A 218,373-nucleotide genomic window follows, 5' to 3' on the forward strand; every position below is an offset into this window, starting at 1 on the left:
GACTAATGACAATTAAAATCAAAATTTATAGGTTAATTTTATTAAATTAAAGAAGTTTTCAATTTGTTAATAAAACAACTTTATTAAATTTACTAATTTATTGCTACAACGATCAACAATATATACATAGAATATTTCAAACGATAAGTAAGTTTTATAATTATATGTAAAATTAAAATTATATACATAAAAAAAAATAGATTTTTAAAATTTTATTCAATCAACAACTTCTTCGATAAATTCGTCCAATAAATCCTCTACATCGTAATCAAAATTTCCTCTCCCTTCACTTTCATTCTCATCATCATTCTCATCATTATCATCATTATAATCATCATCATTAATTTTTTCGTATTCGTTATCAGAATCATCAAGAAAATCGTCCGGAATCTCCCTGATTTCTTTAATTACTAAATCGTGTGATAAATCGACAAATTTATCGATCCATATATCTTCTATTAGAACAATACAATTATTTGGAGGAACTGTAATTTGATGGGATGAACTTTCATTCGGTAAAACGTCACATTCATTATCATTATCATCATTTGTTTCTGCCAGAGCTTCTTGCAATTCGAATATTCATTTCGGTTTCGCTAATACGAGTATTATTTTTTTCTATACCGTAAAACCCAAGCTCTGTCTTGGCATTAGACTTCCAATGCATGATCATTTTACCCATGGATTCTAGTCGACTTATATTTAAATTTAAACGTTGATCATTAAATAACCAACCGAGAGTAGAAAATCCTCTTTCGCAGCTAGCTGAATTTGGACAAATCGCTAATAAATGGCGCGCAATTCTTGGGAGGCTGTTCGGTCGAGGGTCAGTATCAATCAAATTCCACCAGTTTAAAGGATCATTTAGAGAGCAAGACTCGTCAAGATCGAAGGGTGACTTACCATCACGGTAATCTTTGATTTGCTCGCATAAAGTTCTAGATTCCTTAAGATCAAATCCTAACCTCTTCCCAATAGTAGTGGCACATCTCACGATTCTTGAATAAGCTTTATCTTTAAGAGGTTTATTCCTAAATCGTGGATCTAGGAAAAAGCAGGTAATATATTTATCGTCATCAAATTCCTTAAATCTTTCGTTCATCACGTTGAAACAATGGTTACGAAAGTTTTGATTGAATGACCTGGGCAATTTTTTTAAAACTGCTGATAGTCATATCAAACTTAAAAAACAATCTCCAAGCGTCGCTGATTTGGATTTTAAAGCCAAGACGGCTTTTCTCAATGGATTCAATACGAACGAAAGAATACGCAAATCAGAAAAAAAATTTCGTGTTTGGATTACACGTTTGACTTTGTCGTTCAATAAATTACTGTCGTTAGTAATAATTTGTTCTAGTACCGTTTCCAATCTAATTATTGAATCCACTGAATCGCTGGCAGTTGTCCACCGCATTTTGCAATACAACTTTATACCTCCTCCGCAAATATTATTTTCTTTGATGAGTTGTGTAAGTTTTGCGTCAGCTTGGTGAGAACTTTTGAAAAATAAGCCTAAAGTATTGACCTTCCGCAATAAACGATCACCAAAACTTTCTTTAACAATATCGCATGCGATCAGATTTACTGCATGCGCGATACATCTAACATTCTCGATATTAGGATACTTTCTTGAAGTGTTGCGCATGCGTTTCGTACGTTTGCGGCGTTATCAGATACAATCGCTGATATTTTATTTGATCCAATTTTTCAATTATTTTTCCAACCACTTGCGCTACGTAATTAGCCGTATGAGAGTTTTCGGATAAATCAACAAGTTTGTATAGATACTTCTCCCTTGTGGGAGTCATGATAACGAAGTTCCAAATCGAACGATGAGTAGGAGAAGTCCAACCATCGAAAGCTGAATTATAATAACAATATTATTTTTAAATTATGCAATTAAATATTATTTAAAAAGTATATTAACAAACCCAATGTTAAATTGGCTCCATTTTCAATGACAGTCGCTACAGTCGAATTTACCAATGCTAACTCCCTTTCAAGTAATTGATCTGACAAGAATTCTCTGGTTGGCAACTCATATGCAGAATTGAGCTCCTTTACGAAGTTAACAAAAAATGGATGTTCGACTATCCAAAACGAAATGCTGCATGCGACGAAAAATTTAGCCAGAGCACAATTAATTCTCGTTACTCTAGCATCAGGGATCTTTGTAGAATCATGATAATCTGTCATAGTTAGTTGATTATTGGCAACTATTTTTCTTTTTTTATTGGTTTTATCTTCTCATTCTAATACTTTACTCAAATATCTTCTGACAACAGACGCTGGGGCCTCTGAACAGTGATTGGCGAGGTGCTCTTCAAGTTTTGAAACATCACCTCTTGACCAGAAAAAATTACAATATTTACAGGTGGCCTGATATTTTCCTGAACCAACGTGGCTTCTTCTAGTAATGTCTTTCCAGATAGAACTAAGTGGCCTTCCTCCTCTATTTTTATTTTTTTCTGAGTCGAAGTTGCTGGTCATAATGAAATTTTTTTTTTATTTTGTATGTATTTAAGTAAAGAAAGTAATGTGGGGCGAACCGCAAACACGAAATAATTTAAACTATCCATAATGGATATCATATGACATGAGTCAATTTCAGGGCCTAGATTAAAAGCTTGGGTAATGGTAATATGAATGAATAAAAAATAAAAAAAACGAAAGGTAACCTTTGAAGATCATGAGATTATCATTAAAATGTTGTGTTCAAAACTTCAAATATGATTGGTTGTGATCATGTGGTAACTTACATTGTGCTATTAAAAAAGTGAAACAATGCCGAAACTATAATTAAATATTAATATGCATTATGCCGAAATTATGCCGAAATGCCGAAATGGTTTCAGCATTTCAGCAGTTTCGGCAGTTTCGGCATTTTGGCATTTTTAGTTGCTTGCCGAAACCTAGATTCGGCAGTTGCAGCAGTTTCGGCATGCCGAAACTCCTTAGTTTCGGCAAGCAACCTTAGGTGTGAGATAAATTATGACTATATAGGATAGATTTTAATAATAAAGTGTTTTAAACATTCAACTGGTGTGACTATATAGTAGAATGTGACTATAACGGGAGTGACTATAGAGGGAGTTGACTGTAGAAGTCTATAAAAATATAAGAGATCTAATTAATTTCTTTTTCTGAAATTCTAAGACTAAAAAAAAATAAGAGAAACAGTAAATCATTCTTTTTTTTAAAAAAAAAATTTAATTACATTTGTGTTTATTTAAAGCTGAATTGAAGTCTATAAAAAAAAATTTAAATTATAAAAAATTAGTAACCATTATAAAATTCACCATTTTAAAGAATTGAAAAAAAAAGTTTTGTAATAAGACAAAACTTACTATATCTTTACTATATCATTACTCAGATATGTCCTAAAATTTACAAATAAAGAAAATATTAATATGATATTTATAAAAAAATAAAGGAATATTAGTTAATGTTTCACAATTTAAAAAAATAGAAAAATAAAGTTTTGCTATTGCAAAATTTACCAATTCATTCCATTCATTTAAAAGTCTAAAACCTATAAAAAAATAAATGTTTCTAAAAAAGAAATTAGTTTTGTGAAACTTACCAAACATCATTCCAGTACAAATTGAACTTACAAAAAAAAATATAACAAAAATGCTACTTTTTATAAGAATTAACATGTCAAAAGATAAGGGCAGTGACATATATTAGCTAATATTATTTTAATAGTAACGCTTACTCTCCCATCCCCAGGTAAGATTTTATGACCAATCACAACCATTTCATATAGTTTATATTATGTGTAACCTAAGATTTTCTTTTACTTCCCCATCCCCTAAAATATTAGCTAATATATGTCATTACCCTAATTGAAATTTGAAAGATCTATTTAAAAAAAGAAATAAATTTGTAAAAAATCTAAAAAAAACCCATTGTAATTTACGTATTTAAAGACTTTTTATTGTTGGTTTCTTTAGGCAAATATTTGTTTAGATTCTATTTAAATATAAAGTTTTGCTATATTCAACTTTAGATTTTAGGAAGAACTTTTTTTTGTGACCAAAATTTTTGGGAAGGAAAAATTTTATTTTTGTATATACTAGTATAATAAAAACCTATGATTTTAACAAAAATGGAATCATACATGAGTTTGTAAATGAATTTTATATAAATATAAATAAATTTTTGATAACATTTTTCAAAAATGGTTGTTTAAACAAACATCATACTAAACAGATGATAAAAAAAAAGAAAATAAGCTAAAAGATAAAGAATGAATAAAGAGTCAAGAAAAAACTCTTTCTTCTTTTCATTTTTACCAAAATTTCTGCAAAAATTTTTTATAAATTTTTTCACTTATTTGAAAATTTTTTTACATAAAATAAAAATGTCAGATAGTTAAAAATCCTAATAATGTAGAAGACTTTTTAAAATTTATCTTGTATAATGGAGACATGTTTTTACACGAAGTGATCATTCAGCTCAATTCGTTTGTAGAAAATGGCTTTCTTAAAACTTTATTTGATAAGAGTCCACAGATTATAGATAAAATCCAGCTTCTAGTAGAGACATTTGGCGAGTGTGCCAACCCAAATAACTTTTCTATTCAGGTAAAGGTGATGAATATACAACCTACCACCCTTTCATTAATATTTTCTATAGCACTATATGCTTTGTTCAGGTCATGGGATAATTTTGCTATCTGCACCTATACTCTATATGGTGATATAGGTGATAATATAGAATCGGAATGTCCCTCCTGATGACAAATTATTTGCATCTATTAGTTCATCAAATACAAAAACTATACTAAATCCAGTACTTGAAATACCTCCAATACTGCCTGATATAAAAATGATTTCTGTTGATCAATCTGTGACACCTGAAACTTCTTGGAAGAAAGATAAATAAAAGGCGCGTGTTACAGATGATAAACAAATCAAGGACCAATCAACAACGGCAAATCCTGGTGCACAAACATCAGCCAAAAAAAACCTCGTAGGAGGAAAAATTTATTTGTACCTGAGGTAACACAAATACTGACTGGATACAGGTGAGTGAGAGCAAGTTTGTATATGATATTCCATATACCTGGGATGTTGAGAAAATCTTAGGAGAACTAATGTTATAGGGTCATACTATTAAGTTATCAGTAAAATGGCAATAAAAATAGTTTTGAACTTATTTATCCTTTCCCAATTTAACAAGTTCTAGACGACTGATTTGGGAGGTATAACTGTAAGATGGTTTACTGCAAGTTGGAATAGAAATTTCAAGCTGTCATTTATAACATTTTGGAAGAAATGATGATGGCTACCTTATGGGCTGATCATAAACCAATAACATTTTTAGTGATGTGTGGTGCTAACATGTTTAAAATTATACAAACAAGTAAAGGAAAGAGAAAACTTGTAGGCTATTTCGAGAATTGGGAAGCCACATTCAGGGCTTTAGATACTCCTCAAGTTCTCCTTATTACTAATAAGGAGTTGAAATGGTGTCAACACTCCATTCCTACCTTGAAGAAACAGCACAAGCTGAAGGCTAAAAATACTCCAAACAAGAAGTCTGATGTTACTGGACAAAGTAAGGATAGTAATAAGCTTAAGAAGAAGGATAAGAAGTCCTCAACCAAAGCCATTAAAGATGATAACCAGTTGAAGAACCCAAATTCCCAGAAGAAAGCAAAGAAATCCTTAAAGAGCAAGGATGGTAATAAAGATAACGAAGTGGTTATTATGAAAATTAAATTAGTCTAGGTTCCTTTATGGTTCAATTCTCTAATTAGAATATAGCGCATTTTTAGCAGAATTTTAACACTTTTTTTATTTCGCTCTATTGCCCCTTGGCTTTAGAGGGGCTTGCCCCAGTTGATTCCTTTATTTTATCCAGTGCGTATGCCGTATAGCAGGGTTGTCCAAATGTGGTGTATGAGCCAAATCTTCGTACAAGTACAGTACTCGTACATTGTATGACGTACTCAGTACAATTTAGTACAGTTGCATTTTGATGAGGTCGTATACTGTACGAATGTACTTCGTACAATTTTTGTACAATTTCATACAATTTTCGTACATTCGTACAGAATTTTTTTTTTTTTATTATATTTTATCTCCGATTTTCCAAACTACTATTTTATTTATTTTTTTCTAACTATTTTTTTATTATTCCCGTATCAATAATGAACTATATTTTATTTTTGTACTATCTGTTTTAACATAATAAATTAATTATCTTCGCTGCTGATTTAAAAAGTTTAAATAAGAAAGAAAAAATATAATTATTTTAATTGTTCAAAATATATTAATGATATATTTCATAAGTTGTAACTGAAGGTAATTTTTGAGTTAGATTTTATTTTTTTAATAATTATTAAAGAAATTATATTAATGTCATTTCTTTTTCTTTTTTAAGAACGTGAGATAACAAATTAGCCACATTAACTACCATTTATTAAGAAGATGAATTAAAAAAAAATTAATTGATACTTGCCTCTAAAGATCTGAAGAACTGACTGCTTATGAAATAAAAAATAAAGTTCAGCTCACTAATAATATTTATTCATTTGGTTTAAGAAAATCCAATGTTATAATAGGTGAGATATAATTCTAAGGTAAATACGAATGATGGAGTGCAAAGTTATATTACTTATATATTTCTTTAATATTTATTTAAAGAAATTGCATTAATTATTGTTTAATGTTATACTAGCTCTCAGATTCTGAGATATATGTGGATGTTTGAAGGTAAATTGTAATAGGTTAGGCCATTTGGACGTGAAAGAATACTTTTTTTAATATTAAATTAAAAAATAATACTGAACGGTTTTTTTCATTTTTTTTAGTAACAGATGGGATGGAATTTAAGATTGTTCATTTGAACGAAGTATCTTGAAAAAAAAAAATTTAAATGATTTTTTTTATTTGAACCAAAGATGCAAGACGCAAAGTAATAAATGATAAGAATGCATATATTTATTTATCGTATCTCATGTATCATACTATTTATGGTAATACGCATTATTTTATATATGACGATAATCATAATTTACGTCTTTTTTTTAACTTTCGTAATGGTTCAAAGCTTGAAAAATTATATCGTTAAAACAAATAAAAAGAGCGGAAACAACAATTTATGTTATTGTAAAGCATGTTTTACAAAGCTTGACGAAAATAGTTTGGAGCTAAAAACAATTATAGATAAAACTGAAAGGTTGATTACTCATTTCAAAAATTGTAGAAACTTTCATGATGCGTATGATAATGATGAAAAAAGTAAAGTATTTGCTCTTGCCATGAAAAAGAGTAATTTAATGGAAGTAAATACAAATGATTCATCCAATCAACAACTATTATTACGAAGAGATTCAGTTTCATCCCGCTCTTCTTTATCTTCCCTTCCATCCCAATGGTCAAATCATGGACCTTTAGATAAATGGATTTGCCGGCCTCTTTCAACTGCAGAAAATCAAAAATTCCATCATCTGATATTACGAGTTACTATTTCTTGTGGATTTCCGTTGAATTGGGTAAATAATTCAGAAGTTATTGAATTATTTAAATTTCTTAATCCAGAAATCAAATTACCAGATCGAAAAACTTTATCTAATAAAATTTTGGGTGATGCAGTTGAAGAGCTTGATAAGACAATGCTAGAAAAATTGAAATTAGATCGGATAGGAGTTACGATGTCTTTTGATGGTTGGACAAATGTTCGTGAACAGGAATTGATGGGAACTGTGCTCGTAACATCTGATAGGCAACCTTTTGCATGGCAAGCTAAAGATATAAGTTGTGAGCGTGCAACAACTACTGAAGTTATGTCTAAAACTGAAGGAATGATATCTGAAATAAACAAGATGAAAATAACACTTTTAGCTATTGTTACAGATAGTGCACCTGCTTACAATGCTGCACGGTACGTAAATAATTATTTAATTAATAAATACTTTTAAATGCTTTACTATATTTTACTAATTTTATTAAATTAAAATTTTAGAAAAAGACTTCGAATTCAATATCGTAATATTGTTTTTTTGCCTTGTTTCGCTCATCAGATAAATTTGTGTGTTGGGGATATCTTTAAGGCATTACCAGATTTTAAATTAACATCGGATCAAGCACTAAAATTAGCGGCTTATTTTAAAAATGCAAATCACAAATATTTTATAGGTCAACTTTGAAACATTCAAAAGGAAATATATGGAAAATACATTCAGCCTGCAATTCCTGGAGATACCAGGTGAAACAGTTATCTTAATTGCTGTCAAAGTTTAATTTCAACTAAGGAAGCTTTGCGTGTAAGAAATTTTCTTTTTTAATAAATCTTTACTAGTAATATAATACAGTGACACCTCTATAAGTGCACCCTCTATAAGTGCACGCACTATATAAATTCTCTTTAAGTGCACGGTGGGCCTGGTCCCAACTTATAAGAGCTCTTAATATTTTACTCTCTATAAATGCACACCCTCTCTAAGTGCACATTCTACTATTTTTTTACTATGGTCCCAAGGAGGGTGCACTTAGAGAGGTGTCACTGTATATATTATTTATATTAAATAATTTTTTATTTATAGTCTTTAGCTGCAAAATTTGAGCCATTTATTTCTTCAAAACGACGTCGAGTTACTGAACCATTAGCAATATCACGAGAAATTTATTCTATAATTATGGATGACACTTTTTGGGAATTGTTAACAACTTTAGAATTTCTTTTAGAGTCTTATTGTCATGTCCTTAATATCTTGCAAACTGATAAAGCAAGATTACATGAAGTCTTGCATTGTTTTGCTTATTTATATCAATTTTGGAAAGAATTTCCAGATGATGATATGGCTGATGAAATTCTATTACGATTACAGAAAAGATGGGAGATGTGGGAGCAACCAATTCTCATACTATCCTGGTTACTTCATCCTACATACAAAATGAAATATTTTCTAATGCCCTCAAAATCAAAAATTAGTTATTTACACATGGGAAAATGGCTAGTTTACTATTATAAAGCTTGGACTGGTCATAATCCTGAATCTATTCTTACAGAATTTGATGATTTTTCGCAAGGAATTAAATATCCTTTTGATGAAGCATCTGTTGCTCAATTTAAAGGTAATATTCACAAATATTGGTGTTGGGTTCGTGATGCTTACCCAGAAATTGGAACTGTTGCGACGCATATGTTTGGCATTTGTGTTAATGCAGCATCAGTAGAGCGATTATGGAGTAGTATGGGATTCTTTCATACAAAAAATAGAAATAGATTAAAGGTAAATTTATATTATACCGTAATTACATTAAATTAATTAATACTAAATTAATAATCTTTTTATATATTTATATTAATTATGTAGTTTACTCGAGTATTAGAAATGGCTAAATTACGAGCTGATATTAACTATAATCGACGTAATGATCAACAAGAATCTGCTAATAATACTATGACCGAAAATAAAAATAAAATAAAAATGATAATGAAAATGAAATCGGAGATGAAAATGAAAATGAAAGATATTTACAAAATGAAGAATTAAATGATAATGATCTTAATAATGATCAAGGTAGCATAGATTTAAAAGAAAATTTAAATTCTCAATTTAACGATCATTTAAATGAATGGTTAGAAGAACTACAGCAAGAGGAAGATGATGAATATGATGGTGAACATGATGAATATAGTGAAAGTGAAAAAGATTTTAGTGATATAAATGTTGAAGATATTGAGCATCCAGCAGAAAATATTGATGCTAAATGGAAATTAGAATTTATGTTTGAAGATAATTTGTGTAATCCTTTTAATGTATAATTTTCTTTTATAATATATAATAAATAAATTTACATAACTTGTATAAATATTAATTAATAAGTTACATATATAATATATTGCATATATATGAAAATGTACTGTACTAAAAAGTTTCAGTACAGTACAGTACTGTACGTACTGTACGAAATGTACTGGTACAGTACAGTACGAATCCCAACCCTGCCGTATAGGTTAGACTAGGCGGCGTAGGTATAGCTCTACTCTTTAATGGTCTGGTAGCAATGGATTTAAGCTTCTAGTGCTGGATGTTACTACTCTTGATGAAATAAAATAAATAAATAAATAAAATAGATAAAGAATGAATAAAAAAGCAGCTAAATAACACTATATATTAAATAAAAAAGGTCAATATAGAATCATTGAGATCAGCCAATTCAGGAAAAAATTTAGTAGATCACAGAAAAAAAAGAAATTCTAAGCTCAATTGATGAATAGAAGGTAGTAAACAAAGAAAAGGTGCAAAGCATTTTTTTTTATAATATACTAGTTTACTGGAAAGAAATGAAATCATTAAAGAAATATTGAAATTAGGGAAAGTCTACCATGTTCCATGTACAAGCTATAAAATGGAAAGAGAAATATAAAAGTACCAGATATTAGAAAATAAATACTTTTGTATGGATTTAATCAAAAATTTTGCCAGATGGTATGACAGTAGGTAAACAAATAGAGTTAGAAGAAAAGAAATAGATGGCAATTGATAAAAAGTTTGTCTGAGGAAGAAATCGTAAAGTATAGAAAAGATGAATTTGAATTTTTGTTGAGAATGAAATAGAAGATGAAAATACCATTTATAGAACAAAAAATTAATGAAAAATCTTGTATTATTAATAATAGTATCAAATGGTTTATTATTTACTTTTCTGGAAAATAAAAAGATATCAACGATCATGAATGGTTTGTAATATAGCTGCTTGGACACTTTAAAAGCCAATAAAGATAAATAGATATGGCAATATGAATAAAAGTTGAGAAATATACAGTTAGACCTCAATATACTGATATTCTATGTACCGATAATTGCCTGTACTGATAAATTTTTATTGTCCCATTTCACAATTAATAAAAAAATCTTGTTGTACCAATATTATATATAATCTCATGATGTAATATGTACTGATACTCACTCTTTATCCCTTTATAGGACCCCGAAAACTTCATATAGAAGTTACTGGTAAACTGGGTAAGTTATTATAAAAATCAAAAATTGTTATTGCTTAAATATTATAAATGCGATTTAGGTTTTTATAAAATGGGTAATGATCTTATGATTCATTTTTTGGTTGTTACTATAGTGGTAATGATTATATATATATTTTTAAGGGTGTATTTTATATATATCATATAAACATTAAAAATAATCAAAAATTTTTTTTTTTATTTTATTTTATTTTAAAAAAATACCAAGTTTAGAATATTTTTTACCCGATAATGAATATGATTCTGATGATTTTAATTTTCTAGGATATGATTTAGTTGAAAAGTTAGATGAAATAAATATGGAACAAAATGAAGTGATAATTAATGAAAAAATGAGAAAAAATAATGATGCTATAGTTGATGATAAAAAAGACGATATTATAATTGAAGGTGAAGATGGTGTTATAGTTGAAGATGATGTTATAATTGAAGATATTGAAGATGTTGAAGATGTTGAAGATGTTGAAGATAATATTATAGTTGATGATATAAATATTAATAAAGAGAATATTAATAAAGAGAAAACGTAGTAAAAAAATCATATTGGGAATAAATTACATGCTAATAAATATTTTATGGAAGAAATAACACCAGAATTGGTCCGTTATAAATGTGGTAAAGAAATCCGTTTAGATTGAAAATTTAGAGATAAAAATCTTACAATGCATGGTGAATTGAGTAATTGTAAGTATATTAATAAAGGATAGCAAAGTATTAAAGTTTTTTTTAAACCTAAAAAAATTAGAGTTGAAGCGGAAAATATAATTGTCAAAAATGTTGCATGTAAGGGATTATTTGAGGATAATTTCTAGAAATTGTTAAAGCAAATCTTAGACTAAAAAGTCTTGGTAAAATGAGATGTGCTGATCTTAAAAATTATGTGCACATGCTATATGGATATTAGATAAAACTACTCTTTCCATTAGAAGTAAAACATGTGAAAATTTTATAACCAGAGAATCAAGTATTTGTAATGAATGTAACAAATTAAGAAAAAATAGTCATTTAAACCAAGCAACAAAGAAGGTATGTATTTGAATTTATCTAATTTTTTATGTTTATTTTTTAGCAACAAGCAACTGGAAAAAATATTCGCTTTATTCCAAAATGGTATCTTGAACATTCTTTAAGTAAATTACTACTTATAGCAGATTGCAAAATTGTAAGACCACCCTATGATTTTCAATTTGAAAATTTGATATTTTGAATTTTTCAAGAATTAGTAAAAAAGCAACTTTGGCTATCTATTTGATATCTTATTAAGGATCTTAACTTAAAGGTTGATTTGATCAAGGTTAACATACATGAAACATGGTGGAAGGCTGATGGTGTAAAGGTTGGTTGTAGAGTAGAATGCACAGTTTGAGCTAAACTATCGGTCTGAGCATTAAGGGCATTGTCACTATGAGCAGGGACTATTTGTCATTTTCTTTGCTCTATAGGAGAAGCCAGAAATTTTTTGTCTTTCCGCTCATTGGCTCGTTTCACTGCTTTAGGCTTTCCAGCGCTCTTTGATTGGGCTGGTATCCATTTCTGTCTTTCTCAAATTTTAAAGGCTTTGCCTCACATCATAATGGTCATCCTGCACTGCAACAACGCAAACCTCACTTGTACTCTCTGGACTGGCTTTGCCCACAATGCAATTCCACTCCTGAAGATCTTAATCACTTTTGGACCTGCCTTTATGTTCTTCCTGATCTTAATCCTTGTTCAACTTATCACAATGAAATTGTGAAATTCTGAGAAGCTTGTTTTACATCCTTTTCATCTTTGAAGTCTCTTCCTGCCTCATTCCATGCCAAATTTTCAATCCTGGGCTGTTGGAATTTTGATGCTCCTTTCATGTCCTGTCTTTGGCTTACTAGAGGATTAATTCCTGCGCATCTGATGGCCTTCTTAAAGCAATTTTTCCTGTTTCAGTCATCTACAGTACTATTTTTCTGCTTCTTAACAACTTCCAGGTTGAACTTTATGGTGAAATTTGGTTATGTCATAATATTCTCTTTTATGTTTAAGAAGAATCTCAAGGCATCTCCGCCTTGTCAAAACTTCATGGCCCTTCCTCTTGTCACTCTTCTAATTATTCTCCACAGTTCCTCAGGATTCCTGGATTTCTTGGATATCCTCTTCTATAATTCGGATGGATCTTGGATCTTGCACTTGGATTTTCTGCGCCGCTTAACAGTTCAACCTCTTAGGGTCTCTTTCTGGTAACGGACTGGATTTTTGGATGTTAGATAGTTGACTCACACTGGCTTCTGGGTAAAGTTGGGCATGCGATTCTGTAATAGTTTAGTTTTTTTCTTTTCTTTAACTTAGTTTTAGTTTAGATTTCTTTACTTGTATGAGTCGTAAAGCTACTCTTTTTATTTTTTATTATTTGTTTCCTTATTTGTATAATATTGTTCAAAATTTATATAATTTTCAATGTTAAATAAATAAAAGATAAAGTTATAGGACTGTTTGCACAGTAAAAGGATAAAACTAATGGTATAGTTACCTCTTGAGGATGATAGAATACTAGTCCAATGATGCTTCATAAGAAGTAGAGACTTGGCCATAAAACTCTAGTAAAGTAAAAGGATAAAACTACCAATAGCGTGAAGGGTGAAGGTATAGGGATTAGTATAGTTGGACTGCATCATGGTGAATTAGTATGCCTTGAGCAAGCATATTTCAACAAAGGGTCATGTTGTCCTTCTAATGTTCCCTAAGAGGCCATTAATTATAATATTATTAACATGCAAAATATACAAATGTGAATGAGTCTTAACAAATTCTATTGACTTTAAAAGACTTAGCAATCAAACCATTAATCATCATATTTGTAGAGATTAAAATTTGGATCATCTATTATCCTAAATCTACAGTACAATTAGATTCATCTGTTCAGATTAATCCAGATTAAGTGGATTTAGAATCATTGTTTTGTAATGCTAGTTGTTGCTAAAATAAATTCCACAATGAAATTTTCTGTTGAACTATCAGTTCCCATTATATGACTTAACAATTCTTTTATATAGTGGTATTGAAACAAATTGATCAAAGTAAATTAGACTCATTATTATAGGATTTTAATTTATAATTTTTTTTTTTTTTATTAATAAAGACCAATACTGATGCCATTATACAATCTGATTTTTATTTTAATAGATCTGATCTTCAGACTCTTAGAGTCAAGATAGCACTTTCCTCCTTTGCCTTTCCCCAGTTTAATAAATATTGGACGACAGACCTGGGAGGTATACCCATTAGATGGTTCCCTGCGAGTTGGACTTTACGAGAAAGAAAACAACATGAAAAGTTCCAAGCCATTATTCATGACATTCCGGAGGACATGATGATGGCTACCTTGTGGATGGACCATAAACCATGTGAATTTTTAATGAAGTGCGGTGCTAGCTCATTTAAAATCATTCAAACAAGTAAAGGAAGGAGGAAACTTGTGGCCTATTTTGAGAATTGGGAGACCACACTAAGGGCCTAAGATACGCCACAGTTTTTCGTACCTGATGGTAAGGAATTGAAATGGTGTCGACACTCCATTCCTACCTTGAAGGCACAACGTAAACTGAAAGCTAAAAATACACTGAATACGAAAAAGTCAGGTAAGTCTGGCAAAAATTTGGACAGTAATCAGCCTAAGAAGAAGGATAAACCTGCATCCTCGCAAAAAGTCTCTAAAAATAATAACCAGGAGGAGAAATACCCGAATACTCAGAAGAAGGCAAAGAAATCCTCGAAGATAAAGGGTAATAATAAAGATAACAAGGCGGTTTTAGCAGAAATTTTAACTTTATTACAGAAACTAGTTTAGCCTATGCTTTGATTAGCGGTTTTACGAATTTCAGAATTGTATTATTTTTAGGATAGAATATATCTATGTGTCGCACCACAATTTCTTGGAAAGAGAACTTGTCCTCTCCACTTTTTTTTTTTCCCCTCCTTTTTTTTTACCCAGTGTGTTCGCCTGGATTATTATCAGAAGTGGTAGTAGTGCCTGTCTTTTTATTTCAAGAAGTTCGGGTTGGCTTCCAGCTTCTCTGGTTGTCAATGGTAAGATTTCATTTAGGTTGTACTATATAGTCATGCCTTTGTATAATTCTCTGCTGGCTTCACATAAAATAAATAAATAAATAAACTAATAATATTTTTTTGGGTGGATATAGCTTATGATAATTTGTTTGTATGGTATATAAACTTGATATCAATAAAGCATATATAAATCATTAAAAAAAAAAAAAAAACTAATAATATTTTTTTTTACAAGAAATACTATATTTCATATTAAATTTATTCAGCATTATCATTATTGAATTTGTAGCAATAATCAATTGTAATTTATATATAACTGAATTAAAAAAACTATAGATTGCCATTTCTTTTTTTCCTACAATTAAAAATCCTATAGCATTATTGTTTGTCTCATTAACTTTTTCTTTTCCTTTGCTTTACATTGCTACAACATCTTGTAGAGTAGCCAAATCTTGTTTGATTAATTGAATCTCATTATTATCTTACTAGCTCTATGGATGCTATTAGTACTTCTATTTTGTACATTTCTAGGCCTAGTGAGAATGGAAGCCCTAGTATTTGAGCTTTGTACATCTTCAAAATTATCTTCTCCTTTATCCCATTCATACATTTCTTGTTCATGATCACCATAATTACGAACGTCATCATTTCTTCTTCGTATATTTTCTCTATTCTAAGATTGGTCCCTATAATTTCAGTTGTGTATGGATTATCTTGTCTATACCTTCCTTGAGACCCTTTATTATTATATCTTGTTTCATTTGGTCTTGAACGTATCGCATCTGCTTTTCTTGCATTTGTCTTTGGTAGTATCCTGGTTGATATTGTCTTACCGAATCTAAATAATCTCTTCTATTCATAGGTCTATTTCTGGTGTTCGATAATCACATTCACTTATAAGATGAGTTGTATATCCACAATTAAAACATGATTTCATATCTGGTGTCGACCATTCATGTTGTTTATTTCGTCTCATTATCACCCTATCAGTTCCCCTTTGCATACTTTCTTCATCTTTAAAATATACATATACGTATAACTGTGTACAATTTGTTTTAGTGTTTCTAGGTATTCTACGTTAAATTCTTCAATAAAATCTTAATATTCTCTAGCATTTGCATTTGAAGGTAATCCATTTAACTTAGCACAGAAAGCTCTTCTTTCTTCCCTTTTATCTAGACTTAACTCCATCAGAGTAACATAAAGCATTTCATTATAAACCCATAATATTGGGTGTCCATAAAAGGCGTCTGCATAAAAAATTTGTTTATTTGGTTGATATGGATTACATCTAGTCACATAAACTCCATTTTCTTCCAATTCACCATATCTTCTCAGGAATGGTTTCAGAACAGCGGTTGTTATTTCTAAGGATGCGTTATAAATCTGAATAGTACGATTGCACATTCCTTCGTTTGTTTGTTTTCTTTGTGTGCGAATGTTTTGGTATGGTGTGAAATTAATTGTATCATTTGCACAAGGGAAATCTAGTTTATAATTTCTTCATATATTTTTTGTGATGCAATATTAATTATCAAACAATATCCAATGATATCTTTCTTCTTTTTGGCTTGTTTACTCTGATTGGGTTCATCATCATTATCACGTGACCTGTCTTTTAGGATTTGAGAAATGCCCAGTTCTAAAGCAGGGTCTGATATCAAATAGTCCCTTGTCTTTTTAAGAAAATTGGTAGCAACTGACCCAGTAATTTTATCAGATAATTTCATATGATTCAATATAAATAAATTACTTTAAAATCTTTATTAATTTTAAGGAGTTAAAGTTATTACCAAAATAGGTATTTAAACTTGCTTTTTTACTAATTCTTGAAATATTCAAAATATCAAATTTTCAAATTGAAAATCATAGGGTGGTCTTACAATTTTGCAATCAGCTGTAATAAGATATATCATATTTATGCTTTCAAGCCCATTATAATCTTAGACAAAAAAAATGCACTGAATATTGTAATATTTGTATGAAAGACCAATAATTATAAGAAAAAACTGGTATGAATATAAATAATTGTTAGAAAGATGTTATTATTACATTAAAGTGAAATTAGTTTATATAAAAGAAAATTAATAACCATAAAAAAGAAACTAACTGAATGTAATCTTTATTTTCACTGACCTATTAAAATTGAAGGAAATGCATTAAATTTTCAAGTAAATATATTTCTCAATATACCTGTAAATTTTTGCTATTACAACCCACCTCAAAAAAACTTCCAATTATCAGAGGAAAGCTGATGAACTTATTTATCATGATTCTTTTCATAATCAGCATGATTTTATTGCCGTTTACAGACTCATTACTAATGCATAATTATCTTATAAGAAAATCAATCAAATAAATTATATTGGAACTGCAGTAGCATATTGGTTAGGAATATAATACCCCAGATTATATTTCTAAGTTCAGCCAGAATATTTGACCATGATCATGAGTTCTCTGGACTGGCCCAAGTCAATTGATATTCTGATGATTTTTTTTGTTAACAACAGTTGAAAGGTCATTTCATTTATCATTTTAGTTACTTGAATTGAAACTCATAATTAACAAAATAAAAATATAGTACATCATACACTTCCATTAAATGTTAAAGTAAATCTGCATATTTACTATATCACCAAACAATAGAATTCCATTATACCAGTTAAAATTCTCACAAGTGAAACTGCCTATTTATTGGGAGATGACTGGTTGTGATCAGAGGTACAGGTATCATGAGCATCAGGTAAGTTGGAAAATTATTAGAGGTAGAATTGATTATGAGCATCATCCAAAAGTTCTATAAGTTGAGTAATAATTTGGGTTTTAAGAGCAAGATCAGATGTTGGAGGTATGCAGATAACAAAAATCCGTAATTTAACAGAACATTTAAAATAAGGTTTAAGGGATAGTTTTTTTATAGTTTTGGCAAGGTTTCGCCATTTTGGTATTTCGCCAACTTGCCAAAACCCCCTAGTTTCTCCAGCAACCTTAATTAAAGGCCATTATATTAAAGATATGGGCCGGTGTAAAAAGATTGGTACCTCACCCGAAAAGGAAAAAATTTTACACTAAGAAAAATACCGTATGACTAAAACAAAATGGGCTGAAAAAAATATATATATTACAATGACTTTGAATAAACATTTTTACTAATATTTTTTTACCCTACTATGGATAGTTTCTCTACAAAATGAAGCAATGCATCACTAACTGATAACGAAAAGTTGATGATAATTAATGTTTACAATTATTTTTTGGGGGCTAACTTTAAAAAGGAGGATCATCATCAGGTCACATTACGCAAGCGTGTTGCTGAGGTGTTTGGGCATAGGGGAAAGTACAGTTGGGAGGGTGGTTTCAAACTGGAAAAGCCATAGAGATGATACTTTTACACTACACAAAATGCTTAAATATCCTAAATTACAATTGAATGGTTAAATTCTCATGATATTGCTTTTTCTGATGAATTAAGAAAATCAGAACTTTTGAAGCTGGTTCAAATAAACAAAGAAAAGGTTCCATTTTCTTGTGTTAACATTGCAGAACAATATGAATATAAAGTTAAATTTACCCTTCCATACCATAATTGTGAACTCCAACCTATTAAACAGTTGTAAAGGGTAAAGTTGCATGCTCAAGTCCACACCCAAACCTTTTATTTATTAGAAATTCACTTTTAAATGTATTTAAAAAAAATTTTCTTCAAAGGTTATTGTAGGACTTCGGGAAAGAGCTTTTAAAAATGTTAAGAAATATTTTGAATCTGATAAAAATATACAATTAATTAATTTATTTATTTATTTTATGTGAAGCAGGAGAGATTATACAAAGGCATGACTAGAATATAGTACCACCTAACTAAGTCTATTATCGACAAACAGAGGAGCTGAATACCAACCCGAACTTCTTGAGAAAAAAGACCTGAACCACTACCCCGTCCGATAAAAGTCCAGGCAGATACACTGGGGAAAAATAAAAAAAAGTGGAGAGGACAAGTCCCCTTTCCAAGAAATTTGTGGTGCGAACACATAAATATTTTCTATCCTAAAAACAATACAATTCTGAAATTCGTAAAACTGCTAATAAAAGCGTAGGCTAAACTAGTTTCTGTAATAAAGTTAAAATTTCTGCTAAAACCGCCTTGTTATCTTTATTGTTACCCTTTTTCTTCGAGGAATTCTTTGCCTTCTTCTGAGTATTCGGGTGTTTCTTCTCTTGGTTATTGTTTTTAGAGACTTCTTTCGAGGATGAAGGTTTATTTATTTATTTATTTATTTATTTTATGTGAAGCTGGCAGGGGTCGAGGATAAAGGTTTATCCTTCTTCTTAGGCTGATTACTTTCCAAATTCTTATCAGACTTACTTGATTTTTTCGGATTCGGTGTATTTTTAGCCTTCAGTTTGTTTTGTGCTTTCTTCAAGGTAGGAATGGAGTGTCGACACCATTTCAACTCCTTACCATCAGGTACGAAAAACTGTGGCGTATCTAAGGCCCTTAGTGTGGTCTCCCAATTCTCGAAATAGGCCACAAGTTTCCTCCTTCCTTTGCTTGTTTGAATAACTTTAAATGAGCTAGCACCGCACTTCATTAAAAATTCACATGGTTTACGGTCCATCCACAAGGTAGCCATCGTCATATCCTCCGAAATGTCATGAATAACGGCTTGGAACTTTTCACGTTGCTTTCTTTCTCGTAAAGTTTAACTTGCAGGGAACCATCTAATGGGTATACCTCCCAGGTCTGTCGTCCAATATTTGTTAAACTGGGGAAGGGCAAATGAGGAAAGAGCTATTTTGACTCCAAGAGTCTGATACTTATGTTGCCGTTTAATGGAACATTTAATAGCGTTCCCCCAAAATTTTAACTCTGCTATTATTTTCTGCAGGTTCCAGGTATACGGGATATCATAAACTATTATGTCTCGGATTCGCTCTTGCTCCTCTCCGACAGCTTCGTATCCTGTCAGTATCTGCGTAGCCTCCAGTTCGGATGATTTCTTTCCCTTTTGGGAATTTTTGGCTGATGTTTTCACATCAGGTTTTGCCTTTGTTGATTGGTTCGCGACTTGTTTATCATCTGTAACACACGCCTTTTGTTTATCTTTTTTCCGGGAGTTTTTGGGGATTACAGTCTGATCAACAGGGGTCATTACTATATCAGGCATTGATGGAAGCTTGATAGGTACTGGATCTGGTGGTTTTTAGAATCCTTGGCATAAAAGATCATCTTCATCAAGCGGCAGATGTGATGCATCCATCAGATAATCTTCAGTGTTCTGAGAATCATCATCGTCGTCATCATCGTCATCACCCATATCACCAAAATTGCAAAGGAATTGGTGTGAAAAATTATCCCAAGACCTGGACGCAGCATATAGCGCTATAGAAAATATTAGCGAAAGAGTGGTGGGTTGTATATTCGTAGCTTGAGCTTGTGAAGTGAAGTTCGCAGGGTTGGCTGTTTCGCCAAACTTCTGTATCAGTAACTGGGCTTTATCCTTAGGTACTGAGGGGTTTTTTTCAAATAAGTCCTTGAGGAAACCGTCCTGTACAAAAGAACTTAAGTGGTGTGTAAAAGTTTGAAAATAAATTTCGTTAAACTTGGAAACGAAGTCTAAAGCTTCTTCGTTTGTTGTTCGGCTCTTATCCATAGACATTTTTTTTATATATTTATGTAATAAAATTTAATAAAGGGGATTATTTTTTTAAAAAAAATTATTACGCAGAAATTTTTGTAAAAAATGTATTTGGGAAAAAATATACAATTAATTGATGAAGAATTTGACGCTCATAGTAGTTCTGATGAGGATCACATGTCATGACATAATATTTATATTGTATTTTTCCCAATACATACTGATAATATTAAATAAATAAAAAAAAATATTTATATAATAAAATTTTTTTTTATTGATGCAATGTTTGAGGTACCAATCTTTTTGCACCGGCCCATAGCAATATTAAAGGTTGGAAAGAAAGTAAGGATTGATGAATAAGGAGCAATAAAAGATTGTTTTAAAATACTATTGCCTAATTCTAAATCTGCGGGGTTGTCAAAATCAATATTGTTGTTAATCATTAAGTCATAATGATAAAATATATGGGGTGAAAGAAGGTAAAATTATTGGGAAGAACTGGAAATAGATTCAATAAAGCAACCAATACGAGTAGTGAGTGTATCAAGTTTAGAACTAATATTAGTATGAACAGAGTGAAGTTTTTGAACTTCTTAATCATGTGTATCAATATGGCATTTGTAGAAGGTAAAATGTTTGAAAAGACATTTGAGAATCATCAGGATAATCAAGCACCATTATGGTAGAAGTGAAAGAATGGATCTGTAAATAAAGGAGGTTGAAACAAAGAGTCTGGAACTAATATAATGTTCAATTTTAGTCATTCTTTGATCCAAAAGTTCTAAGGCCAAAATCCATTGTTTAACATTAGCCATTTTCTTCGTAATTTCATTGAGCTGATTAGTTTGGTTGGACATATTGGAACTGCCAGGAAATTTCAAAATAGAGCTGTTGCAATTTATTATTTGGCTGAGAAGCAGGATCACATTTATCAGTAGAAAAGGATCGTTCTTTAGATTGAGGATAAGCATGGCCAGATTGTTGATTTTGATTATTGTTATTAGAAGATTTCTGATTATATGATCAGAATTAGCATTCTCTGATGCCTTGAAATGGGATTGATTACAAGACTTAGAATATGCAGATTGCAACCTAGTTTATCACAGATCCCACTTCAGATTGCATTCTTGCAGAGCAATGGTTTGTTCCATTGTGGTGTCCAGGAGAGAAGGTCTTAGGAATTGAAGATAATGTAAGCCCATCTTTAGGTATATACAAATTAAAGAATAAGACAAGCAGTGCTAAATCTATATCTTGGTATTGGTAGGAAGCTGAATAAGTAATGCAACATGTTTCCAGCATGACTTTTTTTGATCCAAGGTGAGTGGAGTGATTTTTAAACAGGTGGAATAACAATAAACCACTTATTGATCATTTAAACGTTTGATGGTGTCAGTGTCATCTTTGAGATAAAGAAAGGGATATTCATGACTTGAATAGCCTACAGGTCTTCAGCAAGCTTAAGTTGTCTCAGATTGTGTGCATGGAACTTGAGATCAATAAGATCAGGATTGGTACCATTAACACAAACATCATGGTCCTTTGCAGTATAGAAATGGATGATAAGATGTTTAGATTTGTCTTTACCAATAGTTTTATCTTTATCAATATAACTTTGGTAAGTTTCTAGAAAAAGATTATTGATAGTATCAATCATTGTTCTATTAGTGGACAGCCTGAAAATCCTGTCTAAAATAGAAATGGTGGGCTTTTGGCTCGGGTATTGCCACTTGCCCATCAAAATGATAACCAGTTGCAAATACTCAGAAGAAGGCAAAGAATTCCTTGAAGAAAAAGGTGAAGGTGATAAAGTTAACAAGGAGGTTTTAGCAGAAATTTTATCTTTATTACGAAAATTAGTTTAATCTTTAGATAGATTCTGCAGAATATTTTTATTTTTTTTTATTTCTACTCTAGGCCCTATGGTTTGCTCTGGTTAACTCCTTTTTTTTTTACCCAGTATGTATAGGTTATCCTTTGTGGTGAAGTTTCACCTAGGTATAGCTCCACTCTTTATCAAAGGGTGAGATTTTGTACAATAATGTATAGAATTTATTATCTCTAGTACTTAGCACATTTATTTGTACCTTTATAGTCATTGATAACTTCTCTCTAAAAAATAAATAAAAAAAAAAATAATAATAAATATATTTATATGTGAGTTATATGCCAATATTATTATAATATCATAAAATTTACTATCCTAATCACCTTTTTGTGCTTAAGTAACTCAATTGTACATAAAAAACTACAGTATGTATAATTAGTAATTTAAAACCATGTTTAGTTTTTGTTAAAGGGTTGCATTTTGTGGTTATAGTCAAAAAGTAGTAGAAAAGTCGGTATAGTAAACTTTTTTGTAAAAGTGTTGTATCATAAAAGGAACATGTAGGCAAAAATATAAAAAATAAAAGTTTACTAAATTTTGGATGTGTTATTTGAAAAAAAAAAATCATGTTGGTATTTGACTTGAAGTTTTGGTAATATTTTTGCTGATCATTTTTTAATTAATGATTGTGACTGATAATAATGTATTAAACATAAAATTTTCTAAGAGTTTTATATGTAAACCTTACCTTAAGCATCCTGTATAAATATTATAGAAGTTATTTTATTTTAATTATTATAGATTTTAGTGATCAGAGTATAATGATTGTAAATTTATTGAAATCATTCAAATGAATCAGAAACAGTTGAGTTCAAAATATATCATACAATGAAATTAAACTAGTGAATCTAATATTAGTAAGATCTTACATATGTATACTTGTTTTTAGAGAGGACCCCTTCTTTTAGCCTGCACTTGTAAGAAAATTCCAACAAGACCAATAAAAAAAAGACAGGGTAAAAAAGGTTAATATTATATAACATGATAGTGAGTACTCTAAACTCCTTATTTGGCTCAGCCATTTCAGACTTCTTCTTTTGCTGTCTATTAATATTCTTTTGCAAAACATTCAGATTCTTGTCTTAGTTCTGCTTCTAAATAGAATCTGTTTTTTTGGTGACTGCCAATTCAAGGTGGGTGAAAAATATTGAATTTAAACACCTTTGAATTCTTCAAAGTTGAATTCTTTATTACAGCAGATTGCAAAATTGTAAGACCATCCTATGATTTTTTAATTTGAAAATTTGATATTTTGAATTTTTCAAAAACCAGTAAAAAATCAAGTTAAAAACCTGTTTATTCAACTCTTTAAATAAAAATAGAAATATATCATATGATTCAATATAAATAAATTACTAAAGTTATTACCAAAATAGGTATTTAAACTTGCTTTTTTACTAATTCTTGAAAAAATTCAAAATATCAAATTTTTAAATTAAAAATCATAGGGTGGTCTTACAATTTTGCAATTTGCTGTAAGTGTTTTATCTAAGCTTGCCTATATTTTAAAATTCATAATCAACTTTATTTTGAATAATCTTAAATGCTAAAGTACCATCTAATGGATTGGCAGGATCTTAGTAACAAATTTAAATATATCCATCACAACGGTCTGGAATCTCTCGTATTCTTTATGCTGCTTTAAAGTTCAGGATGCAGGAAACTATTGAATTCAGCAAAGCAGTCTATAGACATTGACTTTAATTGCCGATTCGTCTAAGAATAGCACTGTGTTACTAATAAAATTCAGGGTTAAATTTGCCAATTTTGTGCTAGAACACAATCTTCAGAAAAGGATATTTTCATAGACGACATATTAACTATAAATAAAGTCATATGATATACTGAAAAAATACTTGAAAAAAGAGAATTTGCAAAAAAAATTATACGTTCATATGCAAAATAATGAGTTTACTATGTACATGCGTCAGATTTAACCTTAAAATGTAAGAAATTTCAATATTTTATTTTACTATATTTATAGAACTAGTAAAAAATTGAAAGGTACTTTTATTTGTGAAATGGGTGAAATGGGTAAAAGTTTATCCCACGCGTAAGATGTAAAAAACGGGTTTTTTTATTATTGTTAATATCCTGAATTTTATTAGTAACGCAGTACTGATTTTAGACGGATTGGCAATTAAATGCAATAACTTGACTCCATTTCCTTAGGTTTGTAAAGATATTGAGTTGTGAAATAGTGGAGGGGATATTATAGATAACTATTTTACAGATATCCTACTTATCTTGTGAAGAATATCCAGTCATAACAGTTGAAATCATTTTCTCCAGTATAAGCTTAGACTTTTTAGTCTATGATTTGTTAGGTATACTACTCTTTTTCAAAGTATTTTAAGTTTTTGAATATCCAAAAAGGATGGTGATGCAGGCTGAAAATTATCAGAACCAAAACTTGATATGATCTTAGCATATGTAACACATTTCTTTTCTCTTGGGATATATGACTGAGCTTGTATATTCAATTTTGTTTATGTTGCAAAGGGTACCTTCGTGATCTATCACCTATTAGAAGGCCAAGGGTATATAACCGAAACTACCACAGTTGTAGGTGTCCATTTTGGCTACCTATGATTAAGGATGGTCATCAGTCCTACCGGTCCTACTCGGTTCTAGACCGGTCAGTCCCAGGACTTGTAGGACCGGACCGCGATCTTGCATTTTTTTGTGGTGCAGTAGGACCGGTCCTGAAGACCGACCAGTCCTCATATCGGTCTTCATATAATAAATGATTTTTATATTGAATAAATCTATTAATCTGATGAAGGTCTTTATAAAATAATATAAAGACTGACCAATTCTAAACCAATAAACAATGACAATCACTTCTCCCCACTTGTAGAGTTGCCTGTCAAAATGCCAACTCCAAAAAAGTGTTTAATTGCTAATTCGGTTAAGATCGGCAGTGTCTTACTATGTAAAATCGGGACAAAAAAAGAAAATAATTATCTCTTGATCCAATGATCCAATTTCAATGAACTTTTTTTTGTTTTATAGATCTTGATTTCCTCAATAAAATAAAAAATTTATTGAAATTGAAATACTAAATTATAAGAAAATCGTGAAAAAGTATTTCATATTATTATTATGACTAAATTTTAGTAAATCATAAAAAAAGAATTGATTCCTAATTCAGTGATCCAATTTCAATAATTTTTTTTTGTCTTTTAGGTCTTAACCTCTTCTTCACAATAAAAAAAAGTTTGTCAATATTGGACTGCTAGATCGGAAGATAATCACAAAGATATATTTTGCCATATCAGCTGAATCTAAAAATCGTTCCTGGCAAAATATGTTTTCGCAATTATATCACGATCTAGAGGCCCAATTTTGACAAAATTTTTTTATTATGTAGAGATTATTGAGATCTAAATAACAAAAAAAAGTTTATTGAAATTGGATCACTGAATCAGGAGATAATTGTCTGCTTTGTTATTAATGGAATCTGATCGTTGTCAGTAAAATATGTTTTTGTGATTATCTCACAACCTAATGGTCCAATTTCAATGAAATTATTTTTATTTTATAAAGGTAATCCAGACTTACAGAACAAAAAAAAGTTCATCAAAATTGGATTATTAGATCATATGATAATTATTTTTATTATTTGCACCAATTTCCCCAATTTTACATAGTAGGACACTGCTGATCTTAACCGAATTAGCAATTAAGCGGAATATCTCATCATCCAGTGATCATAAAACGATAAAACTACTACCATTCAAATCGTTTCAACAAGACGCGTCAAATGGTGGCTAAATTATATTTTCAGGATCAATAGATAGCCAGCAATTATTGAATTTGTTATCAAATAGTTTTGCCAATGTAATTTTTTTTCTATCGATTATAAAATAATAATTTTGATACCATTCGACGCATCTCATTGAGACGATTCGAATGGTGGTAGTTTCATATTTTTATAATCACTGGATGGTGAGATATCACGATTATTATCACAAATACAATAATAGTAAGTGCATGACGCATGTGATGATCATTTGTAAAAAAAAAATTTGTATATTTAAAAAATCCCAATTAGTGTTCATATTTATAAAACAAGGCTATTCCTAATAAAGTTAAGGAAAAAAATTTTTTTATTTGTAAAAAAAAAGAAAAAAGACTGATCGGTCTTAAAAAGACTGTGGTTCTTAAAAAGACCGACAGTCTTATTATATGTGATACAGGACTGAAAGACCGTGGTCCTACACTAAGACAGACCAGTCTGTCTTTTTATGGTGTGTGACTGTAGAACTGCGGTCTTTTAGAACCGATGACTATCTTTACCTACGATTGGAGAGGAGGAAGGGACCACATCTAGCTACATTGGTATCGTAGAGTGACCATCCAGACAAGAAGTCCCCACCTAGTGACCTCAAGGATAGGAATGCGCACATGCCAAATAAATTGATTAAAAATTAATTTTTTTTTAAAAAAAAATAAAAATTATTGAGTTTCGTACTTAGACAGTTCTAATAAAACAGAATTTAATAATAATTATGAATATTTTGAAAGAATAATTGATCCAAAAACTGGTGATGAATTACATATTTGCAAAATCTTAGATAATGATGGCAACTAGTGTAAAAAACAAAGAAGTTCAACAGGAAATGTAATTTAGCATCTTGAAAAGAAAAAGGTAGATATTTTTTACTTTAATTACTATATATTTAAAAAGTTATATGTTTAAAAATTTTTAAATTCTAATATGTTACAAATAAAGTATATAAAGAAATGATAAATATATTCAATTCATCATTTATTATGCCAGAAAAAAAAAAATTTGAAAAAAGTTATAATCACAATCAAAAAAATTGCCATAATCATTTTTTTAATGAAACATCATGGAATATTCAAGCTAAGCAAAATATAGTTATCTTAAAGTAACTGCTACTTATATCACACTAGATCTTAAAATTAAAGATGTTATGTTGGAGATCAAATATATGTCTTCTCATCATATACCAGTTGTTATTACTGATTCCCTACATAAAATTATTTCAGATTGGAAATTAGAAGATCATATCTCTTCAATCACTACTAACAATAGAACTAATATGGTAGTTAAAGCAGGACCCCAAACAATATATATATAGGTCAGATAAAAAATTCAAAATTTACTAAGGTCAATAAGCAAATATTTTTCATGTCTGCTAAGCAAACTTTTATCTAACCCATAAATTTTTTACACTGCTAAGCAACTTATTTTATGACATATATATATTTATATATAATTTTTTTTATAAAATATGTATATAAAAAAAACTAAAAAAACAAAAATTTTTGAAATAATGTATGGATAAAGCTATTATTATTTTTTTGTAATATTACAACTTATAAATGTTTCTTATTAATATTTCGTATATCTGTTCTGTGACTTCGGAGCGTAATTTGGGCACTTTAATCAAAGGAAACATCCAAAACCTTCTTAAGTAAAGTTGTTCAGCAGGTTCGAATCTACTTATATATAAATCTTTATCATGATTGAATAGATATTTATGGATTTATTTATGTTTTTTGTAATGCTACCAATACGCGGAATTTTTATTTTTAAAATTTACTGTAAAATTTGTCAAAAAAAATATTTTTAAAAAATTTTCTAAGTAAAAATGAAATAACTTTTATTGATTATTACAAAAATTATAGTGTAAAATTATAAAAAAACAGAAAAACACTTATTTTTCCCTTCCCACCCACCCGTTACTCACATTTCAAATATATATTTTTTAAATGTTACATGGACGCGTATATGATTTATAATTTTAATGTTATGCGGACGCGTATTTGTTTTATCAAAAACACATTACACGATTACATCTAAAAATGTTCCCTGTATTACGTATACAATTAACTTATTCTTTGTATTAAAAATAGTAAATTTTTTTTATACAAACATGTTTATAACTTTGTTTACATATTTTTATTAGATTTTTTAATGTGAAAATAAATAAATATTATATTATATATATATATTAAAAAATTCTATCCTGCTACGCAAATATATATCTGACTATTAATAATTTAATACTCTGCTACGCATAATTATATCTGACTATTTAAAAATTATGTTATCAAATAAGCAATAATAAATCTCACATAGGAAAAATTTTTATATGTTGGTTAAGCAAACTCAAAACCTACCTTTATATATATTGTTCGGAGTCCTGTTAAAGCTGCCAACTGAAATTATTTCCTAATTCTGAAATAATTTCGATTAGAATTTTATTTCCAAAACTAACTGAAATTCTTCTAAAATCCCAAAATCTTTCTAAATTTCTAAACTCCCAAAATTGTCTGAAACTTCTGATTGGCCTATTATAAAATCATATGACTTTATAAATTTACCAAAATTTTTATCTGTATTCTAATTCCATAATTCTAGCTCTGTAATAATCCTCCTGACATGTGTAGTTTATATGTTCATTTTGTATATAAAGACGTATAATTTCCTCATATAGTATTTTTATTTTATTTTTATAGGTATTGCTAAATATCACCAGTGGTAATCGTCACTACATGTAAAATATTTTTTGAATTTCAAAAATTTTTGACTGAGATATTATTCTAATTATAATATAAAATATCATTACTATATATAAATTTATGGACTAGATAGTACTCCAAAGTAGTGATGCCTGCCTAAACTCTTTTTGCCAAAATTTTGGTTTCATTCCCAATTAGTTTTAGTTTCATCATTATAATAATAATTTTTAATTTTAATTTTAATTATAAAAAATTATAGTTTTATTATAAAAATATATAAAATTAATAGGATCCCAAATATCACATATATAACTCACATTTAAGTTAATTTAGCAAATTCGGTTAGATAAAGCAAATTAATTAAAAATTAATTAATAGTTATAATTATGAGTTTTAGCAAATTGTGTTGATTTTACAAAGTTATATTTTATATTTGAATAAATTGGTACTTTTTTTTAAATTTAACTTATCCTCTTTTTTTTAACTTTTATAGATAATATTTTTAAAATATTAATTTCAGGATCCAAGTTATATTTTGGCTAGAATTAAGTATAATTCTGGCCAAAATTAAGCATAATGCAGGCCAAAAACTGCCTGATTAGTTTTGCAATATTTTATTTTTTTGATAATTATTTATATAGTATATAATTTATTATGGATAAATTTATTTGTAACATCCTGTTATACACTTTTTTTGTAACAACCTTGGAAAATTAGGTCAGATAAAAATTTTATAAAATTTAAAAATTTTAAATTTATCGCTTTTTTTATAATATTGAATTTATACATTTATTTATTATAAAATCACGTGATTTTGGTGGCTTTAAACCAATCATTGCACAAAAATAAAATACATGGTACAAGTATCAACATGTATTTATTTAAAGAAACTTAACTATATGCACTCTATAAATGTTAATGGCTTCTGCAAACATGACATTCATTAAGTGAATTGTTAAAAAATAAGTCAAGACAAAGAATCAAAACAAAGATAGATATATTACCAATTCTGGCACCTTGTGCTATTATGTCCTATTTGACCACACGTTTTGCAGGTATATTTCGTGCAAGACTTTGTTTCAGTTGAGGATTTATATTGCTTTGTTTCTGGGCGCCCTTTACGTCATGAAACTAGCAGATTTTCAACTTGTAAAGGTTCATTTTCTTTGTTGTCATTCACTTGAACTTCCATAAGGTCTTGATTTTATGCAATTTCTATTTCTTTGTGCTTGTTAATAAACTTTTTTAACCATCCAATTATCTCACCATGACTATCATGCTCAACAGCAAGTTGAGTTGCCTGCCGTGCAACAAAGGATTTGGAACAAGTGTTATACTTGAAAAATTTTGCATGGCCTTCTGGCTTACAAAAAGAGTTGTTGAACCAGCATCCTTACTTTTTTTATCATCAACATACTATCATAAAGGTATCATCTGAATTTGAAAGCCAGCCACTGCTGAAATCATCATTACTCAAAAATAATGATGACAAACAATACTGTGGGATATATTAGACATACACAAACAGAGATATGAGACAGGGTCGTGTTTTTTGTTATCAGGTTTAAGATTGCCCATCTGGCCTAACACGAAATGCCAAAACTCTTATATAGTGGTGAAATGCTGAAATGCTGAAATCTGCCGAAACTGCGAAACTGCTGAAACTTGCGCATAATAAATAGTAATATTTTATATAAGTTTCGGCATAGTTTTGGCATTCCTTATATCTTCATTTACACATTTACACGTAATTAAAAATATTGATATATTCTGTTTTATTGTTTTATTGTATTATTATTTGTAATATTTTTATTTTATTGTAATAACAATAAAAATTTCTAATCAATGATATTCATGTACTAAAAGTGAAAAAACATATATATTTTTTTGACGCAATTAAGTATAACTCCTTCATCATCCAAAAGTCCGACAACCTAAAAAAATAAAACAAAGAAAGAAACATTAATATGTTTCTTTAAAATTTTAAGAAATACTTCTCCCCTCCCTCAGTCCCTCTAACTTACATTCAAAGCCTACGTTTCTTTAATATTAAAAACACACCACATCTTTACCTAAAAATAAAAGAAAAATGGCGTTAATGTTTCCCAAATAACACCTACCTGTATACTTCAAGGGAAAGTCAGAAATCTAAAAATGAAAGCAGAATGAAGTTAGTGTTGTTTCATAACCCATTACACAACCATACACCCACCCAAACACCTACTCGCATATTCCGCTTCAAGAGAAAGCCAGAAATCTAAAAAAATAAAAAGGAATGTCGTTAGTGTTGTTTTATAACGCCATTTCATATTATACACCCATCAAAACTTCACTTGCTGCATATTCCACTTCAAGAGAAAGCTGGAAATCTAAAAAAAATAAAAAATGAGTTTGTTAGTATTGTTTTATAATGCCATTTAATATTATACACCCACCCAAACGTACTTCACTCTAAGAAAGGACCAAAAGAACAAACTTGGCTTACTTAAATTTGCTGAAACTCATCTAAAAAGCCGTCCTTAGTTCATTCCAACAGAATTCACAGAAGAACAGAAAAAAAAATAAATAATAAAAGCCTTATTTTTTTTAAGACTTTTTTTTAAAATTATGACCAACTGATCAGATTGTCAGATTGATAAACTGATCGGATCAGTAAGTCACTTGACTGATACCGATGCTGAAACTATATGTATATCATATGATATACTGCGCTGAAATGCTGAAATTGTTTTGGCAAGTTATGGCAATTTCACGATTTTGATAGGTTTTGCAGTCTCAGCATTTCTTGATGATTTCACGAAACTAGTTTCAGCAGTTTTGCATATGCCATTCTGCCGAAACCCTTTAGTTTCGGCAAGCAACCTTAATTAGGTCACACATCCGTAATCTTCCATAGTTCACAAACTCTTTCTTCACTAACTTCAGCTATCATTGATTTTAATAAGGTTTGCTTGGCATCATATTTATCTTTAATACACCCATCTTTCATACTAACACCTGGATCCTGTATGGCAAGTCATCAGGCTGGATGTGTGTGTCGCAGGCTCCACCCACCTCGGCCTCACGGCCTCGCAGTACCTACATGGCCCCTACAGGCTCAGGCATCCCCATATATTCTCCACAATCCTCCACATAGATCCTCCACAAAAATATATACCAAAAAAGAATAAAATAAGGAAAAAGAGAGGAAAATAAGAGGGAATCAGAAGAGTGCGGAGGATGTGGAGAATGTGGAGGATATTTTAAAAAAATTGGGAGGATTCCCCCAGAAAAAAGTTTTGATTTTACCCCCCAGATCCTCCACATCCGGAACATCTGGAACAAGTCAGGATTCCATTTGTTTTCCTATTGGAAGCAAAACCAGGTAGGTTAGCAGGTAAGCCCCTAGAAGGTCTGTAAAGCCAGTAAGACTAACCCCGTCCTGTTCCCGTCAGAAAAAATAGTAATTGAACAATGGGTATTGGGAATAGAGCGTATCCAGATAAGTTTAGAAGACAGTACTAATCTGTCTTCCTCTTTTTTGCCTCCTTAAGGGGGTCGTCTATAGCCGTGTTCGATCACGTGATTTGTAAAAATTTATTTTTTACAAATAAAACTTTTCGCCAATACATAAAACTTTCAAGTTGTGTATTTTAGCCTGCTGTGCAAGTTTACTTAGTGCGCAACATGGGGTTTTGAACACCGTTTTTGACTTATTTGAATTTTTTCATTTTCGTCATCCATTTTTGGATATGATTGGCAAAGATTATTCATTCATATGTAAAGTCAAAAACAGTGTTTAAAACCAGCTTTTTTTCACTAAGTAAACTTGTAAAGCAAGCCAAAATACACTTATTCTATAACTTTCATACTTACATTAATCTTTTTTTTTTTATTTTATTTTATGTGAAGCCGGCGGGGGATATTCAAATGAGCATGATTCCTAAGTAATAAAACCTAAGTAATACAACCCAACATATGCCTACCATCGATTTCCGGAGGAGCCGGAAGCCAACCCGAGCTAATTGGAAAAAAGTGACCTGTACCACTACCACGTCCGGTAAAAGGCCAGGTGAACGCACTGGGTAAAAAATAGGAGCGGGAAAAAAAGTGGAGAGGACAAGTCCCCTTTCCAAGAAGTTATGGTGCTAAACATAAATCTGTTCTATCCTAAAAAATAATACAATTCTGAAATTCGTAAAACCGCTAATAAAAGCGTAGGCTAAACTAGTTTCTGTAATAAAGTTAAAATCTCTGCTAAAACCGCCTTGTTATCTTTATTACCACCCTTTTTCTTCGAGGTATTCTTTGCCTTCTTCTGATTCTTCGGGTGTTTCTCCTCCTGGTTATTATTTTTCGGGACTTTCTTCGAGGATGTAGGTTTATTCTTCTTCTTAGGCTGATTACGATCCAAATTCTTATCAGACTTACCTGATTTTTTCGGATTCGGTGTATTTTTAGCCTTCGGTTTGTTTTGTGCTTTCTTCAAGGTAGGAATGGAGTGTCGACACCATTTCAACTCCTTACCATCAGGTACGAAAAACTGTGGCGTATCTAAGGCCCTTAGTGTGGTCTCCCAATTCTCGAAATAGGCCACAAGTTTCCTCCTTCCTTTGCTTGTTTGTATAACTTTAAATGAGCTAGCACCGCACTTCATTAAAAATTCACATGGTTTACGGTCCATCCACAAGGTAGCCATCGTCATATCCTCCGGAATGTCATGAATAACGGCTTGGAACTTTTCACGTTGTTTTCTTTCTCGTAAAGTCCAACTCGCAGGGAACCATCTAACGGGTATACCTCCCAGGTCTGTCGTCCAATATTTATTAAACTGGGGAAGGGCAAATGAGGAAAGTGCTATTTTGACTCGAAGAGTCTGATACTTATGTTGCCGTTTAACGGAACATTTAATAGCGTTCCCCCAAAATTTTAACTCTGCTATTATTTTCTGCAGGTTCCAGGTATACGGGATATCGTAAACTATGATGTCTCGGATTCGCTCTTGCTCCTCTCTGACAGCTTCGTATCCAGTCAGTATCTGTGTTGCCTCCGGTTCGGATGATTTCTTTCCCTTTTGGGAATTTTGGGCTGATGTTTTCACATCAGGTTTTGCCTTTGTTGATTGGTTCGCGACTTGTTTATCATCTGTAACACACGCCTTTTGTTTATCTTTCTTCCGGGAATTTTCGGGTATCACAGTTTGATCAACAGGGGTCATTACTATATCGGGCATTGATGGAAGCTTGATAGGTACTGGTTTTGGTGGCATTTGAAATCCTCGGCGTAATAATTCTTCTTCATCGGGCTCAAGCGGAAATGACTCATCCATTAGATAATCAGCAGTATCCTGAGAACCATCGTCATCGTCATCATCATCATTACCTGTATCGCCAAAATTGAGATAGAATTGGGTAGAAAAATTATCCCAAGACTTGGACGCAGAATATAGCGCTATAGAAAATATTAGCGAAAGGGTAGTGGGTTGTATATTCGTAGCTTGAGCTTGTGAAGTGAAGTTCGCAGGGTTGGCTGTTTCGCCAAACCGCTCTATCAGTATCTGGGCTTTATCCTTAGGTACTGAAGGGTTTTTTTCAAATAAGTCCTTAAGAAAACCGTCTGTAACAAAAGAACTTAAGTTGTGTGTAAAAGTTTGAAAATAAATTTCGTTAAACTTAGAAACGAAGTCTAAAGCTTCTTCGTTTGGTGTTCGGCTCTTATCCATAGACATTTTTATATTTATGTAATAAAATTTAATAAAGGGAATATTTTTTTTAAAAAAAATTATTACGCAGAAATTTTCGTAAAAAATGTATTCGGGAAAGAGTTTTTTTTTCTTACTTACATTAATCTTAGTTCATAAAAAAATGGCTTATTCATAAAATGTCAAGTCACATGATCGAACACGGCTTTAGACGACCCCTCCTTGAGGCATTTATCAATATACTGCTAATACTTATTATGGACTCTTTCCCGAATACATTTTTTACGAAAATTTCTGCGTAATAATTTTTTTTAAAAAAAAATATTCCCTTTATTAAATTTTATTACATAAATATAAAAATGTCTATGGATAAGAGCCGAACACCAAACGAAGAAGCTTTAGACTTCGTTTCTAAGTTTAACGAAATTTATTTTCAAACTTTTACACACAACTTAAGTTCTTTTGTTACAGACGGTTTTCTTAAGGACTTATTTGAAAAAAACCCTTCAGTACCTAAGGATAAAGCCCAGATACTGATAGAGCGGTTTGGCGAAACAGCCAACCCTGCGAACTTCACTTCACAAGCTCAAGCTACGAATATACAACCCACTACCCTTTCGCTAATATTTTCTATAGCGCTATATTCTGCGTCCAAGTCTTGGGATAATTTTTCTACCCAATTCTATCTCAATTTTGGCGATACAGGTAATGATGATGATGACGATGACGATGGTTCTCAGGATACTGCTGATTATCTAATGGATGAGTCATTTCCGCTTGAGCCCGATGAAGAAGAATTATTACGCCGAGGATTTCAAATGCCACCAAAACCAGTACCTATCAAGCTTCCATCAATGCCCGATATAGTAATGACCCCTGTTGATCAAACTGTGATACCCAAAAATTCCCGGAAGAAAGATAAACAAAAGGCGCGTGTTACAGATGATAAACAAGTCACGAACCAATCAACAAAGGCAAAACCTGATGTGAAAACATCAGCCCAAAATTCCCAAAAGGGAAAGAAATCATCCAAACCGGAGGCAACACAGATACTGACTGGATACGAAGCTGTCGGAGAGGAGCAAGAGCGAATCCGAGACATCATAGTTTACGATATCCCGTATACCTGGAACCTGCAGAAAATAATAGCAGAGTTAAAATTTTGGGAGAACGCTATTAAATGTTCCGTTAAACGGCAACATAAGTATCAGACTCTTCGAGTCAAAATAGCACTTTCCTCATTTGCCCTTCCCCAGTTTAATAAATATTGGACGACAGACCTGGGAGGTATACCCGTTAGATGGTTCCCTGCGAGTTGGACTTTACGAGAAAGAAAACAACGTGAAAAGTTCCAAGCCGTTATTCATGACATTCCGGAGGATATGACGATGGCTACCTTGTGGATGGACCGTAAACCATGTGAATTTTTAATGAAGTGCGGTGCTAGCTCATTTAAAGTTATACAAACAAGCAAAGGAAGGAGGAAACTTGTGGCCTATTTCGAGAATTGGGAGACCACACTAAGGGCCTTAGATACGCCACAGTTTTTCGTACCTGATGGTAAGGAGTTGAAATGGTGTCGACACTCCATTCCTACCTTGAAGAAAGCACAAAACAAACCGAAGGCTAAAAATACACCGAATCCAAAAAAATCAGGTAAGTCTGATAAGAATTTGGATCGTAATCAGCCTAAGAAGAAGGATAAACCTACATCCTCGAAGAAAGTCCCGAAAAATAATAACCAGGAGGAGAAACACCCGAAGAATCAGAAGAAGGCAAAGAATACCTCGAAGAAAAAGGGTGGTAATAAAGATAACAAGGCGGTTTTAGCAGAAATTTTAACTTTATTACAGAAACTAGTTTAGCCTACGCTTTTATTAGCGGTTTTACGAATTTCAGAATTGTATTATTTTTTAGGATAGAACAGATTTATGTTTAGCACCACAACTTCTTGGAAAGGGGACTTGTCCTCTCCACTTTTTTCCCGCTCCTATTTTTTACCCAGTGCGTTCACCTGGCCTTTTACCGGACGTGGTAGTGGTACAGGTCACTTTTTTCCAATTAGCTCGGGTTGGCTTCCGGCTCCTCCGGAAATCGATGGTAGGCATATGTTGGGTTGTATTACTTAGGTTTTATTACTTAGGAATCATGCTCATTTGAATATCCCCCGCCGGCTTCACATAAAATAAAATAAAATAAAATCAATATACTGCTTACACGTGTTATCAGCATCTAAAATTTTCTGTCCAAGTTTCTGGCACTGCTGATTGTAAGCTGTCTGATGTTTTTTGGCTGCAGTTTCTTTCTTCTTCTCCTTAGACTTCTTTTTAATTACCCAGTCTACCCCAGTAAAAGTATTCTTATGCATGCCACAAACTGTACAATCACCATATAAATGATAACGTCCATTTGTAGTCATATCTTGTATTTCACTAGTAGTCTCAGTTTCCTTCTTACACTTTAGGCAGTAAAATCGTGTCATCTTGAGATTTGAAGTCCGAAATCTTTCTTTTAATTTGTCACATTTAGAGAATTACTACAAGTACTACAGTCTATCTGGAGTACCAGCACGAGTTCTAAAAGGTGAAGAGCACTACAACCTATACAAAAAGCCCCTAAAGGAAAAGTCATCAGAACGTCCAAAGGTAATTGTATGGAAACCAAATGCAACACATCAGGCTGATTTTGCAGAGATGCCAGTCGACCCCAAAGGATTCCCAGAGCATTGGGTTTTCCATCTCAAGTTTTTTTGCACGTTGTAAGTCGATGAATGTGTAGATTCCCTCTTATTCTGTCAGAAGAGAATGTTATTTCCACTTACCTTAGCATGGAATAATCCATACAATGCATAACCTCTGTGGTCAACAAAGTCTGAAAGTGTCTGGAATTTGCCCCATCTGATTGGAAAGTTTGCATTCGATTGCTGGATACTTGGATACAAACTTGTTACATCATATTGTCTTCCATAGCCTTGCCATTCGTTAAGCGCCCAGATTAGTCTGGAACACCTACACTAAACCGTTCAAAAAGCCAGAGAGCAATTCTCTTGTAAGACCAGTTGTGGTAAGATAAGTCAATCCCTAGACTAAGGTTCAAAATCCTACGATTAGTTTTGTCAAAATTTTACTATAGATTTATTATAGTTTTGGCAGAGTTTCGGCAGAAGGATCCTTTGATACGTTTCCTCAAGTGTTTCATATATTCCAGTTTTACGATTCTTCTTGATAGGGATGAAGGAGTAACTATCAGAGTTCTTACCTTTCTGAAACTGTCCAACTGTAAGAAACTTAACTGTCTTACCATTGTATATTGTTACTACATTATTAACCCCATCTTTACGATAAACAAAGGGAGACTTTTGTTTTCTATCTAATTTACTAGGGTGGAGTCTTCTGGGATTCAGTGCAAGAGAGTAGTGGCCTTCAGACAGGATGAGGGTTGCACGTCTGTCAGACTTGCTCTTGGAAATTCAAGTGGAATCCCTACAATGTTAATTGCAAGGCTTTTTGTGAGTTGTTCAACTTTATCCATGTAGGACACTGGCATTTTAGAGAATGTACCATAGATATGCTTCAAGCATTCATACAGGCAATCATTTAGCTCCCCATTGCATCCTTCTGCAGCCAGTAAAGCATCTCTTATATAAATTATAAATCTTTTAAAATAATCAGGATCTGCATCATTTGGTAGTTGTGCTTCATCATAGTGGTCTAATAGTGAAAAGAGACTTACCGGTTCGTTTTCTGATGTCCACCCACCAGGTTTCCAGTTTTCATAGGGAAGTAGGATCTGGAATTTATGAGTTGGATACCAGGATTGGAGTCGCTGTCCAAGTCTTGTTATTGCTCCTCTAGAAAATCTTGCACCTGAATACTGTAGTTCTTTGATATCTGGTCTTGTAGGTAAAGCACAGACATTCTCTGAATAAACCATTTGATGTATTTATGAATTGTGTTCAGTTGTAATATAGGTTTTTTATATAAAAAATATAAGATAACTAAGAGGTGCTTATCTTATTAAAAGGAGTCAATCTTGCTACATACACGATCAATCCCAGTCTACATATCCATTGGCAGCTTCCCACTGACGTTCCATATCAGTCTTTGGATGCTCCTCTAGGATCTCTCATGCCTTACCCTTATCCTTTCGGTCCATCTTCATAGTTTCATAACCAGAAGGGGTAGGGATAATCTCAGCATCATGATCCTCCTTATATGCTCTTATTATATTTGCAAGTTCTTTATGACTGGATGCTTTAGGTAAATCCCCATTATATTCGATCCAATCCTTAAAATGGTCCCAATTATACTTGTCTGATGTGTCTTGGTACTTAGCCCATAATTTCTTACCTGTATTGTAAAGATTGTTAAAGGTCTGGTCCTTTGAATTTTTAACCCATGGCTTACGATTCCATTGACGTCTTTCTTGCCAAGCCCAGTAAGCTGAAGTACCTTCCTTTGGTTCAGGATCCCAGTCAATTTCTGGTTCTGTGTCAGGTTCTGGGATAGGTTGCTCTTTGAGAGCTAGTTCTGGATCAGATTTAGTGACAAATGCAGGAGGTTCAGGTTGTTGTTCATGAGCTGGGTTTGTGGTTATAGGATCTGAGTCGGATAGTAAGTCATCTAAAACATTGTAGTCATCATCAGCTTCAAGTGCAGGTTCCTCAGCAGACGGCTCATTTTCTTGGTCAGGTTCCTCATCAGATAGATAACAGTCTGAGAAACTGTCTATAATTTCATCAGTGCCTGACTCTATGGAAGCTGGAGGTTCCTCAGGAATAGGGTCCTCATTGATGACAGGTGCGGGTTTTTCCTTCAAGCAATCAGGTTTGGGTGGTACTGGTGGAGGAGCCTCGATAACAGGTGAGGGTTTTTCCTTAGCAGGTTTCTCTTGTACATCTTGTGGATTGTTAGCTGGATTATATATTTTTGCCAAGAATTTCTCTAAGGCTTTGGGGTCTGATGCAGGTTTCTTAGGAGTATCTGTATCAATTCCTTCTATATCGTAGAGGTCCTCACCTATACGTATTTTTTTACTTTTTATACCTAACTTATTTGATAGGATTCTAGAAGCGTTAATCTTTGATAGAGGTGAAATGCAATGAGTTTCACAGTATGAAGTATATACCCTATAAAATTCTTGAACAGGTAGGTCGGTTATATGATTTTTTACTGCAAGGTATGTGTCCTTTATAAACTGAAAGAGAGGTGGGAGAGTCGAGATGATGTGATCCTGCTTAGATGCGGTCATAAGAGGTGGATTCCCATTGAAGTCTGGATAAGTATCCACGATAGCTCTCAAGTATGCATAGAATGCCTCACTAGCGCCTGGGCATTTCATGGCGTCACCGAGTTTCTTGAAGTATCCCAGGTCTTCCTTGCGGGAAGGTGACACATCCAAGAACACAGTATGCCTGTCATCATTCTCCACTCTGAGAGCATTTTCATTGGTTAGGATGATGGTGGATATAAAGTTTTTGTAATGTGTTGGCGTCTTATATTTTTCATGGATTTCCATTATGTCGCCTGTTACCTTATCCTTCAACAATCGATACAGATTATTCCACTGGCTTTTTTCTGTGAGCATTTCCTTGAGAAAAAGAAGAACTTTACCCTGTAATTGCCCATTGAAACTTCCAAGAATCGTCTGAGGATTGCTAGTCTTATAAACGAGTTGAGTCCAGATTTCAGGTAGAGAATCAAGTACATCTTCCTTTCAGCAGATACACCGGCTAACCACTTGATGATATACTCAGTAAGATTCCAATCGCCTGAACACCAGATATCCTGAATGTGAGAGATGATAAATTTAACCACGAGGTGGGTTATAGACTCAAAGGTGGATATCGGACGCAGGATATGGAGGAATCCTAGGAAGATATTGAGATAAAGTTGGCCACCTAGCTTAAAGATACGGGATTTTTGGAGGTCACAGGTGGCTATGCATACAGTACTGTATTCGACTATAAACCATTTGTTGAGATTATATAGCAAATTACTACAACTACAACGCAGGTGTGACTCCAGGTACATGATGGTTATGTACTCAATTGAGTTATGTAATCACAATCCTGCAACGTGACTACGCATATATAATTCGTAATAACGTAGTCATGTTTTTTTTTTTATTAATTATTACTATATGATAACTGATAATATTTTTTATTTTTTTAAGGTAAATATATACGCATGATGATATGAAAATAGTGAATTTTTTACATTTTTTTCTTATCATAATAGTAACTTATTTTTCTTCTTTTTAGGCGACTCTAAAACTAATTTGATGATGAATGGGTTTTTTCCCCTCGGAATTGAAGTTGAGCAAGACTTTTTTTCTTTTTCGTTTTCAATTTTATTAGACTACTAATTTATATTTTCTTTTATTAAAGTATTCCTGAAATTTAATACAAAAAATAGAGTCTTTTCCAAAATAACTACATTTACTATCATTTAACTTAGACACAAAAAGATTTTTGGCGGCACTTATCTGTTATATTTAACTATAGGTGAATTAATTATTTTTTATGTATTTTTTCAAAAAAATTTCATTTACCTTGTGTAAATATTTATATATCTTATGTAGTGTGATTCATGAATATAAACAATTTCAGATTTATTTAATTTCCAAGTGATAAATGTATTATATATTAGATTTTAAGAAACATGTTTTTTAAGAACATATTACTTTTTCACTCTAATAGAAATTAAACTTCATTGCCCTTCCCTTAATTCTTTCTCTTTTCGTGCTATTTCTAATTTTTTTAATTGGTTATCCAATTTTTTTCTTTCTAATTCTTCCTTACGTTCTTCAATTTCTAACTCTTGAATTTGTTGTTGAAATTCATCATTTTTAACACCCTTAACATTACCTTTTTGCCATTTATTCTGTGACTTTAGAAGCAAAGTAGTTTTTTGTTTTTCTAAATTAAGTAATAATGTAAGTAATATAAATTAGATATCAACTAATATAAAATATTATCACCTTTTCTTTTGTTAGCATCTATCTTTCTTTTAACACCACTTTTGTTTTTGCTTGACATTGGTACATTGTACTGGTAATTATTATAAAATCTTCTATATAAACCTAAATCATAATTCCACGAGCTAAAATAATAAATTTATAATAATTAATAAAATGTACTAAAAAACCTTAATAAATCAAACAACTTACTGAAAAATAGCAGTCTTTAATCTTAGTCGCGTTCCTTCTCTATTTATGTTTGCATGAGAATATTCAGATACGTTTGTATCAAATGGAGTGGTCATCCACACATCATAATCCATTGACGAATAATTACAATTCAATGATGCCAATATCCATGGCGTTTGATATTCAGTAATCCAATCTATTTTTTAATAAAGATTTGATGATTAATAATAAAAGTTAAAAGAAAATAAAACAGATTATTTACCATTTATGTTTTCATCATCAATTAATCGTAACTGATCAAATAGAAAATCTACTTCATCTTTTGTCTTGGCTTTGGGAAGCTGGCGCATTAAAAATTTACTTTCATCTGAATATTTGGAATTTCTTACATTTCTATTTTGTTAATTAATATATAAAGTAAGTAATTAATAATTATTCATAAATAAACTAATTATAATTTGTTTACCTTTCAAAATGAATTAAACACGATTTTAAAACAGATAGTAAATGCTGTTCTGGGCTTAAAGAATTATATAAGGAATTTAAAGCTAAAGATAATCCTTTAGCTTGACCTTTATCCAAATCAACAATAATAGCAGCCCATCCTTTTTTTTCAGAGTTTTCTGAATTAAAATAATAAAAAGTTGGCTTTTCTCCTGTTAAATATTCATAAACTTCAAAGAAAGCTGTAAACATATATTGATAAGCCTTAGCATTACTTCCATTTGAATATATCCTTCAAAAAGTTACAACTAATAAAAGAAATTGTTTAGTTAATAGTAAACTAAAATTAATAATTTATAATTTAAACTTCTACTTACCACTATTATTATTTTCGTCATAAGCATTAAATTCAAGTTCATTAATTTCTCCAAATACACGCTTATAGGATATATCCACCATAAAATATTTAAATTTTGACATATGTTCAGCTTGTAATTTAAACATACATAATATCATGATATGTCCATCATCCATAAATGCTAAAAAATAATAATAATTACATTAAATTAAAAATATTTAAAAAGTTTATTTTTAAAATTAAAGTACTTACTAATCCTTTGAATATAATCATGTAAATTTGATTCATTTTGATTGAAAGCATGAACTACTCCCATTATACCTTGTCCATATGGATGTAATAATTTCTGTTCTCTCATTATAATATTACAAAGCTTATCAATATTATTCATTGAGGCATGAACATCTGCTAAAACAGTCTCACCAAAAACTGCTTTTATCAATGGACCTATATTTATTTGAAATTAAAGTTAGCATTAATAAAGATCAAAAATAAAAATAATGTAATAAAAATATAATTATTATTTATTACCAGAAATTAACCTTCGTGAAGTAGAATCAATTAAAAGATCATTAGAGTTTTCAATTAAACTTTTCAAATCTTGCTGTAAGTGATTTGGTGTTCGATGAGGTGGTGGAGGTGGATGTGAATGAGTATTTTTTACAACCATAACTATATAAGGGCATGATTCTAAATCCAATGGTTCATATTTATGAAATATAACGACCCAGTTTTTACAAGTGGTAATAATTCAACTTTTCCATCTATGATGTGAGGAATTGCTATATAAAAAAAATAAGAAAAAATATTATATAAAATTGATTTTTCTTAATGATATAATTGAATACTTACGACATTTTTGTTTTTGTGATGCACTAGGAATAAGAGTAAAACAATTTTTATCATCCTAAATAAATAAAGATAAGAATATAAATCAAAATGTAACAAAAATTTATAAAAAATAAAAAAAATAAAAATAAAATTACATTAACATTACTAATTCATCCTTCATTTCCAAGCAATTCTTTTAAAAGATTTTCATCAACATTGGGTTTTCCACTAATATATCGATGGCGTGTGCCAAATATATATGCACTACAACCAATGAAGTATTGATTAACATTACTTCTATTAGTTTTATGATATCTTATAACAGGTTGTCCATTGCATGTATAATTATTATAACAACATTTAGAATTGATGGCAGCAAGGTATTCTCTTAAATTGAAAAAAAAAATAAAAGTTAAATTAAATTATTATTTTATAAATATTGAAATAATAAAAACTAATTACTCTTGTGTATTTAATCGGATTTGATGTGAAGAAGATATAGTCAAGAAGCTGGAATTTCTTGAAGATAAATCAATCCATGTTAAGATCTACTGTAGAATGAGTTACATCTTTAAATTCAGGTGTAGCAATTTTACAAATCTTCATGCCTTGACATGATTTTTTATCATCTTTACATTGCACTCCTAAAAATGGACAAAAAATATTAGAGTGTGCACCACCAGGTTTACCAAGACTATATTGGATCTTAAATAAAAATTAAAAATTAAAAATTAATTTAATATTTCATTGGCTATTAAAAAATAAATGATTGAAAAATAAAATCCTTTACATTATTAAATACAGCCTTTTTGTCAGTCCAATTTTCAACATGAAAAACATATGCAATTCCATCATCTGAAGTATCAGGATATTCAATGGGAAATAAGGAATGACGAATATCTGTAATGTGATATACAGAACTAATTAAAGCCAAAGTATTCTCCAATTTTTCTTCATTATTAACTAACTCTTGTGATAACAAAGGACTTCGTTCTTCCTCCTAAAATAGTATAGAAAATTTTGATTTTTTGTTATAAAATCTAAATAAAATTTAAAGAAATTACCTCTAATTCAGAACTAATATTGATAGGTTCAGCTAAATTAGACATTATTGATTGTAGTAACTTAAGTTTATTGTTATGAAAATAAATGATTTTTTCGAATTTTGTTAAGATTTGAATGTAATATACGTGACGAAAAATAAAATTTTGGTTATAAGGGATAATTATAAACATGGTTATAAACATTGATCCAGTTTCTATAAAAGTTAACTGAAAAGATTTTTATGGATTTATTAGTTAAGAGCGTTTATATAATTATGATTATCAAAAGATTGATTTTACCAAAAGTAATAAATTTAAATAACTCACCTGATTTATGAAAATCCATACCAAATTAATATTTTCTGAATTATTAACTAACCATACAAATCTACAATCACCTTTTGGTTGTCAAGTGATTAACTTATAAATTATTGTACACACATAATTTCGGTAAAACTTTGCAATTTTTCATTATTTAATTAACAAAAATATTTATTATAAAATTTATTATTTACATGAAAAATGAGTGAAATCGCAGTAATTGAATAATATTATTTTGTAAAACTAGCAAATTTTCCTAACAAATTACCTATGTAGACCTATAATAAAAATGAAATATTAGTAATATTTCTTAAAGGAAATACCAAGGAAGTTACCAAACTTACATTCAATTTCCAAAAATACAAAGGCCATTTCCTTGAAAATAAAATAAGAAATGTTATATGCTTCTTCTAGTAATATAGTAGTAACACTTTTTAAAGTAAATATCAAAAGACTCCCCAAGCTTACATTTAATTTCCAAATTGTTTCTAAAGTTTAAAGGCCGTTTCCTAGAAAATAAAAGAAGAAATATAACAATGTTTTTAAAAAAATGCCGGTATTCTTAAACTTATAACCATTTCCCCAAAGTCCAAAGATTGTTTGTTCTCTAAAAAAAAATAAAGAAAAAGTAATATCAATAACATTTCTTAAATAATAAAGGAAAACCAAAGTATTCTTCTTAAACAAAATACCCAAAATAGTTTAAGTGTTTACCAGTTAAAGCATCTAATTTAGAATTATTTGTCCATTTTGTTCGCTGGAGAAAAATTAGCAGTTCTTTAAGTCCGTTCGATAAGGTTATAATTTTTAAAAAATTTACTAACTTTTAAAGGCAATTATAGCCGTTATACAAGAAATTTATTAAATGATTGGTAACGACTACGTGAGTACAGTGAATACAAATTTTGTATCACATAGTTATGTAGTTATGGCGTAATAATGCCTACGTGACTACGTGACTACGTGATATGCGATGAATAAAGATGCGAGTGTAGTCACATGTACTCGTAGTCACACCCGCGTTGTAGTTGTAATAAATAGATATTTACCGATTTGTTGATATTGAATTTGACCTTTTGTGAAGGACCTTGTTCAGATTATGTGTAAAAGACTTTGGTAATTGAACAGATAAGTTTACTAATATTTTTATCAAGGATGTGCTCGAGGTTCTTGATTTCTGACCGCCACATAAAGACTCCATGTGGGTTGGAGCAGGGGATAAAGTAACTGCAAAGATAACGTTTAGCTTGATCAAAGTCACTCATACTTTTAGCAGCGTTAACAAGCCGTTTAAGCTTATCAATACTGAAGGCTTTCTTTTGTTCACCAAACTTGGGAATAACTTGAGCTTGAGTGCTAGTTTGGGTGGTCATTTTTTCGTTCTATCGAATCGAGTTCTAATTTATAGTTACCTAAACTTCAATTGCCGAATATATTTTTTCCAAAGATTTGCACTCCTACCTGGTTACCCTCCTGTAATCCTGCAGTCCTGCAGTCTTCCAGTTATACCTGGTTATCTTCTAGGGGTAAAAAAAAACTATAAACCACAAACCTTTATGACTGCTCTAAATCTTCCCTTCCTCTTTTTCAATCCACATATATCTAGTGAAATCCAAACCAATCAAGAGCTCGTCTTATCATAATTTGCTCTTTTCTAGCTTCCGTTATCTCTTTACAAGCCTTATGATACTCCTTCCATTAAAGCTCACGATTTCCAATACCCTCCCCTCAAATGATCGACCAAGAGCATCTCCCGCTTTTTCTTTCTTTTCTACTGCCCTGTCGTTATGCCTCCTCAGCTTTTTCATGCCGCTTCCACAACTCGGCTTTACAATAGTTGTACCAGAGTCTGTTTATCTTGAGGTGCTTTCCAAATTCTTTGATCGGAAGGTTTCTGACCATCTCTGCTACTATGTCGGGGTCATTGAGGGGTGATGCTTGCATTTGGGTCCATTTACGTATTCCATAGATGTCTACAAGATCGAGTCTGAGGTCTTCGGCAAGATAAGTGGCTGCGTGCAAGTTCATCATATGCATGTTTTGTGTTAGGTATCCTTATATATTACTTATGGTTTACCCATTGTTCAATTACTATTTTTTCTGATGGGGACAGGATGGGGTTAGTCTTACTGGCTCTACAGATCTTCTAGGGGCTTACCTGCTAACCTACCTGGTTTGCTGTCTCACTGCTTCCAATAGGAAAACGAATGGAATCTTGACTTGTTTTAGATGTTCCAGATGTGAAGGATCTGGGGGTAAAATCAAAACTTTTTTTTGGGGGAATCCTCTCCCGATTTTTTTAAAATATCTTCCACATCCTCCACACTTTTCTGATTCCCTCTTATTTTCCTCTCTATTCCCTTATTTTATTCTTTTTTGGTATATATTTTTGTGGAGGATCTATGTGGAGGATTGTGGAGAATATATGGGGATGCCTAAGCCCGTAGGAGCCATGTAGATACTGCGAGGCTGTGAGGCCGAGGTGGGTGGAGCCTGCGACACACACATCCAGCCCAACCAGGGACGATGATTTTTTGTGGCGGTATAAAGTAAATTTTGTGTGTGATAAAAGTAAATTTTGTGAAATTTTGTGATTTGGCCAGAATTATGCAAGGTTGGCCAACATTACGATTCGTAAATTCTGGCCAAATTTAGTGTCTGCCGGAATTATAATAATTTCAAATCCTAAATCAGGCCAAAAACTTGAAAATTATCAACATTTTTATAGCCAAATTTTGTGATTTTCTGTGAAATTCTGTGATCACAAAAAATCATCGTCCCTAAGCCCAACGATAGCAAAAACAAAAAAAAATGATTCGTTACTAATTTCTAACACAAAAAAATAGACTTCAAATTACCTCAATAATGTTTGACTCCACTTTACTTGCAATAAAATAGAGACATTGCACTATTTCAGAACGTATAGCAGATAAAATGTGAGAAGTCAAATATTTGGACAATAATTTATCCACTTTTGGAAAAAGATCATGGCCAACTGATGCGATTCCCATACAGGTTGATAGGTTTGATATTCAAAGAATCAATTCCATTTTACCTCACTTTTGAGCTGAGCATCAAGGACACTTGCGAGATTACACAAAATACCATTTGATGTTAACTTACGTTTAATAATGTTATGATAACCTTCCATGCATGAAGTGGTTTGGATCTCTACAGTAAATATTCTTGACGTGAATGCTCAAGCCCATGCCTGCTGGCTGGGATAAAGGGTTCTCATTAAATAATCTTTCACACTTGAATATTTTTCAATAAGCTTTGCCCATCTTTCATAGAAGAGTTCTTCACACAAACTATTGCGACAATGATAAAAGTCATGAACAAATCATCGTACTGATTAGAAAGTTTGGATTTCGTATTTTTTGGCAGATTTTCACTTATATAAAAGATACAGTGAATCGGGTAAGCTGTTTCATATATTTGTTCAATTGCTGCATCCATAGCAGGATCCGCGTCAGTAACAAATACTAGCGGTTCGATCATTGTTGCTTTTTTTGTGCACTCTAAGATCCATTTATAAGATTCCGTTGTTTCATCAGATACAAGTGCCTGTGCAACAAGACGAGATCTAGTATTATTATCAACGGCAAGAAAGAGTGAAAGTGGCATGTTATATCAGTTAGTTTTTGTGGCATTATCGTTTAAAATGACATCGTGATACTCCAACCAAAGAGCAATCTGTATTGGAGACATCCAAAATAATCAAGAAAGCCTATTTTCTTGATCAAGTTGAAATTCAATAAACTACCCAGGACTATTTGACTTATACTCGATTAGTGTTTTCAGTAAGTGAGATGCATCATGTATTATATCTGGCTTAACCTTATATTTTTGTATTGCATTGGCGAGATCATAATCAAGGATAGAGAGAGTTGGAAATTTTGCCAATAATAACTTTCTTTGAGTAGTGATCGCTAGATTTTCATGTTCAGTGAGAAATTGAACTTCTTTAAGGACATCATCAGGAATACAATGGTATTTTAGTGAATACTGCAGGAAATAACATATGGTTATGAGAGTTATTGAAAGTGGTAAGTTTTATGATTTGAGAGTTTTGGGTGCAATTGAAATTTGCATTCCATAGGCATTATAGGCGTTTTATTTTACAGTCTAATATCAACCTGTTTATGTGATTGATAATGGCCACCAAATTCACATCCAAAACTGCGATGCTTTATGTTCCCATCCTTGTGTCGATCTAATCATTTCTTTATAATTGTAAATCCATTCTTTTTACCGAAGGCTTCCATGACATTATCAACGTCATCCCATGACTTAAAGATACAACTAGTGTTCCAATCCGTGGATCATCCGTCATCCGTCATCCGAAGATCATGTGATCCATCTGATCCGTCATCCGTCAACTGTGATCTGAATCCGAACGGATAAATTCGGTTCATCCGATGAGTGATCCGACGGATGATCCGTCTAACTAAATTTAGTTACTATGATCGAAGTTTAAAATAAATTTTTTTTCAAATATATATTTTTTTTTTTTTAACAACTCGCGTAAACGCATCACTTTATTATTAAATCGAGAAAAAGCGCACCATTTTTCAATAAAATTTAAAAGAGATACATTGAAATTGCCAACGTCAAGCATTGACAATCACTCCATACCGGGCGCTTCAGCCTACCGTTCGGTCAACACACGACCACCTCAAACTACTACACAACTACAATCTATATAATTTAATGTACTATAACGAAACTACTTTTTGACATGTCTACGTCTACCCCCTCTACCTTTACTATAGCTACCGGGTTTGCCTCCTCTTTTTTTATTGACACTTACTGTCCACCCTTCGCTATCACTCTCTTCTTTTTCTGGTTCACTCCTCTCGCCCTGCTTACCCATAATCCGCTTTTTACCTTCTTTTATTTCTTCTCCTTCAGATGATGAGACCACGAAAGGATTAGTATTAGAGAGCACAAAAGGATAAATACTTTTTTTTCCAGGCGTCAGTCTCTTTGAGCAAGAAGCGTTTACATTATTGTATTCGTGCATCTCAACTGGAGTCATTTTTTCAAATATATAATTTTAATTTTAACGCTCCTTTTAATAATGAGACTAATCGCTACACAAAACTCTTAAAGCAACCAATGAAGACTTAAGAGCCGAAAATGAAAATTTGATTATTTTATTAGAACTTTTCCCATATTCTTTATTTTATTTACGAATTTTGTAGTTGTTTTCTTCCCTGATTTGCAAGCCTAATTACCCAGGACCTTCTAACTAAGCCGTTTACTGTGAGAACAACTACATTTCACTTATAATAAGCAAGTTATTTAGGAATAACATTTGAACCTTTCTTTTCTTTTCTTTTTTAGGAACGGTTTTTCAACTTGATCTCGGTGTGTCGATGATACTGGAGAGGTTTCGTGTTTCTCTTTTCAGGAATGACAATAACATTCCTCCTTTCTTTTTTTAAAAGGAATGGATTCTGTCTAGACTGAAACAATTTAGGTAAGTATTAGAGGGATTTCTTGTTTCTTCTTAATTTTTTTTCTTTCTAGGAACGGCATTGACTGTTCCTTCCCTTTTTTAGGAGCGGGTTCAGCTCGGGCTTCTTAGAATGGCCTTAGGTAATATTGGAAGGGTTTTTTTTAATCTTTTTCTTTCCAGGAATGGTATTGACCGTTCCTTCTTTAATTTTTTTTCTAGGAATGGCATTAAATATCCCTTCTATCTTGTGACTTGGACTTTGACCTTCTTGGAATAATCTTACATAAGTTTTGGGTCTTTTTTTGTTTTTTTCAGTTCTTTATTTTTTTTTGAACAGGCTTGACCATTCTTAACTCATTGGCATATGGTTTATCAATTAATTTCCTACAGATGGAGCGTTATCTAGCATTATGACAGATAGTTTTAGATCAGTATTAATTATTTATTAATAAACTTAAAAATTTATAAACAACATCATAAAAAATTTCTTTGATTTAGACTCTGATTTCAATAATGCATAAAATTTTTTATTTTTTTATTTGAATATCAAGATTATTAAGATTCTTGACTAGATTCACCATGAATTGAATCTAAGTGTTTACCATTTCGTTTCAAAAATATTAACTTTTTGAAAAATTAGGACACGTCCTAGCTCTTTTTGCAGTTAATATATTGCCAGCATCGGAGAACAGTCTTTCGCTTGCAGTTGAACATGCATAAACTGCTAAGTATTTCTTAGCAAGACAAGTCAAGATTGGAAACTTTTCTTTTCGCTCATACCACCATGCAAATGGATCACCTTCTAAATCAATTTCCTCTAATTGTAAATAATTACCAATCTCATCATCGGCCGGAATAATTTTCTTCTTTAAGTCTGCAAAAATAGTATATGCTTTTTTGTTTTTTTTCCTATTATCATCTACATTTATAGGTAATAATAAATCATCATTTGAACCTTGAAACTTTAATTCTTTATATTTCTTTTCCAACAAATCTTTAGCTGCATAACGTTCTGAATCAGAAATAAAGCTAAGATCTTTCATTCTTGGATCAAGTAAAGTGGGAAGAAGTTTATCAGGTGATGTAAGATCATTCCAATAATAATTCATCGCTGTGAAAAGACTGAGTTTAATTTGATCAATTAGACCATAACAATTAACAGGATTATTAATCTGAGTTCTTTTATTATTAGTCAACAATTGTCGTTCATTATCCTCTATTTCAGCTTGCAGTTGTTCATTTTCTTCTATTGCCATATCTTCATCAAATGCTGTATCATTATCACCAAAATTAATATTAATTTTTTCAGCTGCTGCAACACCACGTGATGTTGAAGGATGAAACCTCTTTTTGATGTTAATTAATATAGGATTCATCATTGAATGGGTACAATAACTACTTCCTCCTAGAAGTTCTGTAGCTTCTGCATAAGGTTTTAATACTGGAATCAAATCCTGAATTAAATCCCATTCATCTGAAGTTAACATAATACTATTTAACCTTTTATAATCTTTTTTCGAATCTAAATCATTTTTTGTAGCAAGAGTATTAATCAACATAATAATATGATTTTTAAGTTTCAAAAGCCGCTGCCAAGCTAAATACGATGAATTCCATCGTGTTGGTGAATCAGATATAACATGAAGAAGATATTCAGATGTCTTTTCAGGATTCTACATTATATACAAAATTTTAATATAATTTTTTGAATATTAAAAAAAATAATAATAAAATTATGGCAAAATACTTACAATATTTTCCTTTCTAAGATCATTATTTAAATCTGGAAATTTTTTCTGGATATCTTCTAAACGCTCACTCTGCTTTGGACGTAAAAAAAAATCGATAAGACATTTTGCACGTGCTATTAATACCTCTGCGGATTTCATACCCTTCCCAACAACTAACTGTAGCGTATGAGCTGTGCATCTTAGCCAATTAACATTTTTCATATCTAGAATTGCTTTTTTGACATTAGAACCATTATCTGTTGTTGCAGTAAATACCAATTCACGAATTTTCCATTCCTTCAATACTTCCTCAAGCGTTTCAAGAATATGTTGAGAGGTATGTGGATACCTTACGTAGGCTATATCCAAAGTATATTCGTGCAATTCAAATGAATTATTAATAAATGAACAAGTAATTCCAAGAAAGCCTTGGCGGTTCTTAGCAGTCCAAAGATCCAAAGTCAAGGATACCAATTTGGCTTGATCTCTAATAGTTGGTTGCAATTTTGGAAAGGAAAAATTAAAAGCATCATGAATAATACCCTTTACAGTTTCTGGACAAGGCATAACAAAGGTAGGATTTAGTTGATTAATCAATTGGCGGAATTTTAGATTTGCAACAACGCTAATCGGTTGGATATCATCAACTATCCAATCAACAAGATATTGCCGGGATTCCTCTTGATTTTTTGCTGAATAATGTTTATGACTCTTTGTAACTTGATTATCTGGATCTTTTGGCTAAATTTTTAATAATTATTTGAAAATATGTTATTAAATAAAGAATTTATTATTGCAATAACAGATGAGAAATATTTAACAAACCTTATTGTTTTTACCATCTTTAGTGATATCATGCTTATTTCTTAAATGATTTATTGCATTACCAGTAGACCCACTACTCTTGATATATATTTTTCTACATGGTGTTTGATTGGAAGCATCAATAACTTTACAGATAATTACTTGACGTGATACGCCTTTTATTTCTTGTGTCTCCTCATCCCAATAAGTCCAAACCCAGCTAGTTTTTTTTGCTGTCTTAGAGTCGGTCTCATCATCATTAAGTAATGGTGCATTATTGGGACTTTCAGTTTCGTTAGGTGGTGGTATATTCATTTTGGCTAAAAGTATTTCGTCAAGTTTGATTTAGATGATTATCATTTATAAGATAGTTCACATGACCTAAAGTATGATCTTTTCTTGTTAAAGACGATACAAAAATATCACATGATAGTAACGACAATAAAGATAATTTATCTTTTGCTGATTTGATCTTTATTCTTAAATAGAACAGTTCAATTTTCTTTATATATTATTTACAATTAAAGTAATTTATTTTAATTTTTTTGTGTTTGATTTAACAAAGCAAGTCCTAGAATGTAAGAGTAGTTAATATTATTGATCATTCTTAAAATGAAAGAACTTCGAAAAAAAAGAAAAACAATACCTAAATTGCTAAACCAGCCAAAGGAACCTAAGCTGAACCAATTTTTAAAAGAAAAAAGACGACATGGTTAATACTTAACACCCAAAGAAAAGTCATCAAAAGAGTCTCTGGACTTACTAGATCATCTAAGACAAAACAAAGGTAGCCAAACTATTTTCAACAAAAAGAAAGGAATAGTTGAATTCATTCCTAAAAAAAAGAAAGGAGCGGTTAATGCCATCTCAGAAAGAAAAAAAAAATAAAAGAAGCAAAAAACTTACCTAAGATCGTTCTAAGAAGTTCAAGCCTAACCCGTTCCTAGAAAGAAAAAATACCTAAGATCGTTAGACCAAATCCATTCCTTAAAAAAAGAAAGAAGAATTGGTTAATTTCGTTCCAAGAAAAATCTCTGTCCTGACACTTAAATTCGCCCATGCCTTAAAAAAGTGAAGAAAAACAAAAAAAAAAACACGAAATCTCTCCAATACTTACTCCAAGAAGCCTAAGCCGTCAAGCTGAAGAACCCATTCCTAAAAAGTAAGAAGGAACGGTTAATGCCATTCCTAGAAAGAAAAAAAAAACTTAAAAAAAAAACAAAAACCTACCTAAAGTCATTCTAACCTAGCCGAAACTATTCCTAATAAAAAGAAAGGAACAGTTAATTCTGTTTCTAGAAACTAGAAAAAAGGAAAACTTTCTATATATATACATGTCGTTACCGTTTCTAAAAATTAAAAGAGAACAGTTAATATCGTTCATAAAAAAAGAAATACCAAAAAAAAAAGAAAAATTTAACCTCTAACGGTGGTATAAGCCGCTGTTCCCTAGTTGTTCCGTTACAAAAAAAAAAAAAGGTTTTAAAAAAAAAAAAAATTTTCTTAAAAACCTATTTAAGACGATCGGATTTGACGGATGATCCGATTTCATCCGAGACGGATTGTCATCCGATCCGTCAATAAAATGCCCATCCGATCTATCTAATTTATCCGACGGATGACGGATATCCAAATTTGGAACGGATAATCAGTTGACGGATTGGAACTCTAGATACAACCAATACAAAGATCTGTAGTTGAATCTTCAAAGGTAAAGATATGATGATGGCTACCTTGTGGATGGACCGTAAACCATGTGAATTTTTAATGAAGTGCGGTACTAGCTCATTTAAAATCATTCAAACAAGTAAAGGAAGGAGGAAACTTGTGGCCTATTTTGAGAATTGGGAGACCACACTAAAGGCCTTAGATACGCCACAGTTTTTCGTACCTGATGGTAAGGAGTTGAAATGGTGTCGACACTCCATTCCTACCTTGAAGAAAGCACAACGTAAACTGAAGGCTAAAAATACACTGAATACGAAAAAGTCAGGTAAGTCTGACATGAATTTGGATAGTAATCAGCCTAAGAAGAAGGATAAACCTGCATTCTCGAACAAAGTCTCTAAAAATAATAACCAGGAGTACCTGAATACTCAGAAGAAGGCAAAGAAATCCTCAAAGAAAAAGGGTAATAATAAAGATAACAAGGCAGTTTTAGCAGAAATTTTGACTTTATTACAGAAACTAGTTTAGCCTATGCTTTAATTAGCGGTTTTATGAATTTCAGAATTGTATTATTTTTAGGATAGAATATGTTTATGTGTCATACCACAATTTCTTGGAAAGAGGACTTGTCCTCTCCAATTTTTTCCCCCTCCTTTTTTTTACCCAGTGTGTTCGCCTGGACTGTTATTGGATGTGGTAGTAGTGCAGGTCCTTTTTTTTTTCAAGAAGTTCGGGTTGGCTTCCAGCTTCTCTGGTTGTTGATGGTAGATTTCGTTTAGGTTGTACTATATAGTCATGCCTTTGTATATTTCTCTGCCGGCTTCACATAAAATAAATAAATAAATAAATAAATCTTCAAAGGTAAAATGATTTAGTTACTATTCGGATGAATTGCAGAATATTTACACAAGAAACAATGAAGAAACTAATAATTTTACCTTTACTTTCTAGGTTCTGAGGTTCTGTAATATTATTCAGTTCAACCTGTTCTATATCTATATCATGAGAAAACAAAAGTTTGAATATTGCAAAAACAAAATCAGGTAGATTATCAGAAATACTATACACTATATACCCTTATTAGTATCGTTTTGGCATACTTGTCCTAATTCTTTCTCTGAGTTTGTATGTTTTGAAATTAAAAAACGATATTGTATCCACATAAAGCATATAAATAAAGAACTTACATACCCTCATGAGGTATTATAAACGTAAATTCTTGAACATTCAATTCAGATACGTCTATCTTGTAATGATCCTTGTTAATTTTAGGGCAAAAAAAACTTGTACATAAAGCAATAAAACTTGAAGTAAAAAGGTGAGTGAAGCGAGCGAAATGTTATATCGTGAGAATGATGAGAAAGTTTTGGTGGCATAATGGTGTCATGGTGTAATATGTATAACAGTGCATAATATGTGTAACAATGACAATAATTACAATAATTATACACATTATCATGCGATTTGTGAAGCATAATTTTGGCTAAAATTAATGCTAATTCTAATAATTACAAGATTTAGAGCAAAAAAAGTATAATTCTGGCCAGAATTAATGACATGATTGAAAATTTCCTTTTTTGGAAATTTGTACAATACTGGTGCTACCTACTTCCCCAAATTTGATGGGAAAAATAATTTCCTTTTTTGGAATTTTGTGCAATGTCACGTGATAAATCCGAGGTTGTTACAAAAAAAGTGTATAATAGGATGTTACAAATACATTTTTTCATTTATTATTTTTATTAATTATTATTTTATCTATAATCTATATATTTTTAATTATAAATTATAAAAATTAAAAATTGACAATTTAATTTATATTAATTATTTATTTTTTTATTGATAATAAAAAAAAAAATGTTAATTTCGGTAAATTGACAATTAAATCAAATAATTTTAATAAACTGAAATTATATTTTATTAAGCAAATTTAAACCTATATTATTTAGAATTTTACTATAACTTATATTTTGAGTTTTAGCAAATTAGTGTAGATTTAAAATGTAATAATTTGATTTTTAGCAAATTAGATCTATTTTAGCAGAAGTAAAAAGTGCTAAATTCATATAGATCAGTTATAAGTTATATATGATATGTCTGGGGTCCTAAATTAATTATATTTATAATAATTTTATAAATTCTTTTTAAAAAATATTATATTTTAATAAAAATTTATTTTTTTAAGTAATTATTATAATTAAAAATCCATGGAAATTTATGAAAAATCCATAGAAATACCATGAAATATTGAATTTTGGCATTCGCTTTTAATTTTAAATGTCTAAACTATTTTAATTTTGTTAAATAATTAAATATTTCAGTTTTATTCAGCATCTCTATCCCAAAGACTTTATACTACTACTGCAGAAGAAACCTGAACTTGAACAAAAAAGAAAGTTAAAGTAAAAAAAAAAAAAATTAAAAAAAAGGTTAATTAAAAAAAATATTAGTATTCTACAAATACAAAGTTCCATTATAGTGTCCCATTCGCTCTGCCAAGACTGAACAGTTATTCCACAAAGTGAGTTTGCCAGTTTCATTACTATTCAAACCTTTCTTCAAATTCTTGAAAGTTTTATTTTTTTTCCAAAGGCTTGCTCTCCATATTTTTGTTATTTATAGTATTTAGTTCAACCCTATGAGCTGAGTTTTAGTTCTTCGGCCATTTTTTGACAATCAATTATAACTTTTAGATAGTTTATCTAATCCAAATATCTTCATATTCTTGCAAGTTAAACTTAATATTTGTGATTTTATCCAAATCAGCCCAATTTTCATAATATGTGATAAGCTTACAGGTACTTTTTTTCTGAATTACGTTAAATGCTTTACATATCAAATGTGAGATAGGTAATTGGAAAAATCTGAAGAATACAGTATCAAAGTAAAGCTCTAAATGCTCTGGATTGGTTCAAGTTGAGAAGTAAACTAGAACCAAACTGAAAAAATTAGTTTATTTCAGTCTAGTTCAGTTTATATTAGAAGGAATATCCAGGACCAGACTGGACCAGTCAGTCCAGTCTTATAATAAAAAAATGTTTTTGCAATGTTTTTTTGTTAAGTTAATTAAAAAAATATTGCACAAACATTTTTTAATTAAATATACTTAAAAAAAACGGTTTGCAACATTTTTTTGTTAATCTATCTATATATTAAAAAACACTGCAATCATGCTACAAGTATGCTTTAGATTAACCATATAAATAAGTCATTTGAATTGTGTAACCCTACTCCTATTCATCGCCAATGTTACACAAAACCAAAAAAGGAAATTTTATTTCTGGCAAAAACCTGAAATTTTGAGTTACGCAGGATTTCATAAAAGGAAATTGTCAGGTACACAAATTTCTAAAAAAGGAAATTCTTTGCAGATCTTTTAATTCTGGCCGGAATTACATATTAACTGTTGTCGTAGACAACAGGTGAATACTAGTTTAATTAAAAAAATATTGCACAAACATTTTTTTTAATTAAATATACTTGAAACTGAAAATATTTTGCAACGTTTTTCTTTAAACTAATTAAAAAAATATTGTACAAACATTTTTTTAATTAAATATACTTGAAAAAATGTTTCGCAACATTTTTCTTTAAACTAATTAAAAAACATTAAATATATCTGAAAACCGTTTGCGCAACATTTTAATTAACTTAATGAAAAATATTGCGAAACATTTTTTTAAGTAATTATAGTGCAAGTAAATTATACTTGACAAACATGTGATGATGTTTCAATTTTCTGGCACAAGTTTAATATCACATGATCAGACATTATCCAATAAAAAATGAGAATTTTTATATATTACACTGTTTTGTACATAATATTTTATGTCAAAACGAAAAATTTATTCATTAAAACTCTTCATATTTGAATTACATGATATTGTAATATATAATGACATTTTTTCCTAGGTATCTTACTAACTTGTTGTTGTCATTTTGTTTTACGTGACATCAGTAAAGCCAGATCGAAATTTTCTCATTACATGCGATGATTTTCTCTTACGAATCGAAGGTTTTCTTTTCTAAAACTAATTCTGAAATCCTGAAATTTTTCTGAAATCCTGAAACTTCTGATTGGTCTATTATAAAATCACATGACTTTATAAATTTGCTAAAATTTTATCTGTATTCTAATTCCATAATTCTAGCTCTGTAGTGATCTTTCTGATACGTGTAACTTCAGAAACCCAGAAAAATTCCATTTTTATAATAAATGAATAAATCAGAATTTTTGCTGTATTATGGAATAAAATGGAATTTTCATAAATTTTAATGATTTTATTCCAACATGTGATAATTAACCAATCATAGATGTGGATTAGCGTATTTAACATCCCTTAAAAAATGCCTCCAACTTCAACGATTACTGTTTTTTCGCATATACGAGAATTTTCTGAAGACTTTTTTGCAGATAATAGGAAACTTATGTGCCATTTTTGTGATCATAGTATTAATTTTTAAACAAAAAATACAATTACTGCTCATATTAAAGATGTTAGCCGTAATTGATTGGCCGATGCCGTAATATTACAGCATATAGCATTACAGTTATGACACTTTTCGTAATACTGTAATTAGGCCGTAATGCTGTAATTGGGTTGTAATGCTGTAATTAGGTCGCAATGCTATAATTAGGCTGTAATGTCGTAATTTTTAATGAATTATAAAAGTAAATTACAATAGTTTATATGTCGTGTAATTTTAATTTTTAGGGGTACATAAGACGCGTTGCGTTTTTTTTTGTATTTTGTATACACGTTCGTGTAAAGAAAAAAATTATATAATGAACTAAAATCCCTAGGGGTGGGTGGTCAGGGGGTGGAAGGTGGGAAATATTAAGTTTTTTTCAAAAAATTTATATTAAATTAGCATAATATCTTTAATAATTAGATGATTTTATGCATAATTTACATATAAACTTTTTTACAAAAAAAAAAATTATTATTATTATTATTTTTGATATTATTTACCCCTTAAAATTGAAATTACACGGTCACATATTTCCTAAAATCCGAAATCCGAAATCCGAAATATAATTCCGGCCGAAATTAACGTAATTTCACTTAAACATGTAATTTCAGCCGAAAATCATAATTCAGCCAAAACGGGAATGCAGATCTTTCCTTTTTTGGCGATAGCCGTTCCACAAAAATTGATTTTAGTGGGAACGACACTGGAATTTTGTGTAACAACACTTTCCTTTTTAGGATATTTGTTAATTTCTGCTAAAATTAAGTGCATAATTCTGGCCGAAATTACATACGTAATTTCGGAATTACGGCATTACGGATTAGTTACGGCATTAAGACCTAATTACAGTATTACGACCTAATTATGGCATTACAACCTAATTACAGCATTACAACTTTTGCTTTTTAATGTAGATAGGTTGCAACCTATTACATACGACACTGTGTCTTAATATTACAGTTATGGCTAACATCTTTAGCTCATATAGGTTCTAAAACACATATTTGTAATAAAAATGAGAAAAAAGAACAACAAATAAAAAAAGACAACTAACTATTCAAACTATCCTTAATGCATCTGAATTAAAAAAACTGCTGTAAATAATTTAGTAGATGCATTTGTAACAGCTGATATTCCATTAGAAAAAATAGATAAACTTCAAATTAGTTGTGTGAAAATTGTAATGAAAGAGACTTTGTTCCAAAATCAGATACTTTACATTAAGATTATTTACCAAAATTATTTGAAGATCATGTTAATCAACTCAAAAAATATTTTTGTAGCAGACAAGTTTCAATTATTATAGATGAAACTACAGATAGTAAAGCACAAAGTATAGTTAATATACTTTTTAGCTATAATGGTATAACAAAATTAGTTCAATGGGAAATTTCTTTTGATCTATCACAACTAATTGCATCAGACTTTGTAGCATATACTGTATGAAGAAATGCTATTGTGATGTATTAAAACTACTCATGCCGCAACTAGTCCATCTGCCTTGTTTAGCACACATATTAAACCTTATTGGGTTAGTATATTTTTTATTTAATATAAATTAATCCTTTATTTAAATATATATATTAAATGTATTTATATATATGATTATTTAGGATAAATAAAACAAATAAAACTAAGAATTGTATTTAATTTTTATTATATATAGTGATATCGAATGTGTGTTACTGTTAGTTATTTATACTTTATACCGAAGTTTTGGTTTTTTTTACTAATTTTGTGATTTGTAATAAACAGCTTTTATTCCAAATTAGGCTAATTTGAATTAAGTAAATAATTATTTGCATACTATTTGAATATACAGTTTTGTTAATCAGGAATGTGCAAACCAGTAAAAAACGACTATAAATTAAAAATCTCGTCAATGAACCTGTTCAAGCTTTTAAAATGTATAAAATATAAAATATTTAATGATTATCCCATGAGCAATGATGTCATTGCGCCTTTTATTGCATAAGTTAAAGATGTCTGAGACAAAGGTTGCTTAAAACTTATTCCTTTCAGTTTGTTTAACTAGCGTAAAGATCGTAGCTGTCCTTTATAAACTATTCACCAAAAAAGTTTAAATATAATATGCCTTCCACTCCAAGTCCAACGCCGCATTCTGTACGTTCTAATGTACGATCTTATTCACATTTTGTCTGCAATGATCTATCTAATAATACGCCGCTATTATTTTTTCTAAGGACGAAGAAAGAGTACCTTCCCCAAATTCAGATCTTATTGATCACGAAACATTTGACCAGCTACTGGAGATGGACGACGACGACGACCACGATTTTTCCAAATCTATAGTCTGGAATTATTTCGAACAGGCAGAAACAACGTTTGGTAGTATGGATAAAGCACTGTGAGTAGTAGTTATTTTATTTAAATCTTGAATAAATTAAATAATTAAATCAAGAAATGGTCTAAACCTTTCTCGATTCCAAGTTGAATTTAAATGGAATGAATCAGATATCGATTTTCTGGATCTCGTTTTTAATATTGATTGGTGAAAAAATGCTGCAATTCTTTGTATCAAGTTCTGTAGATTTATCTAGATCGTTTGAGAATGACGAGTTATTTATAAATTTATTTATAAATATAAAACTTTATATCTAATATTTCTATATTTTATATTTTAATTTCATAGGGAAGTTCGAGACCTTGATGAATTGTCTAAATTAGGGCATTTTTTAAAAGGTAGCTCCGCTGCTATTGGATTAACTAAGGTAAAAGCATCATGTGAAAAAATGCAGCATTTTGGAAATATGAAAGATGAAACAGGAACAAATACTATTTCTGAGGATGATGCCATTACAAAGATTTCGACCTTATTGGAAAAGGTGAAAGATGAATATAAAGAGGCAGAAACATATCTGAAGAATTTCTATAAAGAAAGAGATGATTCATGAATATCTGCAATTATTTAGATGTTATTCTGACAGAAAAAATTTTTGGTTTATTTATAATTTATGTATTCATTTTTTATCTTATTTTATTTTTGATCGTTTCATAGCGAAATAATTGTCAAAATTTTTACCATAACACAAATAATACAAGTAAGGAATTCATTATATATATAAATACAAAATTTTTATTTGTTTTAACATAATTTCATAAGAAATAAATTAATTGAGATAAGATGATTAAGCAGAATGGATAATAGAGATAAAATCTACAAATAACTATAAATAGCACACGGGTGTAATATCCTGTGTAAAATTAGTCTTTCTAAATTAGTTAGATTAGCGTTTTTAAAAACAATGAACCATTTTCTGCTTACAGTAATTTTCCTTTAATTAACCGAAATGATGATCAAACTTGCATCAGTTTCGTGAAACTCGTGTTTATTTTCTATTAAAATAAAAATAGTTATTTCTATTATTAATTCCTAAAAAAAATAACAGTTTTTCTTTTCCTCTGGAAAGAATCGTGTAAATTATGCTTTGATAAGGATGTTCACAAAAATGTATGTTCCAATAATGCGAGAATTTCAAAACCCTTACCTATTGCCGCATAATGGTTCAGTTATTAAAATGTTGGTTGACTCAGGGTTTAATGACACAAAAAAATACAAGTCTGATTATAAAACAAGCACGGTAGTTGTTAATTTTGTTCCACGCATGTTTTTACTTTTTGGTTGCTGGTTTATATCGCTTTTAGGAGTTGTCTCCTTAGTCAGAACTATTCCAGATTTATCTCTTCCCACTTCAATTGAAGCAGTAAAAAAGCAAGCTATAATATTAGAAGATTATTCCAATGGAACTTGGGAAGGATATGTACACATAGTTACCGTTTTTTCAATAATTTATATCTGGAAACAAGCATTCTCCATACCCGGAGCGATTTTCTTGGTAAGAAATTATTAATTTTAAAAAAGATTTTATTTTGTTTCATATTGAAAATTTTATTTATCATTTTTAAATCAGAACATTTTGGCAGGCGCTTTATATAGACCGTTAATTGCTACTATACTGACTTCTATGCTTACTGCTATAGGAGCTTTATGTGCATATTTATTGAGCAAATTTATTGGACGGCCAATCATGGATCAATATTTATCTGATAAATTAAACTTTCTAAGAAAACAAGTTGATGATCATAGAGATGGGTTGTTCTTTTATCTGTTATTTATTCGAATGTTCCCTTTATCTCCTTGGTGGTAAGTCACATTTAATACAAATTTCACTCTAAATTCATGCATCATTATCTAATTTAATTTTATATTTTAGGCTTCTCAATTTAGCGGCACCGCTTTTATATATTCCAGTCAGAACATTTTTCATTTCATTGTTTTTTGGATCAATTCCATATAATCTTGCTTGTTGTCAGGCTGGTGACATTTTATCAGAGCTTACTTCAACCGCGGATATATGGCAACCAATTTTACTCTTAAAAATGATGATGGTATCGTTATTAAGTTTGATACCTCCTTTATATGGTAAAAAATTAAAGGAATGGACAGAATTACGTACCAAAACAAATCATGATATTATTGTATAAACATTTAAAAAGAACGCATTTATTCTTGGGTTTCCAAGTCGTTGGCTATGTTTTTGATTTGTATAATAGGTTTTTTTTAATCATTTTTAGTATTTGTACATTATCCTACAATCTTTCTTTTTTTCAAAAATAATATAATACCTAGAATTTTTTTTCGTAATCTAGAACACACAGTTGTAAATTTATCAACGAAGATCGTTGATTTCTTAATATAATTCGCAGTTATTAAAATCTACTATATTGATCGTAATGTCTTGCATTCATTCCGACAAGTTAAAACTTGATCACCAACTATGAAGATTGATCTACAATTGTTAAATTTATTCTTTTTAATGTAAATAAAATAAATAGGAATTTTAATAATTCTTTAAAATCCCTTGTTAAATTTAGTCATTATGATGACGATGACTTCTATAATTAAGTAAATGCAATTTAAAAATGCCATCTAATTATCAAATGCTTTTTTAACTGAAGCAAATACCAGAAAAATAAGATAAAGTTTCCTTTTTCTTCCAACTATAAATAAAAAAACTCCATGCAATTATAGTATTGATTAAATTTAGCATGTTTTATATATAAATATATAATTTATTTAATTGTTTAAAAATCATTATCAACTCTCTTTATAGATACATATTTGGAATAGTCTATATTAGATAATTATAAAGAAATATAATTACACAAATTCTAATAAAAAATGTTCAGAATCCTATTTTTATAATATATATAAATTAATATAATTTGATTAGAATTATATTTAAGTTAATATGATAAAGGTCTTTATATATTTTAGGAATATTTGTTAATATAATGGAAAAATCTGGTATAACTAGGAAAATTTTGGTATATTATAGTACTTATATATTAAAAGTATAATTTTACATTTTGGTTAAATAAAATTGATTTTTTTTATTAATTGAAAGTTATTTATAAATGTAAGTATAGTACTTATAAAATTTTCATAATAGTACTACTGACTTTAAAATTTTTTTTTATTATTAACTTTTTAAAATATTTAAATACAATTTTTTAAAAATATTTTTTAAACTCATTTCATATACAGTCAACTTTCTTTATAGTCACACATTTGGGACAAGCCATTTTCCGTGATTATAAAGAAGTGTAACTATATAAAACATATATAAAATTTAAATTTTTAATACATTTTATTATACTTTATTAAAAAATATATGTTAAATCAGCAACCAGTAATTGTAGAAAGATGCAACACAGCTTGTTAGAATCATTTCATTGAGATGAATTGAATGGTAGTAGTTTCATCTTTCTACGATCACTGGCTGATAAGATATTTAGCAAAACGTCAAAAATTGGTATTTTAATATTTCTTAATTTAACTACCCCAGTAGCACTAACAAAAATCTAGCAATCACATCACTAATTTTATCAATCATTCCCAAAAATGATAAGCAGATTTAACAAAAAAAAATTATTGTTATTATTTTTTTAGAATAAAACTTACTACAGATATTTTCTAAAATTTATATACTATATCTAAATTTACTTGCTTTGCAAGTTTACTTAGGCAATAAAGGTAGGTTTTGAATACAGATTTTTGTAAAATTAATTATTTACGAATTATCATATAAAAAGTCAAAAATTTATATTTTTGTTGTCAAGGTAAATTTGTAGAGCGTTCAAAAATACACATACTATATAAGTTTAAAAAATATATGGCATTTATATTGTGTTTTATTCTTATTTTTTTATTTTTTCATTAAATCTGCTTATCATTTTTGGGAATGATCGATAAAATTAGTTATGTAATCGCTAAATTTTTGTCGGTGTCACTGGAGTTAAAGATGGTTAAAGGTCTAAAGACATGGTCCTCTCTGGTTACTATGCGTAAAAGACTCAGACGCTAGGATGCGCCCTCCCATCGGTCCTTCATAAATTTTGAAATTTACAATAATTCTAGCTAAAATTAAATGATCATTGCAAAAAATATTCTTTTTTTGGATTCTCATGTAACCATTTTTCCATTTTGGAAGGAAATAAAATTTCCTTTTTTGGACTTGTGTAAATGTGTAATGTTACATGATCATATTTGACCAATCGTAGTGATCGGTCTTTATTAGAATCATGGATTCAAGACTGCGATCCAGTTTTACAAAGACCGGAATTGACTTGGATCAGACTAAGACGAACGAAGTAAAACCATTGACCATCTTTAACTGAAGTAGTTTCTTGATTTATGTTTACTGTGCAGTCTGTGCTAAACATTTTGCTTAATTTCTCAGCATCTAATAATTGTAAAAATATGATTAATAGCTCTTTAGAATTGCCTAATCGAGACGAATCGAATGGTAGTAAGATCATCTTTCTAAGTGCAATAAATCGTGACTTATCTAATAATTTATTATTTTAACATTTTTTTGTATAACTCACGATCTATCATACCTAGAAAGATGATCTTACCACCATTCGATTTGTCTTGATTAGGTGATTCTAAAGAGCTATTAATCATATTTTTACAATCACTAGATGCTGAAAAGTTAAGCAAAACGTTTAACAGCACAGTAAATGTAAATCAAGAAATATTAAATGCCAATTTTTGACATTTCGCTAAATATCTCATCAGCCAGTGATTGTAGAAAGATGAAACTACCACCATTTGATTCGTCTCAATGAGACGATTCCAACAAGCTGTGTTGCATCTTTCTATGATCATTGGATGCTGAGCAATTTATTATATTCTTTATATAATTGTGACTATAAACAGTACTTTTTAATATGAGATTTTTGAAAATAGGTGTGATAGTGACTATAGATAGATTGTGACTATATAGGATAAATTTTAATAATAAAGTGTTTTGAACATCCAACTGGTGTGACTATATAGTAGAATGTGACTATAATGAGAGTGACTATAAAGGGAGTTGACTGAATTATATTATTATAACTAACTATAACTTATATTTCTAATTATTTTCTTATAATTCTTCTAACTATTCAGTTATATAATTATTTAAGAATTTTTACTTAATAATTTCTTCTCATTTTTCTATTTGATTAATTATTTAATCTATTATATAATTATATGATTGATTATATAATCATTTTATGTAAGTAAAAGATTGATTTTCCATTTATTATAACTATCAAAAATATTAATTAAGTGTATCAGTAGTAATTATATATCTTTTTAACTAATTATATATAATATTACACTGATTATAAATTAAATACCAGGTATTTTAGATTTATTCAGATTTTTAACTTTATTTTCCAATTTTAATAAATTATGTTTTAAAAATTAATTTATTTGCAACATTTATTCTGTGCATATTTTAAAATAAAAGCTATTAAAATTTTTGAAATTTTAAAACTATACTTTATGCAATAATAAAAGATTAGACAAATATACAAAAATCCAAAGAACCTCACTTTTTTAAAAATACTAAAAAAAAATATTTTTTTTTCTTATTGAGAAGTATTTAAAACAGCTAAAAAGGCTTGAATTATTTATTTATTTTTTTTTTTTGAAAAGAAAGGTATCACATGAAAAAACAGTATTCTCACAGAATTTGGAATAAAAATAATAAGAATTATCTAGAGTTGTGAATACATGAATTTTAAAAAATCTCTAATAATAAACTTTTATATAATACTTTACAAAGTTTGTTGATGGTATATAAGCAAAATTATTGGATAATAATTTAATAGTTTATTATAGTTTAAGACAAACCTTACGTTTCAAAATTTCTTACTAATAAATACTTACTTATTATCTATAAGTTAGGATAATAATAATTCAAAAATACTATTAATAATAATTATTTCTTTTCTCTTTTTTCTTTTTTAAAAGCTTCAATTCTTTCCTTTAATTTCAAATCTGTTATATAATTATATAATAAAATTCTATTTAATTCTTGATTTAAACATTAAAAAAATAATTACAAATTTCTTACCTGGAATAACTTGATCTATTGTCAAAGGTTTTCTATTAAAAGGATCTGTAGCATCACTTAAAAGATGAGTTGTAATTGATTTACGATCAATTGATATTCGTGATTCAGGTAAAATAACTGGATCTTCCATTATTACAAATAAAAGTGGATCTAAAAGAATTAAATAATAAAATATTTATTAATAAATACACTTGTGTTCATACTGATCAAATTTAAATTTATCTTACCCAAGAAATCTTCCGGTATGTCGCCCAACTCTTCTTCACCTTGTTCTTCTTGTTTAATTACTTCTTCAACATTATTAACAAATTTCTCCAACACTTTAATATCTCTATCTAATTTCAATCCATGTTCTTTCAAAATACTAAATGCTTTCAAAAACAATTCTTTGCTATAACTTCTACCATCTTTCGCAACTGCTTGTATGAATTCTTTGCTTTTACTTAAGTTCAAATATACAGTTATTAATTGCTGCAATAAAATTCTAGGTTGAAATCGATATTTTTCCCTATTTTTAACTTTAAGTCCAGTACACTTAGGACCAACAAGAGAATTTAAATTATAATCTAACATTGCTGCTAATCGATCAACAATTTGAGGTGTAAGAAATGGATCAGCTACTTCTGATGTCATATATTCAAGCATGTGCACAGTTTCATTTCCAAGAGCCATATAAGATGTAGCCTGTCGTTCAAGAGAGTGAAACAAACTTTCACGTTCTTGACGTTGTTGCTAGTCATTTTGTAATGTTATTAATGATATTTTTATTATAAGTAATATTATTAAGTGATAATCAATATTTATATATTACCTGCGTTTTCTTTTCCCATTCATCGATATTATCCATTTCATTTTGTATGTTACGAATTTCAGTTAGTTTTGTAAGACTCTCGTCGAGGAGATAAGTTGCATCATTCATTAACAAATTAGCAAATCTTACAAAGGTATCCATTTTTCTATTGCGAAAATCATATACAAATGTATATTAATATAAATATAAATATATATTATTCTCATTATTAATGATTTTAAAGCTTGAATAATTTACTGACCGACTTTCTTCTCTTAATTTATTCCTATACATTTGATTATTCCATATTGAATTAAATATTTGCGAAATATTATATCTAATATTAAACTTATCATAAAATTGAGTGTGCGTTCCAGTCTGCTCCACCTCTAAAAAGATCAAATAATGTAAACCTAACATCCAATATAGATAGATATGTGAAAAAGAAATTCTCTTACCAACATAAAAAGACATCAGAGATGACATTAAATGTTCCAATGCAATAGGGTGTGTATTTAATATACTTCCTATACCACCCTCATTTTCATTCCGTATTGTGTAGTAGAATAGAATCTAATAATTATAAAATATTATCAAAATGGATCCACCCATAAAGTTAAATATAATATAATAAATAGGGCATAAAGAAATCCTCACCTCTACAAGCTTGGCTTTCAAATATGGATTTTTGATATATGTCGAAGATTTAAGAAAAGTGATGATAAAAATGACCAATTCATCACGTGAGCATGAAAGCATTACTTTAGGATTATATCTGTATTATATAAAATAATTTATACATAAATATTCAATATTGTTAATGATAAATTCATAAAATTATTACCTGGAAATGAATGAAAAAAATTCAGTAATATCTTCAATAACAAATTCAGGCAACATAATAAATTCTTCTGGTGGTGTTGGTGGCAAAGGTAAACTTTGGAAGGAAAACAGAAGATTTAATAAAACTCAATAAACATAAACATTATTATTTATAGTAAATACCTAATTTGCTTTATAGGGTGTTGACCTGTAGGATCAACAATTCTTAACACCCAGTTAATTACTAAATTATAGAATTGTAATGTACGAGATAAAGATGTAGGATCTAACAATTGAGACTCGTACGATATTTTATGTACAGCCCATTTCTCAAGTTGATCCTATTTAATAGATATTTATGTTAACATTTATATTCATGTATATAATATTATCTCTTAATACAAATATCATACCTTACAACGCTCTAGTAGGGCATTGTTAAATGTTTCAGCCGGAGTCTTTTTTTTTTGATTTTTAGAAATAAAGAATAAGTTATAAATCTTATTATCCAAGACAAATCACTCAATAATATAATAAGTTATATTTACTCCTGCCCATTTTGGTTGATCAGCTTTCAACCTATCATACTGCTTTTGTAATTCTGCAAGGTCTCTGTTCAAGTTATTGTATTTGTTATAGCATTGCAATGGTCCGTAGTGATGCATTGCTAAAGTTATGAAAAATATTTCTGATATAAAATTTGGTGATGCTATACATAAAATAATTTTTAATAATAATATTAAAATAAAATCACAAAATTAAACAGTTTAATCACAGATTAAATTCTAGTATTTCTAACCAGCTTCATTTACTGCAGAAGAATAATATGCGTCTGACTCTTGTTGGGTTGCCTTAATTTTTGTTTCTTGACTAATATCAATTCGTCTCGACTTGCGGAAATAATTAACGTCGATACGATCGATCTTTTAAAATTCACATGGAATTTAATAATATTCAAATAAAAATTATAAAAATTTTAAACATTTTAAATGTTAAAAATTAGCTACCTTAGAATAAATAGGATCTGCAAATATTAATAATATAGAACTTAAATTCATCAAAAGCCCATCCGTTCCTACTTGTGAAGGATCAACCTATGATCGATAAGCAATGATGTTTATTAACCATAATTCCTTTAAGTGTAAATATAAGTAATAAGTTGAATACAAACCTGCATCTGTGTTCTTTTTTCGTTCAATTTAATAACTCTAGCAAAATAAGAAAGAACAGCTTCTTTTGAAGATGGTGAAGAGCGTACAATATTATTGAATATATTAAAAAGAGTTCTCTGAAATGTATAAAATATATATTTAATAAATTTTTTTTTAAAAAAAAAAGGGGAGGGAAGAAAAAAAAAAGGAAAAAAGAAATAACGGTATTATTAACCTGTACTCCTTGTATAGCGCCACTTAAACTTATCATAAGAGAATCAACATCAGCTTTACTTCTTTGTTGAATGTTACCAAAATACTTTTCTGGAATAGATGGCTGTGGTCGGATATTATATAAATTTCTTAATAGATTCAAAATATAAAATAAACATACATAATCCTTATAATAAAATTAAATTACCTCATCCGATGGAAAAACAGATATCCTACAAAATGGACCTAAAAGTGACATGACCTCATATGCTTTTGCAGTTGAATTTTGAGGATTCCAGCTTCGTAGTGTTGGTAACTTATTTACGAAATAAATAAACTATCTTTAATATGTTGAATTTAAAATGAAACGATACATATATTAGTTGATTTGTTTTTACCATTGCTGCCAAAGATTTTATCTCTGTTAAAGTTGCTAAACCCTAAAATAGAAATTTGTAAAAGAATGATTATATTAGTTATGTAAAGATAAATAAATTAGTTTGAACGCTCAGGACAGCAGCATACATTAAGTGGTTTTAAGTAATCATTATTTAAAATGTTTTTTGTCCGCATTTGAGCCGCAAGCCCGATTAAAGCACTACCAAAAATCTATAAATTTTTGTTATAATTAATAAAATTTAAAACTACAAATTACTATATTTAAGGGATATAATTTCTCTAACTTGATCAAATTGTTCCTCATCAACTTTTGCTGCCAATTCTTGAATAAAATCCAAAGGTAACCCTTCGGGGGAGTTTATATCGGACAATAGTCTTGAAACAAGTTGTCGGGAACCTAATTCCGTGGAACTATCATTGGTAAAAAAGTGCATCAAGAATTTTCTTTATTAATAAAAAGAAAGAGAAAAAGAAAGAAGAGCAGAAAAGCTACTAACTCATTTATTTGAGGAAACATATCAGGATATTGAATAACCAAACAAGCATAGTTCACTAATAGGTCTTTTAAGGCGTCCATGACCTTAACTCGTTCGTTAACAACAGAAGGTTCTAATGTCTAAGTATGAGAACATTATTAAAATAAAGAATATTATTCAATTTACAGATAAAATGAGTTTATACTTTTGAGGAGCGTGTTAACAAGTTACTCTTAATTTCAGATGCTCGTTTCCAACAATCCAGCAGATAATCAAATAAGGATATACGAGGTAATTTCGAAATAGCCTGAAAAGTCTCCTCATCATCACTCATTTGATTGGGATCAATATTTAATCGAGCAACTAGAGCACTTTCAAGATGAGATTGCGATAATTTGAATGATTTCTTTTCTGTTCATAATATTCAATATCTTAATTAGATTTAATAAAAAGCAAGGTATATAGGAAAAGACAATTTCTGCAAGATAATTCATACCAGGATCTTCTTTCTTTAATTCCTCAACGAGAGAATTTAAGTATACCAATTGAGAGTCTTTTTTTTCGGCTAATGATTTCTTTAAAGGCAAATTGTTTAAAGTTTTTAAGATTTTATTTATGCAAAAATGTTAAAAGAAGTGACTCATCCGAAAAAGTCTTAACAAGATCAACTTACATCAAGAGTAACTTGAAAAACCTTTGAAATGACATCATCTTGCCAATCTTCAAAAGACTTAAGAGGTTGCTTTGGTTTTTGTGAAATCAATGGCGTATTCTTTGAATAATAAAAAATAAATAAATTATACGTCTCTCAACCTTGCTGCAAGTATATTTAATAAAACAAGCATTAGAAATATAAACAATAAAATCGAAGCTATATTCTCACCATAGGCTCTTTGTTACCCTTGTCTTGTAGTTGTTGCTTTTGCGAAGTCGTCGCAGCATTCGAATTATTTGATTTTGCGGACTTTGTGCTAGAAGACGACGCGACATTTCTTGAAGTTCCAGCCAAGTTTTCTGAACTATTCTGTTGAAGTTTTGCTAACTTTGCTAAACGTTTTAATCGAATCTAAAATAAAAGAATGCCGCAAAAAAAAAAAAAATTCAATAAAGAAACTAGGCCAACAATGCATTTCAAAAAATTATCGATATCTGATTCCTTTTTACTTTATCTGCGTCTGTTGAAGGTGACGAAGATTCCGGTGTTACTTGTTCAGCTACTTGCTCTGGTACTTTGGGATCCATATCGAAAATATAAAACGATAAGTAATGTTCTTAGAACAAAAAAATTTGATCTCGTAAATGAAATACTGAAATTTCATTATAAAAATTCCTTTTATTAAAGTCTGACGTAACAATTCACGTGCGGAATAAATCCCATAAATTTTAATCACTTTATCAGATTGATTATATCTATAACTAGATAAATAAAAAAAATTTTTTTTTAACTTTCGAACCTTCTTTATGGCAGAAAGCGAACTCTGTTCTTTTTATTTTTTGATTAGGATGTGTTCGTCTTTTTTTTGCTTTAAAGAAGAATATAAATTTCCGTCTACTTATCTACCGTACTCAATTTAAAATTATTTATGTGTGTATGGTTCGTCTAAACGGAAACATTACGAAATTAAAATATAAAATTAGACTACAAAATATGTGTAGAAATGTAGAAATCGTAAAACTTGCTTATTAAATGGTCAATTAAAGATCAAAATTTGATTTAAACATCTTGAATATCTTGAATGTATAAAATAAAATAAAATTTTAATTCGTGTAATTAAATTGCTGTAAATTAGAATATTTGTTTGATCTCGAGGCAAAATAATAGAAAATAATAAACACTGAACTCAATTGACGATCAGATGGCGATCATTTTAGGAGTGTTACACACCGTTTTGATATAAAGACCATTTGTGTATTACCCTTTCTCATAAACAACGTTAACGAGTGTATTAAGAATAAGTTAAATAATGGAATTTTATAGAGGATTATCTATTGACTTTAGTCATTTGCTGGACGAGTCTGATGATTATGACGTTATCATTTATGCTGGTAAAGAACCAAATGTTAGGAAATTCCACGCGCACACAGTTATTTTGCGTGCGAGATCTCCTTACTTTCGTAGAGCTTTGTCAAGAGATTGGGCTAAAAAAGAGAACGGTTCTATTGTTTTTCAGAAGCCGAACATAGCACACGAAGTATTTGATGTTATTTTAAAGTTAGTATAACATTATTATTTTGAAGTTGTATATTTACAGTGTTTAGTCAATGTGTATGTATACCTTTTCTTTTTTTTGTTTTCTGGTAGGTATATTTACAGCGGCACAGCCGATTTACTCGCACAAGAAGGTGGGATTATCCTTAATCTTTTGACTGCCTCTGATGAGTTAGTTCTTCAAGAATTGATCATTTATGCACAAGATCATCTTATTCAACAAAAATCCGACTGGTTGCAAGAAAATGTGATACAAGTTTTGCATACTGTTGGATATTTAGAAGCTTGTAAAGATTTACAAAATTTTTGTTTGGGTTTAATTTGTCAGGATCCTTATTGGTTATTCGAATCAAATAATTTTCGTTCATTGGATGAATCTGTTCTTATACCTCTATTAAAACGGGACGATCTTTTAATGGAAGAAATTGAAATTTGGGACCATTTAATTGAGTGGGGAATTGCACAAAATCCAACACTAAGTGAAAATATTTCAACATGGTCTTCTGATGACTTTGAAGTATTGAAGAGTACCCTTGAACAATGTATACCGTTAATTAGATATTTTAATATTGACTCTAGTGATTATTGGGATAAAGTGAGACCTTTTAGTCAAATTTTACCAAGTGATTTGCATGAAGTCCTCTTGCAATATTATTGTAAGCGAGGTAATATAAATTTAACCGATACAATTATATTACCACCAAGAAAGACTGGAATTCAATCAAATATTATAAAATTTAAACATATTTCTTTAATAGCAAAATGGATTGACAGAAAGGAAGGAAGTGAAACTAATTTAGAAAAGTCTAAATACGATTTTAATAGGGTTCTTTGTGGTTCAATTAGTGGCTTCACTGCCGCTAATTTTCACAAGAAATGTGATAACCAAGGTCCAACTTTAGTTGTAATTAAAGTAAAGGAAACCGGAGAGATTATTGGGGGTTATAATCCAATAAGTTGGAGAGGTTTAAATAACAATCTAGATGGTGGTTGGATGTCAGCAGCAGCTCCATCGTGGACTGTTTCAAATCGTCATCGTCCTTCTACTTTTGGAAGTTTTTCAAGATCTACTTATGAAGTAGGTCCTTATCAAAGTACCCTTAATAGTTTTATATTTTCATTAGGTGATGGAAAGGATCTTTCGAAAGCAAAAATTAGTCGAATTCTTCAAGATAATATGTCAACAGCTGTTTTTTCATCTCCACGGCATGGTCCTTGTTTTGGACAAAATGATTTACGAATGAATGATAATTTTAACGAAGCTGAAACGTGTACATGTCAATGTTATGATTATGAAAGTGAAATAACTGAGAACCATAATTTTTCTGTTGAAGAATATGAAGTATTTCAAGTTGTGAATAAAGACGGACAAGAAACTTCAAATCAGGCTTCAACCTCACCAATGCAACAGATGCATCCTCCAAGACCTGAACTTACAAATTATCCAACCGCTTGGTAAGAAAGAAAAAAAATTTTAATTTGCTACTTCGTCATTTCCTTAATTTTAAATATCGATTTTAATTTTTATTATTTAGGGGAGAATTCATGCATTTTTGAAAGAATTAATTTAAACTTTAATTAATTCGATTCATATATAATGTATGCCGAAATTATCCAAGCGTGAATTTATACAATATAAACGTTATTGTATGAATTATATGTAAAGTAACGAATTGAATTCGAGTAAAGTTGTAAAAATGTATAAAGAAAATTTTGAAAATTGATTTTGTTAATATTATATTTCTGAATATACTTTGTATATTTTGTAAATTTTTGCAAATTTTGAGAAATGGGTGATCTTAGTTTAAGCTTTACAAGTAAAACCAATTTTATTGTAATATACATAAAGTTTATATATATTTATTTTAAAGTTTGTAATAATCGTTATAATTCGTAAATATTTTATCATATTGACATTTTTTCATAATAAACCTGTCAATCGGGAACAAAACACATATTGCACACGTGTAACATTAATGCCTATATGATATGTACACAAAAAAGGTAAATTTTTTTTTTATTCCCTTAATCAATGTTTTAAAAAATAAATAAAAATGACAAAAGCAACAGAAACTGCAAGATTTCTTGGTATAATTTTGTTAACATATTTTATTTTCTTATTTAACATAATTCCCCTTCCTCAAATAATACAAGAAGAAATTTTACCAGTGGTAAGAGAAAATTTAAATATTTGATATATTGATGATAAATTTTTTAATAATATATTCTGTTATATATGATGATAATTTATTAAAAGTTTCCTTGGTGGGTACTTGTGTCATTTGGAGCTTATTCACTTGGAAATATCGGATATCATGTTTATAGATTTAGAGATTGTGAAGATGCTTATCACGAATTAATGGCGGTAATTAATTATGTCTCAACTTTTTCATATCAAATTAAATATAATATTTTACATATTTTTTTTTTTTTAGGAAATTCAAATAGCAAAAGACGATTTAAAAACAAAAGGTGTCACAATAGATTAAATTAAAATTAAAATCATTTATAATTTCTTAATATAATAATTTTAGTACTTTAATTTTTCTCCTAATTATTAATGATCAAACTTAATATATTAAGTAAAGTAAAATATACTTTAATATAAAAATAAATAAATAAATAACAGTTTCATTATATATATGTTTATATTTGGTACTAATAATAATACATTAAGAAAAAAATTAAGTTATCTACTTATTAATAAAAAAAAATAAAATAAAATAAAAGTTTCCTATTTCAACTAATTAAATCCAATTTATTCAAGTAATTGTCGGAACCTTTCTTGAATTTCTGTTTGCAATTGTTGATAACGTTCTCGAAGAGCTGTTTCACCTTCAGCAGGATCCTTATAAAAAAAAATCAATTAATATAAAATGTTTTTACAATTAATAACCAAAAAAAACTTACTTCAAATTTCATAGAACTGAGTTTATAAATAAGGTCATTCATTGATTCTCTAATCTTAGCCCATGTTATCTCATTATTAGTAACTTCAACGGCATGAGTGGCAGAATTATAGAAACCAATCATATTCTTAAGTAACCAAGTAGTCTGATAAAAATTAAAAAATTTTAAGTATATCATTATATAAAAACAAAAAAAAGGAGTCTCGTTTAAATTAGTATTTACCTTATAAAATGGACAATAACGATCATAACTTGAATAACCATTTTGTTGTAAGAAATCGTCTTTTATAATTTTTGCAATTTCCAAAGTGATTTTATCAGCCTCACCAAGTGCGCTCTAATTTAAATTATAATATAAATCACCGTAATATAAATAAATCAAATAAATTAGAAGAACAATATACCTTTCCAACAAGCTGGACAATTTCAGATAAATCTTCTTCCTTTTGAAGGATCTCTTTAGTTTTATCTCTGAGAGCAATAAAATCTGGCTCATTCGATTCATAAAATGTCTCCAAAACTTTGAGATATTTTGAATAACTCAAAGACCAATTTACTGAAGGGAAATGTTTGCGTTGAGCTAGTTTTTTATCTAGACCCCAAAATACTTGCACAATACCAAGTGTTGACGATGTTACAGGATCAGAAAAGTCACCACCAGGTGGGGATACACTATAAAATTAAATGACAATTTTTTGATTAAAGATAACAAACATTCATATAAATATAACTAGATTGTTTCAATTATAAAGGATACGCTCCAACTACAGTAACACTTCCGTCGCGTTTTGGATTACCAAGACACGTTACTTTACCAGCACGTTCATAAAAAGAGGCTAAACGAGCACCCAAATAAGCAGGATAACCACTATCTGTAAAATAAAATGGAAAGTATATTAAAATCAGGAAATATATGACGAAACAGTGACAATATTTATTAACTTACCAGCCGGCATTTCAGCCAATCGACCGGAGATTTCACGGAGAGCTTCAGCCCAACGAGAGGTCGAATCTGCCATCATTGCAACATTCTTGCCTTGATCACGGAAATATTCAGATAATGTAATACCTAAAAAAAATACGATAATACTTTAAATAATTGATACATATTTAAAATTAATTAATTAATAAAACTCACCAGTATAAATGGAAGCTTCACGAGCGGCTACAGGCATATTTGAAGTATTAGCTACCAATGTTGTACGTTTCATGATGGATTCTTGACGACCATCAATATTAATGCTAAGCTAAAGACGGAAACACGAACAATATTATATAACTAATTTTAATTTGATTACTATATAAACATTTTATCCTACCTCTGGGAAGTCCATTAATACTTCAGCCATTTCATTTCCACGTTCTCCACCTAAAAAATTTAATCAATTATGCATATAAATCTTATCATTTTTTTTATAGCACATAAAAAAATTCAATAACTTACATCCAACATATATAATAATATCAGAATTAGAGTACTTAGATAAAGATTGTGATATAACCGTTTTGCCACAACCGAAAGCTCCAGGAATAGCAGTTGTACCACCTTGTACACAGCTAAATTTTGTATATACATAATAAGTAAAATTTAAATATATTTAATAAAAAAATACTGTAAACCTTACGGGAAAAGAGCATCCAAAACACGTTGACCAGTCAATAATGGATAATTAGCTGCCAATTTTTCTGTGACAGGGCGAGGCGAACGCACAGGCCAAATTTGCATCATTGTATGTTTGGATTTTTGACCTTCGAATTCAGTTTCAAGTACGATGTCCTATTCAATTATATATTAGCATTGATTACTCACGCAATATAAAAATTAGAATTGATTTTTACGAATTAACATACCTCTAAAGTATAACTGCCTTTTCCAGAAATATGTGTGATTGTACCAAGGGCTTTTGGTGATAGCATTATATTATGAGCATTCACTAAAGAATTTTCATAAACCTTGCCAAATATATCACCACCAGTAATATGATCACCGACCTGAGGAGAAATTTTTTATTATTAGATTTACTTATTACAAACATGATTCTTTTTTTAAAATAATTGGGTAACAATGCATACTTTGTAATTTAATGGTTCAAAATCCCATTGTATTTTTTTATCCAACGCGGGAGTTGCGATACCACGTGGAATATATATACTATCAGAAATTTCTCGGATAGACTACAATAATGAAAAGCGATTTAGTACTAATATGAAGGTAATTTAAACAACTAATTATTCTATAATAGTAATCACCCTAAGTGGTCGTTGAATTCCGTCATAAATATTACTCATCAAACCTATAAAGGAGGAAATTAGGATCAATCGATTTTATAGATTTTATAAGAAAATAAAATTTGAAACGTACCAGGTCCTAACTCAACTGAAAGAGGTTTTCCGGTTTTTAATACTGGATCTCCAACAGTAACTCCAGCTAACAGTCATAAATTATTCTTTAATATATGTGACAATCATCAAAAAATAGCCTGTAACAAGAGTTATAAAAAAACTTACAAGTTTCCTCATAAACTTGAATCGTTGCTTTGTCACCGTCAATACGAATGACTTCGCCAACAAGTTCTTCGTGACCAACTCTCACCTTCATAAAATTTGCATAAGAAAGGATTTTTAAGATAAAAACATATAACATGATAACTTACCAATTCATACATAGCAGATCCATTCATTTGTTCCGCAACCACGACTTGATTAAAAAAAAAAGGCAATCGATTATTTAGCTCCAACAAATTTAGGGTTGATGTTTAAATATTTGGTTTATTAGTGTGATTACAAAAAACAAGGTAATGTTGCTTGCTTACCTGGACCGGACACACCATAGACATAACCAAATTCGCTCTCTCTTTCAACATCTTTTATTTTTGGTAAGTTATCTTTTGCGTTAGATAATGCTCCAGCCTAAATTAATAAAAAATAAGATCACATTTTCATCGTTTTTAACAGCTTCTTTTTTGATTATTAAAGAAATATTTTTCTTTTAAAATTATAATAAAAAGACGAACATACCATCTCTTGAGTTAATTAGTTGGAGAAAGAAAAAGGCGTAGAGGTATAACTAGGGCGTTTTCGTTGTAACGGTTCGTTATTTCAGTTTGATCGATGAATACCAAAATGTGATTATCATTGTAAAATCTATAAAATCTGATCACTTCATAAAGTAAATTTTCTTGTAGATCTATGACTTTGTGATTGGTTAAAATAAAGATCTAGATACCGGCAAATATGATCATTATATTAAACTGATCGCGCATCGTGTTCATATCTTTATATCAATCAAGGGCAAAGTTAATCAACATGTTTTTGACCGGAAAAACATTCTTAAAAATAAGCATATGAAAAGAAAGAGTTAAAGGGGTGTATAAGTCAATAAAATTGATGCAAAGAATCAAAAGGAAAGGAATTTTTGTACTATTGAGATTTGAAACTGCGCCATGATCAGTTTATCGGCAAAAACCGAAAAGTTTGTGCTTTCCTAGATGACGATCATTTTAGATTTTTTTTTTCTTTTTTTTTTTTTAATAGTGAATCGTGATGGGTAAACCAAGTGTGTGGTTTTTTTATAAGATTTACAAATTCTTTTTTTTTCAAAGCTAATCCTCTTTCTTTTGAAATACGATTTAGAACGAAATAGAATGCAAATGGAAATTGATAATGAACCAACATCACCTCCAAAACCTATGAATATTGATAAATGGTCTATTTCTTCACAAGAAAGTAAGTTTCATTATTGAAGTGTCTTGTGAATTTTTTTTTTTTTTAATTACGTGTTTTAGATAAGTTAGATAAATCCATTAATCCTATGTACAGGGAAAGGTGCTGATAATTTACTTCACAAAATTAAAAAGAAACCAAAACCACTTCGAGCAAAAGCAAAAAAAAGACGAGAACAAGGCATAAAACGAGCATTGAACATTAAAGAAAAGGAAGAAATTAAAATTGCTAAATCATTAGAAAAATTGAATAAAAAGAAACGTTTGAAATCAATTCAGGAATAAATTAAAAAAGTAATTATTTGTAATTATTTGTTTCTAATTAAGATATTATTTTTTATTTATTATTTATTTGCGTTATATCTAATTTTGAATTATTCATTTAATTTAGTGAATAGACTTTGTGCGCTTTCTTCCATTCTCTTTGTTAGTATGTAGATAAATAAAGTAAGGACGCTCCGCTTTCAATTTCAAATTAACTTTTTAAATAAACAATTAATAAATTAAATGATTAGTTAATATATTGTATTATGATGATGAAACAATAATTAATATAAATAATATATTATTTACTTCTGTCAAGTTCCAATTCAATTATACATCTATTCCTTATTAGTGCCAACATAGGCCAAGTAGATTGTTCTCCTTTCGAAATCCAATAGTCCAAAGATGAATAACTTGGATTAGAGAACAGGGTTTTAAAATCCTAAAAAAAAAAGTGAGAGAATTTATCAATTTAAGTTTTTATTAAAAATTGTGAAAAAAATATTGTACTTACCGAGAATGTAAGATAAGGAACAATGGTAACATTTCCCGAAACCTTTTCATCAATCAAACCTCGGAAATTTTTTGGAAGTAAACCCATATGTCCAAGTTGATTGATTCGGTGTCTAAATTCAGTAGAAAAAAGATGAGCGCATTTAATCAATATATTACTACCAAATTGTTCCTTTGCTATGAAAGGAGCGATATACGGATTTGCTTGAGAGACGATGAAATGATTGACGTTAAACAATTCTGAAATTCTTGTCAACGGAGATTCACTCTCAGTCGGAACTGTATCCGACCACTTTCTCCATTTAATTTCAGTTGGAGCCCATTTCACAATATTTCCAGCTTTATCTTTGGCCAACAGATCAACACTATCATAAAGTCCCATCATAGCAGTAGAAGCGCAAGCTGCACTACGTATTAATACGTTAGGTGCGGTCAAATAGTTAAGTAGTTGAGGAACTTCATATTTTCTAGTTGATGATACTGTGATGTTTAAGATCCTTTTTGTTTTAGCGTATGCTTCCTTTTTATATATGTATAAAATAAAGGGTGATTTAAGAATTTTTTAATTAAAAAAAAATTAAAAAAGAGAATAAGAATAATAGAATAAGTTAATAAATTACTTCAAATGTGAGATCTCCAACGTTACTTCGAACACAATCTTCCAACACTTTGACGTCCATAAAATAACCTAAATTTTTTTTAAAAGAAATGAATGAGAGTTAAACGATAAAGTCTTGAACCCAAATAAAATTTTTTTTTATTAAAAGATCATTTACCATGTTTTAAGAATCTACTTATTTTCCTTTTTATATTTCCTTTCTTTCCTTTCTTAGCAAAGGCACCTAAATCTACACCACCTTCTTCAAAAATACTTGGTAATTCATCATCAGTTCTAATACAAACTAAAGCGGCTATCAAAGCTCCAATGGCTGTACCACTAATAATTCTAGGTAATAGGCCATGTTTATATAAAGCTTTAACAACTCCTAAATGATATAAACCAAATGTTGCTCCACCATATAATACCAAAGCGGTACAACCGAATGATTGACGGGTATCACTTAAAAATTCTATTTTTGAATATTGTGGAAGATCTATGAAATCTTTTTCTGATATATATTCTAATTGCGTTACCACCTCTTTTGTATAATCTTCTATCAATCTTTTGGTTCCTAAGTATGATCTACAAAATAATCTTGGATCGTTTATACCTCCCAAATTCCGTAAAAGACCTGATCTTAAATTATAAATCATTGATAAAACATCATTTCTTTCATGAAGGTCTTTAAGATGAGTCAATCTTTTTTTAATCATAATATAATCATAGTATTGAGATGCCGGATCTTGTTTCCATTCATCATTTGCTAAAATAAATTTTTTAAAAAAAGTAAATTAAACAATCTCAGAAAAAACCACTTTGATCTATTTAGCTTACCTAAAAGACTATGATCAATGAAATTTCTCGTTAATATATATTTATATATTTTTTTTATTTTTAAAGAAAAAAAACAAATCACATATTTACTTGTCTAGCTCTTGTGCTTTTTTTTGCCATTCTGTGTATGTTTTCGCATGTTGCATTTCATTCCTTAGTATCTCCGCCGGTGTCTTTTTACGTCTCAATTTCTTGAAAAAGAGAAATAAAATTTAGAATCGATTTAAAATAATAAAATTTAGAATCAATTTAAAAATAATAATATTTAGAATCGATTTAAAATAATAAAATTTAGAATCGATTTAAAATAAAAATTTTCAAAAAAAATAGCTTACTTGAATCCATAAATAAGAAACCTGTAATATCCGAATAACTACTGCGGATATTATTGAGGATATAATAGTGAAAATTTTATTCTATTAAATAAAAAATGATATTGTTAAAAATAAAAATATATGTACATATATAAAAAAAATAAAATAAAATAAAATACGAACTAGCAGCATTTACAGTAATCTAATAATGAAAAATTTTTTCAAAGGGGAAAGAGGAATTTGAATGATCCTTTATATATGAATTATCTAAAATACCGAAAATACACGAATTATCATATGAAAATATAATTGAATTGCATAAAATTTTGAACCACGTGTTATGTAAATTGCATATGTAATATATAGTTCTGACTCTAATTGGTAGCACATCTTATCTTTTATGCATTAGAAAATACTTGATATAAACTTGACTTCAATGAAAGAAAATTAACAGATTATCAATATTAAAGATAATTTCTATTTTGAAAAAAAAAATGATTCGTAAGCAATGCGATGCGACCAGCGCCAAATGCTCGAATTGACATGACAAATTGACAAAAAAACATATTTTCTTATCAACCAACAAGAAAGTCAGCTGACCAAAGTTATTATTTAGTAAAAATTTGCGCCAGACCTAATATAGATTTGAGGCGAATCTATTGGCCTATTTAAGGAATTGAGATTGAGATTAGCTTTAAATCTTAATTTTTTTTTTTTAGTCTGCAAAGTTAGTTAGATAATTATTGCATTGTTATTGTATAAAAACGTCAGAGATGAAAGCAAACATATAATATTTTTATATGACCATCCACTATTATAATATAATTATAATATACATACAGTATTAATTTTTTACGATTGTTCCACATTTAGAACTGATCGATAGAAGGTCAGGATGCATATAATTGATATAAATAGTACATAAATACTGCGCAAGTAACTGCGCAATACTGCGCAATACTGCGTAAATTACACACAATTTGTTCATTACATGTAAAAAGTTTGTTTGTGATTTGTGATGTATTTTATTTAATTAATATATATAAAAAAAATCGAATATTTGGTCACATACATACATACATACATATTACATACATATTATTTTCTATTTTACATATTTTTTTAATGCCCGTTTACGATTTATATCTCTATATTGTACAATTACATCTAACTCTTCTTATTCATAATCTTATTTTTTTTTTTTTAGAACTTGAAAGTTCATTTACGGAAATAATGAAAAAAATATTTCATCTTCTTTCGGTTCATCATATAATTCGAAATCGACGTCAAATTTTGGAAAAGAGTTAACGCTCGTAGGAGGTATAATTGGCATCGAATTATTAACTAATGTCGTATTTATCGTTGTATTTATCGTTGTATTTTTCGTCGTATTTATCGTATTAATTATCGGATTATTTATAGTATTATTTTTTATCGTATGATTTATTTTTGATTCTTTTTTGTTTTCGTTGTTTTTTATCTTGACATATTTTCTCTTTGGACGATATTTTTCATGAAGTTCTTTGGAGGCCAAAGATAAGACTTCGAAGAATCGAATAACATTCGAAGGTTGATATTTCCATTCTTTACTAGCATAATATGTTATTTCTCTTATAGTTAATTGTTGATTTTGATTTAAATTTTGTTTCTTAATTTTTGCGATATAATCCATTAGAAATAAAGTAAATGCACTCTGGGAGTTTTCAGGTGATCCATTTGACATTAATCTGGGAAGTAATAAAACGGGAAGGGATAATGTTAAATTATAAGGAGGTCCAGAAGTGACCGAAGGAGTATAATATGACATCAAAACTTGAAACGAAGTAGGTTGTGAATTTGTTAAAGTTGTTGGTGAAGTGAGAGAATTTTGGGTTTGAGGTTTATCGTTAAGATAATTTTTTGAATTTGATTTCGGCATTTTTTTTTCCAAAATTTCTTTACTTTTTTTCGATTTTAGAGGAAAGCAAATTTTTGCTAAAGAAAAAAAAGAAAAAAAAAGGGAAAAAAGTCTTTAAAATCATCTATTTATAAAAAAAGTACATATATATATTTATATATTAGTATATATATAATTAAAATACTCCTTTCCTCCGGTTGAATTGAAAAAAATGAACTCATTAGACCAAATTAGGTAACCGCAATCTCCGATCCTCAACATAATTTGATATGCTTTTATTACTTTTACTACGTGACATAACAGGTAATTACAGTGAAATCAGCCCGAATATATGTTTCATCATATTCGGTTATCAATTTAGGGTATGATTAGGAATCTTGTTTATGCGTCATTTGCCCATTTTTGCTCAGTTTTCTTATTTAGGATTAGTCTTGGAATTATTTCTTAGCAGGGCAAGGTCTTGGTTATGTTTCACACCCTTTTAAAATTCGTTTCAAAAAACTTATTCTCTTCAAAGAAAAAAAATAATAAAATAAATTAAAAAAAGAAATAAAATAAAAATATCTTTTTTTCTCATTGAAAAAATTTACTTTTTACCCAGTTTACTAAAAAAAAAAAAAAAAAAAAAAAATTTCATTTCCTCACCCTTCTTTTCTTCGTTCTTTTCCTCCCCCCCACCATGGTCTCTTACAATTTCAATAACCTATAGGCTCGAGCGTGAAAATTTTTCCGAAAAAAATTATTGTAACAATAACAGAACTTAGGTGAAAGTAAAAAAAGAAATTTCACAAGATTTTCACAGAATTAAGGATTTTCTTTAGGAACAAAACCAATAGAAACCCGATTTTTTTTTGGTAAAATTTTTGTAGTAATTATGAGTAAAAAGAATAACAACAATATGTAACGTAAATCAATTTTAAAATGCATGCTAAATGAGTCAGTTATTTGCGCATACCTAGATTACTTTAATCGAATTCCCGTTTGAATGTTGTTTTTTTTTACTACGCAATTTATGTACTTATAATACTCCGACCACCTTTTTAGGTTACTTTTTGAATACCTCTTTTTTTTTTGAATTGAATTTCAACATCATATTACAATATATAATATATATTATTTATGTATTATAATGTATAATGTTTATGTATGTATATATTTATTATTTATTTAAAAGTAACACACACATATATATTACAGTTTAATTAAAAATCCATTCATTAGTTATGAACCTATGATAAAATTACAAAATTTAAAAAAATGTTATTGAGTTATCTTATCATCTTGAATTTATCTGCATACTTACGTCATTTGTGAGTCATTAACTCCGTTGAATATTCGAGAGAATCCTAGAATTTATAAGTTTTAATTAGAATTATTAATCCCATTTTTTTTTCTGTTCGGAAACAACCGGATGTTAGCCCCGTCGGATTTGAGGCTGATACGTACTTGAAAAATTGTCAATAACAAAATGGGTAATTGTAATGGTAAATCTTTTGATGATCGAATATTAGTCAAGAACTCATGAAATTTTCTAGAAGTATAATAAAAACATAAAAACCGTAATCACAGGACTAAAAAGAATCATTTCGAAAAGTTACACAAAAAAGGAAATTACTAGAATTCTTTAAAGAAAATTTTTAAAGATTTTATTCAAATTTGTCCATGATTTACATATAATTGTTTTTTATTGGATGATATATATATATTTTTTTTTTAAAAAAAAAAAACGTGATATATTCATATTTTAGTAATACTTCGGCCCTATTTGAAACGTTACTCTGTCTTACTTTGTTAACTTACTTATTTTAGTTACTTGGTAAATCTTAAAATCTTACTATCCTTAAAAAAAAACATATTTTGAACTTATTTGACTTAAAAAGGAGATATAAAACTATAAAAGTAAAAAAAAAAAAAAAATTAATTAATATATATATATATATATATACTATAAAAATACAGTATAAATTATACATGTATATAAATAATATATTAAAAAAAAAAAAAAAAAATTTTAATGTCTTAAAATAATCTTATTATATCTTATTTATCTTATTATAAACATATAAGGTAATTGCAACAAAGTTAATTAATAATGTTTAGTATTGTTTAGTTCTGATTCTGTGAGTTCATAGAACTCTTTCAAACTTATGCTGCTTTCATTCATTGTGTTGCTATTTTGTGATAATGAATTATAAATATCATCTAATGACAATAAATCGTATGATGGAGATGACGGGAAATCATCACCCAATGAAAATGAATTCGGTTGACATATTTCGTTCATCAACGATGAATCTCCCTTTAAAGGAAGTTGTGATGACAGATCGGACCGTGGCGCAGTATTGCTTCTAATGTTATCGAATCGAAGTTTATATTTCCGTTCGGGTCGAAATTTGTAACCAGGAAAAATCAAGGTATGAACTTGTTTGGCGGAAACACCTAATACCTCAAAAAACTGTTTAATTTGAGGAGGTTGATTACTCCATGATTTGCTGGCCATCGAACTTATATCCTTGATACATAATTTAACGTTGGATTCGGTCTTAATCTTGGCAGTAAAATCTTTTAAAAATATAAGCCATGAATTAAGTGGCCTGGGGATTTTCCCCTCGCTTTTAATTTTAGGAATTAATAATTCATCGAAGGGAAGGGTTAATTTATAAGGTATTTCACTAGTTAACAATGATATGAAGATCTGATATAAATCAGTATCATAATCTGATACGATATTATTTGAGTTGGTAGTCATAAATTGCGAAGGAAGGTAGTTGGTCATGCCTGAACTCATATAGGTTGATTTCGATTTTGGCATCTTTAAAAATAGTACCGATTTTTTTTTGTTGCAATAGAAACAAAAAAATTAATTAAAGAAAGAACATAACTCAAAATTTGATGGTTTATATATAATTCTAGATGAAAGGATAAAACGCCCATATGCTATTTGCTATTTATATTAACGGAGTTGATCTTCCCATCATTAAGATCGTCGTATTACGTTTCAAAAAAAAAAAAATAAGTTAGAATTAAAAACTTAGAAAATCGAATAAATCAAATTTTAATTGATAACAAGGAAATTCATGAAAAATATTGCAGAATCTTGTACAGAACATTAAGTAAACAAACAAAGAAACTTTCAACCCTTTTTAAAGATAATTATGGAAAATTTTACTTTGTATTTTATATACGAGATAAATTAAATAAATGATTTATGAAAGTATTAAATATATCAAACGAAAAATTTTTTAATCCTTATTAATTAATTAAATATAATAATTGTACAAGTATAATGAATTAATTTGGGGTATCATACAACTTATTATAGTCTAAACTGTAAGTCTGTAACTTAAATTATTGGTTTGTAATACACTAATTTATCCGATATCTGATATCGCAATATTCGCAATGTTCGCGCGAAAGATATACGATATATTACATGTATGTATGTATACTTTGACTTTTTTTGCAAAAGAAGAAAAAAAATAATAATAATAATCCAATAATAACCAAAAAAAAAATAAGAATTATAAATCAATATTATTAATTTAAGATAGGGGAATAGCAACAATAAAAAATAACAATACTAATCATAATATAGTAAATAATCAATCACATTAAAATTAATATAACTTTGTATATTATGTATCACATCACATAACATCAAATAATACATAAATCATATGACAGTGAATATAGAAACTCCGAATATTCAAACGTAATTCGCGTTGGGCGGAAATTCTTGGCTGAAATTCTTTAAAAAGTAATTTCATGGTACTTTGCACGGAATTATATGTATTTTAAAAACTTGATAATTCTTTTTTTAATATTATAATAAGTTAATTCATAATTCTAAATAAATTATTATTAAGATGTCATTCGTTCCATTCGTTCCATTCGTTCATAGTTTTTTTTCCTAAAAAAAAAAATAAAAAAAAAAATATAAAAATAAAAAAAATTAAAAATAAATAAAATAAAAAATAAAATAAAAAATGGCAAAATGTGCCCAAAACATTAAATTTGTATATAATTAAATAATTTTTTCAATTGTGACCGGACTCCATTTTTATAAATGGGTTTTCCGATCTTATGACGTGTTATTGTTAGATTTAGCCAAAAGATTAAACTAATGACGTTATTTAACTTCCATACGAAGAAACAATAAAAAAAAAAAATTTTTATGGTAATTTTTTTGGTAATTTTTTTTAAAAAAAAATTTTATAAAGAACCTCAATTAAGAAAGATAAAAATGTAAAACTCAAAATAATTATGAATTTTTTTATTTAAGGTAATCCAAGACAATTGAAATTTTCGTCAATAGAAGCCAAATACCATATCGGGAAACAATTATATTATCAGTAGTACGATCTTCATGTAAAAATAGAATCTGCCATTAGAATTAGGAATGATTGCTCAGGATTATTGAAATTACTTTATTTGGTTTAGTCTGAAATAAAAGTCATTGTTTCAATAGCTTTTTGATCCTTGGACCCATTTAAAGAATAATACGGATTTATAATAAAAAATATCATAAAATTACAGAATAATCAAATATATCAGTTATATTTTTTTAAGTTCTAATGTAATCATAAGTTAATTCATTGTTTTTGTTATATATTAAGAATATGCAATTTTCAATCCTTGGAAATATGCAATCTTATTATTATTGATGTATTAAAATTTTTGATCACTTAATAATAATTACCTGTTAAGTAATAAAAGTATAAACTTTATAAACTTTATTTATGCGTATATCCTTTATATTCAATTATATAATTATGTTAATTATCATAAATTTCAACAAATAAATTAAGGGTCCCCTTAAGGATTATTATCCTATTATAGTATTTTTACTTCCCACTAAACCATTTTTACCATTTTTTTATATCAGGGAGTTTTTTTTTTTATTATGATTACATTGAGACTACAATTCATCTAGAAATTTTATTTTAACTAAAATTTATTTAAAGCTCTCTTCAAGTTTGATATCATTCTTATCATCGAAACTCGAAAGAAAAAAAAAAAATGCCTAAAATTAAATCTGTCAAATTACCCTCTAATATAAATATTTCTTCTTCTTCTTCTTTATCTACCTCTCATTTTATTCCTCTTCAACCTGCTCCGGTAGCACCTGATGATGATACTTCTTCTCAACTTAATGAAATTCTCGTTTTTCCAAATAATTCTTCTCTTCTCAATGAGGAAGAAAATTTATTAATTAATGATCCTCCTTATAAACTTACTCTTTCATTAAAAGATTTATTATCCCCTGCAAGAAAAACTCGAAAAAATAGAAGTAAATCTGATGATAAAGTTCCAAGACCTCAAAATGCTTGGGTATTATTTCGTAAAGATTATGAAGCAAATCAACGTGCTAATTTCCCTGATAAAGCTTTGAAAATGAAAAATGTTTCAACGGATGCTGGTGAGATTTGGAGAAATCATCCTGTAAAAGTTAAACGTTATTTTGAAACTTTATCAAGATTGGCTCATGCTCAACATAAAATTTTATTTCCTAATTATAAATATTCCCCTAAAAAAAAGTCTATTATTAAAGAATCTATTCAAAAGGATTGGGTTTTTAAGGATAGTGTTAAACATTCTATTACTTTAGAATCTTCTACTCCTATTGTGGAACATGATCAAGAATCTTCTGTAGCTTATCATACTGATCATTCTGATTCTCCTCCCCTTTTAAATGTCGTCATTTCTCCTTCATCTCCTGAAGAATCTTGGAATTCTCCAATTACTATTAATTCTCCCTCTTCTCCTTCCTCAAATTTTATTAGTCCATCTTCAACTATCACTTCAAATGATTCAGGTTTATATTATTCTTCCGTTACATCAATTCTTACTTATTCTGAAGAAACTTTGACAAATTTATCATCCTCTTCTGCAGCTTATTATAACTATCAACAAAATTTCACTTCAAATTTAACCGATTTGAATCAATCAAATTCTGGTTATCTTAATCTTGAGAATACTTCTATTAATGATATCAATGATCCGGTTTTTATCAATGATGAAAATTTTTGGCAACATACATCAACTTTTTCAAATTTTGATAAATTAGATTCTATAAGTTCTTTTGATTCTTTTGATATACAAGAACAACAACAACAACAACAACAACAACAAGAGCAACAAACTCCCGTTACTAATTGTGATGTTTTAATAGATGAAAGTTTAATGGGAAATTTATCAGACTTATCATCATCATATGATGATGATAATAATAATATTCATTATTTCTTTTAGATAAATAGATATTTAGATAATTCATAATCATTTGCCATTTAGTACGGTCATTTCATTTTCATTTTCATTTTATTTTTATAATAAGGACATACAATGATGCTATAGATTTTTAAGATATTAAACCCTTTTTAAGGAATCAATTAAGATTTTTAAGATAATAATTTATACCGTAGTTTAAAAATATATAAGAATATTAAGCAATATATAAAATACATTAAACCTTTTATGTTTACCTGAAAGGATTGTCGATCTATACCCTTAATAATATTGAATTACGTACTTCTTTTTTTAAACAAATTAGGAAGAAAGGCTAAAAGAATTTTTTTTAAAAAAATATATATATATAATATAATATATATATATACATACATACATATAATATATATATATTCATATAATAAAGATTTTTATTGAATTCATTGCATCATTGAGTTGGGTATGATGTAATTATACTAGTTCAAGATTTTTTATACTGATTTTTTTTTTTTACTCTTTTTATAAATTGAACAAATTATACAAATCATGGGTAATTTCATCATATTTCTGCAATTCTCGTTACACTAAATGTCGCCAATATCGAAACCATTGGCAAGTAAAAAAAAACGAAAAAAAATGAATCATCAAACATCGTCAATTTTCGGGACTTTAATTTATATATATATATATATATATATATATATAAATTACAAATAAATAAATAAAGTTATGAATTATCATTTGCGTCCCATTGAGAAAAAAAAAAGAAACGCCATAATGGTGACCTGCACCTAAAAAACAAAAATCGTTCACCTGAGGACAATAAAGTGGAAACCAAATTGGGAAGACAAATAAAAAAACGTGTATCACATAATTTTATGTATCACTATAATCTATACTCTATACCTAAAGAAATCAAAAACCCGAAATTGTACAAATCATGGTCAAATTGAAAATTCAGTGGCTTAATATTTCATCATATCATCATTTCGTAACACTTTAGGTGAAAGATTTCATCATTAGATAAACATTTAAATGTGGATAATTATCGATAAAAAAGTACAAAATTACGCAATATTAAAATGCCCACATTAAAAGTTTGACCAGAAATTATGGCGTAAAAATATGTCATCGTAATTCCGCATTCTTGTACTACTGTACTACATCACAAGTAATGGCAAATCAAAAAAATGGGGGAAAATAACAAAAACCGTGTATCACATTAACACATAGTGTTTTGATCTGCGCTTTTTTTTTGGTATTTAGGGCTGTACGGATATTCGGATAACGATCAACGATATACATCATGAAAGGAAAGAAAGAATTGGTATTCATTTGGACATTTTTAACTTAGTAACGTTGTTTTTTTTGAATTTTAATATTATGTAATAGGTACAACAGTAAATATTACACTCTAATACTTTTTTTATCTAATAAACTCGTGACATCATATCATGATATTTATTATATTGAAATACATATGAAATATTGAAATATTATTATTATAAGTTAGTTTAAATTTTATTCATTCTATTATTGCCTACTGTGGAGGAGAAAGAATGTATATAAAAACCCCTTCCTTCTTCATTCCTTTTTTTTTAAAAAAAAATAAAAAATAAGACTAAATAATTATTCACATACACACTGTACATATATCCTCAAAATCCTCAAAATGTCAAAAAATTATAATATCAATTCGATCGCATTTTTTGATTCTGATTCTGAATCTCAAATAGATCCTGAAATTCTTTTACGTTTATTATTATCTCAAACTCCACCACCGTATCAATTAACACTTCCTATAGATGACCTCATAAATTCTCCTCCTAAGTCGAACGGTACTATTCCACGTCCAAAGAACTCATTTATTATCTTTAGAAATGATTATAGCGCAAGAATTAAAGCGCAATGTTCAAATATGACTGTTAGTAAAATTTCTGGGATCGTCAGCCAAGCGTGGAAAAATCAACCAACCTCTGTTTTACAGTTTTTTGAAATATTATCTATGGTCTCCTATCAAAGACACAAAATTATGTATCCTGATTATAAATATGCACCTCAAAAGAAGGAAAAGAAATCTCAAATTACACAAACATCTCTTATTCTTGTACGTGATGATATTGAAACACCCACAAATACCTCGTATGCTACGGACTTGTCTTATGATTTGTTTTCTGCTTTTGACGATGAAAATACAATTTTGATTGACAAAATGTTGGGAATCTTTTATGATAAAATTAATATGTAGATTATGACTGTACATTATATATGTATATATATGAATTTTGTTTTTTTTTTGTTCTTACTTTTTACGTATATATAATTTCATTGTAATAAAATTCAATAAATTCAAATTATTATTTTTTTTAAAAAAAATTCCAATTATTGAAAATTTAAATTTTTACTGATTATATTATTGTGTTAATCAATTAATGCGTATTTTATTTTATTAGATATAGACTTAGACTGGGGCAATAACAAGGGAAAAAACCCTGTAGTATATATATATACAATAAACTATACATAACGTTACCCCTAATTAATTAATGCATATAACCTATCTTATATTTTATCCGATAAAATCATGTGATTTACAACTTCAATTTCACTCAAGTGAGACAAATTAATCGTGTGTTCCCTTGAGGTGCTACATGTGACTTTAGTGGTAGTGATGGGATTTCCATGGAATTTATCGGGATCTGTGCAAATTTAACATTAGTAATACTGTACAAATCTCATAAAATTTCGCGTAACGGGTAATTAACCCCATCCCTAGTGTCACCTCAGTATAAATATACGTAACGTTTCACGTGAATAATCACGTTAATTTGCAATGTTTCTAATGTTTCTAATATTTCTCCAGCCACTCCACATACAACAATTTACAATTTAACAATAATATTTTAAAACTTCAATCAATAAAACAACAGCCACTTCACATTCAATCTCAATTAGTCATACAATATAAACAACGGACAGCTTATTATCAGAAGTCAGAACAATACTGTAAAGACAAATATTTTTTTTAAAAAAAAATTATCATCATATTGTAGTTTTGCTAACTTATTTATTTATTTATTTTTTTTTATTTTTATATTTTTTTTATTTTTTCAAAATAGAATTTTGGAATATATTGTTATTGACTTATTGTACTGTACAGTTCACCCTCACTATAGTGAATCTCATGTGCTGGAGATTAAAATCCGTTATAGTGAGAAATTAAATATATTGATAGCAGATAAATATTAGAATTGCTATATATAAATATTTTTGTGATATTCTTCAATATTCGTAAAATGATAATGTATTATGTACTTATGCAAATAAAAATTTTTTTAAAATCTAAAATATTATGCCCCCTAAAAGTTTTAATAAAACATTATTCAGGAGTTTCAATTTTAAAATTAATATTTATTTTTCTTTTTTTGAAATAAATGTACAGTCAACTCTCTCTAAGTTGGGACCATAATGAAAATTTGAAAAACGTGCATTTAGAGAGGAAGTGCATTTAGAGAAGGAAATTTTATATGACCTTTATACTTGGGACTGAGTAAGAGGGTGTATTTAGAGAAAAAATATATAATACGTGCACTTGACAGTGCGAAAATCCAAGAATTTGGACCGTGGTTTCCATTAAGATCACGTGAATGTGCTGTTTAAGTGTCTAACCGTCACTTACCATGTGATTGGCTGATTGGCGAGTTAGTATTTATCTCAGTAACATTGTTTGGTCGTCACACCTTGTAATAAGTGTCACAAACTATGTTTGGATCCGTTCTCATGGTATGGGTCCCATGGAACCAATCAAATCGCTTTCTATTTACAAAATCCTAAAAATAAAAAAACCGGTTTCCAAAGTTTCAGAATTTTAATATGAACTATGATCATTTCTGATTACGGATACAATGAATAGCCTTTTAAACTTAAATGTTGTTTAATCAAAAGTTTGGATCGTTTGACTTTAAGGGGGGTTGGGGAGCCAGTAACACGAGTTCCATTAATTAATTAGGTTGTTTTCAACTTTTGATTTCAAGTTAGAATAAACAAACAATATTTGGTTTCAAAATTACCGCAGTACTGACAATTTCTTAAAAGTTACTGCTATGATAAAAAAAAAAAAAAAAATAATAATATATACATAAAGAATTTTTTACAAAAGATTAGTCATGAGTTTTCCACACATATTTAAAAATATTTTTTTTTCTTTTATTAACGATTAAATATTATCAACTTTTGACTTTTACTTTCATTGGATATTATTTTTGATACAATTATATAAATAACCCATTAATTAGGATAAAGGGGTGCATGTTATGTTACCCTTTTCGGATGACATATTCCATATATTATGAATTCATACATGTTTGGGACGTGGAAAATATTATCCAGAAGCAAAACAATACTAGTCAATTTTGTCATTATTGCATTATTTTAATTATTTATTTTAAAAATTTGTAATAAATAAATAAAAAATTTGTAATTTGATTCTTTCTTTGTATAAATGCACAACATCAAAAATGTTCCTATTATTTGATAATTTTGGATAATTGAGTATTGAAATTTAAATAATTTAAATTATACAGGAGCAAACAGTAACGAACCACATAAAAATAAAAAGTGTCCATTGTCTCGGCTAATGTTTGAGAAACGTATTACTATGCCCAAATAAAGTTAAGAATGTGTCGGCTAAATGCAGATCTATTTGATCTCAAAAATTTGATTGGTGGAATTAGATTTACCAGTGATTTACCGGAGTCATTTAAAAACAAGATTGAATTTTTTTTTTTTTGTACTATTTTTAAAGATGAAACAAAAGAATTCTATTAAGATAACTAAATTTCGTAAGTGTATTTTTTAGTAAAAAAGAATTCCAAACCATCTCCGTCGAATTGTCGAATTTTTGAGAAACTGTTTGATTGAAAGGATTATATTTTTTTCTGAAAAAAATTCATGTGTTTTAACTTTCTTTGCAAAACAAAACAATTTTCAAATCTGCACCGGATATTGTTAAGCGAAATCTTTATTAAGCGACATTTATTAAATAAGCAAACAAATATGTCAAGAAAGTCCTTGTCATTAAATTGATTTTTTTTTTATTTTTAATAATCGCGTGGAATAATCTTTTCTAATAAAAGGTTAAATAGAGGAACACTTTAAATTCAAGTTATACATACTTCTTATATAATCGGAAAATGGACAATCCATCCATAATTTTATTAATAATTAATTAAATTTTTATTTATCACGCTATGATGATATATCAATATCATAAGATTCCTTTCAATTCCTTTAAAGTTTTAATTAAATCCGATAATTTTATTATTATGTTACACTGTCACAAATTGCAACTTATTTAATTAATCGCAATAAATATATATTTAGTAATTTATTAACATTGTTTTAACTGCGGATCTACACCGACCGGAATCATTTAACCAATCAGAATCCAATGATCATTCATTTCCTTGTTCCTTTTTTGTGTTGAGCCACAAAATTTCTTTTCGGACGTTCTTGAAACAATGAAATGAAATATATAAATTTATAAAATTGAAATTTGCTTGATCCAACAATTTTTTATTACAAAATGGAAGATATTATCCGTTTATGTGATCAATAAATCTCCGTATATCCTCCCAAATTCTGAGATGAAAGGACTCCGAAAAAAAAAAAACAGTTACTGTAAATTATAATCCAAAGATGAAAAACAAAAAAAAAATGGTTTGATCCTTCAACATGCTATAATCATTTAGTCTTTTTTAAGCCTCATGGAAACGAATCAAAGCTTGGCACGCATATTAAGGGATTATAATAATTATGTCATCATAATTATCATAATTAAAATGATGTGATATTGTTATTTCAAGTTACTTTTCCTCCGATTACCAAATTATTTGTATTTTACTGATTTGGTAATTGTAAAATGAAAGGTTGTAGAAATTTATGGTAAATAATTCACAAAAAAATAAGCGCGTGTTCAATAAAATTATATATCAAGTTAACAAATGTAAAATATTAATATTAATATCGGAAAAGTTTTATCAGTAAAATTGCGTGCGTGTAACATTGAAGGAATAAGTTTTTATGCGAATTTAAAGTTAAACAAATCTAGAAAATTCATTTTTGAAAGGGATTCATGTAACTTTAATCTTAAAATTGTGGCTAATTGTAAATATATATGTGATCTGCACAAGCCACACATCATCTATTCCGCGAATTCACAATACTACACAATACTTGTAGTCCATATCGGATCTCAAGGTGATGGTTAAATTTTTAATTTTTTTTTCATATATATAGGGCCAAGATATCCTTGATTTTTCAAAAAAAAAAATAATAATAATAAATAAATAAATAAATAAACAATAATAAATAATAATAATATATATACGCATATACTTATATATATTTAGATTCAACACTTAAAATATTTTCAAAATGCCCCGTTCTGCAAAGCCAAAGTCTTCTTTATATAGTCCTTATGATAAGGAAGAAAACAATAATCGCAACTTCGAGATCCCATTCATTTTTCAAGATTACAATCATTCCTCATCATCTAAAGTAAAGAATACCTTTGAGGAGAGCTTCGATACTTTGATTAATAGGCTGACCACAAATCCTCCTTATAAATTAACACTTACAGTTGATGAATTATTAGCTCCAAGTAAAAAAAATTTAGGTTCTCGTTCTCGTCCTAAATCTATTCCCCCACGTCCACAAAATGTTTTCATATTATTTAAAAAAGATTTAACCGCAAGATTAAAATTGGAACCATCAAATAAAGATTTATCCATATCTAGAATTTCGAGCCTTGCAAAGGTCATTTGGGCAAATTTATCTAATGAAGCCCGCCAATTCTTTGAAATTCTTTATCTTGCATGTATAGAGAAACATAAATCTTTATACCCGGGGTATAGATATACCCCTAAGAAAAAACCTCAACCTGAAGAGAATAAAAGTCGTTCAAAAAATTTAAGTTCAAATATAAAAAAACAAGTAACGGTATTTCCGAAACTTGATTATGATGATTTATTTACTGAATTGTTCCACGAGGATTCAGCTATGAACGAATTCTTCGATTTTCATTTATGGGATTCTCATCAGAAGTAAACGTATTATTTTGAACATTATATATATATATATATATATATGTATTTATATATATATTAGTAGATTTTAGCGAACATTCAGAAAAAGTTTAATTTTATTATTAGTTTATTTTTTATTTTATTTTTTATAAATATCTTTTAAATCCTTTACTTTTCTTACTAATATTTATTATGTTATAAAGAATACGATCTTTTTTTATGCCTGTTAAAATTTTTTATTAATATAGAAAAAATAAAGTTTTATTATTATATAAAATGTAAAACTTTAAAAAAAAATCATAAGAAATATAAAATATTATGTTTAAACGTTAAGATAATTATTATGATAAGATTTTTTTGTTTTAAGAATTTTCTTTCTTTCACAAAAAAAAAAAAAAAAATACAAAAAAAAAAAGGAAAAAGAAAGAAAGAAAAAAAAACAGGAATTATGATTATGTAAGATTTGTTGTCTATTTTTTTGGGGGGACATCCTGAAAACTTGGGAACCTGTTTTTATTCTCGGATTAAATTTGTACTACATTGAATTCAGTTATCTTCTCATGGTACAAGATTGATTAATACGTTACATATTACAATCTTAGAAATAATCCCCACTATGTATTTTTCAAAAAATATGAGTATAGTTAGTTATTATTAGTAAATAATATTAGATACAGTATCTTTTAGAATCGATTGTATTCTTCTTTTTTTTTAAAAGAATCACATAATTAAAGAATTTTAATATTCTTTCGCTGTCTATTAAAGAATAAAATTATTTTATTAAATAAAGAACTGAGTAAGGAATAATATTAACCTATAAATAGAATAATTAGATAGATATATTGATAAAGGTTGATCGCAATAAATAATACAAATTAAATAATTAAATAAATGGATATGTTGTCATTGTTTGACCGTATATTCTTATGTACTATACTGTATATGTATATTAATATATTTTTATATTTTAAACATAACCTTACAATATATAAAATTTAGAAATCTCTTTGTGGATCTTGGATCTTGTGGATGATTGGTTTGCTCTTATTCAACTGGTTTCCCCCAAAATTCAAGTATAAGTATTACCTATACTTATTTGAATATATTAAACAGCCATACTTCATCTATCTGATCCAAGTTAATGATCATGTGTTCTATTCCCCCCAATGTTTGATTAACATGTACTTGTACAGTTGTACTACTGTACTACCCCACAATTCCCCAAAATCTTTTTTTGTTTTCATCATTATAATTTCCAATTCAAAATACGATATTTTTAAAAAAAAAAAAAAATTTTTTTCTTTTCCTTTGTAAATAAAATAACAAAATACATTTTACATTACATAAGAATATGATATATTATATAATTTGTCATAATTGACATACCTTTTATAAATTTATATTTAATTTGGAACGACATGCTCCTTGTTTGACAAAATAAAAATTTGAAACTTGTTACCAACTACCAGGCAAATTGTTACAAACATTCCCATAATACAGGTCTTAATAAAACCCGAGCTTAATAATCCTGTTAGTTATGTGGTCAAAAATTTAGGGTATTACTTTTGGTCATATTTTCAACAATATGGATAGTGTAAAAAGGTATGGTTTTATTTAAATTTAATTTTTCGAAAGAACCATTACAGTTAAGGAGTTATATATATTTATATATTTATATACTTTTTTTCAACGTCACATAAAAGCTGTTTTTTAACCCTAACGGTCGATATATATATATAATAGATATATTTTCGAGCTTACAATTTGGCAGTATTAAAACAATAAGCAACATTACACGGCGATATCTGGAAAGGAACACAACACGATACTTCTGGAGTTGCGAAGCAAATATATGTTTATTACATGTCTATGTCGTACGCAAATGCAGAAAAATGAAAGAAGCTGCAGAAACTTTCTTTAACAAACATCCGTAATCACGTAATTACGTAACTCATGTATATCTCGATCAAAGTGGATTCTTCGAAGTAAAAATTATATTGGTGGTGAAATTGGAGAAAGACTTTTAATCTACCGTTTAAAGATCGTGCATATTTTTCAAATTCATGATATTATGTATTCTCAAGATTTAAAGGTACTCCAATGAAAAATAGCAAAATAATCAATCCTAAATGAAGCCACTGCTGTCATACAAGCCACGATATTGATGTAAGCAGAACCTTAAATGTATAACTTAATTTTTTATCTTTTAAACGTTATAACTTTTTAACTCACTATCTGTTATCATTGATATCAAGATAAGATTACCGTCACCAATGAATTGTTGAAGGAGGAAGAAATTGTACGCTATTGTCTATCATGAATGATTTTAAATTATTGAATTTTCGGCATTTCTTCAGCATATTGGATCAAAATCCGGTATGGTTTACAGTAGCTATATTGTATGGTATGTTTATCAATTTTAAAAATATATATACACACACATATATTTTATTAATTAATGGATTATTTATAAATACATTATTTTATTTATAATAGCAATTGCCAGGTGATGTAAAAAGAGAATGTCGCACAAAAACACCACAAGACACTATGCATGCACACTTCAATCAATGGGATTATTGATTTATCAACTAGAAAATATCTGGTAAACTCGTTCTAGAAAAATTACAATTCTAGGAAAGTGCTGATTTGGACATCATATGGGAATTTGATTCAAGGATATCTATGGAATAAATTTTCCTAGATTTTCTCGATTTGATTATTAATTATTAAATACTATGGTAATGTATTTAATCATTCACACACACATTTAATGAATCATTTGTGGCTTAGGCTTAGAATGAGATCATTGATGATGTGCTCATGATAATCATTATTTTACTATTAGTCCATGAAGGTATTACAAATTCATGTGTAAGATTTGAGAATGTTTGTATACATTTTTTATTCTAATCATTTAATAATCCGAATAACACTTTGTATATATATATATTTAAGGAAAGGCCAATTATGGTTTTTTTGATAATCAAATCAAATAATTTGGTTTCTAAGAATGATTCTTGCGGATTTTACGTAAAATTGGTGAAACTTCAAATCAATTCAACTATTTATTAAAAAAAAGTTATTTGAGTTATTAAATTTTTCATTCGATTTTACCGTTACACACAAAAAAGTCTCGCATTTTTGTGAAGGATAAGAAAAAGGATAGAAAAAGTTATTTATTAGAATAACTTAACGTTTCAATAATATTTAACAAAATTTCCAGACATTTTAATTTGAGTAATTAAACTTCTATTTAATATTAACAATATTAACAAAAAGCAATAATATTATTTAATTATCTAGTAGTAATTATATAATTGGTTTTGTTATTACCAACATTTTTGGAAAAAGTAATGCAAAAGTAATATTATCAGTTATCAGTTTTTATTTTTGTAGTTTTACTATTGAATTCAGATTTTTGAAAAAAATCGACTTTTTTTTGGCCTTTTTTTTTGTTATTTTTCTTATTAATTAAATACATCTTGATTTTTTTTAAAAAAAAATTATTTTATATTTTTTATATTTTACATAATTTATTTTAATTTAAGAATGTAATATAATAAAGTGTAAATACAGATTATTGCATGGATTAAATAAATCTATTAATTAATACTAAATAAAATAAAATAAAAATGGTAATCACATATTTTTCTTTTCTATTTTTTTCTATAAATTTTAGATTTAAAAACTTGAAAAAAAAACAAATAAAAAAAAATGATATTACTTTTAAAAAATTTCAAATATTAATAAAATTACTTATTTATAAAGTAAGTTATAATTAAATTTTATAATAGTAAAAATAATAACTAATATACTAATACATAATATTTAATCTTTAAATTAAGATTCTAAAAATATTTCTTAGCTTATTTTTCTTATTAATAGTTTCAATATTGAAGTTTTATTAAAAACAAATTAAAGTAAATTTAAAAAACAATTTTTGTAATTATTTTACCAATTAGTAGTCCAATTTAAACAATTTTAATAAGCTTTAAAAAATAAAAAAAGTTTATTAAATTGAATTACTAGATGGCAAAATAATTGCAATATACTAAAATAATAATTTGTATTAATTTAAATAAAAATCAATTATAAAATTCTATTATTAGGTAATATAAATATTTATATTAATAAAAAAAATTATTATATTTTTTACATATTTATAGTAATAAAGTTTATTTATTATAATAATTTACAAAAAACTTTAAAATAGTTTATATTTGCAGCTATAATTTATAAATATATTTGTTATTATATTTTTGTATAGAAATCAATTTCAAAAGATATAAAGAAAAGTATTAAGATTTTTGAAATGAATTTACTTAATAATGTATCCAATAAATTTCAAATACAGTAAACTAAAGCTTAATATATGGAGATACTAAAATTGTCTAGTTTTTAATACTTCAAATTTCAAAATATACATTAATTTGGCAATGTATATGAAATTTAAATCTTTAATCTAATTACAAAGCAATCCTGTTTATTTTTGCTTTAATTATATAATCCAAAAAGTAACTAAAGTAATATACAACATATAATATATATAATATAAAAGGAAAAATAAAAAAATAAAAAATAATTTACATATTTATATTGTTCACTTTACAATAATTTATTGCTTCCTCGTATTTTTTACTAGCAGCCATTATCATATAATATTTACCCATTTCATTATTATTGTTCGCGAAGTAATAAGTAGCTACATTAAACATAGCTACAAGATGATCATTATTAGCGGCTTTAAGAAGATATTCGATCGCTACATCCATATCTTTTTCAACGCCTTTTCCTTGCATAGCCATTAATGCATAACGAAGTTGCGCATCAGGATATTCATCACCACGGTCTGCAGCTTCCTTGTAAAGATTGGCAGTAATTTTATATCTCTCTCCTTGAGAACATATAAGGTCAGACCAACCTTTTGAAATATAATAAGCCTTATAATATTTTGCCTTTGGATTACCCATATTAGCATAAGCATCAAAGCATTTGTAAATTATACTCTTATCCATGGTACCTTTTTTATGTTCCTCAACTGCTTTGTCAATCGTCAAATAATTAAACGAACCCCAATTGAACAATGCAGTATCTTTTCGCACTGGAACACGTTTTTTGATGGATACGGGACGACTCGCGGGACTTTCAGCATCATAACTGTGAAAAATATCCTGAAGAGCCGTTAACATCTTTGAAAATATAGGTCGAAGACCTGGATTTTGATCAACAGCGCTAGTCACAAGTTCTTGATATCTTTCTGGAATACCAGTATTGGGTGTAAACGGTTCTCTATACCCGTCTATTACTTTTTGTGTTATTTCCATAAAGTCTTCGTATTGTGAATATGGAGTTCTACATTCGGCGATTTCCCAAAGAAGAATGCCAAAACTGTAAACTTCGCATTTAGTATCATATTTTCTTTTCGTATCCATTACTTCTCCTGTCATTCCTCTTCTCAACATTTCAGGAGAACTATGTCGAACACATTCTTTATCCACTGCTAGATTATTTGTAGCTGCTTCAATTCCTCTACTTACTTTAAAATTTGTTATTTTCGCAATATAACGATCTGTAATTACGATATTTTCGGATCTAATATCTCGATGAACGATCTACACGAAAAAGGAATTTTTAATCATATCTTAGAAATCCTTAATAAAAATATTTAAATTACTATGATTATTACCTTAACAGCATTAAGGAAATTCAACCCTTTAGCTATATCATAAGCAAATCCTAACCTCACTTTAATTGCACTATTTGGTTCACTGCCTGAGAGATATTCACGTAAATTTTTATGTTCCGCCCATTCAGTTACTAAATAATATTTATCACTTCCATCAGTAATACCATAGAAGTGAATAATATTTTGACAATCTTTAAGTTTTTTAAGTATTGTGACTTGATTTTTAACCATATTAAAATGACCCTTTTCTACAGTTTTAAAAGCAAATTCTTCTTTAGTTTTTACATGAATATACTTTCTCAATTTATCACCTCGAAAAATTACTGTCTCTTCATAATCATCGAATGGAAGAAGAGACTCATGAAAGATACTATCGATTTTCGTTTGATTTGCGCCTTTATCACCGAGACTTTGCATAGTAATTGCCATTGCACTAACTTTTTCGACAATGTAAGAAACTTTTTGGTCCACATTAGTGATATTCATGCACGCACTATCCATTTTCTTGTTGGCATCAGTAATACTTTCAGCTAAAGCTTCTTGAAACTTTGTAAGTTCCTTAAGGTCATCTTGCAAAATTTTTCTTTCTTTTTCTGCATTAACCCTAAAATCGACCATTAGGGTGAGATTTAATAATTGAATACTCAATTCATATTCTTTACATAAATTGTTAAACGATGATTCAATTGTTTGAGCTCCTAAAAATTTTTGCACTTTATTATATTGAGTTATTACATCTGCATAATTTTTCATTTTTTGAAGAACTTGAACTAATCTTTGTAAATTATAATAATGTTTTGAAGTATATAAATCATCTTCTCGCAAAATGCTAATTGCGGAATGTGCCGCAGCAACACGTTCCATCAAAAGTTTGGTAATTTTTTTATTATGTTGAGCCGTACTATATAAATCTACAATCCTTTTAAGTATATCGGCTACATCTTTAATAAGTGGGACGAATTGTGCGAAAGGAATAACTACTGTTGATACTGTTATATCAGCAGCGGAAGCAATCATTCCATCGGTTATAGATTCTGCTCCATCAATTTCAGTCATTTTCATTAATTTTATAGCAGTAGGAAGTTTTTTTCTTTAAATATATGCTTACACGTATATACTGTATATTATTTTTTTGAAAAAAAAAATATTTTTCTTGGTGTATTATTGTATTATATATAATATTTTTGTTCCACAATTTATTACATTTATTAAACCTATTATGGTTAAAAAAAAATGAGGATTTAAGGAATTAGGTTTCCGTGTTTCACAGATAATTTCTCAATAATCGGATTTGGAAGTTTGGGTACGCACCCGCATCTTATTTTTTTTATTTTTTTTTTAACCAAGGTAGTGCAATTTGTGAGTTTATTAATTATATGTAAGGATATATAAATATCTCTTATTTTTTTTATTATCGAAATTGTATTGGTACATATATGTGTATTATATAACAAATGGTTCTAAATTCAGTTAATACATATTTATTACTTTTTTTATAAAACATTTCAAAGGCTTAATATTATTCTAATATTTGCTATCTATACTATTATATTTTCAAATACTAGCTTTATAATCATTTATTTTAATTATTGACAATTTGGTGAATTTATTCCTCACCCTGGATGAAATTCCCCTCAAGTCATAAATTGTAAAAATGTCAAAAATGGTATTTAACTATTTATAAATTGTATAAGACTAGTTTTCTCACCATGTGATTTAACCCAGGTAACATCACCTATGTAAAATTAAATCATGTGAACCTGGTATGTATGTATGTATATTACATTACTCATAAAAAAATAGTAGATTAGTTAGGGTTATGATTGGGTTAGAGTTGAGTTAGGAATTTAGGGATTTAGGATTAAGGATTAGAATTAGGGTTAGAATTAGGATTATGGTTAGGGGATTAGGATTAGGGTAAGGTTTGGGTTTGCTGGAGTTGTTAATTTGATGATGTCATTTTAAAGAGTGAAATTTACAGTTATAAAAGTTATAAATTTTAATTTTTAGTACAGGTAATGTCATCTAGGTGACATCTACCAGAGAGAAAGTTAGCAAAATTCTTATAAATTATAACCCTTCTTAAAGTATTAAGTAAATTTGTAGAGCAAGTAAAATTATCTATAAGTTATAACTTGAAGGTTATACAAAGTTTATTTTATATTAAATTTAAGGGATGAGAAATAAATAAAAAAAATAAGTAATTTTTATAGATGCGATCTTGTCATATTATACTGTAATATTACTAATAACTTACATATATTTAACTTATTTGTTATATAAAATAAGAAAAATAAAATATATATAAAAACTAAACTAAGTATTATGAGACTTTAAAGAAAAAGTCAACCTGTTACCTAGTATATAATTATATCATTATTAAAAATAATAATACAACTAAAATTGCTAAATAACTGTTAAAATCTGCCTAAAAATTTACTAATGCATTTTTAGCCAAAGGCCATATTTTTCTTTTTAACTAAAAGCTATACGTGTATGAACATCCTGTGTAAATTAAGAAATTTTCTTAAGTAAATTATATTAATTTTTTAATAGAAATAATAATTTTATGCAGAGATGTTACAATGCACCCTTCCTTTTTGAAAATTATTATATAGTAAATTTGCTAATTATTTGTAATCACATATTATTATAAATTTTATTTTTTTATGAATAAACTTAATTATAAACTTATTATAAAACCTTTAAAGTACATGTCTTATGCATATTTTTGCCTATTTTACAACTTTACCTATAAGACTAAAAAGGATTTATAATACTAATTTTAACTTTTATATATAATATAATATAGAAGATATATTCTGCATATAAAATTTAAATTTTTTTTTAATTAAATGTTAAATTCCAATATATTATATTTATATAAGTTAAAAAATTAATAGATTATTATATGTTCTATCAATTTCTATTCTTACTTTTTAATTTTAATAACAATTTTTTTTTTATAATTTATAAAAAAAATCTTTTTAAAAATGCACTTTTTTTAAAATTGAAGTTTAAATATAAAAAATAAGTTTTAAAAGTAAAAATATATGTAATTCTATATGTAAAAAAAAATTTTCTAAGTTTGTAATAGAAGTTATTTAGTAAGTTTTACATAAAATATGAAAAAAATAGAAAAATTATATTAAGTTAGCAAAATTAAAACTCAAATTTTGTAAGTTTATTAATAATACTGGTATAACTATTTTAATTTTTATAATTAAACTAATTTTAAATTTTATTCAGCAAATAAATTGATTTTATAAATTAAGTAAAAAATGTTCAGTAAGATTAAGAATATTTATATTTTAATTTTAATTTTTATGAATTTTTAGTTAATATTCATGATGCAATCATCATTATTTATATTAATTTTTAAATTTTTTACATCTAATCAACAACTTCAGAATATATTTTTAGCATTTTGAATCTAAGTAAATTGCCTTTATAAATTAAAAAATAATTATTTAGTATTGTCAAATTTACTCATATATTAATTATTATGTCAGTAAGGTTAAAAATATTTATATTTTAAATTTATAAATTTTTAGTTAATATTCATGATGCAATTATTATTATTTATATTAATTTTTAAATTTTTTACATCTGATCAACAACTTCAAAATGTATTTTTAGCATTTTGGATCTAAGTAAATTACCTTTATAAATTAAAAAATAATTATTTGGTATTGTCAAATCTACTAATATATTAATTATTATGTCAGTAAAGTTAAAAATATTTATATTTTAAATTTATAAATTTTTGATTAATACTTATAACATAATTATCATTATTCGTAATAATACTAATTTTTAATCTTTTAATAGTTGAATAATAAAAATTATGTGAATAATTTTTTATTAAAATTGTAGAAGTAACCAATAAGTTTATTAATTAAACTGATTATATTATATAAATATAATGTTATATATATAGTTTACTCTTTCTATAGCGAATTTTGATATAATGAATCACATGATGTTTAGCTAAGATCCTGGATATCACATATATAACTCACATTTGAGTTTTAGTAAATTCAATCAAAATTAGGTTAAATTCATAATTTTAGATAGAGTAAATTGATTGAAAATTAATTAATAGTCATAATTATGAGTTTTAGCAAATTGTGTTAATTTTACAAAATCATATTTTATATTTAAGCAAATTGGTATTTTTTTTTAAATTTAACTTATCTTTTTTTTTTTAACTTTTATAGATAATATTTTTAAAAATAGAATTCAGATTATATTTTAGCCAAAATTAAGTATAATTCCAGCCAAAATTAAGCATAATATAGGCCAAAAACTGTCTAATTAATTTTGCAACATTTTATTTTTTAATAATTATTTATATTTAATTTATTATTTTTATTAATTAATTATAAATTATAAAAATTAACAGTTTAATTTACATTAATTATTTATTTTTTTATTGATAATAAAAAAAAAGATTGTTAATCTACAAATAATTTTAATAAACCAAAATTATATTTTATTAAGCAAATTTAAACCTATATTATTTAGAATTTTATTATAACTTATATTTTAAGTTTTAGCAAATTAGTATAGATTTAAAATGTGCTAATTTGATTTTTAGCAAATTAGGTTTATTTTAGTAAAAGTAAAAAATGCTAAATTCATGCAGATCAGTTATGAATTATATATGTAATGTTTGGGATCCTGCTTAGCTAATAAAATATGTTAATTTTCCTTCGTATAATAAAATAACCAATCAAATTTTTCAAATTCTTTGTTAACTTGCTATAACAAATTTAAGGTGCAAAACAACTTTTTCACTATATTAAAAGTAGACTGTAATCTAAATTTTTTTATATTAATTAAATTTAGACTGGTATTATAAATCTGGTCAGAATTAACAAAATTTTTTTTATCAGCTTTGATGAAAAAAAATTGTCTTCTTTTTTTGTGATATTTCCAATAATTGATATAAAAATAAATAATAATTAATAATAAATTTTCTAAAAATTATATAAAAAAATAGTTTATAATTTTAAAGAAAAAAACTAGTTATCATTATAGGTAATTTTATCTAATTATGTGAATTATTATTATAATATCATTTGATTAAACTATTAATAAACTTTTTTTTTTATAAATTGCCTTTTTTAATTTTTTTCTTTTTCGTTAATCTATCTTCTTTCTTTTATTACACATTTTAATAATAGGCTGTTATGAATATGTTAATGAAAGTTCCACTTTTAGTGATGAGAAAAACAAACTTTATATTATGTTAGTTTTAGGTGCAAAGTTTTAGATATGGAAAGAACTAGATCATCTGGAATGATATGCTTTGTAAAAAAGATTTTCTTATAAAAAAATAAGAGTTGAGTATTATTTAAGTTTAAATAAAATGAAAGGTTTAATAATAGAGTAAAAAAGCATGAAATTAACGAAAAACTTAAGGTATAGATTAGGATAAAGAATTAGAATATAAATTAGGATAAGAATTAGGATGTGGATTAGGGTGTGGAATAGAGTGTGGATTATTATATGGATTTTTTTGTTAAATATTACTAATACTTATTTGCTTTTCATATTTTTAAAATACAGATTATGATGATTATAAGAAGAATTTCTGTGAAGATGATTATGAAGATCACAAACTTTACTTTAATTCATAATTAGAAATGTACAAAATGAAATGTTTATTGAAATTTCAAATATTTATAAATAAAAAATAGCAAGAATTACTTTAAAAGAACTAAACTATCAATAAAAAGAATAGTGACGATCATCAAAGAAATAATGAATCTAATATTATTTGTTCTAATTTAGTAACTTCAAAAAGGCATGAATGTCCTTTAAATTAATATCTAAAGGAAAATAAAACAAGCAAAAATAAGAAGCAAAAAATGATTATTGATTTGGAATTACAATGTATTCCAGAAAATAATAATAATACAAATAACAAGAAACAAAAGAAATGTAAGAAATATTAGAGTTTAGGTCACGATTTATGTAATTGTAAAAGTAAGATTCTTAGTAAAAGAAATTAATATTGTATTTAGATAGTTATTAGAATTTTAGTTCAATTGTAATTTATTAATAAAAAATAAAATTTATTGTGATACTGCAATTACTGTGGTATAATCATGTAATTTATTTATACCGGTAAAATCACTTATGGTAATAAAGAAATTTTCAATTTTAAAATCACTTTTTTAAAAATATTTAATTATATATACTATAAAAAAAATTTAATACTATAATAAACTGTAATCTTATTAAGAATATTGGTTATTATTTTTATATTAATTATTATTTTAAATTAAATATAATATATACAAAACACTATAAAACTAATTAGTAAATCTTTATATATCAATATAATTAATTATACAAAACACTATATAAAACTAATTAAATCTTTATATATCAATATAATTAATTGTTTTTAAAAAATATTATCAAAATGTAAATTATTAGCAAATTATAATGTAAATCAAAATTTAATTCTAATTCATTAATTTTTTATAAGCTAATAATTTAATATAATATAAAAATTTTAAACTTTAATATATAATAGTTAAAATTAAATTAGTTAATATACTTAGAGTAATGACAGATATTACCTAATATTAATTTATTATAAGAGCTTACACCACTGCCCTTATTATACTGTATATTTATATATTATATTAAAGTTTTTTATAATAAATATTTTTTTTATTAAGAAAATTACTTTTATTCTGTAAATAAACTTATATAGTATATATTACAAATAATTATATATATATATTATAAGAATTTTATATTTAAATTATTGTTAATTTGCAATTATTTAAATATTTTTACCTTATATAAACTTATAAAATTAGGTAATTTTATTTATAATAATTCATAAAAATCAAAAATATGAAGTAAAAATGAAATTATAAATTTAAATATAAAAAAAAAATAAAATAATTCTAATTAAAATAAAAGAAATTTAAAAAGAAGAAATTCAACAAAATTATAGAAACTTAAAAAGAAATACAAAAAAAAATTTAAAGAAAAATCCAAAAAAAAATCTAAAGAAATCCAATAAAATCCAAGCTAAAAAGAATTAAAAAGAAGAAAAATACTAATTAATTATTATAAGAAAATTAATTTCTGAAATCTGAAATTTACTATTTATTAAAATACTAAAATTAAAAATTTACAAAAAAGAAAATAAGTAGTTAATAAACAATAGTAAAAAAAAAGAAAACAAACAATCTAATTAATTTTTAAAAATATATACATTTTTTTTAATAAAAAGTGAAATGAATAAATCTGCAATATACTTATTAATGTTAAAATAATTGAATTTATTAAAAAATTTATCAAAAGAAAAAAAAAGGTATTAAAAAATATTAAAAAATATTAAAAATTTAAAGATGTTAAAGAATATTAAAAAAAAGTTATCTGTTATTGATAAATAAATAACCAAAAAATTAATCAAGTAATATCACTTTAATATGTTTTAAAAATAAATTTATTAGATTATAATATTATAATAGTAAAAATTAATAGGTGATATCTACCTGCTGAACATAATTATCCACCTGACAGTACACATGTAAGATATTTAATAATATTAGGGTTTAATTTTTTCAATAGTTGCATTATATATATTATTCTATGAATATTTACTTTAATAAAATTACAAATGCACTGCAAAATAAAAAAAATCAATAGGTGATATCATCTAAGTAATTTTACTTTAAATGCTATATAATTATTATATTTTAATATTACAGTCAGACCTCCATAATTGCACACCACTTGGAACCATATGCATAATTTTCAAAATAATGCATTTAAAGATGATGTGCATTTATAGAGGTAAAATAATTAGAGATTATATAAGCTTAGGACCAAACCAAAGGATGCATTTAGAAAGGGTATACATAGTGGGTGCAATTATGGAGAGTGCAATTATAGAGGTCTGACTGTATTTGGCAAATACAGTCAGTTCTCAATATAATGAACCCTAGTTTTATATTACAAGATTATAGCAAAGAATTCAAAGAATTTAATTGACTGATTCATTATAACAAGAGATATTTGATGTATTTAATTGGTTAAATATCACATATTAAAAAAATTTTGTTATAAAGCAAGTTTGTTATATTAAGAGTTAATTGTAATATGCATTAGGTATCAATTTATATTTAATATATATCAGCTAATAAAAGTATATAAATATATTATATATCTGTTATGTTTCAGAAAGTAGTAATACTTACTTTAGAATAGGACGTGTGAAAAAATCATTATCCCGGTGAAAAACCACGTACACCATTCCGTTCCAAACACCAACCAGTTGACCACTTTACCAAGAATATTCGTCAAAATCGTCGAAAGAATCATAGTTCATATCCTCATAGATTATTTCAATAGCTTCCCATGTTTCAGTAGAATTTGGATCCAATCTCGGACTGAAAGATTATTATCAACAGGTTTGGAAAGCATGAGCTTCTTTAGCTCACGTGTTTGGTTTATGAGCCCTCTGAAAATCAAATATAAATGTTAGACTGAAACTCTCATGAGATCCGATGGCAGATTTAGAAATACCCACTATCAAAGCATAAAGTAGTTCAAAGACCTCTCAGAACTTGCCAATCTCATCAAATGAGAAGGGTATTGATGCCGATTTTATTTGCGAAACTGTGTAAAAAATGTTTTCTATCAAGGCGAAGTTCACTTTCACTTAGTGTAACTCGATCACCTAACATAAATCATCAATGTAAGAATTTATACCATTCAAAAGAAACTAGTATATCACAATAAATACATTGCCGATACACTGCACCATAAACGTGCGCAGGTTCTTAACATTTTCTGCACTCTTATTTAGGTAGTCTCTGAGTAGAGACAAAAATCCAAACATATAAGCTTTTCGGTATCCTCTTTTACATGTTTTAAAACAGCCTTTTCGGTACCTCAATGAATACAATCTCTTTGTTATACCGTCTACCTTATTTAATGTCAAATCGAACTCTGGAAATAACAACATCACATCTTTGATACAATCAGCTTGCACCTCGATCCAATCAAACATATATTCTTTATAGAATGATTGAATTGCTTTGAACAAAGAGCCAATTCTATCTACGATGTATTTCCTTTCCTATTTTGGTCTAATGTACTTTCGCTGGTCATAGAGAAACTGAGTTTAAGCAGTATGAGTTAGTCTGCCATCCCATGAAAGAGAATCCATCGAAAATATACTCACAAATCGTAGAGAATAGTTTCGCAAACCTTCCGAAATTGATGATTAGGGCTCAATGGAGTAATTATAGCACTCTTGAATACATCTTTTTCCAAAGAAATCTTTAAATATTAATCACTTTTAAAGATGTTATATCAAAAATATATTATTTACGTTAGTGCAGTTACAAGACAACTGCGAATTTCTTCCGGAATTGTATCAACTTGGTAAGTCTCCATGATTACACATTGACCGTTAACATTTACCGAAATGTGTTTGGCCAAATATTGTATAGAAAGCTCGCTGAGGGACGGTGGCCCTAATAGAATTTTTAGTTAGGCTATTGTGAAATTTGTTTTCAAGACTGTTTCAAGCTTACCTCCAAAGCTTTAACTGCGGAGGCGGATGTTGCATTAATCTTACAAGCTGTATCAAATCCACGTTCGTCTTGCTCCTCTCGAAGTTTATCGACAAATTCTTTCACTTCGGCCGTAGAGAACAATTTCTCGAAATCAGTTATAACCTTGTCCAATTTACTATTTACGTATACATGATTTACATGATTGTCGTCTTTTTTGTAACATCGTAGCGATGCACTCTTAAGATCATTGACGGAATCTGAATATAGTCGACATTTTGATTTGGTGTATTCCAAAATAGAAATAATTGACCAATGTTTGTATTTCAGAGAGAATAAAATAAAATTAAGTTGAATTGTATTAAACTACATTGATTATAATAATTAACGAATCGCTCCCTCGAGTAAATAATTAATTTGCCAAAAAATTAATGCTAATTTAGCACATCATACACATGAAGAATTATACGTTTTATAATAACAGATAACAATGACTAATAATTCTCCTTCGACTCAAGCAAGTGAACTTTTTTAAATAATAGTCAAGGTATACTGGAAAGCAGCATGCAGGGATCAGGCCTTAATCAAGTACTTCCTTGGAGACTGTCTCCAAACATCTAACGCAGGAAGATATGGCCATACGCCAGTAGGGATACGCTTGACTTGTATATGTAAATATACATGGAACTTGCACGAAAACATTAATAAATTAGACTGATCTTGTAGTTAAGAAGCTTTTTAAGCTATTTACAATAAGCGCGACTTTTGAATGATGATCACATGTATTACATAAATGTCACGTGTGATTACGCAATGCCTTACTTGTCGTATATATTAAAGTTTATCCAAGCATCTCTAGCATCTCTACCACAAGCTATGAAATCGTGTCCATCTCTGATGCTTGAAAATTAACAGAGCCGTCATCATCATTTATCATCATCTGACACGGATTCATCATCGTCTATTAACCCTAGAGTCACGTATTTTACCAAAAGAACGGAATCGTTTGGTAAGACTCGTTCCAAATCCTAGTCCTAATCTACGGTTTACACTAAAATACTTATCTTCATTTGCCGTTCTTCTAGAAACAGCATTGAATATTTCTTACCACGTATGTAACACCATCAACCATGTCTGTTTGTGATAGTGGAACAGCAAACCTATCCGAGCTTGAGGTTTTGAGACAGTACAACACTGAACTTAAGGCCAAGGTTGCCGAGCTTGAGGTATTTAGACGGCGCAACACTGAGCTTGAGTAAATTATTATCAAGCTCAGGATGTCTCTATCTAGCATTTGAAACCTTGCTTATAGTATCCTAAAGAAACTAGGGGACGATATCGTTAAGGACACTGGATTTACTGGATAAAGACATCCTTTCTCCTTCGTTCGAAGCATTTACTGTGTTATCTTGTGGGCATTTGTTTCATAGGGAGTGCGTCGAAAAATCCTTTCTACTTACATGCCAAACTGAATGCAAAAAATAAAACATTAAGATTTTAGCATGGAAATTTCGCAATGTACTATTTTTTTATAGCAACCGATACATATAAATGTTATTCTGTAAAATGTAATTTCTATTACTTTTTTATTATCTGCTTTATTTATGAAAAAAAATGAGCAAACAACTAAATGAGACATTGTGTTTAGTTTAGAAAGAGAAACAGACGTTCTGTACTATGGTATTAGCAATGATCATAAATTCTTAAAAATTATGATAAAATCTTAAGAATATGATTGAATTCAATTGTCCACCCACATCTGAGTACGACATGCAGGTTCCAGTTCAATCTGTAGTAAACTCGGTTGAAGTTCGCATTCCAATGGATAAGATACGGCGCTCCAGGTACACCATGGTGTTGAATAGCAGCAGTAGAAGCTGCCTGAGGATTTGGATTCTTACCGAAACGATTAAGATTATTTGGAAGAGCGACACCAACAAATTCAATACGAGGACGTTGTCGATGAACTAGGGCAATTTTATTTAACGCGTTGCTACGATCAGAGTCTTTATCATAAAATACCTATAAAATTTAATTCTGATAAGTAAAAGCGTTTACAAAATTTCTTTCAGCAGAAACTTAATACGATTACCTCCACCCAGACATCTGGTGGCGGGCATCTACTAATTATGGGATTTTGCTGTTGGCGTCTTGTAAGGTTTTGAAACCACACACCAACGTCGGGAAGATATTGATCGCCTGCAACCACGCATATTCCTTTAGATACTACGATCCAATTTTGATTATGTGCCATCGCTGAGACCACTAATGCGACATGAACTTTTTCTTTTAGTACACCGTCATACTAGTATATTTAGCAAGATCAATAAATAATATGAATGTGTAGTTGCGTAAGCTAGAACTAAACTTACCTTAATAAAAATATCGTTTCCAATTATTTCAACGACATACTTGTAATGTATAGCTTCGAGCACATGTTCGTCAATTTTACTCATGTCTAGGTCAAGGCTAATTTTAACAATATCTTTATCCGTTTGTTCTTGTTCTTGCAGCAAATCATCAATCTGCGTGCAAATCTGTGTGTTCGTTAGCATACTTAGACATTATTCATAAGTAGTCTCCAGCCACTTAGATACCTGATTAATCATAGAGGTTTGTCTGGTCATCCGAGTGGACGTGGACGTTTCTTCTGTACCTTCAATTTCAATTGCTCAAAGGGCAACGGGAGATACAAGATAAACGGAGAAGCAGCAAAAAGAAACCGTTTCCATTATATAGAGATCGCAATATATATATACTAATAAATTTAATATCTAATATGTATAATATGACTAACATGTTCCATATGTCGATCATGTTCGATATGTTAATTAGGTTCGACATGTTAATGTTAATCATGATCAATGGCTCCGCAGCGCAACGCATCTATCACAATAATTGGCAGTCGCATCAAAAGGGCGTTCTTTCGCCTCTGAATAGTTTCTCCACATTTTGTTGAACTGCATATCTGCTTTACTTTCAAGTCTAAGAAAAATGCGAGTGTGCTTACTTCTGTGCGAGGGTATTTTTAGCAAAGACCAGTCCTGCATCGGTCTTGGGACCGGTCCTCACGGTCTTCTGTCCGGGGACTGATCCTTTTGATTTATATCCAATAAAAATGTTTGTGCTCATTTATTTCTAATTTGATATTTTTGTTCGATTTTTTGATTCAAAAAATTTTTTCTTTTTAAATTTTCAAAATAAGTGTATTTGTAATAAAGTTATTATTAAAGTTTGAAATCTGACTCCAAAGATCTATAAATCGTATTCTAAAATGTTTCTTTACACCATAATAGTACAATACTCGATTCAAATTTCCATTTAAGTTATTACTATGATAATTTTCTATTTAAATACGTTAAGTCAATAGAAACACGCAAACTTTTCAATCTCAATACATTTGTGTAAATTAAAATGGGGAAGAGCAAAGATTATTCAAAAGAATATGAAGACGCTACTGAACTTGAAGATGAAGATGATGAAACTATGAATGACAGAACCAAGGACGAAGATGAGTACAGAACCAAGGATGAGAATGAGGATGAACTCATAGCTGAAGATGAACAGGACCCCGCTTACTTATAAGATAGGTCACCTCCAGGCCTAAGGTAAAAATCATATATAAAATTCTTTGCAGATCCTACTATAAAAGGAAATTTTATGTTACATTGTTATGATTTTTTCTTTTTTAGCTAATTAACCAATAGAATTTAAGAAAAAAGTAAGGTAAAAACTATTAGTAAAGGGCCAATTTTTTACGGTAACCTTTATTATAAGTAAGCGAGGTCCTAGATGAACTCATAGCTGAAGATGAACTCATGGCTGAAGATGAACTCATGGCTGAAGATGAACTCATGGCTGAAGATGAACTCATGGCTGAAGACAAACTTGTGGCTGAAAAAGAAGACGAACTTGTGGCCAGAAACGAGAACGAACCTGTGACTGAAGACGAAGAAGAACCCAGGGCTGAAGTCGAAGTAGAACTTAGGGATGAAGACGAAGATGGAACTAGGCCTGAAGTTCCTATCCAAGTAATCCAACGTAGTAGAAGAAGAACACGAGCTATTAAATCACGATCAAAAAATAAGGGAAGTACTTCTAAGTCAATCGTATGGAATCATTTTGATACTAAAATGGCTAAATATTCTGGTCGTTCTGTTTGTCAAAAATGCAATGCTTTATTTTTGGCTGGATCAGGAACTTCTACTTTAAGAAGACACTTGTCTTCTCACAAAATTGCGGCATTAAAGCAGCACCAAAGAACTATTCACGATTACTGTATTGATCCTCATCCTAAAAATGAACAAGAGGAACAGGGTGTGTTAGTTGCTAATTGGGTTATATGTAATATTCAACCTTTTAGCATTGTAAAATATGATGAATGGTGACAAATGATCGCTAAATTTGATCTGAGATATCGATTTCACAATCGACATACTTTGAAGGACAATATTGTAAATTTATTCAAAGAAAAGTTAGAAATAGTTAAAGTGGCAGTACGACAAATTTCAGGAAAGGCAGCGCTAATTTCGAATATGTGGACAGCTTCGAATAGCTCACTTTTCCTTAGTCTTAGTACCTTTCATTATATAGATTCTTCTTGGAAACTAAAAAAATTTCTTCTTGATATTATACCAATTGAAGTTCGACATAATGGATATAACATGGCAAATGTAATAATGGAAGTTCTTCGTAAGTTTGGTTTAGCTGAGAAAACTTTAGCACTAACAACTGATAATGCATCTTCGATGATTTCTTATGGCGAATTTATAGTGGAGGAACTCGAAGAAGAATTTCAGAACCTCAATTTCGCCCATTACCGATGTGCCACGCATGTCTTGAATTTTGCAGTCAACAAAGAATTAAATTTGATTTCTGAATCCGTTAAGAAAGTAAGATCTCTAATGTCTTACATTAAAACTTTTCAACTGGTCGTTAAAGACGCTATGTGAGGTAAAGGGAATTGATTATCTAGCGCTCAAGCTGGATGTTAATACCAAATGGAATTCCACCTTTTATATGTTGGAGAAATGGAAAAGGATGGAGCCTGCTTTAAATTTACTTGCCGCCGATGATTTAAATGTTCGTCGAAGATATCTTACCAATTTTAATCGTATTAATATTGATGTAAGCGAAATATTTTATACTTTCGCATATTTTTAATGATAATTTCAAGTTATTTAGATAGATTTAAACAATTTATAACTTTTATTCATGAAAAATGATACCAACATGTTTATAAATTAAAAGTGTTTTCAATTTTTTTGGAATCTAGTTCGTCTGTTTTTTAATTTTGCAAGTAAATTGCAGAAACTTACTATATTTCTAATTTTATTAGGATACTATGGTTCTTTTAAGTCTAATCGAATGTGCAACTCGTCTCCTTTCAGCATTTAGTTATCCAACCCATGGTAACGTTCGGTTCATTTTTCTTAGTATTCAGGAGCATTTATCTCGATATATTAGTGATGAAAGCATACTGTGGCAGATGCAATTTATCAAAAATTAAGTGATTACTGACCGGTTATGAGCGAATCTTCTCAAATTTCTTCATTATTAGATTCAAGAGTGAAGTTCTCTGCATTTGAAAATAAAATTGAAAGAGCAAGTGCAAAAAAATTTAGTGTTGGATCTTATTGAATATTCATCCTCATCATTACCATTACTTGCAGAAACTACAAGAGGAGATGATATTATAGATACACAAAATTTTTTTTGAAATTTACGTAATAATACGACATTAAATTCGTTAAAAAACACTAATACATCAGCATTTAGGACACTCAAGAATGAAATAGAAAGGTATTTGGCAATACCGTTAGAAAACCAGGTTGATCCCTTACTCTGGTGACAAGTTTGATGGGAAGAATTTCCAATTTTAAGCAAAATTGTGCGAGATTATTTGTGTATTTAAGCCACAAGCATAGTTTCAGAGCAAGCTTTCTCAGTAGCTGGGTTAACAATTTCGCTATTAAGTAATAGGCTGGATGCTGAAACAGCCAGAGTAACATTATGTTTGAAGAGTTGCCATTTGTTAATTGCCATTTGATGTATTGTTCTTGAAATTATCGTATTGAAGTCATCACATAATAAAACGAATAAAATTTTTGAACTTTATTTTAAATAAATGAGAATTTTATTAAATTATATTTAAGGGACTTAATAAATTAAATTTTTAAATACATTACAAATTTTTTTCTTTTCTTTATAATTTAATTGATTAAAAATGAAACAAAATAATTCATAATACATGTGATTTCTCTATACTAAAACCAAAAAAAAATACTAATTTTCAATTATTTTAGTACATTTCAAATTTTTCTTTAATTAATTCATAACGATAATACATGTGATCATTTACGCTAAAACCAAAAAAAACATTATTGTACTGAATTTTAATTATCATTTATTTAACTATAAATCTTTTCCGTAAATATGCAAATGATTAATAACTTAAAACATAGGAACAAATTTTCTCAATTTAAATTGATCTGGTCTAGGTCCGGTCTGGTCCAGATTAAAAGACTGGTCTTTTTGGGATTGGACTGGACTGGACCAGACTAATCCAACCCTAATTAGTACACAACCTGGTATTTTAAGGAAAAGAATTTATCTTCCAGGCTGATTTGATTTTGATTGTCTGAATCTTTTGATCTTCTTCAATCCTTTAGCCTCTGGCATGTTGTCAGCCCCCATACAGCACCTTTTCCATTCGTGAATTCGTCTTTAGAGTTTTCTCAATAATTCTATTTTTGTATATCTTTAGACGATTTAAAGCTTCCTGCCAACTGTTTTCACATCTGCTCTTTCGATAATAAAAGGCCAATCATAGGTAGAATCATTGAACCTGAGCTGGATATCAGGCTGAAATGATTTCCAACATAATGTAAACGCTTTTAGTAAATTTATCTGATTTCCACATACAACTGTTATCCATCGTGGGTCTGGCACAGTTTCAAGATCGATAAGACAGATTTGTTTTGGGGTCGTCTTTCCAATGCAAGGTTATGCATATCATAAATGCATTAGCACCGTCAAGGGTAAGTACTTCTGGAGATTTCCAAATCCGCATGCATGAACCACATGTTTCTATATCCCATGTGAGGATAAGTGTGCAGTTTTTTGTGAGAGGTCTTCTATTGGTCAGAAATTCTTTACAGAAACATAGAACTGTGTGTATAGTGAGAATGTCCCCCTGTATCTACAAGTACTTATCATTGACCAACCAGAAATTGTGATTCCATTCTCTCTATCTTACGATGTAATGAGTACATGTCATCAGATGCGGTCTCGTATTTTTTGTCTTGGATAGCTTTAAGGGCATTCTTTCTATCCCCAGTTCCACAATTACTCATCATTATTTATTTATTTATATAGAAAATAAATCTAAAAAGATTATCAAATGATCAATTGAACCCGGTTCACCAGCCAGCCATACTTTACTCTAAAAATCATGTCCAAAATCTCTATTATTTTATTAATAATAAATTTTCTCCATCTTTACTTTCTCCTTTCACTAATATAATGAGGTGGATGCCAGAAAAAAGACCAAACTGTTAAAATTTTTTTAAATAAAGGATGTTCTGAATCAAATATTCAGTGTTATTATGTCATTTTTAACATGCCAATATTTTTTAATAAATTATTATTGCATAAATATTTATTGATACATGACGTCATTTAGATTAAATATCTATTAATTTTTATAAATATCTATTGTCTACTATGCTAATAAATAAGCTTATAGAGTTTATTTATTGTTTTTTTATATGGAATAATTGGAACATGATCTTGGACGTCTGCATAATAACGGTATGGTGGTTAAAATCTGCTTCACAGTTCGGAGATATTTCAAACCCCACCCAATATATTGATTGATCACATGTGTTAAAAAAATTGTTTTTTCCACCCTTTTCTGGCACCTCACACTATATAGTTACAAAGAATATCCACGTTCTGATCTTTCCGTTGTTAGACCTCATAAGAATAAATAAATCAAGGAAAATTGCTGTATGCTAAATGCAACATCATATACAATGAAGTTCTTTAATTTACAAGAAAATTAATTCAACACCATAAAAATGTCCTGCAGATTCCAGAAATGCTTTACTGACCTGCTTTTTATATTTAATCACAATTCAAAAATGGTCAGTGATATTGCAGCAGTCGTTTACAGTACATGAATTTACAATCCAGCCCAAGCAATTTGCAAAGTGATCCATTCATTTACATTGAAATCCTTCTTCCACTTTCACACCATCCGTCCAACTTCAGAAGCTTCAGCGTAAGCGCAATACTTGCTTGTGGTATGTCTTATTGTCAAATTTTTATGCCTGGAGCTAGAAGTAAAAGAGAGTAATTTTTTGTTTTCACAGAAAGCTATGTATACAAAAATAGCATTTAACAATTCGCAATAAAAAAAGAAAAATACGTAAAGTATGCCTTATCAAAGCTTTGCTAATGAAAATATGAAAATACAGTACTATCCACTTTATCATTTTATGATCGAAAAAAAATTCTAATAATAATTTCTTTTCGTACAGTACGAATAGTAATTATAAAAACACTTGTCCGATTTGCAACTATTAGAGACTCCAACAAGTATGAAGTATGAACATTTCACACTTTATAAAATATATATTCACAATTGTTTGCGTAATGATTGTGTTTTGATAATATTTCACATTGCTTGATAGTTGTAATCACTGAAACTTTATTTCAAGAATCTAAGAATCTTATTTATGTCACAAAAGATAAAGTGGATATCGATTAATACCTGAACGTTTTTCAAAAATCATCTCGGAAGCTCGTATCAAACAAGAGAAAATGAAAGTGGGTTCATGATTACCTTTATGGTATTTTCACTACATTTCAGTTTAAACCTAAAAGTAAAACCTACTAATATCGAAATCTGATAATTGAGGAATGCAAATTACCCCTTGGGACAAACAATATAGATCATGTGACTGACTGCGAAATATACTACTATATCAGATATGATATAAAAATATGAGTATAATTTTTTTTAAGGGTTTCGTACATATAGTTTTATCGGAGTTAGTTATATAATATTGTATGTTAATGAATATTAGCCCCGTTCAATTCTGGTCGGTTGCATTTTTCGGTCGGGTTTTCTTTATTTTGTCCGATTTTTTGTGTAACACATTTTATATCCGACCTTTTGACTCATAAAATTTTTGGTTTTTTTTCAGTCGAACGCGTTTTACCAATAGAATGGTTATTTTGCGTATGACCAAAAAATGCAACCTACCGGAATTGAAAAGGGCTATTGTGAATTTTGTGAAAATATTTGAAATTATAATGAACGGAGTTCTACCAATACCAAATGTCTCCCTATATTATTTATTATTTTCACGGGTGCAGATCTTTTTGAAGGATGACAGATTGTTATTAAAAATAACACAAAAAATATTTTTAATTTAAGTGGTTCCTTTGTTTGGGAAATGCAGTATTATGAGAAACAACCTTATTTTGAAAATCAAAACAATAATTAATGAAAAAAAAGAAATTTTCATGTTAAGAAAAAAAAAGAAATGATGAGAACTGTTAAATCATTCGTTCTGATTAATTAATTCAACCATTTCTATCTACATAAAGAGTTGTTGTTGATATTATGGCTCATTTTAGCAATAAATGACTAAATATTAAGGGGAAAGCGGAAAGGTTTGATAATTATACAATTACAATTGATCTGGACTTCCATTAAATTAATGAAACCGCGTACCATGCGTGATTCTAGATTCGTATGTGTGTTGATCTAGAATTTCTTTTAAAGTTGTGTGAACTCGAATCTTTTCGAATACATTAATTGGTTTATGAAACGATGCACAATGTGGTACACCATTTTAAAGCATGACTACTTTTTTTTTTTAAAAAAAAAAAGTGTTATCTCTTAGATAAACAATGAGATTATCGATAATTCCATATGATATCTATAAACTGAAGTGAACTGAGTCATTGTTTCCGCTTTTTAGCTTTAAAAGAATTTATTAAATATCACAAGAAAAAAAATGATTGATTTAGCATTTATTAAGGCTAAAGTCATTCAAGTTTAATGCTATTGACTTTCGTTCGTTCTTTTATTTATTTATAAAATCTCTAATACAACACCACATAACTTTTAGCGCTGATGATTGAATTATATAAACTCATTCTAATTGTAATCTTTGTAATCTTAACATTGTTTTTTTTGGCTCCTTTAATAACCTGGCTTGGTATTATTTATTATTATTGATTTATATCGTGCTTATTCGGTATTTCCGGTATATGCTTTTGTTGGTAATACACGTAATGATTATTCATCTTTCATTCAGATGACCTGCTGATACAGTTTCTAAAATTCTTAAAATTAATGAAGAATTTGTGTTCAACTCGTTGTATCACAATAAATTATTAATTATATAATATTTTTATTTATTTTTCTTTAGTCCAATGTTTTCCGACTTTCTTTTTTTTTTTAGATTCTGGAACAGGATATATTAGATATATTGTTTTGAGAGGGGTAGGAAATTTTTTTGTAAATTAAAAACAAATAATACAAATTTGGAATAATGGGTATAGCTGACATGTTGTCATGTTGTTTCCTAAATTATAATATCATTTACGAATAAAAAAAAATGTGATAATATTTATAAATTTGATTATGTTATTATCTAATAAATCAAAAAATTTAAACGCGTTTCTTATGTCGATCATGTCTTATCAGTTTTAAATGACGGCGTAATGTGTTAATATTTCCAATATTTCCAACATATACAAAAGTTTTTCCGTTACTAATGTGATATATAACTTGTTTATGAAGTTGAATCGCTTCTTTTGATTTATAAATATTATTATTATTATTTTCTTTCTTTTTTTCTTTTTTTATTCGAATCTGTAATTCTAGACTCTTGAGACTCTGTCACAAATGACGAAAAGAATTTGTTTTTTTTTTAAGTAACAGATGATTAAACTTGGTACTCCCTCTCAAAAGAACCAATTAAATTCCTAAAAATAAAGCTTAAAAACCTTTGATTTTTGCAAATAATTCGGATTTCTCAAGAAAATTAATTAAGCTTTGATAATTTCATAAAATTATGAAATATAAGTCAAATAACAATAAGGTTAAAAATAAGCTTGTAAGGAAAGCTTTTTTCTTTACGTTCCCAAGCTTAAATTATAAGCAATCATAAGTCTTAAAATATATAAAACAAAAAAAAAACATTTATGACTATCCAATACATTAACAAAAGAAAGAAACCTGTTTTTTTTTTCATAAAAGTTTCTTTCAAAAGTAAATTCTTTTTTTTTTATTCTAGTTTACGTTTATTCATATTTCAAACACGTTCGAATACGTTCGAATACGCGAATACGCGAATACTTTTATGCTTAAATCTTAGTTTCTTAAATTTTATTAACTTATTATGTTCATACGTTCTTAAATTCTTACAATAAATGAATACAAACAAATTATAATCTTAATTTTTATAATCTTATATATTTAATATCATCATGTTATAATCGTCGTTTTTTTTTAAATATAATATACTAACTCCGAGAAAAGATCCTTCATAATTTCTCGTTCCTCCGACATTGTTAACTTACAGACCAGCACCTTAGCAGCTGGAGCTGGGGCTACTATGACTTCTCCCGCATTTTTAATTTGTGACTCATCGATATTGTTGTCACTTTTTTTATTGTTGTCATTATTGCCTATAAATTAAAAAATTAATTATTATTATCTTTAGCGACATAAATGGTTTTCTACATGCATAAATTTACATATACTTACAGGAATCAGGAGCTAACGGTGTAAAAAATTCGATAATTAACCGCCCTCTCCTCCATTCCATGCTCGTCTTATTATAAAGGTCCGTGAAAATATTTTTTAAAACGGGATCATTCATCTTCACCCATTTCCAGAGTGAGGATGAAATCTTTGAGACCTCATTCCTCTCATACCGGAAATGAAGCTCATGAAGTGCTTTTTGAACGGGGTTTCTGAAAATTAGGAATACTGTGGGTGGTTTGCGAGAGTTTTTCTGAAATCAAAAAAAAAAAAATTTGTTAATACAATTTGATCTACAAAATCATTTTCAAATTAGGCTAGTTTGGATAATTTGAAAAATAGGTTCGTTCATAACACTATTTATTGTTTTCTTGATCAATTGACGTAGAAAAGTACGTGTTTAGCAATTTAAATACCTTGCAAGTCTTTAGTATTCCTATTGGAGAAGGAATTTCAAATTCAGTAATATTATCGTACCCCAAAAGACCGAAAGAATACTGTCCCGTCGCAATACGAAAGAGGGTAGCAATAGGAAGGAGTTGAGAATTTTGAGAATTTTGAGATCTTGAATTATTCGTGTTTGCCATTTTTTTTTAAGGACCGAGTAGACCGAGTAGAACGATTGTGGATGTTGTAGGAAATGTGGAGGATACGGGAAACGACGGAGTATTATACTATTTTTTTTCTTTGAAGGAATTTAACTCAAAAAGTGAGGGAGGAAATTTCGATTCTTTTTATAATTAAAAAAAACAAAGTCATTAGATATTATTATAATAACATAACTTTTACTCTTATTAACTTTTGATTTTGGGGGCGGATGATATAATTTAATCGGAGTTCGTCGACATATTATTAGACACTTTGTTAACATATTGGACACAGAGTCTGAAAGCAAATTTGATCACAAAATGAAATATAATCAATTTCTTTATGAATAAGGTATGACATTTTCCGTGTAATAATAATTTTTTTTTATAATATAAAATTTGATTACTGCGCTTTGAATTCAACGCGCAAAAACGTATTACGTAATATGTATTCCAATAATTTCAATACATTATTCTAGGCTTTAATTATAAAATTGTATGTTTGAATGGAATGTATGTAAAAGTAAAATTAAATAAAGTAAAAAAGTAAGAATAATATTTTTTTATTTATTATATATAATTCTAATAATATAACATACTGTGTATATAACAAATATAAGATGATCATTTTTTATCAAATAATAAGCACGCGTAATGCAATAAATTCTAGTGTTACTTCGATTCAAAAAAGAAAAAATAAAAAATAAAGAATATAAAAAGGAAATATCCATCGCTGTTCGGCTTGTCATTATAATTTTAAAATAATTTAAAAAAGGTAATTACATAATTAGTCGCGTATTACTTAAAGTTACTCAAATAATCTAATTATAAGAATTTTAAAAGATTTGATTTGATTTATAAATTTGGTTGGTCAAGGAATTAAAGATTGGAGCTTTCAAAGTTGAGTTATTAAATAAAAAAAAACTGACGGAATAAAGTAAATAATATAACTGGAATACTCATCATTTTTATTTAAGTGGCTTACGGAATTTATAAAATCATTAGAAAGTGTGACCTTACATATATCAAAGGGCTTTTTAATGATATTAGGAAAACTTATAATACTTTTCTAGAAAATTTTCCGGAAATTAAAATTATTATATAAATAAATTTAAATAATGTTTAATCAGATCTAATCGTTTTTCTTAATATTATTCTTTGACAAATGACCAAAAAAAGGAAAGAGTTTGAAAGAATACCTCCAATATTTAAAATATTTTGAGATGTTGATCAAGTTCAATGAATTTATTTGTGATGCAATGTAATGTAACATCGCATCTTCAGGGAGTTTCTCTTGCAGGAATAGTATAATTTCCGGAGTATATTCCGAGTAAACCTAAATTTAATTTCGAATTTTTTGAATATTTTTTTTTTCTTAATATTTAAATTTTGTTTCATTAGTATATGATATTTTAAGGAATATAAACTTGTTATTTCTTATAAATCGTCAAAAATTTCTCTGAAATTTAAGTAAAATCGGAATTAAATCCGCATGTCTATCAATATTTGTAATTAAAAAGCAAGGAGGCTTTGTATCACTTTAAGATTCAAAATATTTAATATTTCCAAATATGTGATAAAAAAGTAACAAAAGTACAAAAGTAATAATAATAATGATGAGGTTTCGAACACCATTCGTGTCGAACGATAGACAAAAAGGAATTTAGAATTGCGTTAAGCCACACCCATTATAATTTTTTATGCATACTCTCATTGTTAAATTTGGAGCAATAGAAATTTGTTTTAATTCTTTTGCTTTAAAATGAAAAGTCAAATATGATATAACAATAAATGATTCTAATTTCAATTCGTTATATTATATTATATATAAGGTATAGATAGTATTTGTATGTTTTGAAAGAACGCCGTATTTACGGTTAATGATAATATTAACTAACCTAATTTGGATAAATACTCTTTCTATGTATTCTCCTGTAAGAAAAAAGATGATGTCAAAATATATATATATATATATATATATTCGTCTCATTTAGAGTCCAGATTTAAGATATATTGAATGCAAAACGTACGGTTTGATCTTTAAAATGAAGGGAGTGCTATTATATTCACGCATAATGATGTTTATAATAAAAAATCTACCTATTGCACATTTTTTTTAATGAGGGTGATTAATGTCACACATGAACACAAAAAGAGATTATATTTAGGTTCAAGGTTGAAATCATTTTTACTTTTTGTGTAGCGAACAAACATTGCATCACTATGATTTCCATGTAAAATTCTTTTTTTTTTTGAAAATAAAAGTGAAAAGATTCCTCTTTTTTCTCCTATTGTAAAAATTCTCCGACCCAAGTTGAATTATCTAGCCATTTTAATATCTAAATTACATATCACGTGTACGGCTAACTTTTGCTATTGTAGATAAATTTAGATAAGTAATCATATTTAGTTTAAAAGGCTAAAAAGGAATAACTGCCCGTTGTATAATCACCTGATCTTATACAGATCAACGGACGACCATAGCGTCGCCTCCAAAAAATGGTAGCCGGATTATTTTGCCGGTTCTTTAGTGTTAGGGTTAGGATTAGGGTTGGGATTAGGTAAGGGGATTAGGATTAGGATTAGGGTAAGGGGATTAGGGTTAGGAATTCGTCACATAATGTCACTCCCTAACGTTTCTTTAATTTTATAATTATTCTGAGGACTTAGAAAATTTTTTATACGTAAAGTACTAAATGTCACGTATTATTTATCACCTCTCAATAATATATGTAACCTGGCAAATTAGAACCGGCTACCATTTTTTGGAGGCGACGCTAGGGTGGTTCAGATCAACGTAATGTTAGGGAGTCTTTCAAGCTATACTGTACATAAAAAGCATGATATGCAATTTTATTTCTCATTTATTCCTGATATCCTGATATTATAATATTATTACACTCTATCCTTAAAAATAAATGCAAGGATACATAGCCTTGTTCCTTTCCGGTCGGTTGCATTTTTGTTCGGGGGTTTGTTTATTTTGATTTGTTTGTTTTTACCTACTAATGCATTTACATTATTTAGTTCTAATTAGAAACAAAGTTACCTGTAGATTAATAAAAAGTAATAAATAAAATTGTTTAAACATCAATAATAAAAAATATATATATATTTATATTTTTTATTAATCCTAGGTAGTGGTAAATGTCAGTTTGGCCTAATAAAATCCAAATTTTGTATCTGATTCTGCAAATTTTGGACTTGGGTTTGCGAATTTCTATATTGACCTTTCTAATTCTGAGCCTGAAGAATACAACCGGCATGTCTTCTCCAACGTTCTGCATTGATAAATACTAATCGTACAAATTTATTTTTATTTGGACTACAATTTTGTCCGATTTATACTAGTCTAATTTGGCAAGAACTAAATTTTGGTATAATGATTGTCGGTAAATTGATTAATTAATTAATTGAAGTTGTAACATGTATATCATAGTAACACGAATTTATTAGCATAAGTCTTTATTTAATACGGCGTTTTCGTAATTTTGAGTCGTAAACCGAAATTACTAGGTCTGTAACCTAGGTGTAATCTGAAATGCCTTGATTATTACTAGCGGCTACTAACTTCAACTGACAATTTAAAAAGGATTCGTTTGGGATTTTGATACATTCTTTTAATCATTCTTTTGGTCAAAACAATTACTTGTGTAATATCGATATTAAAATCCTAAATGAACTCTTAAAATCTATGAATAATGTATACAAATTGTTAAGGACATTTTACTGTACTGCATTAGACGATCCCATGCGATTTTTTCCTTCCTTCCACTAACGTCATCATATTAACCTTTGCTTTTTCCTATATACCTTCTTATTTGGTGTTACATATTTTTATATTATGCTATAATTTTTTAGATATTGAGCAAATAAATGCGACGGTTTCTGTTTTCCTAGTAAAAGAAGTACAAGTTTATGCACAAATTTATAAACAAAACTTTAACAATATTTGTATACGATCTATTATCTTTTATCCGAATTCATTATTTATATTGTGAAATTTTTTTAAATTACAATGAAGCGGCTCTACCAATGATTTCAATTTTTCCATGCAGATTTTTCCATGCAGCTCTTTTGAAAATAATGATATGCAAACATTTGAAAAATTTGTAAAGGCACGAGCATTTTTGAGTTACAATCAATGTTTCTTATATTAAAGAAAATTGTTGAGCTATTCGTTCTTTTTAATTAATAAAAAATTATTTCAACTATTTTTGTCGATATAAAGAGTTATTGTATTTGTTGATATTTAATTCTGTTACAACATTAATCGGATAAATATTAAGGGGAAAGGGGGCAAACTATGCAAATGGGCTTGGACTTTCATTAAAATTAAATGAACTACAGATGATATGTGGGAGATTTGAGTTGATACATTAGCTCAGATCTTGATTGGTTAATAGAAGGAATGTACACCATTTTAAGCATGTCATAAAAAAAAAAAATTGATAAACAATGCGATTGTTAATAATAATGGCATGAAACGGAAATTCATTGTTACCCGTACGTTTTTAGTTGGAAAATTCATTCAAATTTAATACTAAATATTAAACATTATTTTTTGTTCCTTTTATAATCTGTCTTGCATTTATACTACCACATTTATTTAAAATTATATATATCCGTGCTTATTTCGGTATGTATTTACAAAGTGTGTCTTCTAAAAGATAATAAAGGATTAGTTTACAATTTGTTGTATCACCAACCAATAATTATTAATCAAATTACTTTTAGACCGAATTTTACTTGATTTTTTTCTTTAATCGAACTTCTGGAGTGGGACTAATGAGGAAGAAGAGATCACTATTAAGTTAAATTGCTTTTTGATTTATAAATATTATTTTATTTTTTTATTTTCTTATGAATTTTCGATTCTAGAATCTGAAAAAAAAAAAATCATACAATTTCTGAAAATAGGCTAAAAAAGACTATTTTAATTAACCCCCAATATCCAATTACAACACAAAAATAAAGCTTAAAAACTTTTGATTTTCGCCATAATTCTATTTTTTCGAAGAAAATTAAGCCATAATAATTCATAATTTATATTGTTTGTAAAGAAAGCAACGAAAGCTTTTTTTTTTACGTTTTACAAGTTTAAATTATAAGCAATCACACAAGCGTGATAGCAAGATAAATGATGCCTATCCAATACTTTAAAAAAAAAAGATAATAAACGATTTCGGTATGTCGATATGAATATATATATATATATATATATATATATTGTATATATATTGATCATGATTTAATCATGATCTTCGATGTATGCTAGCTCGGAAAACAGCTCCCGGCTGATTTTCTGCTCCTCATACTTTGATAATCGGCAAATTAATTTGTTCTCATTTCGATCTTTTGCCAAATCATCATCTTCCTTTAACGTACCCCCGAGAATTGTGATCTCATGATCCGAGTGAGGTTGTTCTTCTTGATTTTTTTTTTTACCGCCACGGTCGCCACCGGCTATTAATTAAAAAAAAAAAATTGTTTATATATGTATTTAATCAAAATTAGATTTTTGGATTGATTAATATACTTACGCGGCTTGGTAGATTCCAATGGAGTCAATGGAGTGAAAAACTCGAAGATCAAGTTTTCTTTCCTCCATTGTTTCGCTACGTCACCATAAAGGTTGACGAAAATATCTGCGAGATTTGGGTTCTTGGTTTTCACTTTCTTCCATAACAGCGAAGAGATCCGCGAAATATCCTTTCGCTCAAAATGGAAGTTGAGCGTTATTAAACATAATTGTACTGGTCTGCGAAAAATTAGAAAGATCGTGGGAGGTTTTTTACTCCCTGGCTATAGTCAAAAATATCAAAAATATGTTAGTAGAATTCACATTATCTGGATAAGTATGTGTCTAACAATTTAAATACCTTGCACACGCCTAATACTTCCACGATAGTCGGAATTGTAAAGAGTGTAACTTTCCCGGAAATGCAGAACAGATATTGGTCATTATCTTCATATAATTCTGCTTCGGGCAATGAATTGGCGGCCATCTTTTTACTTTAGTTGGTGGATCGAAAGAAAGAAAAAAAGTAATGGAAAAGTAAATTATGATAATTATTAACAAAGATGGTTTGTATAATTATAAGCGGCAGCTATTCGCAGGAGGAATTGAGGAAAGTCCGTACTTGTACGAGATTTGATTTAATTCAAAAAATGAGGGAGAAAATTTTCGATTCTTTTTATAATTAAAAAAACAAAGACATTACTTATCATAATGACATAACTTTTTACTCCTATAAAATTTAAAGTACTCAAAATCACTTATTTTTTAGTTTTTAGGAGGATCGTTATAAGTTAATCGGAGTTTGTTAACAAATCAGACATAGCATATGAAAGAAATTTTGATCACAAAGTTTCCTTTATGTAATTATAATAACCAAATTTTATTATAATGAAAGATTTATTTGCTACGCTTTAGATCTTTTACGATTACATTTTCTAAATTTTTACTTCTTTTTTTAAGTTAATAAGTTAATTATAGTTTTTTCTGTTTCAATTGAATTGTATGTAAAAGTAAATAAAATAAAGTAAAGAATATTTAAAATATTATTATTATATTTTAATGTTAATAATAATAAATTGTTTATGTGTATATAAAAACACTTTGGTATTGTAACATCAAATCGTTAATTTAAAATCGGGACAACACGTTTGTTTGTGATACTTGTCGATTAAAAAGAAAGAATAAAGGAAATAACCATTACTATCTATAACTTGAAAAATAATAGATTAAATGATAATAAATGATCGAGTATTATTTAAATTACTCATATGATCTAATTTTTTTTTATATTTACGAATTAATCATATTTTTTTCCATGTGTCGTTTGTTGTTTAATAAATTGATTTTTAACTTTGATTGGTAGGGAATTTATAGATAAATTTTGAATTGTTAGGTAAAAACAATAAAACTGCTGACGGTATAAAATATTTATAACTGGAAATGTATGATGATTTCATCTTTTTGAAAGAAAATGATTTTACGGATCATTGGAAATGAATTGTCGTCCATATTACTCGTATTTGTATATCAAAGGGTCCCAATGATATTGGGAAAACTTATTTCCGAGGAAGAAAATAAAATAAACAAATATTTATTAATATGGTCTAAATCGGTTTTTTTTTCTGTTCTTTGATAAATTATCAAAAAGGCAAAGATTTGAATGAATCACCACTATCCAAAAATTTGATGATCAATATGATGCAATGTAATGCAATATCGCAGCATCCCTTATAGTGTTTCTTGCAGAAAATAGATAATTTCCGGAATACGTTCCGAACGATCATAAAAATATTTTTATTTTTTTTAATATTTGAATTTTATTTACTTATTTTTAATTTATTATTATTATTTATTATTTATTTGTTATCATTATTTTTTGTATTGGAAAGAATATTTTAAGGAATAAATTTTTATTAATCGTCAGAATTTTTGTCAAATAAACCGGATTATTAAATCCGCTTATTTTATCATAATGTAAGGAGATGTTTGTAACACTTTATATTTCAATTTTTATTCAACTTTTCCAAATTAGTAGATTAGTAATAAAGAATAACAAAAGTACAATAGTAATAATAGTAAAAAATAAAACTTCTACCAATTCTTGAACGAATGGATCGTTCCGGACATGGAATTTAGAATTTTTCTCAGCCCTATCATTATATTATTAATTCATGATTTTCTTTTCCGTTAAGAAAGAAGTTAACGGATCATGCATATCTTTGATTGTTTAAATTTTGAAGCAGTAGAAATCTTTTTGATTTTTTTTTTAAAATGAAAATTTTAATATGAAATAACAATAAATAATTATAAATATATATATATATACTTTTTTTTTTATTAGTGTTTATCATTGTATGAGAAAATTGCGATGATTATAATAAGACTAACCTAATTTGGATTATATATGCTTTATATGTAAGAAAAATGACTTGAAGGTAAGAAAGAAATTTTGTCTCATCTGTATTTATTGAATTTTTACATGTACGGTTAATCAACACAAGTTATCAGATTGTTTTGTAAATTTACGTCATAATCAGTATATGTTTAAAGCATAAGCACTAGATATCTTTATTATATTGACATTTACAGATGCACATTTGAATTTAAGGTTACACACGAGGATAACATTGCGCAATGTGCATATAATAATCATTTTGAAGATTAAAGAGATAAGATTAAAAACAATTAAGTTTTAGAATGACACATTGAAGACATAAACATAATAAGAAATCATAATAACATGTGTGTTTGTTGGAAGAATCATTGTTTGAATTACTATCGTGCATATAAGGCGTATTCTAAGTCCTCCATCTAGCCATTTTATTAACCGTTATTGAAGTGTTAAAATCTATAAATAAGGGTATAAAATGAACGGTAACAATGCTATTGTAGATAAATTAAGCAACTACTCTTTATATGATCACTTGATCATATGATCAACATAGGGCTGTGTGGACTTTCAATATACAAATAAGCTATGCAAAAAAAAAGCATGATACGAATGTATTCCAAATTCTATTTCTCATTTTTTACTGATAATGTAAACATTATCGCATTCTATCCCTAAAATAAATGCAATAAGATATCATTATCAACTCGAATTTATCATAAATTAACGCATTTACGTTCTAGTCAATAAGTTACAGTAATTGAAGTTGCTAGAAATCCCAATTTCAAAATAATAGATTTGTTAAACATTTTCAACAATAAGATTTTTTTGATGTACTCGCTTTCAAGAGGTACACTAGTTATAGTACCTCTCTGGTTATAATTCGTGATGGTTGTATTTCTGTTTAATGAATCTTTGATAACATTCATCCTCTTGGACATTCTAAATACAAATTCGATTTTTTACTTTTATCTGTCAATCAAATTTTATAATTATGAACTTACTTTTACTTAAATGCCGAGACAGAAATGCAATACTATGTTTGGTTGTGTTTGTAAGTTTTGCAGGTTATTTCATGCTCCCTTATCTCATATGTAATATCAAACCTTCCAGGTTTTTTTTGGCAATTTACCTCTTTCTGCGAGATATTTTCATTTCAATTTCAGTTAGTACACTATATAGGCGATAATAATAATAATAGTAACTAACTTATATACTACTTTAATATTTCCTTCTTCTAGTATCGATTAACTCCGTACATTTACTTGGAATATCTTTATAAAGAATATTATTGTAAAATATTGAAAATATATCGTGAAATTTTTTTTATATCAATATTATACAAGTAAATAAATGTTTCTTTGAGAGAGAGGTCGGAAAGAAATACTAGTCATGCGCCGTCGATATTTTATTCAAATAATTGTTGCACTTAATTTAACTTATTTAACTCAATTATTTCGGATTTAATCTCAGATGAATAACCGCATTTGGCATCAAAGTACGAATTTACGGTCACATGTATAATTTATGAATCGGGTTCTGTCTAGGATTTCATGCCTAAAAAGTAGTGTGATTTAGACAAAAGTGCGGTTTTTAATTCTGACCGGATTTAGTGCAATTTCGGTTGGAATTAAATCATAAATTTACTTAATTTGGGCCGAGATTTGTTAAAATGAATCATATGATCAGAATGTGCGTGAAAATTTTCCAAAAAAAATACGAAAAGTGTGAAAAAATAGCAAAAGTGCGAAAAAATGTGGTCGTTCCATCCTGGACACTCTAGTTCATGAGAAGAGCTTCGTAGATTTCGTTTGAAAGGTGGGCCTGCAAATAAAGTTTCTGAATTTACTAGTATGATAGTTAAAGACCGAGCTAATAAGTAATTAAGGCTCGTATAATGAATGTTCTTTATAGCATATAACTAATGATTTTCCGATTCACAAATAGAAAAATTAATTGGATTATGGAAACAGCATTAAAAATTTTTGGTGTATGTATTTACAGTACAGACCCCGGCAAAAGTAATGGCGGTCAGTTTTTTTAATATAGACAACATAACGCCGAAGCCATTTCGCCGAAAATGATAGAAATAATATTAATCGCGCAATGAAAATAAATTATTTATTAAAAAACATCAGGAACCTTAATAGATATTCTGATTTACATTCGAGTATGATACAAATGATAAATGCATAAAATAAAACTTAGATGTTGTCGATTCTTGATTTTCATTTTTTAGTTTCTATTTTACATTTTTCTGCCACGTCACCTATTTTTGCAATAAAAATAAAAAAAAATTCTTTTTATTTTTAAGTGTCTTTTCTTCTATGATATTATCACTTTAACATTCAAGTAACTGATATTAATTGTTAATCAATAAATAAATAACTTTATTTTCCTGAAAACATTTATTCAGTAAAAAATGATTATTATATTATAAACAACAGGACAAATTTAATAAAAATTAGCCGATTCAAAAAATTTTCTAGGAAAGATTCTTCATGTATTTAGTATAAATAATAAAATAAACAAATGTAATAAATAATATTTCGGCAAACGTCCATTCGGCGAAATGGCTTCGGCGAAATGTCCATTCGGCGAAATAACCATTCGGCGAAATTGATTCGGCGAAATAACCATTCGGCAAAATTGCTTCGGCGAAATGGGAATTCGGTGAAATGGGTTTCGGCGAAACGTCCCTTCAGCGAAACATCCCTTCAGCAAAATGGCTTCGGCGAAATGTCCTGATACCTTAGTATTGACATTTAAAATAAAAATATTTAGAATTTTGGCATTTTTTATAAGAGAGGTATATATTGCTTAAATGAGCATTCCACTGTTTAATTTGGTATAAAAGTAATGCTCTAATTGGGATAGTAATGAGTTATGATCAAATTAAGAAACGATATTCTCACCGCCATTATTTTCGCCGGGGACTGTATATACAATATTTTTGGGAGAATGATGAAAGAAGTACGTAGTAATATTTGAAGATCTTTTTACTGTGGAACTTGCACTATGATAAAGACGGGCAAGATTTATAGTTTCTGTTTTGAAATATTTGTAATTATAAATCAATTTTAATTTTTCTTGGATTTCTCAAAATATCGACAAATTCGAATTTCGAGATTCTAATTTTGCTCGAACGAATACTAGTTATACTAGTTGCAAATGGAAACTCTGGCTAGATTAATCATTAGAGCTAGTAGCGCATAATGTCTTGAAAAATCTCGATTATTTTGAAATTCATTCATTGCTATTTTTCGTTAAAAAGCATTTAAGATTTGATATAAATACATTATCAGTGAAAGCTTGCTTCGAGAATTTCGGAGATGTACTTCAAAGTGGAATTGTGCCATGTCATATAACACAAAATTATATAGCATCAATGACATATAAACATAATTGCAGATACTGTATAACGTGTTATTATGTTTATAACATGCGTTATTTATGTTATATAACACGTTACATAACGGTTATATATGTGATATAAGTGTTATCTGTTATATGCCCCATGCAGAATATTAATTTTTTAGATGAGGAGTCACTTTTTGTTTTGAACGTAAGATCTGCATTTTTACTTTCTCTAATTAATATTTGCCGTAAAGCTAAATAGAATATTATTTTTAAAAAAACAATAAAAAAAAAAGAAATTTTATTATTATTTATGCTTAATTATCTCAAAGTGTTAAAAAGTTATAAATTTAATAAAAATGGCGCTTAATTATAATGTAATAAAAATTTATTAAAATGTACAAAATCCTACAAAAAAATTTTGAGCAAAATATTTGTTTAATTTTGACTATTTAACTACTATGGTAGAATTTTTTTATATCATATTAATTTATCGCTGAACACCGATTTTTAAATTCTCCTGCATATAATTGACTTTAACCTTCATTTTCTTGCCATCTATAGGTCAGATTGAAATAAAATTACCATTACTAGATTCCCTGTGAAAGCACAATTTAACTGATAATATTTTGGACTCAAACATACCGTCTTTGAAAGTAGTTAGCTTTGTTATGTACAAGAATTTGATTTTTATCGTCCGGGGCGAAGCTTCGTCTGTTGGTATAAATGCAGTGGACTTTGCCATCGGAAAGGTGGGCATATTATTTACAAGAGGCGAATCTAACGTTATATTCATGCGAATTTAGTGACATATTATCACGTGGAGATATCGCACACTGAAATTTTGTGCAGGTTTTAAAGTCCACCATTTAAGCAGCATGTCAGATGGATTCCAATGATGGTAATTTTGTGGAAATCTGACTACTGGATAGCGAGAAAATAGAGAAATAATTAAAAAATTAGATTATAAAAATGAAAGTTAACAGGATTATTAAATAAATACATTTATTAGTTACTCATGGAATAACAGGCTTATCTCATTGTGTATGACGTATACACCGATGGATTTTATACTTTCACTTTTTTTTATACCGGTGGAATAATTTACAAAAATATCCATCAGTGTATACGTCATACACAATGAGATAAGCCTGTTATTCCATGGGTATCTAATAAATACTCATATGGCCCCTCCCCGAAGGGAGGGGAGCATCAATGAATATTTCAGTTATTCATTGATACTCATGGAATGTATTTTCATCCTTTTTTCAGAATATAAAAAATTTCATATTTAATTTAATTTTTTTCATAATGTTAATTAAAACTGACCGCCATTATTTTCGCCAGGGTTTGTAATCATTCTTAGCCTTTAGCAAATGATTCATTAGTCTGCTTTTTTTGCCTAATCTCTTTGTAATCCTCTCGCATTATCCACTTTTTCATAGAAATTCACCATCCTGAAAAGAAATATAATTAAGTAAAGCTAACGATGATTATATTTTTAATATAGGAGGATCATCCTTAATAACTGGGACCTTAACTTTTCTTATTGAAGTTATTGAAGATTTTCATCATTAGATGATAAAATTGAATTAGCTTTCGATTGAATTCAATTTGTCATTCAATACAATTTTATTTTTGATCTAAGAGTAATAATGATCATCTCTTCGCTCAATAGTTGATGTCATTTCTTCATAAATATCTATATATGATATCAAGATCATTTTCAGTGGCCGTTGTATTTTCTAGAATATAGAAATATTATTTATTCTCTTCATACTTATTTTATATTAGTATTAAAGTAAAAGCAAAAACATCCAAAATCACTTAGATTATGGAATTTAAAGGTTACAAAGATTACGTATCAGTGTAGTCGTGCCATATTAGCACAAATATAATCCATTTTTTGAAGATGAAGAAATTAAAATTAGTCAACTTCATAAATGCACACTCTATGAATGCACCCACTATATGCTTTATAATTATTTTACTCTATAAATGCATGCCCTCTTTAAATATGCTCCCGTAAAAAATTTTATCCGTAATTTTGTATGAATATGAGACATTTAACATGGATTAAAAAATGCGGAATAATTTTTTTTATAGGGGTTATTTTAAAAAATATACAAAGTCCCAAGTTTGTAGAAAGTTGACTAACATAAAAATTGATGTTCGATATCCGGATATTCGGATCAAGTACAGGGCCGTGGCACAATATAAGTGTACCCTTAAGCGTGTAACCTGAGATTTCCAGTTAACCCTTACGAAATGTGATTTATTAAAACTTTGTCAATCATCAGCTTAACAAATCTGATGCATCCAAATTATCGGACTTTTTAGTTTAAAGGAAAGGTTCCTCTCTTACCAATTTTTTGAAACGTTGTTGTCTTTCCACTTTATTTTTAATAAAATATGCAGAAAATATACAGATGATTTTTAGCATCTAGTAGGCGAAATACTGTGAACACGTGTAAATATTATACTCAATCTGTCTAGACATCCTTGTGTATCCCCCGCTTCGGGCAAATAATCTAAAAAAAGTGATGATCTTTGAAAAGTAATTAAACCAGTAAAATTAAAAGATGTTCTTTATGTGAAATTGTAGATTTATATTCCGAGAAAATATTTTATACACAGTACATTACATAATCCTTAAATCCCACCCCTTATATTAAATTTCGACTAAATATATTATTTAATTAAAGTTCTTAAATGTAACGTACATATATATATGTATAATATATAGAAAGATGATAACTTCATCATCCTTCGGATGATAACCCATTTATATACTACTAGAAACACAATCGTTGATGTTCCCACAAATCATTTACTTTTTCGTCTGATTGTAAGATGGACCCGAGATTGCTTTTTTTATCATTTCCGAAATACATTATTTTTTTACAATAACATTAGATCGTGTTAAAACTCGATCGAAATCTTATTTTTTTTTATTATTTTTTTTTTTTGCCACGCCCAATAATAAGCCGGATGTTTTTTGTTCCATCAAAAAAAAAAAATTTTTAAATTACAATAAAAAAAAAAATTTTTAAAATTACAATAAACAATTAAAAAAATAATATGATTGCAGTAACCAGTACTGCTTGTTTTTTCTGTCATTCAGACTATTCAGCCTTTGAATTATTGTTATTTGAATTATTGTTATTTGAATTATTTGCAGAGGAAGTCAGTGAATCTTTGTAATTTACCACTGTACTATTAATCAAAAGTTTTTTTAAGAAAAAGAATACTGTCAACCAATTTGTCACAATTAATAAATGAAAAAATAATAATTCCCATAATCTTTAAATCTTAATGAAATACTTAATGAATACTTACTAATAAATCAAAAAACTTTCAACAGTCAATGCGAGTAACGGGAAGAAAACATATTGAATCCAATAATAAAACATATTCCACATAAAAACATAAATTGTATTGGTTCTATGCGAAATACTCATAATGACAAATATAATTGCTTGAGAAAGTAATCCACCAAAGATCGCCATTACAGGTGTAGTTATCTACGTAGATAAAATATTAATACGATATAAGAAATAAATAAACATATTAAATGGTATATAATATACATAAAGAACAATAATTACATTTCTGGCACTCTTTTTGATACTTTGTACTTGACCGCTACTAGTAACCCCCGATGAAATGTTACGATCTTCTATTACTTTAATATAACTCTTTATTACAGACATTAACTTGTACCAAAAGTATATTAACACCAAACTGTATATTACTTCCCAGATTACAATAGCAATATATTTTGCTGCAAAATAGTAATTTGCTGCTTCGATATCATTCCTATCAGCATATTCTCCTGTTAATGAAGATAGTGGAAACCACGCGAATATTGGTAACAAAAATAATAATATTCCAATAATGTCAACAAGAAGTATATTTGGTCCATATTTTTTACATAAGAGCTCATAATTCTCATTAAACTGTACGTTTGGTGTTGCATAAACTAACGACGAATTAGAAAGTTATTATTATAAAGAATCAAAGAAAGAAATCATTTGTTTTTTTAATTAATATGAATTATTTATAATTTACCTATACTAATGGTATAAAGTATAGCGGCTGATGCAGAAAAGACCACTGCCGATACATTACCAACTGTTAATATTTTAAAAAAGTTCAATAAAGTTTCTTTTACACATAAAACATTTAAACTTTGTCAAAAAAAAAATCTTACGTTCTGCCGCTTTGACACTAGGATACAATTCAACTTCCAAAGCAATCAGATGAAATGCTTCAACTAAAAAAAAAAGGGAATTTAACCTCTAATAATTTCGCTGTGACAAAATATCAAAAATATCCAAACTTACGAGCCATATATGCAATCACTAACAAGTGATATGAATGCATAGGTTTGGGTCTTATCCATCCTCTCTCATTGGAAGCAGGCAAGAAGAATGGTTGCTTCCTAACTTTAATAAGATATATCAAAAGTCCACTGGCCATAATTGTTGCCAATATAGACATTATTGCCAATATCCATCCAGAAGTAACATAAAGTTCACTATGTTCACATCCATATATATTTACGCGGAAATCACAAGAGCAAATTTCTTCTCCATTTTCTGTTTTTTTACACAAAAGAGTGAAATTATTTATAAGACGAACCATATTTGAAGTTGGGATTTACTTTGAGTGAAGATAGAAAAAGTTAACTTATATATATAGGATTTTTTATTATATATGTATATGTAATCTGCGTACTTAAATTAAAATTAAATCTTAAATTACAAAGCCAATCGAAGTATTTTGTTAAGTTTCTGTGTTTAAATTTACCAATAGGGTTTGCATTTAATTGCATTTAATTGTTGGTAAATCATTATGAAAGCATTATTTGATTATTTCATAAAAAAAAAATGAGTAAACATAAATAAAAATAATTATTGAGTTTCCGATTGATTCGGATAAACTTTCTTGTAACTCCAAATAAAAAAATATATTTTAAAATTATCTTTGCTCATTCCATTTTTTTTTCCCCAATTAATTTATAGTTAAAACAAAATATTCTTTTCTATAAGCTCATAACTTTAATTTTCTAGCATAAAATGTATTAATCTTAGATAGATTAATAATTAATTAAAATGCTTTTACTAGTAATTACCTAAATTTTAAATATTCTAATTACTAATTATTTGTTCAACGTAACTGGATAAAGTATAAAAGGACGTTTATCATTGCTACTTACAACAAATTATCATTCGTTCCCAATGATCTTATTTACGGGCAACTTATGATGGTTCTTTTTCTAGAATTTGAGCGAATATACTGTGCATATATATAAAAATGAATGATTCAATCATTTATTTACATATTATATTATATTAATTCGAATTAAGTATTCTTCCTGATTTACCTTTCGAAAATCCTTCTATTTCTGATAGAATTAAACAATTATTATACTATTAATGTTAGTAATATTAAATTAAAGCACCAATAATTTCAATAATTTCCTATTGGGAAATCATTGATGAAAGTTATAATTTTAAGAGCGCATTGGTATTTTTAGTATAATTAATTTAGAAAATTATTACGTATAATTTGTAATCTTGCTTATAAACCGAATTTCTCCCGGAATAGAAATAAAGTATTACAGCATTACGAGTACATTTGTACAAAAGTAGTTATGCTGGGAATATTAGAAAGTAAACAATTAATTATTACTTCCCCACGGAAATATTCGGCCTGTCGATCCAGACTCCAAGTTGTTATCTGCATATCTGATATTGCGCCATTTTTTTTATAGAATTATACATTTGGTAGTTTTTGAGAGGAAACCGCGCAGGGTTTACAAGATCATCAAGATACTGTAATAGGGTACTAATGAAGCACAGACCGGAACAACCTGCTCCCGGATGCATATTCTACTCTTGCATAATTGCATTGTTTCCATAGATTACTATTTTATATCAAGAGTTCAAAAGGCATCTACGATAAATATCAAAACTTTTTTTATATATCAATATCGATACCGATTTGGTAATTTTTAATATATACAAAGACACTACTTATTTTGAGTCGTAAATTCTACTTAGTATATTTGTTAAATCACGGAGATTTGAATTACCGTTCTGTTTGTTTAATAATAAATCAGCAGTCGTCATTTGTTTTGTTTAGGTCTGCGGGTGATCATTAACAATAAATCATAATAATCATAAAATCATAAATCTATAATGCCGGCTGAGAAATCAATTTATATCCATAAATATTCAGTTGATTTATAAAAACACGTTCCAGTTCTTTTATACCCCAAGAAATATGTCTTCTGCATTTTTAACAACGGTAAATAAAAAAAATTATCATGTTGAAAGATAATTCTCGTGATTTCATTATTTTAACAAATATCTTAATAATTCTAAGGATTCGTCGGAGCAAATAACGCCTTTATTTAAGGCTAACACAACGAATCCAAAACGACTTTTTGAAATTCTCAAAGGTGTTAGCTTGAAAAAAAAAGTGAATAATAATAATGAACAACAATAATAATAAATTAATAATAGATTAATTGTCTTTTTTTTAAAAGATGTGATTAATTTTCCTTAAGAATTACTTATCTGTTCCTTCTTTTTCTCGTTTTAGGACTTGGGTCATATGTCTATAACACGTAATGGTATATCCGTGAAAACCGGTTCAACTGGTCAATTTCAAGGTAAAGAAGTTCCTTTTTTTTAAAAAAAATAATAAATAAATATTTTATTTAACTATATTATTTATTTACCTTGTTTTTTTAGCTGTAACGTTCATTCCGCGCGAATTCTTCTATTCATATACTTTTAATGGAACGGAAACACTTGAAATTGTTATTATATTATCAGATCTGTATGGAATTTTAGGGATTGTCCAAGATGATTATGATTCTTTTGATCAACCTTTGGATGAGGAATATCACTCTTTACAAGGATATTCTTCTGAACTAGGAGATCAAGAAGGTCAACAACAGTTATTCACAGATGACGGTGGTGATGAATCAATTACGAGTAATGAATTCGGATTCAACTATCAAGAACTTGAAGCATCATTTGAATATGAGAGAGAGGATGCAACATTTAATGTAAACTTATTTGATAATACGACTTCAAGTATGATTGAAATAATTCCTGTATTACAAGAACCATTACATGATATTCCTGAACCACCAAATAAGGTTATCTTTTTCAAAATTTTATTTTACGAATTGAAAAAGATTCTAAGAGACTGCATCAAAACTGGATCAAAATTTCGATTGAATGGATACAAACATGAAATAACCGTATTGAGATTTAGTAGTCGTAATGAACATCAATTTGTTGAAGTAATAATGTTTATAGTGTTATTGAAATTTATCGTATTATTTGAATTTATATTTATTTTCTTTTGTTAATATTAATAGCATTCTATTAGACCCGATGCATTTTTTCAATACAGGATTAATGATGATTTTCAATTCACGTACGTAAAAAGGTATTAAACTCAAATATTTTTATACAATGGATTTTGTTCATGTTCTATAAAATTTTTTTTATTAAAATAGATACCCAAAGCAACACATTCAACCTTTGTTATCCTTACTTATCAATAAAAAGGAAAATATAGAAGTGGCAATTTATACAAATGGACTAATGAAGATGAAGTTTTGCCCTGGTGATGTACATAATTCATACGTAAATTATATGGTAAGTATATGTGTAATTGTGAACATGAAGTATTTTATTATAATAAGTTGACCTTTTTTTTTAAAAAAAAAAGATGACGACAATGGTTGAAGGCGAGTGATCTATTATACGAACTTAGTATTTGCGGTTATATATTATATTTGTATATATATTCCATTTGTAAATATTTTAATAATTCTTATGTACAAAATAAACACTCTTTGCAGTTAAATATCTTACTGGAATATGTCATATCATAATAAATACTACTACTACACTTTACTTAAATTTAGCTAAAAATTCTTCTTTAAACTTGCTTTTTTCTAATAAAATAATAAAATTTGGAATTCCATCTTTAATAACATATTTAGGATGAGATAAAACTTCTTTTAAAGTACAATTTTTTCCAACTTTAACTAATTTAGTTGTCGGTACAGCATCACTACCACCTACTACAGGTGTGGGTAAATTATATTCAAAATAAATCAATAATTGAGAAGGGATATATTTCTTTTCATTATCCCATGGAGCATGTTGTTCAAACATTACTTCTAAATGATCTAAAAATGTTGATTCCTCATTAAATGATTCAATAAAGTCCGATTCTTTATACTCTGGGTATAAAAAAAATACTGGCCAAATTAAATTATTTGTTTGTTTATCTAATCGAACTGATCTTAGTGATGTTTGTGCTTTTGATGATGAATATTCCATTCTTATATTTCTTTCCTATAAAGAATTTTTTGATCAATAAAGGCTTGACTTGCGAAGAACAAAAAAAAAAATTTTAAATACCTTTATCGCTCTCTTTAATTCTTCTTCTGATTCACGTTCTTTATGCTCTCTTTCTTCTTTCTCTTTACGTTTCTTATCCAGAACTTCTTTTTTCTTTAAACATTTTTCTTTTTCATTCTGTAATGCTAAATTATTAGGTTGTATCTATATAGTAAAAATTTGAATTAGAATTACTTAATCTCCAAACAAAAAATTAGATTTAAAATGAGGCATTTTACCGCAAGTCCATGTTCGCAACAATCTATAGCTTCTTCAATTCTATCAAGAGCATATAATGCTTTTACAGAACGATAATATGCTTTAATGTTTTTTGGATTTAATTTTAATGCTTTTGAACAATCTATTAAGACTTTTCTATAATTTTCTATTTTAACATCAAAAAGAAGTTAATTAATTAGTAATTTTTAAAAAATATATATCACTTTTCATTTTTTTTTGAGTATATACACATATACATACCTAATTCGAGATTAACAGCGGCTCTATTAGTTAAACAAGCCTCAATAATTTTATCATCTTTACAATCTGTTTCTAATGCTTTTGTGTAATAATTTATTGCATCTTTATATTGTGATTTACCAACTTTAAAACATTCATTTCCTTGATTCTTAAAATTTTCTGCTACCTCTATTATTTTAAAAATATATTTAAAAGAATTTTACTAAACTTATATAGAAAAATAAAAAGATAACTATGATATTACAAAGAATACCTTCAGGAGGACCGTCATAGATCAGAGACTGTAAAGCGGCTAAAGTATCATTCTCTTCTTCAGGTAATTCGGTCATGAATAAAGGTATTTTATTCATTTCTTTAAGTAAATCAGTACCTTCCCCAAATCCTCCATCTACTTTTGCTTTTTGTGGTCCTAACATATTTGTCATTATTTGAAATACTCGAACTTTTTTTTTTCGAAAAAAAAAACTTTTTAATCATGATAATCTACAATTATTTTCACGTGATGTAAACTCTTCACAGGCCACATATACAATTCACAACATAATTGCTTTATACTTAAAAGTTTACTCCGGTGGAAAAATGAAAGAAAGTTACGAAACATCAATGTACCTTTGCTACTTTTACTTGGATTATCGCAAAGATTTCCATATTAATTAAGATGCACCATATCTTTGCCGAAGAGGAAGACGCTATTCAACTATGCGCGTGATTTATATGACGAAAAGAACGATCCAGGAGTTCAGTATGAAATCACGAAGGGAAATGGTATGATTCTCTGGCAGCTGATGGTGTTGGTGAGTTGGTCGTATCGCAGTGGATAATATCATCACCTATCTACATCACGATATTGAAGAATATGAACCTGGGACTGTTATGTATATCGTTTACGCTTATTGGGATTATCGCAAAGAAAATAGTGTCATCTTCCATGCCGCATTCGACAATGAAGTTGAAGCACTCGAATTTGCGGAAGAGTTAGGAGATGGAAAGGAAAGTGAAGGTGAATATGCATGTCAAAGTGGAATGCTATTCGATCAACATGAGAAGGATCAAGAGAGTCTATGGAGGATCGCCGTGGACTATGTAATCAATGCATATAATGCATATGTATGTAAAATGTTTCAAAAAATGTTTCAATAATATAATTCTTGAATCTCGACAATTCCGGATTACTCACCGTAAAAGGTCAATTCATATGACCTTTTGTTTATTGAACTTCCAAATGTGAGTTAAATTAATTCGTGATCCTACGATGATCGATAGAAAATCTTGACTGGGGAAAAACAGGACCTTTTTATTAGTAAATGTTGCACAGGTAATGAAATCCTGTTTAAATATTTGTGCAACATGTGTTTTAATTAAGAGACAATAATATTAATTATTTAAATTTTGTTAATTATTATTACAATAACATTTTTAAATCATCCATTTGCAGATTCCTTTCGATCGGATGAATGTCCAAAAATTTTTATTTGTTAACATAATAATACTGCATAAATGTTCCTTTTGTAGGTTTATAATTAATCTATTGGCTTTGTGAATAAATGCACTGCATATTTGCATGTACCTGAATGATATATTAATTAGAAATAAAATGGAGTATTATTAGTTTTTTGAACAAAAATAAAGATTTCAGATGATAGATATTACGATATTACGAGCGTTTCACACCCTTAATTTTGTAATATTACAATTATCGATTCCCAGGTTATCAATCAATAGTCTTACAAGAATATTTTTTATTCACAGTTTTGGTCAAATCGTTCAACTATAGGTGCATTTTTTGAAGATCCACTATCTACAAAAAAAAAACCAATTAAAAATTAGATATCAACCACTCTGAACAAATTTGGTTAAATTTCAATAAATATAAATATACCGTTATTGTACGAATAAAAAATATTTCGAAACTTTGTCTACATGATTATAACTGACTCTATAACTAATTTATATTTATTAATATATAATTGCTTTTTTTAACCAAACAACCTTTAAATCGTTTCATGATAAAAAGAAATATAAAAAGAAAATCTAGGAAGAGATCTTTTTTAATCTATCTAATTTATAGATCTAATAAAAAAATAGAAAAATATGAAAAAAAAAAATTATTAACGTAACTGAAAAAGTGACTGAAAAGCATTTGAATTTCTTGCATAAAAAGGTTAGTTATTTTTAATCTCAACGTGGAAACAATTATTAATGGTTTACTAATTGCTTGTTTTGAATTATATATACTCTTAACTTTTTACACTCATGGCAATATGCTAAACACTAATAGGCTAAAACTTTCCCCTTATGTTATATATTTAAATTGTATAATTATAAATAACAGATAGGTTTACTTTATAAGCAAATGATTTACTTTATAAGGTAGTGAATTTAAAACAAATTGATTATAATAAATAAGGTATGATCATCAATTTCATTATTACTTACCAAAAAAAAAAATTATTTATAACAATTCCAACGCATATAGCCGATGGCTTTGTGGAAAAAAAGGGATATAATAATCTGAAAAGAAGTTTCTTATTTTAACTTTCTAAAAAAAAAAATTTACTATATATATAAAATTATAAAAAAAAAAGTTGCTTCGTCTCTTTTAATAATAATTGAGTTATGGTTATTTGAGAGCTCAACTTTATTTTATATATATATATATGTATATTTTTTTTATATTATTTAAAAAGATTTTTTTTTTACTAGTAAAATATGCCATTTACGTTAGCAGCACCACACTCAGAGGTTGAACCTTCTAGACAAGAAACTCAAAGAGCTTCGCTTTTCAATACTAACGCCGTTTCCGATACCGCCACTACCACAAATCATCACCCACAAAGACAAAGAAGTGCATGTAGTTTATTAATTCAAACCCTAAAAACGAATTCAATGGTTCGTTATGGTGTATTAATATTTATAATAGCATTAATTAGCATATTATATTTTGCTACAACACATCAAGTATTAAAACCGACAGGAGCGGGACCAACAATAACAAGTGAATTATTAACCTTTAACCCAAAGAAAGTTCCAGATACTATTCAAAAGCCACCCGATGATGGATTTCTTTCATCAATAGGTGGTACTCAACTATATGATACTTATGATGCCAATGGTAAAGGAAATGTACAGCAGAAAGTTGAAGGTACTTTAACAAATAATACAAGTCAAAATTTAAGGGGAATATTATATGATCGTGGAGATGGTTGCCAAAGTATTAAGTTCGGTTCAGCTGAACCATCACCACCGGGAACTATTCCTTCAATTCCAGTACCTAATGCACTTTCACCTTATAAAATTGGTTTAATAACATCTGATGCTAGTCCAGCGAATCCAAATTGTAATTTAGCAACGAAAATTAATAATTCGATAGCTGATAATGATACAGCATTAATTTTAACTTATCAAAGTAATATGGATGAAGTTTTAAAATTGAAACAAAATGATTATGAAATAACAATATTTACTATTAATAAATCAGCGGGTAAGAGTTTATCAGATGAATTAGATCTTATACATAGCAAGTATTTGTCGAATAAAGATGAAACTACTAGAACTGTCTTAACTGTTACTTTGAGCCCTTACCGTCAATTGGTCGTTAGTTCTTGGTTATTCGCTATGTTTGCAGTTGGTGGTATTTTAGTTGCTTCATTTTTTGTGTCCATTTTAATTCATATGAGACTTTATCGTTTAAGGAGGAATCAACAAGATGAAGTAAGAAGACAGAGAGCTGTTGATGAAGAATTAGGAATGAAAAAATGGACTCTAGATAAAGAAGATATTGACACTTTCCCTATCGTTGTTTATGTTAAAAAAACTGTGACAACTTCGAGTAATGTAGTAGAATCAACTAATGATGCTGCAAAATCATCAACGAGCGATTCGGATGAACAAAATGAAAATGATGATCCAAGAACACAAAATAAAAACAATGAATCCACTTCAAGGGATCAACAACTTCATCGTTCAGGATCAACACGTTCAACACGTTCAACAAAATCAACAAGATCAGTTAATGCGATTAATAACGCAACAAATTTATATAATTCAACAACCACTCCAACCACTCCAACCACTCCAGTCACTCCGATCGCTCCAATCACCTCTCCAACCTCTCCAACCGTTTCAACCACTCCAACCACTCCAATCACTTCAACTACTCCAACAGCATCAGCAGCAACTGTAACAGATGACAGTGATGTAGATACGTGTGCAATATGTATAGAAGATTTTGAGGACGGTGAAAAATTAAGATTATTACCCTGTAAACACTGGTATCACGTAGAATGTATTGATCCTTGGTTAACAACAAAAAGTAGCAGTTGTCCTTTATGTAAAACAGATTGTAGGCCAAATCAAATTGAAGAAATAGTTACTGATAGTAGACCTGATCAAGATAATAATGTTGAAAGCGAAGAAAGTGACAGAAATGTTAATAATGTTGTCGGTAGAATGAGTAAAGCCGTTGGTAAATTATTTGGTAGTATAGGAAGAAGAAGTACAAGCGTAAGACCGGTAAATACACAACAACCACAACAACCACAACAATCACGAAATAATAATGATAGTACCGTAGTTGAATTAGAAATGGAAAACATTAATTCTTCGAGATAAGAAGAAATATTATATTTATTGTTATTAATTTTTATATATATATATATATTTAACGACATTCTTTTATATATTAGGAATGGGTGAGGCGTGTATAAGTGTATTATAATTTTTTCCCCTGTATTTTAGTTAAAATAAAAAAAAAAAATATTCATGTTGAATAAGTCTTCAAATAAAAAAATTTTTTAATTATGAGATAAAGGCTCTATTATACCTTGAATCGTACAAGTCTTTCAGATAGTGAAACGTGATACAGGTGATAAATAAACACCGTAGAGGTATATAAAATCTCGTAACGGGCTAACGGCTCTTCGTATTTAAATTAAAGTTTAGATCTTTAAGTTTATGTATCACGTTGCACCGTCAAATTCTATAAATACATGCCAATTATAGGTTATAATAGTAATTAGAAATTGAAATTTTGCGAATATTTCATAATCTAGCATGCTTGGTTTAGTGGTATAATTCGCGCCTGCCACGCGCGAGACCCGAGTTCGATTCTCGGAGCATGCAAAAAGTTGAAATTTTTTTTTTTTTTGAGTTTTAAAAGTTCTCCGTCTGAGTTAGTTCAGCTTACCTTTTCTAAAACTAACTGAGTTGTTTGATTAACAAAAGATTACCATGGCAATTTATTTCAACCATCCTCACCAGCGGAATATCTTTAAAATGTATAATTATTAATAATTTGAGCTCTATTAGCAATTGAGCATGCTTGGTTTAGTGGTATAATTCGCGCCTGCCACGCGCGAGACCCGAGTTCGATTCTCGGAGCATGCAATTAAATTCTCTTTTTTTTTTTTATCCCATTTCCCCGAGAAATTTCTATGGAAATTTCCCACCTTTTATATATAAATTATATGTAACTTATGATTTCTTTTTTGTAAGGTCAAACAAATATATTTCTTTTTAAAGAATGATGGCACGATAGAAGTTTTTTATGTAACATTTTTGAAACTTTATTTTTTTTTTCATAAATAATGTAAAAATTGTGACATTGACATGCGGTGACTTTATTACTGTAAAAAGTATGTACTATTACTTTTAGACTTTGACCCCCAAAAAATTTTTTTTTTGTTCTAAAAAAAATTTCAAACAATTCAAACAATTGCGAAATAACGAACTTTTTATAAAATCAAAATAAGGGTTTGTTTCATTGTTTAAACAAGGAAGGTTAAATAATAGATCCGCATAGAGAAAAAAAATGGAATTTACTAATTTTACTGAATAAATATAGCGGGTAATACGGAAAGAAATTTCGCAGTATTACAATATTTTATACCATTATTTAAATGGTTTGTAATTTTATCGATTTTATCATTACACGAGATCTATTTAAATAGAATGACACAAAAAATTCTTTATCGAACTGATCTTATTTTAGTTTAGAAGATTTGATAGAAAGTCAGAATCGCATCATTACGTTAAAAGGAAATATGGATATTTTGTATAATAATCGTTAAAAAGAAAATGTCTTTAATTTAAGAAATTATATTCAAGTATTTAAAACTTTAAAATCATAGAAAAAGAAGACCAAAACGTCAAAATTCGTACGTTTTTCATAGAATTAGAAAAGGAAATTATTTGTCGTACGTAGAAGGGAATTACCTCAGTATGACAAAATTGGGAACAACTGAAAAAAAACAAGGAGTTTTACTTCGAGAATAAAAAAAATTCATATTATTTCATAAATGTGATTTTCACACACTATACATTTGTGGTTTAGTTTGTTGATGAAATATTTTCCTAATAAATATAATTTCTTAACTTTGTATTGGGAAACTTATAACCTTTTTGACTTTTTTGGGATTTGTAGTCTACTTGGAGTGATATATTGTGATAATGTCGCCATGATGATCGGTCAACCCCTAAAACGTTTTTCAACCTCGAAATTTTTTTTAAACGAAAATCTAAACCTGAATCGCTTCTTAAAATTTCCTTAATTTCTTTTTATTCGATATCCCTAATTCTTTAAATGTTTATTTGTTTGTATAAAATCAAGGAATAAAAGTGTTGTGACGCGTTCATTTTACTTTTAAGCTTTGATCGATCTATAAACTTTACAGTCAAGAAGCCATTTAAATATGGCTACGATTGAGACTGCATACTATAATTCTACTTATTTGGGTTTGGGAACTCAATTAGGAATATCAGTCTCCATTTCTATATATTGTTTATTACAATTTGAATGGAATAGAAGGAAAAAATCTATGCAGTATCTATATACTCCTAGGACAAGATTAGCAAAGTGAGTTTATTTCTTTTCTTTCTTTATAGGGTCTCTTAACCAGAACCTGACTTTCAATGATTTTTTATTACAGAAATGCTTCACCACCAATACCACCAGGTTTATTTTCGTGGATAAGGGCAACTATATTTTTAAAGGATGATTTTTATTTAAAAAATGTTGGACTTGATGCGTTAATGCATATTAGATTTCTTAAGATGGCATTTCAATTTGTATTGTTTAATGCTATTATTGTTGGTTCGATTCTAATACCAATAAATTATACCGCGTCTCCTAAAGAGAAGGAAGTACCAAGAATCTCTCTTAGTAATGTTGATCCTTCAAATATTACTATTTTATGGGCTCATGTTGCATGTACATATATAGTGAGCCTTAGTTGGATGTATCTCTTATACACAAATTATTGTGATTATATGAAATTATATCAAAAACATCTTTTAGATAAGATTTTAAATGGTTCAATAACCGAACGAACCGTTATGATATCTAGAATTCCTAAAGATTTAAGATTTGAAGAAGAACTTCAAAAGTTTATTAGTAATCTTGGATTAGGTGAAGTAGAGTCTGTTAGAATGGTAAGACTTACTGGAAAATTAGATCGAAGAATTTCAAGGAGAGAAAGTGCTCTTATGTCATTAGAAAAGGCACATATTCAACTTGCAAAGAATGTTTGTTATGCTATAAAAAGGAGGAGATTACTTGGAACTGGATTTTGGGCAAGATTATTTGGTTATAATAATAATGATATAAACAGTTTTAATCTTGAAACAGGTGAAGGAAGAGATAATCAAAGAATTCACAGTCTTGTTGACCGTTTAGATCCTCGTAAGAGACGACGTACAAATACGAATGAATCCATATCAGAGAATAATAATGAGAGTACAATTAGACATTCTAAATTTCCCACATCTGAAACTTTTTCAAGTAATGATTTAATGGATCGTGAAGATGGTTACGGACGTCAATTCTTAATATGGAATGCTCTTCGTCATCTATCAAGGAATGTGATAGATATATATCAACCAACTCATAGGAAAGGTTTTTTTGGAGATAAAGAAATTTCTATTGATACTTTTTTAAAGAAATTTAATTATCTTGATCGCCGTATTGCCGAATTACGTTCAAAATCAATTCAAGGACCTCCTTATAAAGCTACAAGTACAGGATTTGTCACATTTAAAGATCATATTAGCGCGCAGTTATGTGCTCAAAGCATAATGAGCTCAGAACCCCATACCTGTACTACACAAATGGCTCCTGAACCAAGAGACATTCTTTGGGATAACTTAACAAAGGATTTTAGAGAAAAGTTAGTTCGTTATCTAGTCGTAAATGCTTGTGTCTGGTGAGTTAATTTATTTGTACCTAATAATTAATTCATTATTTAAGTATATTTAACCTAGTCTTTCTTTTTCTTAGGGCGTTGATAATATTTTGGCTTTTCCCAATTGTTGCCTTTCTTACTCTTACGACCATTGATTCACTTTCTAGTAAAATAAAATTTTTAGGTCCGTTCTTAGATACAACACCCATTATAAGAACTATGCTTCAAAATGTGTTACCAACAGTATTAGTTACATTCTTTATGTCATTTTTGCCTTGGATTTTGATGGGTTTGTCATAAAATTTAAAATTTTCTTTTTCATTCCTTTTCTAACGATGTGTAAATAAACTTATTATTGATTTAATTTATAGAATTATCAAAACAAGAAGCTTTTCCTTCATACTCAGAACTTGAAAAAGCTGTTTTAACACGATATTATTATTTTAGTATTTTCAATGTGTTCATTGTATTCTTATTGGGTACCACATTTTTATCATCTATTTTTGATGTACTTCAACAACCAACATCTATACTTGAAGTTTTAGCAAATGCATTGCCTAAGGTAAGAATCCATAATTTAAATATATTTAATGACAGATCATTTTTTTTATGTAAATTTTTTTTTTATTAGGGTGCCACGTTTTTCATAAGTTATATCATATTTAATACTTGTACTCATGGGCTTGAACTTGTTCAAGTTGGATCACAATTATTTCTTCACATCATTCTTACTTCCCGATTTATAGCAACAACTCCCCGCATGCTTCAACGTGTGACACATCCTTGGTCTTTTCCATATTATTATTATTACCCGAATCATATTTTAGTTTTTGTTATTACGGTCACTTACTCCGTGATTAATCCTTTAATTTTAGTGTTTTCTGTTTTATATTATGGCTTTGCACTAGTTGTGTTCAAACATCAATTTGCATATTGCTATGTACGTCGATATGAGGCAGGTGGAAATTTTTATCGACGTGTTTTTCGTTACACCACAGATGGTTTGATCATATTTCAACTCACTATAATTGGTGTGATTTGGTTGCGTAAAGCAATTGTGTCAGGTGCCATATTAGTACCTCTCTTGATTGGTACGGGGTATTTCAAATATTATTGTTATAAAACATTTTATTCTAGAACGCATTATTTAGCTTTGGATTCTCGCTTGTCAGTACAAAATAGTCAGCAGAATGAACAAAGCGGTCAAAGTGATCAAGGAGATATTAATATAAATGAAAATGAGCGTATTGTGCCTTCTAATTTACCTGAATCATCTCATACTGAAAAAGAATCGGATTTGTTAATTAAAGGAGAGGCTAACACGATTGGTGCTGCAAATAACAATAATAAAAATGATGATATAATATTTAAGAAACTTAACACAAATAATGGATTTAGCGAATTAGCAGAAAAGAATAGTATAGAAAGTGATACTAGTACGAAAATAGCTTCCACAAAAACCAATGGAATTATTATAAAAGATAACGTTGAAAATAATAGTCAAAATGGAGATGATGATAAAAAATCACACAATTCTATTGAGATAGTTAGAATATCTACAGAAAAATCACGTAATAGTTCAGAGAAATATCACCACGGACAAGAATCAGTTTCAATATCACTGAGTGAACAAAATGAAGGGAGCGTGAGTGTTAAAGATAATCATGTTTCTTCTGCAACTAGTGATACTTTAATAAATTCAGCTTATAATTCAAGTAATAATAATATGTTAATTAAACCACAAAGAGTATCATCAATTCAAGGAACTGAGGATAATAATAATGATTATGATAATAATTTAAGTTCAAGTAAAAAACCACATATAAAATTTAAAAAAGGAAATAATAAATTGACAATAATTCCTCCAGAAAATAGAAATAATCTCCTTGACAAACCAATGACAGCTTCACCTATTGAAAATTTACGAAGCGGACATGCTCAACGTTTACCTTCAGCAGGAAATTTAAGATCTTATCATCCAGCACATTTTACACATGACCCAAATTTTAAAGTAATTCAAGACGAAACATCAACATATCAAACTTATACACATCCAAATCTCATTAAAGCATTAAATCGTAAACTTTGGTTACCGCGTAATCCTCTAAAGAAAATTTGCGTAGAAGATAATGTCGAATTAAGTAAAGCATTGACATCTAGTGAGGGAGGAAATGGATATGTTGGATATTGGGGCGGTAATTCGCAATATTTGGGTGAAGCAAAAGTTAGCGCTTATGGAAATCATGAATTTCCTTCAAAATTATTTATACACGTACGAGAGCCAACGAATGAAGGAAGAGGAGTTGGAGAGGAAGGAGAAGGAGAAAACAAACCCTCGCAACATGAGGAATCAGAAATTTCATTTAATCCACTTTCACCTGAAGATGATCGTTTAAATGAATTTACGGCACCTGATGAATTATCAAGTGGAGAAGAATATTAATTATCTTTATTTATAGAATTATTTATATATAGTATTATTATTTATTATTATTCAGATGACAAAAGACAATGGAAAATAAGAAAAAATTAATATTTAATTTATTTAATTTTTTACTACTACTATTATTATTATTTATTGAAAAAAAAAACTTTGATTTTTTTGATTGTAATATAGTAAATTTTTTATTTATAATTAGATATTGGACTTTACTAATTTTTTTTTTCGTTCTTTGTAGTATAATAAAAAAATTTCGATTTTAAACCGAAAATTCGATTTTTTTTTGTTTATTGATGGTAAGCGCAATAGCAGTAACACATGAAAAATTTAAGCTATCCAAATTAATCTATCCAAAAATATTATGTGGCTACGCTATATATTTAAATTAAGAAATAATGATTTCCAAACGTGAGTGCATGAAAGGCTATTCCATTCCTGACAAAATTAAGGTCTTGGCATCCCATGTATTTCAATATTTTTGAATTATTGTGTAATTAATATTATTAAAATAATTGAAATAATATACTCAAAATGTCGCGTAACATTAGTGAAGTGAACATAAAAATGTCTCATTAAATTATTTAATAAAGCTGTACATTTTGTTATATTGATCAAATTTCTGCGGGTAAAATCAATCACATATCCCTATTTCCCTAGAATATACTATTTATAATTCGAATAATAAAAAATGCAACAATGTATGTGCGTATGATGCACCACTCTAAGTCGTATCTTTGAATCCTGCGGATGAGGAACAAGATCAGTGGAATAAGATGTTAAAAAAAAAAAGAAACGAGCCAATGAGTTTTGGTTTATTTATATATATATAAATTGTTTATTTATAACTTTTGCGTTTGTTGTGTAATTTTTCCAATTTGATCAGTTTCTAACAAACCTGCAAAACAATTACTAAATTTATGTATTTATTTTTTCCAATTATGTATCGTGAGACATGGCTTGTAAGAATCGATCCTTTCCCGTGATGTAACAGTAATATGAAACGTACATCAAATTCTATTATTATTACAACGACAACAATAAAAAAAATTTCTTACAAGTAAAAAAATCTGGTAATATTATGATAGTTATACTGAATACTGTAGTGATTAAATAATACATGAATAAATAACGCATAAATGAAAATGATTATATATACTAGTCTTTTCCCACATCAAAAAATGAACTTTTTTTTTTTTCCTACCCTTGTTAATTGATTTAACAAAAAACAATTATTTTCAGGAATATTGATACATAAAAAAAAAAAATGAAGAAATACGATTTGGATGAACTTTTTGCGTAAGTAATTCAATTCTAATTTCTTTTTAATAATAATAATTAATACTAATATTAATTTTCTATCTTATTTTTTTTTAGGTACGAGACTTTTAAGATTGTCAAAGTTAAAGAGTATGTACAAAATAATAAATAATCAATCTTTTTTTTTAAATTATTTATGATTAAATTTTGGTCTTTAAAATTATTAGTCGAAGATTAGGTATTCTTTATCGAGTATTTCAAGTTGCTATTTTAGCATATATATTATTTACTATCTTCAATGATGAATCATATTTGAAAAAGGTACGTATCTCGCGAAATTTCAACCCATAATAACACTCATTATTAATCATTTTACGTATTTTGAATATAGGAACCTCCGATTCCTGGTGCAATAAGAATAACTTTACAAGCACCAAATACATTTACGAATCAACCATATTGTACAGGGGGTGATTTACCTTGTGTATATTGGGGAGCCAATGAAATACAATATCCGAGTGACGGAGCAGGTTTCGCTTTTTTTACTACAAGGGCAACAGTGACAAGCTATCCACCAGGAACATGTAATTTTCTTACAGCATCATCACCAAACGATCCTTGTGTTTTTAATCCTATTACCAATCCCAGTAATGTTATAGTTCCTAAATCTTATATTGGTGATATTGAAAGTCATACCGTAAGTATAAGATAAACTTAATGTGAAAAAATAAATATTGTCAATCTTGATAATAAATAGCTTAAATATGTTAGGTTATGATTGAACATTCCATTAGAGGAAAGGTTAATTCTATTTCGCTTCGTAATGGAGTTATGGATGGTGTACTTAAAGATAGTAATGGTAATACCATTAAAAGAATCAGTAACGCTACAAGAGTAAGGAAAATATATTTTTTTTCCATCCTCTGTAATGTGCCACATTTTATAATTGACTTATATTTCTTTTTTACAGACTCTGACGGACCCGAAAGCCAACGGTGACATTTTCACCGTAAAAGAACTCTTAGACGCCGCAGGTTCGCTTAAATTGTGTTACTTGTATTATTATTATTAATTATTTTAAAGTTTCTATTAACTTTATTTTCTAAAATATATATCATATATGAAAGGCGTGGACTTAGATGGTAAATATCATTTGTTTAAATTCTTTAAAAAGTAAATACGTTTATTTATTTGTTATTTGTTTATTTATTTAAGGCCCCTCATTTGCTCCTGGTGCGGCCCCGGGTGAAATAAATAGATCTTCTGGTATCGTCATCGTAATTGCGATAGATTATGCAAATGTTAAATTAAAGGTATACTTATTTGTTTATTTTTTATTTTATGATTTATGACTTATAATTAACGATATATATATATATATTATCAATAGTTGGATGAAATTAAATATACATATAGACCACAACTTATTAATGGAGCTGAATATAAAGCAACTGAAAATATTTATAATCCCGATGGTTCTTACACAATCAAAGATCGTCATGGGTAAATATTTGAACGTAAAAAATTATTTTTGGCAGCCCAATATATTTATTTTTAAGTTTTTTCTTCCCTTTTTTTTTAGAATTCGTTTCGTATTTCAACAAATTGGACAAATCGGTTCGTTTAATGCTGTCTCTCTGTTAACGAATTTAGTAGCAGCTCTTGCTTTATTCGTAAGTTTGCTTATATTTCCTTCTTTGCATATGATTCAAATCAAATAATAATTTTGTTTTTTTGATAAACAGAAAGTTGCAACGACTCTTGTAGAATTATTAATGTTGCATGTTTTACCTCAAAAGGAACATTATGGAACCTTTAAATACGAAGAAACTCACGATTTTGGTGATTTTCGTAAGGGTATTTTATCAAGGGAAAAGGAAAATAATGGCGAAGTTTCCGCTCAACCTTAAAAAAATACATAAAAGCCTTATTAGTAAAAAAATTTCGTTTCTGTTAAAATTTTTATTTAATTAATTTAATATTTAAAATAGATTTAGTAATTTTAAAAAAATTGATTTTAGCAACCCTGCAATATCTGTATTAAGAAAAGATATTTAATAAAAAAATAAATTTACTTGAATGAATTTTGTTATTTTAATACATATATATAAATATAAATAACAAAAATGTAAATACAAAGAAAAAAAAAATATTACATAAAAATGAATTTGATTTACAAAAATAAAAGTTTGTTGAATATATGAAAAAATACAAAATATGTTATGATTTATAAAAATTCCTAATTATAGATGATGAATAATAATAATAAATAATAATGATTTTTTTTTAAAACTTCTACAATAACTTCTCCTTCAAAAAATAACCAAAAAAAAGTATATACAAACAAAAATAAAATTACACATCTTTATACTTCACGTCATTATCAATCAACTCATTCCATTAAATTTTAAAATTTGATCACGAACTTTATTTTTACCAACCAAATTTTCTATATCCTTTTCATCATGAATAGTCGTGTCATCATCAACAACGACATTTGATGGTTCAGTTGTATTAATATTTGATAAAAATATTTTTTTCCATTTTTCTGTTTCTTCTAAGCTTGGTCTCTTTCTTACCCACGCAGCTGTTGCTCTACTTTTATCGCCTCCAACTCCATTATGATGTAACACCCAATTTGGTCTTGGAGATAAGTTTAATACTCCCGAGTTTTTTATCCCATGGTTATCCAGGTAATCGAATGTCATAAAAGATGAATTATCACTTGTTTTCTTTTCTAGTTCTTCTTCTGATGAATCAGATGAGTATTCAATAGCTGTAAAAGGTACATCTCTTAAACCCGTAGACCTAGAGCGCATACGAAAAGAAGGTTTTGATGATGAGGACGAAGATGATGTTTTCGCTGTGTCAATTATATTTACTGTTCGTTGACGTTTATCGTGATTAGTTGACGGAAGATCGATGGAAGATAAAAATTCATCACTATTAAAAGGATTATTCGTATCTTTACTATTATAATTAGTTAATGGTGGTGTTGGAGGCGATGTTATAGATGATGATGATGAAAGAGTCGGTGAAATAGTTGCAATTGTAGAATTGTTTGTCGTGTGATTTTTTACAGAATCGTTTTGATTTTCAGTGTCCCTATTTACATATAAACCAATAATAGATGATGATGATGATGAAGGATATGAATGATTTGAAGAACGATTATTAACATGTTCTGCATCAAGACTTAATAAATCGTCAAAACTTCTTGAAAATTCGCCTGATATATTTGTCTTGTGATATACTTCTGGTGCTAGCCTTTCTTTAGCTTCTTGCTCCTTTTTTTCTTCTTCAAGCATTTCATCTTCGGTTTTACATCCAATCTCAAAAACTACGTCAATATGTTCTACCAAAGTTTTAAATAAGATTGAACCTATTCCTAAACTAGGACAAAAAACTACTCCAAGGTTACTAATATTCATTTTGTTTATTTCACTTTTTCTATTTACAAGAGAAAGATGCGAACAAAGAGCTCGCAAAAGATAAAAATTTTGAGGGGGTAAACGTGAAACAATACTAGAAAGAGCCTTTGGCAACTTGTCTGGAACTACTGTTGGTGCTGATATAGTAGGAGTTGGAGTTGTTGTAGGTTGTGCGACTACAGCTGAATTTGTATGGTTTGCTACACATGTATTGAATTCTGGTAATAAAACATCCGTTAATATAGGTTCAGGTACTACAAATTAGAGGACATTAATTTAGAATATTACTTATAATATCATTATTAGAACATTATTTACTACGTACACTCTCTTATATACATCTTTAAAAGTGTTGCTACCACATGTGGATCTTTGGCCGAACTTTGTAAAAAATTCAAATCCGCGCCTAATTACAAACAAAATAGATGATATTATTTACAATTACAATTACAACATAAATTAATAAATAATTAAATTGCATACCGGAATCAAAGATATTTTTCATCCGCGCAACTGTCAACGTACTTCCTGGTATTCTATTAACATTATAAATTAATAAATGTAATTACACATGATTCAGAAATAGAAAATTTAAAGCATACCGATATAAACCAATTTCCTCCAAACCTAAAAAATGAAATATAACAGAATAAGTTAATATTTAAATTATCCAAATATACCACATACTTCCATGGAATTATATTTGCTTACCATAAATATCTAAAAATTCGATACATCTCACCATTACTGCCGGTAACCAGTACCTGGATGGATCATTTTCAATATCTTTTTCTATGCGTGTTAGTCTAACAGCTGTGATAAGAGGCGCTCCAAAAATATTTATGCCAGCAACATTTTTGGAATTTGAATTAGATAACCCGTTAGAAGAAGGTTCTAAATGAAATCAAAAAAGGCTATTTAATGAAAATAATTATATGATAAATGATGAATAATTATTAATTCAACAGACCTTCTTTCTTTTTTTTCAAGCGCTCAACAACTGCTTCCTTAGCTAAACATCCTAATTCTACAGTTTCGTTACCCATTTCTTGAACAGTAGCGGTAAATTCTGCTATTTTCTGTGTGATGTTTATATCTTTTAATCGAGAAGTTTGCTCACGGAAACGTTGGAAACTTGGAAATGTTGGGGACTGCAGATTTGTGGAAGAAGAGGTTGACGCTTGTTCTTGTGTTGAATTTGGATCATTGTTAACATTTTGATTCGTATTTGAGGCACTATTTGCAGTAGTAGAAACACGCCTAAGACGGCGGATGCTTCCTCGAACAGAGTTAAAGCCATTTCCTAAAGTGTTAGTTGAGTTTGCAGGTGATTCAGAGGATGGCTTTGTTCTAAAAGATAGTCTCCGTCGAAATGGCTTCGGTGGCGGGACTTTAATATTGTTAGTCTCACTGGAAGACATTAAATCAGTGTTATAAGGTCAAGTCCAAAATCAATTTCTCCATGAGGCTAACAAGTTATATCAAATCTCATTATAGTCATTACAAAGGATTACAGATCAGTGTTACTTCTAAACTTGATAAAGAAATACCAGTTAAATCCGATCACGTGGATAACTATTATTCATGGTGGACAATACGATCCTCTTCTATTTATGCAATTTGTCTAATTGTATTTTTATTAATTTATTGATTCAACAATGCTTAAAGTTTATTTAAACACAATATACTAGAATGATCATAATCATTAATTTAAATTTAATTCTTTAATCTTCAGGATTATTATTTCGAAGTGAATTATAATGAGAGCCTAACCCATACATATATTGATGGAATCTAAAAAGAGATCAAAATCAAGGATACCAATTCAAACAAATATTCAAGAATTTAATAAAAATGTGAAAATAAATAAGGATACGATATTATTATTGGTTTTGTATTTGGGAATATGTCATCAAAAATCTTTAATAATGGCGAATTCATTTGGACTACATGAACCGGTAATTTCAAAGACTTCGAAATTGCATGAATCTATATTGAAAATTAGGTATTTAATGGAAGATTGATAAAATCCATGGTGAAAAAAAACTACCTACTTCTAACTGTCCACCCCATACTGCCGTATTCTCCAGATCATCACAATATTTGCTAAATTGTTCTAATAAAGAGAAAAAAAACATAATGAACAGTAAGATACGAAAAATCGTAATTAAGAAAATCAAATATAGGTTGTTGACGGACCTGCACTAAACAATACTCCGTCTTGAGTAGTCGGTAAAAATGGAATAAATTCATCAGAATGTTCGCGCATATATGCTGCAGCTTTACGCCTTAGCTCCTTATAATCAGTCTATCTTAATTAAAATTAGAAATTATGATTAAATATATTTATACACAAATGGTAAATGTTCTTTCTACACACCGCAATATTATGTCCAATTTGCAATTGATCCGATATGGCATTATAGAGGCTGCATCAAATTTGATAAGATTAAGATTAAAAAATTTAATTAAATATTGTAAAAGATTCAGAAACATACCAATGTCCGTCAGGCGCAATCTAAAATCGAGAAATAAAGTTACCAGTTTCTCATTCAATAAGAAATTAAGAAATAAATCTTCAAATAAGATATTACCTCCTTAATAGATAATCCCATTGTAATAATCTTTTCGGTAATTTTTTTGTCTTCAATTTCCTTCATATTGACCTGATTATTAGCTTCATTTTCGGCTTCAAGTTGCGATTCGGCCATTATAGCTGCTTTGCGTGCCTTAGAAAAATAAATCTCAGCTTCTGGAAACAAAATCTACCGACTATACAATTATATTACATAAGTCACCTGTCTAATTTTATGTCGATTTGGTTTTTTGCTTTTCGGAACTTCTATATTTGTGGTCTTTGAAGCTTTCAAGGCAGCCTTTTCTTCTTCCTCAACGCGTTTTGCTTCCATCCTAGCTAATAACTTATCAGTAATGTCTACATCTTCATCACTACTATCCTCATTCTTGTTATTCTGTATATGACAAACATAAAAAGAAGTAAACCTAACGCATCAATTTGAGTTGTAAACAATCATATAAATACTAATAGTTGTCGAGTTCTCGATACTGCTTTTATATAAACCTTAATTTCTTCCTTTAAAGTCTTCCCGGAAGATTCATTTTTACTTGGAGATTGTTGTTGTAACTGTCTTACTTCTTCTTCCTGCCTCTTACGAAATTCTGTTTCCAATTTTGCTATGTCATTTTGAACCTCTTTTTTACGTTTTTTGTCGCCTTTTGTTGCTGTTTTTTTTAGCGCAGTGATTTTAGCAGTAAGTTCCTTTAGTTCTTTTTTATGTCGTAAGGTTAACTCCTCGAAAGTTTCAGCAATCGAAGCATTATCTGGCTTGTAAGTTTCGATTTCTTCAGTAGTCATTATAACTTCATAATTACTTGGTTTATAATCTGTAAACTATAAAGTATCGTGTGATGAATTATGTTCACATGACCTCAAATAATTTGTCACCCCTCATTTTTAATGCCTGCCAAAATTACATGGAAGTGGAAAAATGACGATACTTATAACTTTTTAACTTTTTAATATTTGTTGACAAAAAATATTTCAAGATAAAATATAATTGGTAAATGGTAATTCTGGTTCTATAGCAATCCTATATGATTAGCTAATAAAATTGGAATATGTAATATGTATTTTTTATAGAATTTAATGAGTTATATTATTTTAATTTCAATATTTTTCTGGGTCTTATACAAAAAATCTGGTTCAAAAATTGAATAAATACCAGGGTATTTTGTGAAATACTGGGTATTATAATATATAAGAAATATAAAATATAATTTTTATCAAAATTAAACCTAAGGGGAATCAACTACATTTCTCACCTGACTATTTTCCCAGCTGAAGGAGAAGCTCAAACTTTTCTTACCTGAGTGACTGTAAGATGCTTTTTATTGTTTAAAGACTTCAGGGGATTTTTTAAAACTTGTCCAGATCTTAAACTTTTAGTTATTTAACTGGAGCAGTTCTTACCAAAAATAAATTACTTCTGTGAAACTTTTTTTCCATCAGAATTATCACAGTTACTCTTAAATAATGCTTATAAATTTTCATCTCAAAACATGCTAACTTTTTATACAATAATTTTTAAATGAGTACATTCATTAGTAGATGAGGTCCAAAGATAAAAAGTATTGATATTGATTATTTGTATATCATTTTGCTGATAAGTGGAGGAACTCTATAGTAGAATTATAGGAAATTTAATTATTAATTTTATTTTAGATTTTTGATGTTTTTATAATGATAATAAGAGTCATATCAGGGTTAGTTTTGTAATTTGTTAAGCTTAGATTGCAAAGCCTAAAGGGTTATCAGAATTAATAGAATTAAGTTTAGAATACATTTAAGGGTAAAATTTTTATATCTAGTAAATACCTAAATCTTATAAAGTAAAAGTATATTTAAAAGAAAATATTATATGCAGTATTAAATGGTATTAAATAAAAAACCATTTAAAATACAAAGTTTAAAACTTTATTAATACATAATAATTTAAAAAACTTTTTTAATTATTTAATATATTACTAGATAATGGAATCTATTGTAATATCTGAAGCACTCGTTTAAAATCATGTGTCAGGCATGTCACTAAAAATCTGATCACGTGATAATAATCAATAATAAGATTAATCACGTATGCGGACAGATATACTTTGCATTACAATGTGTCTAATCATTAATGTCTTCCACTATACTTCAGACAAAAAATAATGATATTAAATTAAATATTTTGATATGATTTAATAATTGGATTAAAGTTTCAAATAGATAAGATCAGGTTAAAGTTACTTATCAAAATTAGTGAATTTTATCATGTTAAAATTGTTAAAATTATTTTTTTATTTTATTATTTCAATTTTAATAATAAATAATAAAGTTTGCTATTTACCACCACTGGTGGTTAGCACCAGTATCACGTGATTATAATTAATTAATGAAACTTATTTATTTTATTTGTGTAATTTTTTTATACGACCGACTAAAAAATAAAAAATTGCGTACACCTTTAATTTTTAAGAACACCACAGTCAAATAAATAATAATGGCAAAAAGAGTATAAGGAATAAGAAAGAACAAAAATAGTAATAAGAAACAATATAGGATGAAATGATAATGGAAAAAGAACAATAGGAGACGAAATAACAATGAAAAGAAAAGTATAGAATGAAATGATGAAGAAAAAGCAATATAGAATGAAGTAATGATAGAGAAAAAATGATATAGGACATGATGGTGATGAAAGAAAATTATAAAGTGATATAGAACGAAATGGTGATGAAAGGAATGGTATGAGGACGAAATTATAATGATGAAGTGATATAAACCGAAATGGTAATGGAAAAGAATAATAGGAGATGATTCAGACGAAATAGCAATGAAAAGAACAGTATATATGGGATGAAATGATGATGAAAAGCAATATAAAATGAAATGATGATAGAAAAATAGGAGACAAAAGGTGATTAAAGGAATGGTATGGGTTGAAATGATGATGAAAACGTGATATAGAACGAAATGGGAATAGAAAAAAATGATAAAGACGAAATGGTGATGAAAGGAATGAAATGATACAGAACAAAATTGTAATGAAAAAATGATATAGAATGAAATAAAGATGAAAAAATAATGTGGAACGAAATGGAGATGGTAAAAGAATGATAGGAGACGAAATGGTAAAGAAAGAAACAATAGGCATAATAAGAAAGAAAAAAAACCATAAAGCCCAAAAAAGAAGTGAAAGTCTGACCAAAAAAAGTAAAATATATAGTTAGTTAAAGAAAATTAAGTCCCAATCCCAAAAGACCAAAATGAACTTACTATTTATAAGGATACTGGTGCCAAAGTTTTAAAGCCGTTAAAATGTGGAAAGAACTACTTACAAATAGTGACAAAGTGGTGAAGTGGAACAAAATGGAGGTAGAAGTGATGAAGTGGAATGAAATAAAGGTGGAAGAACGAAATGGAAGCAGAAGTGACAAAGTGAAACAAAAAGAAGAGAGAATAGTTAATATTAATAAAGGAAAAAAGACATACACAACGTTAAAAAATATGTATAACTTACTGAAAGCAAAGAAAGCAACTACAAAAAAAATAAAATCGCGTAAAAAAAACAAAAATAAACTAATAAATCTGATGAGTGACGCAATAACAAATAGAAACACGTGACACTGGTGCTGAACACCACTGGTGTTACGTAGTAATTTTATAAAATAATTCATCAAAATTATTTTTACTATTTTGGCAATAATTTTTAGCCTATAAATTAGATTTAAAATCACTAATGATTCAAATGGAATTGAAAATAATGCATGAGGTTTATTAGGAGTTGGTAAATAATTTTCTTTATATTTTTCATATTTTTTATATAAAATTCCCTCTTCTTCTACTTTATTATTTATAGACTTAATTCTGAGATTTAGTATTATTAATAATATATAATTTTTAAATAAAATATTTCAATAAAAATATATACTATTATAAGATTTTTTTTTACTTAATTTAAAAGATCTTTAGATTCTAATAGTTTAGTCAAATTAATTTTATCTTCTTTTACCTGATTATTATTATTTATAATATCATTTTCTAAAATTTTCACTTTCCTTATTAAAACAAAAATGTTAGCTGTATTTTCAATTTTCTGATATATTTTTAATGTATTAAAAGCTGTTATAGGTAATATAGATGATATAAATAATATAGTTGTAAATGAATTAGATAAATTAAATAATGGTAAAAATAATAAAGTTTTAATTTGTTCAATTATTGGATTTATAATGCTATATATAATATTTTTCTCCACCAAGATAATTAGTTGCTTCTTCAAATGTTATAACCAATTGTTATAAAAATTCCCATTTATCAGAACTTAACATAATTTTATCAAGTTATTTTCCATGCATCAATATTACTTTTATTATTTACTAATTTTACAGTTTGCATTTAAATATAACTTTTAATTTTAATTAATCTATTTCATCAAAGCATAATATGTTAAATTCCATTTAATGAATATATCTATGAATACTTGAAGGAAATATTTACTAGTTTTACCAGCATTCTAATTATTATAAAAATTATTATATAAATAAAAATAATTTAAATAATTAATAAACATAAATTATAAAATTAAAATCCTTATTACATTAACTTGATTTTATGAATTTTTTTGAATTTTCTCTAATCTTTGACTTTATTTTAGTCTTAAAAAAATCAATCAGTTTTTTTACCTTTAAAACTAATAATTTAACTGAATTTAAACTTTTTTCCATCACTAATTGTAAAGTATATGTAGTACATGGCTGCCATTTTATATTAGAAGTAATATTATTCATTTCTTTTATGGCTTTTTTCATATTCATCCTATTATTAGTTACTATTACATATGTTTTATCTCTTAAATTCCATTCATCTAGAATTACAAATAATGCATCAGATATATTTTGTGTGATATGAAGATATCTAATATATTCAATTGTAAGAATAACTTCATGAATAGTAAAATTTTTATTTAAAAAAGAACAGGTTCCACCTAAAAATCCCTGTCTATTTCTACCAGTCCACATATCAGTAGTCAAATTAATCGAAATTGCATTATTTTTGACAAATTTTTGAATTAAAGGAAATGTACAATTATAGGCACTTTGGATGGTTTGTTTAATTAATTTAACATTTGGAATGTTAAATGCTGAGTCAAGTTCTTTATAAATCTTTGAAAAGATTTTGAATGTGTAATATTTAAAAGTTGAGTATCAAAAATTATCCAACTAATTAATAGATTACATCATCAGAGATAGAAGGTCAGGATTTGTTAGATGATCTTACCTGAGGTGTAGATAATATACAGTATTTACTTCTATATCAGGTAATTTTTCTCCAAAGAATCCTCAAGTAATACACTTACTTTAATTTCTTCTTCACATGGTGAAGACCGGCACTTAATGTAGTAAGAACCCTTTATGCATTGGCCAACTACCTTTCCTTCATTGTGCTTTTTTTCACATCTAGAACATAAGTCCGAATTTTTAAATTCATATGCATCATTATGTTTGTCACTATTATATAAGGATAGGTGGGAATATTCTTTCAAAGCCACATTGATAAAGGGAGCACGAGCACCATATTGGGTGACTGGCGAATTGACCGGGCCTGAAGAATCCAAGCATTGTGCCTCCAATACATTAGCCTGATTGGTTTTCGAAGCTTGAGATGTAGGTGGAGTATTTACCCTGGCATCTGGTAAATTTTTTGGGACAGACCCTTGACTTTTCTCTAGGTCTCACTTTTCTATATTTTTGCATCCAGAATATCCAGAATATGAATTAGTTCCATATTAGCATAGACAAATCCACTGAAATAATCCAGAATAATTTGGATTTGAAGTTTAGTAAACTTTGGAATAGAATCCGCGCTATAAAACTTGATATTCTTAATTCTATCTTCCTATCTTTTTGAATAGTTTGTAGATCTTTATGGCCCTTTAAATTTCTTTTCTAACGGTTTCGTTTATGTTATTCCAGAAAGATGCTTTATTATATCCTGGAATAATTGTTTTCTTGCATCTGATCTGAAACATTATCTCTGGCAATAATTTCTTGAACGCTCCCTTCGAACTTTTTCCCATATGAGTGGCGGCATGAAATCTCTTTTTGTTTAGCTTGCGTAGTGTTCTACCCTTCAATACTTACTTCTAGAAATAGATGAGCAAGCTCAACTTCTATTGTCATGTCTGTTGTAAGCTCCTGTTTTCCGTCAATAACTTGGATATCATCTTCATCTAGCAATTCCAAAGACACTTTTTGTATAAAGTCTTGGGCTACTAGATAATCGCGGAAAACTTTTTTTTCTTTGGGTATAGAGGAAGTATTTTGAGAAATTGAATGCTCGTCCTGATCTTGGCATGAGAGTGCTGACTCACGCAAAAGCTTCTTCTCCTTGTTTCTTTGTCTCATCATATCACTAACCTTTTTCTTACTCACCAAGACTAAGAATTATCAGTCTTCTTATCCTCTAACGATTTATTAGATGTACTAGGCTGTGTTGCAACGTCAACAACAACTCGCTCCTGCTTGATTTTCCCGACATCACAATTGAGTTCTGCAATGAGTTTAGCCTTTTTTTATCACTCTGCCCTAATTTTGCAAGTCTGGTCTCATTCTCTTCCATAGCCTGTCTTAGCTTAGCATTTTCAATTTTAACCTTGGCATTTTCAGCCTTAATCTCGTCATTCTCGGCCAGGAGTTCGACGATGATGTTATTTCAATGAATCAAGTCCGGATTGCATATTCGATAACAACTTTTATATAGAACGTGATTTATTTAAAATGCATTTTACCCAAGCGGGACTTTAGGTCTCAATTTTTTTATTCACCATACGTATACTTGATACAATGTTCGGCTTGATTTCTTTATTGGTGCAGTAAATAAATTACATGATTCTGATTCTGCTTGTAACTGTGATACATAAAATTACAAACAAAATGGTTTTTCTACATTAATTCTAAACTACCTGTACTAACATATTTATCTATAATCCAGCTTCACTCGTCCCAATCATAGTTATTCTGGATAAAATAACTTGGTTGTCAATTATACTTATAAGACATGCATTTTCAGAAATAAATGAACGACATTGATCTTGGTAAAACTTACCGAATTTTAAGTTGTTTGCATTCAGTAATGCTAGTAAGATCTACAAAAAAAATGGACATTAATTTGCAAACTTCGAAATCGTTTTCTTGTAAATGCTCCGAAAAAAAATATATACTTCATTCATACCTGAATCGCGTAATATCTCAATATTTCTTCGCCAACGCTTCTTTCATTCTTTCAAACTGCAGTACGCCGGTTTCTTTTAACCGAATTCATAACATTTAGGCTCAATACAGAAAAAAAGTAGGGTTACTGCGCTTTATTTTTTTTAAAATTTCATGCACATTTAAAAAATTGTGTACACCAAAAAAATCATGTGCACACGTTGCACGTTGTGCACTGTCAAATACGGTAGGACCCAGAAATATATATAAAAGGGTCAGCGTATTTTGAACTAAAAAAAATCGTGAAAATCTTTCCATTTTTAGATAATTTTTTATAATTCCAGTCAGAATATTGACATTATCATAATTCCGGCCCTGAAAATGCTTACAGCTCATAGTAAAAAATTATTTTCATCACCTGACCCCTATATATTAACGTACAGTAGGGGTGTACAATATTAACGTACAAACTGGCCCAAGTTTAGGAGTTATGCACTTGCACGTGATAGCGTTAACGTTAACTCCAGCCAGTTCGTACATTAATATCGTACACCCCCACTGTACATTAAGGAATCCCATATATATTTCTGGGTCCTAATACGGTCAATCGTACGACTAATATTTTAATTACTTCAGGAGTCATTCCTTAAATTGTTTCAGTCTTATTATTAGTCACAATGTACCCAGAAAAGTATATAAGTACACCCTCAAAACTCTCTCAACATAATTCAAACCATTGAATTCTTTACTAATAATGTCTTCCTTTTTTCATTTTGTTAACCGTCAAGTACAAGACAAAAAGAATATATTTAGATTTTTATTTATACTCTTGATGTTACATCTTTGTTTTTAATTTTACTTCTTTTCAGTACCAATCTCGCAAATGCAATTTCCTATCAATTGCTCGCACTCGGTTACTTCCCCCACGCCTCTTCCGATTATGATTATTTCTCCCCCTTACACATTATAGTATGAGCATATTTGTTGTTTTTGATTATTGCCCGATTAAATTTCTAATCACATTCTCACTATTTTTAGAGTTACATTTTTGGTTCCGTTTGGATTATAGATTTCTGAAAAACCTTCCAAATATAGTAGATTCAACAATTTCTCAAGATCAAATTATGTTCAGAGCATCAATTTGTACTGAAGCATCAAAAACTCTGCTGTATTTGTTTCTAGTGAAGGAGTTGTCTCAAAAATAATGATGTGTAAGTATTCTATTTTCCTTCTTGAGGGAAATATCTGACTTACAGATCGTGATTCTTATTTTAGCTCGAGGTGCCTGGTCCCGAGCAATAGCGCCACCAATGGAAATCAGTGACATCAGTGAAGAAGAATCAATGAATTACCTGATTGAGAAACGTAAGATTGATAAAGAAACAGCAAAAGAATTATATCAATTGGTTAGTGGTCGCATTTTAGAGTTGAAAACTGTTGCGAATGGTATTTAGCCGGACGATCCATTGAAGGTAGGAATTAGTTTTATTATTTTGCAATCAATTTTACACAATTCTGCTTTGCTTAATTCTTTTTCATAGTTATCAAGAAACAAAAATTAATTGAAATTGAGCAGAAATTTTCTTCAGCGAAATTTCTTAAAAGACAAAAATACCATGAAATAGGAAAGCGTGCAATTAATGCTTTACTGGATTCCAAAGAAATTAATATTAATATATTTATAGATTTCTTTGAGAATAATGATGAGGAATGTGAGGAATACCAAGAAGTTTTAGGAGCTAACGTGTTTGCCTACCATCTATCAAGCAATACTGTGACTTTTCAGTCGCGATCAGTAGAATTTTACATTCGGGAAAACTCTAATTTACTTGGTCTTGGTGATAATTCCAATTCTAATCGAACGTTAACCTCCGAATAGAATTCAAAAATTAAAATGTGAATTATAATCAAACAATCATCCCAAAATAAGAAAACTATACAATTAATAATATTATAATAATAAAGCTTTTTTTACAGGATAAATTTGGTGTTTTTTTTTCGACAAAATAAATGTTTGTTTATTCCAATGTATAAAAACTAAAGCACAAATTAAGGGAAAATAGCGAAATATATGACATGCTTTCAAAGGAGGAAGTACGCAGATTCTAGACCATTTAATGCGAGGTAAAAAAAATAATCAATTCATGTGTTACCGATGTTACCGATACACTGCGCCAGGTTTCGTGACGCCAATGAGGCACGTGCTGGCGATCACGATTTTCTCATGTTAAAAAAGATCGAGCATCTATAGAGCCAAAAATCGATTAACATTGTAGCTGAGCAATACTCAACATACCTTATATTAATTTGCGAGTTCGATTTTGGGATTCGCTTTTGGGGGGAAATTACGTTAATATGATCACATCACGAAACGAATCCGCTTAAAATCATAATAAAAACATTGATGCTACCCATATACAAGGATCAACAAGGAGGTCTTCTTTGTTATAAAACTTTGAGTACATGCGGGAAAGTTCGAGAATAAATTACTTGTTCCCGGGAGACATGATGTCTAACATTACTGCGCATTTATTTATCAAGTTCAGATTGCATATTCGATTATAACTTACATATAGGACGCGATGTATTTTATCCAAGTGGGACTTTAGGTCTCTCTTTTTTTTATTCACCATACATCTCTATTCCACGCTTGATACAATGTATAGCCTTTTCGCCAAATTCTTTATTGACACCTACCCTTTCCTCTTTTTCATAAAATGCGAATGTTATTAATGTCAATATTAATTATGGTGACGGTGATTCCAAAGGAATTGGTTTAGACGAGCAGAATTAGGCTATTTTTCATTAAATGTATTATTATTATTTTTCATGGACGCGGGCGAAATTTTAATAAATTTTCAGATAAATACCTTTCTAGCTAAGAAATATAAAAAATTTGCCCAAAGACGCTTCAAAGAGAAATGATAAAGATATTAAGCGAAACAATATGATGCTATCAACAGATCTGAGTCAATATAACGAGCCGAAGGCTCTTTGCATGACGTAATCATAAAAAATTCATCTCTCTGGCTCCTTGACAGTTTCCAGGCAGTTCTTCGACACTAGTTACCATAAATCACGAGATGATCATCCAATAATGTTCCGCCTTTCTTGATCTTGAATAGCTGCGTACATTATATATATATATATACTGTATATATTTTTTATCTAAATTAATAAACAAAAACATAATTTGTTTAACTTAAATTTTTATTATTGTCATATTATATATATATAAATTTTTTTAACTTGAAAAGTGGCCAAATAATTTTGATCGCTCTCTGTATATGCAATTCCATTAAAATCTATAACAAATCAGAAAATAAATATAAAGAGATTTAATGTTAAATATTTGACTATAGCCAGTTTGTAATTATTTATTATTACATTAATCTGTAAAAATAGATGCTTATAAAAGAATGTGATTATATAAAATATATCTGACTGTATACAATCTGATATCATGTAAGATTTTACTTTACTTCTTTACTTTCGAAATATCTATAATCTCTTTAAATTAGAAGTTAATTAAACTTAAATCAAAGATATAAATTACAATTGGAATTCAGTTAAAATAGTTTAAATATTAATAATTATTTCATATGGATTTCTATTTATATTAGCTTTTAAAATTGAATATCTTATTCACATTGTATTATATTAAAATTAATAAAAGCTAAAAATAAAAAAAAACCATTCATACATATGTAAAACCTAATTATGCAAAACTTTTAAACTATTGTATAACCTAAAACCTAATGACTTAATTATATGCAATGTGTGTGTAAGTTCTAACAGCTAACTTACTTGAAAAATAGTTCTTTTGAAAATACTTATAATAATATATAAGTATAAATGTTATTTAAAATAATTTGTTGAAAATATTTATTGTTTTGAGATGTGTTAAATGTTTAATATAAAATAGTAATGGTAAATGCAAAGATATATACAAAAAAAAAATTGTTAGATGTTACTATTTTATTCTGATACTAACTGCGAATTTTTAAATTCGAAGTTAATCGAATTGATTTTACTTCGCGGAAAACTTTTCAATCAAATTTCCTTCATTTCTTCAATACTTGGAATACTTCATAATCATCTACCTGGAAATAGTTAAATTTATCTCTAATGCTATGTTCATATTTCAACCCACCTGAAGCATAACTACTACTTCCTTCATGAGCATCATCGATGATTTTCAATTCATAGAAACCAAACGAAGGGCCCAGTTTATCCTGTAATTGTATAGCTTCATTAACGCAATCTTTTTTAATTCTCGATATTTTAGATTTAGGTGTCGATACGTTGTTGGAAGAATCGCTGTGTGAGTTCGACAAAGAAAATATGAAAGAGTCACGTGTACCGCGCCATTCAACATCTCTAGGTGAAGACCAACCGATTGGGTTATAACCACCTATTAATTCTTTTGTTCCGCTCACTCTAACCACCACTATTGTCGCACCTCGACCATCGCATTTGTCGTGAAATGTCTTTGCGCTAAATCCATCTCTACTTCCGCGGAAAAGCAATCTAAAAAAAGACGATGATTAAATTTTCATTTTTAAAAAATTTTTTTTTTTTTTAAAAAAAAAGCAATTTACCTGAAAATGTATGGAATTGATGTCAATGGAGTGAAATCTTTAACATTTTTTCTGTCTATCCAACAAGCGATGAGAGCAGCTTGCTGATGAGTGATAATTGTAGAATCAATTGTTCTCACAGGCGGTGAAAAAGGCGTAACAGATGGACTTACAGGCGGAGATACAGTAAGACTATTACTATAACTAGCACTCTTTTTTGTAATATTATGAAGCGATAAAATTAAATCATTAGATGATAGGATTGGAGACACTTCAGTGGGAGAAGTTCCAGGAGTCACTAAACCAGTATTAATATTCAAAGAAGCACTACCGCTATTACTATTTGTATTATTATTACTAGATTTAGTGGATGAGAAATGACGTAATAATTTGAGTTTAAGATTCCTTGGTAATATTTCAGCATAAGGTCTAACTTTGCTATTAAAGTCTTCCAAAGACAATTGCCAAAATCTAATTAATGGAATACAACGTTGTAATGTCTTTTCAAGAGAACAAAATTCTTCAATAGACCATTTAGAAGCATCCTTATTTTTTATACCATAAGTATTTTTTAAACCCCAGTTAATCAGATAATCCCAAATTTTCCCTTCATCCATACAAAAATCATCTCTTGATAGTAATGATACTAAAGTTGTTTCATCTAAACTCATAAATTCTTTTGAATCAAAGTATTTTTGTGGTTCAGGACATACTATTGATAAACAATGTGATCGTAATCTACTACATGCATTACGTTCTATCACTGTATTCAACACATAAAGTATATTATCTTGAATCCATTTCTGTTTATTTTGTAATAAGTATTCTTGAAGAGGATATATTAATTCTTCAAATATCAATTCGTCTGCTGCAATCAACAACTTCACAATATCTCCTTCTCCTAATTTTTCCAATCCTATTCTTCCACTATATATGTATCTATATAAACATACTTGATTAGTTTTGTTGTTTAGTGCCGCTAAGGGAATAATATTCTATTTTTCTCTTACCTTAATATGACTTCGAAGACAGTCGGACTAATATTTGGCTTTTCAAAAATAAATGTTTCTCCCTCCTTTCTTGCCCATTTACTTGACAAAGCTGTCCGAAAATATTCTGACCTAGCTCGTAAGATGAGTGAATGTGCTTGAAACTCTAGTTGTCGTATATATCTATTACAAGTATTTTTACCGCTATTACTACTATTATTATTGCTTCCACCGCCTACCCTAATAATAACATCATAATCCTCTGCATATTCGAGCAAACTACACAAATTTTCTGATAATCGCGGGAATAAATTCAAAGACATTTGAAAATTTTAGTTAAAGAGTGAATTTTTTTTTTGTTAAAAAAAGAAAAAGTGGACTCAACAATTTTATAGCGCAAAACTCGTGATTGGTGTATTAATTACTATAAAGTGGCTTAGTAATTGCGTAACGAAGTAGCAAAACCAATAATTCCTCAATTTCGGGTTTCCTTTTACGGCCGTAAAGTGTGAATTTTGGTGTGAATCATTATTTTTGATGCACCTCATGTGCGCGTTAAATATTTGGGCGTATTTACATCACAGAGACATTTATTGTCCAAACTTGTATACTAATAATTCCAAACGAAAGCTACTGATGCGCATTATGCATTATATGTTGAAAGTTATGCAATCATCTAGCTTTTTTTAACATTTTCAATTGTTGGTTCTTTTTGTCTTAAATAACGGATTGAATATAGTAAAATAAAACTGATCACCCAATTACCAATTACTATTCGATATGAGTGTTTACTGTGTTACTGTTTATATCCATTTATATCGTAAATAAAAATGGTAAAAAATTTGCGCACATTGTAACATTTTAGTAAAATTTTATGGTTAAATATACGAGAATACTATATATAGATGTCAATCTATAATGTATAAAATATAAACCTGCAGAAATAAAAAAAATTTAAAAAGCTAAGTTATTTATAAAAACTATATATCTATATTATAATTTCTTTTTATTATTAAGGCTTTTTCTTAAAATTCCTTTTTTTTAAAAAATTATTTCTTATTCTTCTAATTCAATTTTTGACTATTTACTTTTCTTCTTTTCCTTTACTTTTTTTTATTTTATGTATTTAAATATAATGTATAAATCATATATTAAATATCTTTTTATATAATTATCTTTCTTATTCTAAAATGAATAAGAAATTTCAAATTTATTTTCAACAAATTCTAATTAAAAAGTAATTCATTGTGAAATCTGACAAATAGCCAAATACACAATATAAACCATTATTTACAAAAATAAAAATATTATTTTTTAGCTATTTATTATTTTTTCTTAAAATTTTTTACATTTATAATGTTTTCACAATTTTAGTATTTACTAAACATATAAAAATTTGAAATAAAGTCAAATCTGTAACTGACTCAATATAAACTTTTTATTTACTATAATAAATATACAGCTTTTTTATTTTATTCTTTTTCCCAAATTTTTTTGCATATATATAATACAACTTATAAATAGATTTTTATAATTTAGTATTTATTTATTGCCAATAATTTGTATAACTATTATATAGAACATCATTTTTACAATTATAAATATATGATTTTTTAATTTATAAATATATAATTTTTTTAGTTTATTCTTTTTCTTGAATTTTACAAAATTTTATAATTATTGTATTTATATATTATAGCCAATTGGATGTAAAATATTCTTCTGGTTTTTTATATGAAAATTCTGCTATTCTTTAATAGATTAGCTCTTAAATAATTAAATAAATTATTATTTGAAAAACCTAATTGTTTATTATTAACAATAATAATAGTTTGATTTGAATATATAATTGGTTATAGTAATTAATCCAATCTAAAATTTAATAAATAAAAAATCAAAACAAAGTAAATTACCATAACCTGTAGAAGTATCCATTATTATATTATACATTTTAAATGCAAAACATCTTATTTTTCAACATAAAACTGATAAAAGTTTATTAAACAATCAAATAAATAATAATAAATAATAATAACAATAACTGATAATAATAGTAATATTATATTAACTAATATATAATATATAAATATATAAATATTTATTCCATTGTTTTGATAAATCAATACTATATAAATTTAATAATACCTTTATTATATTCGTAAAATTTGTATATATATACAAATATAAAATTAAACTATTAAATATACAAACTACAGTATATTGACGGTAAAAAACGAATATTTTAGCGTACATAAAATATAGTTTTTTCGTTTCTGTTTCATGTGATATACGTAATCTATTGTGATATCATGTCTAGGATGATTATATTTTTTTTGTTCCATAATATGTTTCATGTGAGAAGGCATTCTTTGCCGTAAAATACTCTTGCTTTTTTGGCAGAAATTGATTAGCAAAAAAACCCGTTAGTAACGATCGACGTTATACAACCATATCATGTGACAAACTTTAAATTGTTATAGATTCTGCACTGATTCTGCACTGTACAATTTACGATTTTACTTTTGGTTTTGGTCGTAAAGAAAAAGATAATGCCGAACCGAGTATCCGAAGAAGAACTTCCTATACTTGAATCAATTATTAATATTAGGAATCGTCTCCAGGCATTGAAAAAGGATCGTGACCATTATATTAAATCTTCGGCAGTTACTGAGATCTACGATGAGGTAATTATCGAATTTTAAGTGTACTTCAAAATTAGTAACAATAGGTAGAGTTAAAGCAGAGCTAGAGTGGTTTTTTATTTAGCATTAATATAAATTTATAATAACGTATTTTTTTGCTAGGTTACGGAACTAGTTAAAAAGTTAATTGAAATTCGTGACCAGTCTGCAGAAAGCCCAACATCAGATAATCGTGTTAACGCCGTTTTCGATGATGTATTTCAATTACTTTCGTTGTTCTTTATGGCAGTAGGTAAAAATAAAGAAAGTCCTGCTACCTATGCTCATCTTGCTACTCTTAAGGTATTTTAACATTTTTGATCGGTTATGAGATTTATAAGAACAATCATCAATAAACCTATTTTCCACAGCAATGTTTAGATCATTTAAACGAGTCGGGTGTTTATACAATAGGTAAGTCACCTTGTTATATCTTTTATTTTATATGACAAAATTTTTATTTTATTGATATACGTCAATTTTAGACGAGCTTACACCACATAAAAATCGATTAATGGATATGAAAAGGATCATAAATAATGACGAAGAAAACAAGGCAATAGCGGAACCACATTTGAAATTACTGAATAAAAAATTAATATCTTGCGGTATTTTATATTCTAACATTACTCTTTAATCTCTTATTCACTATCCTAACATGTTCAATAAACTTCTAGAGAAAGTTTTGAATCAACTATTGGACTCCGGTTTAAACCTTAGTGATGATTTAGCACCAATACATCATCGCTTAGTACAAATAAAAAGAGAATTAGGTGCGATAGGAGCGCGTACTGATCCAGACAAAATTTCAGATATTCGACCTTATCAGGATGAATTGCGCAGTATTGATAGTAAAAGAGTCGATGGAAAATTTATGGCACCAGATGGTTCTATACCACCAGGTCAAGCTCAAGTTATTGGATTATTAGAAGAATGTTATGAAGATGCTCATGAAATAATTGCTAGTCAAAATAATGTTTCAGAAACTTTAAAACCTATTTATGATAGATTGATTGAGCTAAAGGCATCACTTGAACGGTTGGCATTAACGCATCGATGGACTTCACGTGAAACTGATTTATGGACTTATCAACTTCAATTAAGTGAAATTGATAATATGAGGAAAGATGGTAAATTCTATGATGATGAAGGAAATGTCCCCGAAGGGCAGACAGTACGTTTCTTGAAATCGTTTGATTTGTTTGATCGATTCATTTTTAGTATTATAAAGCTAAATAAACATTTTTTATTAAATTATTTAGGTTCTCCTTTATTTATTACACAAGTGTTATCGATTAGTATACAAGATTTTAAGTTCTAGTGAACCTATTGCCGAGCCATTAATACCTATTCACAACCAACTTCATACTGTTAGAAGGTTTTTGAATGAAATCAAAAAATTTGGCGGACCTTTTACATGTATGTTATACTTAATTATTGAAAGATGATAAGATAAAATAGGGAAAATTAAACAGTACTATATTTTGCTCTCTTTTAATTGCTTGATTAATTTTTATTTATACCTGCTAGCGAGAGAATTATATCCGTATCAAATGAAACTTGCGTCTATCGACAATATGCGTGTAGATGGAAAATTTTTGGATGAAGATGGATCAATACCTGAAGGTCAGGGTATTGTCATGGCTTTATTAAATGAATGCTATGATATCTTATTTGAATTGAAAGCTGATATTGTTGATGAAAATTAAAACCTTTTTATCTATTTATTAATTATAATAAGAAAATTTATATTTATTTAAAATTATTTACTTTTCGATTAAATATTTTTTGAAAAGTGATGATGTGTATGTATATAATTTATGTATTATATAATAAACTATAAATTACAAAGCTACAAATCACTAAAGAATCCCACGGGTCTAGGTTCCCTAATCTCATCCATGTTTGAAAGTCAATCAAAACATTATATATGTCCTTAAAAGCGAAACTACTTATATTGGAATAACTTGAATAATTTGTACATAACTAATGATTGTAATATTTTTTATCATGGCTAAAGGTTTTGTACAGTTACATCAGTTACGTATTGTGACATATTCCATAATTTTAATCAGCAAACAACGCCGAAAAAGAAGTACATGATGATTATTAACCTATAAAAACATTTAACGTTAATAATGATGTTTATAACGTTTGAAGTGTTAACAAAATAACCTTTTTTGTAGAAACAAAAAGATAATAATTACCAAAAGTTTGTGAAACTCTTTGATGTCTTTTAACACGACTTAAACGCCATTCATTTGGTTTTTCATATTTATTGTATAATGGTTGGATCTTTTCGCCTCTCTTGCGTTTACTAATTGTATTAGCATCAGCAACCTTAAAGAATGTTGGTGCAGCTTCAGTAAGCCATTTTGGCTCAATTGCTGTGACTTCTCTCATATATTCTTTTGTTGTTAGCACAAGTTCGTGGTATATAACCCTAAAGATTTATAAAGTAATATTAGCAGATATGTGAAAAAGCTACGTTTTATAATATTAATTCTTACCATTCAGGACCTTTATTGAATAAAGCACTTGATGGATGAATATATACTGGAGTGCCTTCCACTAAAGTTTTATACCCTTCTTGAGGATCCTTCTTTGCCGCATGTCGGAAAAACCCACCACATATAGCTCTACGAACTTTGTTATAATTTTTACCACAAGAAATAATATCTTGTTTATAACGATCCATAATACCAACTAATTGTTTGCGAATATCTTGACATCTTTTCATACTTCTGCCCTGAATAAAATTTTCGAAACACCATGCATTGGAAAATTTGCTAGCTTTCCAAGCATTATATACTGTTAAAAGGGTTAAGTGATCTCCTTCAGGTTGATGAAATTTGGCTTTCTTTTGATCAGAGGCCGCTTGTTTCTCCTTTGGTCGATAGAAAACATTTTGAACAGAAAGCATAGCTACTACGGTAAGGATTTCTTCTGAACAACCAAGATCAACCGATTGAATTAACATCTTTGATAATGGAGGTTCTAAAGGAAATTCAGCCATTTTACGACCTAATCTCGTTAAAAGACCTTCGTCATCCAAAGCTGATAGAGCATATAATTGCTCTAATGCTGTAAGAAGAGTTTGGATAGGTGGAGGATCCATAAAATCAAAATGTAAAAGGTCATTTATTCCCATTGCTTTAAGGGTTAAAACAGTATATGCAAGATTTGTACGCTGAATTTCAGGTACAGGATTTGGAAGCATTTCATTGCGATAAGCTGCTTCAGTATAAAGTCTATAACATTTGCCAGGCCCCGTACGACCAGCACGACCTGAACGTTGACGTGCCTGCGCTTGAGAAATAGGTGTAACAATCAAGGAGTCCATTCCTACTTTGGCATCATAAGCATTCTGCTTTACAAATCCAGGATCAACAACATAATATATACCATCTATTGTAATAGAAGTTTCCGCTATATTTGTTGCAATCACTACTTTTCGACTGCCGGAAGGAGCTGGTTCAAAAATACGTGATTGCATCTCGCTAGGCAGTGCAGAATACACTGGTAGGATGACTAAATCGGGCACTTGCGGACCGAGAGCTTTCATACGCTCATATAGAATTTCACATGCTGTATCGATTTCTTCCTGACCAGTTAAGAAAAGTAAGACATCACCCGGTGGTTCAGAAAGATGAATTTGCATAACGGTGATCAACGCGGCATCCAAATAATCGCTTTCGGGCTCCTTAGTATAAAGAACCTCGACAGGAAATTTTCGGCCCGGAATACTGAAGATAGGACAATCGAAGAAGTACTTTGAAAATTTTTCCGCGTTCAATGTGGCAGAAGTAACAATTACTCTAAGTTCAGGACGGTTTTTGAGAGTACCTAATAATAAATTTAATAAGTAAAATTAATTATATTAATGATTTAAAGATCATTACTAACTTACTTTTAAGTAGCCCAAATAACACATCGGTACTTATAGTCCTTTCGTGCGCCTCATCAAGAATGATAACTGAATACTGAGATAAATCAGGATCCAATAAACATTCTCTTAACAACATACCATCCGTCATGTATTTAATTCTAGTACTAGGGCTAGTACAATCTTCAAAACGAATAGTATATCCAACTTCCTCTCCTAAACGGCAGCCAACTTCTTCAGCAACACGCTTTGCCACAGACATAGCGGCAACACGACGTGGTTGTGTGCAACCAATTTTCCCTCTATTAGCAAACCCTTCCTCAGCAAGATATTGTGTCATTTGAGTAGTTTTCCCAGATCCAGTATCACCAACAATAATAAGTTGTTGGTTCTAAATAAGTCAATATCTTCGTTCAAAAAAAAAAATACATAAAAACAAAAATAATGAGCCAAATACATACTTCCGATATGGCCTTAATCAACATAGAACGCATTTGGTAAATTGGTAAGCTTTGCCTTTGCTCCATAATGGACAATGATGTAACCTTACCGAAACTTGTAGCTTTATTAAAAGTTTCTTTCTTCCATTCGGGAACTTCACCAGCTTTACGACCTGCGGCAATTCCTCTCAAGTCTTGTGCAAAATGACGTTCTCCTGGTTCTGGTAAAGGATCTAGCCAAGGAAGATTAATATCTTTTGGAACTGAATCTAATTCCGCATTCGCTTGTTGTTGCCTAAATATATTTGAAATATATGATTAATATAGTTAATGAAATATGGTAACCTATAAAATCTAAAAAACATACCTTAATTCTCGACGTTCCTTAGCTAAAGAAGCACCCGCGAGAGCAGCACGATTCAATGTTCCGTCAGGTGCCTTGACAACCTTAATAGGACTTAACTGGACTGTGTGTTTCGTTTGTCCTCTTAAAAATGGTGGCTCATCTTCTCTAATTTCAATATCCAATTCTTCCTCTGTTTCCATATTTTCAATATATCCTTGTTCCTCATCATAATTTGGCATTTCCGATGCACGCAAAATACCAGAAGCAACAAGTTGTTTAAGCTCCCAACGTTCTGGTGAAGTTAATCGTTTAAGATTATTAGGACCATCATTGTCTTCAATAACCGGTACTTTTCCAAAAGAGTATGGACGTTCTGGATTGTGCAAAGCTTCGGCTGCAAGTTCCTAAATTTATTGCAAAGTTAATATTGGCTATAAGGTTATAATTAAATTTAAGGTTACGTTACCTCCTCAGTTTTTATACGCAAATGAGGTGACAAATCTTCACCAGTATTCTGATCCACATCCTTCATAGACAAACTAATTCGTGATGGAGCTACGGACATAACTTTCACTTTGACCTTTTGATTACGGCTAACCACCTCTGATGGATGTGAAACTCTTGTTCCAGCTAACAACATACTTACATGTACCATACCTATTAATGAAATTAACATGATTAATTAAACTATAATAACGAAACACAATATAAAGGTCCTTGACCGGTGTCACCACCGTCTGCCACTAAAGCTTACCTTCCACTCGGCCTTTGACTCCTTCCAAACTGACAAAGGCACCGAAATCCCTTAAATTCGTAACCCTTCCATTATATATTTTATAAAGAACTGGTTTTTCATCTAGTTCTTCCTTAACGCGAATTTCTCTATCTATACCGCGACCTCTATATCTATCCCTACTACGATCCCTTGTTCTATTTCTACTTCGATCTCTCGTCCCATTTCGATCCCGATCCCTTCTACGATCTCTGTCTCTATCCATATCTGAACTGTAACTTCTACTACGTCTCCTATAACGAGAGTGTGGGCTACGTGATCTGGAACGTCTCCGTTTAGGAGACCTTGATATACTCCTACTAGAACTTCGTCGTTTATCAGTTTTGGAGGATTTCTTTTCAATTGCTTCCTTCTTCTCAGATCGAAGCATACTTTCTAGATCTTCCAATTGTGCCATGGTTTCATTCGCCACTTTCGTATCTTCAATCTTCTTACGCTAAATTTAAAAACCTAATTAATTTATAAACATGATACGTTAAGAAAGAATATGGTTTAAATAGATACTTACCCATTCCCGATCATCTGCCATAGCTAAACTTGGGAATAGTTTTGCTTTTTCGTCAGGATCATAGTCAAGATTATTTTCTTCACTATTCTCCTTTACTTTCTCTTTTATCTTGTACTTTGGATTCATTTTTTGGATCAAACGATCCAAAGTATTAATGAATGAATCTGGAAACTCGGCTCCAGCATCATTTAAAGCTTTTTTAAATTCTGGTAGTGTTCGACGTTGTTCATGTAAATTTATCACAAACTCAGCTATAAATTTAGAAAATAGGTTAGATCCATTACAGCATTAATAATAACCAAGTGTGAATATACTAACTCACCTAAAGTTTTATCGTTGATCCCGGTGTGATTAACTAGTTCACTTGTGATTTTTGATACTAAAGAAAGGTATTCGAGTTTTTGGAGTTCGTCAAGTGTGTCCATTTTACAAGATCAAATAGGCAACATAAGCTTAAAATATTTATAACGCTAAACAGGTGACATTTGGGGGGATGACAAATATGACAAATATATTAAAAGTCCAAACCCCGGTGTGACACGAACGGAAAATATTTTTCAAAAATTTCTTCCAATATTTAGATATATAACTAACATTTATTTTAATATAGCTTAACAAATGTTCATCAAAATTAATGCCAAGAAAATCATATAACTCTAATATTTAAAAAAAAAATATTTTTTCTTACCTATTAATTTAATATATAAAAATGATGTTATACTAATTATTTGCCAATTATTTTTTTTTTTAAAAAATAAAACTTAATATAAGTTTTGTATAGCCTTTAAAATTATAATTTATAAATTTACTTAATACCTTAAAAAAGGTTATAAATACCATTTTTGACATTTTTAACAATTTATATCAAATCTCATTTAAAGTGAAAAATAAATTTACCTTTTTAAAAAATGTATTAATTTGCTAAAAATGTAACTCATCTGGTTTGCATAGTTGCATTTACTATAATTGAAATATACTGCAAGGAACAATTTAGGAAGTGTTAGTATTTATGCTTTAATTTTATTATTGTATTTACTGTAATATCTTTTTAGAAGACTATATAACTTTATTTTTAATTAGTATTTCTTTTTATATATCTTTGATTTTTTTTATTATAAACTAAATTGATGTATATTAATGAAAATAAAAATGCTATACCTTGTTTACCTTAAAAATGTAACTTATAACTTTTTTTAAAGATATCTAAAGTTTATTGTTATAGAAAATTATAGAAAGATTGTTTAATTAAATATTAGAATTCAAATATTATTAGTTGGAATTATACTTATTATATAAAAAAATAATATAATATAAATAAATTTTAATATAAAAAAATGCTAATATATAAATATATATCTTTATTAAATAATATCAAATAATAATAGTTTACTTCTAATAATTTATATATAAATTATATTATATTTTAAATTTTATTTATTATTGTTTATTTTAAATTTAATAATATTATTAAAATATAATATAAAATAATTTTAGTAAAAATATTTAAAATCTTATATATATTTTATATTTTAATATATAGTTTACCCAAATTCTATAGGTTGGAAATTAGGGATCCTGAACATTACTAAAAAAACTCAGATCTGAATTTGTACAAACCTTATAATTAATTTTTATTTCAAATATATAAAGTTATATGTAAATTTTAGCCTCAAATTTTGTTATTTCAGGATCTTTAGCTTGTTAGATTCATCTCAACAAGACAAATATTTTGATATATAATTCATCTTTTTAGGTGTAATATTGATTGAGATATCCCATTTTGAAATTTTAGTTACACAGGATCTGAATTGTTTTAGTAATTTCAGGGTCCTGATAAACTGTATATAGTTAGACTTACATATAATTATTTAATCAATTTTGCCAAAATTAGTGATTATATAGAAAAGTAATTATATAGAGAGATTTTTAAATTTATTTAAAGTTAAATTTTAACCAAAATTATAGATATATTAAAATTCTAGTCAAATATAGTGCTGTTTGGAATTACAAAATTTTCTAATAAAAAAAAAAAACTTCTTTCCCAATTTATTAAAAACATAACAATTCTGCAGTAAAATAAAATAATTTTTACTCAGTTTTTTTTAATATGGAAGATAGTAGAAATATAAAAATAACCGAAGATAAGTTACTTACAGGAACTGGTGACAAACATAATTTTTTAGTTAAAACATATCACAATTACATACAGTTTTATAAAAGTCTTTGTACTCTTTCTTTACTGGCTAAGATACAAAAGTTCAACATAATATAATACGCGCAAATTTTGGTTTTATAAATGGAGATATAGCTACTTGGGAAGAAAGGGCTTTATGCTACAATATGACTCCTAAAAGTTTCACTTTTTTTCTACATATATCTATGTCTGCAGCTATGGATGGTTTCAAGGCTCGAAGACAAGAACTAGAAGATATAGTATGTCATGTGTCAAAACATAAGGAGAAATTTAGCAAAAAACCCAAAAAAAATAAAAAAAAGAAAAAGTTAAAAAAATTCTAATACCATTCCAATATTATTTCTGACGTAGATTCAGATGAAATTGATAAGATGATAAAAGATGACTCAGAGATCGATTATTCTTCTGATGATCAAGATTTATATAGAAATTGGCCAATTGCGACAACTTCTAGATCAAAAATGGATGTCAATCATTTGATTAATAAGGTCATATCATCTAATACAGTTACACAATTGGTATCTGATAAGTCAAAGTCGCAATTAAAACAGATACTGGAGAAAAGTTTAACAGATTTGACAAAGTCCTCAAATAAAAATAATAAGTTGAATAAAAATCTCATTGAAAAAGTTATTACAGGTCATAAGTCAACTGATGATGATACATCGAAAGTAAGAGATATTTTAGTTTATGATGTCCCAGTATCCTGAACGGCAGAAAATATTTTGCAACAGTTAACACTGTGGGAAAGCCTATTGATATTCAGATGAAACACCAAAGAAAATATTAAACCGTTCGTTTAAAGATAGAGTTAAGTACCTTTTGTCTAGCCCAATTTGAAGTTAATGAAATGTGAAAAATTCCAAGTTATGATTAAAAAAATTACAGATTCTATGACGTTAGCAGTCTTATGGGTCGACTGTCTCCCACATACCTTCCTTTCTTTAATTAGAGGATTGAAAAGTTTTAAAATTGTACAAACAGCTCAGGGTGAACATAAACTAATTGGTTATTTTGAAAAGTGGGTTGATATGTGGAATGCATTAGATAATCAATTTGTTTGGAATCAACAGAACCTATCTTAGAATCGATACGAACCTTTGACTAAGGATGGGTCCGCAAATGATTTTTAAATTCCGCATTATTGCAGATTTTGGAGTTGAATTGCGGTTAGTAGCCCACAATTCCGCAATTCTAATTGACTTATATACAAAAAATATCAGAACTAATAGTTCTGAAGTTTTTTTATATAATAATGCCGGAACTATTGCTTCTGGCATATTTTTTTATAGAAACACTGGAACTATAGGTTCCAACATTTTCTTTTAATTTTTTTATATAAAAATACCAAAACTACGGCTCCTACAGTGTCGTTTAGTTAAAACCTCTCCAAAATCCTGCGATAAATTTCGGCAAGATTTTACTATATGTTTACTATAGTTTCGGCAGGGTTTCAGCAGTTTCGGCAAATGGGGGTTTCGGCATTTCGGCAAAGTTTCGGCAGGATTTTTAATATGATTTAATATAGTTTCGGCATTTTCTGTATAGGTTTCGGCAGTTATTAAGAAGGTTTCGGCAAGCAACCTTAGTTCCGGCATTTTCTTTTAATTTTTTTTATATAAAAACGTTAAAACTATAATTCTGGCATTTTCTTTTAATTTTTTTTATATAAAAAATTCCGAAACTATGGTTCTGGCGTTTTCTTTTGATTTTTTTTAATATAAAAAATGCCAGAACTATAGTTCTGGTATTTTCTTTTAATTTTTTTTATATAAAAACGCCAGAACTATAGTTCTGACGTTTTCTTTTGATTTTTTTTTATATAAAAATGCTGGAACTATGGATTCCGGCATTTTTTTAATTTTTTTTATGTAAAAATGCCAGAACTATGGGTTCTGGCATTTTTTTTAATTTTTTTTAATATAAAAATGCTGGAATTATGGGTTCTGGCATTTTTTTTTAAAAAGTTTATTTTTTTAAAAAACACTGGGACAATAGGTTCCAGTATTTTTTTAAATTATTTTTTTAAAAAACGCTGAGACAATAGATTCTAGCATTTTTTTTTAAATTTTTTTTTATATGAAAACGCCAGAACTATGAGTTTTGACGTTTTTTTAAATTTTTTATATAAAAATGCCAGAACTATAGGTTCTGGCATTTTTTATTATTTTTTTTTTATTAAAAATGCCAGAACTATTGGTTCTGGTGTTTTAATTTTTATTTTTTTTTCATATGGGCCGATTTGGCTCAATTCATTAATTAAATTTTAGTGATAATTATGAATTTTGATCGTCATACCGCTCATAATAGTGATGATATCGTATGATGCACATGACGTTTTTGTATTTAAACCAATAATCGAAGGCTTAGCATTCGTTTGAAACTTGAAATCGCAAGTACGAAACAAGTTGCGAATTGGTTTTGAATTGGTTTTTTTAGGAAGGAACTGGTTTTTTTTAGAATTGGTAAGTGTTATTTTAAAAGAACAAAATATTGATAATTAGCAAAGCTTTTGGTTTTAAAATACGAAAAAATAGCAGAAATAATTCAATTATGTTAGAACAAAGTGAAAGTAATATACTTTCTTGTATATTTTTTTTTAACATTATAGAAATATTCTAATGAAATTTTTTCATTAATAGATACTTTCTCTAGTCGCGTTTTTGTACATGACTACCCAAACAGTTCAAAAATAGAAGCACATTATCAGTCAAATGGAAAATTATATAATTCGTATTATAATATTATTTCGTTAGGAATATATCCTCCATCACCAAAATTCACTCAAAAACCCAGAAATAATGCGTCCCAATATCCGATTCCTAACAACTATATAGTTGAAACAGAAGTTTCTGGATGGACTCTTAGATGTGAAACTAAATATACTTCAAATTTAAAAGTATGCTATACAATTAGTTGGAAAGAAGGACGCGCAGAATGGAGTGTTAATAGTACAAAATCTTCCACAGCAGTTGCTAATACATTTTTACAGATATGTACTAATTAATATTTATATTAACAAATGTAATAATTTATAAACACTACAATTGATTTTAATTTTGTTTAATTAGAAAATTGGCCAGAAACACTCAACTAAACTTTCTGGACCGCGATTATTTGGATTGGATATTGAGCCATTATATAATTTTCATTTACAAATTGGATCTCTCCCTATTATTACTACTGCAACAAAAGTTAATGAACGAAAAAGACCACTTGAAGATATCACTTCATGATCACAGCAAAATAAACGAATCAATAGTTTTGGATGTGATGTTCAGAAAGCAGTTGATGAACTAATTATCAAACATAAATTAACAAATTCATCTGGACAACCAATTATGCATATGCATTATATAGAATTTGATTACAAAGAAAATCAAACTTATATTAAATTTGGAGATTCAAATTCCACAACTACACAAACAAGACTTGATTCTATTGTACGTGTATGTGATGAAGCATTTTTGGGTCATGATGGATATCGACATTTGGCAGCAGTTGTGCCAATTCTTTTTCGTGAATATTTAGTTGCTAATCGTCGAAATAAGATTAATGAACTTATAAATATTCAAATTCACATAGGGAATTTTAATATAGATAAGGAAATTAATAACCAATCCAGTATTGATGATGATGTTAATGAATATACTGGTGATATTTTAGTAGATGATCATGAAGTAGGAAATGGAGCTTTTCGTTCTCTTTTAACTTTACTTAAAGCATTAATACCTATTTGGAAAGCAGGAGAAAATCCTGTAATAATTCCAGGAAATACTCTTTATATTAAACTTGGTGGTGATGGTCGTAATGTTGGAAGAAAGCAAAATCATGTAATGATAACATTTTGCTTATTAAATGAAGGTAAAGAAGTTTTAAAACCCGATCATCAATATTGGTAATTATTATATCTTTTGTTAATGTTTGATAAATAATAATTATTTTAAATTATTTTAATTATTTTACATATAATTATTAGCATTTGCCTTTATGTAGGACGTGAAAAATATGAAGATTTAGCAAAAGTTGGACAATTATTTCAAAATCAATTATTTGATTTAAAAAATAATGGAATTATCGATCAAGATGGTATTCATTGGCCAACTGAATTATTTTTCTGTGGAGATTGGAAATTCATGTACATAATTATGGGTCAAAGTGCACCTAATTCCAAATATTTTTGTTTATACTGTGATTGTGAAGCAACATCACGATGGGATATGAATAGAACATGGAATAATACAGTAAACACAAAATGTATGTTTATTTAAGATTGTTATACTATTATTATATTAATTTTATTAATTTTTATATAATATTAATTATTAGGTGAAAGAAAATCTCCATTATTTCCAGCAATTAACCAAGAGAATTATATACCAGATGAATTACATTTGCTTTTACATATATCAGATGTCTTAATGGAGTGTTTATTTGCTGATTTAATTAAAAACAAAGATTTTTCAAAACAAATCAAATCAGCAATTGAATTGGCATTTAAAAACATTAAAGTTCATTTTGAATTTTTTCAATCCAAATCAACTGGAAAACAATGGAATTGGACTTCTCTAATGGGGCCATATAAAAAGATAATGCTAGAAAAATTTCCAGTATCACAGTTTATTCCAGGTACTTGTGAAGATGATATAGAAAAATTGTGGCGAGAATTTTATCGTTTATATATGTTTTTACATAAAGCACATCTTTCAGATCAAGAGATTGATCAATTTGAAATTGATGCTCAAAATTGGATCCACATATTTTGCCATCCAACTCAAGGTTGTATAAATAGTTCTATTCAAATTCCTGGTTTATACAAAAAAGAAGATGTCACACCTTATATGCATGTTTTTGCAAAACATGTACCTCAATTCTTGCGTCAATTAAAAGAAAAAAGTCTCTCTTTGCAAATTCTTTCTACTTCAAGTATAGAAAAAAAAATCACAATCAGGTATAAGAGAATTAATTTGTTTTTTTTTTATTTGAAAATGTTAAAAATTTGTTTTTATTTTATTGCTACTTAATTTAGGTTTGTTTATTTTTTGGAGGTACTACTATGGATGGAGGAACTGATGGAAAATCAGTTGTATATAATATAATGTCTTTTGAGAACCGCCAATTATTTTATTTAATTAACAATACTCCTAAAAAAATTGTTGCTAGAAACATTAATGTCAATAAAGAAAATTAAATTTGTTAAAAATTAAAAAATTCTTAAGGATTCATTTGTTTCAGGTTTGTTTCTAAAAATAAATGTAAAAATTGTAAATTATAAACAAATAAATTTATTAAAATAATATACTCATCAACAAATTCTTCAGAATTAGTAATAAATGTACAAGTTGCAGTTCCATACTGAAAATTTTGCACGTTTTCATTTAATTCTAATAGTAAGGCAAAAGAAGGGAGGTATGGTGGGGTATAACTTTGTTATTGCAGCATTTATTTCTTTACATGTTAAAAGTTTGTTTTTAGAAGAAAATTTTAATGGCAAAGTGGACATTCGTTATATTCATGAACAAAAATGTTCGCATTCAGCATTATTACAAAATTCTATTAAACATGTTGAATAATATTCCTAATGAAATAACATGTAGAAACATTAATATTTATAATGGTGAAAATACAATCTAAATTATGTTTTATGTACAAAACTTCTAATTTATAAATTATTTATTTCTGGAATTCTGGTTGAAATCCAAAAAAAAAATTCTATTACAATATCTATAAATTATTTATTGATATTTTTGATTTAATTCTTGAAGGGGGGAGCGTGGTAAAATAAATCTAAATTGCGATTGATTATTTGTTTTAGTAATAGTAGGTATTGCAGAGTGAGCAGAAGTGTAATTTTCATTTGTTACTTCATTTCTAAAAAAAAAAAAAATCAAAATATTAATTCTTCAAAATTATAAGAGATTTGTATGCAGAATTCTGAACCTTACCCATTAATAAACTTTCCTGAATCCGTTGTAAATGTGCAGATAACTGTCCCACACTGAAAGATTCGGTTGTTTTCAACCAATTCATTCTGTGCCCAACTGAAAGAAACTTCATAAATTTCTTCACTATTCACAAATAGTACATATCCCGTTGTTTTTGTTTTGGGATCTTGTCGGCAATTCCAGTATTCATAGTTTAAAATTTGCTTTAATCTACCTTCTCCTGCCTCACCTTTAAATGTACAACGATATTTTCGTAGTGCCGAATTATACCTAAAAGAAGGTTCATTTTGAAATAAATAAACAAATACATTCTCAGGAAAGACACTTATTGAGAGTCGTTTGGATCCTACGGAATGTCTATTGAAACCAAGACGTTTTTTAATTAAGACTATAAACGCATCTTATTAAGATACAAGCTGCTCAAAAGTAGGCTGGTGGAGTAAATGGAAATGAGGTATAGTTTTATTGTTTTTATGCTTAGTTCTTTCATGAGTTAAAAGTTGTTTTCGTGAAGAAAAGGTTTTTTGGCAAAGGTAACATTTAAATGACATGTCGGATACAGTAACGCGTGATTGTGCCGCAGCGTGAATTTAGTTATTTAGTTGTAATTGGGTAAACAATAATTATATGACAATGTGACATGTATAATAGTTAAACTGGTAATGATCGACCGTCAATCATTTCGTAGGTGATATAACTGATGTGAGCCAAATCGGCCCATATGTTTATAAAAAAACGCTGGAACTATTGTTTTCAGCATTTCTTTTTTAATTTTTTATAAAAATGCCAGAACTATTATTTCTGGCATTTTTATTATTTTTTTTATTAAAATTGCTGGAACTATTAGTTCTGGCATTTTTTTTTGCAGTTATAATAAGAGAAAACGCCGTTTCTGTCAGTTTTTTCCAATTACCAATCCATCTTTTTCTAAAAAATAAAATCATTTTTTTTTTAAATTTTGTTAATGAAAAATAATTTTTTTTTACGATTAATAATAAGAAGAAATATATTTTTTAGTAGTTAAATTAAAAATTATATTTCATTTAAAAAAAATTAGTTTTTTTTGCGGATATTTCGCAAATCTGCAAATATTCCGCAATCCTGCAAATATTCCGCAATCCTGCAAATATTCCGCAATTGAATTGCGGTACTTTGGATATTTGCAGATTTGCAGAATATTTGCAGGATTGCGGATAATTGCAGATCTGCAGATCTGCAGATTTTTAGATTTAAAATCTGCAATGTTCCGCAATACTGTAAATCGCAATTATTCCGTAATTACATATTTGCAGCACTATCCTTATCTCTGACGCAACAAACAAGATCATATGGTAATAATGCCAATAAGAATCAACGAACTTCAGGAAGTCAATCGACTAATAAAAATCAGAAGAATTCTAAGAATTCAAAGAAGAAACCAGAAGAGACGAAGTCTAAAAAGCAAAAGAAGCAAAAGAAAAATAAGTCCTGTAAAGCATTGAGATCGAAGATCTTAGCAAAAATTATAGATGTTTTGCGTAAATTAATCTAATTTTAGTTAATTTAGGTTTTAGAAATGGATAAGAATAGTGGTCAAAAGGCCTAAATTTTATATAAAATTTCTATTCCTCATTTTTTTTATCCTTATATTTTCTTATTTGTTCGTTATTCAGGATGAGTTTTAGTTTAGTTTTTTTTTTCCTACCCCTTTTTACTAACCATTTTCTTTTATACCTTAGTATTTGAGCTGGCAGGTCTTTAAGTATTTATATTTTTAGATTAGCTGTTGTAATTTAGTACTCACATTTTCCTTTTTAGATGTAATATTATAGAAAAAAAAAAAACAAATTTTGTAATTTTAACAAAAATTATAATATGGCTAAAATTATAATTTATAGATAATTGTAAGAAATTTTTTTATTAATATAAATAATATGTAGAAATGTGGCGCAATAATTTTATATAGATCATTTTATAGATCAATTTATAGATCTCTTGATTTTTTTGATTTTTTGATTTTTTTGATTTATTTAATAAATCTGATAAACTTAATATATTTTATTTATTTATTATATTTATTTTATTTTTTTTCGCAGCGTATTTGCAATTTTATTAAAGTAAAAAAACAAATTAAAAGAAACTATATATAAAATAAAGTTTTAATAATATCTATTCTAATATAATTAAATTACAAACCACTCGTCATACATATAGTACTTCATGTTCGTATACTGTCATCATTTCATTTGATTCAGTAAGACTTTATTTATTTAAACAGTTATCTTAGCCATAAAGCTCTATTTTTAATATCTGGTGATCACAGGACCTACTATTTATTTTATTTAATATTCTTATTTTTTTTATTTTATTAGGACCCCAGAAAACTAATATAAAGGTTATAAGTGACTTTTGGCCAAAAACACCACTTTTTGCCAAAACTCAAAAAATCATTTTTTGTAAATATCTCAGCATCCAGTGATTCAATTTTAATGAACATTTTTTTATTTTGTAGCCCTCATTCAGATCTACAATTTTAAAAAAAAAGTTTATCAAAATTGGACCACTGGGTGCCGAGATATTTACAAAAAACGATTTTTTGAGCTGTTAAAAAATGGGTCAATTCGCTGAAAGTATGACTTAAAAATCCTGATCTGCCAACTCTTTCTTGTAGATCCTTGGTCAAAAATTTCGCAAAAGAAATTTTTATTCTTCGTATTAACACACCTCTTATTTTACTACTAAAATGCCTCCCAAAGGTAACAAAAAAGCTGGCAATAACCCTAACGGGGGACCTGCCAAGCGTCAAGACAAACGAAACAAAAATAAAGACTCTGGCTCTGACGTTTCGAACTCTGATAATGAACAAATAAACAATAAAAACAACCCTTCCAAACGTACCTGTACGCTCCCAGAAAATCCTATGGAAGAAGACTACGTCGCCGACTCGGCATAACGCCTGGAGGTAGTCATACTACTCCTCCTCAACAAAATAATGCTGACAACTTTTCGTCTCCTCCTCCCAAAGATACTACTGCGCCTTCTGCGCCTAGTACTGTCACGTCTGGTACTGATGCGTCTATGCATGCCCCAAAAGACAAAGAAACTTCCCCCTTAGATGCGTCTCCTAATAAAGATATTATGGATACCAATGATACTTCTTCTCTTACACAGCCCACTATTTCCATTCTTAGGCGTGATTATCAGGCTGCTGCGGCTCCTAATACTTCTCCTGAATTTATCAAAAAGTATCCTACCAATCGGGCTATGATTGACGCTGTCAATAACCTCCTTTTGGAAACTTATCACTCTTACACTGGCCGCGCTCGCATGTCTGGTTCTGGTGACCTCAAACGATTAGTCATTCATTTTAATTCAACTACTGAACGTGATGCCTACCTTTCTCTCCAACATGATGATCTTGCCGATCTCCGATTTTTTCTACATGACCCTCAGCAACTCCGAACTGATGAAGATCTCTGGGCTATCCAAGTCACTGACATTTTATTCTTCATCAAGAAAGATGACATTACTGCTCTTTTTAAAAAATATGGTAACATACAATCCTGTCGCATTCATACACGTGCCAATGCTAAAGTTCAGCAAGCTCGTATTGTTTATGATGATGCTTCTTCTATCCAACATTTCATGGATAAACAGTGGGCAATCTATTGTTATTCCACTTGTTTATGTATTACACCATGCTCCCTCACCCTTGATCAAAAGAAACACGACGTGAATTCGTCGCCATTTTATCTCAGCTCCCTCCTAACACAAAAGATGTGCATTTAGCACCCTTGGTACGAGCAATTGGCGCTATGGCCGTTAATATTCCACTATCTCTTAATTCCTATAAACCTAAACGATGGGCTTACATCACTTTTAAATCACAACAAATGATGGACACCGCAATGGAACAATCAGTCGCCCTGCAAGGCCACAGACTCCAATGGGAATTCCCGGAGAATACAAACAAGCTTTGCCACAGATGCGGCAAACTTAGCTGCGCCCTACTGCATGCCCATTGAACAATTCTTGTGGTCGCTCACGTACCCGTAATCCTGTTGCACACTTAAAAGAACATTTTAATATTGGACGATCAAATAACCATGACTCTTCTGTTAATCGCAATAGACATCGTTCCCGTTCTCAATCCAAAGATCATTCTAATTCCCGATAACGTAACCATTCAGCCAATAACACTGGACGGAGCAATAATAATACCAATAACACTTCTTCGCCCAATCCTTCTAATTCCAATAAATCTATCCAATCTGCACAACGACCTCGCTCTAATGAGCGTAAAGGCAAAGACCGTTTAGTTTCCTTTTCCACTTTCCAACGTAATAATACCTCCATTCCCAACTCATCTGGTCATAAACAACCTCCTTTGGTGGATCCTAATTGCTCCCAAATTCAAGAGATCCTTTCGGTGCTTAAAAGCCTTCAAGAAGATATAGCTAGTGTACATGCTAGAATTCATGCTCTTGAATTAGCTGATCAGAGGATGTCTCGGTTGGAACTTCGTGTTTTTGGACATAAGCAAGACGATGTTCTCCCACCTGACCCTAATAATTCTTCATACATGCTAGTTGACAATCACCAAAGCACCCCCCCTTATATAACACAATCTAACCCGCCCACTTCGAACAGGTTTAATTCTGGCCCAGTTCTCCCTCCCCCAACGGTTTCTGTTCCCCATTCCACCATTTCTTCTTCCCCCATCCCCGAAACTGCTGATGAAGTAACTATTAATAAAGAACGTGCTGAAATTTATTCATTTCAACGATCCTTAGATAACAAATTCGACCACTTATCCGGCTCTATTGAAAGATTTATTAACTCCATTTCTGATGGCTCTTTCTCAGACTTAGTCAATAAGACTTCGTCTGATTGATTTGTTATCCCTTTCTTTCACCCCGCAGTTTTTATCATTGTGTTATAATGATGAACGATAATATAGATTATGATACCTTTGTGCGAAATCTCCCCAACCCCGTTAATTTTAGTGATATTTTTAATGATCCTTTATCCGATACTTTATTTTCTTCTTCTTCCTCTACTTTTCCCATTACCAATTCTTTTAACATTTCTTCTTTTAATGTTAATAGTCTTAAAACTCCTGGCCAAGGTTCCTTTAAAATGGACCAAATCTCTTCTTTCTTTTTACAAAATCACATTTCCTTTGGTGGTATCGTTGATACACACCTATCGCCTAAACGAAATTTTTGTCTAAACGAGTTTGTGATTATACTTCTTTTCATTCTGATTTGGACTCCACCAAACATGGTCACTCTTCTGGTGGTGTTTCTTTATTCATACACAACTCTTTAGCTACTCATGTTCAATTTTATCAATCCCATTCTTCCCGTATTCTTTCTGTAGACTTGTTTTTTAAAGGCAATGTTAAATTGCGTATATTTGTCGTCTACATTCCACCCACAAATGATCTTGTTCTTCGTTACGAAGTCATTGATCAATTAATTTCTTTAATTTTCCAAACTTCTTCACAAAATTTTCACCATGCTATTTGCGGTGATTTTAACATGAATCTGAAGAAATATTACCCTATATTTTTGCATCAACCTCAGGTTGCTGCTAAACGAATTCACAAATTATTTCATTATTTGCTTTCTCATAATTATGAGGACTGCACCCCCTTAATTTATCTGGTACCTTAGGTACCTATCACCATTTGGATACTATTACTCGTATTGACTTTATTTGGTCTTGTCCACTTCTTCGCCAATATATGTTAACAACTTCTATTTTTGATGCTCATGATTTACACATTTCAGATCATAACCCTATTATTACATATTTTGATGCTTCATTATTATCAGATGCTATTAAATCTGCACGAGCTCGTCAACTTGGTCGTAATACTCGACGTGTTTTCAAATATGACTCCATTTCTGCTGATCAATGGACTGCTTTTGCTGATAATTTGGATAAATTATGTCCAATTGATCCACTTGTTTTTGACGCTTGGCCTCTCAATCAGAAATGTGAATATCTTCATTCTAGGATTATCAAAGCTGCTAATTCCACATTGCCTTCAGTTACTGTGGGCAATACTTATATTCCAAAGAAGCCTAAAGACTTGGAAAGTTTATGCCAGTCTTATAGATTTTTGTCTAAAGTGGCTAAAACTATCTGTTCTCTTCATAAGACCCCTATCTCATACTCTATGCATCATGAAACTAAGTGGTCTTTATATTATATACGTCTTAATAATATTTTATCCCTTTATAAACAAACCTTTGTTACACCTATTACTTTTCCTCCTTTTCTTCGAGATGCAAGAATTGATGATTTTGCCAATTTACTTCAAACCCTAGAAAATATGACTTTGCTTTTACGAAGTCTTCTTTTGCTTAAAGAAAAAGAATTTCAAGCCTCTTCTATTCAGGCTAAAATTGATGCTCGGAATGATAACTTTACCAATGATATTTCCACTTTTATTGAATCTGCTTTGTCACGAACCAGACGACGAATTGTTCTTGATCGTGTCTTTATTGATCATCCAACACACCCTACTTTATTAACTTCTCCAGATGCTATTGATCAAGAAGTTATTGAACATTTTCAAAATTTTGTTCCAATTACTTCTACTTTTCCCTCTTCTATACAGGATTTGCCTGAACGATAGTCTAACGCTTATGCACCACTTGCTGATGTTTCTCCAGCTATTTTTGATTCACTAATGGATCCTCCTACCCTTGATGAATGGTCCTCAACAATTTCCTCTATGCCTAATGACAAAGCCTCAGGTCCTTCTATGATCTCGTATGAGATGTTGAAACACCTAGATCCTTCTGCTTCTATTTTGCTTTTCAATTTAATTTGTGCCTGTTTATCAGAAGCAAATATCCCCGATTTATGGAGACAAGCTACTGTTTTTCCTATTCCTAAACCGCATGAATGGAAATGCCAACTTAAAAATACACGTCCTATCACTTTATTAGAGGTGATTCATAAGGCTTTGGTTAAACTTTTTTATAATCGTTTGGCTCCTTTGCTTGCCTCCCACCATGTTCTCCAAGGTGGTAATTTTGCAGGTTTACCTGGAGGTTCCTGCCATGATCCTATTATTACTCTGGAATCTATTATCCATGATTCGGTAGTCACTAAACAACCCTTGTGGATTCTTTCTCAAGACATTTCAAAAGCATTTGATTCTGTAGATTTATCTATGTTGCGTTTTGCTCTTCAACGTTTACGTTTGCCTCAAAATGCAATTCAATTCTTACTTTCTTTATTTATGTCACGTTCTAACCGTGTCATTACTGCACATGGCCCTACTCCACCATATAGAGTTAAAATTGGAATAGATCAAGGTGAAATTATCTCTCCGCTTTTATGGGTTATTTATTTAGACCCTCTGCTTACAACTCTCAGAAATGAGAAGAAAGACTCTTATTGTTTGGTTTCTCCATTGGCTCCCTACACTGCTCCATCAATTTCTTGCTCTCTGGATGTTTTAGAAATTAATAATTTGGTGTTCATGGATGATTCTACTTTGATCTCTTCTTCTAAAGAAGGAATGGAACATATGTTGTTTATTACTGAAGAATTTTATTGTTTAAACAATACCTCAGCCAACCATAACAAATATGTTTTAGCCACCAATGCAGTTGCTGCTTCTCGAGATTTGTCTCCTATAGCCTTTAATTTGTCGATTTCATCGCTCAACTCCACGTCCAATATTATTGTTACTCCTATCCCTATGTCCTCATCTTTCCGGTTTTTAGGAGTTTGGTTTAATATTAACGGCTCTAGGAACTTTATCCGACAACAACTTAAACGAGAATGTAATTCTTTTTCTGCTACTCTTCGCCTGCGAAACTGACTGTCCAACAAGTGGTATATCTCTATAATACTGTTTTGATCCCGAAATTGGATTATCGGATGCAAGTTACGCATCTATCTGAGGCTGAATGTTCCACTATTACCTCTTCAGTTCGTGCCTTAGTTAAACACAAGGCCAAATTATCACGCTCTGTTCCTAATGTGGTGTTATATTTAACACATGCTTTGGGTTTGATCAATTTATTTTCATTCCAACAACAAAGTCATTTTACTAATTTATTTTTGTTAGCAAATTCTTCCTCTGTTTTTATGAAATTATTATTTAATTATAGGTTGCGATTTATTCAATTTTATTGTTTAATTCCTATTTCTCCTTTGATGGTTTTGGATTGGACTTGTTGGTCTTCTCTTATAATTTTTAAACAAGATTATATCGCTAATACTCTAGCTTCATTACTCTCAACTCCCTTTCATTTATCACACACTAATTTATCGTCTGTGCCTGATATAACTTACCCCAATGGTCATACTCCTATTTATCATTGTCTTTCTTTGGATGTATTTAAACTTTAAAGCCAACTTAACAAGACTTCGAAAACGTGGCCTCTTTTACCTTTCGCAACTCTTGACACCTCAATGAACACATTTGCTCTCTTGGTCCGTCATATATGCTAATTCTGTTCAAAAGTGAGGTAACGCCCATCTTCCCAATTGGTACAAAAATCTCTCTGCTAATGTCACGATTCCAGACAAACCTGGTTTGTTAAAAGACCGATTTATGATTGAACAATGACCTGTGAGCCTGATTGCAAAAGAACTTGCTCCTTGCATTCCTCCTTCTGGTTATAAAAAGAATTGGATTGTCACGATAAATGATGATGGCCTTCCCTCATTTGGTAAACAGATCCAGATCCAACCCAAACGCTCCACTTGTACTATTGTACATTGGACTTCAGACTGCTTATCTCGTCTGAGCGATTTTATTACTCTACGACCTTGTCCTGGCTGCGATTTAAATATAAATAAATCTTCCTATTCAAAGAAATCAGTTGCTACTGATTCTGTTTCTTGCTCCTATTCGGCCTATTTTCGACAATCATGGATCTTACCTATGAAGAAATCATCCATTTTGAATCACACATCCAGCTTGACTGCTACGGTGTCGTGGGCGGAAATCATGGACTTTGTTACTTCGTCTTGTAATTCTTCAGTTCGCTCGATGCTCGCTGCTGATATTCCCCCTGCTTCCTTTGTTACTGTTGACCAGGTTTTGCTTACTCCACATTTACTTACGGCTGGTGATGTTGCTGCATCATCATCGGTCGTGCTTTCTCCAGACTCACAATATACCTTTTACACTGATGGTTCTCTTATCAATTTAGGAACTAGTGATGTTTCTATGGGATGGGGCTGGGTTCAAATTGTCAAAGATTCTGGCTTTCTTAATTCCATTGCCACTTATAAGCGGGGTATTATTCACGATTGGCCTTCTTCTTCTCGTGCTGAAGCTGCTGCTATTTATGCTGCCTTATCAGCCTCTCCTGTCAATTCTGTTGTTCATATTTATACAGATTCACAATCTTCCATCGAGGGTTTGAAACATTGTCTCTTATCTGATTATTCAGATTCTCGTCTTTATTATAAGACTACCAATTTTGAACTTTGGGCCATCATTCAACAACTGATTGTGGATAAACAACTTTCAGTCTTACCCTTTAAGGTTAAAGCTCACTCTAATTTTTATTGGAATGACTTCGCTGACTCTCTTGCCAATACTGCCCATACATCTGACGATGCTATTCTTATCTCCCGTCTCGATCTTGCCGCAGTTCATGATTATATTATGTCTTATGATGACATGGTCTGTGAATCCAACCCAAGACATCTGTTTAAACAATATCATCAGATGTTGTATATGAAAGACCTTTTAGCTCTTTCTCGCTTCTTTTATTTTCTCTTTTAACAGATCCATCCCAATACGTGGTTGACTGGGCTCTTACCTGGCATACGTTAATGTTCCAACCCAAATTTGATAATTCCTTCACTAAGGAAAATGTCTCTAGACATCACACGTTGAAATTTCAACTTTTTCTGGAAGACTTACCTACTTTGGAATCGTTGAAAAGAACACAACCTGATTTATACGTAGAGATTCTAACCTGTCGTTCTTGTGAAGACCACTTAGAAGATTTTATGCACTTATTTTTATGCAAAAAGCGCCACGTTAAATTACACCAAATTTTAACGTCATATCTCCATTACCTTATCCAAAAAATTAAAGAAGCGGGTGATAATGCCAATTGTGATTACTCTTCTTCAATTAATAGAGTTACTTCCCTCCCTTGCTGGACTTTTTCATCAAACAACTGGTCTTCCTATAGTCTTGTCCGTGGCTGTTTGCCTACCGCCTTTTTGGAAGTTTTTGAATCCTTAGGTATTCCTCGCCTCTCTGCTATGAATGTGGTTGCTGCCATACATAACAATTTTGTCAACAAATTCCGTAAACGAATTTGGAATCCGCGTTCGTATGATAAAGGATTATGGGAACATACGATGAACATTTCTCCAAAACTTAAACAATCCTCAAGGCCTAAAGGTTTGCCCAAATCTTCTTATTTACCTTACTCGTCTTTACCACCTCCAACCCATGTTGATTCACGTGACTTCAGAACCGATTGGTTAAAAAACTCGATGCAATATGGATTATCTTGGTTTAATCACATTTCGGGTTTTATGGGTCGTCTAACGGTGCTACTTAATAACCGCTTTTGCAGGATGGAGCGTCGATTTTAATAGTAAGCACGTCATCCGTTATTTTGTTAGCATAGTTGCTTCTACTTTGGTTGGAATATATCAAGGAGGGAGATCTAGGAAGTGTTAGTATTAGCGAATTTTCTTTTGAACTTTCTTTTAATTTTAATTTCTTTCTAGGAGACTATATAGCTTTGTTTTTAGTTAGTTTTTATTCTATTTTCTTTTCTTTTTCTTATATGTAAATTTGTAAAAGTTTGATAAATAATTAATAAAGATAAAGGCTACTATGCCATGTTTGCCCGAAAGTATGACTTGGGATTTTTCGATCTTTAAATGTAGCGGGAGGTCTCACTGTGTACGTATAGCATAGTCAATTCTACCGGGTTTGAGATATAATACGGAGGATAGCTGTAGTAATTTATATAGAAAGGGTGTTGGGTTTATAATCTTGCATTTCTTTTTATATATTTTTTTTTCAGAAGATTATTTGTTCTTGTATTAGTTAGTTCTGCACTTTGTTGTGCTTCTTTCTTGAATACCTGGTATTCTCTAAAGTTACTTACGGCAAAAATTAATAAAATTCAAGCACAAGCTTTGTTAAACCAAAAGTGTGACTTATGACCTGTATTAGAGAATTCCGGGGTCCTATTTTATTATAAATAGTATTAGGATTTTATCAAATTAAAGTTTACAGATAATTTAAGAATTGTATTGTAATTTTCAAGTTATATGAAAAGAGTATTATTTCCAGTAATATAATTCAAGATAGTTAATTTTGCAATCAAGAGATTATCTATATTTTTTGTCATATCTAAAATCTTACATTATTTTAATAAAAACCTATTTTCTTTAATAGAACATCTAATGTCATTTCATGTAATCAACTTAAGACTCTCCTATTAAATTAAACTCCAGTTAACCTGTTAAAGTGTTAAAGTTTTTCAGTTAGTTTTAATCATTGACAGGATAACAGTATATTAAGATTAATAATGTAATAGTAATTATAATTAATTTGTAATTATAAAAAAGTAAATTTATATTATATAAATCCATTTTGAAAAAATAAATACTTATTAAGAATTATTTGTGATTATATAAAAAGTAAACATATGAAGGTTTGATTGTAATATATTTTTGCTAATTATTATTATTTTTTTTTTTTAATTGCAATGCACTTGATAGTTTATTAAAATAATTGTTAAAGTATGATACAAAAGTAAAACTCTAAACTATAATCTAATATTATGAACTACCAAACTACTCGTCATACTGAAAAGCACCCACATGTACACTGTCAAATGATACGTTCTGCTCAGAAAGTAAGAAATATTTGTAATATCCTATCTTAGCAAAAATGCCTCTCTTTCTTCACAAGGGTGCGATCACAGGACCCACTACATTACAAGTAAAAAAAAAAAAAAAGAAAAAAATAACAATTTTTAAGAATTCTGCAAAGTCAAAGAAATTAACAAATCCAGATCGTTCCTTTTCCCATAAATCAACTAGCTACGGGGTTGAGCAATTCCATCTAACTAAGTCATAGGATCCTGCGACCACAAAGTAATAATCAAGGACCAACTTGCTGTAAATAGTAGAATCTGTATACTTATTGGATATTGCTAGTTGAGAATGGATGAGACCCCATTTGCAGAAGGAAGTTTGAAAATCGTAATGAGATAAGGTATCTACTATCAGATGTCCAGACACACTAAGGTTGCTTGTCTAAACCTCTTCAAAATCCTACGATTAGTTTCGTCAAAATTTTACTATAGATTTATTATAGTTTCGGCAGAGTTTCGGCAGTTTCAGCATTTATAATAAATTTCGGCAGTTTCACCTTTCTCCAAAGTTTCGCCAGTTTTTTAATATAATTTTAATATAGTTTCGGCAAAATTTTGCTTTTCGGCGAAACGCCATCTTGCCTAAACCCCTAGGTTTCGGCAAGCAACCTTAAGACACACAGTTAAAAAATCCAAATACTAGTAGCTTCCTCCATATCATAATAATATGTAGTCACCGTCTGAAAACTCTATCCAAAAAAATATATAAGTAATAAAAAAAATAAAAATAAAAAAACTAACTAAAATAAGAAATTAAAAAAATCTATATTAAAAATAAAAGAAACACAAAAATCCTGAGATAGAATGAGTCTACTGGTATGTTTATCGTGGTTTTTCTTCTTTCTTGGAGTAAAGAAAGATGAGGCTTAAGCGTGTACACGATAGATGTTTAAAGATAAATCCATGATTTGTTCTACAGTATCGGGTAAATGTTGAGCCGAAAGTGACACTATTGAAATCATTAAGGAAATCGTGATTGGTCAACTGTTCTGGATATAAATAAAAGAAAAAGGGTAAGTCATATTTGATAATTGTTTATTGTACCATCAGAAGATTCAGGAATGTAATTAAAAATGCATCCAGTAGAGCACGTGATCTAATCCAAAAATCTCCAGAGAGCTTTTTGATTGGTAATTTATGTTGTTGCTTAATCAGAAAGTATAGCTATATATATTGTTTTTGTGATGGTTGGTGAAGGATATTGTTGAAGGTCGTTTGCTAATTATTATAAATATAAGGATCTGCTATTATATCAATTAGTTGTTATTGTAAAGGAAGTATATTATTTTAATTTTCGTTATGTTCAATATTTTCTACTTTCATATTATTTTCTAAATCAACTGCATTTCAACTTTTTTGTTTAGTTAAAATAAATTTTCTTAACAATTTTACTAATTCGTTATCACATCCAGTTTTTAATGCAATATTAATTGCAGTTTTTGCAGTTAAAAATGCTATTCCAAATTTATTTCTTTTAGAAATAATTTGTTGAATAATTTCGTTATTATAAAATTCTTGAAAATGCTTTTTTAAATTTTGAAAAGTGAAATTTACTGTATGTAGCATTGCTATATCAGATGATTCTACTACTGTAAGAACAGGTGAATTTTCAAGTATACTACTATTCAATTTCATTAAAATATCATCTTTGTACCATCTAATGGGAATAATACTAATATGAAATTTTGCTATATTAGAATAAAACATAACTCTCTAAAAATGGTGGCAAATTATTCCTTTTGTAATTGTTTCCAAATAAGTACAAATATATGATCTATCATTAAAAAGGCCTACTAGATTTTCTTTTTAAGAAATACCTTCTACTAGACAAATTTTTCAAGTTTCAACAATATTTGATATATCTATGTCATTTAATATAGCTTTTAACATTACTTGTAGTTTATCTACTATATCTTCTTTAAAATTATCATCTGGAGTATTAGAAAGTGAGTTCTATAATGAAAAACAATGTTTTTTGTTTATAAATGTTAATCAATACCAATAGTTTTATTTTTTAAAAAATAATACATACATCAAATGAACAAAATATTAGTTGCCCTTCATAAGTAAATGATTGTGAAATTTGAAATCGTTGTGAAGATAATATAAAAGGAGTTAAAAATTAAACAATAACTGTATTAACATCTGAAAAAAAATTGAGAAGAAAGATGTGAAAGTCCAACTGTTGTATATTTTGCTTTAAGATCTGTTAATTAACAATATTTAATTTTTTCTTTATGTCTCTTATTTATAGTTTCTTTTATCTCACAAAGTGTACTTGTACTATTTAAAGATTTTTTAATAATTGCATTAAAACTTCTTTACAGAAACCTTGAATTTTTAAACAATACCGAATTGATATAATAATGATGTTAAATAAATATCGTGGTGATATCGATTTGCAAATGATATCATTATGATATCGCAATGATATCATTTCAATATTAATTCAATATATCGAAATGATATCGTAAAGATATTTGTTTGAAAAAATATCAGATCGATATCATTTCGATATTGTTATAACAACAATGAATTTTTTGAAAAATGGGAAGTAAATACGATATTAATATGATATCGTTCCAACATTAATTCAATATCAATATGATATCGTAAAGATATCACTTTATAATTATCTAATCGACATCATAACGATATTGACGAAACATCAAATCGATATCATATCGATATTTCGATATTGTTATAACAATAATGAAAAATAGAAAGTAAATACGATATTAATATGATATCGTTCCAACATTAATTCAATATCAATATGATATCGTAAAGATATCACTTTATAATTATCTAATCGACATCATAACGATATTGACGAAACATCAAATCGATATCATTTCGATATTGTTATAACAATAATGAAAAATAGAAAGTAAATACGATATTAATATGATATCGTTCCAACATTAATTCAATATCAATATGATATCGTAAAGATATCACTTTATAATTATCTAATCGACATCATAACGATATTGACGAAACATCAAATCGATATCATTTTGATATTGTTATAACAATAATGAAAAATAGAAAGTAAATACGATATTAATATGATATCGTTCTAACATTAATTCAATATCAATATGATATCGTAAAGATATCACTTTATAATTATCTAATCGATATTGACAAATAACGAAACGATATCATTTTGATATTGTTATAACAATAATGATTTTTTTTAATAAATGCAATATCAATATAATATTATTTTAATATTAATTCAGTATCAAAATAATATCAAAATGATATTATCTATAAAAATATCAAATCAATCAAATATCGTTAAATTCAATTTTATAATATTTTAATAATTTGTAATCTAATTTAAAAGTTAATTTCAATAGATTTAAGTTACCGGTTATTTATTACAATAACAATTTTAATTACAGATAAAGTATACATTAGTTTAAATATTATATAACAGATAAAAAAATATATAATAAACTAATTCAATAAATTAGAATTATGAGTTAAATTGGTGATGTAAGTCAAAACATTATGCCTTAATACTCCAGAATCATAACTCATCAACCCAAAGTTGAGGATTAACCGGGTACCTTGCTTTAGATTCAGCGACACTGCCCAAGTTGGATGGGGTGTCACAGGTACGCTTTAAGAAGACTCGCTACGACTCTATTGCAAAAAGGATAAGTATATTCGAAAACACCAGACATAAATTCACCTCAGAAGTTTGGCGGGAAACCCCTGTAAACAACTGCAGTTTCATCATTACCAAAATCATTGAACTTAGGGATACAATGAAAAAGTTCATGAGAATGACGGCTTTAAAAAAAAAATACAAATATATTCTCAACTTTGACAATTCACCCTTATTCTTTGGCCTGGAATTCTCATATGACTGCATTATTGTTGTTTGTAATTTGATCCATTGAATCCACCATAAATTGCCTGGCAAAGCGAACTTTTATTAGACAACCATAGCTTCATCAACAAACGTTGCAATGTGTTTGGACGAATGACATCCTGTTTAATAAATTTTAAATGGGCAAACGTGGACCTAAAACCCATTAAAGATAGGCTGCAAGAAGTGCAAAGCAACCTACCAACCCACGAGTGGGTCTAAGGGTTAGGGAATAAAATATACGCCAAACACACACAAGTTGGTATGGAGTTAAAGTCTTACAAACTAAAAATTATTTTTGCCACTTAATTCTCCAATAATCAATGTTATAAAAAAGTTACTTACGACTTAAGCCTACTTAATTATATATAAAATGACACTTCGAACAGACAGAGCTCATGATATATGAGAATATCCCATCATGCCTATTTTAACCCTTGATTAAAGGATTTTCGTTGCGTTAATTATATAAGCTTTACGCCTATATAACATAAGCTTACACCTATATAATTCAAGTCCGCCTTTTCCTATAACACACTATGCACGACGGCAGACGGTATAGGAGGCAGACTCTACTTTCAGAAAGAAAGTTTTTTTTTAAAAAAAAAAATGTACAAAATAAATAGTCTTAAATAAAATAGTGGTTAATTGACTTTTTAGGAATTAATAGCCTTATAATATACGCGATCATTTAATATACGCGATTATTTAATCAGACAATTTATTAAATTTGGTATTACACGAACTTGATCAACCTGATAATTGTTTAGTCTTTTATAGGTGGATATTTCTTGAATTATCACCTGAACTTTTCAATTTTTTGCAGAATCGATGAAAACCGGAAAAGTATTCTGATTCAGAAATTTTTTTAAGAAATGTGTTTGTTATTTTGTAAATTACCAGTCAGAATTGGCTTAAACTTTAAAGTTCTTACTTTACGCAAATGTTACGTAAATGTATTCTTTTTGATCTGTATAATAACGTCAAATATATAGAGATATTTAGGCCGTATACATTAAAGAAGAAACGTCACATAATAACCATTCCATTTTTAACAAAACAACAATTACTTTTTAAACTTGAAAGTGTTATATCTTAGACAAACATTTTATAGTTTTATACATCCATTTTATTTTATATTATTATCACTCGACATTATGGTATAATGTTTAGAATAATGATGTTTCATATTATCATTTACTTGTAAAATTTACTAAATTTATTCAATGTAATATCGTTATAAAATGCATAATTTTATAAAAAAATTAGAGCGTTTGCTAAGATTTATAACTATGTATAATTTAATATTATTATTAATAACTATGATTAAAGAATATGAAGTATCAGTACAGTATAAATAAAATAACTTACCGATAAAGAATCAACGATCTTATTTCCGCTCCTAGAAGGGATCGTTAATTTTTTGGTCATATTATCTAATTCTTTAACGGCGGACAAATTTTTTCCGTTCCACGAAACCTTAAAGGTTTCTCTTACGAAATCAACCAAGGTATTGAATCCTCCATTTCTTGTTAATTCTGAAATATTAACAGCTACAAGCTGTCGGCTTAAAATCTTTTGGACAAATTCTTCATCAACGTAATCTATAAGTTCCTTTTGAGATAAACTTCCAGTAGATGCTCTATAATTAAATTAATAATTAATACAAACAGCACTATTTGGTTAGCTACGAAACAATTAAATAAATACCTGTTTTTTCTTATTTCTTTAAATTCTTCTACAGAAGTTAAAATAATTTGGTTAAACTTATTTCTGAAATCGATAAAAAATTTTCGGGTTTTTTCGAGGTAGCTTTTAGCTTCGTTCGAATGTATTTTTATTTTGAAAATTTTTGTTATCAACTCATCAAAAACTTCACCACGCGGACTTCTTGCACGTAAAAAAAGACACTTGACACTTTCGTCCCATAGACGAATTTTATCCTAAAATATTAAAAATACATTATTTAAAAGATTTAGACATAATAAAATCATGTTAATTTAATACTTACGTCCGTAATTTTACTGGATGATGAGATAGCAACATCCGTATTGTTCATTTCTAGTGCCAATCTTAAAATTTCCGGATAATTCGGACGAAGCTGCCAAACAACTATTTCTAAATTTGACTTTGATTGAAATACTTCGGGTTTTTTATGATCTTCCGTCTTACTCTCATCATCATCATCATTATCATCATCATCATCATCATCATCATCATCATCATCATCATCATCATCATCATCATTACTTCTTTTTTCATTTACTACTATAACTTCTTTATCAGGCAGATTCGGCAGCTTCATTACTATTTTACTTTTTTTAAATCACTGGATTGGCTTTCTCAATGTCAATATCTCTTCTTTTTTCGTAATTTGTTTTCTTTTCGATCCTATTATACATATTTTTGGTATTTATTAATTATTCTTCTTACATATAACTATATAAGCAAAACTTACTATAAATTTACAAAAGAGTTATATCTACATACCTCCTTCAACTTCCATTTCTTGATTATCATCAGACGATTTATTAGGTAATTTACGTTTAGTCGTCATAATATAAAAAAAAAATATGAGCGAAAAAAAAAGTGGAACAACCTTTTTGTTTAAAAGTAGGTGATATTTATCGAGAAAATATGAATGAATAAAAAATGTAAGCAACTTTCTTTGCTCAAAAAAGTAGATGATAAATATTGAATGAACAAAAAAAAGGGCGAGGTTATCGTGATATAATTTTGAGATTTTAGCTATTGTAATTATGATTGTAGTATTTAATTGGAAAATATACATGATCTTAATATCATTGTGTATCGTGTAGAATGCAGGATCAGTTAAAAATATCAGGAGATGGGAAAACTAAAAATTATGATTTCTAGAAGATCGAAAATTAAATTTAATTAATATAAATAAATTATTACAATATCGAATTTCATTCAGTGAAATTTTTTTTTTACATGGAAGATTACCTCAAATCGATTTTACGGTTTCAAATTTATTATATTTTTCAGGCTATACGTGGAATGAGAAGAAAAATAATGGAAAGGTGAGAAGAAAAATGATCGGTAGAAGAAAAGGAGTGAGAAGAAAAATGATCGGTAGAAGAAAAGGAGTGAGAAGAAAAATGATCGGTAGAAGAAAAGGAGTGAGAAGAAATTAATGGAATATTACGTTTTGAATTTCCATTTTTATGTGTGATACGATGACGTACGAAAAAAAAATTTATAAGATCGCAAGATCTTTCTTGACGGAAAAATAACTGAGCCAATGAACCATGTGATGATCCTATCTAACTAAGCCATATCTATTTAGTGTAAGCCTCTTGGATTGATTACATAAAAAATAGATGGGATCTACAGTAGTAGACTTACAACGATATTTGAAAAATACCGATATATTGATTGAAATTGTGAAATTACTGATAGGAAAGAGTTTTAATACATATTGGTGTAATCAAATATCGGTATATAAAGTATCAACTATTCAAATAATACAAGTCATGTGCAACTAATCATTTGTTTAATTGTTCGATAATATTCCTAAAACGGAGTAAATTAAGATCGAATTAAGTTCGTTACGGTGTAAATTAAGGTTAGCTTAAAATTCAGTATAATTGTAATATATCATCGCAGTGTAATATGAAATATAATCAAGGAAGGACATGCGTGATTTAAAATATTATATTTTATAATTATAAAGTATAAAGATAACATTTTAACTCATTTTTTATTAATAGAATTTGTTTATTTATTTTTATTTATATATATTAATTAATGCAGTATTACTATAATTATATTTTTAAAATAAATTGATAAATCAAAAAATTGAGTGTATTCAATGTTAAATAAATTAATTAAAGATGATTGCATTAGAACTAAAAAATTTAGGCAAGATCGTAAAAATAAACTCAAAGAAATCAAAAAAAAATATGTGTGTATTCAATGTTAAATAAATTAATTAAAGATGATTGCATTAGAACTAGACAAGATCGTAAAAATAAACTCAAAGAAATCAAAAAAAAATTATGTGTGTATTCATTGTTAAATAAATTAATTAAGGATGATTGCATTAGAACTAAAAAATTTAGACAAGATCGTAAAAATAAACTCAAAGAAATCAAAAAAAAATTATGTGTGTATTCAATGTTAAATAAATTAATTAAGGATGATTGCATTAGAACTAAAAAATTTAGACAAGATCGTAAAAATAAACTCAAAGAAATCATAATAAATTTATTATAAATATAGAGCCTTTTCTTGACATTTTCCCCATCAAACTAATAATATTTAATAATGGCAGCATTAAACTTAAACGCAAATCTTCCAGTATACATTCAATGGCCCGATGACGCTGCTTTGACCTTAATTCAGCGTCGTCGGGCCTATCATCCCTTATTGCATACAACGAGGTTACATGACCAAAACCAATTATGGCGTGGAATTGCTCGTGATATACGAAACAACCACATATTCAGGCCAACTAGAAAACAATGTAGAGAGAAATGGAATGCGCTAAAGTCGGGGTACGAGAATTTAGAGAGATTAATAAACAGAAATCCTGAAGGATATCCCACTCGTACCCCGACTTTGCATGACGAGAGATTCCACCAGGAACTCTCTGACGAGTTTTGGAGAGTGGAGCGTAAGTATTTATTATTTAACTGATTTTTTCATTAATTCATTGCATTTATATTAATACTTGCTTTGTTTTAAGCATTAGTCCGGGCCGCCCGGAGAAATAGGATGGATCGTAGGACATACGAGTATAGAGAGCGCAGGCGCTCTCGCTCCCGATCCCCCGACTACCGCCGAGCGCAGGCGCTCTCGTTCTCGATCTCCTCGCCACCGAGAGCGCAGGCGCTCTCGTTCTCGATCTCCCTACCACCGAGAGCGCGGGCGCTCTCACCGACGTCATTGATTTTTTATTTTTTATTTTATTATTTTAATATATTTTATTTTATTTTATTATTATGTTTTATTTTATTTTAATATTATGTTTTATTTTATTTTATTATTATATGTTTTATTTTATTTAATTATTATTATGTTTATATTATTATATGTTTTATTTTATTTTATTATTATGTTTTATATTATTATATATTTTATTTTATTTTCATTCAATAAATGACTATTTTCGATAATATACCAATTGTCATTAACCATATACAGCCGGTTTAATTGACCCTAAATTTTGTGTAGCCAAATCGGCAGTAATTTAACCGAATTGATTACTTAATTGCATTTTTTTTTTTGCCGACACACTAATAGTATTTAATAAATTTAGTTCTAATTGAATTTATAAAATTCTAATTAAATTTGAATTATTTTAAATTGTTATAAAGATGAGAAGACGATATAGTCACAACAAGCCAATAGAGCCAATTCGAATTCGAAATCGGTTTTCTTACAGCAAACCTAATGAGACAACAGATTCTGACGAGAGAGTGGCAATTCGTTCGCCTGTACGTTCACCTGATAATGATAACGATGACATGGACTTTCAGTATGATCATAAAGATGATTTAAGTTTTCAAGACATTAATGATGACGATAATGCATATGGATCAATTAATCCTCAAGACTACAATGATGAGATGATATTTTCGCAAGATAATGTCAATTCATCTGATACTGAAGAGGAAGAAGAAAGTGATAACGAATACAATTATGAAGAGGAGGAAGAGGAGGAAGATAATAATGAAAACAATGACGAAGAGGAGGAGGATGAAGGTAATAATGATGATAATAATAATCAAGTGGAAGAGGAACGTAATAACGATGAAGAGGAACGTAATTACGATGAAGAGGAACGTAATAACGAAGAGGAAGAAATACATCAAATCGTTGAAGCGTTAGATGAAGACAAGATACCGTTCTGCAATGGTCAATTTGCACCGTACTTTGATAATTATACAACTACGGCATTATTTTGCTGGCTTCAGAAACATAATGTTTCTACGAAAGCATATGAAGATCTTGTCGATATCATTCACAATTCTCAATTTGAACCTACCCATGTGGTAAAAAATATCCGAAGATTCCAATCATGGAGAAAACGTCTTCCTCTCCTACCAATAATAACAAAGTCTATTAAAATTTCACCAAAAAAAACTCCATCAACCTCACGAGGATCAAAACTTTCGTATCAACTCTCAATTAGTGAAATTATATGGCGTGTTCTTAATAATCCGATGCTAATGAAGCATATGTATTTTGGACCCGGCATTAATTCTGAAGAAAAATCAGAATTTTGGCATGGAAATTTATGGGGGGAATCCCCACTTTTTGGACAACACGAAATATTAATATCAGAAGGTTATAAATTAATACACTTTGATACAATTATAATTTATTATCATTGATAATATTTATTAAAGTTATTTATTTTTAATAAATAGTATTGTACCGATCTGGTGATTTTGTTTACTATCATGATGATAATGGTCAAAAAAAACTTGGAAGATTAAGATCAATTTTAAAAAATCATGATGGATATTATCAGTTACGAATTCAAAAAATTTTGGAATATAGTGATTTACCCGGAAATTTAAAAGGGTTACCAAGACAACGTCGTTCTATTACCGCAAGATTGGCTTACAAGACGAACCATTTTTAATTATAATGACTTCTCAAATTTTAGAAAAAGTAACTATATTGATGATGTTTCAACATCAAAATATTCCTGATGGTTCATTGCGGATTAGTGAAATAATTTATAAATGTAATGACCGTTGGCACGTTCGTAATGTAAAGCTTTCATACCTACATCCATCCGATTACATTTCTATTAGAAATCCACCATCATCATCTATGCCAATCTATAAGCTGTTTTTAGATCTTTATTATGATGATTTTGGTACATTTAGAAATGTATACCATTCTCTAGGTGGTGTTTATGTACAGTTTGGAAATATGCCAGCACATCAAAGAAAGCTAATAAAGAACCATTTTGTTATTGGGTTTATCCCATTTGGAGGAAAATTTGACGAATTTATGATACCATTCATTTCAGAAATGAAGGAATTAGAGAAAGGAAAGGTGATGACTGTCCAAGGACAAGATGCATGGATAATTGCTGGTTTAGGCGTTGTTACGGCAGATTTACCTCAAGGTAACGATATGACAGGAGTACTAAGGTATTTTTTCAACTTAGTTAATAATATAATAATATAATTTTATGACAACTATTAAAATTTTTTAAAAAATAAATTTAGACATAATGCAAATAAGGGTTGTCGTACTTGTAAAACTACTAAAGAATCATTGAGTGCTCACAATCAGGATATCGTAACAACATTACGTTATCATCATATTACAGACGAAGAAATCTTAAAAATTTCTCACGAGACTATAATGTCAAGAAGAGATCAACTTTGTACGAATATGGTTTACGATCATTACCTAGTATTTTAGATAAATTAAAAGGAAAGACATTTACAGACGCCGCAGGATGTTTATCATGCGACTGCAGGAAAGATTGGGCGGCTACTAAAATTAACTTGTGAATTATTTTCACGAGAAGGAGAAGATAATTTTATCGAAATTTGGAAAAATTTTAAAATCCCAAAAAGATGGTCTCGCTTACCAAATCCGATTACTCACTACAATAGTTTTATGATGTCGGATTTACTTAGATTAGCTATGATTATGCCATTTTTGTTAAACCAGTTTTTAAAAGAATCAAGTATCAAACGTAATGAAACAGCCATGATTCAACAAAGAATTGATGCATTTCGAGTTAGTTCAGTTCCAAAAATTATTATATCTTGTTGGATACATGTTGCAAAAACTATGAAAGCGGTTTTTAACAAGAAATTTACATCAGATAGCTATGAGGAATTGCAACAATGTCTTGAAGAAGAGTTTTCAATCCTTCCAAAGGTATAGTTACAAATTTGATATTGAAATGTGGAATAATTTCAAATAATTAACAATATTTTACTTTTTATAGGTTTTTGTAAATTTTGTTAATTTACCAAACATACACGTTAATATGCATCTTTTGATGCATGCTAAAACCTTTGGAACACTTATTAATACCCAAGTTGGTATAAAAGAAATGGTCCATCGTATTTTTAAGGGATGGTACCAAAAACTAATTGCAAAAACATAGATTTAGATTTATTAAAGCGTTACAATACTTTATTTGCAATTCGACATTTAGCAGATGGTGGTATTGATCCAAGATTTAATAGATCTTGTACTGGATTTACAAATTCAAATTTTGGACAATTATTTTTAAATTGGTATGTTACAGAAGATAAATATTCAACTGAAGCAACTGAACAAGTTCAAGACGATGATGATGATACAAAAAGTAAGTATTTTATTGCATATAATAGTACATGTTTGATATTTATATTTACTAATCTTTTAATTTAGTTATATCTCCAGTAAACTTTATTTCCAATATTTCATTAAAAAAAAGAATGCCAAAGCAGGAACGTGATAAACTTCTTTTAACTTTACATAATTTTAAAACTGAATTGTTTTTATCTTATGTGGATATGAAGTTTGAGGCGGCACTTATAAACTCTTCAATTAGTTGGTACAAATTTGCATCATATATGATTGAAGAAGAAAATGGTATCCTTTCAAAAGTTCACCTACATCTCGATGATTTTATCACAATTTATGAAGAAGATCATGAAGAATCTTATGCAATAATCAAAGGTATCTTTCAACATAAGGGTAACAATAACAAATATTATGCATTTATTGTTGTAGATTGGTTTGAAGATACTATGGTTGAACATTCAGTATTAAAATGTCCACTTTACCGTCTCCAAGCAACAGGAGATAAATGGAGACGTATTTTTCCAATTACTGTAATAGATAATGTTCAAAAAGTACATTTTATTCATAATTGTAATTCAGAAAGGTGCCAACTACCAAATCATGATACTACAAATAGAATTTGGATAAAAAATAATTTTTATTTTACAGCCATATAATTATATTAATTATATAAATATAATAAAATAATTATTTTAATTTGTATCGTATAAAATTTTAACCAATAAAATCATATGCATGATGTAATAATAAATTAAAATTAACCAATTAAAATCACTTTAATTACATGCATGTATGCGATATCTAAAAATAGCTAAAATTCGCGTTTATTAATGAGATTTTTTTTGTTTATTTTCAAAAATACGCTTTTCTCTTGTCTTTTATATTAATACTTTACGGTATTTTAGTTCGTCTCTTCTTTTTTCTTTTTAAAGTATACTTTAATTATCTTTTTACAATATTAACAATACTTTGGGACACTTTAGTTTATATATTCAACATAGTAAGACACCCACATACGAAAAGCAAGAATAAAAGCAAGAATAAAGAAAAGAAAATGTACCCGCCACTCACATACGAAAGAAAAGAATAAAAGAAAGGAAAAATGTACCCACCTACCCACATACAAAAGAGAAAAAAGTCGTTTTTTAAATAAATAGTGGAGCTGTTAAGCA

General features: G+C 28.8%; 47 protein-coding genes across 48 annotated transcripts; 21 read left to right on the forward strand and 26 right to left on the reverse strand.

The window, feature by feature from the left end:
- Positions 1 to 10,694: 10,694 nt before the first annotated feature.
- Positions 10,695 to 11,534, forward strand: OCT59_013115 (uncharacterized protein; the record flags this gene model as incomplete). Its single annotated transcript, XM_066140610.1, has 3 exons — positions 10,695 to 10,701; positions 10,949 to 10,987; positions 11,269 to 11,534. The coding sequence occupies 3 exons, from the start codon at positions 10,695 to 10,697 to the stop codon at positions 11,532 to 11,534; spliced, it is 312 nt and encodes a 103-aa protein (XP_066001481.1).
- Positions 11,535 to 15,499: 3,965 nt separating this feature from the next.
- Positions 15,500 to 15,899, reverse strand: OCT59_013116 (uncharacterized protein; the record flags this gene model as incomplete). The annotated part of the gene is made up of 2 exons (XM_066140611.1): positions 15,500 to 15,712; positions 15,873 to 15,899. 2 exons carry the CDS (start codon positions 15,897 to 15,899, stop codon positions 15,500 to 15,502), a joined length of 240 nt encoding a protein of 79 aa, XP_066001482.1.
- A 238-nt stretch (positions 15,900 to 16,137) lies between these two features.
- OCT59_013117 (uncharacterized protein) lies at positions 16,138 to 16,446 on the reverse strand (the record flags this gene model as incomplete). The annotated part of the gene is made up of 1 exon (XM_025325363.2): positions 16,138 to 16,446. The coding sequence occupies one exon, from the start codon at positions 16,444 to 16,446 to the stop codon at positions 16,138 to 16,140; it is 309 nt and encodes a 102-aa protein (XP_025181619.2).
- Positions 16,447 to 16,526: 80 nt separating this feature from the next.
- Positions 16,527 to 16,769, reverse strand: OCT59_013118 (uncharacterized protein; the record flags this gene model as incomplete). The annotated part of the gene is made up of 1 exon (XM_066140612.1): positions 16,527 to 16,769. The coding sequence occupies one exon, from the start codon at positions 16,767 to 16,769 to the stop codon at positions 16,527 to 16,529; it is 243 nt and encodes an 80-aa protein (XP_066001483.1).
- Positions 16,770 to 21,274: 4,505 nt separating this feature from the next.
- Positions 21,275 to 21,613, forward strand: OCT59_013119 (uncharacterized protein; the record flags this gene model as incomplete). Its single annotated transcript, XM_066140613.1, has 2 exons — positions 21,275 to 21,357; positions 21,487 to 21,613. 2 exons carry the CDS (start codon positions 21,275 to 21,277, stop codon positions 21,611 to 21,613), a joined length of 210 nt encoding a protein of 69 aa, XP_066001484.1.
- Positions 21,614 to 38,140: 16,527 nt separating this feature from the next.
- OCT59_013120 (uncharacterized protein) lies at positions 38,141 to 38,674 on the reverse strand (the record flags this gene model as incomplete). The annotated part of the gene is made up of 1 exon (XM_066140616.1): positions 38,141 to 38,674. One exon carries the CDS (start codon positions 38,672 to 38,674, stop codon positions 38,141 to 38,143), a length of 534 nt encoding a protein of 177 aa, XP_066001485.1.
- A 192-nt stretch (positions 38,675 to 38,866) lies between these two features.
- OCT59_013121 (uncharacterized protein) lies at positions 38,867 to 40,327 on the reverse strand (the record flags this gene model as incomplete). Its single annotated transcript, XM_066140617.1, has 1 exon — positions 38,867 to 40,327. The coding sequence occupies one exon, from the start codon at positions 40,325 to 40,327 to the stop codon at positions 38,867 to 38,869; it is 1,461 nt and encodes a 486-aa protein (XP_066001486.1).
- A 1,124-nt stretch (positions 40,328 to 41,451) lies between these two features.
- OCT59_013122 (uncharacterized protein) lies at positions 41,452 to 44,632 on the reverse strand (the record flags this gene model as incomplete). Its single annotated transcript, XM_066140618.1, has 12 exons — positions 41,452 to 41,660; positions 41,723 to 41,844; positions 41,912 to 42,086; positions 42,153 to 42,283; positions 42,357 to 42,576; positions 42,712 to 42,873; positions 42,945 to 43,139; positions 43,224 to 43,382; positions 43,545 to 43,599; positions 44,091 to 44,228; positions 44,314 to 44,523; positions 44,588 to 44,632. 12 exons carry the CDS (start codon positions 44,630 to 44,632, stop codon positions 41,452 to 41,454), a joined length of 1,821 nt encoding a protein of 606 aa, XP_066001487.1.
- A 2,040-nt stretch (positions 44,633 to 46,672) lies between these two features.
- On the reverse strand, positions 46,673 to 46,924 carry OCT59_013123 (uncharacterized protein; the record flags this gene model as incomplete). The annotated part of the gene is made up of 1 exon (XM_066140619.1): positions 46,673 to 46,924. One exon carries the CDS (start codon positions 46,922 to 46,924, stop codon positions 46,673 to 46,675), a length of 252 nt encoding a protein of 83 aa, XP_066001488.1.
- Positions 46,925 to 49,616: 2,692 nt separating this feature from the next.
- On the reverse strand, positions 49,617 to 49,928 carry OCT59_013124 (uncharacterized protein; the record flags this gene model as incomplete). Its single annotated transcript, XM_025310518.1, has 1 exon — positions 49,617 to 49,928. The coding sequence occupies one exon, from the start codon at positions 49,926 to 49,928 to the stop codon at positions 49,617 to 49,619; it is 312 nt and encodes a 103-aa protein (XP_025181622.1).
- Positions 49,929 to 60,974: 11,046 nt separating this feature from the next.
- OCT59_013125 (uncharacterized protein) lies at positions 60,975 to 62,424 on the forward strand. Of its 2 annotated transcripts, XM_066140620.1 has the most exons (3): positions 60,984 to 61,150; positions 61,231 to 61,394; positions 61,680 to 62,177. In XM_066140620.1, the coding sequence occupies exons 1-3, from the start codon at positions 61,118 to 61,120 to the stop codon at positions 61,939 to 61,941; spliced, it is 459 nt and encodes a 152-aa protein (XP_066001489.1). In that variant the 5' UTR covers positions 60,984 to 61,117; the 3' UTR covers positions 61,942 to 62,177. The 2 variants fall into 2 exon arrangements, with proteins under 2 accessions (XP_066001490.1, XP_066001489.1); XM_066140621.1 differs by having other exon boundaries at positions 60,975 to 61,394; positions 61,680 to 62,424.
- OCT59_013126 (uncharacterized protein) lies at positions 62,341 to 63,794 on the forward strand. Its single transcript, XM_025315986.2, has 3 exons — positions 62,341 to 62,883; positions 62,959 to 63,191; positions 63,262 to 63,794. The coding sequence occupies exons 1-3, from the start codon at positions 62,485 to 62,487 to the stop codon at positions 63,530 to 63,532; spliced, it is 903 nt and encodes a 300-aa protein (XP_025181624.2). The 5' UTR covers positions 62,341 to 62,484; the 3' UTR covers positions 63,533 to 63,794.
- Positions 63,795 to 67,185: 3,391 nt separating this feature from the next.
- Positions 67,186 to 72,612, reverse strand: OCT59_013127 (uncharacterized protein). Its single transcript, XM_066140622.1, has 26 exons — positions 72,477 to 72,612; positions 72,196 to 72,378; positions 71,986 to 72,084; positions 71,809 to 71,887; positions 71,518 to 71,723; positions 71,334 to 71,452; positions 71,121 to 71,247; positions 70,963 to 71,046; positions 70,836 to 70,877; positions 70,646 to 70,753; positions 70,460 to 70,561; positions 70,245 to 70,361; positions 70,081 to 70,167; positions 69,873 to 69,996; positions 69,622 to 69,782; positions 69,487 to 69,531; positions 69,380 to 69,414; positions 69,257 to 69,298; positions 69,096 to 69,188; positions 68,909 to 69,026; positions 68,710 to 68,824; positions 68,514 to 68,640; positions 68,273 to 68,417; positions 67,689 to 68,193; positions 67,462 to 67,611; positions 67,186 to 67,385 (listed from the first exon to the last, which is right to left on the reverse strand). Exons 1-26 carry the CDS (start codon positions 72,552 to 72,554, stop codon positions 67,327 to 67,329), a joined length of 3,150 nt encoding a protein of 1,049 aa, XP_066001491.1. The 5' UTR covers positions 72,555 to 72,612; the 3' UTR covers positions 67,186 to 67,326.
- A 664-nt stretch (positions 72,613 to 73,276) lies between these two features.
- Positions 73,277 to 75,402, forward strand: OCT59_013128 (uncharacterized protein; the record flags this gene model as incomplete). Its single annotated transcript, XM_066140623.1, has 6 exons — positions 73,277 to 73,358; positions 73,497 to 73,524; positions 73,615 to 73,692; positions 74,101 to 74,186; positions 74,280 to 74,976; positions 75,057 to 75,402. The coding sequence occupies 6 exons, from the start codon at positions 73,277 to 73,279 to the stop codon at positions 75,076 to 75,078; spliced, it is 993 nt and encodes a 330-aa protein (XP_066001492.1). The 3' UTR covers positions 75,079 to 75,402.
- Positions 75,403 to 75,541: 139 nt separating this feature from the next.
- On the forward strand, positions 75,542 to 76,170 carry OCT59_013129 (uncharacterized protein). Its single transcript, XM_025315988.2, has 3 exons — positions 75,542 to 75,692; positions 75,779 to 75,886; positions 75,957 to 76,170. Exons 1-3 carry the CDS (start codon positions 75,576 to 75,578, stop codon positions 76,008 to 76,010), a joined length of 279 nt encoding a protein of 92 aa, XP_025181627.1. The 5' UTR covers positions 75,542 to 75,575; the 3' UTR covers positions 76,011 to 76,170.
- On the reverse strand, positions 76,079 to 79,451 carry OCT59_013130 (uncharacterized protein; the record flags this gene model as incomplete). The annotated part of the gene is made up of 18 exons (XM_025310519.2): positions 76,079 to 76,369; positions 76,432 to 76,575; positions 76,654 to 76,767; positions 76,835 to 77,102; positions 77,188 to 77,302; positions 77,377 to 77,499; positions 77,569 to 77,677; positions 77,750 to 77,799; positions 77,875 to 77,987; positions 78,056 to 78,207; positions 78,282 to 78,422; positions 78,504 to 78,605; positions 78,681 to 78,724; positions 78,793 to 78,858; positions 78,939 to 79,023; positions 79,085 to 79,128; positions 79,244 to 79,340; positions 79,449 to 79,451. The coding sequence occupies 18 exons, from the start codon at positions 79,449 to 79,451 to the stop codon at positions 76,280 to 76,282; spliced, it is 1,860 nt and encodes a 619-aa protein (XP_025181628.1). The 3' UTR covers positions 76,079 to 76,279.
- A 522-nt stretch (positions 79,452 to 79,973) lies between these two features.
- OCT59_013131 (uncharacterized protein) lies at positions 79,974 to 80,728 on the forward strand (the record flags this gene model as incomplete). The annotated part of the gene is made up of 4 exons (XM_025325366.2): positions 79,974 to 79,986; positions 80,064 to 80,156; positions 80,250 to 80,456; positions 80,544 to 80,728. The coding sequence occupies 3 exons, from the start codon at positions 79,974 to 79,976 to the stop codon at positions 80,435 to 80,437; spliced, it is 294 nt and encodes a 97-aa protein (XP_025181629.1). The 3' UTR covers positions 80,438 to 80,456; positions 80,544 to 80,728.
- Positions 80,464 to 82,870, reverse strand: OCT59_013132 (uncharacterized protein; the record flags this gene model as incomplete). The annotated part of the gene is made up of 9 exons (XM_025315989.2): positions 80,464 to 80,631; positions 80,726 to 80,858; positions 80,931 to 81,449; positions 81,550 to 81,617; positions 81,706 to 82,293; positions 82,365 to 82,372; positions 82,455 to 82,555; positions 82,700 to 82,780; positions 82,862 to 82,870. The coding sequence occupies 9 exons, from the start codon at positions 82,868 to 82,870 to the stop codon at positions 80,540 to 80,542; spliced, it is 1,599 nt and encodes a 532-aa protein (XP_025181630.2). The 3' UTR covers positions 80,464 to 80,539.
- A 793-nt stretch (positions 82,871 to 83,663) lies between these two features.
- OCT59_013133 (uncharacterized protein) lies at positions 83,664 to 84,654 on the reverse strand. Its single transcript, XM_025315990.2, has one exon. It carries the CDS (start codon positions 84,594 to 84,596, stop codon positions 83,901 to 83,903), a length of 696 nt encoding a protein of 231 aa, XP_025181631.1. The 5' UTR covers positions 84,597 to 84,654; the 3' UTR covers positions 83,664 to 83,900.
- Positions 84,655 to 86,661: 2,007 nt separating this feature from the next.
- OCT59_013134 (uncharacterized protein) lies at positions 86,662 to 87,387 on the reverse strand (the record flags this gene model as incomplete). Its single annotated transcript, XM_025310520.2, has 1 exon — positions 86,662 to 87,387. One exon carries the CDS (start codon positions 87,385 to 87,387, stop codon positions 86,662 to 86,664), a length of 726 nt encoding a protein of 241 aa, XP_025181632.2.
- Positions 87,388 to 89,594: 2,207 nt separating this feature from the next.
- On the forward strand, positions 89,595 to 90,827 carry OCT59_013135 (uncharacterized protein; the record flags this gene model as incomplete). Its single annotated transcript, XM_025315991.1, has 1 exon — positions 89,595 to 90,827. The coding sequence occupies one exon, from the start codon at positions 89,595 to 89,597 to the stop codon at positions 90,825 to 90,827; it is 1,233 nt and encodes a 410-aa protein (XP_025181633.1).
- A 1,648-nt stretch (positions 90,828 to 92,475) lies between these two features.
- Positions 92,476 to 93,051, forward strand: OCT59_013136 (uncharacterized protein; the record flags this gene model as incomplete). Its single annotated transcript, XM_025310521.1, has 1 exon — positions 92,476 to 93,051. The coding sequence occupies one exon, from the start codon at positions 92,476 to 92,478 to the stop codon at positions 93,049 to 93,051; it is 576 nt and encodes a 191-aa protein (XP_025181634.1).
- A 4,187-nt stretch (positions 93,052 to 97,238) lies between these two features.
- OCT59_013137 (uncharacterized protein) lies at positions 97,239 to 97,910 on the forward strand (the record flags this gene model as incomplete). Its single annotated transcript, XM_025315992.2, has 1 exon — positions 97,239 to 97,910. One exon carries the CDS (start codon positions 97,239 to 97,241, stop codon positions 97,908 to 97,910), a length of 672 nt encoding a protein of 223 aa, XP_025181635.1.
- Positions 97,911 to 102,176: 4,266 nt separating this feature from the next.
- On the reverse strand, positions 102,177 to 104,711 carry OCT59_013138 (uncharacterized protein). Its single transcript, XM_025315993.2, has 2 exons — positions 103,578 to 104,711; positions 102,177 to 103,503 (listed from the first exon to the last, which is right to left on the reverse strand). Exons 1-2 carry the CDS (start codon positions 104,637 to 104,639, stop codon positions 102,475 to 102,477), a joined length of 2,091 nt encoding a protein of 696 aa, XP_025181636.2. The 5' UTR covers positions 104,640 to 104,711; the 3' UTR covers positions 102,177 to 102,474.
- Positions 104,712 to 111,897: 7,186 nt separating this feature from the next.
- Positions 111,898 to 113,190, reverse strand: OCT59_013139 (uncharacterized protein; the record flags this gene model as incomplete). The annotated part of the gene is made up of 10 exons (XM_066140624.1): positions 111,898 to 112,003; positions 112,055 to 112,074; positions 112,144 to 112,172; positions 112,234 to 112,293; positions 112,360 to 112,395; positions 112,536 to 112,631; positions 112,715 to 112,734; positions 112,801 to 112,882; positions 113,043 to 113,095; positions 113,156 to 113,190. The coding sequence occupies 10 exons, from the start codon at positions 113,188 to 113,190 to the stop codon at positions 111,898 to 111,900; spliced, it is 537 nt and encodes a 178-aa protein (XP_066001493.1).
- A 508-nt stretch (positions 113,191 to 113,698) lies between these two features.
- OCT59_013140 (uncharacterized protein) lies at positions 113,699 to 114,501 on the forward strand (the record flags this gene model as incomplete). The annotated part of the gene is made up of 5 exons (XM_066140625.1): positions 113,699 to 113,722; positions 114,050 to 114,143; positions 114,220 to 114,245; positions 114,322 to 114,360; positions 114,457 to 114,501. The coding sequence occupies 5 exons, from the start codon at positions 113,699 to 113,701 to the stop codon at positions 114,499 to 114,501; spliced, it is 228 nt and encodes a 75-aa protein (XP_066001494.1).
- A 194-nt stretch (positions 114,502 to 114,695) lies between these two features.
- Positions 114,696 to 115,836, reverse strand: OCT59_013141 (uncharacterized protein). Its single transcript, XM_066140626.1, has 4 exons — positions 115,732 to 115,836; positions 115,507 to 115,671; positions 115,227 to 115,439; positions 114,696 to 115,156 (listed from the first exon to the last, which is right to left on the reverse strand). The coding sequence occupies exons 1-4, from the start codon at positions 115,759 to 115,761 to the stop codon at positions 114,845 to 114,847; spliced, it is 720 nt and encodes a 239-aa protein (XP_066001495.1). The 5' UTR covers positions 115,762 to 115,836; the 3' UTR covers positions 114,696 to 114,844.
- An 8,831-nt stretch (positions 115,837 to 124,667) lies between these two features.
- On the reverse strand, positions 124,668 to 125,509 carry OCT59_013142 (uncharacterized protein; the record flags this gene model as incomplete). The annotated part of the gene is made up of 3 exons (XM_025330242.2): positions 124,668 to 124,846; positions 124,926 to 125,175; positions 125,339 to 125,509. 3 exons carry the CDS (start codon positions 125,507 to 125,509, stop codon positions 124,668 to 124,670), a joined length of 600 nt encoding a protein of 199 aa, XP_025181639.1.
- Positions 125,510 to 130,760: 5,251 nt separating this feature from the next.
- OCT59_013143 (uncharacterized protein) lies at positions 130,761 to 131,517 on the reverse strand (the record flags this gene model as incomplete). The annotated part of the gene is made up of 3 exons (XM_025331829.2): positions 130,761 to 130,975; positions 131,053 to 131,314; positions 131,392 to 131,517. The coding sequence occupies 3 exons, from the start codon at positions 131,515 to 131,517 to the stop codon at positions 130,761 to 130,763; spliced, it is 603 nt and encodes a 200-aa protein (XP_025181640.1).
- An 8,384-nt stretch (positions 131,518 to 139,901) lies between these two features.
- OCT59_013144 (uncharacterized protein) lies at positions 139,902 to 141,423 on the reverse strand (the record flags this gene model as incomplete). Its single annotated transcript, XM_025315995.2, has 6 exons — positions 139,902 to 139,992; positions 140,116 to 140,300; positions 140,385 to 140,758; positions 140,848 to 140,910; positions 140,990 to 141,052; positions 141,123 to 141,423. 6 exons carry the CDS (start codon positions 141,421 to 141,423, stop codon positions 139,902 to 139,904), a joined length of 1,077 nt encoding a protein of 358 aa, XP_025181641.2.
- A 1,644-nt stretch (positions 141,424 to 143,067) lies between these two features.
- OCT59_013145 (uncharacterized protein) lies at positions 143,068 to 144,561 on the forward strand (the record flags this gene model as incomplete). Its single annotated transcript, XM_066140627.1, has 7 exons — positions 143,068 to 143,091; positions 143,170 to 143,265; positions 143,389 to 143,458; positions 143,541 to 144,100; positions 144,179 to 144,249; positions 144,320 to 144,461; positions 144,535 to 144,561. The coding sequence occupies 7 exons, from the start codon at positions 143,068 to 143,070 to the stop codon at positions 144,559 to 144,561; spliced, it is 990 nt and encodes a 329-aa protein (XP_066001496.1).
- A 158-nt stretch (positions 144,562 to 144,719) lies between these two features.
- Positions 144,720 to 146,624, reverse strand: OCT59_013146 (uncharacterized protein; the record flags this gene model as incomplete). The annotated part of the gene is made up of 7 exons (XM_025309184.2): positions 144,720 to 145,169; positions 145,236 to 145,379; positions 145,454 to 145,599; positions 145,695 to 145,862; positions 145,948 to 146,136; positions 146,304 to 146,317; positions 146,557 to 146,624. 7 exons carry the CDS (start codon positions 146,622 to 146,624, stop codon positions 144,720 to 144,722), a joined length of 1,179 nt encoding a protein of 392 aa, XP_025181643.2.
- Positions 146,625 to 148,227: 1,603 nt separating this feature from the next.
- On the forward strand, positions 148,228 to 150,513 carry OCT59_013147 (uncharacterized protein). The gene has a single exon (XM_025315996.2). The coding sequence runs from the start codon at positions 148,404 to 148,406 to the stop codon at positions 150,303 to 150,305; it is 1,902 nt and encodes a 633-aa protein (XP_025181644.2). The 5' UTR covers positions 148,228 to 148,403; the 3' UTR covers positions 150,306 to 150,513.
- Positions 150,514 to 152,383: 1,870 nt separating this feature from the next.
- On the forward strand, positions 152,384 to 156,518 carry OCT59_013148 (uncharacterized protein; the record flags this gene model as incomplete). Its single annotated transcript, XM_025309185.2, has 5 exons — positions 152,384 to 152,547; positions 152,621 to 153,892; positions 153,967 to 154,160; positions 154,243 to 154,433; positions 154,503 to 156,518. The coding sequence occupies 5 exons, from the start codon at positions 152,384 to 152,386 to the stop codon at positions 156,312 to 156,314; spliced, it is 3,633 nt and encodes a 1,210-aa protein (XP_025181645.2). The 3' UTR covers positions 156,315 to 156,518.
- A 984-nt stretch (positions 156,519 to 157,502) lies between these two features.
- Positions 157,503 to 159,664, forward strand: OCT59_013149 (uncharacterized protein). Its single transcript, XM_025315997.2, has 11 exons — positions 157,503 to 157,607; positions 157,686 to 157,718; positions 157,796 to 157,889; positions 157,960 to 158,265; positions 158,340 to 158,462; positions 158,539 to 158,602; positions 158,696 to 158,710; positions 158,784 to 158,881; positions 158,959 to 159,071; positions 159,151 to 159,241; positions 159,314 to 159,664. Exons 1-11 carry the CDS (start codon positions 157,576 to 157,578, stop codon positions 159,476 to 159,478), a joined length of 1,134 nt encoding a protein of 377 aa, XP_025181646.1. The 5' UTR covers positions 157,503 to 157,575; the 3' UTR covers positions 159,479 to 159,664.
- OCT59_013150 (uncharacterized protein) lies at positions 159,606 to 162,463 on the reverse strand. Its single transcript, XM_025310522.2, has 6 exons — positions 161,970 to 162,463; positions 161,711 to 161,893; positions 161,602 to 161,626; positions 161,483 to 161,535; positions 161,325 to 161,405; positions 159,606 to 161,253 (listed from the first exon to the last, which is right to left on the reverse strand). The coding sequence occupies exons 1-6, from the start codon at positions 162,418 to 162,420 to the stop codon at positions 159,956 to 159,958; spliced, it is 2,091 nt and encodes a 696-aa protein (XP_025181647.1). The 5' UTR covers positions 162,421 to 162,463; the 3' UTR covers positions 159,606 to 159,955.
- Positions 162,464 to 162,629: 166 nt separating this feature from the next.
- On the reverse strand, positions 162,630 to 164,443 carry OCT59_013151 (uncharacterized protein). Its single transcript, XM_025315998.2, has 9 exons — positions 164,082 to 164,443; positions 163,798 to 163,971; positions 163,594 to 163,728; positions 163,498 to 163,517; positions 163,380 to 163,428; positions 163,199 to 163,307; positions 163,054 to 163,115; positions 162,876 to 162,988; positions 162,630 to 162,793 (listed from the first exon to the last, which is right to left on the reverse strand). Exons 1-9 carry the CDS (start codon positions 164,373 to 164,375, stop codon positions 162,724 to 162,726), a joined length of 1,026 nt encoding a protein of 341 aa, XP_025181648.2. The 5' UTR covers positions 164,376 to 164,443; the 3' UTR covers positions 162,630 to 162,723.
- Positions 164,444 to 169,687: 5,244 nt separating this feature from the next.
- Positions 169,688 to 169,972, reverse strand: OCT59_013152 (uncharacterized protein; the record flags this gene model as incomplete). The annotated part of the gene is made up of 1 exon (XM_066140630.1): positions 169,688 to 169,972. The coding sequence occupies one exon, from the start codon at positions 169,970 to 169,972 to the stop codon at positions 169,688 to 169,690; it is 285 nt and encodes a 94-aa protein (XP_066001497.1).
- A 2,005-nt stretch (positions 169,973 to 171,977) lies between these two features.
- On the forward strand, positions 171,978 to 172,652 carry OCT59_013153 (uncharacterized protein; the record flags this gene model as incomplete). The annotated part of the gene is made up of 3 exons (XM_066140631.1): positions 171,978 to 171,984; positions 172,049 to 172,219; positions 172,315 to 172,652. The coding sequence occupies 3 exons, from the start codon at positions 171,978 to 171,980 to the stop codon at positions 172,650 to 172,652; spliced, it is 516 nt and encodes a 171-aa protein (XP_066001498.1).
- A 1,699-nt stretch (positions 172,653 to 174,351) lies between these two features.
- On the reverse strand, positions 174,352 to 176,733 carry OCT59_013154 (uncharacterized protein). Its single transcript, XM_025315999.2, has 3 exons — positions 176,364 to 176,733; positions 175,375 to 176,292; positions 174,352 to 175,303 (listed from the first exon to the last, which is right to left on the reverse strand). Exons 1-3 carry the CDS (start codon positions 176,663 to 176,665, stop codon positions 174,838 to 174,840), a joined length of 1,686 nt encoding a protein of 561 aa, XP_025181650.1. The 5' UTR covers positions 176,666 to 176,733; the 3' UTR covers positions 174,352 to 174,837.
- Positions 176,734 to 178,852: 2,119 nt separating this feature from the next.
- OCT59_013155 (uncharacterized protein) lies at positions 178,853 to 181,082 on the forward strand. The gene is made up of 7 exons (XM_025316000.2): positions 178,853 to 179,026; positions 179,147 to 179,326; positions 179,395 to 179,437; positions 179,509 to 179,631; positions 179,701 to 180,197; positions 180,286 to 180,442; positions 180,554 to 181,082. Exons 1-7 carry the CDS (start codon positions 178,892 to 178,894, stop codon positions 180,730 to 180,732), a joined length of 1,314 nt encoding a protein of 437 aa, XP_025181651.1. The 5' UTR covers positions 178,853 to 178,891; the 3' UTR covers positions 180,733 to 181,082.
- Positions 180,721 to 185,421, reverse strand: OCT59_013156 (ATP-dependent RNA helicase dhx8; the record flags this gene model as incomplete). The annotated part of the gene is made up of 10 exons (XM_066140632.1): positions 180,721 to 181,137; positions 181,231 to 181,466; positions 181,534 to 182,869; positions 182,934 to 183,300; positions 183,371 to 183,644; positions 183,717 to 184,099; positions 184,162 to 184,352; positions 184,450 to 184,924; positions 184,997 to 185,247; positions 185,319 to 185,421. 10 exons carry the CDS (start codon positions 185,419 to 185,421, stop codon positions 181,133 to 181,135), a joined length of 3,621 nt encoding a protein of 1,206 aa, XP_066001499.1. The 3' UTR covers positions 180,721 to 181,132.
- A 1,954-nt stretch (positions 185,422 to 187,375) lies between these two features.
- On the forward strand, positions 187,376 to 188,275 carry OCT59_013157 (uncharacterized protein; the record flags this gene model as incomplete). Its single annotated transcript, XM_066140633.1, has 3 exons — positions 187,376 to 187,433; positions 187,542 to 187,891; positions 188,021 to 188,275. 3 exons carry the CDS (start codon positions 187,376 to 187,378, stop codon positions 188,273 to 188,275), a joined length of 663 nt encoding a protein of 220 aa, XP_066001500.1.
- A 1,468-nt stretch (positions 188,276 to 189,743) lies between these two features.
- Positions 189,744 to 190,197, forward strand: OCT59_013158 (uncharacterized protein; the record flags this gene model as incomplete). Its single annotated transcript, XM_066140634.1, has 2 exons — positions 189,744 to 189,762; positions 189,833 to 190,197. 2 exons carry the CDS (start codon positions 189,744 to 189,746, stop codon positions 190,195 to 190,197), a joined length of 384 nt encoding a protein of 127 aa, XP_066001501.1.
- Positions 190,198 to 210,187: 19,990 nt separating this feature from the next.
- On the reverse strand, positions 210,188 to 211,208 carry OCT59_013159 (uncharacterized protein; the record flags this gene model as incomplete). Its single annotated transcript, XM_066140636.1, has 4 exons — positions 210,188 to 210,193; positions 210,275 to 210,545; positions 210,614 to 210,846; positions 210,915 to 211,208. The coding sequence occupies 4 exons, from the start codon at positions 211,206 to 211,208 to the stop codon at positions 210,188 to 210,190; spliced, it is 804 nt and encodes a 267-aa protein (XP_066001502.1).
- Positions 211,209 to 213,193: 1,985 nt separating this feature from the next.
- Positions 213,194 to 213,565, forward strand: OCT59_013160 (uncharacterized protein; the record flags this gene model as incomplete). Its single annotated transcript, XM_066140637.1, has 1 exon — positions 213,194 to 213,565. The coding sequence occupies one exon, from the start codon at positions 213,194 to 213,196 to the stop codon at positions 213,563 to 213,565; it is 372 nt and encodes a 123-aa protein (XP_066001503.1).
- A 680-nt stretch (positions 213,566 to 214,245) lies between these two features.
- On the forward strand, positions 214,246 to 217,805 carry OCT59_013161 (uncharacterized protein; the record flags this gene model as incomplete). The annotated part of the gene is made up of 3 exons (XM_066140638.1): positions 214,246 to 215,218; positions 216,426 to 216,784; positions 217,785 to 217,805. The coding sequence occupies 3 exons, from the start codon at positions 214,246 to 214,248 to the stop codon at positions 217,803 to 217,805; spliced, it is 1,353 nt and encodes a 450-aa protein (XP_066001504.1).
- Positions 217,806 to 218,373: the final 568 nt, after the last annotated feature.

This window comes from Rhizophagus irregularis, chromosome 20, assembly GCF_026210795.1.
Source record: "Rhizophagus irregularis chromosome 20, complete sequence".
Lineage (NCBI taxonomy): Eukaryota > Fungi > Glomeromycota > Glomeromycetes > Glomerales > Glomeraceae > Rhizophagus > Rhizophagus irregularis.

Bases quoted from the DNA above. Each gene is read 5' to 3' on its own strand.
- OCT59_013129 (XM_025315988.2), top strand. From the start codon at position 75,576: ATGACAAAAGCAACAGAAACTGCAAGATTTCTTGGTATAATTTTGTTA. The intron at 75,693-75,778 runs GTAAGAGAAAAT...ATTTATTAAAAG, and splicing joins AAGAAGAAATTTTACCAGTG to TTTCCTTGGTGGGTACTTGT. The intron at 75,887-75,956 runs GTAATTAATTAT...TTTTTTTTTTAG, and splicing joins CTTATCACGAATTAATGGCG to GAAATTCAAATAGCAAAAGA.
- OCT59_013149 (XM_025315997.2), top strand. From the start codon at position 157,576: ATGAAGAAATACGATTTGGATGAACTTTTTGC. The intron at 157,608-157,685 runs GTAAGTAATTCA...ATTTTTTTTTAG, and splicing joins GATTTGGATGAACTTTTTGC to GTACGAGACTTTTAAGATTG. The intron at 158,463-158,538 runs GTAAGGAAAATA...TCTTTTTTACAG, and splicing joins GAATCAGTAACGCTACAAGA to ACTCTGACGGACCCGAAAGC.
- OCT59_013150 (XM_025310522.2), bottom strand. From the start codon at position 162,420: ATGTCTTCCAGTGAGACTAACAATATTAAAGTCCCGCCACCGAAGCCA. The intron at 161,406-161,482 runs GTATGCAATTTA...GTTTGTAATTAG, and splicing joins GAAAAATATCTTTGATTCCG to GCGCGGATTTGAATTTTTTA. The intron at 161,254-161,324 runs GTACGTAGTAAA...TCTAATTTGTAG, and splicing joins AAAGATGTATATAAGAGAGT to TACCTGAACCTATATTAACG.
- OCT59_013138 (XM_025315993.2), bottom strand. From the start codon at position 104,639: ATGAAAATGACTGAAATTGATGGAGCAGAATCTATAACCGATGGAATG. The intron at 103,504-103,577 runs GTAATAATCATA...TTTTTCGTGTAG, and splicing joins ATTTCCTTAATGCTGTTAAG to ATCGTTCATCGAGATATTAG.
- OCT59_013133 (XM_025315990.2), bottom strand. From the start codon at position 84,596: ATGCCGAAATCAAATTCAAAAAATTATCTTAACGATAAACCTCAAACC.
- OCT59_013125 (XM_066140620.1), top strand. From the start codon at position 61,118: ATGCCTTCCACTCCAAGTCCAACGCCGCATTCT. The intron at 61,151-61,230 runs GTACGTTCTAAT...ATTTTTTCTAAG, and splicing joins CAAGTCCAACGCCGCATTCT to GACGAAGAAAGAGTACCTTC. The intron at 61,395-61,679 runs GTGAGTAGTAGT...TTAATTTCATAG, and splicing joins GGTAGTATGGATAAAGCACT to GGAAGTTCGAGACCTTGATG.
- OCT59_013151 (XM_025315998.2), bottom strand. From the start codon at position 164,375: ATGACTACTGAAGAAATCGAAACTTACAAGCCAGATAATGCTTCGATT. The intron at 163,729-163,797 runs GTGACTTATGTA...TATTTTTCTAAG, and splicing joins ATCGACATAAAATTAGACAG to GCACGCAAAGCAGCTATAAT. The intron at 163,116-163,198 runs GTCCGTCAACAA...TCTCTTTATTAG, and splicing joins CGGAGTATTGTTTAGTGCAG to AACAATTTAGCAAATATTGT.
- OCT59_013147 (XM_025315996.2), top strand. From the start codon at position 148,404: ATGCCATTTACGTTAGCAGCACCACACTCAGAGGTTGAACCTTCTAGA.
- OCT59_013127 (XM_066140622.1), bottom strand. From the start codon at position 72,554: ATGGATCCCAAAGTACCAGAGCAAGTAGCTGAACAAGTAACACCGGAA. The intron at 70,562-70,645 runs GTAATTTAATTT...ATCCGACCACAG, and splicing joins CTGTTTTTCCATCGGATGAG to CCATCTATTCCAGAAAAGTA. The intron at 68,418-68,513 runs GTCAGTAAATTA...TTTTCGCAATAG, and splicing joins AAATTAAGAGAAGAAAGTCG to AAAAATGGATACCTTTGTAA.
- OCT59_013154 (XM_025315999.2), bottom strand. From the start codon at position 176,665: ATGTCTTTGAATTTATTCCCGCGATTATCAGAAAATTTGTGTAGTTTG. The intron at 176,293-176,363 runs GTAAGAGAAAAA...ATGTTTATATAG, and splicing joins GTCTTCGAAGTCATATTAAG to ATACATATATAGTGGAAGAA. The intron at 175,304-175,374 runs GTAAATTGCTTT...GTCTTTTTTTAG, and splicing joins TCAATTCCATACATTTTCAG to ATTGCTTTTCCGCGGAAGTA.
- OCT59_013141 (XM_066140626.1), bottom strand. From the start codon at position 115,761: ATGACCAGACAAACCTCTATGATTAATCAG. The intron at 115,672-115,731 runs GTATCTAAGTGG...ACGAACACACAG, and splicing joins AAACCTCTATGATTAATCAG to ATTTGCACGCAGATTGATGA. The intron at 115,157-115,226 runs GTAATCGTATTA...TAAATTTTATAG, and splicing joins CACCAGATGTCTGGGTGGAG to GTATTTTATGATAAAGACTC.
- OCT59_013126 (XM_025315986.2), top strand. From the start codon at position 62,485: ATGTTCACAAAAATGTATGTTCCAATAATGCGAGAATTTCAAAACCCT. The intron at 62,884-62,958 runs GTAAGAAATTAT...TTTTTAAATCAG, and splicing joins TACCCGGAGCGATTTTCTTG to AACATTTTGGCAGGCGCTTT. The intron at 63,192-63,261 runs GTAAGTCACATT...TTTATATTTTAG, and splicing joins TTCCCTTTATCTCCTTGGTG to GCTTCTCAATTTAGCGGCAC.
- OCT59_013155 (XM_025316000.2), top strand. From the start codon at position 178,892: ATGCCGAACCGAGTATCCGAAGAAGAACTTCCTATACTTGAATCAATT. The intron at 180,198-180,285 runs GTACGTTTCTTG...TAAATTATTTAG, and splicing joins ATGTCCCCGAAGGGCAGACA to GTTCTCCTTTATTTATTACA. The intron at 180,443-180,553 runs GTATGTTATACT...TATACCTGCTAG, and splicing joins ATTTGGCGGACCTTTTACAT to CGAGAGAATTATATCCGTAT.